The following is a 243793-nucleotide window of genomic DNA, read 5'->3' as shown; positions in this document are numbered from 1 at the left end:
GTGGGTCCCGGCTCCTCTCCCCCAGGCTCCAAACCCCTCTCCCCGGCTACGGTCCCCCTCCTCCTGGCCCCCTTCCCCAAACCCCATATCCCAACACCTCTCCCCCCTGCGCTCGCCCCTCTGCCCCAGGCCCCAGCCCCTCTCCCCTGGCCCCCTTCTCCCAGGCCCCATAACCCACCCCTCTCCCCAGCCCCTCTCCCCTGGCCCCCTCCTCCCAGGCCCCATAACCCAGCCCCTCTCCTCTGGCCCCCTCTCCCCAGCCCCCTCCTCCCAGGCCCCATAACCCAGCCCCTCTCCCCTGGCCCCCTTCCCCAGGCCCCATAACCCACCCCTCTCCCCAGCCCCTCTCCTCTGGCCCCCATCTCCCAGCCCCTCTCCCCCAAGCCCCATAACCCACCCCTCTCCCCAGCCCCTCTCCCCTGGCCCCCTTCCCCAGGCCCCATAACCCAGCCCCTCTCTCCTGGCCCCTCTCCCCAGCCCCCATCTCCCAGCCCCTCTCCCCCAGGTCCCTTAACCCAGCCCTCTCCCTCAGCCCCTCTCCCAGACCCCCTTCCCCATTTCCCAGCCCCTCTCCCCCTGCCTCGGCCCCTGCTTCCCCCCACCCCCACCCCGTTCTGCCCGCTTCCCGTGGTGCCCCGCGGCGCCGCTTTCCCGTGATGCCCCGCGCGGCGGGCGGGCGGGAAGGCAGGAGGCGGCGGCGGCGGCGGCAGCGGAAGATGGCGGCGGCGCTGGCGGAGCGGAGCTGCCTGGAGCTGAGCGGGGCGGCGCGGGGCCCGCCGCGGCGGGTGCGGGAGGTGGTGTTCAGCCCGCCGGGCACCGTCCCGGCCCCCGCCGGCCGTTACGGCGACAGCGCCGGCGGGTTTTGCTACCAGGAGAGCGCCCAGCTCGCCGCCGTCACCAGGAACCGCTTCATACGCTGGTGAGTGAGGCCGGGCCCGCCCTCCCCCCCCCCGGCTCCGGCGGCCTCGGCCTCTGCCCTCGCCCTGCGGCCTGGGCCTGGGCCTCTCCAGTGCCGCCAGCTGGGCCCCCGCGCCTCTCCCCATACCCTCCCTGCTCTGCCCGCAGGACCACGTCGGGGGACGAGGTGGAGCTGGTGGAGGAGTCGCTGGACATCAACCTGCTCAACAACGCCGTGCGGCTCCGCATCCAGGGCTGCCCGCTGCTGCCGGGCGGCGTGCACGTGTGCGAAGTGCAGAGCCACCTCGTCATCCTTCTCGCCACTGCCCAGACCGTGCACCGCCTGCTCCTGCCGCACCCTGCCCGCATGTACCGCAGCGTGAGTACCGGCACCTGCCTCTCCCGGAGGTCCTGTGCGTAGGCATGGCGTGCAGGTGCTTCCAGGGCCTCCTGCCATGCCAGGCACCCGGCTCCGTCCTGCAAGTATGCAGAGCCGGGAGCCCTCAGGACAGCACCTAAATGAGTAGCGAGATAGCAAAGACCTCAGGGTGTTTCCCATCGAGGTGGGGACGTCGTGGTATTTCCAGCACTGCTGCTGGGCATCCTGCAAACCTGGTGACGCCACACTGCGGTCGTCATGCCTGGGTCATAGGGGCTGACTGGGTATAGAAACATTTATGCTAGATTGCTAACGAATACAAAGCAGAGCTCTTCCTGTGCTTTTTGGAGTTGGGCACACAGATCCACGGCAGTCTGAATATTTCTTCTTAGTAAATTAGTTTGTTTCATAGCTGTGTGATCAAGATTTGTATCCTGTGCTGGAACCCTCTGGTGTTTCCAGAGGCGCAGAGCTGCAGTGTCAGTTTAGGGACGTCTCTTTAGTTTAGTGGTTTAATTTCTTACTCAAGTGACCTCCTAACTTTTCTAGCTGAACTGCTTTTTAGATGTTATAAAATGCTAAACTCACAAGTCCTCTAATTTTTGGCCAAATACAGCAAGTTTGTTCATCAGTGCAAGGTAGATCTCTATGTGGAACTGAAAACTGCTGGAAAAAGTATCTGTCAGTTTGGAGGAAAAATCAAGGAATCTCTCACTTCCTGTAGAGCTGAATTTAGTCAGACTGCGTGCATGGATGAGGCACTGGTCATTGGAATAAGATTTACAGTGTTTCCATATTTATAGTGTTAGAGTGGCTTGGTGTCACTCTGGCAAGCTCCTCATCCTGCTTGTCTCTAGCCTTTGGTTATGGTTGCTGCGCGTGTATTTGTTCTGGTGTTGTATTTGCTCTTTGCAGGTCTTAGGCTAGGCATCGTGACACAGGGGCCAAAATGGTATTTGGAGGTAGGAACTGAGCAGTTCAGAGAAAGACGGCTTGGGCGGGTGTGTAACTTGTCCTGTTTAAATAGTAAGGTATATAATCTCTTTTTGTTGCACGTGGAAGATGGATCTTATGCAAAAATTACGTTGCATGTATCCATCCTGGTGTGACCTCTGGGTATCTCTTGGAGAAATCATAATCTCTTGCATTTAGGGTTCAAAAGAGCATTTCCAAGCGGTGATGCTGTGCTTTTGCAGAGCTGCTTTCTTTCTGGGACCTGTTACCAATGTTTTGTTATGAATTCTCTCACAGCAGCCGATAGAAGTAGGACTGCAGGACTCCTTTGGGGATGTTAGCATATGTCAGGGAGGGAGAGAGCGTTCTGCTAGAAACTTACAGGTTTTTAAATCCTTTCACTCTCTGCTCTTAAAGAGAAATGGTCATGGGTTAAACGTAAGGGAAGCCAAAAGTGGTGGTGAGCAGAGAGGTCTTACCAGAAAGATCCTTTTTATAAAGTAGCAGAGTTGCAAGTGTCGTTCCACTGGTGTTTTTCTGTGGCTGTGTGTGTGTGTTGAGGATTGGTACTCCTTTCTCTGTTTCCCGTTTCCAGGAGCTGATAACAGAGAGCCAAATGCAGTCCGTGTTTACAGACATTGGCAAAGTCAACTTCAGAGATCCTTCAAATTACTACATGATTCCCAACGTGCCAGGCCTAGCATCTAATTCTGTTGCCTCAGCGGCTTGGCTTAGCAGTGAGGGAGAGGCTCTCTTTGCTCTACCCTCTGCTTCGGGAGGAATCTTTGTCCTTAAGCTGCCTCCTCACGATGCACCTGGTAAGGAGTGGGAACAGGCTGTGTCTTCATAAATCTATATCTTTATGGAGCGCGGTTTAGTGTTATCCTGCACGCTAACAAATAGCCTTGTCTAGACAGAAACACCCATTCCGTCCTGGATATGCTTTAGGATATGCTCTGTGTGTGTGTGTGTGTGTCACTGTGGTCTTTGCAGTTGTGCTGGTACATCTCAGCCTGTCCAGTAACGTCCCTCTTCTAGTTTTGGACTTCAGCTGATTTCAATTTTTGTCATGTTTATCTCATAATTTCGCTACACCCATGTGCCCTTCTACATCAGATCTGTGAAGTCCTTTGTTGGTGGAAGTATATTCTCTTGTTAGCAAGTACTCGGTATATTTGTTAATACTACTTTTTCTTTTGAAAGGAACAATTTCAATCGTGGAACTCAAACAGAGCTCAGTGATGCAGCGTTTCCTTACTGGTTGGATGCCAACTGCCATCAGGTTAGTGTTTGGTGACAAACAAATGGAACTTTTTTTTTTTTTTTATTCCCTCACATGGAGACCCTTAGTGTTTCTAGTTGAAATCAAAGATAAGTACGAAGGAGTCAGCATCTATAAATACTTTGTCAAAAAGGTTGAGTAACTTGGTCACAGGATCCAGCACAGTGCTGAAGTTGGGACTTCAGTGCTGGATTAGTTCATCTTAATGGAGTCCTGCTCGTTCTGTGTGTCTGTATCTATGAATATACTGCATCTACTAATTCGGCTCTGAGGATTTACCCAGTATATGGCTCGCAGCCAGGGCAGATTAAGGATTACAACAGTTGTACGTTGTTGTCCTTGTTCTAAAATGCCAGGCTCGTTCCTGATCAGCTGATGTTATGTGTGGATGACACCAGGCATGCTGTGAGGCAGTGGGGCTCAATTGTGGAGTGTAACTGTTAAGGTGTCTAAGAGGGCAAAACCAAATTCTAGGCCCTGGTGTATTGTTATCTAAAAATGGGAGCAAGTCCTCTGGCACCCTGACTTGGACCATCGGTGGTGCGTTGGTTGGGGCTGGTCACGTCGGTGCTTCCATCTGGATCCTGAACTCCAGGTTGTCGCGGGTGTTTCAAAAGTGTGTTCATCCAAGTTCTTGGTGCTATCAGTGTGGTGGGATTCTCTGCATCTCGAACGCTCAGCAACGTAGTCCACCTCAGAACGCTGCTGGGTTAATGCATTGCTAGTCCACCTGCACCTGCGCTCTTAGAATGGGCTGGGGCACTTAGTGATACTGAAGAAATGAGTGTTTTGTGTATCTCATGTATATTACTGTCTCAGCTGCACTTTTTTTGGGCTTCTTTCCTTGTGGCCTGAGACCACTACTTGTTTTTTACCATATTTTAAATGCAGTGTGATAGAAACAGTGTGTCTTGGATCTATGCAGCACCCTTGATTTTTTTTTTTTTTTTCCTTTAATCCTTTGAAATAATACTTGTATTTTCAGAGGTGACTGTGGCCCATCAGACCTGCCTATCAGCCTCTCTGTTCACTGCCTAGATCACGATGCCTTTCTCTTTGCTCTCTGCCAGGACCATAAACTTAGAATGTGGTCCTACAAGGTGAGTGAGGCCTGGGTTCAGGGAGTAACATCTTCCATTGCGGTTGTTCGCTGCTTGAGGCTTGAGAAACGAAGGCTGGATGGTTGGCATAGATTTGATCTGGCATTAAATTGTCTTCAGATCGACTTCTGCTTGCTGGGATTTGGACAATTTGTGGAGATTATCATAGCTTGCATTTGTAGTTGTACTTGGAAAGCAGATGAGTTTTCTATACGGCAAAGCCTTTTACATAAGGCAGAGCGTAGTATTAGCAGGTTATCTGCAAACTCGCAGGAATATTCAGGAAGGCAGGCAGAAACCCTTCAAGGGATGAGAAGGCATGCCAAATGGATTTTTGGTTGTTTTAGAGGTAACAAGAGCATCTTTGTAACGTGGTTCCTTGTCAACAAGAAGTTAATAAAAGCCTCAGCTAGCTGAATGCCACTTGCTTCGAATATCAGTGCCAAAGCTAATCAACCAAACACAACTGCTTTAATGGCTCATCTGCACTGGAATGTGTGCATGTGTTGAGGGAGGGAGGGGGGAGCTTTATTGTTGCACATGCCTGGACTTTGAAAGCCCATGCTCAGTGGGAGAGAGCATAGGTGAGTTGGGGAAAGCTAAGCAGAGCTAAAGAATGGTTCAGGTACCTGTATGGATGCCTTTGCTTGCATCCTTAGGGAAAGATCTGTGCAGACTTTGAACGTGCTGCTCCTCAGAAAGCAGCTCAGAGAAGCACCGAAGGTGATGTGCTAGTTCTTAAACCGGTCTCTTTTGGTATTGGGACAGACCAGTCTCTCTTGATATTGAGGATCAAATGGAGACGAAGGGAGCGGGAGGTGATGGAGAGGGAGAGACGGCCACATAATCCAGAATCCACGGGTTCTCTGAAAGCAGAGGTTGTAGCTTCAACACTGGGTGATTTCTTGACAGCCACTGTCTTTTCAGACCTCTCTGAACAGGCCACTGTCTTGGCCTGCCTTGTCCATGTTTCCATAGGAGTGGCTTCTGCATATATAACTTTTTCCTCGGGAAACAAGGAAGCTCATCTGTTTGTGCGCAGTCCTCGCCATGCTGGCCCCTGCTCCATGCAACGAGTGCTAATCTGACTAACGAGGGAGAAGGTGGCGGGGGGGGGGGTGGGTAAGAGAGGGGCAGAGTGGAAGGGAAGTGGGGAAGAATGAAGCAGATGAGCAGTTTCTCAATCCTGAGTTTTCCAATGCTGCTTGTCTGATACCTTTATTTTGGGCAGGATCAAATGTGCCTGATGGTTGCAGACCTTCTGGAGTTCATGCCGGTCAGTAGGGACCTACGGCTCGCAGCTGGGACTGGGCACCGTCTGCGACTGGCTTTCTCGCAGTCACTGGGGCTTTATCTCGGCGTGTATATGCATGCACCCAAGCGAGGACAGGTATGGAGCGATGGGGTTTCCTTGCTACAAATGTGTCCTTCTTGGCATGCACCGAAAATACGTTTTCCTAGTTGGGTTTGAGTTTGCGCGTGAGGCAACAAATAGTAAAGTTTCACGTCTGACCCTCTGGAGAAAACATTACTTTCTGAACAAACATTTGTGCTCTCAAAACACTGCAAGACACACGTGCCCTTGCTTTGGGAGTAGAATTCCCTGCAGGACTAAGCTGATCTGTGAGTGCTAGTTCACTTGTTCACCTTCTGTTCCGGTAGGATCCTGAAAGCATGTTTTTGCCGTGGGAAAGCGAGAGGTCTGAAAGTAGCCAAAAGCATGGAAACGCCAATAGCGTATTTATGTTGGGCTCCTGGGAGCGTACAAATGTAGCGCTATGCATTGCCAAACGTTGACTACTGTAGAACTCCAGCTTCGTGTGGTGAATAAATTTAGCAGAACAGAAATGACAGCACTCATCTGTTGGACAGCTTACCCTTTCAATTCTCCAGGGTATTCAAACTTCTGCTGTCCTTCTAGTGCTGTGTTCGCTCTCGTCAGAACATGCAGAGCTTGGTTTGCAGCAAGTGACCTGAGGATGCAGGGCTTTTTCCACCTTACTCCCCTTACTTGAGCGCATCATCTTGTCATTAGCAGTAACCAGGAGTGTTATAGTCGTTATTTTTCTGTTGCAGTCTTTCAAAAGAGGGCTAGAAATCCTTCAAATTCAGGATAGAAATTAAGGTGTCCTTCCTAAAAAGGCTGCTGTCAGTGCATGGCATAGAAGGTTGGCTTGCTTAGATCCGTGCTTGTGTGTGCCAAGACGAGTCAGTGCGTGGTGTGCTCTGCTTGGCCTTTTTGATCTCAACCAGGCAGCTTTGGCATCAGGTGCCTGGTGACTGTCACATCAAGGCAAAAGGCGTGAATTGAAAGACAAGTTCAGTTACGGTGCGCTGACTCTTGGCAGAGCTACTGGCATTTCTTTAGCAAATAACTTTAACGAGATATGTTTGTAGTTCTGTGTCTTCCAGTTGGTGAGCACCGAAAGTAACCGCTACAGCCTTGACCACATATCATCGCTCTTCTCCTCTCAGGTGAGTGCTCAGCCTGGCCTCTCTCAGAAAGTACCGAGGTAACAGAAGGAGGGTTGCTTACTGAAAGGTGTAGAGCTCTCCAAAGAGGCCTGGACTTAGGGATTTTGCTGTGAATAAAGAACTTTCTTTTCCAAGTGTGGTTAAGTGAATCAGGGGAACACTTCACTAGTATTAACTACACGTGTTTATCTGCTGTGCTTGAATTTGTGATAAGAAAGTAAATCTGTGCTGTCTCTTCTAGGAGACTCTTGTTGATTTTGCCTTAACCTCGGCTGAGATCTGGGCGCTGTGGCACAACGAAGAGAACCAAACCGTTGTGAAATATATCAATTTTGAGCAGTGAGTTTCTGTATTGGATTGCTGGAGTTGATAGCCTGGCAGGGCTAACTTCACAAGCAACTGCAGATAAAAAAAGCATTGATCTAGCAGCTCAACAGGCTTTTGCTGGCCTGCTACTGCTTTGCAGTCAAGATGCAGTGGTATCTAGTTCTTCCTATGGCGGTGTTTGTGTCAAATGCACAGCTGGGTTTCCCTGCAGTGCAGATTACTTGGATTTTGTTTGTCCTGCCTTATTATAAAGCTACAGCTCAACTGCAGGAATGTGAAAAATGTAAAAAGCCAGACAGGCTTGCTGTGAGTGGAATCCGCTGCAAGTGTCAGAGGGAGGGTGGTACTCTACTGATAGCTCCTTCAAAACTGACCAGTCTCTTCCAAGAAAGATCTTACTTTCACAGCACTGGTCTTTTGAAAACATCCGCCTTATTTTTATGAAACTGGGAAAGTAGACTTTTTTTTTTTTTTAAAACATAAGCCAGACCAGGGAATTAAATACTGGGTAGAAAGTGCTGTGAGTATTCTTGTTTAGGCAGAAGAATCTACCAGTCAGTCTGAGGAAGAGTTACTTGGCGAGCACTATGAAGGAGAGAACATTGATGTAAATTAAGGAATCTTTTGGATGAGCCTCTTCAAGAATCCAACCTGTTCTGTTAGCTCAGGGATGGGGATGCCACCACTAGGCTCTGCTGGCTAAATCTGTCGTTTGTCACTTGATCAGAGTTGCTCTGTTAACAAATCTGAGGGGCTGTGGTTGCTTTAAATTCTGTGATGATGGATGACAATGACAAATTTGGTTCAGGTGACTGCTTCCAGAGGCTCTGTGTTGCAGCATTGCAATGCAAAGCTGATGGTTTTGTTTCTGTTTGTTTTTTTCCTTCTTCAGAAATGTTGCGGGCCAGTGGAACCAGGTCTTTGTGCAGCCGCTACCTGAAGAGGAAGTGACGGTTCGACATGACCAGGACCCCAGGGTGAGCTGACTATAAAATAAGAAGAAGCAACGAAGCTTCTCTGTCCAGAATTTAAAGCAACCACAGCCCCTCAGATTTGTTAACAGAACATGAGGACAATTCAAGTGTACAATGTATACCCTCGTTCTGAGTCTTGACCTTTGTTACCCTGTTAAAATTCCTCCAAATTAAAGGGGACAAGACTTGGCCTCTAGTATCACAATGTTGAAGCACAGAGCGTGGTTATGAAGCCAGAAGTTGAGGGAAGAGGAGAATTTCAAGTCAGTTAAGAGCGAGCCTTGAGACAAAACATGCAAACAGAGTCTGGAGCTTGTGGAAAGCTCCATTCAGTTATGGGAACTGCAAAGCGGGTGAAAGGGGAGAAGCTAGAGAAGGTGGAGAGTTTTGAACTGAAGCTGGAAAGAAACACAGATCTGGGGGTGAATTTGAGAATGGAAGTAAGGACTAGAAGCAGAGCTTTTAAATGCTGACCTTCTGGCATGTGTCCGTCTTTAAATTACTGTCTTGTTCTTTTCACAGGAAACCTACCTGGAGTATCTCTTTATGCCTGGCCGGTTCACAAATGCAGCTATCCAGAAGGCTTTACAGGTTAGTATGAGTGTGTTTGGTGCTCTCTCTGTTCAGCGTCTCCTGAGGAAGCTTCTGTGGAAGCCTATAGCAGGGTACAAGAGAGAGCTGGTGTTAGTGTGCAGCACTTTCTTTGCTCCAGTACACAGGCCTCTGCTGTCTGTTGGCCTGGGGCTTCCTCCATTTCCATAGAAAGAGTGAAGCTGGCTGTACTTCCACGTGTCCTGCATTAGCAACCAGCCGTCTTTCTATTATATGTGTCCAACAAGGCGCTGGATGGTGCTGTCTTGTTTGTTTTACATCACTGAGTGCTGCTGAAACTTGGGGAGACAAGTCTCTTGGTTTAAAGTAAAAGTTTGCTGTACTGCTTTTTAGATCTTTTCTCAAGGAACTGACAGACACTTGGATCTGACATGGGACGAGTTAAAAAAAGAGGTTACCTTAGCTGTGGAAAGTGAGGTAAGACTTTTCCTGTTATCTTTTGTTCATGCATCCGCCATATGTATCATTTAGATGATTCGGCGGAGTTAAATGAGATGCACAAGTGACCCAAGGCCTTTTTTTGTTCTGGGCCTCTCTAAGGGAGTTACTTATTTATTTAAGGATATAAAGATCTCCCTCTTTCCTGCTTGGCTTTAACATTCCCTGTTTCCTTTCTGGAGTCCATTCTTCTTGCTGGATTTTTCACTCTTTTCTTCTCCCTGGATACGCTTTGCGTGGAGTCCTGCTGGTCGTACAGCCTGTGCTGCCTGTTCCAGCACCCTGTCCTGGGTGCTGACTAGCAGCACACAGACCTATTGCTCATAATTTTGGGTACCAGGAGATGTATCTGAGTCTGGGGCACCTGTAGGGGACCTAGGGAAACCTATTTGAAAATCAACTTGCTGTCCTTTTGGCTCTGAATTTCCCCCATTTTATTCTGCTTGTCCAGATTTTACTCTCATAGGCCTGATTCTCTAAGCCAGCAGTCCTACAGGCAGTTCATGCTTGGGGCTCTTCGCACTATGGCTAGGAAGTTCAAAAAAAGAAGGCAATTTTATATATTCTCTATAGCAGTCGTCTTGCATGATATTTTTAAAAGGATTTGCAACGCTGCTTTTTGTTTTGACGCTACTGATGCGTCGTTATATAGGCTTTTATAGAAGTGGTTCTTGTGGGCCTTGTTCGCTTGCTGTGTAATTCAGTGCCAGAGGGGGGGGAAAAAAAGTAATTTTGTCTGTAAGGGGGTGGGGAAAAGAACCGACTGGTGTTTATCAACCCTTAACCATGTAAAGGTATGACACCGGTCATGAGGGACAAAATTGTGGTCCAAGCACTACAGTTTTTCTCTTTGGTCGCTGCCTGTTCTCATCTGAAGTCCTGTTTTGGTCCTACCAGTTCCACAGCAGTGCGACAGAATACGAGTGCTCCCCGGAAGAGTTTTGGCAGCTGCAGGTGGAGTTCTGGTCCAAGTTTTATGCTTGCTGCCTTCAGTACCAAGAAGCGCTCTCCCGGCCTCTGGCGCTGCACTTGAATCCCTATACCAACATGGTGTGCCTTCTGAAGAAGGTGAGGCTGAGCAGAAGTGGCTCTGGGCTCTTAGGCCTGTGTGGCCAATTGAAGCAATGACCTCCAGGGAACTGTAGCATGTTCTTCTGACTGAGGCGTGGATTTGGGGAGCTCAAAGAATGGGTTTCTCCTTACCTTCCTAGGGATCCTTGTCTTTCCTCGTGCCCTGCTCCATGGTGGACCATCTCTATCTGCTCTCTAGTGAGCACCTGCTGACTGAGGATGATGCTGCCATCTTTGATGGTAAGTGAGGAGATGCAGAGGCTCTTTCATTGCTGGGTTCTGAAATACTGTGTGCCAGGGAAGCCCTAGGCAGGGGAACGCGGGAGTTTGCATAGTGGCTCCTTGAAGTGCTCCCGACTCTATGATTGTCTGCGTGGGTTCTAACTTTGTTTTCTTATTTTGGTGCTTGTGGTAATTTTTATTTTGCAAGACCTGCCATAATGTTCAGACCAGGAGTTAAAAATTATGTGACAAGGCTGAAAACGTGCTTTGGCTCATTTCACATAACTTAAAAAGGAAGAATCCTAGATTTCAGGACGCATGTTGCTCAGTGACAGGCATCTGCGTTGGTGTGGTTCTTTGCCCGTGTGGCGTTCTAGAGTACCTGTGCAGGCTCCAGAGATGTTAACTGATGGCTTCTTCATGTCTACCCTCTGTGGGATAGATCTGCCAGCACTGAGCTCAATAGTGTGCTGGCAAGTTCTTCAGTTCTGCTGGGGAGATTAGGATTTGGAAGCTCAGTTTTCTATCCCCTAAATCGTTGCTTGATTCTCTAAAAGCTGCCAGGTGGATTCAAGCCCAGGCCAGGAGGGGCAGTTCCATCAAAAACACGCAGTCCCGCTACAGCTGGTGATCCCTTATATGAGTTCTTCTTTACGTTACTTCAGTTGGATGCTTGCTCAGTTTTGCGATCCCCATCAGGATCCTTAAGAGCTACTCTGACTTGATGCGAGTGGTCCTGTTGTATAGAATTCCCCAGCCTCTCCATCTTGCTGATGGAGTAAACTATAAAAGGTTATGGATGAGAAGGAAACCTGTAATCCTATAGGTACTCTGGTACCCTGGATTCAACTGTGCTGCTTTGCAAACTCATTTGTTGATTTTAAGCAAAATGGTTTTGCATAAATATTTTCATGTAAGCTGTGAGGAAGGACTATGCAATTCCCTGCCTCCAGGAAGTAAATGCTATGGAATGCAAAACTTGATATTGTTGCCACACTGCCCTCTATGCTTTGCTAGCCATGCGATCACATGTTTTGCAAAGCAAAAGGCAACGGAAAATGTTACCTAAGTTCCACTTTCATGCTTGAGTGGATTTTTTTTTTCTATTTATTTATATATTTTTAAGAATCATCATCCATTTGGTTGAGCTATTTCTGCCTCAGAAATTCTCCAGGGTTTGGAAGGAAAGCTGGAGGCCTGGAGAGCAATGTTTCTTAGGAGGCTAGCAGTTTCTGCCCTGTCCATTTCACGCTTCAGAAGAAATGTTACTTAATCTCTAAAAAAATATATACAATGTATTGCAAACCAGTGATTTATCCTGTAATCCTCAAAAGTGAGTGTTCAGATTACTTCTAAGAATATGAAAATCCTCCTGAGGTGTCAGGCTGCAAACGGATAACTGCTACAATATGAGTATTTCCTGCTTGAGAGAGAAATTAGAACTAAGCTATGTGAGCCATTTGCTCTTGGTTTCCTTTGCTCTTACACTGTAGTAATTATTTCCTTTCTACCTGCAGCTGAAGAAAAATCTTTGAATTTACTTTAAGTGTTTTATTGTTGCATTAGTGGTTATTATTATTCCAAATAATAAAGCACAAATCTTTCCCTTGTCAGCTCTTAAATTTTAATTTGGCCTCGTAGTTAGCAGTGAAGGGTCAATCTGACAAGCAGGACTGAGACTAACCTGCTGCTAGTAGCTTTCTGAGATGAGCTGAACTGATTTGGTTTTGAACGGTCCTTCCACCTTCATTTTGCAATCTCTTGTGAATATACAGTTAGATTCTTTCATTACAGATTTGGAGATGTCTCGTGATGTTGTCTGTCTTGTCCAGTGCCTTCGACTGATTGGAGAATCAATTTCCATGGAAATGGCATTCATAATGGAAATGGCTTGCTCCCGCCTCCAGCCTCCAGAAAAGGCTGCAGAGCAGATCCTGGAGGACTTGATAGCTAATGACACGTAAGGAGATATTTTACATAAACTCCCCTATGAAGAGGTAGGGGAGCCTGAAGAGGGATTGTCTGCAGCAGTCTTTGGCGTCAACATGCAACTGGGGGTGCGTGGATTTTTCCTGTGCTGCAGGAGGCTTCTTCAGGCCCCCTCAGAGATGGGGGAACATGGATGTTGGTGTTGCTAGTGGAGTTTTCCTTCCAGAACCCTCTTGCTGTTCCCTGGGCCCTCCTGAGCAGAAATTTTAGCAACTCTCGGGCGAGATGTGAAGCAGGAGAGCTGAGTTCTTGAGTTCTGGTTTGGTGATCCTCTTTGCAGTGTGAAAGCAAGTGCCTGCGCACCCTAAGTAGAGGTCAGAGCCTTGGTCAAGCGCTGCGGTTAGCGTGCTAACCTCCTCCTGAAATCATTACCCTTTGGAATGCCAGCTATCTGACCGTTATTTCCTGGTAGCCTGGGGGAGTGGAATAAATAGACTGATCCCTGCAGGCACTGTAATAAAACTCAAAGCCAGAAGAGGATTCCCTTTAGGAATGTCCAAGCTGATCAGATACGCTCCCTTCCGGAGAGGATCACCGAGGGAGGAGAAAGAACCCTCTTGAATTCAAATGTCATGTTGTCAATTAATTCTTTGTCTTTGCAGAGAAAACGTGATGGAGGACATTCACAGCAAATTGCAGGAGATCAGAAACCCGATCCACGCCATAGGAGTCCTTATCCGAGAAATGGACTACGAGACGGACGCTGACACGGAAAGAGGTGAAAACTCTACGGCGCTGTGTTCAGTCTAGGAAGGCAGCAGCAGCTCAGCAAGGGTTCTTGTTGGTCTAGTTCCTACGCTTATCCCAGTAATTTTGCCTTTCAGCTCAGCCTCTAAATATGCGCATGAACCTCACCCAGCTGTATGGTAGCGGTACTGCTGTCAATGTGGTTTGCTGGGGGGTATGTAAGATTGCCACGATCCGTTTCCTGATCTGTCGGGACCTGCTGATCCTCCAACAGCTGTTACTGCGGCTTGGAGATCCTGTGAGTATAGCTCTTGAAGCTACCAAGCGTGCTCTCGGTGCTTTGATCTTTCTGGCGTTGGCTGAACGCCAAACCCAGATGCCGAGCTGTGTCTCCTCCAACAAAACCCTGGAGGCTGTTGGAACCAGCAAAAGGCTTTCGCAAGCCCTGTTCTTATGCAGTGACTTTGTCATCCGAAGTAAAGCAGCGCGCTGCTGACGCTTGCTAACTCCCTGTTTCCGTACTGAGTATCCAGGAAATAGTAATCCAGGAAAAGCGTTCTTTGCTCCCCTCCGTGAGAGGAGGACATCATTTGCAGCCTCTGATTCGAAACAGCGCTGCCTGAGCACATACAGTTCTTCCATCTACTCCCCATCGCTCCCACGCCACTGCGCGGCCTAGAACGCCCAACCTGACAACTGTGGCCTTGTTCTCTGACAGCACAGCGCACAGCACCTTTGTATCATGGCAGTGGCATTTATGCAAAGGCTGTGATTTCATGTTTTGTGTGAGGGCTGCTTCAGCCAGCGTAAGCAGCCGCTGTGGTGGCAGCTGTGTTTATGACTGTGGTAGATTGGTCTGGGTTGATCCTTGCGGCCGCGCAAGCGGTTGTGCTGGTGGTTTGAGTAGAACACAAGGGATGGGAACGGGTCTCCAGGCAAGGGCAGCATTGTTTAAACCAATATTATTTACTTGGAATCATTACTGCTTTCGTTTCTTGATTTAAAAGAAATTCCCTTCTTCCTGGATAAGGTCACCCTGGTAGCACTTAGAGCATGTTGCAAGGTGTCCTTCTGGAGCCAGGCTTTCTCGCAGACCAGTAAGGCATGTGACCTCTGCTGCTCACTTGGTTAGGAACTGTTGTTTTCCCCTCTTTGACACACCGATGTCCTTCACAAGCGTGGACTGCTTTCCCTTCCGCGTCACCTGGCCATGCTGCTTCTGGCTGGAGCATGAAGAAATGCAGTCCCTGGACAGCAGAGCCAGGCTGGGAGATGGTCTCTGTAGCAAAGCTGTTTTCTCCCTCTAAGCAGCATTGTCACAGCAGCGCAAAGCACCTCTTTGCTGGTGTCTCTGATATCAGAGGCCCAGCGAGTGTGGTGCTGGTGTTTGCATGTAGAGAAGCAATCCTTATGCACGTAGGTTTGCTGTTAAACTTTCCTCATGTGGTCTGAGCCACCCGAAGAGTTTGTTCGTCCCATAGTACTAAGGTGACACCGTAATTGTGTCTGGGTAATTCTGGTACGTGCAGGAGTACCGCTGGTGGTCCGAGTGGGTGTGGCTGGCTGCCGGGCTCTTGGCCACCTTCACGTTAGCAGGAGGAATGAGTTGAGCCTGATATAAAACTTGCTGATTGTCCTTGTCCTGCTGTTGCTTTCTGGCCTTGGCCTCTTGGTGTGCCAACCTCTGTGGTTTCCTTGCAGATGGTTATGGGAGGGGGACAGCTGTTCCAGTCTCAGCAGGACCTGCTGCACCGCACCTCTCCTCTGCTCCTGTCGTACTATCTGATCAGGTGGGCAAGCCAGTGCCTCGCGTCGGACGTCCCTGTTGACACGCTGTAAGTCTCTACCTTTCCGCTCCGTCTGTGATGGACGTGGGTTCCTGCTAAATCCTCCTGAAATGTCCTTACTGGTAGGAGAAAGTGGTGGTTGCTGAGGGAATCTCACAGTAGGAGTCGGGCTGTGCTGTTTGGGTTTTATTTTTTTGCCATTTTCTATGTTAGGGTTGACTCCTTACAGTTATGATGCCAGTTCTATGGTGTAAGGGTCCAGTGCTCCATGCACCGTTGCCTCTTTCGGTGGTAGGAGTGATGGGAGTTGAACAATGAGAATGCTTAAAGCAGGAGATGCCTTTTGTTGTCGTTTCACTGAAGACTTTTTCTTCTCTAGGGAATCTAATCTGCAGCATCTGTCTGTACTGGAGTTAGCAGACACTACTGCCATAACACCTCATAAACTAGGTAAGATGTATCCGCAGTTTATCAGCGCTCAGTTTTTGTTATTTATACTTCTTTAAGCTTGATAGCGGAATCTGTCAAAAAAGTCTAACTTGAGGGGTTTCCTGATTGTGGAGATTGACCACCTTCTCTCTAAATCAGGCCTTTCTTTCCAGAGGAAGTTGATTGCTTGATCTATGGCTGAGGGTGATGGTTTAGCCCCTTTGGTACAGCAATTCCCGTGCTGAGCCTGCTGGATTTTGCAGTCCTAGCAATGTTCTTTTAGTGAAGTGGTTGTGTGTAACTTTCCAGCTGCATGAAAAATTGTTCTGGAAAGAGCCTTGCCTTTTAGTGACGTTCAAGCGTGTATCCCCCTACCAGTGCTAGAGTTACAGTGGAGGTTACTCATCAGGATGCTGTTGTCCCCTGTGTCTTTGCCACCCAGGGAAAATGCTTAATGCAGTGGGCTAATGGATGGCATGTTTTAACTCCCCTTTGCATGGAGCCGTTTGTCATGCTGTCCACCAAAAAAAAAAAAAAAAAAAAAAAACCAAAAACCTGCCGCATTGGTCTCAGACCTTCTATACCAGAGACATGGGTCTTGTTCTCAGGCTGAGTCACCTGGCACAGGAGGGGAAGGCCTGGCTCAGCTGAATGGTATTAATTCTGGGCCCAGTAGTATCAGCCAAGTTCACCCATCGCTCGCGTACGTTACAGTGACTGTAGTGGGTCATACCAGGGTCTGTCCTGCTTGCTCACCTTTATCCAACTGTGAGCAGAAGCAGCAGCTCAGGGAAGGGAGAACATGTAAGAATACTTTCCAAGAACATGTCTGTGCTTCTGACAATTTGCAGCTCAGTTAAGACGTGAGTTACCAGCTGTGAGCAACACAAGTGGGAAATAGCAGCTGATAATTCATTCACAGTTTAAAAGTGTTGCGGCGAACAGAGATACATGCTTTCAGTCGCTGTTTTGGGGGGGGGAAAGATTCTATTGGAGGATGATCTAGGGCAACTTAAGCAGGAGAATGCATTCCTTGAAATGCTTACAGGAGGAGATGATGACCAAGGTATGAGGCAAACGCACAGGGGTGGCCCTGCTGAAAGTAGTTTGTATGACGCTTCAGAGTTGAGACATTTTAGAGAGAGCTGAAAAATATGTGGGAAGCTCAGTTACCAACAGAGGCAGCAGTGTCACGTGTGAAGGGCTGTGAGTTTGGGAGAAATTACCTCCACTTACTGACAGGCCTCAGAGATTTGTGCTCTTTGTGAGTTCAGCTCTTCAGAGTCTGAACTCCATGAAAGCCTCGGTTCAAGAGGCAGTTGCCTCAAAGTAAATGTCAGTGCATTGAAGGGAAATTGAAAATATCCTTTGTGTGTGCCAGTGTCGTGGGATATTTCTTGGCCCGTTCATGAGGAAAGTCCTGTTTGGCTGCTGTGCTTCACGAAAAAATATGTAAAACTCGGGGAAAGATGTAAAGGAGGTGGCAGCTTGGGGAGAGGCGTTGAAAACAATTACTGAGAGATTGGCCAGATGGGACTGGAATGAGAAGGGAGGCATTTGAACAAAGCCAGATAGCAAAGTCAGCACTCCCTCAGCCCTGCCCTGCAAAGCATTCAGTAGTGCTGGAAAGCTACAGGTGGATTGCTAATGGCACAATCCGAGAGAAAGCATAGCTCTTTTTCCGTGTGATAATTGAGTTGCAGTTAATAAACATTGCAGTGGGTCGCTCTTTGATCTCCTACTTCCGCCTCTGACTTAACCAGCAGGTGTCAAGAGGAATCCAAAACCAACAAATTGCAGTTTTGAACATGCTTTTTATTTTGTTGTGACTTAATCTGTGATGTTTGGGCTGATGAGCCCGGCATAGCAGTTTGGTATAGAAAGTGGGAAGTCTGCTATGGGCCCTGTTCTCAGTGTTTCTTTAACTTGTATTTTAGTATCCAGCCCTCAAACGATCGTGGAGCTGTTCTTCCAGGAAGTGGCCAGAAAGCACATCATATCTCGACTCTTCTCGCAACCGAACACCTCTTTGGCTGAAACGAGTTTGAATTGGCCCCATCTTATAACGGCGATAGTGGCCGACTTTCTGCCGCTCCTGTATCCTTGGCTGTAAAGCCACGGCAAGATGTTCTGTCTTGCTGGGCTGTAATTAGTGGAAGTTTTTGTGCAGCGCGGCAGTGCTGCAGCCCCTGTGTGGGGCTGCCACGTGAGTTCCGCGAGAGTGCGTGAAGGCTGTGCCTCGCATCCAGTTGTGAGGCTGAACGTGTGGGCAGGTTTGTGAGAGGAGGGTTGGGACTAGAAGAAGGGTTAGGGTGGTGGGGCGGTAAGTTGGCCATCTCCACCAGCACCTTGTGCAGTCTCAAAAGCGACGTTTTCCAAACCCAAATCTCCAAAACAAGTCTCCTGACCAAGTGCCTGTTGTTAGTGTTTTGCGGGGTTTGTGGGTATTTAATGTTTCACGGAATCTGTGCTGTTTAGGTGCGCAAGAACGGATTTGAATTTCTGACTTTAAGCCCCACACTTCTAGAAACTTGCCCTGGCAAGAAGTGATGCTGGGAGATTTGGAAGGGTAACAGGATTTGGGTAGCTGTGGATTAGATGTACTAATGGTTTTGCTCTAATATGGATAAATCTTATTACAGAATAACGAGTTGTGTAAAGAGCAGCTTAATCTTCTCTCCTTTCCCCCCACAAACTGAGAGAGGCACACAGTTTCAGGCTATTGCTTCGAGCTCTCCAGACTGGATTCTGCTCTGTTCCTTAACCTCTGCTCAGGTGGCCCAGCAATCCTGGCTTCCTCTTTCCAGAGTGTTTGATGGGGAGCTGTCAGTACACCCAGCTGCAGGTGAGTGCTTCGTTCTGTCTCTCTCTAACAATGCTTGTGCAATGAAACTCTGGAAAATGCCAAATGCCTTACTTTGTATTGCACAGCTGGAAAAGCACTACTGGGGCCAGGAGCAGCTTGGCATGCAAACGTGCCCTGGAGTCGGCAAGGACCCACGAAGGGATGGTGTCGCTCAAGAACAGTCTCTTAGCACTGTGTGCGCGCAATTTTCCTAGCAGTAGCTTTACTGCTTCCCTTGCACATAGAGAGATTGTTGCATCAGCTGCCGCTTTTGATTCTTGCCCAAGAGCAATCTCTTTGGGAGACCTGTCTTCACTTCACTTCACTTGGAGCGTGTCGTGGCTCTATTCCTTGATGGAAGGTGTTACTGGAGTGCCTCATTCCGGCTAAGGTTTCAAAACCAGTGCAGTTTTTGCCTTCGGGAGCTGAAAGAAGAGAGCAGCGAGCACAATAGTCTCTTGCCGTGCGCGGGTTTTCTTTTTTCAGTAGCAGGTCTGCACCTTGGCTGATGTAGAGGTGTAACACAATGCGATCTCCATTCACAGCTGCCTGACCTCCACTTAGAAAGGCCCTGTCTACACAAGGCTGCGTCTTTGCAGTCGTCAGAGTTCATTCTGCTTTCCCATAGTCGCTGCTCTCTAAGCTCAGATGTGAGCTAATCTTCCCAAGCTCTCTGCTCCCATTTTCCTTTCTGGAGATGATGGGCTGGAAGTTTGCCCTGCAGATGAAATCAGCTCTAAGGAACAGCTCTTTTGGAGAGCTATCAGAAATCTTTGCCTTATGTCATAGCCACTGCAATATCAGCACAGTAAACAAATGTAAGGTAGCAAACTTCTTTCCTCTTCCATATGCAGCCATCTCTTTCCTTTTAGTGTCCGCTGCAACTTCTGCTAACTGAAGGGCTTTTTGTTAAGCGTCTCATACCTGGAAAATGCAGCAACGAGTTTGTTGCAGGTTGATTTAAGATGGTCTACTTTATGGATTTCGTCTTTCCTATGTTTTCAACAATGTCCAGGCAGAAATGCTCAGGATTACTATATACCCTTTTTATGGAGAAGTTCAATCTCCTGGGACTTGTCTGATAGTATGAAACTGTGGGCAAGTAGTTTGTGAGCTTGCTGAAGTATCATAGCAAACCTGTAACCTAATCCCCTGTTAGCTGCTGGTATACCCCATAACCCTTTCTGTGGTACAGTTGCAAGCGTATTGGCTTCAAGATTGGGCCTTCAGGAGACTGTCTTCAGTATAGCAGCAGAAATACACTTTCAGGAGGGCTCATTTATTTTATATCTTAAACGTCCTTCCTAGTAAAATGTGGTGTAAGAAATGTCCATCAATCTTTCCATCACTGGCTACACATTCAATATCTTAGTAGCGGTATGAGCAAACTATTTATTTTCAAGTGTCTCCACAGACTGATATATTTCAAAACATTACTTCTTGCACCGTCTCTTCCTGAGCTCTTTAGAGGCTTGGTAGTTGTATTTGTTTGTGCTCTAATTCTGAATTGTATGATTTCTTGTCTGTAGTGCTATGTGACGCATTTCATTCCCCTACTGATGGCAGTCCTTGATGTGTTTGAGATCAGACAGGGTGTTATTAATGAGATGTTTTTTTCCTATGCGTTTTAGCGGGGCTTCTGTTCTCACAGCCCCTTACGCTTGGGGGCCGAATTACTTTCTTTTGTGTTCATGTTGTTGCTGAGAAGAATGTCAAATCTGCAAAGCTTCTGAGCCAGGAAATGCCGAGATGGTTTGGACAACGTCGTTTTGCCTCTTGGCATCTGTGCACAGTGCTACGGTCTCTCATGGCGCGAGCACGCTTTGAATTTCCTTGCAATGCTTTTGTCTCACTTGCCTCGAGGAGATGCGAGAGTCTTTTATCTCCGCGGGAGTGGGCTCTTCCTCCTCCCCTGCTACCTTCCATTATGCTTACTGATCCCAGTCGGTCACGTAAACTTGGATTAAGTGCATCGACCTCAGGGAGCTAACACCAGATTTGCCTGTGAATGCGAACACGATGACCCAAATAGCGGTGGAGATACAGGAAGCATCCTGTGAGTAACAGGCAGGCATAGAGAAGGTCTAGTGACCAACTCACTGTCCTGGGATGAGAGCCAAGCCTCCCTTGCTGCTTATTCTGTATGACAAGCTGTTGAGCAAGTCTGGGGTGGGATTTATCTCTTGTAGCTGGCTAATTTGAGCCATGAATCCCAGCTCAGAGGACACATTACCACGTGGATTTTGGTGGAGCTGTGGCTGGGGTAGGCAAGGCATGTGTGCTAGTGGCATTGCGTTTACACACGTGCGAAGGTTCAGGTCTGCCAGTGAAACCTTGGCTTTACTAATGGGCCCTGGCTCCTGCATGTCCCTTCCCTCTGAGTTGTGGGGTCCTGCTAGCGGGGCTGGCACATCGCTCTTCCTTTCCATACGAAGAGCAAACACTGCTCTCCCAGGGCAGCCTGTGGTGCTGTTTTTGTTCCCTCGTAGCCCTTCAGAAGAAGGTACTGTGGCAGCTAACATAGCTGTGTCAATAGCTAGTATAGCGCTGTGGAATCTGTTCTTTAAACAAAATTGCTGTCACTCACTCACTGATACTCATTCCGTCACTGATTTCACTTGCTCGTTCTTTTATACATGTGCACACCAAGACAAGTGTCCTGGTGGTCTGACCAGAATCGCTTCTGAGGCATGGAGGACAAAGGATGCCAGCTATTGCATCTTCATCGTGTCTTCCAGCTTCTTTTTAATTGGTGATGACGTTTTATAGCCTCTGTATTGTTTTGCCAAAGAAGGTGCAGGGCCAGGTTGAGTTGTATCATCCTGGTTTTGGCCGGCGTCTGTGCTGTGGCTTTATCCATGGTGTGTCCTTGGTGCCATCAGCACTCCCCCGATGCCTGTCAGTTGGTGCTGGAATCCATGCTCTGCCTTGGATGCCACAGCTGGTCTCGGGCTCCTGGCCTGCTGCACAAATACCACTCTTGATGCCTGCTCTGTCTGCTCTCCTGGTGCCTTTGCACATGCACGCTCTCGTTCATGCTCTGTGCACACCAATATAATATTTCCTTTATGGTTCCCTACAGCAGGTTTTACTGGAGCTAATCAAGGCAGGTTGTTTGCTAGGAGCATTAGGGGGTTCTCTGCCCCTGTCCATGCACCAAAGAGAGCAGGGAAGTTAGCCCTCAACCTGGATTTCTGTGAACGCTGCAGCTAAAGGTGCCACCGAAATAGTGCTTTGGGGTTAGAGATCTAAACCCTCTGTTCTTTCCTCTGGTACTGGGTGTCTGCAGGTCACGAGTATGTGCTGACCTGCATAAAAACTCTTGTTCCTTCCTGCAGGAGTACATTCGCCTGCTGCAGCCATGGTGCCATGTGAACATGGGCTCCTGCTGCTTCATGATGGGCAGGTGCTACCTTGTCATGGGTGAGGGACACAAGGTAAGACGCTGTTCTCCTTCCAGCGTTGCCTCCCCTCCAGGGTCTGGGGCTCAACCTTTCTCCTTGGGAGGGGGAAAGCACGCAGGTAGAGTCTTACACGAATCAACGCCCCATCAGCAGCTCGCGCTGTCAGCATTCGTGCTGCAGGGAGAGATGATTTCCCAGCGCACATGCACAGCGCTTGGACTTGCCTAACGACACGTGGGTAAGAGTGCTGGGGACAGTCCCCTGCCTACAGCGTGCTCACAGCCTGACATCCACCTTGTTGGGCTTCTGGACTGTTGAATGTAGCAGCTGAGAGTTAAAGCTTGAATGGGGTACAGGTGGGGAGGATATGGCCTGGGAACCAGGGCCTGTGCTAGCTGCATAACCTAGGGTGAATGAGAGGGTACGTATCTTTGTGCCAGTGGTGCTGGGGTGACGAGCATGCAGAACGGGGGTGAGGATGGGCCCAATCCTGAACAAATCATTTAGGAGCTACCAGAACCTGGGGAGTGCAGGAGGGACTGCAGAAATGACAGCAAGCCTTGTCTCTTCAGCTTCTCTTTTCTCCTTGGTTCTTTGCGACTTCTTTGTGAGTCAGAAACGTCCATCTGTTGAACTCTGCCTGCTTTGGGCAAGAACAGCTCTGGGGAGGGACAGTGGGATTTGCTCCTAAGGAAGTTGTTGTTAGCTTGGGGCCAGCAGATCCCACGTGTTGGGGCTAGAATGGACGGTGCTGTCCTCTCACCAGGACTTCAGACTGAGTCAGTCCCCCGAGGGGCGCACACGCGAGCTACTTTCTGGTGTTATTGTAGGCTTTGGACTGTTTCTGTCAAGCTGCATCAGAGGTGGGAAGAGAAGAGTTCTTGGACAGGCTGATCCAAGCTGAGGAAGGTGAGATGGTCTCCACTCCACGTCTGCAGTACTACAACAAGGTATGGCTGAGCCAATCCAACATACGTGGTCCTGACCAAGCAGGTCAGCCCTGAGTCATCCCACAAAGATATTTTTTGGAGAGAGACTTCCTGTTCAGTCCTCACCTTTCAGGGGAAATGACTTGAGATTTTAAAAAACGTGTTCTGTTGGGAAACTTCACTGCAGTCTGTGTAGTTTCTTTGGGGAATGGCAAAGATGTGACTAGAATGTACTAGGTAACTAGTAGTAACTAGTACGAGTACCTAATACTATGTACTTTCCACCCATTAGTTTCCTAATAGCAGAGGACTTTGATCTAGCAGAAAAAGGCAGGATGAGATCCTGCTGCTGGAAGTAGAAGCTAGACGTGTCCAGACCAGATGTAAGTTGTATGCTTAAGGGAAGATTATTAAGCTTTGAGGCAAATTACACTTAATGGCTTTAAATTGAGATAGGATCTTTCTTCTCACGTGATAGCATGGTTCAGACAGGCTGCAAGCTGGGACTTGGACTTACTGTAAAGGATTCCCTGATTTTAAAATGCAAGACTTGTCAGATGCCCTTGGAGATGGCACTTCTGTCTCTGATAGAGTTGTGTGCGTGCTTGGGGACAGAGTTGTTTACGTGTCTGTTACAGGGTTTTGTTGTAGCTATTAATGTTAAAGCAGTCAGAAAACTCTCCCTCCTGCAGAGGTGAAATCCTTGAGAAAAGCCATAGCCTGGGCCCGTTGTGCTGGTTCAGACGTTTATGATTTGCCAAAATCTTTCCTTTTTCAATCTAATCGCTTAGAAACGTTGGCAAAATCTTTTGACCGCTCTTACGGCTAGCGGGGGCTGGAGTAGTTCTTAAAAACAAACTAAACCCTCCCCAGCCTCACCAATTCCTCGGTACTGCTGCAGCCAACACTAGAATATTGTCATTTTCAGGTTCTGCGCTTATTGGACATGATCGGTTTACCAGAACTGGTCATCCAGCTGGCTACCCTGGCTATCATGGAAGCAGCAGATGACTGGAGGAGTCAGGTACACGTTATTTCTTTTGCGTCTTGATGTTTTCCCATGCAAGGTGGTAAGGTTTTTTTAATTATTGTTTAACTTGAAATATGCTGGTTCGTGCTCTTTGGTGCTCTCAGGCTACTTTGAGGACCTGCATCTTCAAACATCACTTGGATTTAGGACATAACAGTGAAGCATATGTGGCCTTAACGCAAAACCCAGATCCAAGCAGGTGGGTGACAGTTTTATGCCTTTTGATTTACCTGTGTTGGGGATCTACGTATGTGTCTACCTCTTTCGATTTTTGCTTTAACGTGAAAGGAAGATGATACTTTAGTGCAGGAGATGACTGCTGTGTTGAGCGGTTCAGTTTTAGTTTGTACAAAAGCGTGTTTTAAAAAGCATGCTTCGTTCTTGTAAGGACTGAACATCAGTAGCTGTGTTCCAGTGGGATCAGCACTATCAAAAAGGGGATACTGAAAAAAAAATGGAGCTAATTCAGAGAAAAGCCGAAAGAATGACTAAGGAGTTGAAGATGGCATTGTATTTTGAAAAGCTTTAGGAGTCCAATCAATTTAGTTGTTAAAGAAAGGACTTGGGATTGAATTTTGGCCTGAGTACTTTGTGGGCAGAACTGAACTGGACAGAGGAAGTTTCAGGCTAGTGGAGATGGGTGTGATGAGCAGGAATAGCTGGAAGCTGGAGTCCTGGCTGTTCAGATAAGGAGTAGGAATGGGTTGTAAAACTGAGGCTGAAGAAAATCTTACCAAATAGTGCTGAGGGAGGGAGATTTGTCTTCCTGGGTGACTTTTACAGAGAGGAGGCTCTGTCTCTGTTGTGCAGGATTTTTGTTTCCAACATGAAAGTAGTCTGAAAGGACCCCTGATCCTAAGCCAAACCCTAGTTGTTTCCTCGGGCCAGAAGAGCCTGCACAGCTCATCCGAGGAAGCATGTTCGTGCATTACAAGCTGGATGTCCTGGGGAGTGGTTTGTTCACGCTCCTCTTGCTCAGCTTCTCCAGAATGGTTGTCCTTTTCTCTCCCCAGGCAGCTGGACTGTCTGCGCCAGCTAGTGGTGGTTCTCTGTGAGCGCTCCCAGCTCCAGGACCTGGTGGAGTTCCCCTATATCAATCTCCATAATGAGGTAATCCTCCTGTGCTGGTGAGAGAGGCAGAACCGCTCTCTTAAAGGAGGCGGTCAACCTATTTGAGCCTCTCCGTGCCACAGGTTGTGGGGATCATCGAATCTCACGCTCGAGCAGTGGACCTGATGACCCACAATTACTACGAACTGCTGTACGCTTTCCACATCTACCGTCACAACTACCGCAAGGGTAAGGCTCGAGATGGGCGCGTTTTAGCATAACGGCCAGCCTATTTGGGACACCACTCGCCCTACCCCTGTGGGGTGGCCTGCCCTGAGTCTTGTGCTGCCAGCAGGGAAAGGTGGTGGGGCTGATGCGTTCCCCGTCTCTCCTTAGCTGGAACGGTGATGTTTGAATACGGCATGCGCCTAGGCAGGGAGGTGCGGACGCTCCGAGGGCTCCAGAAACAAGGAAACTGTTTCCTTGCTGCTATTAACTGCTTACGGCTGATCCGCCCGGAATACGCCTGGATAGTGCAGCCAGCTTCTGGAGCTGTGGTAGGAAAAAATGAGCCTCTGACCTGAGCTATTGACTGTGGGGACGTTTACTGCTGTGCACTTGGGAAAGTGCTTCCAAAAATCCTTTCCGATGCAACCAGCAGAGGTGTTGAGCTTTTCCAGTCCACTGCTCTCATCCTCTTGCTCATCTGTGCAGCTCTTTCTAGCCTTGCTTAGCAGAAACGTCAATCCTGTCTATCACCCTTCTGTCGTTGCCCCTGTGTGGAGCAGGTTGGAACCAGGACAGCTTTTGGGTGAGGGCTGGCGCGTGTGGGAACTCGCTGGTGGTGTGTTCATATCAGGCTTGCAAAGCCATGCTTTCATGCCTCCCTGGCTGTTCCTGGCTGAAACTTAGACGAGGCGCAGAAGAAGGAGAAGGACGTGAGGGGAATTCAGTTCCATGGGGAGCAAATGTGTAAAAAGCTTAAAAGTATTTCTGATCTCCCCCAAGTCCCATAAAAACAGATAAATATCACCTTTTGCTGAAGTCAAAGCAAATCTTTTTGGGAAGTCCAAATAGCCAAAATACCCGTGAAAAGGAGAGTTACTGGAAACATGGCTTATGTTTCACATCCCTCTGTGGAGAGGAGGGGAGTGTAGTCTGTTCAGCTAATGCTGTGCTGCGCTTCTGGTAGCCAGAGACGCACAAACGTAACCTGAACTGCCTAGTAGTTGCATTTCTGATCCAACTCAAGAATTAAGATGGAGCGCTCGTGTGTGTGGAGGGGGGTGCCCTGAGGTGGTTTGTCTTTTGGAAACCAGCTGGGTGCAAACCCTCTTTCTGTTTTTTCCTGAAAGTATGAACGGCCAGGAGCATCCCCAAAGAGAAGCCACGATGGGGAGTGTACCGCCATTCCAAGTAAGTGCCTTGTCCTGGTGCTTCCTGTGTGTCTTGTGTTCCCACAGCCTTCCCCATCAGCTTGGAGCTCTGCCGCTCCTGTGTGAGCTGGGAGGTGCCTCACAGCGGCTCTCATTTCTGGCAGATTAATTATTTTGGGGACTAAAAGCTACTTAACACTCCTAGTATTAGCGTTTGCCAGTTACAGAATACTGCTGCATAACAGATATGTTTATAGCTATTCTCTGAGGAGTTTCTGTGCACGCTTGCCTGCAGTTTGATATCTTGTCAGTGTTTTTATATTCAGTGGAAATACTTCGCAATTTTTAAAAATCAAGCCTTTGTGAGGCATTTTCTAGTTCTTTAAAATTTTTGTTGCTCGTGCTTTCGAAAACCCTGCTGACGTAGCTAGTCTCTGCTGGTAAGGTCTCTACTCTGCGCGTGTATCTAAACCCAGTATGGTGGGGTCAGGCTAGGCTTGTAAGTCTCAGCATTAATCTAGAAAAGTTTAAGGTCAGGTATTTTTACAGTGGTGCTTCTGATTAGCTCTTTTGTAGCATATGCCTGGCAGTCAGCACAGCAGCTGTTACCAAACCTAAGATAACTTGGGAGTCTATATCCCTAACAGAGGTGGGATGGGAGGCTGGTATCAAGGAGATGTGTACGCTCCAAGGTAGAAAGGAAGGACAGCAAAACCGGATCCTTCCTTCAGTACTCCGCTGTGGTGTGACTCTTCTTAGGATGACAGAGGGGTGTAGATATTCTGCGTGATCCCAAAGGCGCCGTTTTTAAAATGCTGAAAGCTGTTAATTTCCATCTGACACAGCGACACGCCAAATTGAGATCCTGGAGCTGGAGGATTTGGAAAGGGAGTGTGTGTTGGCCCAGATCCGGTTGACTCTGGTGCAGCATGACTTGTCAACAGCTGCTGTGGCAGGTAAGAGAGGGACACGGAGCAACCACCTCTAAGTTTCCTTGTGGTTTTTGTTAGTTACAGCGCTTTCAGTTGTCGTTCGAGCGAGTAGGCAAGTTATGTTTCACCTCAGAGGAAAAAACGGCAGCTGACAGTGGCAGTGCAGTTTGCCTCCCTAGCGACACACTGCCACCAATTTCAGCAGCTTTGGAGAGGCAGATCAAGAGAACCAATTGAAGTCTTCCACTTTTTTCTGGCTTCTGCCAAGCTCTTAGTAGGCGGTCTGCAGCATGGGCTATGTCCCTGCTCCATCTGCCTGAACGGTAGGAGAATTTGAAGGTGGACTCCATGTTGCTACTTGTGTCCCTCTCCCCGTTGGTATCTTATCCATAGGTGCATCCGTGTGTTACTGTGCGCTAATGAGGAGCACTGCTGCTTTGTGCAGTCCCTCTGGGAAATGCTCCTGGGCTCATGAGATGCTCCCGAGGCCAAGAAAGCCTCAAGCTGCGCGATGAGAAATGCTACTGTAGTGTATTTTATATGTGGCCGCGGTGTGGTGCTACTGTAATTCTGTCACTGAACTGCCTGGGGCCAGGCCCCAGTAAGCGTGGGGGGCTGTGACTGGGGAAGGTGCTTACCTGGTCCTCATTCCCTGCAGGCAGCTCTACACCCGAGGAAACGGTTGCTCTCCTGGTCCGGGCTGGCCTCTTTGACACCGCCATCAGTCTGTGCCAAACGTTCAAACTGCCCTTGACGCCCATCTTTGAGGGACTCACTTTCAAGTATGTAGTGGCAGCTTCTACCCCCTCCCTCAGGTGACACACAGCTGGAGGAGAGACGTGCGTAGTGTGACGTTTACAGGGCTCAGCTTGCAGCTCCCCAGGCTCAGAAGGCAGCGCTGCCCTGACCTGTCTGCTCGCCATGGCCGCTAAAGCTGCGCACGGCCTTAGCAGCTGCTGGTTTAGTGGTTTTGGGGTGGAACTTGCTTCTGACACCTGAAAAGGGAAAACAGAGGAACACTACCTTGCTGAGCAGATAGTAGAGGGGAGATTTCTCCCTTGTCTCGGGAGGGAGGGCTGACACTTAACAGTCACAGACAGCCCTGACCCAGGCGCAGCCATCATCTGGAAACGCTTCTGGTGAGCTGGTTCATGGCATGCTCCTGTTGATACCCAGTGAGCTGCTTACAGAAGATTTGTTCAAGCCGTTCAGCGGCTCTCAAACAGTGGTTGGCAGAGCGCTTGCTTCTCTGTCTGATCTCCTCTGTGCTAGCTGTCATGCCTCATCTCTGACCTCGCTATTCCTCTTTTCCTTTGCCCTTTCATGCTTATACAAGATGTGTTGTGCCTGCGGAGCCATTTGGGAGCTCCGCTGTGACCCGTTCCTGTGGCTGGATGTGTTGAGGGCCTCTTACCCAGGCTCAGGCCCTAAAGCTTGCTAACATCAGAGTAGTTACTAATTCCTCTTTGGCACTTAGAGCAGCTTAGAAACAACTCCGATAGCCTTTTTTTTCCTGCCAAGCCGGTTAATTCATAGCTGTTGCTTGGGAATAGTCCTGTGCGCGGTGGCTTTGTGATACTGGCAGCTGTGGCAAGGCAGGATGAAGGGGTCGTGCTCTGAAGGTGGCCGCGTTTGCATTGTGCCTGCTCTGTGTATTCAAGGTGCATCAAACTGCAACTGGGAGGGGAAGCAGCGCAAGCAGAGGCTTGGGACTGGCTAGCAGCAAACCAGCTCTCCGCGCTAGTTACCACCAAGGAGTCCAGGTAGGCCCTTGTCTGTGGGGGAGAAGAGCAGAGCCAATCTTCATGCTGCTGGCACGGGTTCTGAGGGGAAGCGATGTCTTGCAGCGCCACAGATGAAGCCTGGCGACTGCTGTCGTCCTACCTGGAACGTTACCCATCCCAGAACAGTCTGTACCATCGCTGCGTCATCAACAAGCTCATGGCACACGGGATACCTCTGCCCAACTGGCTCATCAACAGCTACAAGGTGAGAATGTGGAGAGCGTAGCTGCTCAGCACATCCCGTGTACTGACTGAGGCCAAAAAACCCCAGTCGTCCTGGCTGCTGGCCTTTGCTTTGGCAAGCACGTCCCCAGCCAGACACTTGCAGGCTACATATCACCTTTCCTGCCCCCCTGCTGCCCCCAGCTCTGGGAACTTGTGCCAGAAGCTTTGTGCCTGTTACTAGGGCTCAGAACAGTTCCTCCAGGCATCATAGTGGTTATTGAGAGAGCTCCCTGGCCAAAAAAGCCAGGCTGACACCAGCCCCCTTTCCTTGCAGAAAGTGGATGCCGCTGAGCTGCTGCGTCTCTATCTGAATTACGATCTGCTGGAGGAAGCTGTAGATCTGGTCCTGGAGTATGTGGATGCTGTGCTCGGCAAAGGTCACCAGTATTTTGGAATTGAGGTGAGCTCATCTCCAGCCGGGGACGTGTTGAACTGTCCCTGGAGCATCTCCACTGGGCTCCTTGGGCAGTAGTTCCCCTTTCTTCCCTGCTTACGTCCCCTGAAGGAACAGCTAAGCAGAAGCAGTGAGTTGCCTCATGCTCAGGGCATAGGGCATGACGGCGGGTGGCAGAGCAGCTCTTCCCTCAGCAGCCTGCGGGAAGCCTGCAGGTGCCTCTGTTCAATTCTAGCGTGCTTCCTTGGGGCAGTTCACTGCTTGGTGTTTGGGTGCTTCTTTATGAATGACTTGGATGACGGTGCTTACAGGAGAAAGTAGTGTGATCCCCTCTAGAGAAGAGAGGACCTTTTAGTGGCATTAGTAACGCATACGGCAAGCAGGTGTCAGAAGCAGTTGTTGTGAGCTCTTCCTCACCCTGGAAGTAGGGAGGAGTGTTTCTGCCATGAACACTGCACAGCATAAGGTTTCCTCTTCCCTCCAGTTCCCGCTGTCTGCTACTGCCCCAATGGTGTGGCTCCCCTATACCGCCATTGACCAGCTGCTCCAGGCCTTAAGAGAGAGCGCCACCAACCAACACAACATCGTGGTAGGTAGAGCTTCCTGCCCACGTGCAGAGCGCCCTGGCTTGCTGGGGAAAGCGAAGGGTGCTTACAAACAGCCTGTTGGGGGAGTGAGGGTTACCGGGGCACGAGTGCGAGCAGGAAGCCGTGAAAGAAATCACTGCAGTTCAGAGCTTGGCGAGGAGGAGCTGAAGGGATGGATGCCCAGAGCGTGTGCCAGCTGGTAGGGAATGGAGTTCCTAACTCCCTGGCCTTGCTGCGCAGCCCGGGGATAACTGCTGGTCCTCTTGTACGTGGCTGGGGCGCTCTGCGGGAGGCTTCTCCTAGAGCCACGTGGGGATGTTGTGCCAAGAGAGCTGATTTCAGGAGAAACCTGCCAAAGGGCAGCGCAGGTGATGCTTGTGTTCTGCACCAGATGCAGAGCAGGGCGCGTGCCTAGAGGGAGTCTGCAGGAAGGGAACTGGAACTGAACGCATGAAACCAGGGGGAGGTGACCCCGGGACGCTCCTTGATGCCTGACTCAGGCTAGAGGTTGGGGGGAAGGAGCTGATAGAACTGACAAATTAGGAACCAAAAGTGCTGAACAACTGTTGAGGACCACTGTTCCGTCTCATGACATCTGCGTCCTAGAGCGCTCCCATTGCTGGGGAGAGACCCTAAAAGACTGGTTGCTTTCACGGGAGACTCGGGAGCAGCCCTGCTAGCTGCTGGCTCCTCTTTTGTACGAGCAGAAGAAAGATGGGAACGGTGCTTGGGAAAAGGAGGTGGGAGCGAACCGTGTCGCTCGTCTCTGATGGCTGCTTTGCCTCTTGCCTAGCTCTACCAGAAGGTACATGACAAAATGGAAGACTACCAGCAGAAGGTCAGCGTGGCCACGCGAGACCGCTTGTACCGGCGCAACTAGCGGTAGTCCGGGTCCATGCAGCGTTGGCCACAATCCAGTGCCCGGAGAGACACGGGTCTGAGGCCCAGGACAGCTTGTGCTCAAGGTGACAGGTCTGTGTGGCGCTCTCTGCCAAGGCCTGCCCCTGCGAGCTGACAAAGTCCCACTCTGTGCTCGCTCAGCTGGTGGTGCTATTTTTAGTCATTTTTCCATAACGGTCCCGTTCCGGGGGACAGAGTAGATTTTCAATGTGTCGAATATGCATCCGCGTATCCCTTTGGGGTATCAGCAATTACTTTCAAAGAGCACTGGCGTAAGATGGTGTGTTCAGTCTGCCCTGCCTCTTTTTATTGAACTCCTTTGCCAGGGGGAGTCCTGTCTTTCTCATTCTGTATGATACATGGAAGGTTTTGGCATTTCTTTTATTTATTGTGGTGTTTTTGAATGACCTTTAATAAAAGAAAACGTTACTACAAGCCCAGGTCAAGACTGTTGAGCAACTGAAAACTGGTATTTTCTAAACTTTCGCTGCCTTGCAAGGAGGACGTTCTGGGAGCACAGTGGCAGCTTAAGCAGGGTTTGGATGGCATAGTGCAGGCTGTAGGGACTTCCTCTCCCTGGAGGAGATTGTACGTGCGGAAGCCTGGCTGTAGGACCACTGTTTTCTTGCCTGGAACCCTCTATAGAAGACACGGTAGGAACATCGTGGGTTCATCCCATTGACGAGTGGCCTGCAAGCTCCCTGGTGAGCGTTCAAACAACTGTTCCTACTTTGTTTTTGTTTTTTAATGCTGTAGCACAGAAGCTTTCAGGACTGTGGTGGTCTCATGTGCTGCTTTAATAGGGTTAGAGCAGTCCCTGATGTGAGGGATCCCTCGCTGTAAGCGCGCCAGTCACCTTTGAAATCTTTTCTTCTCCCTGCTCCACGAGGCCGCCAGCTTGCAGGCAGGGTGCGGAGAGGGGGAAGTCGCAGATCACGGCAGAGAAACGCAACGTGAGCTGCGCTGCCTGCCGCCTCAACTGCCTCTTCCCCGCTAGCCGCTGGGCGTCCTGAGCCGAGGGCTTGCCTCCTGCCTTGCGCCACCTCGGCGGCTGTCGTGGCACGAAGCGCTCGCGCTGGTAATCCACCCTGGACGCGCTTACGGCTTGAGTTGCAAATAACCAGGCCTGTCGTGCCCTGGGCCTTGCTCTCCCCCTGTGGCAGCAGGCTGCTGCCCCACGGTCCTCCCTGCCGGCCCGCGGAGCCGCTCTCGGCCCCATCGGGGGCCTTGAGCCAGATGTGGCTTCAGCTAGAGGGCTGCTGTGCAGGGAGGCGCCCTCCGCCTGAGCTATAGGGCCGGCGGGGCACGATGGGGCTCTAGGCTATATAGCTGCAGGCTCCGACTATAGCGCTGTGGCACCAGACCGGGCTATAGGGCCTCCAGAGCATAGAGCTATAGGGCCTCCAGAGCATAGAGCTATAGGGCCTCCAGAGCATAGAGCTATAGGGCCTCCAGAGCATAGAGCTATAGGGCCCGAGGGGCTGGACGCGGCGTGGCGCTCCCTGCGCAGGCGCAGACCCGCAGACCCGCCTTCACCCCCCTCCTCCCTCCGCGGGCGGGCGCAGGCGCACAGCCGCCGCCGCCGGGCGCAGGCGCACAGCCGCCGCCGCCGCGCGCCGCCCCCACCGCCGCCGCCGCGCGCAGGCGCACAGCCGCCGCCGCCGCGCGCCGCCCCCACCGCCGCCGCCGCGCGCAGGCGCACAGCCGCCGCCGCCGCGCGCCGCCCCCACCGCCGCCGCCGCGCGCAGGCGCACAGCCGCCGCCGCCGCGCGCCGCACCCGCTGCTGCCGCCGCCGCCGCCGCCGCCGCCGCCATGGGGAAGAAGTCTCGCGCCGCGCCGGGCCGCCGGCCCATCCTCCAGCTGTCGCCGCCGGGTCCGCGCCCCGGCGGCCGTGACGAGGCGGCGGCGGCGGCGGCGCCGCCGGCTGAGGGAGCCGAGTCGGGCTCCGAGCCGGGTACGGCCGCGGCGGGCCGCGCTGAGGGCAGCGGGGGGGGGGCGCTTTGTTGGCGGGGCGCGGCCTAGCGGCGGCGCCGCCGCCTCGTGGTAGCACCGAGCGCGGGGGGGGGTGGGGGAAGGGGGAGATGCCGGGGCTGGGGGGGGGGAGAGTCCGGCTTCCTCCCCTCCCCCCCATTCCGGCCCCCTCAGCAGCCCGTCGGCGCCGCCCGTGTAACGGCCGCCCTCTCTCCTCCCCCGCAGACGAGCCCGAGGTGGTGGCGGAGCCCCCCCGCAGCGCTCCCAACCCGCCGCCCGCCGGCCCCGCCGCCGTCAAGCCCACAGGTACGGCCCCGAGGCGGGCGGGGGGGGGGGCTCTCCCCCCCCCTTTGGGGAGGGCTGTCTCTATGGAAATGGAAGGGGGAGGAGGTTCCCCCCTCCAGGCTTTCTTGGGGGGGGGGGCTGTTTTCCCCTTCCCTTAGCGTATTTTTAAGAGGAGGGGGAGATTTTGTCTTCCCCCAAATTAGGGGGGTGGGGGGAGGATTTTTTTTTTTTCCTTCTTAAGTGCTTCTTGCAGGGAGGTGATTGCCCCCTGTAAATAGGTTTTTTTTTTTTTTCCCGGGAGGTGTGCTTGCCCCCCCCTTAAATGTCTTTTTGGGGGGAGGGAGGAGCATGTGATTTCTGCTCCTTAAGTGTTTTTGGGGGGAGGGGCGAGGTGCATTTACTACTCCTGAAGTGTGCTTTTGGGGGATGCAGAGATTGCCCCCTGTAAGTCCTCCTCCCTTTTGGAGGAGATGTGCCTGTCCCCTAAAGCGTTTTGTTGGGGGGGAAGGGGACATCGTCTCTTCTCCCACCGTTTTTTTTTTTCTTCTGGGACAGAGAGATGAGTGTTCCTGTTAGCGTTTCTTTTTACTGAAAGGGGGATGACTTTTTTTCCTCTTAGTGTTTTTTTTTTTATGGAGGAGGGAGGATAGCTCCCCCCCCAACTTTTTGGAGGTGTTACAGAGTGGGGTTTTTTTTTTTTTCCTCCTCCAGTGTGGGAGGGCTGTTTCCCACCCGTCCCAATGTTTTTTAGGGCGGAGGAGGAGGATGTTCCCCCACCCCAGCAGTTTGCTGGAGAGGGGAAAAACATGACCCCTCCCAGTAGTTTTTAAGAGGGGTGGGAGCTGTTTTTCTCTCTAGGATTTTTGCGTGAGGGGCTGCCTGTTTCACCCTAGGAAGGTTAGAGCTGCCAGCCCTGAGCGGAAGTCGGATGGGAGGGGGGGGTTGGTTCTGGGGCGGCTCTGGCTGGATGTGCGTAGCAGGAAGGATGTGCCTGCACCGCCTCCCAACCGCGCTGGGCCCTGCGCGGCCTGGCTTCGCTCTGTGATGGCGACGTGCCGCTCTGGCTGCGCAGTTCGCTCCTCCTTGTGTCACGAAGGGGTTGGCTCCCTCCTTGTTTGTTCCGCAGGATTAGCAGGGATAGAGAATCCAGCCAAGCGGCTGGTTGGATCCGTTTCTGTTCTGCAGCAGGATGAGCCCTGATCTCCGTGTACATCCAGGGGGAGCTCACAATAAATGGCTTGGAGGCAGAGTGTGCTGAGCAGAGGCACAGACGTGTACACAGAGCTCTTTGCTTTTGATTTTTTTTTTTTACGCTCTGTTCCCTTGCATGCTCTCCATGAGCTTTTTCTAGTTTGACACACACAGATTTCTTACCTCACCCGGAAAACCATGCTAGCCAGACACTGAACTGCTTTGACCTTCCCTTTCACAATATACCCCCGTCAGAGCTTATCGCTCTCCTCTTCCCCCTACCAGGAGGCTTGTGTTTACTTGGCGCGTATGCAGACAGCGATGATGAGGAGGGTGAAACTCCTGAGAAATCGGCACATTCCACAGACGCAAATGGAAATAATTCAGCAGACATTGACAGCACGCTGGCAAACTTTCTGGCGGTTAGTGAGGCTTGTTTTTGTGGCTCTGGGAAGTGCTGAGCGCAGTGGGGAGACAGGGTGGAGGAGAGTTTTTTCCATGTAAAGTAGCTGCATCACAGGGGAAGGAAGAGGGTTGTAGGTAAAAAGGGTGGTTTCACAGTCCTTGACGTTGTCCTCTGCCTGCTGGTAAGCACATTGGTTGTCCCATTACCCAGACAACCTGTTTTCTCCTCTGGGATTTCAATTCACGTTGTGACGTTCATGTTTTTAAAGGAGATCGATGCCATCACAGCTCCTCCGCAGCCTGCTGAGTCCACGGCCGCGGCCTCCGCTCCGCCTCCCACGCCTCCGCGCCCTGAGCCCAAGGAGCCTGGCTCAGGTCACTCCTCGGCCACTGCCAACGGCACAGGCTCTGCTCAGGCCCCAGAGTGGCAGTATGACACCCAGTGCTCGCTGGCGGGAGGTGAGCGCGTTTGTAGGTCCTCGGTGCTAGGGCTGTGGGTGTCCCCTGCTGCACCCAGCGGCTGACAGCCGTTCTTTGTTTCCCCACCAGTGGGCGTGGAAATGGGTGACTGGCAGGAAGTGTGGGACGAGAACACCGGCTGTTACTATTACTGGAACACTCAGAGCAACGAGGTGACCTGGGAGCTGCCGCAGTATCTCGCGACGCAGGTTCAGGGTCTGCAGCACTACCAGCACAGGTAAGAATCACTGAGGCCTGCCATCAGCGGCAAGGGGAGACAAAGAGGAGTGGTTCCTGTGCCAGCCCTTCACTCCCTCTCCTCTTCCTCAGCAGCACAGTGGCAGGTGCCAACGGGAGTTTCGTAGTGGCTACGGACCTGTACCCCCAGGAGAAGGGGGTCGCTACAGGCAGTGTGAGCCGTGGGGCCAGCCTTACCAAGCGAGAGGTGAAGAAGGTCAGTCACCAAACAATCTAAGCTCTGGGTACTTGCTACCACAAGGCCCGTAGGTGCTCTTTTTAGTTCCCTCAGTTGTGGGTGGGTCCCCACAACTGTGTGTGGCTCTCCCCACTGTGCGTGGGAGAGCACTTGCAGGCTGGAGAGGGGCCCCAGGTACCTCTGTGAGCCGGCGTCTCCTTTGCTTCTTGGGGAAGATCTTGCTTTGGGGTTGGCTGGCGGGGAGCAGCGCTGCTGCTGTCAGCCCACGCAGCGTTTGATTCCTGTGTGCACCCTGCAGGAAGTGAACGAAGGCGTGCAAGCCCTCTCCAACAGCGAGGAGGAGAAGAAAGGGGTGGCTGCATCCCTCCTGGCACCTCTCCTGCCTGATGTGGTGAAGGAGGAAGAAGAACGCTGGAGAAGAAAGGTGATCTGCAAAGAGGAAGTTGAGCCACCCCCAGAAGAGGAAGCCAAAGCAGAAGAAGTGGCGACTGCCCCTGAAGAGCCGGAGCCTTGCAGGGATCCTCTGGAAGACACGCTGCAGGAAGATCTGTGCAGTGTGGTGCAGTCAGGGGAGAGCGGTGAGGAAGAGGAAGAGCAAGACACCCTTGAGCTGGAGATGGTGCTAGAGAGAAAGAAGGTAACAGGGAGGCTTTTGTCATAGAAATAAGGCCGTGGCTGCAGTGGAAGAATAGTGTTAGCGAGTGACTCTTAGGGAAGATGAGGGAAGAGCGTGTCTTGTTAGAAATAAACCAGAAGGAAAATATATGTTTGCAATTCTCTCATGGCTCCTTCGAGGGAGACCCTGCTATTCCTGTACTAGTCCTCTACTGGCAGGGGCTCCTAGTTGAGCTGGGAGCTGATCAAACTCTTGCTCCGTCTTTGCTCTTATTACCACAGTGTCCCCGTTACAGCAGCTATTCACCTCTGTTCTTCTTTTGTGTATGTCTCCCCTACCTCTTGCAAGTCACCACGGCTGCTGTTCTGGGTTAGGTCAGGTCCCTGTAGTGTCGCTCACCATCTTGTCTCTTCACAGGCAGAACTGCGTGCCTTGGAGGAGGGAGATGGCAGTGTTTCGGGCTCCAGCCCGCTCTCCGATGGGAGTCAGTCAGCCTCACAGGATGCAACCCGCAGGCTGGCCTCCAAGCGAGGGAAATGGAAACTGTTTGTTGGAGCTGCCAGCCCAGAGTCTACTAGTCGGGGCTCCAGCAAAACAGGCCGAGAGAGCCCAGAAGTTGGAGAAGCAGGTAATGTGAACAGCTCCCTTTGGAGGGGCAAGCCAGCATTTTGGAAGTCTGCAGCTCTCTCCCACCACCGTATCTTTTCCCTGCTGTTGTCTGAAGATGCAGCTCACGTGGAACGTGTGAAGTCTCGCCCTGTGTGTAGAGAAGTCAGGATGTGGTAGATGAGGTATCTGTGTAGAGGAGGGCCAGGCCTGAAGGTGTGGCCTCCACTGCTGTCACAGCAGAGTGCAAGCGTGCAGTGACAGTCTGGCAGGCTCAGGACGGTGCTGGGGATAAGCTGATGCTCTGCCACATTCTCTCCTTTATCCAATGACTAAGGAAAATTAGGAGAGCGCCCATATTCAACGTTACCAGAAAAAGGCGTGCAGAAGTGTGATAACGGCTGCTTCACGCTCTATTGCCTTCCACTTTCCTCCTGAAGTTATAAAGCCTGACCATGATATACCAAGGACTGTTACCTTCCTCTTTTGAAGTCTGCTTCCGCTAAGTTGCCTGGTAACAGTCTCCAAATTTTGGACAGCTGATTTGTTCCTCGAGAGAGCCAGTCTACCTATTCTCTTGTGGGTGAATAAAAAGTATTAGGCAGGGACCTCACTGTGAGAAAGACCTGATTCATAAAAGGATTGTTTTTATCTCAGACATGCGTTGAATTTAACACTTCCTTGAGCAGCAGTCCCCCTTATGCCAGCACGTGCAGCATTACTTATGCCTATGGGCTTGCCCACGTGTCCGTTAGCTCTCTGGCCTTCTGCGCTGGTGTGAGAAATACAGCTGCTTTCTTTCAGAAAGCTTGCTCAAATGAATGTTAACAACAGCTCGGCTGATGTTGCCCAGCATCGCATAAAATCTGTTGTCTTGGGGAGGTCGCGTGATGTTGATGATACGCTTGAATACTGTTCATGCTTCACTGACTGTTGCGGCTGTTATTTGTACCAGGCCTGCAGTCTTCCCCAGTCAGCAGTGGTGGTGGCTGGACAGAGTAGCCCTGTCCTAGGCCGGTCCACCTGTAAGTGCGCAAGCCCAGCCACTCCAGAGTTGCTGTCCCCAAACGTGCTGGCCCGAGAGCCGTCCTCCGCTGTGCCCAAGGAATCAGCATGTGCCTGGCAAGCCTGTGACTCCCAGATGTGCCATTCCCTCCTTGGCACGGGGATGCAGGCCAGCTGCCTGCCTCATAGCGAAGAAAACTTGCTGAATGAGACATCTGCTTTTCCCAGAGAAAATACGAAAGTGCTGTAGGCCCCTACCGGTCCGTATCCTGCTGAAATGGGAGACGGCGCCAGTCCTAGGCAGGGGGTTGCTGTGGGAGAATCGCTCTTGTGTGAGTATGCTTCAGGCAGAGGCGTGAACTGGAATTCCACAGCAAAGTTGTTTTCAGGGTGGCTTTTCCAAGTGAGGATTTCACTGGAGAGTTTTCTAACGTCTTGTACTTTGCAAGCTTGTCAACAGTATGTGCTTGGAGCCAGCTCTTAAATAGTAACGCTATTTTCTCATTTATTGACACCTTGGGGAAAAAGGAAGTTGTTATTTTAAAATAACCTGTTTAAAGTTGGCTCTGCACCCTACTACTCTATGGTAATTGAGAGAATTTCTGCCCTTGAAGTCTAAGACGTACCAGGAATGTGGAGGGGGGGTTGTTTTTATCCCCCCCTCCCCCCCCCCCAAGGGTTTTTGGCAGGAGTCCCTAACAAAACTTCCCACTTCCCTCCCAGAGCTTTGTGGCTTGGAAAGGTAATTAGCTGCCGCTAACTCATGGTGTGACTGAAAAGAAAACCTTAATATCTGAACATCTTTTTGGGAGCTCTCTGGTCTCTTCAGTCTTCTGAGCTAACAATTATCTCAACTTACTAAATACTTTAATCTCTTTTCCTGGCAAATTGCTGAACTGCAGGAGTTCAATGATGGCCTGCCTGGCAGTTTGCTGGCTGTCTGCGTCTTTAAATTCCATGCTTCAGGCCATTCCTCTGTCCTGTCCTTGTGTTGTAGTATCTGTAATTCACCGTTTTCTGAAATGTCCTTTCGGGAGGAGCCTGATCATCTGCATTACGGGTGTGTGTGACGCTCTCTCCTTTTAAATTCAGCCTTTTGTCATCAGCTCCTGTAGGAAGGAAACTCCCTAGCACGGCTGTCTCGGGCCCAGTGTTAAAAGCAGCATGCGGAGAGTGGGCAGTGCCATGGCAGTGTGGGAAGAGGGCTCACCCGTTGTTTCTTCTCCTTCAGCAGCGAGCACAGAAGCTGCTGAAGAGAATTCAGACAAAGAGGCAGAGCCTGAAGAGCCCCAGGAGAAAGCAAAAGTGCAAGGGGCACCAAAAATAGAAGAGGAGGAGCAGGACTTAAAGGTATGGAGATGCAGAGGTGTGTGCCGGTGAGATTTGTTCCGGCATGCGTAGGAGATAATAGCTGGGTGCTTAGTTGTTCCCTGAAGCTGTGACCAGTGCGCTTTCACCACAGCTCCTGGGGCTCTCTGCGGCCCCCATGGTGCTTGCCATGCTGCCTGCAGTCAGCGCTAAGGGGTGTTCTCGCTGCCTCGGCCAGCTCTGCCCAGGGTGCATAAGCTACCTGGGGTGTTTGAGCAGTCGTTTTTTAGGCTGTAGGTTTTGACGCAGCTGGTGCAGGGGTAACTTTGCCTGCCTTTCAGACCGCTGGCAGAACAGCATTATCGTCTGGGCTGAGAAGGGTGGTGGGGGTAGCCCTGGACCTCCGAACCCAGCTTTACTGCAAGAACAGCTTGTCTGGCCACAGTTCCTTTAGAGCTGGCTTTGCCCTGTGAAGCAATGCCTGGGCTGGATTGAGCCAGGATCTCTTTAGTCCAGTATCCTGTCTCCAGCAGAAACCAGCAGCGAAGGTTTGAAGGGGGAAGGGGGAGGAACAGGGCAAAGAATGACCCCTAGGTCTTCTCATGAGAGAGAGAGAGAGAGAAAGAGCACAAATGCTTTTGTTTTGACTTTCTTCCTGATATTAATGATATTACAGTCCTTTCTCAGGTGCTATTTAGTCATCCAGTTTCCAGACTGAAGAATCTGAGTCTGTAGCTTCTCTGTGTCTGGAGGCTGTTGATATTTGCCATTCTTCCTATACCCCGGCATGGCTTCTTTTCGAGGCAAGAGCAGCCAGAAATAGGCTGTTGGATGCCAATTGTGAATGCTCTCAGGATTTTTGCAGCGTTGTTCTGATGTTTTCTCTTCTGCTCTCTTCGAAGGCCTGGTTTGCTTTTTTTTGATGGTGGCTGAATGATTCCCAGAGCCCTTCCTTGAGCTGTATAGTTCACTCGGAGCCTGCTGCTGTGTGTGTATGGTTATGCAGGGTACTAGGGGAAATCTTTCTATCTGTCCCTACCAGCCTGTACGCTGTCCCGCAGTCACATATTACCATGGCATCTTCTGCAGCATTGAATTTGACTTCTGAGTAATTTTACTTCATTAGTAAATGTTGTTGCTTCCCTTTGCCAGATGGTTTATGTATGGCAGCTCACGGTAGAAACCCAGGGGAAGTCATCTTCCGCTGTGATAACTGACCCTTAATCCCACCCTCATTGCCCATCACTTAATTATTTTTCGAGTGTGAGAGGACTTTTCTGTTTTCCTCATCATAGACTCAGCCTCTGTCTCCTAAAATATTACTAAATAAATTACTAAAATGCCACTTTAATATTAGAATTGTGAGACATGATTTCCCTGCCTATAACCTGCAAGCCTCCCCAAGTGCAGTATATAAACAAATCTGTCCTGTTTTTTCAATTAAAAAAAAAAATTGCCAGCTGCAGGAATCATGCTCACTGGCTTGCTGTGTCCCAGATTTCTTCTGGAAGCCTTTAAAAGCCTCTGATAGTAGAGGTGCTCTGTGGGATGGGCTGTATGCTGTAACATAGTGATTTCACATGCAAGATTCCCTTAGGGCTGTTGGATGAATGCCGTCTGCCCTGGTAATTTGTTTGCTGTACTGGTTTGGGCTGATATCTCTTCTGCTGGCTCATTTGTTTGTAGGAGATTTCTGTGGATCCTCTGCTGTGAAATAACACTCTGGTGCGGGATCTTTCCTAGCTTCTCTGCAGCAATGTGGATGCAGAGAACCCATTTTGCTGTCTCAGGCTTCTCTAGCACTGCTCATCTTAACTGGCTCATCCCTGTCCCTGGGGATGGATGCTACGTTGTTGGCCTTTGGGACCTTCTGGAGTCTCTTTTGAAGAACGAAGGAAAAAGAGATTTTTTTTCAGAGCCCTCCTTAAAGGGATCTTTATCCTACTTGCGGGCATCTCTCTGTTTCTGCTTTTAATTGTTTTCTGACTTGTATTTGCTTTTATGCAATTCCCCTCAATCTGTCATGTCGCAGTGCAATGCTTAACTTGGATTTTTCACTCCTACAGGGATGTTGGATTTCAGTAACCATAATCACTACAGGCCAGTCGGAATCTTAAAATAGATTCTGTCCTTTACTTGGGTGTAAATCCAGAGTCGTTGCTTCTCTTGTGCACTTTCCAGCTAGTTGCACTGGAAAGTGGTGATTTTAAGAAGTCTGAAAATACAGCCTGGCCCATTTCCTTTGGGAGATGGTTACAGTATTTTATTTTTAACGTTTTCTGCCCCTGGGACTGCTGTGCTATGACTTCATGGCTGGGATGCTAAAGTGGACCGAGCCTATAATCTCCTTTGGCTGGTTTGAAGCGGTAACTGCCAAGAAGCTGTGGGGGCTGTGACTGGGTGCAGGGAAAAGTGGGTGCAAAGAATGGGATTTGCTGGCACCTCTGCAGGCACCTCCAACTACTGGAGTCAGAAGGTCTTGTGTCCTGCCACCCTGCACAGACCCCGTCCCTGGGGATGCAGGAGGCAGTGGGGCTTAAAGGAGGGGGTGACTGGGGAAGTAGAAATTCAAGACTCTGCTTCCTAGTCCTGTTTCCTGTTGCCTGCGCAGGCTGAAGGGCTGTAGGCAGTCCTAACTCCCATTTGCCCGGAGTGACCCTGAGCCACAGGGCTGCGGTGGGTGCAGCAGCCTTGTATGTGATCCGAGAGCGGCTCTTTACTCTTCCTTTTCTCCTCGGCAGTTTCAAATCGGAGAGCTGGCAAATACTCTGACTAGTAAATTGGAGTTCCTGGGCATCAACAGACAATCTGTCTCCAACTTCCACATGTTGCTGTTGCAGACGGAGGTAACAAGGCCTTCTGTTTAGAAGGGGATCAAAACACTGTCCACCAGCCAAGCACCGAGCTTGGGGGGCTACACGAACCTTGTAGCTTCAGGCGGTAGAGTGCCATGTGCGTGCCTCCTGCAAGGCCCTTCCTCCACGATGAGGAGAGCATGACTTTGCCTGGAAGCGATGTCTTCCTTGGGGCCCCCTCGGTCCTGTGCTGTAAGGGCCCCTCCTTGACCACAAGTCTTGTCCCGCGAGCCTCTGGCAGCCTGCCTCAATGGCTTCCCGTGCTTCTTGCCCTCTAGACCCGCATTGCTGACTGGCGAGAAGGTGCTCTCAATGGAAACTACCTCAAACGCAAACTTCAAGACGCAGCCGAACAGCTAAAACAATACGAAATAAACGCCACCCCTAAAGGCTGGTCCTGCCACTGGGACAGGTACGCGCTCTCCTACCTTTCTCACCTTTCATCTTTGACATCTCAGACATGATTTGTGATCATCAACACCTGACGACGTGGCGCCATCCCTCTCGGAGACTGAGAGCAGCTTCCGTTAGCAGTGCTGGGCAGGCAGAGAAACTTCCGGCACTTACAGAGTTTGGGCCAGCCACCAAATTGGAGAATCCAAAGTGATTGCTCAAGTGTTTTGAGACGGATCTGATTCACTGATTGGACAGAGCTGGTTTTTACTCTCGCGAGTGTAAAGCGCTGTGGAGGGCGGGCCTGGGGGGTCGCGCATGCGAGAGCTCTGTGAACTTTGCAGGATCTCTGGATCACCTCTTCTGACCAACAGTACTGACAAAGGACAAACTTCAACTCATCGACGGAATGAAGAACAAGATTTCTCTCTCCTGCCAGCAGGTCAGACCCAAACATTTCTTTTTCTATTTGGCTTTCTTGATTAATTTTTCCTTATTTGAAATCTTTGCTCTTTTGTTTTTCAGCTCCCAGATCCGCTCCCTCTCTCTAGCATTCACTGTGTGTTTGACACCAAGAGTATCATAAATGCGACCTCCACGCACCACGGGGTAGGGGGGCAGCCACTCCTCTAAACTGGGCTGTTCCCCAATACCTGTTCTGGAGGGTGACTTTAAGCCAAGGCAGTGGCTAAAAGTCCCAATGCTAGCGAGACCTTGCTCTGCTGCACATTGGCCTGCTTTCTCAGCCCTCCTCTCTCGGAGCGGGGGGCTCAGGGCTATATTCACAGAGCCAGCAATGCAAATAGCTTTGAGCGAACCGGCTCGGGCCTCTCCTGCCTCTGTCCTCAAAGTTGTTTGTTGCGTTTGTGAATGGCAGCCCTGCTGCAGAAGGTCTTCCCTGCGAGAGCACACCGCTGTCGCGGGCAGGCCTGCCTCGACGTGTCCCTTAAGGGGGAGAGAATGTAAAGCCTCGTTTTCTTTCTTGTGATTTAGGGAGCATAGACGCTATTTCTATGTTAACGAGCACTCAGGAGAGTCGCAATGGGAGTTCCCCGACGGGGAGGACGAAGAGGAAGGACAGCAGACCACCGACAGAAAAGCCGACGGTCCTCCTAAACCACCTCCCAAAGAAAAAGGAGAGCACGCCGGGGACTCATCAGAGCACTCCGCAGGTACAGCACGGGGGTGCTACGACGGGTGGGAGAAAGAGCGGTCAGCAGATTGCTGCTGTGGTGTGGGTGTCCTGGCCCAGAAGCAGGTCCCTTTCTGTGCTGCGCTCGCCGCAGACACGCAGCCAGGTTGCTGCGGCGCTTCGTGGCCCCGCTGAGCTCGCTGGAGGTCAGAGCAGTACGCGGTGGTACTTGCCTCCCTTACCCAGGCATCTAGCAGTAGCTTTAGAGAAGCTGGGACAGACGCTGCTCCTGTGGCTGAACTGTCCCTCTCGGTTTTGGTCCCCTGGGGCTCCAGTGGTGCTCGGGAAGGTGGGGTGCAGCAGCTCCAATGGCGATCTGAGAGCCTGCGGCCTGATCTCTGCAACCCGCTTCCCAGGCAGGGCCCTGGAAGGGAGGCAGCGAGCGCCTGTGCTGGGGAGCTGCCCTGGGCGAAGGCGCAGCACCGGTGGCTGGGGAGCGGTGGGCAGCGCGGTCAGTAGCGTGGGTTTTCAAGCCTGTGTCAATATGTATTCTTCAGGCTCCCTTTGTAAAGAATCCTTCTCAGGCCAAGTTCCTGCTACGTCTCTCATGCCGCTCACTCCATTTTGGACTCTACTTCAGTCCTCTGTCCCGGTACTCCAACCTCCTTTGCCTTTGGAAATGCCTCCGCCGCCTCCGCCTCCACCAGATTCGCCCCCACCACCGCCACCGCCCCCACCGCCTCCTGGAGAAGACGGAGAGATCCAGGAAGTGGAGATGGAAGACGAGGGGGGTGAGGAGCCACCCGCCCCGGGAACGGAAGAAGATGCTCCCCTGAAGCCTCTCCTCCGCCCAGCTGTCAGCAGCGGCCAGGTGAGCAGCGGCGCTGGCAGCTGGAGAAAGGCTGGCCTTGGCCAGTGTCCCTCCGTGACCGGGAGCGTAGCTGTGTATCTCCCTGCCCCACGCGCTGGCCCTGCTGTGACAGTACCCCTTTCCCAACCCCACGTGGCACCCATGGGGGGGGGGGGGGGGCAAAGGTGAGACGGCGGCGGGGAGAGCGTGAGCCCAGGGAGAAAGGATGCCGAAAGGAACACACAGAGAACGGGATGGAGCTGCTGGGGTGGCAGAGCAGCAAAGCCCCCAGCCCGGAGGACCCTGCCTGGGCACCACCGCTGTTGCGGTCGCGTCCGGCCGGGCCTCGGGGCCGCACGACCCAGCTCTCACCGTCGGCGCTTCCCCTTCCAGGGTGCTGTTGAATCTAGCCCTGCCCCTCTGCTCTCCACCAAGTCTCAGAAGAGGAAAGCCACGGAGATGAGCCCGGGGTTGATGCAGCGAACAGCCACCATTGGCAGCTGCCCTGTCATCTACAGCCAGCCCCTCATGGCCGCCAGCAAGTATCAGCCTTCGGCTGTGCCCCTCGGCTCCCTGAGGCCGCGGCAGCGACTGCAAGGCGAGATCCAAGGCCGCGCCAACCTCCGCATCCCTCCAGGGCATGCAGGCCCTCAGCCCGCAGGACTGGGCCTACAGCCTGGCTACTTGGGAGTGACGGCACCCGCTGCGCCTTCTGTCATGAGCTATTCGGAGTGTGCCATGCCTGTTGGGCTTGCCGCTGCCACCGTGCAGCCGGCCCCTGCGCGAGGAGCCCTGCCTGCCGCCGCCACCACCGCGGAGCAGCCGCCTCCCCCACCTCCGCCGCAGCCGCCGCCACCTCCCGCCCCCAAAGCGCTGCCACCAGAGAAACCAAGGAAGGGGCGGAAGGACAAGGTAGGACCGTGCTCTGGTGCCTGGCCATGGCAGGGCAGGCTGGGGTGGGTGGGCCACTGCCGCTCCGGGGCTGGAAACGAGGACACGCGGGTCCCGTCGCTGCCTCCAGGGCCTTGCTTTGAGCAGCGTCCCTGGGACGGCTTTCCCTGATGGCGCTCCAGGAGCTCCGTGGAGCTGCGTCCCGCTGCCTTTGGCCGGCCTGCGTGCCTCAGGCCCGCAAGACAGCAGAGAAGGAAGGGCTCCAGGACTGAGCAAGCCCCATTGTTTGAAGTGACTCCTGTGCTCCCTGGCTGCGAGCAGAGCTGCTGGGTCGCCGGGGCGGTCTGTAGCTCTGCCCGCAGCGGTTGGCAACTGTGGCAGCAAAAGGAAGGGATGTCCTGGGGCAGCTCTGCCCTGTTCCCTTGCCGGCGTGCTCGTCCACCCTTCTGCTGGGAGTAGCTATAGCTCAGCACCCTCTAGAGTCTCCAAGTCTCCTCTTTTCACCCGCCCTAACTGTGGCCTGTTGAATTCCTGGCACAGGGCAAGAAGGGTAAAACGAAGATGCCATCTCTGGTGAAGAAGTGGCAGAGCATCCAGCGGGAGCTGGATGAGGAAGAGAACTCCAGCTCCAGCGAGGAGGACCGAGAGACGACTGCGCAGAGGCGCATTGAGGAGTGGAAGCAGCAGCAGCTGCTGAGGTACGGACACGTGCGAACTCGGGACGCTCTGCTGAAGCCGGCAGCCCTTCCTGCTGGCGCTCTGACGCTGCCCAGCTCGACAGCGGCGAAACGCTGCCTGCCCCAGCTGGAGATGGCTGAGGCACCTTAGCAGGAACTCCCCTCTTCCTTGAGGAGCCTCCACTCTGCGAGGGGCAGGTTCCCCTGCTGTGGTGCCTGGGGCACTGGCTCGTGGTGATCCTCAGGCCCCAGGGGACGTCTGAGATTGTGGCTTGTAGCAGGATGCCGGTAGGATCCTGTCCCTGAAGAGGGATTAGTCCTTCCGCGGTTACCTGCCTGCCACAAGGCTGCTTTGTGAGGGAGAAACTCCTCGATGGGCTTCTCTTGGGCCATTTCCTCGCTCCCGGTATGGAGGGAGAAGTGGGTGTCCGGCCACGGTGGAGAGCAGGGGGGCTGGGTGGCAGCAGGCAGTAGCGAATGTCACCTTGCACCTCCTGGGCGCTAACCCCCACCTTTGTCCCCGCAGTGGCATGGCAGAGAGGAACGCCAACTTCGAGGCACTGCCGGAAGACTGGCGAGCGCGGCTGAAGCGGAGGAAAACCACTTCAAGCACATGAGGCGCGCGGCACTATTTTTTACAGATGTACAGTTTAGAGCCCTTTACGACTTGACCGTTGTCCAATAAATTGTAGCAGTTTGGGACGTGCTTGTCTTGATTGAAAGGGTGAATAACGGGAGCCCTGGGGCTCCTTCCCCAGCCCTACTCTGGGACCGCCCCGGCCCATCCTGCTCCACCCCGCTGCTGCCGTTGCTGCGCTGGTTGCTCAGTGACCGCGTCCTGGGCCCTGGCGCCGCCGTCGGGAACGGGGAGAGGGTGAGGCCTGTCCTCTAGCAGCCATGCAGCCCTGCGAGCACCCCGCTGCCCAGGTCAGGGGGTCAGGGCAAGGACATTGGGCCGGATCAGCCTCGGGTTGGGGTGGTTTGGCAGCTGGGTGGAAGCGGGGTGGGGGGATCCGGGCTTGCTCCGGTCTCCAGTGGTGCCTGACTGGCCCTGCCCTGCCCAGGCCATCCTTGAGCCCTACGACAGCTTCATGTACAGACACCTGCGCTTCTACGGCTACTTCCGAGGTGAGCCCTGGGCACGGCGAGGCCCCGCGTGAGGGACATGGAGCTCGGGGCGCTCATCCCTGCGCCGGGGCCGTCTCTCCCCTTTGTCCCCTGAGCCCTGGGGCTGGATGGCCCCACAGTGCTCCCCGGACCCCTTTGGGCCACAGGGGCATCCCAGTGGCAGCAACGCTCTTCCCTAAGGCCAGAAGACAGGCCAGCAGAAGAGCCCCGCGTCCTCCCCGGAGTGCGGGCAGGGGCGCTCCGAGAGCCAGCCTGCTGAGGCACCCAGCCCGGGCAGGGCCAAGCCAGCCTGCAGCTCTCCGCGGGGCCTCAGGAAGGAGCCGATGCGTGAGTGAGCCCCCATCCCAGGCACGCAGCCCTCCGTAGTCCTGGGAGCAAGAGCTCCCTTCCGCCGTCCCTTTTACCTCCGCCGTGGGGCACATCCTTGGGGCGCGGGGCCTGGCGGCATGTCTCTCTCCCCTCCCCATCTCGTGCTGCATGATGCGGCCGGGGGAGGTCCCTGTTCCTGCTGCCCCTTCCAGGTGAGGGGCAGGGGGGCTGGGGGCAATCCGTGGGGCAAGGTGGCCCTCAAGCAGCCTGCGGTGGGCTCGCAAGGACCCAGCTGGAAGCGGTGGGAACCCTCACACGCGGTCCCCACTGGCCCGGGGCTAGCTCTGAAGCGGGAACCCCAGAGCGTCGCTATCGCAGGCCCCACGGGGAGCAGCCGGCAGCAGCCCCTCTTGCCTCGTGTTCCCCCGTCCCCGCTGGAGCCTCAGCCGTGCCGTGGGGCTGGGAGCCCGGGGCGTCCCGGAGGCCCCTTAAGCAGCTCCCGGTGCTCTTGCAGCCCCTGGGGTGCTGGAGCCGGCCCTCTGCAAGAGCAAGCAGCTCCTCTCGGGGCAGCCTCCGGGCTGCGGTTCCCCGCTGCCGCCGGAGCCGCGGGCTCTCTTCGCCCTGCCGTCGGCGCGAGGTCCCCTTCCTGCTCCCCGCTGGCCCGTCGAGTGCGAAGTTGTCAAGGACAGGATCGAGCACATCGGTGAGAGGCTCTGGGCTGGCGTCGGCTGGAGCCGTGCTGCTGGGGGTGGCCCCCAAGCCCTTCTCCGGTGCCAGACCCCTTGGGGCCACAGGGGCCTGGCCCTCGCGCTTGTCTCTGTCCCCTCTCAGAGTGGGTCCCCCCTCAACCGGAGCCCTTCTACCGGCCCACGGGCTGCGAGCCGGCCCCGGCCGGCGGCGAGGAGCACGGCACCATCGTCTACCACGTCAGCCCAGGTAGCGAGGCCAGCCTGCGCCGTGGGCCGCGAGCGGGGAGCACCCGCGGGCACCCGGTTCATCTCCCGAAAGCCTCCGGCACCACCCCTGGGGGCACTGGCACGCTGAACCCATCTTTCCCCCCCCCGCCTCAGCCATCGGCAGCTCCTGTTTCACCCGTGCTCGGGTCGGGGGTGCCCAGGGCCCCCTCTCCTCGCCGGCAGCCCCCCTGGCAGGCCCCCACGACACCACCCTCCTTTTCGAATCGCGCTTTGAGAGCGGCAACCTCCAGAAGGCTGTCAAGGTGTAAGGGCGCAAGGATGGCGGGGGACCCGGGCGAGGCGGCAACCAAGGGCACGTGGCACCGTCCCGTCGCTGCAGCGAGGAGGAGCTGCCCCCGCTGCCCGCGTCTGGGTTTGCTCAGGGGAGCTGGGACGTGACGTTTGGGTCAGCCCGGAGCAGGAGGGATGGGAGGGGAGGCACGCGGGAGCCTCGAGGGGCTGCGGGGCAAAGCGGTGCCAAAGCTCCCACGGTGGGTCTGCGAGCGGGGCCGTGCCGGGGGGAAGGTGCTGCCGGAGCGGGAGCGTCCCTGTTGCTGCATTGCAGGGGCCCCTACGAGTACGTGCTGACTCTGCGGCCGGACCTGTACACCAGCAAACACACCCAATGGTTTTACTTCCGCGTGCAAAACACCAGGAAAGACCCTGTCTACCGGTTCACCATCACCAACCTGGCCAAGCCCAAGAGCCTCTACAGCGAGGGCGTGAAGCCGCTGCTCTACTCGCAGCGGGACGCCCAGGGCCGCGGCATCGGCTGGCGCCGGGCCGGAGATGACATCCGCTACTACCGGGGTGGCGCTGGAGAGGGCCAGGCTGCCTATCGCCTCACCTGGACCGTGCGCTTCCCCCACGACAGCGATACCTGCTACTTCGCCCACTCCTACCCTTACACCTACTCGGACCTGCAGCGTTACCTGCAGGCAGTGGTGGGCGACCCCGTCCGCTCGCGCTACTGCAAGGTGCGGGCGCTGTGCCGCAGCCTGGCCGGCAACACCGTCTACCTGCTCACCATCACCGGCCCTGCGGGCGTCGCGGTCAAGAGGACGGTGGTGCTGAGCGCCCGCGCGCACCCCGGCGAGAGCGGCGGCTCGTGGGTGATGAGGGGCTTCCTCGACTTCATCTTGAGCGACGCGCCCGGCGCTCAGCTCCTCCGCCAGCTCTTCGTCTTCAAGGTGGTGCCCATGCTGAACCCCGATGGCGTGGTCGTGGGCAACACCCGCTGCTCCCTGGCGGGCAGGGACCTCAACAGGGCCTACCGGACGGCGCTCAAGGACTCCTTCCCCTGTGTCTGGCACACCCGAGCCATGGTGGAGAGGTGAGGCTGGGGCATGGGGCAGCTGTTGGGGGTCACCTGGCGGGCCCGTGGCCGGGTGAGCTGGCACCCGCGGCACCCGCGGGCTGCAGGTGCCAGCTCCGAGCGCTCGCGCCTGCGTGCCGGGCTGCTGGTGCGCAGGGTCCTGGCGGAGCGGGAGATCCTGCTGTACTGCGACTTCCACGGGCACAGCCGCAAGAACAACGTCTTCATGTACGGCTGCAACGGCAGCGGGGCCGGCGCCGCGCCACGGCTGCACGAACGCGTCTTCCCGCTGATGCTGAGCAAGAACGCCCCCGACAAGGTGGGTGACCCTGAGGACCTCCCTCCTCTGCTCCTGGGAGACGTGGTGCCACCTCTCCTGTCCTGCTCTCCGCCTGGGTGCATCCCTCCGGGAAGCCGTCTTCTGCTGCCCCTCAGATGAGCCCCACACCTGGTGGTGGTCCTGCAAAGTGGCCTCCTTGCTGAGTTTCGTCGTGACGCTGGATGGCGACGCGGGTGCCAGCTCGTGGCCGCCACGTTAGGCTTGCCGGCGCGGGGAGGGTTGCCCCAGAGAACTTGCCTCACCCCGCGGGGGGAGGCATTGGGGTGTCCCCTCGGGGCTCGGGAGAGGTACGCGTCCACCCACTCCTCGTTCTGCCGTGCTGACCGTGGGGTTGGCCCCAGTTTTCCTTCCGCAGCTGTAAGTTTAAGGTGCAGAAGAGCAAAGAGGGGACCGGGAGGATCGTCATGTGGCGGATGGGCATCTCCAACAGCTACACCATGGAGGCGGCCTTTGGGGGCTCCACGCTGGGTGAGAGGCTGTATCGGGGACCCCGGGGTGCTGCGGGTGCCGGAGCACCGAGGAGCCGGCCGCGTGTCTCAAGGGAGGAGCCGGGGGCTACGCACGATGGCATCGTGCTCAGGGATGGGATTTGGACCCCCAAGGCTCCTGGGGTTGGGAAAGGAGGAGGTGACCACTGTGGGCCACGGTGAGATGACCTTTGGGATGCAGAGGGGTGGCTGGCATGGGGAGCCAGACCGCGCGCGGCCTCCGGGGCCAGCGGGGAAGGCAGCACCAGGCGCGGGCCAGCCAGGGCTTGGATCGCGACGCCGTGGCTTGCGTTGGTCCCATCTTTCCTCCCACTAGGTGAGAGGCACTCGCACTTCAGCGTGGAGGACCTCAAATCGCTGGGCCACCACCTCTGCCACACCCTGCTGGACTTCTGCGACCCCGATCCTGCCAAGGTGGCTCTGCGCCCAGGGACGGGCGAGGGCAGCCCAGGCCCCCAGGTTGCCTCCGTGGCTCCTGGCAGAGGCGGTGCTGCTCGCGGCTGCTCGCCCGCTGGGCCAGGCCTCGTCACCTCTGTAGCCACAGCCCGGCTGCGCCCAAGCCACCGGCGCCAGCAGCACCAGTGACGCTGGCTCTCGCCCGCAGGTGCAGCAGTGCCTGCTGGAGCTGGAGGCGCTGCTGCAGCGGCGGCTTCAGCAAAAGCTCGGATGCGAGCCGGCCTCCGGCGGTAGCTGGAGCGACGTTTCCCTCTCGGACCTTGAATCTAGGTACGTCCCTCCGCCGTGCCCGGGCACGCAGCCCCGGGACACCCCCCGATCCCCCTGCAGTGACGGTGGGAAGGGACTGCCGGGGGGTCTCCAGTCCACCAGCGTCCCTTCGGAGCAGCCCTGGCTTCAGAGACCCGTCAGGCTGCAGGAGCTTCTTCAAGGCGGTCTTCTCCTCCCTCGCGCAGCACCGGCGGCTCCGACAGCTCCGAGTCCGACGACCCTGCCGCTCGCCTCCGCGGCCTGGCGGAGCAGGTGAGCGTCCGCGGCACGACGCCTCGCCGGCGTGCCCTGCAGAGCGCCTCTCGCCAAGCTGCTTTGGGGATGGCAGCGGGACACGAGCGGCCGGCCACCGGAGCGGGATGGGGACTCCCGTTGGAGACACGCTCGAGGTGTCGCTTTGCTGTCCGGACCAGCTTCAACAAAGGAAGAAGAAGCGGCTGCTGACAAGGAGAGAGAGGAACGGCCCGCGTCAGCGACACGCCGTCTCCCGGGACCGGCCGAGCATCTCGGTGAGCGGCGCGGAGGAGCCAGGAGATACCTGGAGCCGCCAGGAGCCCAGGCCATCCGGGGACAGCCGGCGCGCAGCGGTGCCACCGCCGCCGCCACCGGCGGGCTCCAGGCCAGAGAGCGAGAGGCAACCGCTCGCTGGGGCTTCGCGCGGGTCAAACCCTTCTTCCCTGACCCCCGTCCAGGTGAGGCCGGGATCGCCCAGACCACGGAGGCGGCCGGCTCCCCGGGCGGCCCCGAGGGCAGAGGGGATCGAGCAGGTACGCGGCAGCGGCGTCTCCGGCGCGACCTTTCCGATCCCGTTTTTCTGGCCCGGCCCCGGGGCTCGCCCTCAGTCGCCCACCCGTCGGCGGCAGGAAGGGCAAAACGGACGCTTGGCAGGAGGTCGGGCGCCGGCACGGGTTTAGCGATGGCCCTGAGCAACGGCGGCGGGGTTGGGTAGGGGGGGACGGGGCGAGCGCCGCCGCGCCAGGGGTCGGCAGCTGGCGAGGGAGGAGGGAGGGCGGCAGCTGCGGGAGCGCTGCCCGTTTCCTCGCAGGCTGCCGCCGCGGGAGGCGAAACCAAGCCGGCCCTATGGCGGCGGGAGCCAGGCGGCGGACGCGAGGCGGCGCCTTGCGGGAGGGCGTCGCGCCTCGGCAGCCCTCGGGCGCAGAGCAGCTGCCGGCCCGGCGCCGGGCGACGCGATGGCTGGGCTGAGGCGGCGGGCGCTGGCTGCCAGTGCGCGGCGCGGCGGGGAGCGGGGGGACCCGCTTCAGCTGCCGGCCGGGAGGAGCGCCGCGGGAACGGAAACCGCCAGGCGGCGGCGGCGGTGGCGGCGGCGGGCGCCGTCCCCGGCCTCCGGACGTAGCCGCTCGCCGTCGGCCTGTTGTCACGGTGGTGCTCGGTATTAAAAAAAAAAAAAAAAGCGGTGCGGCCCCGGGGCTCCCGCACGCGACATGACGCAGCCGCCGCCGCTCCAGGGTCAGCGGGTTCCCCGCGGCGGGGGGAAGGCCACGATGGTGGCGGCGCAGCATGGACGCCTCACGGCGTGGCCTGAAGAGCCCGTCGGAGCCGGCAGCCATGGCGGGGGCGACGTGCCCTCCAGGCCCTGCCCCTCGGGGCTGTCCTGCGCCAGGCGCCCCCGCTCGCGCCGCCGCCGGGTCTTGCTGCCGGGCCCCAGGCGCTCGCGCCGAAAACCGCCATAGACTCTCCCTCAGCCGAGCCTGGCTGTCCCCGCCTGCCACCCTGCCCGCCCGGGACAGCTCGGTCCCGTTGGTGCCCTCCCCTGCGGCCTGCGCCAGCCGCTCCCGCGCCAGCCGTGTCCCGCAGGCCGCGGGCCTCGGCTTCATCGCTGTGCTGGCGCCTCGGGCCTGATAGGCCTCGCCGCCATGGTGGTGTCTTGGGCCGGGTAGGCCCTGTTGCCATGGCGACGCCTCAGTGCCTCGTGCTGGGGAGGCCTCAGTGCCTAGTGCTGGGCTGGGTAGGCCCTGTTGCCATGGTGATGCCTCAGGCCTGGTAGGCCTCAGCGCCTCGGGTCGGGTAGGCCCTGTTGCCATGGTGATGCCTCAGGCCTGGTAGGCCTCAGCACCTCGGGTCGGGTAGGCCTCAGCGCCTCGGGCCAGGTAGGCCTTGTTGCCATGGTGATGCCTCAGGCCTGGTAGGCCTCAGCACCTCGGGTCGGGTAGGCCCTGTTGCCATGGTGATGCCTCAGCACCTTGTACCGGGTAGGCCTCAGCACCTCGTGCTGGGTAGGCCTCAGCACCTTGGGCCAGGTAGGCCCTGTTGCCATGGTGATGCCTCACGTGTTGTAGGCCTCAGCGTCTCAGGTCGGGGAGGCCTCAGCGCCTCGGGCCGGGTAGGCCCTGTTGCCATGGTGATGCCTCAGCACCTTGTACCGGGTAGGCCTCAGCGCCTCGTGCTGGGCCGGGTAGGCCCTGTTGCCATGGCGACAGCTCAGGCCTGGTAGGCGCCGTTGAGGCCTCGGGCCTCGCCACCACGGTGATGTCCCCGGGCAGAGCGGCCCCGTTAAGGGCCTCGTCGCCATGGCGACGTGCCCCCCCCCCGCCCCGAGCGGGCCGCATGGCGGCTGGCTCAGCGCCAAGCGGAAGCGGGCGGCGGGCGCGCCGGAAGTACCGGGGGCGGAAGCGGAAGCGGCAGCGGCCGTGTCCTTCTGGACCGTGACGCCGGGGCGGCACCATGGCGGACACGGCCTCGCAGGTGCTGCTGGGCTCGGGGCTGGCTGTGCTGTCGCAGCCCCTCATGTACGTGAAGGTGCTGGTGCAGGTAAGGAGGCGGCGGAGACCGGGAGCGCCGCTGGCGGCGGGCAGCAGCGGTTGGCGGCGCCCGGGGCTCCGCTGCTCCCGGTCTCGCTGCTCCCGGTCCTTTTTTTTTTTGCCTTCAGCCCTGCCCGGTCTCGGAGGTGCCCGTCGTTTTCCTCCCTGCCCTACCCGGTGGCACTGATCCTTCCCTTCCCGGTGCCTCCCCGGTCCCGACGACCCTGGGGTGTCCCTACCCCCCCCCACCCACCCCGGTGACCCGGACCCCCAGGCCCGTGCGTGGCAGGCAGGGTGACCGCAGAGCAAAGCCACCCCCGGGTGCCCCCGGTGCTGGCAGGACCAAGGTCCCCGGCGTGGCGGCAGCGGCGGCCCCGGGCTTGCTGCCTCTCGCCGTCCCCAGAGCGTCTGGGAGGCCCGAGCAGACGGTTGGGATCCAGGGAGCGAGGGGTCGCGGCGCAGCGGCGGGGGCTGCGGCAGGGCCGCTCGGCCTTGCGTGGTGGCCAAGCGCGGGGCTGTCTCCGTGTCTTAAAGGTGGGATACGAGCCTCTTCCGCCAACTCTGGGAAGGAATATTTTTGGACGACAGGTTTACCAGCTGCCGGGTCTCTTTGCTTATGGTGAGTCCGTCTCTGAGCCGCGCGTGTCGATCGTGTCGTGCAATCACATCACGCGCGTCAGGTCTCAGTGACCCGGTGTGAGGGCTTAGAGCTGAGGAGGGAGGGGTTCTTGGTCTGTGGAGTGGGTCTGTCTCGCGTGTAGGGCAGCAGTGGGGCAGAGCTCTTTGGTGTCCTGTATGGTGTGGGTCCCTGTTCTACCAGTGACACAAATGGATCTTCTGGAGCCTCTTCTGGTTGGAGCTGAGGGGTAGCTGCTTGCTTCGCAGGTCCATGGAGATGTTCCTCTCGATAGCATGGGATAAACTGGAGGGGAAACGGTGGGGAAGGGTATGTGGCTCGACAAGTCCTAATGTCCCTGTGAACTTTTTCCCCTTAGCCAAACACATTGTGAAGGTAGATGGAAGAGCAGGACTCTTCAAAGGCCTGACCCCCCGACTCTGCTCCGGAGCCATCGGCACCATTGTGCACAGCAAAGTGCTGCAGGTATCGTGTGCGGTTTGCGTGGGGCGCAGAGCGAGTGGCCCAACCTCACAGGGGGGCCCAACTTCGCGGGCAACAGCTTGTACCCTGCGCTGTTGGTGAGCACACAGCTCGGCCAGACGGCAGCTGCTGGCCCGCACCAGCACGCTGGGGCACTGGAAGGTGACCTGGGGCCCTGTGAAGCCGTAAGCGTTGGCCCCGTGTGGGGGCTGCGACACCCTGCCGCAGCCCCCGGGCCACACAGGGGGATCGTCTTTGCTTCCCAAGTGGGCTGGGAGCTGGGGCAGCATGACTGCCAAGGCCTTGAAGGCTCTTCCATCCCACCCCATCGTCAGCACGGATCCCCCGTGCCAGTGTGGTGCTGTGACAGCCTGTGCCGGAAGGGCCTTCCCTTGTCCCCCTCTAGCTGTGCTAACTGTACCCTTTTCTCCGTAGCGGTATCAGGAGGCTGAGCAGGCTGAGGTATGTCTGAGACTATTTCTCTTTGTGAATCCTCTCTCCCCTCCCTGGCAGCTGCTCCTTCCAGGCAAGGCTGTGCCCTGTGGGTGTCGGCAAGAGCGGAGGCAGCCCGGAATAGAGCTGGCTTTTAAGCGCTGCTCCCAGAGAAACGCGTAACAGAGAGCCGCGCTGCTGTGCCGCCCGCAGCGTGGGGGACTCTGGCGGAGTCAGGAGGTGGGGGAGTACGGACCCTGTACTTGGGAGGATGGATGGTTTCAGCAGGTGGGGTGCTGGGGGGGGGGGGGAGTGGCGCGTCTGGCAGGTTGTTCCCTGCCTGATGCCTTCTTGCACTCTCCAGCCAGGAGCCAGCAAGAAGGAGCCCGTGTCCTCGTTGGAGCAGGTTCTCAAGGAGGTGAGAGCGTAGCTGGGGCTGGAGATTGGGCCGGGGAGCTGTTCCTTCCCTGGTGGGGACTGATCCAGGTTCAAGGCTGCGAGCCTTCTTTCCTAGGGCTTGTGCCGGAGTCTCTGTCTGAGGGAGGGCTGGCAGATCTGCAGTCTGTCTCTGGCGTGTCCCCCCCCACCTGCCAGATGGCTCCTGCCCTGGCAGGCCGCCGCGTGACAGCGGGGCTGTGCAGAGCCGATGCCCGGCGTGCACCCAGGATTACCCTCGTTCCTTGCAGCCGGCGGGAGAAGGGTGTTGGGGTGAGCGTGCTGGGTTCACCCTGGTGAGAGCGGGGCTGGGAGCATGCGAATCAGCGACGCCCGTGGTGCACGGTGCGACGCTGGTGCTGCTTGGGAACGCCTCTGGGCTCTCTCCTGCTTCCTGCCACGCCAGCGCAGCCCTGCCGCCTGCCCTCGCCCGCCCTTGCTCTCTCCGTTTGACAGCCTTTTTCTCCTCCAGACCTCCCGAGAGATGGTTGCTCGCTCCGCCGCAACGCTCATCACCCACCCATTTCATGGTAGGTAAACCCCGCGCAACCGATGCAGAGCTTGAGGCCACCGCTCCTCCGCGCATCCTTGTCCGCCTTGGTGGCCTGGCCGATGGGTGGTGTAGCTGTATTGCTGTTGTATTGCCCTGGAGGGTCCCGGGAGTGCCTTTGCTCCCCGCTGACCCCACGCTGTTTGGCTCTGCCCCGCAGTGATCACCCTGAGATGTATGGTGCAGTTCATCGGCAGGGAGACCAAGTACAGGTACGGGGGCAGTGGGGCTGGGGCTTGGGGGCTTTGCTTTCCTGGGGGGCTGGGGAGGGAAGGATGCTGCCCAGCCCTGTGGTCCTGGGGAGGGAGCTGTGCTCGTTCGCCCAAACGGTGGGACTGAGGCAGTTTGCCCGGGCAACTCGCTTCTAGTGCAGAGCACTGTGTGACTGGGGCTCTCTTCTCTTTCTCCTCTGGCCCAGTGGGACACTAAGCGCCTTCGCCACGATTTACCGAGAAGAGGGCATCCTGGGATTCTTCGCGTGAGTGCCATCGACGGCGGGGCTGGCTCTTGTTGGGGCCTTGTATGGGGCAGCGCGGTCGCTTGCAAAAGATCCCTGGGCCTTGCTCGTTGCTCAGATGTTGCTTCTCGCTTCGGCAGCGGTGCCTGGTGCTGCACGTCTGTCGTCTTGCTGGGCTTGATAGACCTCTGCCCTGATTGCAGCCTCGGCCACTGTTGGAGCAAGCGGTCCCCACTCTGCCTTCCCACAGAGGACCTGGGTCCTGAGTGCAACCGGCAGTTGAGACCGCAGATCCGTCAGCCCTGGGTTGTGACTGGCAGTGACCAATATCTGATACGTGAGGACGTTAAAAGAGAGCAAGCGCCTAGCAATCATTGCCCAGGAAAATCTGCCTCTCGCCGTTGGTAGCTCAGAGGTGTCTTGAGTCAGAACTGCGTAATTCCCCTCAAGAAGTTTTCCTCTGTGCTCGGTTACTTTTCGAACCGCTGTAGGCCTTTGTCTTCTGTGCATTCCTGTCACAAGGAGTTCCCCCCGTTACCTGAGCGTTGGGTGAATAGCTGCTGCCTCCTGTTTCTAAACCTGCCTCCTGCCGCCATCAGGCGATGGCTTGAGTTCTTGTCTGCTGGCCCGCATCTCGATCTGGGGAGGACACCTGCACGAGCCGGCTCTTTCTGAACCCTCCGTGCGGCTGGATCCAGGCAGGGGTTCGGCACTAGGAAGGGAACTGCTCACGTTCCTGCTGCCTGTTCTCTTTCAGGGGCCTCATCCCCCGGCTTCTTGGAGACATCCTTTCGCTGTGGCTCTGCAACATGCTGGCCTACCTCATCAACACATACGCCCTGGAGAACGGGGTACGGGCTCTGCGCTCTCGCTCGGACGTCGCTCCGGAGCGTGGGCCCTGGGGTGGGCTGGGGGAGGCAGTGACCTGCCTGACTGGGCTGGGGGAGCTCTGCCTGCGTCGCTGGTGTTTAGCTGACGGCAGGCCCGAGGATGCAGGCCCAGGGGCTGCGATCAGTGAGGGCTGCGGCGCTGAGCAGGAGAGGGCTCAGAGCACAGCCCGGGGGTGGGTCTGGCCTAGGGGCAGCCCGGGTCCCCGCTTTGGGGTGGCAGTGTGGCTCTGCGGGGTTTGAAGGCACCTTTCTCTACTCACAGGTCTCAACCATGACTGAGATGAAGAGCTACTCACAGGCCGTGACTGGAGTGAGTACAGCCCCTCTGCGCGCGCGCGTGTGTGTGTGTGTGTGTGTGTGTGTGTGTGTGATGCTGTCTCTCTAGGGGTGGGTGGAGTGAGCCGAATCCTTTCCTTGGCACTGGGGAAACAGCGTATCCCTGGAGAGGAGAGGGTGATATGTGTAAGCCTGCCCGTCTTGCTGCTGCTGGGAGTGGGGAGTGGAGCTGGGTGCTGCCCCAGGCTGTGGAGGGACCAGCCTGCGGAGGAATTAATGCTCGTGGAGGAGCGTGAGCTGGCCCTACGCGCAGCAGGCTGCCTGCTTAGGGCATGTGCCGTGGCCTCACCTCACCTCTGCGCAGTCCGTCGCTGTTTGCTGTCCCGTGGAGCTTAACCAACGCGTCGGAGCAGACTGTCTGCGGGAGAGGGTTCCCTGCTGGGGGTGTGGGGGGGATCACTGGGGACCCTCTGGGGCTTGTTTTTCCCCACCTGGAGGAAAGCGGGTGCCAGCGAGTTGTTTTGCCCAGCAGGGCTGCGTGCTGCGGGAGGGATCCCTGCTCTGTGCCAGGGATGCGAGCAGATCGCAGCCGGGGTGGGGATGCCTGGCGCTGCTAACCAGCCCTGCTCTCCGTTGCAGTTCTTTGCTAGCATGCTGACGTACCCCTTCGTGCTGGTCTCCAACCTGATGGCCATTAATAATTGTGGGTGAGTGTGCTGCCACCACCTCCCTCGCCAGCGTGCGGACCCCGGGACCTTCCTGTTGTCGCGGCCGGGCCTGGCCTTGCTGCACAGCCCTCGTCTCTCTGCATCCCTGAGGGGTCTGGAGACACCGGTGTGGGTGACAGCCCTGTCCCACCCTGCAGGATCAGTTCCCGAAATCGCCATCCCGACACTCCCAGCCTTGTGGTGGCACAGAAGAGCTTCAAACTCACAGCCCTGCCGGCCGTGGGCCCGATCCCTTGTTTCATGATGCTGCCGGGGGGAAGGCGCTGAGGTGGAGCTGGGTAGGGCCCTCAGCCTGAGCGCAGCCCCAGGGAGGGGTTTGGAAAGGGCCGTCGCAGGGTTGAACCTAGCGCACAGCGTAAGATCTGCCGCACCCGGGAGCGTGGCCGCTCACCGGTGCGAGCTGGGGAGCGCGGGGTCTGTGCAGCTGGGCTGGGATTAGCTGTAGCGGCTGGTGGGGAGCTGGGGGTGGCAGAGGGCTGCGTCCTGTCCCACCAGCTGGCTTGGCCCTGGGCAGAAGTTAATTCCCTGCGGCTCTCTCTTCTCCTCCCCAGGCTAGCTGGGGGCCTCCTCCCCTACGCACCCACCTACTCGTCTTGGCTGGACTGCTGGAGCCAGCTGCGCAAGGAGGTAAGCAGCCAGAGGTGGGCAGTGCCGGCGCACCGCCTGGCTACTAGGAAGGGGTAGGTTGGAGCCCTGCGGTGCTCTGGGGCCTGTGTCCTGCCCGCCACAAGCCCCTGCAGCGCGAGGGGACCAGCAGCGCAGCCCATGGTCGGTGCTGAGCCCCTGCTCTGTTCAGGGCACTCGGAGGATGGAGCGGTCGGCCTGGAGGTGGTGGGTTGTCCCTTGCTAGGGAGCCATGATGGGGCGTTGGGGCCCTGCTGTGGACCTGGCTCACCTGGTGGTAATTCTCTCTGCTTCTAGGGCAACATGAGCCGAGGGAACAGCCTGTTTTTCCGCAAGGTGCCCACAGGGAAGCGATATGTGTGGGAGGAGAGGAGATTTCGCTGAAGCTGGAGCTGAGAGTGGAGTCCCAGAGCTGATGCTGGGCTCCAGACACGCAGAATCATGAGAGAGTGGTGATTTCTATACAGATTTTTTTTTTTTTAATCATTTAATCCTGAGAGACAAAGGTGGCTGTGAGAGTATCTGTCATGGGGCTGTGGGCTTCCTAGGGGGGAACCTGTCCTGGGTGGAGATGTCACCCCTCAGCTCTGAGTGTAGCAAAGCACGTGTCGCTATGGCCTTGAAAGCTCCTTATCTCTGCATCTGAGCCAAGGTGTCCACCGTGGCGAGAGCAGGACAAGCAGAGCAGACTGGGGCCCTGCCACTCTCCTGACACGTGCCTTCTGGGTGCAGGGTCTGGAACACCACACCAAGGTTACTGTATCAGAGGAGAAAATCCCGTCAGGCATGCCCCAGCAGAGCCCTGGGGCCATGGGATTAGCTTGTTAAGTGTAATCCTATATCGACAGTCCCGTGGCTCCTGCGCACGGGAAAACGAGATTATCCCTGCAGTCAGGAGTCAAAGACTTCAGCGACTTCAGGACGGTCGTGCAGCCCTGTGTCCCCTCACAGAGGGGGACACGCTGTCCCCCTTCTCGTGCTGTGGCCGATCTCCTGGGTTCCCTCCTACTCCGGGCCGAGATCCAACAGCGGGAGCAATGTCCATGCCGCAGCCGCGACAGGCCTCCCTGTGTTGGACTTTGCAGGGGGAGGCACCTACAGCCTGACGTGGAACGCTTGGGTGACTGCCTTTGCCCTGTGCTCGCTTCATTTGGCGAGGCAACGCAAGACCGTGGCTGCACGGTGAATCGTGCCTCTCCCCCCTGCACCCTGAGGCTTCCGGAGTAACGTGGGCTCCTCTAGCGTTCTTGTACAGAGGAGAGCTGGGCGGGTGACAAGGTGGACAGAAAACGGGCCGGGCACCTGGGCTCAAAGAGCTGGGGAAGTTCAGCTGGCGGCCGGTTACTAGGGCCGTCGCCGCCATCGGGCCTGGGACGACATCCTCAATAATGATTTGGACGATGGGATGGAGAAGCGGGCTTGGCGGGCGGGCAAGTGACCAAAAAACGGGCTGGGGGAAGCAGCTGGTACGCTGGAGGGCAGGCCTGGGTGGAGAGGGACCTCAAGGGGCAGAAGCAACAACCGAAGCCAAACACCAAGCCCTGGGCTGGGCTGGGGAGCAGCAAAGTGTAGCGGGGCGGGGGGAAGAAAACCTTTGTGGGGCCAAGCCAGGAAAGGGAATTTCCCTCCTGGGAGAGGGGAATAACACGTGGCCGAGCATTGGCCCTGGCCTTGGGGCTGGCCGTGCCCTCGACAGGAGCGGCTGGGGCTGCCGGGGTCCCTCCCCGCTTCCATCTTCCCCGAGGTTGTGATTTTATGTTATTTTTGTTCTCCCCAGCCGTGATCCTCCTGCGTCCTCTTCTAAGCGGGAGCAGGAGAGACCCCAAATGCCCCAGGAGGAGCCGACCCGGCCGCTCAGGGCCCTGCAGCGCGGGGCTGTCCCCCCAGGAGCGCTGCCCGCTCCCGCCTCAGATGGCTGATGGCGGTAAAAATAAGTCACAAAATGACGCCGGAGCGTTTCCTAGCTTGCCCCGAAGCTGCTCGTGGCTGCTGACTTGAGCCTTCCTTGTGCAGCCGGGTAGGTTTTATTGCTGGGTGGGTACCAACCTGCGGAGATTAGAGGAAAAGGCGGAGGAGCTGGAAAGAGCAGAGATGAAGGACACCACGGGCATGCGGCCAGCGTTCACCAGGGGGCCGGTAAGGCTGCAGCTTTTGCAGGAAATTCGCCTCGTTTAGCATGAGGAAAGGGCGATAAGGCCCAGCGTTACTGCTTGAGGCTGAGACGCAGGTGCACAGCGATGGGAGGCCCCCACCGCGTGCCGGCGGTTGAGAGGCCGGGCGCTGCGGCAGCTTGGAGCGTTGCAGGGTCGGGACGGGTCAGGTGCAAACCTGCGCCTGGCTCCGTCTCGCTGGGCTGGAAACCGCCTAGCGGGGTGGAGGAGGTGGTGAAAGGCGAAGCTCTGGTGGCTTCTGCAAGACCTCTGGACCCGTCTCGGTGGAAGAGGACAGGGCAGAGCTAGCCTTGAGCTGATGCGTCCCCGAGGCTTCGCATGGTCCCTGTTGAAGGGGTTGATGGTGGTGGTGAGGAGAGGAGGGGGTGGAGGGGGGAGGCGGGCTGCAGCCCACCCCGCCGGCGCTGGCGGGAGAGAGCGCTTGTCCTCTCCTTGTCCTCTCTCCGGCGGGGACCGTCAGAGCGGAACGAAAACCGCTCCAGTCTCGGCGCCTTGGTTTCGTGATTACCGTTTGTTAACGGCTCCGGAAACCTTTAGACCGCTTCCCGCCGTCGATCCCGGGAGCGATTCTTATCTCGGTTATTTCTAGAAATAACCGAATGCTTTTTAAAAAAAAAAAAAAAGGGGGGGGGCAGGACAAATCTCGCAGGAGATGGGGCAGCTTCCGCCCCGAAGGCCGGAGCGGCAGCCAGCGCGCGGGCCGCGCGCCGAGGGCTGTTGAATAGCTGCCAGCGCCGGGAGCGGGTCGGGGCAGAGTCGTCCCCCCTTCCGCCGGGGGCGGAAAGCGATAGTGTAAGGCCCCCCCCCGGCCCGGGCGGCCGCTCGAGCTCGGTTCGCTGTTTGGCGGCGGAAGAGCGCGCGGCTCGATTTTGGGGCCGGCTGCGCCGGGAGCAGAGGGCGAAATCTAAGAGGCGGCCGCAAAACCGGCGGGCGCAAAGCGGGGGGGGGGGGTGGAGGGTGCAAGAACGGCGGGAGAGCGGCACAGCTGGCGGGAGGGTCTCGCGCCTGGTGGGACGGGTGCACAGCTGGTGGTGTGGTCTCACAGCTGGTGGGATGGGTGCCCCACTGGCTGGAGGGCTGCACAGCTGGCGGGACAGGATGCACAGCTGGCGGGACCGGTGCACTGCTGGCAGGATGGGGGCACAGCGGGTGGCATGGGTGCACCACTGGTGGCATGGGTGCATAGCGGGTCGGATGGGCGCACTGCTGGCGGGACAGGGTGCACAATGGGTGGGATGGGTGCACTGCTGGCAGGATGGGTGCACAGCGGGTGGGATGGGTGCACCACTGGCGGGACAGGGTGCACACAGGGTGGGATGGGTGCTCTGCTGGCGGGACAAAGTGTACAGCGGGTGGGATGAGTGTGCAGCAGGTAGGAGGGGTGCCCCGCTGGCAGGACGGGGTGCACAGCGGTTGGGATGGGTGCACCGCTGGTGGGATGGGGGTACAGGGGGTGGGATGGGCGCACCGCTGGCGGGACAGGGTGCACAGTGGGTCGGATGGGCGCACCGCTGGCAGGATGGGCGCACAGGGGGTGGGACAGGGTGCCCTGCTGGCGGGAGGGGTGCACCGCTGGTGGGACAAGGTGCACAGGGGGTTGGATGGGTGCCCCGCTGGCAGGATGGGTGTACAGGGGGTCGGATGGGTGTACAGGGGGTGGGACAGGGTGCCCCGCTGGCGGGAGGGGTGCACAGTGGGTCGGATGGGTGCACTGCTGGTGGGATGGGTGCCCCGCTGGCAGGATGGGTGCACAGTGAGTAGGATGGGTGCCCCGCTGGTGGGACAGGGTGCCTTGCTGGCAGAATGGGTGCACAGTGGGCAGGATGGGTGCACTGCTGGCAGAATGGGTGCCCCGGGGGCGGGACGGGTGCCCAGGGGGTGGGACAGGGTGCCCCGCTGGCGGGACGGGTGCCCCGTGGGTCGGACGGGTGCCCCGGCGGGCGGGACGGGTGCCCCGGCGGGCGGGACGGGTGCCCCGGCGGGCGGGACGGGTGCCCCGCTGGCGGGACGGGTGCCCCGCTGGCGGGACGGGTGCCCCGCTGGCGGGACGGGTGCCCGGCGGGCAGAGGGCGGCCCCGCGGGTGGCCGCAGCGCGCAGACGCGGCGGGGAGGCCCTCGGGCGGGGGGGGGGGCTGGGGCCGCCCCGGAAGGGCAGCGGGGCAGCCCCGCGGGCCGCTGCGCCATGCTGGGCGGCGGCGGCGGCGGGTACCTGAGCGGCGGCAGCGAGCGGCGGTGCCGGGCGCGGCTGGCGGCGGCGGGGCGCGGCGGGGCGGCGGCGGCGGCGGTGCTGGTGCCGCTGTGCGCCGTGCGCGGCCGCCCGGCGCTGCTCTTCACGCTGCGCTCCAGCGCCCTGCGCGGCCCCCACAGCGGCGACGTCAGGTAGCGGCGGTTGGGGGGGGCGGTTGGGGGGGGGGGCGGTGTTTGGGGTGGGGGGGGCCCTCACGGGCGCGCTCGGCTCTTGGCAGCTTCCCCGGGGGCAAGCGGGACCCGGCGGACGGCGACGCGGTGGCCACGGCGCTGCGGGAGACGCGGGAGGAGCTGGGCCTGGGCCTGGGCGCCCAGCGCGTCTGGGGCCTGCTGCCGGCCGTGCCCGACCGGGTAGCGGCGGGGGGGGGACACGGGGGGGCGGGGGGACATGGGAGCTGGGGACATGGGGGACGGGGGGGCGGGGGGGCTGGGGACGAGGGGACAAGGGGACATGGGAGCTGGGGACAGGGGGACATGGGGGACGGGGGGACATGGGGGATGGGGGGATGGGGACGAGGGGGACACGGGGGCTGGGGACGAGGGGACAGAGGGACACGGTGGACACGGGGGCTGGGGACGAGGTGACGGGGACACAGGGAGCTGAGAACACGGTGATGGGGACGGGGAGGACACGGCTGGGGACAAGGTGACGGGGACGGGGGGACACGGGGGCTGGGGACGAGGTGATGGGGGACACGGGGGGGCTGGGGACGACGTGACGGGGGGACATGGGGGACGGGGGCTGGGGACGAGGGGATGGGTACGTGGGGATACAGGGGGCTGAGGACACGGCTGGGGACAAGGTGACAGGGGGACATGGGGGCTGGGGACGAGGTGACGAGGGGACACGGGGACAAGGTGATGGAGACAGCAGGGACACAGGGGGCTGAGGACATGGTGGTGGGGACAGGGAGGATATGGGGGCTGGGGACGAGGTGACGGGGGACCGCTGGGAACAGCGGGGACGGGGACCCCGGGGACACGGGGGCTGGGGACAATGGGACGGGGGGACGTGGGAGCTGGGGACGAGGTGATGAGGGATGTGGGGGCTGGGGATGAGGTGACGGGGACGGGGGGGACATGGGAGCTGGGGACGAGGTGACGAGGGGACATGGGAGCTGGGGACGAGGTGATGGGGACACGGGGGCTGGGGACGAGGCGACAGGGCCAGCGGGGACACAGGGGGCTGAGGACACGGTGATGGGGACAGGGAGGATACGGGGGCTGGGGACGGAGTGGACATGGAGGCTGGAGATGAGGTGACAGAGACCGCAAGGACGCAGGGGGCTGAGGACACGGTGATGGGGACGGGAAGACATAGGGGCTGGGGACGAGGCAATGGGGACGGGGGGACATGGGGGCTGGGGACGAGGTGATGGGGACGAGGTGATGGGAACAGCAGAAGCGCGAGGGTCTGGGGACAAGGTGACAGGGACAGCGGGGACGTGGGGGGCTGAGGACGAGGTGACAGGGACAGCGGGGACACGAGGGCTGGGGACGAGGTGCCCGGGACACAAGGGACACAGGGTCCGGGGACGAGGCAACCGGGACATGGGGCATCAGGGGTGTCTGGGTGACAAGGTGGGGGGGGTCTGGGGACATGGGGTAGCTGGGACACGGGGTGTCTGGGGCACTGGGGACAGGGTGACAAGGACACAGGATGTGGGGTACTTGGGGACAGGGTGTCTGGCAATGGAGCAGCAGGGACGTGGGGTAGCTGGGGACAGGGCAACAGGGACATGAGGGATTGGGGACAAAGCAACGGGGATGTGGGGGGTGTGTGGGGTCGGGGTGACAGGGACAGGGGGCACTGCGCGCGAACACACGATGGGGCGTCTGGGAACAGGGTGTTGGGTGACGAGGACATGGCCGATGGGTGTCGAGGGGTGGGGTGGGGGGGGGTGCAGGTGACAAGGACACAGGCGTCTGGGGCTGGTGTGGGGTGGGAGATGGAGGTGCCCGGGAGCAGGGTGCCGGGTGGCAGGGACGCGGGGCTGGGGACTTGGTGCTGGTACCAGACAGGTGCGGGAAGGCCCCCCCCCGGCAGGCGGGGGTGGGGTTTGACACCCCCGCCCCCGTCACTGCTGCTGGTCCGTTGTGCTCCCTTCCAGCAGGGAATGATGGTGGCTCCTGTCCTGGCGAACCTGGGGCCCTTGGAGGACGTGACTCTCACCCCCAACCCCCAGGAGGTGGGTGACTGCGCAGCGGCCCTGGTGCCACGCTGCCCCTCGCGCCTCTGCCCGCTCTGGGCTCCCCTTGGCCCAGACCTGCCTGCAGACGGGCCCTGCTGCCCTCCCAGTCCCTCCCAGTCCCTTCCTGCTGGCCACCCCAGTGCCGAACGCCGTTCCAGCCAGCTCCTCGCCCGTCTCCCTGGGACCCAGCAACTCGGGCAGTGGTAGGATGAGGGGGCCCCGCTTTCTTTCGCTCTCTCCTGCGAAAGCCCTTTCGCAGCCCCCCCACCCCGGTAGCCACATCCCCAGCCTTGACAGCCGGCCTGCGTGGGGAGGTCTGCCGCAAGGAGGAGGCCCCGGGCGAGGCAGCGCAACTGTCTCCCTCCGCCTCTCTGTGCCCAGGTGGAGGAGGTCTTCACCGTCCCCTTGGCTCACCTGCTGCAGGCGCAGAACCAAGGCTACACCCACTTCCGCTCCAAGGGCCGCTACAGCCACACGCTGCCCGTCTTCCTCAACGGGCCCCACAGGGTGTGGGGGCTCACGGCCGTCATCACCGAGCTGACGCTGGAGCTGCTGGCGCCCGACCTCTACCGCAGGAAGACACGGGTGACTGGTGACCGCTGAGCCCCCCCCACCCCTGCTGCCCCCCCTGTTTGTCTGTTGGCAGAGGGGGATTGGGCCTGAGTTGTCTTTGGGAGCGGGGACGTGGCAAGCTGCTGGGGTGCCTCCCCTTGGCGACGGTGGCACTCGCAGGCCTGGGGGTGTGGGACAGCGGTGGTCGATGCAGCGCCTGTAGCGACAGACCTTAGCGAGTGCCTTGTCTGTGCTGCTGTTTTATTCCTCCGGGCCCTTTGGGCGCCTGTAGGACACTTGCCGCGCACTCCTGATGGGCAGGAGGATGCTGGGGCAGCCCGGGAGCCGGCTCCGCTGTCCCCCATCCATGATGCTGCCAGCCCTTTCCCACGGGGTCACACCGTCCTGTGCCCTCAGTTGACGTCCCACCTTGTGATTTAGCCAAGTAAACGTTTCAACCACTTGTCTCCAAATCTTGAAGCCGCGGAGGAGCAGCGAGCTCAGCTCTCAGACCAAGGGCAGCTCTGCCGTCGTTAGTACGGGGGGAGAGCAACCCCGGTGTGACGCCCAGGGGGAGTTTGCGGGGAGCTGCTTCTGTCGGGGGCCTAGGGAAGACCATGCAGCTGTGCAAGATTTTTTTTTTTAATACCCCCTGCTGCTGCTGGTTGCTGCCCCACGACCCACGCCTTGAGTCATGAGCATCTCACCTCTTGTTCCTTTACCCTCTCCTTCACTTGTGAATCCTGATTTTTATGTGTTTTTCCCCCACTAGACCAGCGCAGGGCATCGCAAGGGACTTTTTGAGATGGGAACAAAGCCAAAACTGGAGGGGTGTGTGGGGGGGGTGGGGTTGATGGATGGAAGAAAAGACCGATCACTACAGTCTTGGGGAAGGGTTCCCCATCAGGATCTGGCTGTAAGGTCAGCGGGAGAAACGCTCAAATCAGCAAGGTCAGCAGGAGAGGCCCCAAGCAGTCATGGAGGCCCTGGCGGATGGCAGTGCTGAGCTTCCACCCTTGCTGCTTTCAGCAACCGTGGGAGCAGCGGACTTTTCAAAAGCCCCTAGGAAGGGAGAACAGCACCGAGCCACAGAGCCGTGACTTCTGGTCTAGGCACCCTGGTGGGAACTATGTGGGACCAGAATTAGCATGCACCAGCTAAATACCAGGAAGAGGCACTAGAGTTGGGTGTACAGGAAGGCTGTGACCAAGTTGTTGCTAAAACAACATGCGAAAACCACCTCCTGTTAAAAAATAAAAACCAAACCACCCACTCAGCTTTAAGCTGCTCTGGAAGAGCTTTAGCAACGTTTCACTTGTTTCTTCAAAAAGGGAGCTCCTCCATAAGCTATTAAGTAGTCAAGCAGCTGGGAACAAGAGACGCACAGCGAGCCAACAGCGTGGCCAACAACAGCTCTGGCTCCTTCACAGCAACCCTCTGCCAACGCCAGCATGAGGCAGACGGGCAGGAGCACCTGCGAGGTCTTAGGGCAGCCCAGGTCACCCAGGAACATGTACCCACCCTGTGAGCGGAGGGCTGCGCTGCTGCTCACCGGGGCCGGGCAGGGAAAGGTGGGAGTCGTTAGGCAGCGCTTGTGGGTGGCAGCTCATGAGCCACGATAAAGGCACCAGGGCCAAACTTTGTAGGAGTGACGGCTGCTGCAGCAGGGGCTACAGCCATGAGTTGAGTCCTGGGAGTTTCAGGATGAGCTTTAGGATAAAATCCTTCTGTCGGGTTGCCGGGGGGGGGGGGGGGCGCTGCGCAGCCTCTGGATTTCCACAGAGAGCCTAGGGGTTTCCAAACTGTAGCCAGGCAAAGCCACGGCCACCCTGATCCAGTGCTGGGGTGGCCCTACTCCAGGGGGCGGCTGGACTGAGAGCCCCCTGGCAGTCCCTTCGCACCAACGCTGCCATGATTTTCCAGCGGCAGCCTGTATTTGCTCTCCCAAAGCAGAAAGAAAAGAACCTGTGAGCACAGCAGTGTTTATTAAGGAACCCACCAGCGAAGGGGTAGAGTCCCACTACCCCACAAACCGCTGCAGGGAGCCACTCGCATGCGCCAAACGCCCACAAGCAGGAAAAGGCAGGGCCACAGGTGTCAGTGGTTCTGTCTGTCTGCAGGCAGGGGTGCTCCAGCGGGTACCCCAGCCTGGTCTCCTCCCAGTCTATGCCACTTTGTCCTTAGGCTGATGCCACTCGAGCTTTGGCCTCCTCGTAGCGTCGCATCCTCTCCTCCAGCTCTGGGCGGAAGTGACGGATGAGGCCCTGCGTAGAGCGAACGAGCGGATGGAGTCAGCCAGGCCGGGCAACACCACTGTCCCCCAACGCCCTGCTCCCGGGGCCAGTCCCGGCCCGAATCCTTTACCTGCACGGGCCAGGCAGCCCCGTCACCCAGCGCGCAGATGGTGTGGCCCTCGATCTGCTTGCTGATCTCCCACAGCGCGTCGATCTCCGCTACTTGGGCGTTGCCCTGCACGAACCGCGCCATGACTTTGTTCATCCAGTCCACGCCTGTGGAGAGATTAAAAAGCTGCGATGCCCCTGCAGCGCGGCCGCTGCCCCGCGGCCTTGCCACCCGGCTGGGCCCCGCGCTCACCTTCTCGGCACGGCGTGCACTGCCCGCAGCTCTCGTGCTTGTAAAACTCAATGAGGCGGGCGATAGCTTTGACAACGTCGGTCTGGGGGAGGAGGGAGCAGACGCTGAGGGCCCTTCCCGGCCCTGCTGGGGCACCCGAGGGACCAGGGAGGGAAACTGGCCCTTACCGACTTGTCCATGACAATGACAGCGGCTGTGCCGAGCCCGCTCTGCGCCTGCACCAGGGAATCGAAGTCCATCAGCACAGTCTCACACACCGACTTGGGGAGAAGCGGCGTGGAGGAGCCTCCCGGGATCACAGCCAGCAGGTTGTCCCAACCCCCGCGGACACCCCCTGGCAGAGAAGGGGACAGGCTGAGGCCAGCTGAGAGCCGGCCCGCGGCCCCTCCGCAGGCCAGCCCGTGGCGCCTTACCCGCGTGCTTCTCAATTAGCTCCTTCAGGGGCACCGACATCTCCTCCTCCACCGTGCAGGGGTTGTTCACGTGGCCGGAGATATTGAAGAGCTTCGTCCCAGAGTTGCGTTCGCGCCCGAAGCTAGCGAACCAGGTTCCCCCCCGCCGGCAGATGGTGGGCGACACTGCCACCGTCTCCACGTTGGCCACCGTGGTGGGACACCCAAACACACCTGGAAGCAGTAAAAGCTCACAAAGGCTGCGTCTCCTCAGAGCGCGTCAGCCGCTCCGTTCCTGCTACGGCAGAGCCTCAAGCAGCAGGACGGCTGCCCAAGGACAACCGTTTTTGGCCACGGTCAAGGTCGTTTCCTCCAGCCGCCGGCCCCCCAGCTCCTTTTCCCTCAACTGGCACCATTTGCCTGGGAAGGGGTTCGTGCTGCCGAGAGCTGCAGGAGGCCTCTGGGACGCCGTGGGAGCAAGGAGAAACGTCCCACGCTCGCCAGCTCTCGGGGCAGAGGTAGAGGAACGATGCTGGGAACATACCCACATCCGCAGGGAAGGGCGGCTTCAGGCGCGGCTTGCCCTGCTTGCCCTCGAGGGACTCGATCAGAGCCGTCTCCTCCCCGCAGATGTAGGCCCCAGCGCCCCGCACCACGAACACGTCGAACGCGTAGCCTGAGCCGCAGGCATCCTGCCCCAGCAGCCCGGCCTCGTAGGCCTCTCTGATCGCCACCTGCGCAAGAGACGCTCAGCGGGGCGCTCTCCCCACCCGCCCGCCCACCCGCCCGCCGCATCTCGCCGCTCACCTGCAGGTTGGAGGCTTCGTTATAAAACTCCCCGCGGATATAGATATAGGCGGCTCGCGCCCCCATGGCTCGCCCGGCCACGAGGCAGCCCTCCACCAGCTTGTGCGGGTCGTGCCGCATGATCTCGCGGTCCTTGCAAGTGCCCGGCTCCCCCTCGTCCGCGTTCACCACCAGGTACTTGGGCCTGCGAGGGAGACGCCGTCACGTGCCCCCGCTCCTTGCCAGCATCCCCGAGGCCTCGGCGCCGTCCCCGCCAGGACACAGCGGCCCAGCCTTACCTGCCGTCGGGGGGCTTGTTCATGAAGCTCCATTTGAGGCCGGTGGGGAAGCCGGCTCCGCCACGGCCCCGCAGCCCCGACACCTTGATCTCGTTGAGGATCCAGTCCACCCCTTTGAGCAGGATCTCCTTGGTCTTGTACCAGTCTCCGCGGCTCAGGGCGCCCCGCAGCCTGCGGACACAGCACAGCACAGCGGCCCGTCGCACCGCGCCGCCCCCAACCACCCCACACCGGGCCCCGGCCGCCCCCGCTGCCCAACCTCCAGTCGTGCCGCCCGTAGAGGTTGGTGAAGATCCGGTCCTCGTCCCGCAGCGACCCGAACTGCGTCTTCTTGGGCGCCGTCTGCGGGGAGACACGGCCTCAGCCTCGGCCACGGGCCCGATCAGCCTCGGCCCGGGCCCCATCAGCCTCGGCCCCGGGCCCGGTCCCGGATCGGGTCGGGCCCGGCCCCGGCCCTGCTCAGTCCCGGCCCCGCTCAGCCCCGCCCGGCCCCGGCCCCGGCCCCGCTCACCGAGAAGCCGGCGGCGGCGGCGGGCAGGCGACGCAGCGCCAGCAGCTGCCGGCCGGCCATGGCGGCGGCGCGCGCGCACTCCCCCCAACCCGTCACCTTCAGCCGCCCGTTGGCGTCGCCTGCCGGCGCCTGGCCGTGGTGACGTCACCTGCCGGCGCCTGGCCGTGGTGACGTCGCCGAGGGGCGGGGCCGGGGTGGGAGGCGGTGACGCAGGTGCCCGGTTCCCCCCCCCACCCCCCCCACCCCGACCAGGCCAACGTCCGTCCCCAAACCCGAGCCTGGGCCGGGCTGTGTCGGTCCCCCCAACCCTGCCAGCCTCCCCTCCGTCCCTGGCAAGGTGGTGGGGCACCTCATCCTGGAGGTCACCACCGAGCGCCTGGAGGACAACCGTCAGGAGGGGTCAGCATGGAGTCCCCAAAGGGGAATCAGGCTTGAGCAACCTGCTAGCCTTCTAGGATGGGACAACTGGCCGGGGAGATGAGGGGGGAGCAGCGGCTGTTGTCTGCCTGGGGTTCAGCGAGGCTTTGGACGCTGCCTCCCATGACATCCTCGTGGGCAAGCTGAGGAAGTGTGGGTTGGAGGAGTGGCTTGAGAACTGGCTGGATGGCCAAGCTCCAAGGGTTGTGGTCAGCGGCGCAGAGTCTAGTTGGAGGCCTGTAGAGAGCAGTGTCCCCCAGGGGTCAGTGCTGGCTCCAGTCTTGTTCAATGTCTTCATCGAGGAGCTGGCTGAAGGGACAGAGTGCACCCTCAGCAAGTTTGCTGATGATCCAAAGCTGGGGAGAGTGTCTGACCCACCAGAAGACTGTGCTGCCATGCAGAGGGACGTGGCCAGGCTGGAGAGTTGGGCGGAGAGGAACCTGCTGAAGTTCAACAAGGGCAAGTGCAGGGTGCTGCACCTCGGGAGGAATAAGCCCAGGCACCAGTAGAGGCTGGGGGTTGACCTGCTGGAAAGCAGGTGTGCAGAGAGGGAGCTGGGAGTGCTGGTGGACAAGTGAAGCATGAGGCAGCAATGTGGGCTTGTGGCCAAGAAGGCCAAGGGTATGCTGGGTTGCATGAGGAAGAGTGTTGGCAGCAGGTCGAGGGAGGTGATCCTGCCCGTCTCCTCAGCCCTGGGGAGGCCTCAGCTGGAGTACTGGGTGCAGTTGTGGGCTGCCCAGTGCAAGAGAGACATGGCACTAGTGGCGAGAGTGCAGGGGAGGGCTACAAAGAGGATGAGGGGACTGGAGCATGTGTCCTCTGCAGAAAGGCTGTGAGAGCTGGGCCTGTTGAGCCTGGAGAAGAGACGACTGAGAGGGGATGTGTCCCAATATCTGAAGGGGGGGTGTCGAGAGGACCCCCTGAGGCCAGTCTCTTCTCTGTGGTGCCCAGTGACAGGAGAAGAGGCAAGGGGCAGAAACTGAACCACAGGCAGTTGCATCTGAAGAAGAGGAAGAACCTTTTTTGCTGTGAGGGTGAGTGAGCACTGGCACAGGTTGCCCAGAGAGGTAGTGGAGTCTCCTTCCCTGGAGATCTTCAAAACCCGTCTGGATGTGATCCTGGGCAATATGGTCTAGAGGCCTCTGCTTGAGCAGGGGGGTTGGACTAGATGATCTCCAGAGGTCCAACCTCAGCTGTTCAGTGATTCTGTGATTCTGTGATGCTGTAACCCTCCTGGTCAGGGCTGGGCTGTCCCCCGGGCCGAGCCCGCATCTGCCCCCACAACCCTCCCGTCGGGGCAGCGCTGCCCCCCCGCCTCTCTCACCCCCCTCGGCCCGGCTGCGCTCCGGTTTCGGGGCCGCCTGGGATCGTGTCGCCCGGTGTCATTGTTGCAGCGAGCGGAGACGGGGACCGGGTCGTGTGTCCGACCTGGCAGATCCGGTTTCCCTCCCACCCCGGCTGCAATCTCACTCCAAGGGAATGGGGGAATCGGATTCGGGGCAGGCGGTCCGGGCTGGCAGCGGAGGGCTGGCGGAGGCGGCAGGAGGCGAGGAGGGGCGCGCGGCGAGACGCAGCATGTTCTTTTTCTTTCGGGGGCCGCGGCGGCCGAGCGGCGAAAGCCCCGCGTCCCGCGCTGTGCCGCCGGCCTCGTGGCTCGCCTCCCGCCGGCGCAAGGACGGGGGGCACGGCGCCGGCCCGAGGGGCGGCCGGGGCGGCCGCCAGGACCCGCGAGCTGGCGGGCGGACGCTGTGGCCTCGCGCGGCCCCCTGCGCCGCCAGCGCCCGGGACAACGGCGGGTCGCCCGAGGAGCATCCCGAGGACGCGGTGCCCCAGGTGCCCTCCGCCTCCGGGCAGGTAACCCGTGGCGGGGCGAGACGGCTCGGGTACGGGCCAGGGCCCGGCTGGGGATGCGAACGAGCGAGCGGACGGAGAGATTTGTGCCGCCGCCGTCGCTGGAGATTAGGGCTGGGGGCGGAGGGGGGAGATGGCGAAGGGAGCCAGGGTCGGGGTTTGGGGCCAGCAGCGCGGGAACGGGGCGGGGGGGGGAGGAAAGCCAGGCGGGAGGGGAACAGCTGGGTGGCTCCCCACATCTGGAGCGGCATGACCGAGCGGAGAATAATCCTGGGGATTATGCGTGTGTGTGTGTGAGCGCGCGCGGGTGCGTGTCTCTCCCCCCCCCCCCGCCGCCCCGCTCCCCCCGTCCCCCGCCTGCCCTGCATATCCAGAGATATTCAATAAAAACCTCAAATCCCCACGCAGCCACTGTTACTATAAAAAAACCAGTCCTGGCTTGTCCTGGCCAGAGCGCCAGCCCCAAGGACTGCGCCAGCCGGCAGCCCGGGGCCAGGCATGCCCTGCGGCGCGGGGCGAGCCGCCAGCCATGGGCAACTGCACCAAGACCCCTGAGAGGAGGCTCTCCAAGGTAAGGCCTGGCCCGGCGCGCGCGGAGGTCCCTTCCGCCTCCTCCCGCCTTCGCCGGGGCTCCCGCGCCAGCCCGGAGGAGCCGGTGGGCAGGATGGCCCAGGGAGTCGCAGCGGGGCAGGGTGGGGGCAATCGCCCGCCGTGCTGGGCAGGAGGCGCCCGTACCGCAGGCGTTGCTTGCTGCCTTTGCTCTCTGCAGGAGTCCGCGCCGGCTGAGGGTGCGTCCTGCCTTCCCAGGGCTGGCTCTAACCCCCGGGGGTCGCACCCTCACCCCTTCGCCGCCCTCCTTTCCGCTAACGGCCCGCTCTGCTTCCAGGACGGGAAGCAGCACGCCGGCTGCCCGGCTTCGGGTGCCCAAGACCCCGATGAGCTGGCAGAGGCGGCGCAGTCGCCTCCGCTGCAGAACTACTCGGTGCTGCACGGGCTGGTGGGCCCAGCCTGCATCTTCCTCCGCCAGAGCATCGCCGTCACCCAGCTGGTACGTACGGAGAGCCTGGGCCCTCCCGCATCGCCCTGCCTGTAGCTGAACCTGCCTTGAGCCTGCCGCCCCGAGGCGTGCCGCTACCGGGCGCCGGGTGCCGCGTTGGGGTGCTGCTGCGCGTGCCACCCCAGCCCGCGTGCCCCGTGCTTGCTGCGCCCCCGGCTGCCCTCCTGTCCCCCAGCCTCGCAGGTGCCGGCAGGGTTGCCTGCTGTGCCTCGCATCCCCCCTGGCCCTGGGGCAGCTTTGCAAGCAGCGCGGTGGGGGCCGCTCGGCCGGCTCCCTGGGCCGGGGAGCCACGGGGGCAAGGACCCGCGGACGGGGCCACGTCCCTTCACTCTTCCTGCTTCTTTCCTAGGACCGGGAGCTGCGGCCGGAAGAGATCGAAGGTAAAGCACGGGGCGGTGCCCCGTGGCTGACCGCGCCTGAGTCCTTGCAGGGGTGTGCTGCCTTGCAAGAGCAGAAGGTCTTTGCCCACTGGGGTTGCCGGAGCTGACCCAGGCCTGGAGCTGGGGTAGCCCCAGCTGGTGGAAGCGTGGGAAGCGGGGTCTCCTTCGCGGGCTGCTGCGGGCCGCGGGCTAGCTCCCAGCCCGCTGGCTTGGCGCGCGTTGCCCTCCTCCTCCCGTCCCTCGGCCATCCCCGGAGCGGCTGGCGGAGCGGTGGCGGAAGAAGGCCGCTCGAGGGGGGGCCCCGCAGCGCTGGGAGGAAGGGGCGTACCAAGGGGCAGAGCTGGGTGCCGTTCCCCCCCCCCCCACCCCCAACTCCGGCCGTGGGCGCGCGGTGGCCGGCGCTGTGACTGTGACTCTGCCCTGCGCCCAGAGCTGAAGCAGGCCTTCCGGGAGTTCGACAAGGACCGTGACGGGTACATCAGCTACAAGGACCTGGGCGAGTGCATGCGGACCATGGGCTACATGCCCACCGAGATGGAGCTCATCGAGCTGTCGCAGCAGATCAGTACGTGCCAGGGGCTCGCCTGGACCTTGTAGGGTGATGGCCCTGCCCAGACCCTCCTCTCTGCCCCCTCTACGGCGGGGGCGCAGAGGGGCCGTGGTGGGGTTGTTCTCTTCCTTCCCCTCTGCAGGAGCCCGGTCCTGGTGTGCTCTTCCCTCCTTGGCAGCCAGACCTGCCTCTTGCGCTCTCCCCTGGGGCTCGCACCCCACGGGGCAGGAGCCGGCCCTTGCGCTTCTGCTCCTGCTGACGCTTCCCTTGTCCTGCAGCGGGCGGCAAGGTGGATTTTGACGATTTTGTGGAGCTGATGGGCCCCAAGATGCTGGCGGAGACGGCGGACATGATCGGGATCAAGGAGTTGCGTGACGCCTTCCGCGAGGTGAGGGGAAGGGCTCTGCGTGGCTGGACGCGGGGAAGGTGGGCGCCGCCGCAGGGACCCTCATGGCCAGGGTGCTGGCAGGGATGTTTCGGGTGGTCCGCGCGGGCACAGAGAAGGACAGCCAGGTAGGCGGGACAGCTAGCGGTGTGCCAAAGGCAGCCGCAGCACGTGGGCGGCCCTCGGCCATCAGCGTGCTTCCCTCGCAGTTTGACACCAACGGGGACGGGCAGATCAGCATCGCAGAGCTGCGGGAGGCCATGCGCAAGCTCCTGGGGCAGCAACTCAACTACCGCGAGGTGGACGAGATCCTCAAGGACGTGGATCTCAACGGGGACGGCCTGGTGGACTTTGAAGGTACGGGATGAGCGGGGGGGGGGGGGGGGGGGGCTGGGGCCTAGCGGAGGCCCTGGCTCGGGCCAGGTGGTTTGAAGGGCCAGCAGGTGGGAGAGGAGCTTCTCTCGGCCCTGGAAAGGGAAGGGAAAGGTGGCCAGATGTTCTCCCTGAGGCCTCGCTCTCTGCCGGCAGAGTTTGTGCGGATGATGTCGCGCTGAGGGCAGCGCGTGCCAACACGGGACAGGAGCCCTGCTGTGCCTTAGCAAGAGGAGGGGGCTGCAGAGGAGACCCCTAGCTCAGCCTGCAGCGCGGGAGGAGCCCCAGAGCGCGGGCTGGGCTGGGGCAACGCAACGCCCGAGCCCTGTAGGCAAGGCCCTCACTTCGTCAGCACTGGACTTGCTCAGACTCATCCTTGGCGGCCTGCCTGCCCTGCTGCCAAGCTGGAAACGCGGTGCAGCGCGCCTGGGTCCGCACCAAAGCCCTTTCAACGCAGACTCGGCAGGGCTTTGGCTGCTTTCGCCCTGATCTCTGCGCCGGATGGTTTACGCTGCACGGCTCTGATGTCTCTCCGAGTTCCCCGCTTTGCAACCCCTCTTGTCCTGTTTGCTGCCCCCCAAACCTGGCAGCTCCCCACCCTTAACCTTACCCTAACCTTAACTCGGGCTTGCCGTTCCCTTAAACCCGGAGAAACGTCTCCATCCCCTGCCCTGCAGCTGTGGTCCAGCTCCGACCTCCCCGTCCTTCCCTCCCTGCGCTCCGACCCTGCTGGCTCGCCGCTCCGGCGCTCATTTCGGCCCCGGTATCCAACCGTTAACGCCGAACCCTCAACCACCCCCCCGGCCCCCGGCCGCCGCCGCGTCGTGACTTTGGGGCTGACTTCGCAGCGTCGCCCAGGGCCTGCCTCCTTCCGAGCTGTGCGCGCTAAGCCAAGCCCTACCGGGCGCTGCTCAGCCCCAGGGCCAGGCAGGTGCGCGCGGCTCTACCCGCCGTCCCACCTCGCCTGGGCCAGGCGCCCCTTTTGCTTCCCGGCCTTGAGCTTGGGGGCCAGTGCGGGCCCTGGGAGCTGCTCCCTCCTACCCCGCCGTCCCCCCCCAACAAAGGAAGCCAGGGAGCGCTCCTCGGCGGCGCTTGGGCCTCTTCGACGGCGTAAACCCCTCGAGGGGGAGAAACGGAGAATAAAATCCTGGTCGTTCTTCAGCCGGCAGTGGAGGTGGGGGGGCCGGGAGGGGGGCCGGTGGGAAAGACAGCGGGGGGGCTGAAAGGGCGAGGAAGAAGGGGAGGGGGGGGAGGCGGTCTCCAATCCCAAACTCGGTGGCGGCGACACCGCTGCGAGGCCGCCGGTGGGGAGGGAGGAGGCGGCGGGTCCCGTCAGGAGCGCTGCCTCCCCCCCCTCCCCCCGCGCCGAGCCGACGCCGCGGGTCTCCACGGTGACCGGGGTGAGGGGGGGGGAGGGAGGGAGGCGACGCGGTGACGTCAGCGGGGCGGCGCGCAGGCGCACAGGCGGTGGCGGCGTCATCAGGGCGAGCGGTCACGCCGGGTGCGGGGGGCAGCGGAGCGTCGAGCCGAGCCGAGCCGAGCCGGGTGGCGTTCCGAGGGCGGCCGAGCCGGCGCGGCTTCCCGCGGCCCCGGCGCCCACCCGCCCTTAGCGGACGGTTGCGGGGGGGGGGGGTGGTGGGGGCAGCCGACCCCGTGGCGCCGGGTCCCGGCGCGGGGCGGGGCGTGGCGAGGGCAAAGCGGCGGCCCAATCACCGCGGAGGTGGAGGGGGGGGAGGGCGGTGAGCGGCGGCGTCGCCCAATCGGCGTGAGGCTCCGCGCCGGCCGGCCAATCGGCGGCGGCGGCGGCGCGCGCGGGGGCCGCCCACCAACCCGCGGCGCCGGAGCCGCCGCCGCCGCCGGAACCGCCGCCGCCGCGCGGGCCGGGCAGCCGGGAGCGGCGCGCGCCGTCGGGGATGTCCTACAAGCCCATCGCGCCCGCCCCCGCCACCCCCGGAACCGCCGGCACCAGCACGAGCAGCAGCGCCAGCCCCGCCCCACCGGGGCCGGGGGCCCCGCCCGCCGGTGAGAGCCCCTCCCCCACACACCGGGAAAACCGTGGGGCAGCGGCTTCCTCCCCCCCTCCCCCCCCCCGGGGATGCTAGGCCGCAGCCGGGCCCGGTGAGGGGGCAGGTGGTCGGAGGGAGGGAGGCCGCGGCAGCCGGTTCGCCGGTAACCTGCCCTTTCTCTGCCCGCGCCGCCAGCCACGAGCGTCCCGTCGCCGTCCGGATCCGTGCCTGGAGCCGCTGCCCCCTTCCGGCCCCTCTTCAATGACTTCGGCCCGCCGTCCATGGGCTACGTGCAGGTGAGCTGGGACCGGGAGCGGGAGCGGGGCGAGAGGCCTTGCCCGCGCCACCCTCACCCCTCTCCTCCCCATCCCTCGCAGGCGATGAAGCCGCCCGGGTCGCAGGGCTCCCAGAGCACCTACACGGATCTGCTCTCCGTCATCGAGGAGATGGGCAAAGAGATCCGGCCCACCTACGCGGGCAGCAAGAGCGCCATGGAACGGCTGAAACGGGGTACGGGGCCGGCCGGACGCTCCGGTTTTGGGCGGGGGGGGGGTCCAGCTGGGGGGCCCGCTGTCGCAGAGGGAAAAGCCCCCCCCCCCCCCCCCGCCTTGCATGCACGAAGCCCGCTGAGCCGTCGCCAGCGGACCGGCGCTGCTCCGGGTGTCTGAGGGGCTGTCATCTTCCGAGTACGAGCGCGCCGTCGCGTTGTCGCCGCGCCAGGCGCGTTGGCGGTGCCGCCCTGCTGGCGCGTCTCCCTTGGCGTCGGAGGCTGGAGCGGCAGCTGGTTATTCTTGCGGTTCTCTCCCTTCCCTTCTCCCGAGTGGGGTGGCGGTGGGGGGGACAGAGGAGATGTTTTGGCCCGGGTTGAAAGCTCGGGTTTCTCCATGCGGGACGCCGTGCTCTGCTGCTAGTCTCCGCTGTGACAGCAGCGGGAGAACCTCCGTCCCGCACAGGCTTGGAGGGGAAGGGGTACAACTGAGCTCTGCTTACCCCACCGGCTCCTTCTCCCCTTGCTCTGAACATGTCGGGGGGTTGGGGGGGGGACACACACGCAGAGCTGGGACCTTCGGTTACGGACTCGGCTGACGCGCGGTGTCCCCTGTGCTTCTCCCCGTAGGCATCATCCACGCTCGGGCGCTGGTGAGAGAGTGCCTGGCGGAGACAGAGCGAAACGCACGCACGTAACAGCCGCTCTTTATGGACCTTTCTGTCCATCTCTGCATCCGAGACCTGGAGGTCGTCCATCCCCGTGAACCTTGCCACCAATCAGTGTCTTGAGAGCCTGGTTCTCCCTTCGCTCCGTACAGACCTTTTTAGCTGACGGCCGCCTGATCCTCGGCAGCTGCCCCGCTGCTAGGCGGCGCCGGGAGGCCGGCCTTTTGCTGCGTGCTGCGAGCACCTCCAGGGCTTTTCTTCTCTCTTTATAAATGCTTGTTTTTATAAATAAAGGAAATTGTTGGGATTCTGCTCTGCCTTTGGCCCTTGTGCTTCGTCCCCTCTGCTATGGGCAAGGTGGCAAGGCTAGCTGCTCCCCCAGTTCAGCCCGGAAGCTGTGGAGGAGCTGGCACGGCTTAATCTCGCGTTTGGGGTCAGGAGAGCCTCTTTTGCTGGAGCCCAGCCCTGCGCTTCACGATGAGATAAGCCACGTGCGTGGCATAGCCCTGCAGGCTACGCCGGTGGGCCAGGCGCTAGGGCAGCCTGCCAGGCCGAGTCTGGAGCTACGGGTTTTGCAAGGAGACCATCGTGCTGCCCCACTGCGTGTGTCCTGCCCCGCGCTTGGGGAGTGGGTGCTGTCTGCTCCAGGAGGGAGGGCTGAATAGCTCAACAGTGGTGGTGGGGTCAGCCACCCTGTACGCTGGGGGACGCGGAGGTGACATGGCGTCCTTTCTGTGTGCGGGGAGGGGATGATGGGGCTGCAGGAGGAGCACTGAGCTGAAAGGGATTTTTAGTAGAGCAGGGCTATTTTTGGAATGAGAACAAGGCCCGTTTGCAGGTTGAGGAGGCTGGGACATCTTAGAGCTCCCTTAGAGCTATGAGGTGTGGGTGACCAAGAAAGGGGCTTGACCGAGTCCAGTGTTCCCGCGTTAACCCCGCAATGAGGCAGAGGGGACCGGTGAGGAACATGTCTTTGGGGAAAAGCAAGGGCAGCAGCTGCTTTCGGACCGTGGCTGTGCTGGCAGAGGCCAAGGTGAGCCTGGTGGGGCAGGAAGAGGCAGAGGTAGGCAGGGTAGGAGAGGCGCAGGCAGGGAGGAGCGGTTGGAGCACGGCTTTAGGAAGGGGAAGTCGTGCCTGATGGCCTTCTACGATGAGATGATGGGCTTGGCGGCAGAGAGGAGAGCAGTGGACGCTGTTTATCTCAATGGTGGTGAGGCTTTCGGCGCCGTCCCGTAAGACACACTGAAGCACGGACTAAACAAACGGACGCTGAGGTGGATTGAGACCTGGCTGAGCTGCCGGGCTCAGAGGGTTGTGATCGGTGGCACAAAGTCCAGTGGGAGGCCAGCCACGAGCGGTGCATCCCTGGGGCTGATACTATTTAGCATCTTCATTAGTGACCTGGATGATGGGACAGAGCGCACCCTCCGTAAGTTCATGGATGACACAAACCTGGGAGAAGTGGCTGACTGACACCCCAGAGGGACCTCGACAGGCTGGAGAGATGGGCGGAGAGGAACCTCATGAAGTTCAGCAAAGGGAAACGCACAGTCCTGCTCCTGGGGAGGAATAAGCCCAGCCGCCAGGACAGGCTGGGGGCCGACCAGCTGGAGAGCAGCTCTGCGGAGAAGGACCTGTAGGTCGTGGTGGCACCAGGTTGACCATGGGCCAACAGCATCCAGGGCTGTGTTAGGAAGAGTGTGGCCAGCAGGGCGAGGGAGGTGGTCCTCCCCCTCTGCTCAGCCTTAGGTGGGCCACATCTGGGGTGCTGGGTCCGGGCTCCTCATGGACCTGCTGAGGGCGAGTCCAGCGAAGGCCACGTGGACGATTAAGGGACTGGAAGCATCTCTCATGTGAGGAGAGGCCAAGAGAGCCGCGGCTGTTTAACCCACCGCCCTGCTCTAGGTGCCCTGCCTCAGGCCCCGGCCGACCCCGGACGGGGCTGCCGGCGCAGCGCCTCTTCCCCGCTTTGATGTCACGGTTTTCCACCCGCCCTCCTCCTCCTCCCCCCCCCGCCTCCGACGTCACAGCCGTCTCCAGGGGAACGGGCTGTGATGTCACAGGCCGAGGGGGCCTGTGCGGAGCAGCGCAGGTTCGGCGGCAGCGCTGGGGCCGAGCCGAGCCGAGGGGGCGCGTTGCCATGGGAGCGGGGGGGGGCCGAGCCGAGGGGGCGCGTTGCCATGGGAGCGGGGCGGGGCCGGGGGGCCGAGCCGAGGGGGCGCGTTGCCATGGGAGCGGGGCGGGGCCGGGAGCGCGGCGGCGGCGGCGGCGGCGGCGGCGGCGGCGGCGGCGGCCGGGCCGTGGCCGGACCGGGCCGGGCCGGGGGCTGACGGCGGTGCCGGCCGCAGGCGCTGCCCCCCGCCGCCATGCTCATCAAGGAGTACCACATCCTGCTGCCCATGAGCCTGGAGGAGTACCAGGTGGCTCAGCTCTACATGATCCAGGTGGGCTCGGCCACCTCCGGGGGCGGCGGGGCGTGCAAGGGCCCGTGGGGCTGAGCGGGGAGGTGGGGGGTGCAGGGGCGCAGGGCGGTGGGGCTGAGCGGCGGGGCGTGCAAGGGCCCATGGGGCTGAGCGGGGAGGTGGGGGGTGCAGGGGCGCAGGGTGGTGGGGCTGAGCGGGGAGGCGGGGGGTGCAGGGGTGCAGGGCCGTGGGGCTGAGCGGGGGGGGTGCAGGGGTGCAGGGCGGTGGGGCTGAGCGGGGAGGTGGGGGGTGCAGGGGCGCAGGGCGGTGGGGCTGAGCGGGGAGGCGGGGGGTGCAGGGGCGCAGGGCGGTGGGGCTGAGCGGGGAGGTGGGGGGTGCAGGGGCGCAGGGCGGTGGGGCTGAGCGGGGAGGTGGGGGGTGCAGGGGCGCAGGGCGGTGGGGCTGAGCGTGGAGGCGGGGGGTGCAGGGGTGCAGGGCCGTGGGGCTGAGCGGGGGGGGTGCAGGGGTGCAGGGCGGTGGGTCTGAGCGGGGAGGCGGGGGGTGCAGGGGCGCAGGGCGGTGGGGCTGAGCGGCGGGGCGTGCAAGGGCCCGTGGGGCTGAGCGGGGAGGTGGGGGGTGCAGGGGCGCAGGGTGGTGGGGCTGATCGCGGAGGCGAGGGGGTGCAGGGGCGCAGGGTGGTGGGGCTGATCGCGGAGGCGGGGGGGGCGCGGGGCCGTGGGTCTGAGCATGGAGGTGGGGGGCGCAGGGCCATGGGGCTGAGCGTGGAGGTGGGGGGTGCAGGGTGGTGGGGCTGAGCGCGGAGGTGGGGGGGGGGTGCAGGGCCGTGGGGCACCAGTGAGCCTGCTATGCGTACAGGGGTGGGAGTGAGGTTTGGGGGGGGACGGTGAGGGACACAGACCAACAAGGCTGAGCGTGGGGCTGGAGCGGGTGTCGGGGGGTGCAGGGGCGGGGGGGGGCGGCTGCCTGGGCGAATAGGGATCTGGGGGGGCGTGGGTGGCTGCGGGCGCCTGTGAGGTGCTGGGCTTCGGGGGTGCGAGGCTCCCTGGGGCGGGCGCGGAGGTGCGGGGGCAGAAGGCTGGGTGAGGAACGGGGAGGGGGGGGGGTCTGTAAGGTGGGGGGGGGGCCGATCCGTGGCGGAGTGGGGGGGGGTGCAGCTCGGGCCGACCCCTTGCCCTGCAGAAGAAGAGCCGGGAGGAGTCGAGCGGAGAGGGCAGCGGCGTGGAGATCCTGGCCAACCGGCCCTACAGCGACGGCCCGGGGGGCAGCGGGCAGTACACCCACAAGATCTACCACGTGGGCTCCCACATCCCCAGCTGGTTTCGGGCCCTGCTGCCCAAGGCTGCCCTGCAGGTGGAGGAAGAGTCCTGGAACGCCTACCCTTACACCCGCACCAGGTGGGCTGCCGACGGGGGGCTGCGCGCCTCCCGACGCGGGGGACCACCCTGTCTCTGCTTCCCGGGGGGCCCACCGACCCGATGGGTGGCCTTCAGAGCGGGGCGAGCTGCTGGACTCGGTTACCCCGCGTCCGGCTCAGCCCCCTTCCCGCTCCTCCCGCAGGTACACCTGCCCCTTTGTGGAGAAGTTCTCCATCGAGATTGAGACCTACTACCGGCCGGACTCTGGCCAGCAGACGAACGTCTTCAACCTGAGCGCGGCCGAGAAGAGGCAGAGGATTTTAGGTAGGCGTCTCCGCTGCTGGCCTCCGGGCCGCCGTGGGGCAGGGATGCCGCTGCGAGCCTCGCTTGGGGTGCTGAGTAGGAACTAGTTCGCAGCGAGGCAGAGGTGCGTGCTGCCTTCCTGCGGTGCCCGGCGGCACTGGACGGGTGCCTCCGGGTGGCTCGTGGCTCAGCGTCTTTAACAAGCCGGGCTTTACTTACCCTGGGGTCTCTTGAGTTGTGGGGACTGCGGCAGCGGGAGGCACGTGTGCCCCGATCTCCCTGCTCAGGCCGCACGGATGAAATAGCTTCCGCGTTAGAAGTGTTAACGGAGGACGATTTTGTCCCCTGCCGCCTTCCCTGGGCTGTATCTGTATTTCCAGCTCTTCCCTTCCCAGGCCCTGACACCCCAGTGCTGGCAGCGGAGCTGGTGGCAGGCTGCTCCCTCCTCTTTCCTTATCCCATCCCCTCTCCCCTGTCGTTTGGCGCAGCTTCGCCTTCCTGTGTCCTCTCCAAGAAGAGCAGGTGCGTGTGGGAACCCACAGAGGGCTCTTGGAGGGGATTTAGGGACAGGCCAGGGCTTAGCTGAAGAGGGGGAGCTGGAAACGACTCCCTTCCTTCAAAGTGGCCGCAGAAAACGGGTGCGAGTCTCGGGAGGAGACAGATGAAATCACTTCCCTCCGAGCACCCCCGTCCCTTTCCTTCCGCCCTGCTCCTCGCTTCCCTGCTTTCCCCCCCCACCCCCCACCCCGTTCCCTGCATCACTCTCGTGCTTCCAGGAAGCACGAAAGCGGGGTTGCGGTGGGAGAGCCTGGATGCTCAGGTGGGATTCAGCTATCGCAGGGAGGTTTTGGCGCTTGTCACTGAAATCTCCCTTTCTGGGCGGTGGAGAGCTCGTCGTTTTAGGTGCTGGAGCGCAGCGTGCTGCGCCGCCTCTTAAAATGGAGGCCTTAAAATAGGCACGCGGAGGAAATGATTCATCTGACCTATTTCTTTCGTTGGCTCTTGTGCGATATGGGGATGTGCAGCTTGGACGCTGGTGTCTAAAATCAGGGGGGATGAATCTCACCCTCGTGGTCATTGGGCAGTGACTGAGTACGAGCCGACCACTGGCAGTGCACGGCCCCTGTGCTCGGTGCCCATCTACCCTGGTGGCAGGGCTGGATCCCCCGGTCTGACTTCTCCTCTGGCCGCTTTCCCCGTGGGCTTTCTGCAGGGCGTCTTGGAGAGGGCCGCTGCTACCTCCCACGGCTTCCCCTTGGAGAGGGGGGCTGCAGCGGGACCGTGTCCTGTTGCCCTCCCGTCTCGATGACGGCTGACCCAGGCTGGAATTTTCTTTGCTGGCTTGTGTTCTCGCCCCGGTGTCCCGTGACGCCTCGGATTTAAATCCCTGACGACCTGTATCGCGTTTCAAAGGGTGATTGAAGGCGGAGTAAACGCCAAGGTTTGGAGTCTAGGGTCCAAAGCGGTCTTCTTGCCCCTGTGAACTGTACAACCACTTCCTCACAAATCGTTTCTTGTCCCATAGCATGTAGCGGTAAGAATGAATAGACCTGCAAGTTGTCGTGTGAATAATACTGCAGTGGGATAAAGCGCAAGCCTGAATGTTTCTCAGTCCTGCAGGCCACCTCAGAAATCCCCTACCTTCGCTGCATAGCGATACCTTCTGCGCGCTGCTTCAACTCTTTGTGGCTTTTGCATTAATTTCCATCTGCGGTAGCATCGTTCCTGATCCTGAAGCATTCACAACCTGCTTGCAGTCTGGATGTTGACCTGCCTGCAGCGCTCTGGCCTGGCTAATTGGCCGGGCTGGTTGCTCTGGAGGTGCTGTGGCTCACCGCATCCCTCCGGACAAGGTGTTATCTGCTGTCTGCACGCAGCACTGCGGGTGAGGACCGGGGCTGTCTCTTACGGGAAGTTAGCGGCTATGAGTTCCTCCCGTTCTCGGGTGTTAGGCTGGCAAATGTGCAGGGTCCTGTTACGGTCCCCTGCTGTCAAATGTATCGTGGTGTGATCTGAGCTGCTCAGTAAGTTGATCGGATGCTTTTTGATTTCAGGCAGCCAGGGCTTGTGTTCGCCTTATTGTTGCGGCAGTGGGGTGCAGCCAGGTCGCGTGCACATCCCCTGCCTGGCGGTTCAATTTGTGCTGTGTGGCCTGGTGCGGGTTTCGACCCTGACTTCAAATAAGCGTTAAGCTGTGTCCTTGTAGCTGACCTCATCTGTGCCTTGGAATGAAATGCATTTTTAAGTGGTTTCAGGGTCTGAGGAGTCGGAACTGGTTGTTCCTGTCTGGGTTGCTTCTAGAATCATAACTTCTGCATCATTTCTCATCCAGCAGTGTGGAAAAATACTGTGGGAAAGGACTGCCTGGGCCATGGAAAGGGATACTCTTGTGGTCCAAGCTGCTATGCTCTAGGCAGTTGGTGCAGGAGCACCTGCAGGATATGCATCCTACCCTGCACGTATTGTGGTCCCGGCAGAATGCTGCAGCTGTGACAATGTGCCCACCTGCAGGTGACACCCTGGTGCTGAGCAGGAGAGCTCAAGGGCATCTGTAGTGTCCCAGGTGGAGGGCTGCTGATGAGATGGCCGTGGCCGTCTGCTGGGGGTCTGTGACGTTTCTGGGACCACAGATCCATTCTGTAGGAAACGCTGTGTGTTGCAGACTGAGGCAACTACCCTTATCTCCCTCCCAGTTCTTCCGCTTTGCCGTGCGTGAGAGGATGCCAGTGGCTTAGCTGAGCCAACGCTTCCCCCTTCCAGAGGTGCCCACCAAAAATAAGAGGCTTTGTGCAGGGTTTGGACCCAATGACTTCCCATGGCCGGTTCTGACCCCTTTTTTTTTTTCCTATGATTCTGTGAATACTACTAAAGCATGGTTAGTTTGGAAGGATCTGGTTGTTTGGGAGCATCTGCCTCTGATCCCCCAGGCTTTGCAAACCCACATAGACCCAGATAAAAAGCAGTGCCCGATGTCTCAGGTGCTGCCTCTAGCCCTGCTGCCAATGCATCTGACTGCTCTGAGCAGATGCTATTTATAGTGCATCAAGTACGAGTTTGGGTTTAGCTCGGCAAGGGTGGATTGCGTTTTGTTTTTTACAGTAGACCAGTGCAGCGGTGAACCAGATGCATCAGTCTGACTTCCCGCTAGGAGAAGGGTCTCGTTTGTGGATATCTGGAGAGGGATGCTCATGCAGGCCTCCCTTACAGAGGAATTGGGCACGACTGTTGTTTTTTACCACAGCAGAGTCCTTTTGCTAATATAGCGTTGGCTGCACGGATATGGATTTCCCCGTCTGTGTGCCCTTCTGAGGTGCCGGCCACGTTCAGGGTGACAACACTGAGTGCTCCAACAACGGTCTCTCGCAGCTGCGGGGCCGTTGCCGCTTGCTCCCCACACTTCCTGAGCTTATTTGGTTCCTCTTTGAGCAAGAGAGGCATAGCCTGTAGGCTGATTTTTGCCCTAAACTCTGTACTAGGGCTTCCAAACCTCCAAACACCCTTCCAGTTTGCACCCCGTCATCCTTTCAAGCTGTCTGAATGGCTGTTGGGTTTGGATCTTGTTTTGCTGGATACTGTCGCTGAGCAGAACAGGGCTGTGGCTGGGCCTGCTCTGTAACTCCAGTGCCTGATGCCACCAGCTGCTGCCTTGTGCTGTCCTTCTGACTTGGGTTGTCTCACCTGCGTGGGCCAGTCCCTGCTTGGCTGCTTCTCATCCTTTGCTTTGCTCCAGCGTTTACTTTTAAGAAGTATACCTGGTATTTTCCTTGCTTCCTTCCCAGCTCTCTGCAGCCCCTTGTCCGTGAGCCCTGTTTTAATTGCGCAAGCAGTTCTGGGGGGGGGGGGGGCACACGTTCCAGTTGCAGAATGACAACAAGGCCTGTTCCTCCTGGTTCGTGGCACAGTTTGCTTTTGCTTGAGGTGTGTTGCTAAGGCCCTGGTAGTAGGGCCTGCTTGGGGAGCTTGAGATGGGAAGTTGGTGGGTAGGGAACGTGCTGCGAGATGCTCGAGGGGATTTCTGTTGAGCCCTTCAGCGTCTACTGTGCATGAGCACAGAAAGCCCAGCTGACAGCGGCGAAGGCTGCTTTCACAGAGCCACGAGCAGGGGGCCTGTGACCCTCAGGTCCCAGGGGACAGCTGGCGGGTGTTCGCACCGCGCCGCCCCATCGCAGCTGTACCAACCCGCCCGATCCGGCCTAGTCCTCCTCACCCGGCCCACGCGTTCCCTGGAGTCACCTGAGCCTTTCTTCCAGCTGCCAAATCTCCTCGCTAATGCGTGTATGTGTGTCATCCTTGCTCTTAATACGCCTGGCAGCTTCTGTGCCTCCCCCAGCGGCTGCCTGTGCCTCTTGCAGCCGCAGTCTGCCTGCTCCCCACCTGCCGCGCGTCACGGGCAGCCACGGAAAGGGGGCTTGCCCCCTCATCTTTCCTCTTGCTGGATCAAGCCCTGGTGCAGAGAAGGCATCTGGACAGCTGGCTACAGCCAAAGGTGGCTCTGAGCTGGTGGTTTTGGGGACAGAAAGTATTTGTTGGCAGTGCTAGCTTTGAGAAGCTTCCCTGCAGTGCCGTTTGCCATCTCTTGGCTGGACTGACTGAGGCTGCGTGCTACGCTGCAGGCTGTGTTGGCGACCCGGCTTAGCTAAAATAACTCGTGGGATCTCCCCTCTTGTTTCCCCACTTCTCTGCCCCTTCCTTGCTCTGCCCAAGCCCTTGGGCTGTTCCAACCTGCTGTGGCCCGTGAGCGTGAAACGGCAGAGTGCAGGGTGCAGTGCTGTCAGCGTCGCTCTCTGCCTGCTCCTTCCCGTAGACACCATCGACATTGTGCGAGACCCCATCTCCCCTGGGGAGTACAAGCCCGAGGAGGACCCGAAGCTGTATCACTCCGTGAAGACGGGCCGGGGCCCACTGGGCGATGACTGGCTGGAGGTGGCAGCCGGTGGGCCCCTGATGTGCGCCTACAAGCTCTGCAAGGTGGAGTTTCGCTACTGGGGCATGCAGTCCAAAATTGAGCAATTCATCCACGACGTAGGTGAGTGTGGGGCCTCGGCACCTCCCCACCTGCTGCTTCCGACGCCCCTCGGCTGATGGGCGCTGCGGTCCTCCAGCAGCCGTGCTGGGATGCTGTGACCGTTACTCAGTCGGCACCGGTATTCGTCCGGTGTCTGCGCCGTCCTGGCGTTGCCCTGTGCCAGCAGAGCCGGCGCTGTGCTGATAGAGGGAGAGGAGGGCTGGTGCAAGGAGCCATAAAGCTGCTGGGCATGTTTTGGAGGATGCACACATGAGACTTATTTGGAAAGCAACTGGGAGGGCCAGGGTGGTTGGGGGCAGCCCCTGAAGCTATTAAGAGCTTTGCCTAGGTGGGGCAGCCCAAACCACCAAGCAGGGTCTGCCAGGGGCTTGGGCCGTGCCTCGCTCATCTTGCTCTCGCAGGCCTGCGCAAAGTGATGCTGCGAGCGCACCGCCAGGCCTGGTGCTGGCAGGATGAATGGACGGACCTGACCATGGAAGACATCCGACAGCTGGAGGAGGAGACGGCCCGTATGCTGGCGCAGAAGATGGCCAAGTGCAGCGAGGCTGAGGAGCCCCCTGCGGCTGGCCCCAGTGCCGAGGGCCACCCGGAGCTGGGTGGTGCCAACGGGCAGGACAATGCTGAGCCGCAGGGGGCATCCGATGCCTCCCCCGATGATACCTTTGCTAAGCAATGGTCCACGTCTTCCCGGTCATCCTACTCTTCCCAACACGGAGGTGAGAGACGTGGCTGGGAAGAGGGACTCTGTGTCTGGTGGGATGGGGGTCCCTTTCCTGGGGGAGAAGATGGGGACCCTGGAGCCCTTCACAGGAGGGGATGGTGTAGTAGGGGGACCCTATCTTTCCCGACCTGGATCTCCCACTAGATGAGTTTGGGCACAGGAGCCACCTTGGGGGCTCGGGGCAGCAGGACCTGTAGGTCCCATGAAGCAGGAGCGATATCTGGCTGCAGAGGGGGATCTGGCTCTGACCCCTTATCTGGGGCAGGGGGGGTGTCTCCTCAGAGCCTGTCCGAGTGGCGCATGCAGAACATCGCACGGGACTCCGAGAACAGCTCCGAGGAGGAGTTCTTCGATGCCCACGGTACAGCAGAGCGGCCCTGCCCGGTCCCTGTGGCCGAGCCTTGGGGAAACGCAGGGTTTCGGTGATTGAGACCCTGGCCTGAGGCTGGGCCCTGGTGGAGAGGGAGTTCCCACAGCAGGCCCATTGCAGGCTTGTCTGTGCTCTGGGTTGGCTGGATTCTACCTCTGCTGTCCCAGGAAGGGTTCCTAGGGTGGGTGTTAGCTGCCACAGTAGGAGCAGGGTGTGGGTGCAGGGGATACAGATTGAGCTTTGAGGGACCACCTGCCCACGGCGCCGTCCCTGCTGCCACAGAGGACCTGTCCGACAGTGACGAGGTCTTTGCAAAGGAGATGACGAAGTGGAGCTCTAACGACTTCCTGGACACGCTGGAGCGGCCAGTGGAGCTGGATGAAGTGCTGGGTGAGTCTGGGACAGCTGTGAGCCTTATGCACTGGGGGCTGTGGTGGGGAAGGCACCATTGTGGGTGTTTGACCCATCTACTGCCTGAGACCTGGCATGAGTGTCCCAGGACAGGAGCCAGATCCCTTTCTGGAAACCCCAGGTAGGCTCATCCAGGCCCTGATTTGCAGGGGATGGAGCCAGCGCGGCCAAGGCAGATAGTGAAGGACTAGCGGGGCCCGGCTTCCCGGAGGTATGTGCATCCCGCTCTCCCCTGCCCTCAGGCTGGGTAAATCCAGCCGTGCCCTCCCCAGCATGGGTGCCCGTGGGGTAGATGGCAGCGCTCTCCTTCCCGCAGGGTGGTTCAGTGGAGAGCGCGGCGCAGGCGTGTCGGATCCACGCGCTTTTCCTCATCCTCCACAGCGGGAACATCCTGGACCAAGGCGCAGGCGAGCCAGGCTCCAAGCAGGCTGACGTGCAGACGCTGGCTGCCACTTTTGATGCCGTCACCCGTGTCCACTTCCCGGAGGCTCTGGGGCACGTGGCGCTTCGCCTGGTGCCCTGCCCACCCATTTGTGCTGCTGCCTATGCCCTCGTCTCCAAGTACGGCTGGTGTCGTGCTGGGCTGGGGAGGGGGGTTGTGCTCTGCTAGCCTGGGGTGATATATCATGCTACGGGCAAAGGAGGATGCCATTTTCCCTGGCAAATGGCCCAGGGTTGCAGGAGCAATCAGGGAGGTGATGGTCCCGGAGAGGGGACTCTCTTCCACCTGCTGTGGCCTCTCGGGGCAGGGCAAGCGTCATGCAAGGGAAAGCACGATGGGACGGGGGTGTCAGGGCAGGGGCAGCCCTGCTTATTCTCCCCGATCTCTCAGGCTTAGCCCGTACAGCCACGATGGAGACAGCCTGTCCAGCAGCCAGGATCACATCCCGCTGGCAGCCCTCCCGCTCCTGGCCACGTCCTCGGGGAGCTACCAGCATGCCGTCAGCACCGTTATCACTCGGGCCAACCAGGCTTACAGCGCCTTCCTGCACTCTGGGGAGGGGGCCGGCTTCTGTGGCCAGGTGAGAGGTGCCGGGGTGGGCAGAGGTGCTGGCCAAACGGGGCACTTGAGCTAAAAGTTGCTAGAGGCTGGGGAGGATTTGGGGAAAACATTTCTCCTTCCCAGGCATCTGCTGCTGGTCATGGGGCTCCTGGAGCTTGGCTCCAACCTGGACAGTTTTTCCTGTGTCCCAAGGCAGAGGGGAGGCTTTCTCCTTCCAGGCCCTCGACATGGGTCTGGGCTGTCCCGCAGGTGGTTCTGGTCGGGGACTGCGTGGGAGGCATCCTGGGCTTCGATGCGCTGTGCCAAAGCCGAGCGGGCTCGGGGGGCAGTCGGAGCAGCAGCCGCAGGGGCAGCCTGGTGAGTGCCTGCGATACTTGGAGCCCTGTCCGGTCCCGTCCACCCCCTTCCCCACCGCCCCTAGCAGCCCCTGTGCTCTACCATCAGCATCCCGGCGTGTCTGGGAGCATGGGGATGGTGGGAAAGGGATTTGTGCTCTTGGGTACCTCTAAGGAGGTGCTCTTGGTGGTGGATGGGGGTGCAGGGCTAGCAGAACGAGATGCTCGTCCAGGGGAATCGTGCTATGTTCAGCCGCGGTGCCCCTCAGCGAGGATGGGCAGGGACTAGTGATGGTGGGGGAGTGTGTCCCTGGCAGCTCAGCTCAGCAGATGCCGAGCGCTCGCTGCTTTTCTTCTCCCAGAACATGGAGCCCATCTCCCCCGAGTTGTGTGGTGGGAGAGACCCACTGGCCGAAGGGGCAGACGGAGCAGGAGGATCGGCCCAGGTCAATCCGGAGCCGGGGGCACAGCTGACCTCCCGGGAGCCTGGGGACAGCCAGCACCACAGCTCCTTGTGCAGGTGAGAGCGCCCTGTGCACTGGGTGCCAGGAGGGCTGGGGTGCAGTCGGGAAGCACCAGATGCCCCACCGTGGGTGGGCAGGGTGCTTGCACGCAGCTGCCCGGTCCCTGCGGAAGCACCGACGCTCACTGGAGCGACTGCGACGGGTTTTATGCTTTACGTCTGGGGTGGCTGGGAAATTTGCTCTTTGCAGCCCCGTGGGAGATCGAGCCTGAGGAGGAGCGTTGCATGGGTATAGTCCTCTCCCGAGCGCTGGGGACATCTTGCTGGAGCTCTCCTGCTCCCAGGAGCTCCTCTCCGCTAATGGCCATGGCGGGCACAGCTTTGCCTGTCCCGCGGCACAGTGGCTCCTGGATCTGGTGGGACTGGGAAGACCCCGTGTATCCTGGCTGAGACTCGCTCTGCTCTGCTGTCCAGCTTACAGGCCAGCGAGCCCCCGCTGGAGGCAGAGGTGCTGCGGAGCGGTAGCTCAGCGCTGGATGGGGCTGAGGGCACCAGCGCCCGTCTTGACTTTAAGGTATCCGGCTTCTTCCTCTTTGGCTCTCCGCTGGGGCTGGTGCTAGCGCTGCGCAAGACCGTCATGCCTGCTATGGATGGTGAGGACCCCCGTGAGCTGTGAGGCCTCAACAGAGGCCCTGCGGTGCAGGTCCTGGACCTTCCCTGCTCCATTGTCCTCTAGTGCTGGGGCCCCAAGGCTCAGCTCAACCCCTTGTACCCGCTGAGATATGAGTCATGCTCCCCCTGTGCAAGCCTGAACCCCACCTGGGACCTCCCCAAACAACCCTGCTTGGGTTTGAACCCCTTGCAGGCTGAGTCCCATGCAGATCTCAATGTTCACGTGTGCCCGAGTATCCCCTTTGCTGCTCTGTGCCAACCTGAGCCTGGCCCAGTGGTCCAGGCTGTGGACGTGTCCCTTGCTCGGACCAAAGCGCCTCTCCTGGTATCCTGGGCTTGCTGCTCCCAGTGCCCAGCTGGATGCAGCCTCTCCAGGGCTGATGCAGGGACTTTCCCCCAGGCCTGGCCTTTCCCCTTGCTTTGCGAAGGCCTGAATGCACTGTGAGCTCCTTTTGCCTTCCCTGCTGTGGGCCTGTCCTTCCTGCCTGCACCCTGGGGCTCCCTGCCAGCCGAGGGCAGGTTTAGGCACCCTGCCATAGGGGTGCAAGCCCAAGCTGCTCTCCCTGTACCTTGCAACCCTCGCGTGTCACTGTCTGAGCCCTGTCCTCCGTCATTGTTGGGCTCCTTGCCACCTGCCGTGCAGGCTGGGCCACCTTGGGAGCCCCGACCCCCTCTCTTTGCCCCAGTGGCCCAGCTGCGTCCCGCCTGTGAGCAGATCTACAACCTCTTCCACGCGGCCGACCCCTGCGCCTCTCGCCTGGAGCCCCTCTTGGCCAAGGCCTTCCATGCTGTGCCACCTCTCAGCGTTCCCCGCTACCAGAAGTACCCGCTGGGAGATGGCACCTCCTCACTGCTGGGTGAGCGCTTGTGGCACTGCAGGAGCCTCACCGGGCGGGTGGAAAGGGAGAAAGGTGACTTGCAACCCCTGCAGCCCCCTTTGGTGCAGCACAGGAGGTCGTGGTGGGGTTTCTCCTCTCATTCGAGGGGCGTGCAGGGCCTCTCTGGCTTGCCGAGGCTGGCACCGATGATACTCCCTGGCTCCTGAGCACCAGCAGATGCCAGGAAAGCTGAGACACATCCAGTGGCTGCTCCAGCGTCTGTGTGAGCGTGCTGGCCCTGCAGCGGGCAGGGGAGGAGCAGAGCGGAAGGATCCCTGCAGCGGTGGCAGCAGCGTGGCTGGGCATCCCCACAGGAACTTGGGGCCATGGGGGAGACCCCGGGCAGGTCCCAGTGCCACAGCCTTACCCTGCGCTCTCTGTGGCTCTGCAGCAGACGCCCTGCAGACGCACTCTGCCCTCTTCTTGGCTGAGGTGGACGTGGCCGTCCCTAGCACCCCCACCAGCAGTTTCGGGGGCTTTTGGAGAGGCAGCGAGCCAGGCGAGCCCCCCACTCCAGCCAGCACCAGCGAAGTTGTCAAGAGTAAGTGCTAGCCTCTGCCCTGGGTTGCCCATGCTGTGCCAGGGAGAAGTGGGTGGTTGGGCGTTAGACCTGGGGCCAGGGCAAGGCAAGAGGTCCCGAGACGTGGTGCAGATCATGAAATGGGTTCAGCATGGATGGGTTCATCTATGGGTGGATTCATCTGAGCTCGCACCACTCTCCCTGCAGTTCTGGAGCGCTGGTGGGGCCCAAAGCGCATCGACTACTCGCTGTACTGCCCCGATGCACTGACCGCCTTCCCCACCATCACCCTGCCTCACCTCTTCCATGCCAGCTACTGGGAGTCTTCTGACGTGGTGGCCTTCATCTTGCGGCAGGTGCAGCGGGCACACGGGTGGGCACGGTGGTGTGGGTCGGGCCAGGGAGGCTAAGCTAAGGCCATGCTGCTCCACAGGTGATCGAGAAGGAGGGGCCACAGCCAACGGAGAGCGAGGAGAGCTCTATCTACAGCCCCGCTATCCCCCGGGAGAAGTGGCAACGCAAGCGCACCCAAGTGAAGATTCGGGTACGTGCCCTCCCAGGCTGTGCCTAGTCGCTGCTTTCTGCGCTGTGTCCGTCTGGGATTTTACCCTTTCCTCGGGCAGGCATCGGGCTCGAGGTGTCCCTGGATGCCTGGCCTTACCTGCCAGGCTCTGGGCATGGCCAGATCCTCAGATGGCTGGCTCTACAGGGTGTTGTGCCAACGCAGCCAGGATGGCTGCCTCCGGAGGGCTTGCTCGTATCTGCCAGGATGATGCTTGCCCCCGGGGTTGAGACTGGAGCCGCTTGGGTCCTGTGGCTTGGCAGGGCATGTGTGCCAGCCTGGGGCTCCCAGGGGTGCCCTGGGACGTGGGTGCCTCCTGTGCACCAGGCAGGCATACCACCCCGATGCAGTGTACCTGGCACAGCTGTTGGGCACATTGAGTTTATACGTGGACTGAAAGGTGAAGGGTGAAGGGAACGGGTTTGAGAAGGGTTATGGGAAGGTGATGGGGGAGAGAGGATGAAGCATATTGTCCCCTTCAAGGGGTGGCCTTGCCTGTGCCTATGCGTTCCTGCCCTGCCCAAGCAATCTTGTCCCTCCTGGGGCAGATGCTTGGGCAGAAAGGTGTCTGGTGATAACCTGTTGTGGCTGCTGAGCCTTGTATGTTCTTGCAGAACGTGACAGCCAACCACAGGGCCAGTGACACCATTGTGTGCGAGGGCAAACCGCAGGTCCTCAGTGGGCGCTTCATGTATGGACCCTTGGACGTGGTGACACTGACTGGGGAGAAGGTATCGCTGGGGCTCATGAGCCCCACTGGGACCTACCTGGGGTCTAGGTGGACAGGGCAGGGACCAGTATGTCTATGAGTGGGCATATGGCTGGTGTCCGCTGTGTCCTGGGGGGCAGGGGAAGGGTTATAAGGAGCAAGGAAGGCCCCTCAGGATCCTTTGGGATGGTGGGAAAGAGCCATCGTGTCCTGTAGATGTGTGGTTGGGGGTGGAGAAAGGTGGGGACATAGCAGCCATCAGGACCTGACAGGGTGGACAGACTGCCTGGGGCCAGTCCTTGATCAGCCCCTTTTTCCTGACCCAGGTGGATATCTACATCATGACACAGCCGCTATCGGGGAAATGGCTGCACTATGGCACTGAGGTGACTAGTGGCAGTGGGCGTCTGACCTTCACCATCCCTCCAGACAAGGCCCTGGCCATCGGCATATACCCTGTGCGCATGGTGGTAAGGTGAGAGGTGGCCAGGGCTGACGCTCGGTTTGGTGCAGGTAGGGGCATCTCGGCTTAGATCTTGCTCTGTGAGCGCGCTCAGCCTGAAGGACCTCAACTTTGTAGCACCCTGTTACCATAGATATCCCTTGGGTGGTGGCTCCTTTCCGCCCTCCCTTTGTCTTGGCTGCGTGCATTGGCCAGGCCATGTCCACCTTTGCTCCAGCCTGTATGTTGGGGGCTCCTGGGCAATGCGGGAGGAAGCCTGGTGGGACGGCAGGCGTGCTGGGCGCTGGAGGGTGGGAGGGTCCCTGCAGCTCTGCAGGTGCTGAGGTGGCAGACTCTGCTGCTCTCCTATGCCAGGGGTGATCACAGCTACGCGGAGGCGTATCTGACGGTGGTGGCACGGGGCACCGAGTCGGTTGTGTTCAGCATCGACGGCTCCTTCACAGCCAGCGTCTCTATCATGGGCAGTGACCCTAAAGTGCGGGCTGGTGCTGTTGATGTTGTAAGGTAGGTGCCCTTCTCACAGGGTGGCAAACGCCCTCTCCTATCATGATGATCCATTTGTGAGATCAGGGTAGCAGGGACATTGAAACAAGCCTCCCATCCCCTGGGAGAGCTGGGGGCATCTTTCGCTACCCATAAAGGCCTTGCCTGGATCCTCATGGCATTCCTTTGCGGGCAACTTCTTGCAGAAAAACATTTCCGCCTTTCCCTGGAGCCTGGCAGTATCTGGCCCTGCTGCTGGGGCACCAGCTGCTCCTCAGCTGGGCTTCATGTGGGCTCCCAAGGCTGCGCTGGAGAAGGGCTGTCGCAGCAGAGATCTGTGAGGAGGGAGCTGCTTTGGCTGCACCCATCGTAATGCCAGGACCGCTCAGCATGTGCCATCAGCAGGCCCAGGAGGTGGTTTTCCTGGAGGCCTGGTGAAGATGCTCTGATCTGTTCCTGGAGGCACTCCACTAACAGTAGTTTTAACTGCAGAAGCCTGTTGTGGTACGACACAGTGCTGCTGCACATCCAGAGTTGCTGAAGTCCTCAGAAGAGGAATAAGCATGGCCTTTGGGCAAGCATGGGGCAGGATTTAATTCATGGGGGAAGCCAGGCGTGCCGCTCCCTTGGGTGGTTCTCCCTATTTGGGAGCCAGAGCCCATGGATGATCTCTGGGAGAAGCTCAGAGGCTTCCCCTCTGGCAGAAGTGTCCCTGAGAGGGCTCGGGAGGACCTGTTAAGCAGGTTCTGCCTTCTCAACTTCTTTGTCACAACACAACCGGCTTCTTTTTGTCCTTCCGGCTGCTCTGTCATTGACGATTTCCCCTTTCCCCTAGCGAATTAGTGGTTTAGTTGCTGTGTTGCTGCATGTTTCCGGTAAAGCCTGCAGCAGGTGTACTCGACAGTGGTGTCCCCCTCTAGTTCTTCTGTCCTGGTGGCCGCAGCCATCTCTGCCTGTCTCCACTGCTCCGGTGGCCCTTTCCTTGTTGTCCCTGATAGAAAATGTTGTGCTTAGCTCCCGGCCCTGCCTTGGTGCCTCCTCTGGCCAGGCCACGTCCATGTTTGCTGCCTTCAGCCTTCTGCCCCGCTGCGGTGTGCGATGCACACCCCATCCGGCCGCCCGGCTGGTGGCCCTGCCCTTCGCACCAGGCACTGAATTCCCTGTGGCCCCCGCCACCCCGAGCCTTCCTCGCGCCGTGCAGCGACACATCCTCCCTTTCCCAGGCACTGGCAGGACTCCGGCTACATGATCATTTACGTGACGGGACGTCCCGACATGCAGAAGCACCGCGTGGTGGCCTGGCTCTCCCAGCACAACTTCCCCCACGGCGCCGTCTCCTTCTGCGACGGTCTCACCCACGACCCCCTGCGCCAGAAAGCGGCTTTCCTGCAGAGCCTGCGCACTGAGGTGGGCCCCGGCCCCAGCTGCTCGGGGCTGGGGATGCCAGCAGGATGGGACTGGAGGGCTTGACGAGGCGGCTTGGGGCCTGCGGTGGGGCTGGGGGGAGCCCGGGCTGTGTCGTGGCTCCCTGCCCCTCTCCATCCCTGGGATCAGAGCGTGGCAGAGCAGCACTGCAGCATGGAGGAGCTGCGTGTGGCGGTGCTCGGAGCTGGGCCTGGCTCCGATGGTGCCGCCGTCACGATCCCGGGGCTGGGACCAGGCTGAGGACCAGGCTCAGGCCTTGGAGGAGGGTTGCGAGGATTGCAACTGCCGATGAGGGAGTCTCGGTCCCTGTGGCTTGTGCTGGGCTGTAGCCCAGGGTGGCCAGGAGCGGGGCATGCGTGGCTTCGCTCTGCCGCGGGAATCCTTGGGAGTGGGAGTTGGGGCATGGCCGGTCCCTGCCCTGACGAGGCTCCTCCTGTCCGTGGTCAGGCAGAGATCACCATCGTCGCTGGCTATGGCTCCACCAAGGACATATCTGTCTACAGTTCCCTGGGGCTCTCACCGGCGCACATCTACATCGTGGGCCGGGCCGTGAAGAAGTTTCACAACCAGTGCCAGGTACGAGGTGGTTAGGCTGGGGCTGTAGGTGGGCCTACATCCCCAGGGCCAGGCACCGATCTGGACGGCAGGGTTGTCCCCCCTGGGGCTCGAGACCGTTGCAGTGGGTCGCGGGGGCCTGGTGTGGCTCAGGCTGTCCGTGTCCTGCAGTTCCTGTCCGAAGGCTACGTAGCACACCTGGCCCAGCTGGAGGCGGCATCCCTGGCCCACTCCCCCAAAGGACCGCCGCGGCCCACGCTGGGCAAAGGCACCTACGGCTGCCCGGCGCCCGTCGACTTCCTGCGTAAGCAGAGCCAGCTGCTGCGGTCGCGGGGACAGAGCCAAGCCGAGCGCGACGGGGGTCCGGTGCCAGCCCCCGCCGGCCTGCCCCGGGTCAAGCCCCGCAGCGTCAGCCTCAAGTTGGAGGGTGAGGAGTGAGCGCGGGGCAGCCTTCGTCCCCCCCACCGCCGCCAGGCGCCCGCGGCCAAAAGCCTTGACTTTCCAGCAAGGAGCGCCCGGTGCCCGAGCCGGCGCCGCATCCCGCGGCAGGCCCGGAGCCGATATGAAGGAGATGAGAGTACTGGGTCCGGAGATCACGAGGCCCTGGCCACCCCGGGGACTGGAGCAACCCCCTCGGTGCTGAGCCACGCTGGGCAGCGCTGTGCCCCCGCGCCCCATGCCTGCCCCCGGCCTCCCCGTCCTGCCCCCCGGCTCCTCCTGCCCCTGTTTCCTGGGGCTTGCGGGAACTGCAGCTGGGGGTTTTGCCTGCCGGCCTTTCTCCCCAGCGTGGTTTGGGGAGCTGGTGCGCCGCCCCCCGAGCCCTGTCCCTGCGGGGCTATCGCGCCCTGGTTCGACTCTCCCAGGGCTTCTTCCCGCCTAGCGCCTGCCCTCCTGTGCCGACACCTCCACCTCGAGGGGTACGTGGTGATGGGAGGGTTGCGGTGGCACCGTCCCTGTCCCCCGCCACCACTTATTTATTTCCTTTCGGGGGTGGAGAGTCGTCAGGCAGGGGCAGGGTTGGGATTAAACCACGGTTCCTCTGTTCTGTTCATTTTGTTGCGGCGTGAAATAAAGCAATGTAAAGAAGAGCAGCAGGGGCACGTGTGGATCCTCTTGTGGGCCTCGCGTGCCAGTGCTCTGCCCCAGAAGTAGTGCTGGCACAGCTCTCCCGGTGCAGCACCCTGTGGGTGACAGCCTGAGGCCCAGGGCAGCTGGGGACCCAGGCAGGCCCTGGAAGGACTTTGGTACCTTTGGGCTCAGCCTGACTCCTGGGTGCCACGTAGGTTGAAGCCAGGGCGAGAGGTACTGTGTCTGGACCTGGGATAACCTAGCACCCAGTGCTGGGAGATATTAGGAGTAACGTGTTGGCCTGCCAGTATTTCTTCAAGCAATGAGGATCAGCGAATTCTTTTTCAGTAAGTCTAATGGAGTGGGTTACATCAAACGCCCAGTGGTTTGTGCCTGCATGGAGCAGGACCACCCCTGGTTTGGGAGGAGGCAGGCGTGGTGGGGTCAGGGCTCCCCTGCAAGCTCAGTCCTGACGCCGGGGACCCTCACAGCAGACAGAAGCAGGGTGGGAAGAGGAAACGCTGTCTTTAGCAAGCAGAGCAAGACCCGGGCAGCTTGTTTCTCTTGCCACCACCTCTGTGACAGCACCTCCTTTGCCCGCCTTGTCCCTAGCGTGGAGGCAGGGCTGGTAGCTCGTGCTCTTACAGGATCTGGGCCTGTGGCTGGGGACACCTCAACCCTGCAGTCTCACCCTGGCAAAGCTGGGAGGGGGCTGTGCAGCCCACATCCTCCGCAGCCACCCTTGGGTTTTGCTGCAGAAGGTGCCCAGGCAGGTTGAGCTCCTTGTGGGTACCAGCCCTGGCGCTGAGCTGTGGCCTCTGCCCTGGCTTGGTTCCTTCCCTGCGGACAGTGCAAGTCCCTAAGCGGCGTTCCTGGACTGAAGCAGCCACAGACACTCGGCACGGCCCGGACCCGGCTCTGTGAGTCCTGTGCAGAGCTGAGCAGCGGGGCTCCTGACTCAGCAGCTCACCTGCCCGGCCAGGGCAGCTCGGGGGGGCGAGGCGGGATGAGCCTGGCAGCGCTGCCGCCCCCCACGGCAGCCACCTCCTCGTGTCTGCAGCACTAAGTCCCTGGCACGAGGCTAAATCCTGGCTCAAAGACTGAAATCCCATCTCGGGGCAGGGCATGGCAGCAAGGGGCATGGCCATTTGGGGAGCTGCGGCCACACCAGCCCGGCGCTGAGCTGCTGCAGTCTAGGACAGACAGCGCGTGGCAAAGCGCGTTGCATCAGCTAAGCATTAACAACCCGCAGTAGAAGCATCTATCCCTGACTTTGAAGACGTTCAGCCCTAGAATGGGACAAAACTAGTTTTAGAGATAAGCTTATTGTTAAAGTAACACAGCTTGTGAATGTATTAGATCTGCTTATATGCTATGATCCTCTTGTCAGGCTTGCTCTGGCTGAACTTCTCTTGGTCTGCCTGCAGCTTCGGTGTAGCTGTAACAGCAGCGTTTCTAATTGACCAGGGTCTCTGGCTAATCTGTTTTACATTTGGTTTATCTTTGGATAGCATGACCATAGTTTTACACAGACAGCAGTAACAAGCAGTTATTCTACGTAGAATAAGATATTTAGGATTATAACATGATGATGCGGCAGAGAGAAATACAGGCCTGGTATGAGAGCAGAGGCCTTGAGAAGTGGAGACACACGATGCGGCAGAGAGGAGTACAGGCATAAAGCGAAGAGAAATGGGGCGCAGACTTGGCACTGGAGACTTCGTGGCTATAAACAACTCGGCCAGACCGGCACGGGGACTCATACAGCCCAACACAAAGTATAAAAACCAAGCAATGAACAAAGAAACTCTGAAGAGAGCCAGGGGCTTGAGCAGGCTTCAACACCTACAGTCCTTCCTGGTGCGTGGGGATGCCTGGCGTTGTGATGACGGGCATGTGCTAGAGACTGGTAACGAGATTCACATTTATACTGCGATTCAGCCGTCTACTTGCAATTGCTAGAGCCTGCTGAGTGTAATTTGAACTTGTACGGTGATTTAAGTGCATGGCTGTATCACTGCTAAGGCGAAACCCTGTGTAACTTCAAATAAGTAAACTTTGTATTAAACATTAATAAACATTAATAAACATTCCACATGTGGAATATCTAAAAGAACCTGGTCAGAGAGTATCGGACTCTCACATGCAGCCACGGGCACTACTGGGAGAAGATGCCCTTGAAGCGGACCTTGTCCTCCTTGTCCTTCTCGCGCAGGCGGGCTTCCAGGCTCCGCAGCTCCTTGGCCACGACGGGGCGCAGCGAGGGGTCGAGTGCCAGCACCTTGGCAAAGTCAGCCTGCGCCTCCGCCACGTTCCACACCGCCGCGTGCGCCTTGCCCCGCTTGAAGTAGGCCTTGACGTTGTCTGCGGGGAGAGGGCTGCTGGGCGGCGAGGGCGCTCCTCGGCCCGCCCCGGTTCCCAGGCGACCTCGCCGCTACCCGCTTGTCCTGCCGCCACCCGCCGCAGCCGGCTGGGCCAGCCCGCGGCTCCTTACCCTCGTACTTGTTGAGAATGGAGGAGCAATGATCCAGCACCTCGTAGTAATCCTGGCACTGCAGCTTGCACTGGCAATAGTTTAACAGCAGCGGCGTGATCTTCTGGTCGAGCTCAATCCAGTCTGGAGAGCCAGGCTGCTCCTGCCCAGAAGGACAAAAACGAGGCGAGAGAGAGCGCGGCCAGGCTCCCTGGGAGCGACGCGGGGAGGCAGCGTAACCCAGAGAGCGGGGGGGGCTGCAGACTCTCACCTTCATCTGCAGGTTCTTGAGACAGGCGATGGCATCGTAGTACTTGGCGGCTGCCTCGTGCACTTTGCCCTGCCGGTACAGCTCGTTGCCCTCCTTGTGGATCAGGGGCACGGCCTGCAGCTTCTCCTCGTCTGTCATGGCCCAGGGGTCCTGCTGGTACGAGCCGGGCTCCTCCACCTGCCAGTACCCCGTCACCCAGGAGAAGTTGTCCCCACCCGCTGCTCCCGTGGCAGCAGGACAGTCCCGGTTGCCCAGAGCCTCCACCCCCGGGAACGGACACATGTTCGCACGGGGGACCCCTCTGGGGGGGTCCCGGGCGGCCTCACGGTGCCTCTTGGGAGCCCTGCGGCTCACCTTGAGCACTTCGATGTCGAAGATGAGGGGCTGCGGGTTCTTCTGCAGCTCGTCGAGGTCGGCGTAGCCGAGCGAGTGGTGCTCGTGCAGCTGGGCGATGCCGCAGCAGTGCCGCTGCCCCTCCAGCGGGTCCTTCCCGGCTGCGATGTTGCGCAGGCTCTTGGACACCATGGGGTACAGCACGACGTGCTGCCGGGCGCAGGCCACGGGCCGCTGGGTGGGCCGCCCACGGCAACCCCACTGCCCTCCCCCACAATGCCCATCACGTCCACCCCCACTGCCCACCCATGGGTGGCTGGGGTCCGGACAGGCCTGGATGAGCCCCGCCCCCGCAGCGAGGCCCCGCCCCCTGCCTCGTCCCCGCCCCCTCCCCCGCAGCCCGGCCCCGGCTCCGCCCCCTCCCCCGCAGCCCGGCCCCCGGCCCCGCCCCCTCCCCCGCAGCCCGGCCCCAGGCCCGGCCCCGGCCCCGCCCCCTCACCCACAGCCCGGCCCCCGGCCCCGCCCCCTCCCCCGCAGCCCGGCCCCAGGCCCCGGCCCGGACCGGCCCCCTCCCCTGCAGCCCGGCCCCCGGCCCGGCCCCGCCCCTTCCCCCGCAGCCCGGTCACCGGCCCCGCCCCCTCCCTCGCAGCCCGGTCACCGGCCCCGCCCCCTCCCTCGCAGCCCGGTCACCGGCCCGGCCCCGGCCCCGCCCCCTCCCCTGCAGCCCGGCCCTCGGCCCGGCCCCGGCCCCTCCCCCGCAGCCCGGCCCCGCCCCTTCCCCCGCGGCCGCCCCCCCCGCCCGGCAGCGCGCACCTTGGTGTCGCAGCGGAAGCGGGCGCGCTCCCCCGGCCGCATGGTGCGCAGCGCCGCCTCCCACACCGGCAGCTTGAACTTCTTGCCGGCGATGAGCTCCATGGGTTTCCCCCGCGCCCGGCTGTCGTCCAGAGCCCGCTCCTCGGCCCCGCACCGCAGCGTCCGGTAGTGGAAGGTGGCCTGCGGGGCGGCCGCGGTTGGGGTGGGGTGTGGAGGGGGGGGCGCGTCACCATAGCGACGGCGCACCAACCCTCCCCCCCCGCACCCCAACCCCGGGCCGGCGCATGCGCGCCTCGCCTAGTTCCCCCCCCTCCCAACCAACCCCAACGGCCGAGCCGCGCCGCCGACCTTGGTGCCGTCTCGGAAGTCGGGCAGCGGGCCGGTGCCCTCGCGGATCACCTCCTTGTGGACGCCGTCGGCCCGCAGCTGCTCGACCTGCTGCGCCATGATCGGGGCCCCTGCGCTGCGCTGCCCTGCCCGCCGCTTCGGGCGGCGCCGCCGACGCTCGGCTCTTTCCGGAGCGACGCGGCGGCCCCTGGCGGCGGCGGCCCCCCCGCAGGGGGGGGGGGAGGTGTCATGGCGGCGGGCGCGGCGCCCTCAGCGGCGAGTGCGCGTCACCGCGGCGGTTGGGCGGTTACCGGCTCCGCCCCAGCCACCGCCGGGAGGTGGTTGGCCCCGTAGAGAGGCGCTGGCTCCTGACCGCGAGAGAACAGGATGGGGAAAGCTCTGGCCTCCCCAAGGCCGAGCTGAGGGACAAAGGGCTGCAGCCTGCGGGGCGATGGCCTCGCTGGCCTGTGATGACTTAGAGGCCTCTCTGACCTCCTCTAAGTTCTGGCAGCAGCACCCAGGCAAGGGCAGGGCAGTGGCCAGCACCTGACGCCACCCCAGCACTTTCCCTCCATCCCACATGGCAGAGCCCTCTGCCAGGGCAGGGGCGAGGGTGGCAAGTGCCTGCCCACAGTCGCTTCACAGCTGCTGGGCATCCTTCTCTCTCCCAGGGGAAGCTCACCTCCCACGCGGGCACACCTTTCCCAGATGCAGCACAACCAACAGCCGCTGAGCCCAAGCGGGGGCACTTTCCCACTGCGTACAGACACCAGGGACCAGGCGCAGAGCAGCAATTGACTGAGGGCTCTCGCAGAAGAGCACTGGCCCTGGAGCCGAGCCTCCAAGCACTTGTGGGCTTTTAATCGCAAAGCGAGACAGTCCCAGGGGAAGTGTACAGAAACTCAGGTAGTGCTGAGGGGCTGCGTGGGAGGGAGGCTGGAGGCAGTTCCCCACTGTGTCCGCAGTCCTCGTCAGGCCCCAGCGGGCTGTACATGGGACGGGTGATCCCCACCATGGCCAAGCCATAGCTTCATGTAGGCAGAGCCCCACTGTGTCGTACTTGTCCTCAGAGACTCCTGTGGTGTGGCCCTGCTGTCCTCAGAGAGGTGACACAGGGCCAGCAATGCCAACGTCGTCGTAGCCCGTGTCACTGGGTGTTGAGGCCAGGGCGTCTGTGGTGGTTGCAGGTGGCTCTGGGGGGCTGAGGGAGGGCTGTCTCCCCGCTGTGGACAGCGAGGCCAGTGCCTGGCAGGTGCTGCTTCGTGCCCCGGATGCCAGGCCCCGGCCAGGGCTTCCTCCATGCCCCCGTGCTGCCCATCTCCCCGACAAAGTGCAGGGGAGCCAGCTCTGCTGGCGGGACAGTACGGCCTTTGTTACGGCAGCGCTGCCTGTGCCAGCTGTGATACCTCTTACCTCCCAGTGCCGCAGCCTTGCACACACCTCCGTCACTTGACCCTGGAGCAGCGGCCTCTCCCGGCTCCAGCACGGTGGAGGCATCATCGTACCCATCCGGGGGTTCGTGCCTGGTCAGGCCAGGGATGTCTGCAGAGCTGCATGCACAGGAGCAGCCCCAGTGCCCTGGTGGGCAGCTGGCTGGTGGTGGCCATCCCGCTCGCCTCCTGCCCCACAGAGCAGTCCCCACCACCTGCTTGTTTCCCCAGCCACTACAAGCCCTTCATGGTGGGGAGGGCAATATATAGGCAGAGGCACAGGCCCCGCTGCCGGAGGAGCCAATCAACGCAGCAGGCACCTTTTGAGGCGTTATCAGGAGGGTTATCTCCCATCTGACGGAGCCCCAGCCTCCAATAACCTTCCCCATCCCCGTACATGCCCATATATGCGGATCGGCACCACTTCTGGCATCACGCTCGCCTCGCCCAGCCTGCTGTCCCTGAGCAGGGCTCCCCACCTAGGTGCCTGTGCAGGGCGTGCGGGCCCTTCCATGGCTGTGCCCGCATGGGGCTGGGTCTGTACTGAGGAGGCCGGCAAGAGCCCTGTGTCGACAGGGACCCTGCTCTGCTGGGGGACAGCATGTGCTGCAGGCTCCTTTGTGCTGTAGGTCTGTCCTCTGGCACCAGTGAGGGGGAAATCCTGAGGGACCTTGGCTCTGTGGCCCTCCACACAGGACAGGCCCTGGGGCTGCCTCTAGGCTAGAAACCGCCTGTGCTGCTTGCAGGTGTGTGGCCTGCAACCCACGAGCCCCCGCAGGAGCCGTGCTCGCCCCACGCAGCACGGAGCCAGGAAGGAGGTGGCTCCCACCCCACTGCACACCAGCCCCCGCCTGGAAGTGGCTGTGGCAGCCCACTTACCGATGTGGGGCAGCGTGAGGTGGAGCCGCTGCGCTCCTGCCCCAGCACACGTGTCTGTGGGATCCTGTCATCAGGCAGCATCTTGCCAGTTGCTTCTGCTCAGCCAGCTGCATTTCTGACAGAGATAATGTTCTGCTTTTGCGTATGGGTACCTCTTTGGGGTGAGGCTGCCAGGGAGAGGTGGAGCAAATTGAGAGCAAGCCGGGAGCTCTGGGGACAAAGGTGAGGGTCACGGGAGAGTGGTGGCAGTGCCCTTGACCGTGCGGGTGAAGGGGACTGCTGCAGCAGGTCTGGGGATAGCCTCTCCAGAGGGTGGTGTGGCTAAGGTGGACTGAGCTCCAGTGGAAAAGGGCCTGTAGAGGAGGAGGAAGTGAGGATGAGCTTTGCCAACACGGCCGCTCCTGGGCCGCTGCACTTTGGGAAAGGGCTGAGGCAGGAGAGGAGGGTTCAGTAGTGCATGAGGATGGAGAGAGGCCGAAGGAGCTCCCTCACCACGTGTGCTCTGCACTGCTGTTTGTACTGTAAGCCAACAAGAAGCAAAGCCAGTTGCAAATGAAGCCAGATGTGGTAGGAGCTGCTCATCACTGGAACCACTCTTCCAGCACTGCAATGCCACACGACGTCAGTTTCCCAGCTTGGCTTTGCTTGGGAGAACTCGCCAAACGTGAAGAAGGGCTGGTGTGGAGGCAGCTTGAGGCAACCTGGGAGGAAGAAAGGGAGGTTGTGCAAGGAGGCAGGGGTGGGTCTTGGAAGGCCAAGGCCCGCTGGGAGTTTAATGTGGTGACGGATGTGAAGGACAACACGGAGGGCTTCTTAAAATAGCTGGGTGACAAAAGGAGGAGTAGGGAAACGGTGGGCCTGCTGGTGAACGGGGCAAGGGTGGTGGTGCCAGAGGAGACAGAAAAGGCAGAGATGCTGAGTGCGGCCTTTGGTGCAGTCTTTACTGGCAAGAGTGGTCTTTACCTCGGGACTCCCGGGCACTGGAGAGCAGGGAGAAAGCCTGGTGAAAGGCAGACTTGGCCTTGCTGGAGGAGGATGGGCTTAGCGATCACGGAAGGTGCCTGAGGCCTGGAAGAAAGCAAATGTCAGACTGGAGTGAGTCTTCCCACCGGGCAAGAAGCGGGGTGCAGGGAACTGCAGGTCATGCAACCTCACCTCGAGGCCTGGAAAGGTGATGGAGCAGCTCATCCTGGACACCATTTCCAAGCATTTGGCAGCTAAGGAAGTGATCCAGAGCAGTGAGCATGGAGTGAATGGGGGAGAAATCCTGCTTAAGCAACCGGAGAGCGTTCTGTGATGAGACGCCAGGCTGGGTAGATGAGGAGAGAGCAGTGGATGCTGTGTCCCTTGACTAGCGAAAGGCCTTGGACCCTGTCTCGCCTCACATCCTCATAGGGAAGCTGAGGAAGTGTGGGTGAGAGGAGCAGAGAGGATGGTGTCTTGAAAGCTGGCTGTATGGCAGAGCTCAGAGGGTTGTGCAGAGCGGGACAGAGTTGAGGTGGATCGGCGTGTATCCCCTCGTGGTGTGCCCCAGGGGTGAAGAGTGGGTGCAGTATAGTTCAAGTTATTGCTCAGTGACTTGGAGGAAGGGAGAGAGGGCGCTGGCAGCAAGTTTGCTGATGAGCCAAAGGTGGGAGGAGTGGCAGAGGTGCCATTCTGAGGGAGCTGGCCAGGGTGGAGTGATGGGCAGAGGGGAGCATCTTGAAGTTGAGTGAAGGGAAGTGCAGAGGCCTGCAGCCCGGGAGGGACAACCCCCAGCACCAGTACAGGCTGGGGGCTGAGGTAGTGGGAAGCAGGTGTGCAGAGAAGGAGCAGGGAGGACCTCCCCTCATACAGCCAGGCTTGGTGGAGAACAAGCAGACCTTGAGCCAGCACTGTGGCCCGATGGCCAAGAAGGCCAACGGTGTGCGGGGCTGCATTAGGCAGAGTGTTGACCGGAGGTCGAGGGAGGTGATCCTTGCCCTCAGCTCTTGCCTGGGGAGGCCCCGTGTGGGCTGCTGTGTGCAGTTCTGGGCTGCCCAATACAAGAGAGACGTGGAGCTGCTGGAGCGAGTCCAAGGAAGGGCTAGCAAGATGCTGAAGGGACGGGAGCATCTGTCATAGAATCACAGAATCACAGAGGAAAGGAGGAAAGGCTGAGAGAGGTGGGGCTGTACAGTGTGGAGAAGAGAAGAGTGAGGGGGGATCTTATAGGTGGGTATGAATATCGGAAGGGAAGGTGTGAAGAGGATGGGGCCAGACTCTTGTCAGAGGGGCCCACTGAGAGGAGGCGAGGCAATGGGCACAAACTGAAAGGGAGGAAGTTCTGTCTGGAGAGGGGGAGAAACTTGTTTCCTGTGGGAGTGCGGGAGCCCTGGAGCAGTTTTCCCAGAAAGGTTGTGTGAGTGTGTGTCCCTGCTTGGAGATATTGCAGTGGTGTGTGGAGAGGGTCGTGGGCAATGGGCTGGAGGTGGCGCTGCTTGAGCAGGGGGAGTTGGACTCAATGATCACCAGAGGTCATTGCCAACCTCATCTGCTCTGGGATTCTGTGATGCAGTGGCCAGCACCTGACGCCACCCCAGCACTTTCCCTCCATCCCACATGCCAGAGCCCACTGCCAGGGCAGGGGCGAGGCTGGCAAGCGCCTGCCCACAGTCGCTTCACAGCTGCTGGGCATCCTTCTCTCTCCCAGGGGAAGCTCACCTCCCACGCGGGCACACTTTTCCCAGATGCAGCACAACCAACAGCCGCTGAGCCCAAGCGGGGGCACTTTCCCACTGTGTACAGACACCAGGGACCAGGCGCAGAGCAGCAATTGACTGAGGGCTCTCGCAGAAGAGCACTGGCCCTGGAGCCGAGCCTCCAAGCACTTGTGGGCTTTTAATCGCAAAGCGAGACAGTCCCAGGGGAAGTGTACAGAAACTCAGGTAGTGCTGAAGGGCTGCGTGGGAGGGAGGCTGGAGGCAGTTCCCCACTGTGCCCGCAGTCCTCATCAGGTCCCAATGAGCTGTACATTGAGCGGGTGATCCCCACCATAGCCAGGCTGTGGCTCCGCAGGGACAGAGCCCTACTGTGTCGCACGTGTCCTCAGGGACTGCTGTGGGGCAGCCTTGCTGTCCTCAGAGAGACGTCCTGGAACTACCAATGCCAACGTCGTCGTAGCCCGTGTCACTGTGTGTTGAGGCCAGGGCGTCTGTGGCGGTTGCGGGCGGCTCTAGGGGGCTGAGGGAGGGCTGTCTCCCCGCTGTGGACAGCAAGGCCAGTGCCTGGCAGGTGCTGCTTCGTGCCCCGGATGCCAGGCCCCGGCCAGGGCTTCCTCCATGCCCCCGTGCTGCCCATCTCCCCGGCAAAGTGCAGGGGAGCTGGCTCTGCCAAAGGGACAGTACGGCCTCTGTCACGGCAGCGCTGCCCATGCCATCTCCGATACCTCTTACCTCCCAGTGCCGCAGCCTTGCACACACCTCCATCACTTGACCCCGGAGCAGCGGCCTCTCCTGGCTCCAGCACGGTGGAGGCATCATCGTACCCATCCGGGGGTTCGTGCCTGGTCAGGCCAGGGACGTCTGCATCAGACAGCAGAGAGTGAAAGCGAGGCCAAGCCCGGGCTCCAGTGACGCCAGCCCCCATCGGCCACGGTGCCGGGGATGCCCACGTTGGGGCCTGCTCTGTGAGGCCGCCAGCTCTCGGCTGGAGCCAGCAGCCCTGACACTCGGCCCCCAACTCCAAGAGGCGGCCCAGCAAAGGACCAAGGGGAGGTGCTGCCCTGCCCACCGCATGAGGTGTGTGCCGGTACCAGCTGCGGTGTGAGGGCTGCCCCTGTGGGTGCGTGGCAGCCTGGTCCTGCACCCCGGCCCTGTACCTGCGGCAGTCCTGGGGTTGCTGTCCTCCATGCTGTGCTGGGTGTAATAGGGCAGCTTGGTCCCTGAGCCCTGTGATGGTGAGGCTGGAGAAGGGGTGTTAGGGCAGGGTGTGTGGCCCCATGGCCTGGCCAGCAGCGGGGACAGGATGTCCTCTTGGCAGAGCGAGGACTGCCGCTGGCCAGGAGAGGCCCCCTTGCTGCAGCTCCCTCCCTGTGGCCAGCACGTGGGCAGGCTCCCTGCCGGGCTGCTGAGCTGGTTGTATGGGGGCCTCAACGCGCCACTGGCTGTCAGGCCCAGGGTGCACACACCTGAGCCACTGGGGACCTGCTGGTACTCGGGTGTCAGGGTGTAGTCGAGCTCCTCATAGACGGCCTCTGCCTCTGAGAGTGTATCTGCAGCTCTGCGGGGGCCTGGAAATGAAGGGCAGTGATAACCCGAGGCCGTGGGTGCAGCACGTGGGATGCTGGAGGTCACCAGCTCTCCCCGCGATAACCCTGTGGCCCAGCCCCATAGGGGTTTTGCCCTGTCGTCGGAGTGGCTGTGGTGCCCCTGCGTGGTGCCCATGTTGTGCCGGGTCCTGCCCTAGCTCTGCACTGGCCTTCTGGCCTGCTCTGCTGTGCCTGTCCCCACCGTGTGCAGCTGGGTTGGGCAGTGCCAGGAGACATAAGCAGCCCCCAGGCCTCTCTGGCTCTGCCGGGACCCCTCGTCCTGGTAGCTTCAGCCGCAGAGACCCCCGGTGGGACTCACCTGTGCGCCGAGCCATGGAGCGCCATGCCTGCACGGCGAGGGCCCCCAGGGCCAGGCACAGAAGGGTCCCCAGGACGATGCAGAGGACGGTGGTCAGCGGCATGGCCCCAGCAGGTGTTGTGGGGTTCCTGGGGGCACCTGTGAGGACATGGAAAGGCGGTGGAGGTGGAGGGAGGCCGTGGAGCCTCTGGCATGCTGCATTGTCCAGAGGAGGAGTGGATGCCTGGGGGGATGCAGGGGAGTGGCTGCCGGGACAGGGAGGCCAAGGAGGGCACCCTTTGGCCTGGGGTCAAGCCCTGTGTTGGGCGGAGGGGTGGCAGCAGGCCAGCAGCAGGCCTGTCCTTGCCAGAGGTGCTGGCCTTGCCCTGGGCTGCAGCGGCCAGAGCGGGAGGGTGCGTGGGGCCACGGTGCTGGCCTGGGCGGGCAGAGCTACCTGTGCAGGCTGCGCCGGCGGGGCAGGCGGTGGTGGGGGCTGGCGTGGGAGTCGCGCTGTTGGCTGGAGGCTGCCCGTGGCACGTGATGTGGGTGTCCCCGGGGGAGCGGCAGTGGTGCGGGTGCCAGGGGGCGGAGGGGCAGCGCCAGAGGGAGTCGGCCCCCTCGCCGCACTGCACCCAGGCCAGCCAGGCGGGGCCCCCGGCCTGGGGGGTTGCGGGGACGGCCGCCAGGCTGCCCCCGGCCCCGCAGCCCAGCTGCCGGCACACCACGGCGGCTGTGGCGCGGCTGGTGCCGTTGGCGCACACGCTGCCCCACGTCCCGTTGTAGAAGACCTGCAGGCGCCCGGCGCAGCCGCTGCCGCCCACCAGCCGCAGGGCTGTGAGCTCTGCAAGGGGCAAGCACGGAGGTGGCAGCTCAGCTGGCGTCGGGCACACAGCCCCGCCAGCCCGAGCGCTTCCCCCAGGCAGCGAGAGGAGCCCACGTCGGCGGGGCCGAGGCGCCGCGTTGCCCGCCGGCAGTGCCCAGGGTGTTGGGAGGTGGGCAAGGAGGCGAGTGGGGAGGGCTGGCCCCACGGCCGCTGCCAGAGTGCCGCTGGCGCCGGCCCCGGTGGAGGGCGGTGCTGACCTGAGCAGACGGCTGCTGCGCCGGCGCCCTGCTTGCACCCGCGCTGCCCCGGGGCCGGGGCCGGGGCCGGGCAGTGCCAGAGCGTGGCCTCGGCCCCGGAGCAGCCACCAGCGCCCAGCCACAGCGGCCCCGAGCCGCGGCCGTAGCGGGCCGAGGCGGGCGCTGCCAGGGCCTGGCCGCAGCCCAAGTGGCGGCAGACGACGGCGGCGTCGGACAGGTGCCACGAGTCCTGGCAGACGCTGCTCCAGGCGCCCCGGACGTAGAGCTCCACTCTGCCGGCGCAGCGGCCGGGGCCGCTCGCCAGCCGTAGGCGCCGGCTGCCTGCAGCGGGAGACAGCCCGGCTTGGGGCAGCCCCTTTGGTGCGGGCGGTGCCCCAGGGCCCCGGGGCCCTTCCCGGCACACTCACCCGAGCAGACAACGGCCGCTTGGTGGGCGCGGCCCGCCGGCGCAGCCGTGGCGGCCGTGGCGTTGCAGTGGGCCAGGCGAGCCTCCGTGCCTGCGCACCGGAGCCCGCTCAGCCCCACGCGGCTCGACGCTGGTCCCAGCAGCGGGGCGGCGTAGGCCTGCTCCGCCGCGCCGCACCGCAGCTGCCGGCACACCACGGTGGCGCCGCTCGCGTCCCACCGCTCGGCCAGCACCGGGCCCCAGGCGTCGCCCAGGGCCATCTCCAGGCGCCCGTCGCAGCGGCTCTCCCCGTCCACCAGCCGCAGGGGTTCAGCGCCACCTGGTCCCTCCGAGAGGGCACATGTCCTGAGGGGGCTGCGGGGAGCGCTGGGGGCTGGGCCTGCCCGCAGGGCCCCGCCCGCCCCCGGCCCCGCCAGCCCAGAGGCGGCGTCGATGGCCGGCGAGCCCTCCGAGGGCTGCCAGCGGGGCCGGGGCGGTGGGGCAGAGCAGAGAGCGCCCGCCACATCCCTCCCTGGCGTGGCTGCAGCAGCACCGGGGCAGATGGCAGCACCGGGGGGGCCGCGGAGCCCCCGGCACGGAGGGGGACAGCCCGGCGCCACTGCCCTCCTCTAGGCGGGCTCCCTCCTGCTCTGCACCTGCCTCAGCCCTCCCCTTGGCCTGAAATGGCCGTGCTGCCCGAGACGCGCCCTGCGCCCCACAGCTCCTGGTGGCAGTGGCAACCCAGGGAGTGGGACCCCGCAGTGTTGGGGTGCCCGGTGCCCTGCCCGCCAGGAGGCCCTCGTGGCCGCTGCTGCCCGCCCCACACGCACCTGAGCACTGGACGGCGGCAGTGTGGCCTGGCGAGCAGGCGGGGATGCCCAGCGCCGTGGCAGGGCACTCTGCCAGGTGGGACTCGCTGCCGCTGCAGTGAAAGGTGTCGCGCCACACGGGGCCGGTGCCTGCCCCAAAAGACCCTCCGCGGGGCACAGAGGTGGCAAAGCCACAGCCAAGGTGGTGGCAGAGCACGTGGGCGTCGGGCTCGTCCCAGCCGGCGTCGCAGAGGGCACCCCAGGTGCCCCGCGCCTCCACCTCCACTCGCCCTGCGCACGCCGTGCTGCCGTTGGCCAGCCTGAAGCCTGTGTAGGCTGCGATGGAGAAAGGGCGCTGGAGGCGACGGGCCCCGGTGCCGAGCGCTGTCCCCATAGGACGGTGGGGTCATGCAGGCACGGCAGCCCTCTGCCTGCCCCGACCCCTCTGCCTGCCGGCACCCTGGGGGCTGCCACAAGGCAGCCCGCAGCCTCTCCGCCCATCCCTGCCCAGGACCACCCTGTGCCCACTTCCCATCTCCCTGCACCCCCCATCTGCAGCCTCTGCCCCTCACCGCGTGCTCTTACGGGAGCAGACGACGCCGGCGTCGCTGGTGTGGTTGCAGCGCTGGCCGTGGGGCAGTCGTCGGGCGCAGGTGGACAGGAGGGATTCGTTGCCTGCACACTCGAAGCCCCTGTCCCAGATGGGCCCGGCTCCTGCCCCAAAGCGCGCCGCCCCGGTGACGGCCAGAGCTGCTCCGCACCCCAGCTCCTTGCAGATGATGTGGGCGGTGTTGAGGTCCACATGGCCCTCGCAGAGGGTGGCCCAGGCACGGCCCTGCCTCACCTCCACGCGGCCCGAGCAGGCGCCGTCCCCGCCGACCAGCCGCACAAATCCTGTTGGGGCAGAGAGCCTGGGGTCTCTTGGGGATCCCTCGAGATCCACTGGGAGGGTTGTGACGGGGCTGCCCAAGAGCCTTACTGCTGCCACCACTGGACCCAGGTGCAAGGCTGTACGGAGCCGCCACAGAGGTCTTATCTTGACAGACCACACCAACATCCCAGCCATGGGTGACATTGTACGGCCCCCATCCCGGGATTGTGCAGTCCCAGAGGGCAGACTCGTCACCACGACAGTCAGGCCATACAAGATGAATTGGTCCAGACCCTTCCCCAAAGCGGGTCACGCCAGGGGCACTTTGGGCTGAGCCACAGCCCAGCTGCTGACACACCACCTCAGCGTCCTCCATGTCCCAGGCGCTGTCTGCCACTGCTCCCCACTGGCCCCGCAGCTTCACCTCCAGCCTGCCCTCGTTCACCAGCCTCAGCTCCACGGCATCTGCATCAGAGATGTGGGCAGGCAGGCCATGAGGGTGCTGCGCCCCGGCCCCACTCCCTCCCCCCATCTCTGCCTGGGGAGGCCCCAGAGGGGAGGCCCTTGGCAGAACCATGCCCTCTCCCGGCCCGGCACAGCCAAGGGGCTGTATCCCAGCACAGTCACCCAATCCCACACCTGAGCACGTCACCCCAATGTCTGTGTCATGGTTGCAGTAGTGCTGGCCCCAGCCAAAGTGTGGGCAGTTGTGGAGTGCTGGCTCAGTGCCACTGCAGAAGAAGGGTTGCAGCCAAATCCGGCCGGTCCCGGCCCCAAACGGCGTGTACGGGGAGGTCCTTGCCACAGTGCCACATCCCAGCTGCCTGCAGACCACGGAGGCCCCGCGGACAACCCAGGTGAAGTCGTAGCTGCACACAGTGCCCCACTGGCCCTCGTGCTTCACCTCCACGCGGCCCTCGCAGCGGCTGCCTCCGTCCACCAGCCGCAGCTCCCCGGTGCCTGTGGGTGCCCATGCGGGAGCAGAAAGGAGGGCACTGAGCTCCATTGTTGCACCCCGTGGGCCCATCACAACCTGCCCTGTCCACCTGTCCCAGGTGGCTGTGTCCCACGGCTGTCCCTTGCTCTCCCGTCTCCACTCCCTGCTCCGAGCCCACCCCTTGGCACGAGGGATAGCCGTGTGGGTGGAAAAGCCCTGGGCACTGCAGGACACCCACTTTGAAGAAAGGCAGGGCCATACCCAGCCCTTCAACACCTGGCACCCAATGCAAGGGGGACAGGGCAGGGAATGTATCCCGCCACATGGGCCCAGCATTTGGCTCCATCGGCAGAAGACCTGTCCCAAGCACAGCCCAGGCTCTGTGAGCCCTCAAAGGCTGCCCTAGTGAGATGACTCCACCAGTCTCACGAGCAAGCCTGTCTGAACAGGCCACGCGCAACCCTGTGGTGACCCAACTGAGCCCATGGTCACCACCCGAGCCCCAGGGCTGCCTCCCACTCTGGGCATGAGGGCAGGCGACCCCAGCCCCAGAGAACGCGCAGGCACTCACCCCTGCACAGCTGCATGCACAGGAGCAGCCCCAGTGCCCTGGTGGGCAGCTGGCTGGTGGTGGCCATCCCGCTCACCTCCTCTCCTGCAGTGCAGCCCCCAGCTCCTGCTTGCCTCCCAGGCCACCACAAGCCCCCTGCAGGGGGAGGGCAATATATAGGCAGAGGTACAGGCCCCGCTGCCAGGGGAGCCAATCAACGCAGCAGGCACCTTTTGAGGCGTTATCAGGAGGGTTATCTCCCATCTGACGGAGCCCCAGCCTCCAATAACCTTCCCCATCCCCGTACATGCCCATATATGCGGATTGGCACTGCTTCTGGCATCATGCGCGCCTTGCCCAGCCTGCTGTCCCTGAGCAGGGCTCCCCACCTAGGTGCCTGTGCAGGGCGTGCGGGCCCTTCCATGGCTGTGCCCGCATGGGGCTGGGTCTGGCCCTGCTGTACTGAGGAGGCCGGCAAGAGCCCTGTGTCGACAGGGACCCTGCTCTGCTGGGGGACAGCATGTGCTGCAGGCTCCTTTGTGCTGTAGGTCTGTCCTCTGGCACCAGTGAGGGGGAAATCCTGAGGGACCTTGGCTCTGTGGCCCTCCACACAGGACAGGCCCTGGGGCTGCCTCTAGGCTAGAAACCGCCTGTGCTGCTTGCAGGTGTGTGGCCTGCAACCCACGAGCCCCCGCAGGAGCCGTGCTCGCCCCACGCAGCACGGAGCCAGGAAGGAGGTGGCTCCCAGCCCACTGCACACCAGCCCCCGCCTGGAAGTGGCTGTGGCAGCCCACTTACCGATGTGGGGCAGCATGAGGTGGAGCCGCTGCGCTCCTGCCCCAGCACACGTGTCTGTGGGATCCTGTCATCAGGCAGCATCTTGCCAGTTGCTTCTGCTCAGCCAGCTGCATTTCTGACAGAGATAATGTTCTGCTTTTGCGTATGGGTACCTCTTTGGGGTGAGGCTGCCAGGGAGAGGTGGAGCAAATTGAGAGCAAGCCGGGAGCTCTGGGGACAAAGGTGAGGGTCACGGGAGAGTGGTGGCAGTGCCCTTGACCGTGCGGGTGAAGGGGACTGCTGCAGCAGGTCTGGGGATAGCCTCTCCAGAGGGTGGTGTGGCTAAGGCGGACTGAGCTCCAGTGGAAAAGGGCCTGTAGAGGAGGAGGAAGTGAGGATGAGCTTTGCCAACACGGCCGCTCCTGGGCCGCTGCACTTTGGGAAAGGGCTGAGGCAGGAGAGGAGGGTTCAGTAGTGCATGAGGATGGAGAGAGGCCGAAGGAGCTCCCTCACCACGTGTGCTCTGTACTGCTGTTTGTACTGTAAGCCAACAAGAAGCAAAGCCAGTTGCAAATGAAGCCAGATGTGGTAGGAGCTGCTCATCACTGGAACCACTCTTCCAGCACTGCAATGCCACACGACGTCAGTTTCCCAGCTTGGCTTTGCTTGGGAGAACTCGCCAAACGTGAAGAAGGGCTGGTGTGGAGGCAGCTTGAGGCAACCTGGGAGGAAGAAAGGGAGGTTGTGCAAGGAGGCAGGGGTGGGTCTTGGAAGGCCAAGGCCCACTGGGACTTTAATGTGGCGACGGATGTGAAGGACAACACGGAGGGCTTCTTAAAATAGCTGGGTGACAAAAGGAGGAGTAGGGAAACGGTGGGCCTGCTGGTGAACGGGGCAAGGGTGGTGGTGCCAAAGGAGACAGAAAAGGCAGAGAGGCTGAGTGCGGCCTTTGGTGCAGTCTTTACTGGCAAGAGTGGTCTTTACCTCGGGACTCCCGGGTGCTGGAGAGCAGGGAGAAAGCCTGGCGAAAGGCAGACTTGGCCTTGCTGGAGGAGGATGGGCTTAGCGATCACGGAAGGTGCCTGAGGCCTGGAAGAAAGCAAATGTCGGACTGGAGTGAGTCTTCCCACTGGGCAAGAAGCGGGGTGCAGGGAACTGCAGGTCGGGCAACCTCACCTCGAGGCCTGGAAAGGTGATGGAGCAGCTCATCCTGGACACCATTTCCAAGCATTTGGCAGCTAAGGAAGTGATCCAGAGCAGTGAGCATGGAGTGAATGGGGGAGAAATCCTGCTTAAGCAACCGGAGAGCGTTCTGTGATGAGACGCCAGGCTGGGTAGATGAGGAGAGAGCAGTGGATGCTGTGTCCCTTGACTAGCGAAAGGCTTTGGACCCTGTCTCGCCTCACATCCTCATAGGGAAGCTGAGGAAGTGTGGGTGAGAGGAGCAGAGAGGGTGGTGTCTTGAAAGCTGGCTGTATGGCAGAGCTCAGAGGGTTGTGCAGAGCGGGACAGAGTTGAGGTGGATCAGCGTGTATCCCCTCGCGGTGTGCCCCAGGGGTGAAGAGTGGGTGCAGTACAGTTCAAGTTATTGCTCAGTGACTTGGAGGAAGGGAGAGAGGGCGCTGGCAGCAAGTTTGCTGATGAGCCAAAGGTGGGAGGAGTGGCTGCTAGGCCAGAGGGCAGAGGTGCCATTCTGCGGGAGCTGGCCAGGGTGGAACGATGGGCAGAGGGGAGCATCTTGAAGTTGAGTGAAGGGAAGTGCAGAGGCCTGCAGCCCAGGAGGAATAACGCCCGGCACCAGTGGAGGCTGGGGGCTGAGGTGGTGGGAAGCAGGTGTGCAGAGAAGGAGCAGGGAGGCCTGGTGGAGAACAAGCAGACCTTGAGCCAGCACTGTGGCCCGATGGCCAAGAAGGCCAACAGTGTGCGGGGCTGCATTAGGCAGTGTTGGCCGGAGGTCGAGGGAGGTGATCCTTGCCCTCAGCTCTTGCCTGGGGAGGCCCCGTGTGGGCTGCTGTGTGCAGTTCTGGGCTGCCCAATACAAGAGAGACGTGGAGCTGCTGGAGCAAGTCCAAGGAAGGGCTAGCAAGATGCTGAAGGGACAGGAGCATCTGTCATAGGAGGAAAGGCTGAGAGAGGTGGGGCTGTACAGTGTGGAGAAGAGAAGAGTGAGGGGGGATCTTATAGGTGGGTATGAATATCGGAAGGGAAGGTGTGAAGAGGATGGGGCCAGACTCTTGTCAGAGGGGCCCACTGAGAGGAGGCGAGGCAATGGGCACAAACTGAAAGGGAGGAAGTTCTGTCTGGAGAGGGGGAGAAACTTGTTTCCTGTGGGGGTGCGGGAGCCCTGGAGCAGTTTTCCCAGAAAGGTTGTGTGAGTGTGTGTCCCTGCTTGGAGATATTGCAGCAGTGTGTGGAGAGGGTCGTGGGCAATGGGCTGGAGGTGGCGCTGCTTGAGCAGGGGGAGTTGGACTCAATGATCACCAGAGGTCATTGCCAACCTCATCTGCTCTGGGATTCTGTGATGCAGTGGCCAGCACCTGACGCCACCCCAGCACTTTCCCTCCATCCCACATGCCAGAGCCCTCTGCCAGGGCAGGGGCGAGGGTGGCAAGTGCCTGCCCACAGTCGCTTCACAGCTGCTGGGCATCCTTCTCTCTCCCAGGGGAAGCTCACCTCCCACGCGGGCACACTTTTCCCAGATGCAGCACAACCAACAGCCGCTGTGCCCAAGCGGGGGCACTTTCCCACTGCGTACAGACACCAGGGACCAGGCGCAGAGCAGCAATTGACTGAGGGCTCTCGCAGAAGAGCACTGGCCCTGGAGCCGAGCCTCCAAGCACTTGTGGGCTTTTAATCGCAAAGCGAGACAGTCCCAGGGGAAGTGTACAGAAACTCAGGTAGTGCTGAAGGGCTGCGTGGGAGGGAGGCTGGAGGCAGTTCCCCACTGTGTCCGCAGTCCTCGGCAGGCCCCAGCGGGCTGTACATTGAGTGGATGATCCCCACCATGGCCAGGCTGTGGCTCCACAGGGACAGAGCCCTACTGTGTCGCACGTGTCCTCAGGGACTGCTGTGGGGCAGCCTTGCTGTCCTCAGAGAGACGTCCTGGGACTACCAATGCCAACGTCGTCGTAGCCCATGTCACTGTGTGTTGAGGCCAGGGCGTCTGTGGCGGTTGCGGGCGGCTCTAGGGGGCTGAGGGAGGGCTGTCTCCCCGCTGTGGACAGCAAGGCCAGTGCCTGGCAGGTGCTGCTTCGTGCCCCGGATGCCAGGCCCCGGCCAGGGCTTCCTCCATGCCCCCGTGCTGCCCATCTCCCCGGCAAAGTGCAGGGGAGCTGGCTCTGCCAAAGGGACAGTACGGCCTCTGTCACGGCAGCGCTGCCCATGCCATCTCCGATACCTCTTACCTCCCAGTGCCGCAGCCTTGCACACACCTCCGTCACTTGACCCCGGAGCAGCGGCCTCTCCTGGCTCCAGCACGGTGGAGGCATCATCGTACCCATCCGGGGGTTCGTGCCTGGTCAGGCCAGGGACGTCTGCATCAGACAGCAGAGAGTGAAAGCGAGGCCAAGCCCGGGCTCCAGTGATGCCAGCCCCCATCGGCCATGGTGCCGGGGATGCCCACGTTGGGGCCTGCTCTGTGAGGCCGCCAGCTCTCAGCTGGAGCCAGCAGCCCTGACACTCGGCCCCCAACTCCAAGAGGCGGCCCAGCAAAGGACCAAGGGGAGGTGCTGCCCTGCCCACCGCATGAGGTGTGTGCCGGTACCAGCTGCGGTGTGAGGGCTGCCCCTGTGGGTGCGTGGCAGCCTGGTCCTGCACCCCGGCCCTGTACCTGCGGCAGTCCCGGGGTTGCTGTCCTCCATGCTGTGCTGGGTGTAATAGGGCAGCTTGGTCCCTGAGCCCTGCGATGGTGAGGCTGGAGAAGGGGTGTTAGGGCAGGGTGTGTGGCCCCATGGCCTGGCCAGCAGTGGGGACAGGATGTCCTCTTGGCAGAGCGAGGACTGCCGCTGGCCAGGAGAGGCCCCCTTGCTGCAGCTCCCTCCCTGTGGCCAGCACGTGGGCAGGCTCCCTGCCGGGCTGCTGAGCTGGTTGCGTGGGGGCCTCGACGCGCCACTGGCTGTCAGGCCCAGGGTGCACACACCTGAGCCACTGGGGACCTGCTGGTACTCGGGTGTCAGGGTGTAGTCGAGCTCCTCATAGACGGCCTCTGCCTCTGAGAGTGTATCTGCAGCTCTGCGGGGGCCTGGAAATGAAGGGCAGTGATAACCCGAGGCCGTGGGTGCAGCGCGTGGGATGCTGGAGGTCACCAGCTCTCCCCGCGATAACCCTGTGGCCCAGCCCCATATGGGTTTTGCCCTATCGTCGGAGTGGCTGCGGTGCCCCTGCGTGGTGCCCATGTTGTGCCGGGTCCTGCCCTAGCTCTGCACTGGCCTTCTGGCCTGCTCTGCTGTGCCTGTCCCAGCCTGTGCAGCTGGGCCGGGCAGTGCCAGGAGACATAAGCAGCCCCCAGGCCTCTCTGGCTCTGCCGGGACCCCTCGTCCTGGTAGCTTCAGCCGCAGAGACCCCCGGTGGGACTCACCTGTGCGCTGAGCCATGGAGCGCCATGCCTGCACAGCAAGGGCCCCCAGGGCCAGGCACAGAAGGGTCCCCAGGACAATGCAGAGGACGGTGGTCAGTGGCATGGCCCCAGCAGGTGTTGGGGGGTTCCTGGGGGCACCTGTGAGGACATGGAAAGGCGGTGGAGGTGGAGGGAGGCCGTGGAGCCTCTGGCATGCTGCATTGTCCAGAGGAGGAGTGGATGCCTGGGGGGGATGCAGGGGAGTGGCTGCCGGGACAGGGAGGCCAAGGAGGGCACCCTTTGGCCTGGGGTCAAGCCCTGTGTTGGGCGGAGGGGTGGCAGCAGGCCAGCAGCAGGCCTGTCCTTGCCAGAGGTGCTGGCCTTGCCCTGGGCTGCAGCGGCCAGAGCGGGAGGGTGCGTGGGGCCACGGTGCTGGCCTGGGCGGGCAGAGCTACCTGTGCAGGCTGTGCCGGCGGGGCAGGCGGTGGTGGGGGCTGGCGTGGGAGTCGCGCTGTTGGCTGGAGGCTGCCCGTGGCACGTGATGTGGGTGTCCCCGGGGGAGCGGCAGTGGTGCGGGTGCCAGGGGGCGGAGGGGCAGCGCCAGAGGGAGTCGGCCCCCTCGCCGCACTGCACCCAGGCCAGCCAGGCGGGGCCCCCGGCCTGGGGGGTTGCGGGGACGGCCGCCAGGCTGCCCCCGGCCCCGCAGCCCAGCTGCCGGCACACCACGGCGGCTGTGGCGCGGCTGGTGCCGTTGGCGCACACGCTGCCCCACGTCCCGTTGTAGAAGACCTGCAGGCGCCCGGCGCAGCCGCTGCCGCCCACCAGCCGCAGGGCTGTGAGCTCTGCAAGGGGCAAGCACGGAGGTGGCAGCTCAGCTGGCGTCGGGCACACAGCCCCGCCAGCCCGAGCGCTTCCCCCAGGCAGCGAGAGGAGCCCACGTCGGCGGGGCCGAGGCGCCGCGTTGCCCGCCGGCAGTGCCCAGGGTGTTGGGAGGTGGGCAGGGAGGCGAGTGGGGAGGGCTGGCCCCACGGCCGCTGCCAGAGTGCCGCTGGCGCCGGCCCCGGTGGAGGGCGGTGCTGACCTGAGCAGACGGCTGCTGCGCCAGCGCCCTGCTTGCACCCGCGCTGCCCTGGGGCCGGAGCCGGGGCCGGGGCCGGGGCCGGGGCCGGGCAGTGCCAGAGCGTGGCCTCGGCCCCGGAGCAGCCACCAGCGCCCAGCCACAGCGGCCCCGAGCCGCGGCCGTAGCGGGCCGAGGCGGGCGCTGCCAGGGCCTGGCCGCAGCCCAAGTGGCGGCAGACGACGGCGGCGTCGGACAGGTGCCACGAGTCCTGGCAGACGCTGCTCCAGGCGCCCCGGACGTAGAGCTCCACTCTGCCGGCGCAGCGGCCGGGGCCGCTCGCCAGCCGTAGGCGCCGGCTGCCTGCAGCGGGAGACAGCCCGGCTTGGGGCAGCCCCTTTGGTGCGGGCGGTGCCCCAGGGCCCCGGGGCCCTTCCCGGCACACTCACCCGAGCAGACAACGGCCGCTTGGTGGGCGCGGCCCGCCGGCGCAGCCGTGGCGGCCGTGGCGTTGCAGTGGGCCAGGCGAGCCTCCGTGCCTGCGCACCGGAGCCCGCTCAGCCCCACGCGGCTCGACGCTGGTCCCAGCAGCGGGGCGGCGTAGGCCTGCTCCGCCGCGCCGCACCGCAGCTGCCGGCACACCACGGTGGCGCCGCTCGCGTCCCACCGCTCGGCCAGCACCGGGCCCCAGGCGTCGCCCAGGGCCATCTCCAGGCGCCCGTCGCAGCGGCTCTCCCCGTCCACCAGCCGCAGGGGTTCAGCGCCACCTGGTCCCTCCGAGAGGGCACATGTCCTGAGGGGGCTGCGGGGAGCGCTGGGGGCTGGGCCTGCCCGCAGGGCCCCGCCCGCCCCCGGCCCCGCCAGCCCAGAGGCGGCGTCGATGGCCGGCGAGCCCTCCGAGGGCTGCCAGCGGGGCCGGGGCGGTGGGGCAGAGCAGAGAGCGCCCGCCACATCCCTCCCTGGCGTGGCTGCAGCAGCACCGGGGCAGATGGCAGCACCGGGGGGGCCGCGGAGCCCCCGGCACGGAGGGGGACAGCCCGGCGCCACTGCCCTCCTCTAGGCGGGCTCCCTCCTGCTCTGCACCTGCCTCAGCCCTCCCCTTGGCCTGAAATGGCCGTGCTGCCCGAGACGCGCCCTGCGCCCCACAGCTCCTGGTGGCAGTGGCAACCCGGGGAGTGGGACCCCGCAGTGTTGGGGTGCCCGGTGCCCTGCCCGCCAGGAGGCCCTCGTGGCCGCTGCTGCCCGCCCCACACGCACCTGAGCACTGGACGGCGGCAGTGTGGCCTGGCGAGCAGGCGGGGATGCCCAGCGCCGTGGCAGGGCACTCTGCCAGGTGGGACTCGCTGCCGCTGCAGTGAAAGGTGTCGCGCCACACGGGGCCGGTGCCTGCCCCAAAAGACCCTCCGCGGGGCACAGAGGTGGCAAAGCCACAGCCAAGGTGGTGGCAGAGCACGTGGGCGTCGGGCTCGTCCCAGCCGGCGTCGCAGAGGGCACCCCAGGTGCCCTGCGCCTCCACCTCCACTCGCCCTGCGCACGCCGTGCTGCCGTTGGCCAGCCTGAAGCCTGTGTAGGCTGCGATGGAGAAAGGGCGCTGGAGGCGACGGGCCCCGGTGCCGAGCGCTGTCCCCATAGGACGGTGGGGGCATGCAGGCACGGCAGCCCTCTGCCTGCCCCGACCCCTCTGCCTGCCGGCACCCTGGGGGCTGCCACAAGGCAGCCCGCAGCCTCTCCGCCCATCCCTGCCCAGGACCACCCTGTGCCCACTTCCCATCTCCCTGCACCCCCCATCTGCAGCCTCTGCCCCTCACCGCGTGCTCTTACGGGAGCAGACGACGCCGGCGTCGCTGGTGTGGTTGCAGCGCTGGCCGTGGGGCAGTCGTCGGGCGCAGGTGGACAGGAGGGATTCGTTGCCTGCACACTCGAAGCCCCCGTCCCAGATGGGCCCGGCTCCTGCCCCAAAGCGCGCCGCCCCGGTGACGGCCAGAGCTGCTCCGCACCCCTGCTCCTTGCAGATGACGTGGGCGGTGTTGAGGTCCACATGGCCCTCGCAGAGGGTGGCCCAGGCACGGCCCTGCCTCACCTCCACACGGCCCGAGCAGGCGCCGTCCCCGCCGACCAGCCGCACAAATCCTGTTGGGGCAGAGAGCCTGGGGTCTCTTGGGGGGTCCCTCTAGATCCACTGGGAGGGTTGTGACGGGGCTGCCCAAGAGCCTTACTGCTGCCACCACTGGACCCAGGTGCAAGGCTGTACGGAGCCGCCACAGAGGTCTTACCTTGACAGACCACACCAACATCCCAGCCATGGGTGACATTGTACGGCCCCCATCCCGGGATTGTGCAGTCCCAGAGGGCAGACTCGTCACCACGACAGTCAGGCCGTACAAGATGAATTGGTCCAGACCCTTCCCCAAAGCGGGTCACGCCGGGGGCACTTTGGGCTGAGCCACAGCCCAGCTGCTGACACACCACCTCAGCGTCCTCCATGTCCCAGGCACCGTCTGCCACTGTTCCCCACTGGCCCCGCAGCTTCACCTCCAGCCTGCCCTCGCAGGGACCACCTCCGTTCACCAGCCTCAGCTCCACGGCATCTGCATCAGAGATGTGGGCAGGCAGGCCATGAGGGTGCTGTGCCCCGGTCCCACTCCCTCCCCCCATCTCTGCCTGGGGAGGCCCCAGAGGGGAGGCCCTTGACAGAACCATGCCCTCTCCCAGCCCGGCACAGCCAAGGGGCTGTATCCCAGCACAGTCACCCAATCCCACACCTGAGCACGTCACCCCAATGTCCGTGTCATGGTTGCAGTAGTGCTGGCCCCAGCCATAGTGTGGGCAGTTGTGGAGTGCTGGCTCAGTGCCACTGCAGAAGAAGGGTTGCAGCCAAATCCGGCCACTCCCGGCCCCAAACGGCGTGTACGGGGAGGTCCTTGCCACAGTGCCACATCCCAGCTGCCTGCAGACCACAGAGGCCCCGCGGACATCCCAGGTGAAGTCGTAGCTGCACACAGCGCCCCACTGGCCCTCGTGCTTCACCTCCACGCGGCCCTCGCAGCGGCTGCCTCCGTCCACCAGCCGCAGCTCCCCGGTGCCTGTGGGTGCCCATGCGGGAGCAGAAAGGAGGGCACTGAGCTCCATTGTTGCACCCCGTGGGCCCATCACAACCTGCCCTGTCCACCTGTCCCAGGTGGCTGTGTCCCACGGCTGTCCCTTGCTCTCCCGTCTCCACTCCCTGCTCCGAGCCCACCCCTTGGCACGAGGGATAGCCGTGTGGGTGGAAAAGCCCTGGGCACTGCAGGACACCCACTTTGAAGAAAGGCAGGGCCATACCCAGCCCTTCAACACCTGGCACCCAATGCAAGGGGGACAGGGCAGGGAATGTATCCCGCCACGTTTGCCCAGCATTCAGCTGCATCAGTAGAAGACCCATCCCCAGCACAGCCCAGGCTCTGTGAGCCCTCAAAGGCTGCCCTAGTGAGATGACTCCACCAGTCTCACGAGCAAGCCCACCTGAGCCAGGCACGCACATCCCTGTGGTGACCCAACTCAGCCCATGGTAGCCACCTGAGCCCCAGGGCTACCTCCCACTCTGGGCATGAGGGCAGGCGACCCCAGCCCCAGAGAACGCGCAGGCACTCACCCCTGCACAGCTGCATGCACAGCAGCAGCCCCAGTGCCCTGGTGGGCAGCTGGCTGGTGGTGGCCATCCCGCTCGCCTCCTGCCCCGCAGAGCAGCCCCCAGCTCCTGCTTGCCTCCCGGGCCACCACGAGCCCCCTGCAGCGGGGAGGGCAATATATAGGCAGAGGCACAGGCCCCGCTGCCAGGGGAGCCAATCAACGCAGCAGGCACCTTTTGAGGCGTTATCAGGAGGGTTATCTCCCATCTGACGGAGCCCCAGCCTCCAATAACCTTCCCCATCCCCATACATGCCCATATATGCGGATCGGCACCACTTCTGGCATCACGCACGCCTCACCAGTGGGTGGGCGCTTGCCCAGCCATCCTTGTGGGGATCCGGATGGGCTGAGCAGGGCTCCTCACCTTGGTGCCTGCAGCGGGTGCAGGGTGTGCGGGCCCTTCCACGGCTGTGCTTGCATGAGGCTGGGTCTGGCCCTGCTGTTCTGGGGATTCTGACAAGAGCCCTGCATCGACAGGGACCCTGCTCTGCTGGGGGACAGCATGTGCTGCAGGCTCCTTTGTGCTGTGGGTCTGTCCTCTGGCACCGGTGAGGGGGAAATCCTGAGGGACCTTCGCTCTGTGGCCCTCCACACAGGACACGCCCTGGGGCTGCCTCTAGGCTAGAAACCGCCTGTGCTGCTTGCAGGTGTGTGGCCTGCAACCCACGAGCCCCCGCAGGAGCCGTGCTCGCCCCACGCAGCACGGAGCCAGGAAGGAGGTGGCTCCCAGCCCACTGCACACCAGCCCCCGCCTGGAAGTGGCTGTGGCAGCCCACTTACCGATGTGGGGCAGCGTGAGGTGGAGCCGCTGCGCTCCTGCCCCAGCACACGTGTCTGTGGGATCCTGTCATCAGGCAGCATCTTGCCAGTTGCTTCTGCTCAGCCAGCTGCATTTCTGACAGAGATAATGTTCTGCTTTTGCGTATGGGTACCTCTTTGGGGTGAGGCTGCGAGGGAGATGTCGAGCAAATTGAGAGCAAGCTGGGAGCTCTGGGGACAAAGGTGAGGGTCATGGGAGAGTGGTGGCAGTGCCCTTGACCGTGCGGGTGAAGGGGACTGCTGCAGCAGGTCTGGGGATAGCCTCTCCAGAGGGTGGTGTGGCTAAGGTGGACTGAGCTCCAGTGGAAAAGGGCCTGTAGAGGAGGAGGAAGTGAGGATGAGCTTTGCCAACACGGCCGCTCCTGGGCCGCTGCACTTTGGGAAAGGGCTGAGGCAGGAGAGGAGGGTTCAGTAGTGCATGAGGATGGAGCCAGCCAACAGAGGCAGTGAACAGACGCAGCAGTTTGCGCAGCAGTGTCTGGGCTCTGCCTTGGCCTTTTGTGGGCCTTGTTGGAAGTTGTGGAGGCTTTCTGGGGACCCCCGAGGAACTAGACAGTGCTTGCTGCTAGCAGGAAGGGAGTGCTAGGCAAGGACTCCTGCAGGGGGCCTTGACTGAACTTCTCCTGGGAAGTTCTAGCTAGGTGGGGCTGCTGCTAACAAGCTCTCTGGGCTGGCCTGGTCAGAGGGAGTTGGGGCTTTTGTTTCAGGTGGCTCCTGACTGGGTGGGTCAAGCACCCTTGTGAGTCACTGCTAGGCAGAGGCCTATATAAGAGCCAGGCCTAGGGCACAGCTCCCAGAGCACAGCCCCCAGAGGCAGTGAGCAGATGCAGCAGTTTGTGCAGCAGTTTGTGCAGAAGGGTGCCAGAAGGCAAAGGCACCTCTCTAGTTTGCACAGTGGTGTGTCCTTCCCCAGGCACGGTCATGACACGCTGCAGAGCACGTTCCCCAGTGGCTGCTGGAGGTGCTGCATCGGCTGTGTCTGAGGCTTCAACCCCGACAGACCCTCAGACAGCAGATGCAGCTCTGCAGGTGTCAGGCTGCAGGGAGTGCCTGGGGCCTCTCCGTGAGGCCTGGGCTGACAGTCAGCTCTCCTGCATGAGGTGTGCTGTGGTTGACCAGTTGCATTGCCAGATAAAGGAGTTACGGGAGGAAGTTAGTAGGCTGCGTAGCATCGGAGAGGATGAGCAGGAGATTGACAGGGTATTCTCGGAGACTGTGCAGCTCCAGGAGTTCCCCCCCCCCACCCCCCACCCCCAGTGCAGCGGAGTTGTCGGAGGGCTCTGTACCGTGTGTAAAGGTGCATCATATCGCTGTTGAAGAGGGCTGGAAGCTGGTGACCTCTCATAAAAGCAGAAAGGCTCTTGCTCCTCCTCAAGACGTACCCTTGAAGAACAAGTTGAGCGCCCTCCAAGCTGAGGAGGAGCTGGGCATGGCTCCAAGGGAGGCAACTGGCCTGGCAGAGCCTGTGCCGTGCAGGAACCCCCGGAAGAAGCGGCGAGTGATTGTTGTGGGTGACTGCCTGCTGCAGGGGACAGAGGCACCTATCTGCCGACCTGACCTCTTGTCCAGAGAGGTTTGCTGCCTGCCAGGGGCTCGAAGAAGACACGTCATGGAAAGGCTGCCAAGGCTTGTCCGTGCATCGGACTACTACCCTCTGCTGCTCTGCCATGTGGGCGCTAACGACACAAAAGGCAAATTGGAAACCATCAAATGGGACTTCAGAGCTCTGGGAATGGTGGTGAAAGATCTCGGAGCCCAGGTCGTTTTCTCCTCAATCTTGCCTGTGAGAGGAAAGGATGGGAGGAGGAGTAGACGAGTTTTCCAAGTTAACAACTGGCTGCGCCGCTGGTGTTGGCAACAGGGCTTTGGTTTCTATGACCATGGGACCCTGTTTGAAGATCAACAGCTGATGGGGAGCGACGGGATCCACCTTACCAAGCGGGGCACGCGCGTCTTTGCCAACAAATTGGCCAGCCTGGTAAGGAGGGCTTTAAACTAGGCGAGATGGGGGAAGGGGAGTGGTATAGTGGCAGGGGAGTCAGTAAAACACCGCTCGAGTCAGGATGCCTCCAGCGGGTGCATACAGCCAGGGGAGACAGCATGGAACATGGCTATGGAGGATCTTCTTGCACCTCTCCTGGGAAGCCTGCGTGCTTGACTGGCTCTCTGAAACGCCTGTATACCAATGCATGCAGTATGGGGAATAAACAGGAAGAGTTAGAGATCTGTGTGCGGTTGCAGGACCATGATCTCATTGCGGTTACAGAGACATGGTGGGATAGTTCACGTGACTGGAATGCTGTCATGGGCGGCTCTGTGCTTTTTAGGCAAGACAGGCCAGGAAGGCGAGGTGGTGGAGTTGCCCTTTATGTGAGGGAGCAACTAGAATGTATGGCGCTCTGCCTGGGGTGGGGGGTGGATGAAGAGCAAGTTGCGAGCCTATGGGTAAGGCTTAAAGGGCAGGCTAGCATGGGTGACACTGCTGTGGGGGTTTACTACAGGCCACCTGATCAGGAGGAAGTTGTCGCTGAGGCCTTCTACAGACAGCTGGCAGTAGCCTCACGATCACAGGCCCTAGTTCTCATGGGAGACTTCAAGCACCCTGACATCTGCTGGGAAGACAGCACAGCTAGGCACAAAGAGTCCAGGAGGTTCCTGCAGAGCATTGAGGAGAACTTCTTGACCCAGGTGGTGGAGATGCCAACAAGGAGAGGTGCAATGCTAGACCTTGTACTAACAAACCAAGAAGGTCTAGTTGGAGATGTGCAGGTTGGGGGCAGCCTTGGCTGCAGTGACCATGAGATGGTGGAGTTCAGGATCCTGTGAGGAGGGAGCAGGGCAATGAGTAGGATTGCGATGCTGGACTTGAGGAGAGCTAACTTTGGCCTCTTGAGGGACCTACTTAGGGGACTGTCATGGGGTAGGGCCCTAGAAGGACGAGGGGTCCAAGAAAGCTGGTTAATATTCAAGCATCACCTCCTCCAGACTCAAGATCGGTGCATCCCTCTGAGGAAGAAGTCGAGCAAAGCGGGCAGGAGACCAGCGTGGATGAGCAAGGACCTCCTGGCCAAACTCCAACAGAAGAAGGAAGTCTACAGAATGTGGCAAAGGGGACAGGCCACTTGGGAGGACTATAGGGACGTTGTCAGAATGTGCAGGGATGCGAGAAGGAAGGCTAAGGCCCAGTTGGAATTAAATCTGGCAAGAGATGTCAAGGACAACAAGAAGGGCTTCTTCAAATACATCCATAGCAAAAGGAAGCCTAGGGAAAATGTGGGCCTGCCGCTGAATGGGGCGGGTGCCCTGGTGTCGAAGGCTAGAGAGAAGGCAGAGTTATTGAATGCTGCCTTTGCTTCAGTCTTTACTGCTAAGGCCAGTCCTCAGGAATTGCGGAGCCTGGGGACAAGAGGGGAAGTCTGGAGAAAAGAAGACCTTCCCTTGGTGGAGGAGGATGGGCTTAGAGCTCGTTTGTGCAAACTTGACATCCGCAAATCCATGGGCCCCAAAGGGATGCACCCACGAGTGCTGCGGGAGCTGGCGGATGTAATTGCTAGGCCACTCTCCATCATCTTGGCAAGGTCCTGGAGATCAGGAGAGGTGCCTGAGGACTGGAAGAAAGCCAGTGTCACGCCAGTCTTCCCAAAGGGCCAGGCCTGTCAGCCTCCCCTCCATCCCTGGAAAGGTGAAGGGACAGGTCATCCTGGAGGTCCTCACCAAGCATGTGGAGGACAAGAAGGTGATCAGGAGTAGTGAGCATGGATTCCGCAAAGGGAAATCATGCTTGAGCAATGTGCTAGGCTTGTCTGCTGGGATGAGTGTCTGGGGAGATGAGGGCAGAGCAGTGGCTGTTGTCTGCCTGGAGTTCAGCAAGGCTTTGGACGCTGCCTCCCATGACATCCTCGTGGGCAAGCTGAGGAAGTGTGGGTTGGAGGAGTGGCCAGTGAGGTGGCTTGAGAACTGGCTGGATGGCAGAGCTCGGAGGACTGTGGTCAGTGGCGCAGAGTCTAGTTGGAGGCCTGTAGAGAGCAGTGTCCCCCAGGGGTCAGTGCTGGCTCCAGTCTTGTTCAATGTCTTCATCGAGGAGCTGGCTGAAGGGACAGAGTGCACCCTCAGCAAGTTTGCTGAAGATAGGAAAGTGGGAGGAGTGTCTGACCCACCAGAAGACTGTGCTGCCATGCAGAGGGACGTGGCCAGGCTGGAGAGTTGGGCGGAGAGGAACCTGCTGAAGTTCGACCCAGGCAAGTGCAGGGTGCTGCACCTCGGGAGGAATAAGCCCAGGCACCAGTAGAGGCTGGGGGTTGACCTGCTGGAAAGCAGGTGTGCAGAGAGGGAGCTGGGAGTGCTGGTGGACAACAAGTGAAGCATGAGGCAGCAATGTGGGCTTGTGGCCAAGGGGGCCAAGGGTATGCTGGGGTTGCATGAGGAAGAGTGTTGGCAGCAGGTGGAGGGAGGTGATCCTGCCCGTCTCCTCAGCCCTGAGGAGGCCTCAGCTGGAGTACTGTGTGCACTTCTGGGCTGCCCAGTGCAAGAGAGACATGGCACTAGTGGCGAGAGTGCAGGGGAGGGCTACAAAGAGGATGAGGGGACTGGAGCATGTGTCCTCTGCAGAAAGGCTGTGAGAGCTGGGCCTGTTGAGCCTGGAGAAGAGAAGACTGAGAGGGGATCTCATCAACGTGTGCAAGTATCTGAAGGGGGAGTGTGAAGAGGATGAGGCCAGTCTCTTCTCTGTGGTGCCCAGTGACAGGAGAAGAGGCAAGGGGCAGAAACTGAACCACAGGCAGTTGCATCTGAAGAAGAGGAAGAACCTTTTTTGCTGTGAGGGTGAGTGAGCACTGGCACAGGTTGCCCAGAGAGGTAGTGGAGTCTCCTTCCCTGGAGATCTTCAAAACCCGTCTGGATGTGATCCTGGGCAATATGGTCTAGAGGACCCTGCTTGAGCAGGGAGGTTGGAAGGGACCTCTGGAGATCATCTAGTCCAACCTCAACAATTCTGTGATTTTGTGATTCTGTGAGAGAGGCCTAAGGAGCTCCCTCACCACGTGTGCTCTGCACTGCTGTTTGTACTGTAAGCCAACAAGAAGCAAAGCCAGTTGCAAATAAAGCCAGATGTGGTAGGAGCTGCTCATCACTGGAACCACTCTTCCAGCACTGCAATGCCACACGACGTCAGTTTCCCAGCTTGGCTTTGCTTGGGAGAACTCGCCAAACGTGAAGAAGGGCTGGTGTGGAGGCAGCTTGAGGCAACCTGGGAGGAAGAAAGGGAGGTTGTGCAAGGAGGCAGGGGTGGGTCTTGGAAGGCCAAGGCCCACTGGGAGTTTAATGTGGCGACGGATGTGAAGGACAACACGGAGGGCTTCTTAAAATAGCTGGGTGACAAAAGGAGGAGTAGGGAAACGGTGGGCCTGCTGGTGAACGGGGCAAGGGTGGTGGTGCCAGAGGAGACAGAAAAGGCAGAGATGCTGAGTGCGGCCTTTGGTGCAGTCTTTACTGGCAAGAGTGGTCTTTACCTCGGGACTCCCGGGTGCTGGAGAGCAGGGAGAAAGCCTGGCGAAAGGCAGACTTGGCCTTGCTGGAGGAGGATGGGCTTAGCGATCACGGAAGGTGCCTGAGGCCTGGAAGAAAGCAAATGTCGGACTGGAGTGAGTCTTCCCACCGGGCAAGAAGCGGGGTGCAGGGAACTGCAGGTCGGGCAACCTCACCTCGAGGCCTGGAAAGGTGATGGAGCAGCTCATCCTGGACACCATTTCCAAGCATTTGGCAGCTAAGGAAGTGATCCAGAGCAGTGAGCATGGAGTGAATGGGGGAGAAATCCTGCTTAAGCAACCGGAGAGCGTTCTGTGATGAGACGCCAGGCTGGGTAGATGAGGAGAGAGCAGTGGATGCTGTGTCCCTTGACTAGCGAAAGGCTTTGGACCCTGTCTCGCCTCACATCCTCATAGGGAAGCTGAGGAAGTGTGGGTGAGAGGAGCAGAGAGGGTGGTGTCTTGAAAGCTGGCTGTATGGCAGAGCTCAGAGGGTTGTGCAGAGCGGGACAGAGTTGAGGTGGATCAGCGTGTATCCCCTCGTGGTGTGCCGCAGGGGTGAAGAGTGGGTGCAGTACAGTTCAAGTTATTGCTCAGTGACTTGGAGGAAGGGAGAGAGGGCGCTGGCAGCAAGTTTGCTGATGAGCCAAAGGTGGGAGGAGTGGCTGCTAGGCCAGAGGGCAGAGGTGCCATTCTGCGGGAGCTGGCCAGGCTGGAGCGATGGGCAGAGGGGAGCGTCTTGAAGTTGAGTGAAGGGAAGTGCAGAGGCCTGCAGCCCGGGAGGGACAACCCCCAGCACCGGTACAGGCTGGGGGCTGAGGTAGTGGGAAGCAGGTGTGCATAGAAGGAGCAGGGAGGCCTGGTGGAGAACAAGCTGACCCCAATGGCCAAGAAGGCCAACGGTGTGCAGGGCTGCATTAGAGTGTTGGCCGGAGGTCGAGGGAGGTGATCCTTGCCCTCAACTCATGCCTGGGGAGGCCCCACGTGCTCCTTAGCGGGTGCAGCATGGGGGTGCTGTGTGCAGTTCTGGTCTGGGGCTGTTCAGCACGGAGAGCGGAAGACTGAGGGGGGATCTTATAGGTGGTTATGAATCCCATCAAGAGGATGGGGCCAGGCTCTTGTCAGAGGTGTCCACTGAGAGGACACGAGGCAATGGGCACAAACTGAAACAGAGGAAGTTTCATCTGGAGAGGAGGAAAAACTTGTTTGGTGTGAGGGTGCCAGAGCACTGACGAAGCAGGTTGCCCCGCGAGGTTGTGGAGTGTCCCTGCTTGGAGTTATTGCAGCGGTGTGTGGAGAGGGTCGTGGGCAATGGGCTGGAGGTGACCGTGCTTGAGCAGGGGAGTTGGACTCGATGATCTCCAGAGGTCCCTGCCAACCTCAACCATTCTGTGATGCTGTGAAGACAAGGCCCAGTGCAGGGCAAAGTGAGTTGTGGCATGCTGTTGGCCCTGTAGAGATGCACTTACTCCTCAGCACAAGAGAAAAGGCTCTGGAAAGCCCTGGCCTCTCCAAGGCCTTCCAGGCCGTGCAGAGAGACAAAGGGCTTCTTTACCCTGAGTGGCATAGGCCTGGGGTGGGCAATGCCACTGCTGAGCTGCCAGATGCTGCTCCCTGCAAGTCCAGGGGGAGGTACAGAGCGGGGAGGGCAGAGGGAGACAGCGCCCGGGGCGCTTCAGCCCAGCCTGGACCTGCGTCCTACCTCCCACTCTACAGGGCCCCTTTCTCCACACTGACTGCAGCGGGGACATGGGACAATGACACTCCTGGTGTGTGTCTGGTGAATGAGCCATGACCCCAACCCCGCACCCTCGTTTCTCTCCAACACAGTGCCTGGAAGGGCAGCCAGTGCAGCATCTGCGGTAATCGTGGGGGTGGCTTTGGGAGCCAAGGGGACCTTTGCTCATGCCTGGCTGTGCTGGCCAAGCTGTTCAGCCCAGCCATGACTTACAGGCCTCTCTGACCTCCTCTAAGTTCTGGCAGCAGCACCCAGGCAAGGGCAGGGCACTGGCCAGCACCTGGTGCCACCCCAGCACTTTCCCTCCATCCCACATGCCAGAGCCCTCTGCCAGGGCAGGGGCGAGGGTGGCAAGTGCCTGCCCACAGTCGCTTCACAGCTGCTGGGCATCCTTCTCTCTCCCAGGGGAAGCTCACCTCCCACGCGGGCACACTTTTCCCAGATGCAGCACAACCAACAGCCGCTGAGCCCAAGCGGGGGCACTTTCCCACTGCGTACAGACACCAGGGACCAGGCGCAGAGCAGCAATTGACTGAGGGCTCTCGCAGAAGAGCACTGGCCCTGGAGCCGAGCCTCCAAGCACTTGTGGGCTTTTAATCGCAAAGCGAGACAGTCCCAGGGGAAGTGTACAGAAACTCAGGTAGTGCTGAAGGGCTGCGTGGGAGGGAGGCTGGAGGCAGTTCCCCACTGTGTCCGCAGTCCTCATCAGGCCCCAGTGGGCTATACATTGAGCGGGTGATCCCCACCATGGCCAGGCTGTGGCTCCGCAGGGGCAGAGCCCTACTGTGTCGCACGTGTCCTCAGGGACTGCTTTGGGGCAGCCTTGCTGTCCTCAGAGAGACGTCCTGGGACTACCAATGCCAACGTCGTCGTAGCCCGTGTCACTGGGTGTTGAGGCCAGGGCGTCTGTGGCGGTTGCGGGCGGCTCTAGGGGGCTGAGGGAGGGCTGTCTCCCCGCTGTGGACAGCAAGGCCAGTGCCTGGCAGGTGCTGCTTCGTGCCCCGGATGCCAGGCCCCGGCCAGGGCTTCCTCCATGCCCCCGTGCTGCCCATCTCCCCGACAAAGTGCAGGGGAACCAGCTCTGCTGGCGGGACAGTACGGCCTCTGTCACGGCAGCGCTGCCCATGCCATCTCCGATACCTCTTACCTCCCAGTGCCGCAGCCTCGCACACACCTCCGTCACTTGACCCCGGAGCAGCGGCCTCTCCTGGCTCCAGCACGGTGGAGGCATCATCGTACCCATCCGGGGGTTCGTGCCTGGTCAGGCCAGGGACGTCTGCATCAGACAGCAGAGAGTGAAAGCGAGGCCAAGCCCGGGCTCCAGTGACGCCAGCCCCCACCGGCCACGGTGCCGGGGATGCCCACGTTGGGGCCTGCTCTGTGAGGCCGCCAGCTCTCAGCTGGAGCCAGCAGCCCTGACACTCGGCCCCCAACTCCAAGAGGCGGCCCAGCAAAGGACCAAGGGGAGGTGCTGCCCTGCCCACCGCATGAGGTGTGTGCCGGTACCAGCTGCGGTGTGAGGGCTGCCCCTGTGGGTGCGTGGCAGCCTGGTCCTGCACCCCGGCCCTGTACCTGCGGCAGTCCCGGGGTTGCTGTCCTCCATGCTGTGCTGGGTGTAATAGGGCAGCTTGGTCCCTGAGCCCTGCGATGGTGAGGCTGGAGGATGGGGTGTTAGGGCAGGGTGTGTGGCCCCATGGCCTGGCCAGCAGCGGGGACAGGATGTCCTCTTGGCAGAGCGAGGACTGCCGCTGGCCAGGAGAGGCCCCCTTGCTGCAGCTCCCTCCCTGTGGCCAGCCCGTGGGCAGGCTCCCTGCCGGGCTGCTGAGCTGGTTGCGTGGGGGCCTCAACGCGCCACTGGCTGTCAGGCCCAGGGTGCACACACCTGAGCCACTGGGGACCTGCTGGTACTCGGGTGTCAGGGTGTAGTCGAGCTCCTCATAGACGGCCTCTGCCTCTGAGAGTGTATCTGCAGCTCTGCGGGGGCCTGGAAATGAAGGGCAGTGATAACCCGAGGCCGTGGGTGCAGCACGTGGGATGCTGGAGGTCACCAGCTCTCCCCGCGATAACCCTGTGGCCCAGCCCCATAGGGGTTTTGCCCTGTCGTCGGAGTGGCTGCGGTGCCCCTGCGTGGTGCCCATGTTGTGCCGGGTCCTGCCCTAGCTCTGCACTGGCCTTCTGGCCTGCTCTGCTGTGCCTGTCCCAGCCTGTGCAGCTGGGCCGGGCAGTGCCAGGAGACATAAGCAGCCCCCAGGCCTCTCTGGCTCTGCCGGGACCCCTCGTCCTGGTAGCTTCAGCCGCAGAGACCTCCGGTGGGACTCACCTGTGCGCCGAGCCATGGAACGCCATGCCTGCACGGCGAGGGCCCCCAGGGCCAGGCACAGAAGGGTCCCCAGGACGATGCAGAGGACGGTGGTCAGCGGCATGGCCCCAGCAGGTGTTGTGGGGTTCCTGGGGGCACCTGTGAGGACATGGAAAGGCGGTGGAGGTGGAGGGAGGCCGTGGAGCCTCTGGCATGCTGCATTGTCCAAAGGAGGAGTGGATGCCTGGGGGGATGCAGGGGAGTGGCTGCCGGGACAGGGAGGCCAAGGAGGGCACCCTTTGGCCTGGGGTCAAGCCCTGTGTTGGGCGGAGGGGTGGCAGCAGGCCAGCAGCAGGCCTGTCCTTGCCAGAGGTGCTGGCCTTGCCCTGGGCTGCAGCGGCCAGAGCGGGAGGGTGCGTGGGGCCACGGTGCTGGCCTGGGTGGGCAGAGCTACCTGTGCAGGCTGCGCCGGCGGGGCAGGCGGTGGTGGGGGCTGGCGTGGGAGTCGCGCTGTTGGCTGGAGGCTGCCCGTGGCACGTGATGTGGGTGTCCCCGGGGGAGCGGCAGTGGTGCGGGTGCCAGGGGGCGGAGGGGCAGCGCCAGAGGGAGTCGGCCCCCTCGCCGCACTGCACCCAGGCCAGCCAGGCGGGGCCCCCGGCCTGGGGGGTTGCGGGGACGGCCGCCAGGCTGCCCCCGGCCCCGCAGCCCAGCTGCCGGCACACCACGGCGGCTGTGGCGCGGCTGGTGCCGTTGGCGCACACGCTGCCCCACGTCCCGTTGTAGAAGACCTGCAGGCGCCCGGTGCAGCCGCTGCCGCCCACCAGCCGCAGGGCTGTGAGCTCTGCAAGGGGCAAGCACGGAGGTGGCAGCTCAGCTGGCGTCGGGCACACAGCCCCGCCAGCCCGAGCGCTTCCCCCAGGCAGCGAGAGGAGCCCACGTCGGCGGGGCCGAGGCGCCGCGTTGCCTGCCGGCAGTGCCCAGGGTGTTGGGAGGTGGGCAGGGAGGCGAGTGGGGAGGGCTGGCCCCACGGCCGCTGCCAGAGTGCCGCTGGCGCCGGCCCCGGTGGAGGGCGGTGCTGACCTGAGCAGACGGCTGCTGCGCCGGCGCCCTGCTTGCACCCGCGCTGCCCTGGGGCCGGGGCCGGGGCCGGGCAGTGCCAGAGCGTGGCCTCGGCCCCGGAGCAGCCACCAGCGCCCAGCCACAGCGGCCCCGAGCCGCGGCCGTAGCGGGCCGAGGCGGGCGCTGCCAGGGCCTGGCCGCAGCCCAAGTGGCGGCAGACGACGGCGGCGTCGGACAGGTGCCACGAGTCCTGGCAGACGCTGCTCCAGGCGCCCCGGACGTAGAGCTCCACTCTGCCGGCGCAGCGGCCGGGGCCGCTCGCCAGCCGTAGGCGCCGGCTGCCTGCAGCGGGAGACAGCCCGGCTTGGGGCAGCCCCTTTGGTGCGGGCGGTGCCCCAGGGCCCCGGGGCCCTTCCCGGCACACTCACCCGAGCAGACAACGGCCGCTTGGTGGGCGCGGCCCGCCGGCGCAGCCGTGGCGGCCGTGGCGTTGCAGTGGGCCAGGCGAGCCTCCGTGCCTGCGCACCGGAGCCCGCTCAGCCCCACGCGGCTCGACGCTGGTCCCAGCAGCGGGGCGGCGTAGGCCTGCTCCGCCGCGCCGCACCGCAGCTGCCGGCACACCACGGTGGCGCCGCTCGCGTCCCACCGCTCGGCCAGCACCGGGCCCCAGGCGTCGCCCAGGGCCATCTCCAGGCGCCCGTCGCAGCGGCTCTCCCCGTCCACCAGCCGCAGGGGTTCAGCGCCACCTGGTCCCTCCGAGAGGGCACATGTCCTGAGGGGGCTGCGGGGAGCGCTGGGGGCTGGGCCTGCCCGCAGGGCCCCGCCCGCCCCCGGCCCCGCCAGCCCAGAGGCGGCGTCGATGGCCGGCGAGCCCTCCGAGGGCTGCCAGCGGGGCCGGGGCGGTGGGGCAGAGCAGAGAGCGCCCGCCACATCCCTCCCTGGCGTGGCTGCAGCAGCACCGGGGCAGATGGCAGCACCGGGGGGGCCGCGGAGCCCCCGGCACGGAGGGGGACAGCCCGGCGCCACTGCCCTCCTCTAGGCGGGCTCCCTCCTGCTCTGCACCTGCCTCAGCCCTCCCCTTGGCCTGAAATGGCCGTGCTGCCCGAGACGCGCCCTGCGCCCCACAGCTCCTGGTGGCAGTGGCAACCCGGGGAGTGGGACCCCGCAGTGTTGGGGTGCCCGGTGCCCTGCCCGCCAGGAGGCCCTCGTGGCCGCTGCTGCCCGCCCCACACGCACCTGAGCACTGGACGGCGGCAGTGTGGCCTGGCGAGCAGGCGGGGATGCCCAGCGCCGTGGCAGGGCACTCTGCCAGGTGGGACTCGCTGCCGCTGCAGTGAAAGGTGTCGCGCCACACGGGGCCGGTGCCTGCCCCAAAAGACCCTCCGCGGGGCACAGAGGTGGCAAAGCCACAGCCGAGGTGGTGGCAGAGCACGTGGGCGTCGGGCTCGTCCCAGCCGGCGTCGCAGAGGGCACCCCAGGTGCCCCGCGCCTCCACCTCCACTCGCCCTGCGCACGCCGTGCTGCCGTTGGCCAGCCTGAAGCCCGTGTAGGCTGCGATGGAGAAAGGGCGCTGGAGGCGACGGGCCCCGGTGCCAAGCGCTGTCCCCATAGGACGGTGGGGGCATGCAGGCACGGCAGCCCTCTGCCTGCCCCGACCCCTCTGCCTGCCGGCACCCTGGGAGCTGCCACAAGGCAGCCCGCAGCCTCTCCGCCCATCCCTGCCCAGGACCACCCTGTGCCCACTTCCCATCTCCCCGCAGCCCCCATCTGCAGCCTCTGCCCCTCACTGCGTGCTCTTACGGGAGCAGACGACGCCGGCGTCGCTGGTGTGGTTGCAGCGCTGGCCGTGGGGCAGTCGTCGGGCGCAGGTGGACAGGAGGGATTCGTTGCCTGCACACTCGAAGCCCCCGTCCCAGATGGGCCCGGCTCCTGCCCCAAAGCGCGCCGCCCCGGTGACGGCCAGAGCTGCTCCGCACCCCAGCTCCTTGCAGATGACGTGGGCGGTGTTGAGGTCCACATGGCCCTCGCAGAGGGTGGCCCAGGCACGGCCCTGCCTCACCTCCACGCGGCCCGAGCAGGCGCCGTCCCCGCCGACCAGCCGCACAAATCCTGTCGGGGCAGAGAGCCTGGGGTCTCTTGGGGGTCCCTCGGGATCCACTGGGGTCTTGTGGAGGGGCTGCCCCGAGAGTCTTGGGGCTTCCACATCTGGCCCCAAGTGCAAGGCTGCACGGAGCTGCCCCATGCCTCTTACCTTGACAGACCACACCAACATCCCAACCATGGCGGCCATTGTACGGCCCCCATCCCGGGATTGTGCAGTCCCAGAGGGCAGACTCATTCCCACGACAGTCAGGCCGTACAAGATGAATTGGTCCAGACCCTTCCCCAAAGTGGGTCCAGTCATGGGCACTTTGGGCTGAGCCACAGCCCAGCTGCTGACACACCACCTCAGCGTCCTCCATGTCCCAGGCACCGTCTGCCACTGTTCCCCACTGGCCCCGCAGCTTCACCTCCAGCCTGCCCTCGCAGGGACCACCTCCGTTCACCAGCCTCAGCTCCACGGCATCTGCATCAGAGATGTGGGCAGGCAGGCCATGAGGGTGCTGCGCCCCGGCCCCACTCCCTCCCCCCATCTCTGCCTGGGGAGGCCCCAGAGGGGAGGCCCTTGACAGAACCATGCCCTCTCCCGGCCCTGCACAGCCCAGGGGCTGTGCCCCACCATGGTCACCCAATCCCACACCTGAGCACGTCACTCCGACGTCCGTGCCATGGTCACAGTAGTGCTGGCCCCAGCCAAAGTGGATGCAGTTGTGGAGTGCTGGCTCAGTGCCACTGCAGAAGGGTTGCAGCCAAATCCGGCCGGTCCCGGCCCCAAACGGCGTGTACGGGGAGGTCCTTGCCACAGTGCCACATCCCAGCTGCCTGCAGACCACAGAGGCCCCGTGGACATCCCAGGTGAAGTCGTAGCTGCACACTGGCCCTCCGTCCCCACTGGCCCTCGTGCTTCACCTCCACGCGGCCCTCGCAGCGGCTGCCTCCGTCCACCAGCCGCAGCTCCCCGGTGCCTGTGGGTGCCCATGCGGGAGCAGAAAGGAGGGCACTGAGCTCCATTGTTGCACCCCGTGGGCCCATCACAACCTGCCCTGTCCACCTGTCCCAGGTGGCTGTGTCCCACGGCTGTCCCTTGCTCTCCCAGTCTCCACTGTCTGCTCCGAGCCCACCCCTTGGCACGAGGGATAGCCGTGTGGGTGGAAAAGCCCTGGGCGCTGCAGGACACCCACTTTGAAGAAAGGCAGGGCCATACCCAGCCCTTCACTGCCTGACGCCCAATGCAAGGGGGACAGGGCAGGGAATGTATCCCGCCATGTTTGCCCAGCATTCAGCTGCATCAGTAGAAGACCCATCCCCAGCACAGCCCAGGCTCTGTGAGCCCTCAAAGGCTGCCCTAGTGAGATGACTCCACCAGTCTCACGAGCAAGCCCGCTTGAGCCAGGCATGCACATCCCTGCGGTGACCCAACTCAGCCCATGGTAGCCACCTGAGCCCCAGGGCTGCCTCCCACTCTGGGCATGAGGGCAGGCGACCCCAGCCCCAGAGAACATGCAGGCACTCACCCCTGCACAGCTGCATGCACAGGAGCAGCCCCAGTGCCCTGGTGGGCAGCTGGCTGGTGGTGGCCATCCCATTCGCCTCCTCTCCTGCAGTGCAGCCCCCCAGCTCCTGCTTGCCTCCCGGGCCACCACGAGCCCCCTGCAGCGGGGAGGGCAATATATAGGCAGAGGCACAGGCCCCGCTGCCAGGGGAGCCAATCAACGCAGCAGGCACCTTTTGAGGCGTTATCAGGAGGGTTATCTCCCATCTGACGGAGCCCCAGCCTCCAATAACCTTCCCCATCCCCGTACATGCCCATATATGCGGTTCGGCACCACTTCTGGCATCATGCGCGCCTTGCCCGGCCTGCTGTCCCTGAGCAGGGCTCCCCACCTAGGTGCCATGCAGGGCGTGCGGGCCCTTCCATGGCTGTGCCCACATGGGGCTGGGTCTGGCCCTGCTGTGCTGGGGGGGCCGGCAAGAGCCCTGCGTCGTCAGGGACCCTGCTCTGCTGGGGGACAGCATGTGCTGCAGGCTCCTTTGTGCTGTAGGTCTGTCCTCTGGCACTGGTGAGGGGGAAATCCTGAGGGACCTTGACCCCGTGGCCTTCCACACAGGACAGGCCCTGGGGCTGCCTCTAGGCTAGAAACCGCCTGTGCTGCTTGCAGGTGTGTGGCCTGCAACCCACGAGCCCCCGCAGGAGCCGTGCTCGCCCCACGCAGCACGGAGCCAGGAAGGAGGTGGCTCCCAGCCCACTGCACACCAGCCCCCGCCTGGAAGTGGCTGTGGCAGCCCACTTACCGATGTGGGGCAGAGTGAGGTGGAGCCGCTGCGCTCCTGCCCCAGCACACGTGTCTGTGGGATCCTGTCATCAGGCAGCATCTTGCCAGTTGCTTCTGCTCAGCCAGCTGCATTTCTGACAGAGATAATGTTCTGCTTTTGCGTATGGGTACCTCTTTGGGGTGAGGCTGCCAGGGAGAGGTGGAGCAAATTGAGAGCAAGCTGGGAGCTCTGGGGACAAAGGTGAGGGTCACGGGAGAGTGGTGGCAGTGCCCTTGACCGTGCGGGTGAAGGGGGTCTGGGGATAGCCTCTCCAGAGGGTGGTGTGGCTAAGGTGGACTGAGCTCCAGCAGAAAAGGGCCTGTAGAGGAGGAGGAAGTGAGGATGAGCTTTGCCAACACGGCCGCTCCTGGGCCGCTGCACTTTGGGAAAGGGCTGAGGCAGGAGAGGAGGGTTCAGTAGTGCATGAGGATGGAGAGAGGCCGAAGGAGCTCCCTCACCACGTGTGCTCTGTACTGCTGTTTGTACTGTAAGCCAACAAGAAGCAAAGCCAGTTGCAAATGAAGCCAGATGTGGTAGGAGCTGCTCATCACTGGAACCACTCTTCCAGCACTGCAATGCCACACGACGTCAGTTTCCCAGCTTGGCTTTGCTTGGGAGAACTCGCCAAACGTGAAGAAGGGCTGGTGTGGAGGCAGCTTGAGGCAACCTGGGAGGAAGAAAGGGAGGTTGTGCAAGGAGGCAGGGGTGGGTCTTGGAAGGCCAAGGCCCACTGGGACTTTAATGTGGCGACGGATGTGAAGGACAACACGGAGGGCTTCTTAAAATAGCTGGGTGACAAAAGGAGGAGTAGGGAAACGGTGGGCCTGCTGGTGAACGGGGCAAGGGTGGTGGTGCCAAAGGAGACAGAAAAGGCAGAGAGGCTGAGTGCGGCCTTTGGTGCAGTCTTTACTGGCAAGAGTGGTCTTTACCTCGGGACTCCCGGGTGCTGGAGAGCAGGGAGAAAGCCTGGCGAAAGGCAGACTTGGCCTTGCTGGAGGAGGATGGGCTTAGCGATCACGGAAGGTGCCTGAGGCCTGGAAGAAAGCAAATGTCGGACTGGAGTGAGTCTTCCCACCGGGCAAGAAGCGGGGTGCAGGGAACTGCAGGTCGGGCAACCTCACCTCGAGGCCTGGAAAGGTGATGGAGCAGCTCATCCTGGACACCATTTCCAAGCATTTGGCAGCTAAGGAAGTGATCCAGAGCAGTGAGCATGGAGTGAATGGGGGAGAAATCCTGCTTAAGCAACCGGAGAGCGTTCTGTGATGAGACGCCAGGCTGGGTAGATGAGGAGAGAGCAGTGGATGCTGTGTCCCTTGACTAGCGAAAGGCTTTGGACCCTGTCTCGCCTCACATCCTCATAGGGAAGCTGAGGAAGTGTGGGTGAGAGGAGCAGAGAGGGTGGTGTCTTGAAAGCTGGCTGTATGGCAGAGCTCAGAGGGTTGTGCAGAGCGGGACAGAGTTGAGGTGGATCGGCGTGTATCCCCTCGTGGTGTGCCCCAGGGGTGAAGAGTGGGTGCAGTATAGTTCAAGTTATTGCTCAGTGACTTGGAGGAAGGGAGAGAGGGCGCTGGCAGCAAGTTTGCTGATGAGCCAAAGGTGGGAGGAGTGGCAGAGGTGCCATTCTGCGGGAGCTGGCCAGGCTGGAGCGATGGGCAGAGGGGAGCGTCTTGAAGTTGAGTGAAGGGAAGTGCAGAGGCCTGCAGCCCAGGAGGGACAACCCCCAGCACCGGTACAGGCTGGGGGCTGAGGTGGTGGGAAGCAGGTGTGCAGAGAAGGAGCAGGGAGGACCTCCCCTCATACAGCCAGGCTTGGTGGAGAACAAGCAGACCTTGAGCCAGCACTGTGGCCCGATGGCCAAGAAGGCCAACGGTGTGCGGGGCTGCATTAGGCAGAGTGTTGGCCGGAGGTCGAGGGAGGTGATCCTTGCCCTCAGCTCTTGCCTGGGGAGGCCCCGTGTGGGCTGCTGTGTGCAGTTCTGGGCTGCCCAATACAAGAGAGACGTGGAGCTGCTGGAGCGAGTCCAAGGAAGGGCTAGCAAGATGCTGAAGGGACGGGAGCATCTGTCATAGGAGGAAAGGCTGAGAGAGGTGGGGCTGTACAGTGTGGAGAAGAGAAGAGTGAGGGGGGATCTTATAGGTGGGTATGAATATCGGAAGGGAAGGTGTGAAGAGGATGGGGCCAGACTCTTGTCAGAGGGGCCCACTGAGAGGAGGCGAGGCAATGGGCACAAACTGAAAGGGAGGAAGTTCTGTCTGGAGAGGGGGAGAAACTTGTTTCCTGTGGGGGTGCGGGAGCCCTGGAGCAGTTTTCCCAGAAAGGTTGTGTGAGTGTGTGTCCCTGCTTGGAGATATTGCAGCAGTGTGTGGAGAGGGTCGTGGGCAATGGGCTGGAGGTGGCGCTGCTTGAGCAGGGGGAGTTGGACTCAATGATCACCAGAGGTCATTGCCAACCTCATCTGCTCTGGGATTCTGTGATGCAGTGGCCAGCACCTGATGCCACCCCAGCACTTTCCCTCCATCCCACATGCCAGAGCCCTCTGCCAGGGCAGGGGCGAGGGTGGCAAGCGCCTGCCCACAGTCGCTTCACAGCTGCTGGGCATCCTTCTCTCTCCCAGGGGAAGCTCACCTCCCACGCAGGCACACTTTTCCCAGCTGCAGCACAACCAACAGCCGCTGAGCCCAAGCGGGGGCACTTTCCTACTGCGTACAGACACCAGGGACCAGGCGCAGAGCAGCAATTGACTGAGGGCTCTCGCAGAAGAGCACTGGCCCTGGAGCCGAGCCTCCAAGCACTTGTGGGCTTTTAATCGCAAAGCGAGACAGTCCCAGGGGAAGTGTACAGAAACTCAGGTAGTGCTGAGGGGCTGCGTGGGAGGGAGGCTGGAGGCGGTTCCCCACTGTGCCCGCAGTCCTCATCAGGCCCCAGTGGGCTATACATTGAGTGGGTGATCCCCACCATGGCCAGGCTGTGGCTTTGCAGGGGCAGAGCCCTACTGTGTCGCACGTGTCCTCAGGGACTGCTTTGGGGCAGCCTTGCTGTCCTCAGAGAGACGTCCTGGGACTACCAATGCCAACGTCGTCGTAGCCCATGTCACTGTGTGTTGAGGCCAGGGCGTCTGTGGCGGTTGCGGGCGGCTCTAGGGGGCTGAGGGAGGGCTGTCTCCCCGCTGTGGACAGCAAGGCCAGTGCCTGGCAGGTGCTGCTTCGTGCCCCGGATGCCAGGCCCCGGCCAGGGCTTCCTCCATGCCCCCGTGCTGCCCATCTCCCCGGCAAAGTGCAGGGGAGCTGGCTCTGCCAAAGGGACAGTACGGCCTCTGTCACGGCAGCGCTGCCCATGCCATCTCCGATACCTCTTACCTCCCAGCACTGGAGCCTCGCACACACCTCCGTCACTTGACCCCGGAGCAGCGGCCTCTCCTGGCTCCAGCACGGTGGAGGCATCATCATACCCATCCGGGGGTTCGTGCCTGGTCAGGCCAGGGACGTCTGCATCAGACAGCAGAGAGTGAAAGCGAGGCCAAGCCCGGGCTCCAGTGACGCCAGCCCCCACCGGCCACGGTGCCGGGGATGCCCACGTTGGGGCCTGCTCTGTGAGGCCGCCAGCTCTCGGCTGGAGCCAGCAGCCCTGACACTTGGCCCCCAACTCCAAGAGGCGGCCCAGCAAAGGACCAAGGGGAGGTGCTGCCCTGCCCACCGCATGAGGTGTGTGCCGGTACCAGCTGCGGTGTGAGGGCTGCCCCTGTGGGTGCGTGGCAGCCTGGTCCTGCACCCCGGCCCTGTACCTGCGGCAGTCCCGGGCTTGCTGTCCTCCATGCTGTGCTGGGTGTAATAGGGCAGCTTGGTCCCTGAGCCCTGCGATGGTGAGGCTGGAGGATGGGGTGTTAGGGCAGGGTGTGTGGCCCCATGGCCTGGCCAGCAGCGGGGACAGGATGTCCTCTTGGCAGAGCGAGGACTGCCGCTGGCCAGGAGAGGCCCCCTTGCTGCAGCTCCCTCCCTGTGGCCAGCCCGTGGGCAGGCTCCCTGCCGGGCTGCTGAGCTGGTTGCGTGGGGGCCTCAACGCGCCACTGGCTGTCAGGCCCAGGGTGCACACACCTGAGCCACTGGGGACCTGCTGGTACTCGGGTGTCAGGGTGTAGTCGAGCTCCTCATAGACGGCCTCTGCCTCTGAGAGTGTATCTGCAGCTCTGCGGGGGCCTGGAAATGAAGGGCAGTGATAACCCGAGGCCGTGGGTGCAGCACGTGGGATGCTGGAGGTCACCAGCTCTCCCCGCGATAACCCTGTGGCCCAGCCCCATAGGGGTTTTGCCCTGTTGTCGGAGTGGCTGTGGTGCCCCTGCGTGGTGCCCATGTTGTGCCGGGTCCTGCCCTAGCTCTGCACTGACCTTCTGGCCTGCTCTGCTGTGCCTGTCCCAGCCTGTGCAGCTGGGCCGGGCAGTGCCAGGAGACATAAGCAGCCCCCAGGCCTCTCTGGCTCTGCCGGGACCCCTCGTCCTGGTAGCTTCAGCCGCAGAGACCCCCGGTGGGACTCACCTGTGCGCCGAGCCATGGAGCGCCATGCCTGCACAGCGAGGGCCCCCAGGGCCAGGCACAGAAGGGTCCCCAGGACGATGCAGAGGACAGTGGTCAGCGGCATGGCCCCAGCAGGTGTTGGGGGGTTCCTGGGGGCACCTGTGAGGACATGGAAAGGCGGTGGAGGTGGAGGGAGGCCGTGGAGCCTCTGGCATGCTGCATTGTCCAGAGGAGGAGTGGATGCCTGGGGGGATGCAGGGGAGTGGCTGCCGGGACAGGGAGGCCAAGGAGGGCACCCTTTGGCCTGGGGTCAAGCCCTGTGTTGGGCGGAGGGGTGGCAGCAGGCCAGCAGCAGGCCTGTCCTTGCCAGAGGTGCTGGCCTTGCCCTGGGCTGCAGCGGCCAGAGCGGGAGGGTGCGTGGGGCCACGGTGCTGGCCTGGGCGGGCAGAGCTACCTGTGCAGGCTGCGCCGGCGGGGCAGGCGGTGGTGGGGGCTGGCGTGGGAGTCGCGCTGTTGGCTGGAGGCTGCCCGTGGCACGTGATGTGGGTGTCCCCGGGGGAGCGGCAGTGGTGCGGGTGCCAGGGGGCGGAGGGGCAGCGCCAGAGGGAGTCGGCCCCCTCGCCGCACTGCACCCAGGCCAGCCAGGCGGGGCCCCCGGCCTGGGGGGTTGCGGGGACGGCCGCCAGGCTGCCCCCGGCCCCGCAGCCCAGCTGCCGGCACACCACGGCGGCTGTGGCGCGGCTGGTGCCGTTGGCGCACACGCTGCCCCACGTCCCGTTGTAGAAGACCTGCAGGCGCCCGGCGCAGCCGCTGCCGCCCACCAGCCGCAGGGCTGTGAGCTCTGCAAGGGGCAAGCACGGAGGTGGCAGCTCAGCTGGCGTCGGGCACACAGCCCCGCCAGCCCGAGCGCTTCCCCCAGGCAGCGAGAGGAGCCCACGTCGGCGGGGCCGAGGCGCCGCGTTGCCCGCCGGCAGTGCCCAGGGTGTTGGGAGGTGGGCAGGGAGGCGAGTGGGGAGGGCTGGCCCCACGGCCGCTGCCAGAGTGCCGCTGGCGCCGGCCCCGGTGGAGGGTGGTGCTGACCTGAGCAGACGGCTGCTGCGCCAGCGCCCTGCTTGCACCCGCGCTGCCCCGGGGCCGGGGCCGGGGCCGGGCAGTGCCAGAGCGTGGCCTCGGCCCCGGAGCAGCCACCAGCGCCCAGCCACAGCGGCCCCGAGCCGCGGCCGTAGCGGGCCGAGGCGGGCGCTGCCAGGGCCTGGCCGCAGCCCAAGTGGCGGCAGACGACGGCGGCGTCGGACAGGTGCCACGAGTCCTGGCAGACGCTGCTCCAGGCGCCCCGGACGTAGAGCTCCACTCTGCCGGCGCAGCGGCCGGGGCCGCTCGCCAGCCGTAGGCGCCGGCTGCCTGCAGCGGGAGACAGCCCGGCTTGGGGCAGCCCCTTTGGTGCGGGCGGTGCCCCAGGGCCCCGGGGCCCTTCCCGGCACACTCACCCGAGCAGACAACGGCCGCTTGGTGGGCGCGGCCCGCCGGCGCAGCCGTGGCGGCCGTGGCGTTGCAGTGGGCCAGGCGAGCCTCCGTGCCTGCGCACCGGAGCCCGCTCAGCCCCACGCGGCTCGACGCTGGTCCCAGCAGCGGGGCGGCGTAGGCCTGCTCCGCCGCGCCGCACCGCAGCTGCCGGCACACCACGGTGGCGCCGCTCGCGTCCCACCGCTCGGCCAGCACCGGGCCCCAGGCGTCGCCCAGGGCCATCTCCAGGCGCCCGTCGCAGCGGCTCTCCCCGTCCACCAGCCGCAGGGGTTCAGCGCCACCTGGTCCCTCCGAGAGGGCACATGTCCTGAGGGGGCTGCGGGGAGCGCTGGGGGCTGGGCCTGCCCGCAGGGCCCCGCCCGCCCCCGGCCCCGCCAGCCCAGAGGCGGCGTCGATGGCCGGCGAGCCCTCCGAGGGCTGCCAGCGGGGCCGGGGCGGTGGGGCAGAGCAGAGAGCGCCCGCCACATCCCTCCCTGGCGTGGCTGCAGCAGCACCGGGGCAGATGGCAGCACCGGGGGGGCCGCGGAGCCCCCGGCACGGAGGGGGACAGCCCGGCGCCACTGCCCTCCTCTAGGCGGGCTCCCTCCTGCTCTGCACCTGCCTCAGCCCTCCCCTTGGCCTGAAATGGCCGTGCTGCCCGAGACGCGCCCTGCGCCCCACAGCTCCTGGTGGCAGTGGCAACCCGGGGCGTGGGACCCCGCAGTGTTGGGGTGCCCGGTGCCCTGCCCGCCAGGAGGCCCTCGTGGCCGCTGCTGCCCGCCCCACACGCACCTGAGCACTGGACGGCGGCAGTGTGGCCTGGCGAGCAGGCGGGGATGCCCAGCGCCGTGGCAGGGCACTCTGCCAGGTGGGACTCGCTGCCGCTGCAGTGAAAGGTGTCGCGCCACACGGGGCCGGTGCCTGCCCCAAAAGACCCTCCGCGGGGCACAGAGGTGGCAAAGCCACAGCCGAGGTGGTGGCAGAGCACGTGGGCGTCGGGCTCGTCCCAGCCGGCGTCGCAGAGGGCACCCCAGGTGCCCCGCGCCTCCACCTCCACTCGCCCTGCGCACGCCGTGCTGCCGTTGGCCAGCCTGAAGCCTGTGTAGGCTGCGATGGAGAAAGGGCGCTGGAGGCGACGGGCCCCGGTGCCGAGCGCTGTCCCCATAGGACGGTGGGGGCATGCAGGCACGGCAGCCCTCTGCCTGCCCCGACCCCTCTGCCTGCCGGCACCCTGGGGGCTGCCACAAGGCAGCCCGCAGCCTCTCCGCCCATCCCTGCCCAGGACCACCCTGTGCCCACTTCCCATCTCCCCGCGCCCCCCATCTGCAGCCTCTGCCCCTCACCGCGTGCTCTTACGGGAGCAGACGACGCCGGCGTCGCTGGTGTGGTTGCAGCGCTGGCCGTGGGGCAGTCGTCGGGCGCAGGTGGACAGGAGGGATTCGTTGCCTGCACACTCGAAGCCCCCATCCCAGATGGGCCCGGCTCCTGCCCCAAAGCGCGCCGCCCCGGTGACGGCCAGAGCTGCTCCGCACCCCTGCTCCTTGCAGATGACGTGGGCGGTGTTGAGGTCCACACGGCCCTCGCAGAGGGTGGCCCAGGCACGGCCCTGCCTCACCTCCACGCGGCCCGAGCAGGCGCCGTCCCCGCCGACCAGCCGCACAAATCCTGTTGGGGCAGAGAGCCTGGGGTCTCTTGGGGGTCCCTCGAGATCCACTGGGAGGGTTGTGACGGGGCTGCCCAAGAGCCTTACTGCTGCCACCACTGGACCCAGGTGCAAGGCTGTACGGAGCCTCCGCAGAGGTCTTACCTTGACAGACCACACCAACATCCCAGCCATGGGTGACATTGTACGGCCCCCATCCCGGGATTGTGCAGTCCCAAAGGGCAGACTCGTCACCACGACAATCAGGCCGTACAAGATGAATTGGTCCAGACCCTTCCCCAAAGCGGGTCACGCCAGGGGCACTTTGGGCTGAGCCACAGCCCAGCTGCTGACACACCACCTCAGCGTCTGCCATGTCCCATTCATCATCCGCCACTGTTCCCCACTGGCCCCGCAGCTTCACCTCCAGCCTGCCCTCGCAGGGACCACCTCCGTTCACCAGCCTCAGCTCCACGGCATCTGCATCAGAGATGTGGTCAGGCAGGCCATGAGGGTGCTGCGCCCCGGTCCCACTCCCTCCCCCCATCTCTGCCTGGGGAGGCCCCAGAGGGGAGGCCCTTGGCAGAACCATGCCCTCTCCTGGCCCTGCACAGCCAAGGGGCTGTGCCCCACCATGGTCACCCAATCCCACACCTGAGCACGTCACTCCGACGTCCCTGTCATGGTCACAGTAATGCTGGCCCCAGCCATAGTGGAAGCAGTTGTGGAGTGCTGGCTCGGTACCACTGCAGAAGAAGGGTTGTAGCCAAATCCGTCCAGTTCCGGCCCCAAACGGCGTGTACGGGGAGGTCCTTGCCACAGTGCCACATCCCAGCTGCCTGCAGACCACGGAGGCTTCGCGGACATCCCAATGGAAGTCGTAGCTGCACACAACGCCCCACTGGCCCTCGTGCTTCACCTCCACGCGGCCCTCGCAGCGGCTGCCTCCGTCCACCAGCCGCAGCTCCTCGGTGCCTGTGGGTGCCCATGCGGGACCAGAAAGGAGGGCACTGAGCTCCATTGTTGCACCCCGTGGGCCCATCACAACCTGCCCTGTCCACCTGTCCCAGGTGAGTGCATCCCATGGCTGTCCCTTGCTCTCCCAGTCTCCACTGCCTGCTCCGAGCCCACCCCTTGGCACGAGGGATAGCTGTGTGGGTGGAAAAGCCCTGGGCGCTGCAGGACACCCACTTTGAAGAAAGGCAGGGCCGTACCCAGCCCTTCAACACCTGGCACCCAATGCAAGGGGGACAGGGCAGGGAATGTATCCCGCCACGTTTGCCCAGCATTCAGCTGCATCAGTAGAAGACCCATCCCCAGCACAGCCCAGGCTCTGTGAGCCCTCAAAGGCTGCCCTAGTGAGATGACTCCACCAGTCTCACGAGCAAGCCCGCTTGAGCCAGGCACGCACATCCCTGTGGTGACCCAACTCAGCCCATGGTAGCCACCTGAGCCCCAGGGCTGCCTCCCACTCTGGGCATGAGGGCAGGTGACCCTAGCCCCAGAGAACGCGCAGGCACTCACCCCTGCACAGCTGCATGCACAGCAGCAGCCCCAGTGCCCTGGTGGGCAGCTGGCTGGTGGTGGCCATCCCGTTCGCCACCTGTCCTGCAGTGCAGCCCCCCAGCTCCTGCTTGCCTCCTGGGCCACCACGAGCCCCCTGCAGCGGGGAGGGCAATATATAGGCAGAGGCACAGGCCCCGCTGCCAGGGGAGCCAATCAACACAGCAGGCACCTTTTGAGGCGTTATCAGGAGGGTTATCTCCCATCTGACGGAGCCCCAGCCTCCAATAACCTTCCCCATCCCCGTACATGCCCATATATGCGGATCGGCACCACTTCTGGCATCACGCACGCCTCACCAGTGGGTGGGCGCTTGCCCAGCCATCCTTGTGGGGATCTGGATGGGCTGAGCAGGGCTCCTCACCTTGGTGCCTGCAGCGGGTGCAGGGTGTGCGGGCCCTTCCATGGCTGTGCCCGCATGAGGCTGGGTCTGGCCCTGCTGTTCTGGGGATTCTGACAAGAGCCCTGCATCGACAGGGACCCTGCTCTGCTGGGGGACAGCATGTGCTGCAGGCTCTTTTGTGCTGTGGGTCTGTCCTCTGGCACCGGTGAGGGGGAAATCCTGAGGGACCTTGGCTCTGTGGCCCTCCACACAGGACAGGCCCTGGGGCTGCCTCTAGGCTAGAAACCGCCTGTGCTGCTTGCGGCCTGCAACCCACGAGCCCCCGCAGCAGCCGTGCTCGCCCCACGCAGCACGGAGCCAGGAAGGAGGTGGCTCCCAGCCCACTGCACACCAGCCCCCGCCTGGAAGTGGCTGTGGCAGCCCACTTACCGATGTGGGGCAGCGTGAGGTGGAGCCGCTGCGCTCCTGCCCCAGCACACGTGTCTGTGGGATCCTGTCATCAGGCAGCATCTTGCCAGTTGCTTCTGCTCAGCCAGCTGCATTTCTGACAGAGATAATGTTCTGCTTTTGCGTATGGGTACCTCTTTGGGGTGAGGCTGCCAGGGAGAGGTGGAGCAAATTGAGAGCAAGCGGGGAGCTCTGGGGACAAAGGTGAGGGTCATGGGAGAGTGGTGGCAGTGCCCTTGACCGTGCGGGTGAAGGGGACTGCTGCAGAAGGACTGAGGATAGCCTCTCCAGAGGGTGGTGTGGCTAAGGTGGACTGAGCTCCAGCGGAAAAGGGCCTGTAGAGGAGGAGGAAGTGAGGATGAGCTTTGCCAACACGGCCGCTCCTGGGCCGCTGCACTTTGGGAAAGGGCTGAGGCAGGAGAGGAGGGTTCAGTAGTGCATGAGGATGGAGCCAGCCAACAGAGGCAGCGAACAGACGCAGCAGTTTGCGCAACAGTGTCTGGGCTCTGCCTGGGCCTTTTGTGGGCCTTGTTGGAAGTTGTGGAGGCTTTCTGGGGACCCCCGAGGAACTAGACGGTGCTTGCTGCTAGCAGGAAGGGAGAGCTGGGCAAGGACTCCTGCAGGGGGCCTTGACTGAACTTCTCCTGGGAAGTTCTAGCTAGGTGGGGCTGCTGCTAACGAGCTCCCTGAGCTGCCCTGGTCAGAGGGAGTTGGGGCTTTTGTTTCAGGTGGCTCCTGACTGGGTGGGTCAAGCACCCTTGTGAGTCACTGCTAGGCAGAGGCCTATATAAGAGCCAGGCCTAGGGCACAGCTCCCAGAGCACAGCCCCCAGAGGCAGTGAGCAGATGCAGCAGTTTGTGCAGCAGTTTGTGCAGAAGGGTGCCAGAAGGCAAAGGCACCTCTCTAGTTTGCACAGTGGTGTGTCCTTCCCCAGGCACGGTCATGACACGCTGCAGAGCACGTTCCCCAGTGGCTGCTGGAGGTGCTGCATCGGCTGTGTCTGAGGCTTCAACCCCGACAGACCCTCAGACAGCAGATGCAGCTCTGCAGGTGTCAGGCTGCAGGGAGTGCCTGGGGCCTCTCCGTGAGGCCTGGGCTGACAGTCAGCTCTCCTGCATGAGGTGTGCTGTGGTTGACCAGTTGCATTGCCAGATAAAGGAGTTACGGGAGGAAGTTAGTAGGCTGCGTAGCATCGGAGAGGATGAGCAGGAGATTGACAGGGTATTCTCGGAGACTGTGCAGCTCCAGGAGTTCCCCCCCCCCCACCCCCAGTGCAGCGGAGTTGTCGGAGGGCTCTGTACCGTGTGTAAAGGTGCATCATATCGCTGTTGAAGAGGGCTGGAAGCTGGTGACCTCTCGTAAAAGCAGAAAGGCTCTTGCTCCTCCTCAAGACGTACCCTTGAAGAACAAGTTGAGCGCCCTCCAAGCTGAGGAGGAGCTGGGCATGGCTCCAAGGGAGGCAACTGGCCTGGCAGAGCCTGTGCCGTGCAGGAACCCCCGGAAGAAGCGGCGAGTGATTGTTGTGGGTGACTGCCTGCTGCAGGGGACAGAGGCACCTATCTGCCGACCTGACCTCTTGTCCAGAGAGGTTTGCTGCCTGCCAGGGGCTCGAAGAAGACACGTCATGGAAAGGCTGCCAAGGCTTGTCCGTGCATCGGACTACTACCCTCTGCTGCTCTGCCATGTGGGCGCTAACGACACAAAAGGCAAATTGGAAACCATCAAATGGGACTTCAGAGCTCTGGGAATGGTGGTGAAAGATCTCGGAGCCCAGGTCGTTTTCTCCTCAATCTTGCCTGTGAGAGGAAAGGATGGGAGGAGGAGTAGACGAGTTTTCCAAGTTAACAACTGGCTGCGCCGCTGGTGTTGGCAACAGGGCTTTGGTTTCTATGACCATGGGACCCTGTTTGAAGATCAACAGCTGATGGGGAGCGACGGGATCCACCTTACCAAGCGGGGCACGCGCATCTTTGCCAACAAATTGGCCAGCCTGGTAAGGAGGGCTTTAAACTAGGCGAGATGGGGGAAGGGGAGTGGTATAGTGGCAGGGGAGTCAGTAAAACACCGCTCGAGTCAGGATGCCTCCAGCGGGTGCATACAGCCAGGGGAGACAGCATGGAACATGGCTATGGAGGATCTTCTTGCACCTCTCCTGGGAAGCCTGCGTGCTTGACTGGCTCTCTGAAACGCCTGTATACCAATGCATGCAGTATGGGGAATAAACAGGAAGAGTTAGAGATCTGTGTGCGGTTGCAGGACCATGATCTCATTGCGGTTACAGAGACATGGTGGGATAGTTCACGTGACTGGAATGCTGTCATGGGCGGCTCTGTGCTTTTTAGGCAAGACAGGCCAGGAAGACGAGGTGGTGGAGTTGCCCTTTATGTGAGGGAGCAACTAGAATGTATGGCGCTCTGCCTGGAGTGGGGGGTGGTTGAAGAGCAAGTTGCGAGCCTATGGGTAAGGCTTAAAGGGCAGGCTAGCATGGGTGACACTGCTGTGGGGGTTTACTACAGGCCACCTGATCAGGAGGAAGTTGTCGCTGAGGCCTTCTACAGACAGCTGGCAGTAGCCTCACGATCACAGGCCCTAGTTCTCATGGGAGACTTCAAGCACCCTGACATCTGCTGGGAAGACAGCACAGCTAGGCACAAAGAGTCCAGGAGGTTCCTGCAGAGCATTGAGGAGAACTTCTTGACCCAGGTGGTGGAGATGCCAACAAGGAGAGGTGCAATGCTAGACCTTGTACTAACAAACCAAGAAGGTCTAGTTGGAGATGTGCAGGTTGGGGGCAGCCTTGGCTGCAGTGACCATGAGACGGTGGAGTTCAGGATCCTGTGAGGAGGGAGCAGGGCAATGAGTAGGATTGCGACGCTGGACTTGAGGAGAGCTAACTTTGGCCTCTTGAGGGACCTACTTAGGGGACTGTCATGGGGTAGGGCCCTAGAAGGACGAGAGGTCCAAGAAAGCTGGTTAATATTCAAGCATCACCTCCTCCAGGCTCAAGATCGGTGCATCCCTCTGAGGAAGAAGTCGAGCAAAGCGGGCAGGAGACCAGCGTGGATGAGCAAGGACCTCCTGGCCAAACTCCAACAGAAGAAGGAAGTCTACAGAATGTGGCAAAGGGGACAGGCCACTTGGGAGGACTATAGGGATGTTGTCAGAGTGTGCAGGGATGCGAGAAGGAAGGCTAAGGCCCAGTTGGAATTAAATCTGGCAAGAGATGTCAAGGACAACAAGAAGGGCTTCTTCAAATACATCCATAGCAAAAGGAAGCCTAGGGAAAATGTGGGCCTGCCGCTGAATGGGGCGGGTGCCCTGGTGTCGAAGGCTAGAGGGAAGGCAGAGTTATTGAATGCTGCCTTTGCTTCAGTCTTTACTGCTAAGGCCAGTCCTCAGGAATTGCGGAGCCTGGGGACAAGAGGGGAAGTCTGGAGAAAAGAAGACCTTCCCTTGGTGGAGGAGGATGGGCTTAGAGCTCGTTTGTGCAAACTTGACATCCGCAAATCCATGGGCCCCGAAGGGATGCACCCACGAGTGCTGCGGGAGCTGGCGGATGTAATTGCTAGGCCACTCTCCATCATCTTGGCAAGGTCCTGGAGATCAGGAGAGGTGCCTGAGGACTGGAAGAAAGCCAGTGTCACGCCAGTCTTCCCAAAGGGCCAGAGGGAGGAGCCAGGAAATGCCAGGCCTGTCAGCCTCCCCTCCATCCCTGGAAAGGTGAAGGGACAGGTCATCCTGGAGGTCCTCACCAAGCATGTGGAGGACAAGAAGGTGATCAGGAGTAGTGAGCATGGATTCCGCAAAGGGAAATCATGCTTGAGCAATGTGCTAGGCTTGTCTGCTGGGATGAGTGTCTGGGGAGATGAGGGCAGAGCAGTGGCTGTTGTCTGCCTGGAGTTCAGCAAGGCTTTGGACGCTGCCTCCCATGACATCCTCGTGGGCAAGCTGAGGAAGTGTGGGTTGGAGGAGTGGCCAGTGAGATGGCTTGAGAACTGGCTGGATGGCAGAGCTCGGAGGACTGTGGTCAGTGGTGCAGAGTCTAGTTGGAGGCCTGTAGAGAGCAGTGTCCCCCAGGGGTCAGTGCTGGCTCCAGTCTTGTTCAATGTCTTCATCGAGGAGCTGGCTGAAGGGACAGAGTTTCACCCTCAGCAAGTTTGCTGATGATCCAAAGCTGGGGAGAGTGTCTGACCCACCAGAAGACTGTGCTGCCATGCAGAGGGACGTGGCCAGGCTGGAGAGTTGGGCGGAGAGGAACCTGCTGAAGTTCGACCCAGGCAAGTGCAGGGTGCTGCACCTCGGGAGGAATAAGCCCAGGCACCAGTAGAGGCTGGGGGTTGACCTGCTGGAAAGCAGGTGTGCAGAGAGGGAGCTGGGAGTGCTGGTGGACAACAAGTGAAGCATGAGGCAGCAATGTGGGCTTGTGGCCAAGAAGGCCAAGGGTATGCTGGGGTTGCATGAGGAAGAGTGTTGGCAGCAGGTGGAGGGAGGTGATCCTGCCCGTCTCCTCAGCCCTGAGGAGGCCTCAGCTGGAGTACTGTGTGCACTTCTGGGCTGCCCAGTGCAAGAGAGACATGGCACTAGTGGCGAGAGTGCAGGGGAGGGCTACAAAGAGGATGAGGGGACTGGAGCATGTGTCCTCTGCAGAAAGGCTGTGAGAGCTGGGCCTGTTGAGCCTGGAGAAGAGAAGACTGAGAGGGGATCTCATCAACGTGTGCAAGTATCTGAAGGGGGAGTGTGAAGAGGATGAGGCCAGTCTCTTCTCTGTGGTGCCCAGTGACAGGAGAAGAGGCAAGGGGCAGAAACTGAACCACAGGCAGTTGCATCTGAAGAAGAGGAAGAACCTTTTTTGCTGTGAGGGTGAGTGAGCACTGGCACAGGTTGCCCAGAGAGGTAGTGGAGTCTCCTTCCCTGGAGATCTTCAAAACCCGTCTGGATGTGATGCTGGGCAATATGGTCTAGAGGCCTCTGCTTGAGCAGAGAGGTTGGAAGGGACCTCTGGAGATCATCTAGTCCAACCTCAACAATTCTGTGATTTTGTGATTCTGTGAGAGAGGCCTAAAGAGCTCCCTCACCTCGTGTGCTCTGCACTGCTGTTTGTACTGTAAGCCAACAAGAAGCAAAGCCAGTTGCAAATGAAGCCAGATGTGGTAGGAGCTGCTCATCACTGGAACCACTCTTCCAGCACTGCAATGCCACACGACGTCAGTTTCCCAGCTTGGCTTTGCTTGGGAGAACTCGCCAAACGTGAAGAAGGGCTGGTGTGGAGGCAGCTTGAGGCAACCTGGGAGGAAGAAAGGGAGGTTGTGCAAGGAGGCAGGGGTGGGTCTTGGAAGGCCAAGGCCCGCTGGGAGTTTAATGTGGCGACGGATGTGAAGGACAACACGGAGGGCTTCTTAAAATAGCTGGGTGACAAAAGGAGGAGTAGGGAAACGGTGGACCTGCTGGTGAACGGGGCAAGGGTGGTGGTGCCAAAGGAGACAGAAAAGGCAGAGAGGCTGAGTGCGGCCTTTGGTGCAGTCTTTACTGGCAAGAGTGGTCTTTACCTGGGGACTCCCAGGCGCTGGAGAGCAGGGAGAAAGCCTGGCGAAAGGCAGACTTGGCTGCTGGAGGAGGATGGGCTTAGCGATCACGGAAGGTGCCTGAGGCCTGGAAGAAAGCAAATGTCAGACTGGAGTGAGTCTTCCCACCGGGCAAGAAGCGGGGTGCAGGGAACTGCAGGTCGGGCAACCTCACCTCGAGGCCTGGAAAGGTGATGGAGCAGCTCATCCTGGACACCATTTCCAAGCATTTGGCAGCTAAGGAAGTGATCCAGAGCAGTGAGCATGGAGTGAATGGGGGAGAAATCCTGCTTAAGCAACCGGAGAGTGTTCTGTGATGAGACGCCAGGCTGGGTAGATGAGGAGAGAGCAGTGGATGCTGTGTCCTTTGACTAGCGAAAGGCTTTGGACCCTGTCTCGCCTCACATCCTCATAGGGAAGCTGAGGAAGTGTGGGTGAGAGGAGCAGAGAGGGTGGTGTCTTGAAAGCTGGCTGTATGGCAGAGCTCAGAGGGTTGTGCAGAGCGGGACAGAGTTGAGGTGGATCGGCGTGTATCCCCTCGTGGTGTGCCCCAGGGGTGAAGAGTGGGTGCAGTATTGTTCAAGTTATTGCTCAGTGACTTGGAGGAAGGGAGAGAGGGCGCTGGCAGCAAGTTTGTTGATGAGCCAAAGGTGGGAGGAGTGGCTGCTAGGTCAGAGGGCAGAGGTGCCATTCTGAGGGAGCTGGCCAGAGTGGAGCGATGGGCAGAGGGGAGCGTCTTGAAGTTGAGTGAAGGGAAGTGCAGAGGCCTGCAGCCCGGGAGGGACAACCCCCAGCACCAGTGGAGGCTGGGGGCTGAGGTAGTGGGAAGCAGGTGTGCAGAGAAGGAGCAGGGAGGACCTCCCCTCATACAGCCAGGCTTGGTGGAGAACAAGCAGACCTTGAGCCAGCACTGTGGCCCGATGGCCAAGAAGGCCAATGGTGTGCGGGGCTGCATTAGGCAGAGTGTTGACCGGAGGTCGAGGGAGGTGATCCTTGCCCTCAGCTCTTGCCTGGGGAGGCCCCGTGTGGGCTGCTGTGTACAGTTCTGGGCTGCCCAATACAAGAGAGACGTGGAGCTGCTGGAGCGAGTCCAAGGAAGGGCTAGCAAGATGCTGAAGGGACGGGAGCATCTGTCATAGGAGGAAAGGCTGAGAGAGGTGGGGCTGTACAGTGTGGAGAAGAGAAGAGTGAGGGGGGATCTTATAGGTGGGTATGAATATCGGAAGGGAAGGTGTGAAGAGGATGGGGCCAGACTCTTGTCAGAGGGGCCCACTGAGAGGAGGCGAGGCAATGGGCACAAACTGAAAGGGAGGAAGTTCTGTCTGGAGAGGGGGAGAAACTTGTTTCCTGTGGGGGTGCGGGAGCCCTGGAGCAGTTTTCCCAGAAAGGTTGTGTGAGTGTGTGTCCCTGCTTGGAGATATTGCAGCAGTGTGTGGAGAGGGTCGTGGGCAATGGGCTGGAGGTGGCGCTGCTTGAGCAGGGGGAGTTGGACTCGATGATCACCAGAGGTCATTGCCAACCTCATCTGTTCTGGGATTCTGTGATGCAGTGGCCAGCACCTGGCGCCACCCCAGCACTTTCCCTCCATCCCACATGCCAGAGCCCTCTGCCAGGGCAGGGGCGAGGGTGGCAAGCGCCTGCCCACAGTCGCTTCACAGCTGCTGGGCATCCTTCTCTCTCCCAGGGGAAGCTCACCTCCCACACGGGCACACTTTTCCCAGATGCAGCACAACCAACAGCCGCTGTGCCCAAGCGGGGGCACCTTCCCACTGCGTACAGACACCAGGGACCAGGCGCAGAGCAGCAATTGACTGAGGGCTCTCGCAGAAGAGCACTGGCCCTGGAGCCGAGCCTCCAAGCACTTGTGGGCTTTTAATCGCAAAGCGAGACAGTCCCAGGGGAAGTGTACAGAAACTCAGGTAGTGCTGAAGGGCTGCGTGGGAGGGAGGCTGGAGGCAGTTCCCCACCGTGCCCGCAGTCCTCGGCAGGCCCCAGCGGGCTGTACATTGAGCGGGTGATCCCCACCATGGCCAGGCTGTGTCTCCGCAGGGGCAGAGCCCTACTGTGTCGCACGTGTCCTCAGGGACTGCTGTGGGGCAGCCTTGCTGTCCTCAGAGAGACGTCCTGGGACTACCAATGCCAACGTCGTCGTAGCCCGTGTCACTGGGTGTTGAGGCCAGGGCGTCTGTGGCGGTTGCGGGCGGCTCTAGGGGGCTGAGGGAGGGCTGGCTCCCCACTGTGGACAGCAAGGCCAGTGCCTGGCAGGTGCTGCTTCGTGCCCCGGATGCCAGGCCCCGGCCAGGGCTTCCTCCATGCCCCTGTGCTGCCCATCTCCCCGGCAAAGTGCAGGGGAACCAGCTCTGCTGGCGGGACAGTACGGCCTCTGTCACGGCAGCGCTCCCCATGACATCTCCGATACCTCTTACCTCCCAGTGCCGCAGCCTCGCACACACCTCCGTCACTTGACCCCGGAGCAGCGGCCTCTCCTGGCTCCAGCACGGTGGAGGCATCATCGTACCCATCCGGGGGTTCGTGCCTGGTCAGGCCAGGGACATCTGCATCAGACAGCAGAGAGTGAAAGCGAGGCCAAGCCCGGGCTCCAGTGATGCCAGCCCCCATCGGCCAAGGTGCTGGGGATGCCCACGTTGGGGCCTGCTCTGTGAGGCCGCCAGCTCTCGGCTGGAGCCAGCAGCCCTGACACTCGGCCCCCAACTCCAAGAGGCGGCCCAGCAAAGGACCAAGGGGAGGTGCTGCCCTGCCCACCGCATGAGGTGTGTGCCGGTACCAGCTGCGGTGTGAGGGCTGCCCCTGTGGGTGCGTGGCAGCCTGGTCCTGCACCCCAGCCCTGTACCTGCGGCAGTCCCGGGGTTGCTGTCCTCCATGCTGTGCTGGGTGTAATAGGGCAGCTTGGTCCCTGAGCCCTGCGATGGTGAGGCTGGAGGATGGGGTGTTAGGGCAGGGTGTGTGGCCCCATGGCCTGGCCAGCAGCGGGGACAGGATGTCCTCTTGGCAGAGCGAGGACTGCCGCTGGCCAGGAGAGGCCCCCTTGCTGCAGCTCCCTCCCTGTGGCCAGCCCGTGGGCAGGCTCCCTGCCGGGCTGCTGAGCTGGTTGCGTGGGGGCCTCAACGCGCCACTGGCTGTCAGGCCCAGGGTGCACACACCTGAGCCACTGGGGACCTGCTGGTACTCGGGTGTCAGGGTGTAGTCGAGCTCCTCATAGACGGCCTCTGCCTCTGAGAGTGTATCTGCAGCTCTGCGGGGGCCTGGAAATGAAGGGCAGTGATAACCCGAGGCCGTGGGTGCAGCACGTGGGATGCTGGAGGTCACCAGCTCTCCCCGCGATAACCCTGTGGCCCAGCCCCATAGGGGTTTTGCCCTGTCGTCGGAGTGGCTGTGGTGCCCCTGCGTGGTGCCCATGTTGTGCCGGGTCCTGCCCTAGCTCTGCACTGGCCTTCTGGCCTGCGTTGCTGTGCCTGTCCCAGCCTGTGCAGCTGGGCCGGGCAGTGCCAGGAGACATAAGCAGCCCCCAGGCCTCTCTGGCTCTGCCGGGACCCCTCGTCCTGGTAGCTTCAGCCGCAGAGACCCCCGGTGGGACTCACCTGTGCGCCGAGCCATGGAGCGCCATGCCTGCACGGCGAGGGCCCCCAGGGCCAGGCACAGAAGGGTCCCCAGGACGATGCAGAGGACGGTGGTCAGTGGCATGGCCCCAGCAGGTGTTGGGGGGTTCCTGGGGGCACCTGTGAGGACATGGAAAGGCGGTGGAGGTGGAGGGAGGCCGTGGAGCCTCTGGCATGCTGCATTGTCCAGAGGAGGAGTGGATGCCTGGGGGGATGCAGGGGAGTGGCTGCTGGGACAGGGAGGCCAAGGAGGGCACCCTTTGGCCTGGGGTCAAGCCCTGTGTTGGGCGGAGGGGTGGCAGCAGGCCAGCAGCAGGCCTGTCCTTGCCAGAGGTGCTGGCCTTGCCCTGGGCTGCAGCGGCCAGAGCGGGAGGGTGCGTGGGGCCACGGTGCTGGCCTGGGCGGGCAGAGCTACCTGTGCAGGCTGCGCCGGCGGGGCAGGCGGTGGTGGGGGCTGGCGTGGGAGTCGCGCTGTTGGCTGGAGGCTGCCCGTGGCACGTGATGTGGGTGTCCCCGGGGGAGCGGCAGTGGTGCGGGTGCCAGGGGGCGGAGGGGCAGCGCCAGAGGGAGTCGGCCCCCTCGCCGCACTGCACCCAGGCCAGCCAGGCGGGGCCCCCGGCCTGGGGGGTTGCGGGGACGGCCGCCAGGCTGCCCCCGGCCCCGCAGCCCAGCTGCCGGCACACCACGGCGGCTGTGGCGCGGCTGGTGCCGTTGGCGCACACGCTGCCCCACGTCCCGTTGTAGAAGACCTGCAGGCGCCCGGCGCAGCCGCTGCCGCCCACCAGCCGCAGGGCTGTGAGCTCTGCAAGGGGCAAGCACGGAGGTGGCAGCTCAGCTGGCGTCGGGCACACAGCCCCGCCAGCCCGAGCGCTTCCCCCAGGCAGCGAGAGGGGCCCACGTCGGCGGGGCCGAGGCGCCGCGTTGCCCGCCGGCAGTGCCCAGGGTGTTGGGAGGTGGGCAGGGAGGCGAGTGGGGAGGGCTGGCCCCACGGCCGCTGCCAGAGTGCCGCTGGCGCCGGCCCCGGTGGAGGGCGGTGCTGACCTGAGCAGACGGCTGCTGCGCCGGCGCCCTGCTTGCACCCGCGCTGCCCCGGGGCCGGGGCCGGGGCCGGGGCCGGGGCCGGGGCCGGGCAGTGCCAGAGCGTGGCCTCGGCCCCGGAGCAGCCACCAGCGCCCAGCCACAGCGGCCCCGAGCCGCGGCCGTAGCGGGCCGAGGCGGGCGCTGCCAGGGCCTGGCCGCAGCCCAAGTGGCGGCAGACGACGGCGGCGTCGGACAGGTGCCACGAGTCCTGGCAGACGCTGCTCCAGGCGCCCCGGACGTAGAGCTCCACTCTGCCGGCGCAGCGGCCGGGGCCGCTCACCAGCCGTAGGCGCCGGCTGCCTGCAGCGGGAGACAGCCCGGCTTGGGGCAGCCCCTTTGGTGCGGGCGGTGCCCCAGGGCCCCGGGGCCCTTCCCGGCACACTCACCCGAGCAGACACGGCCGCTTGGTGGGCGCGGCCCGCCGGTGCAGCCGTGGCGGCCGTGGCGTTGCAGTGGGCCAGGCGAGCCTCCGTGCCTGCGCACCGGAGCCCGCTCAGCCCCACGCGGCTCGACGCTGGTCCCAGCAGCGGGGCGGCGTAGGCCTGCTCCACCGCGCCGCACCGCAGCTGCCGGCACACCACGGTGGCGCCGCTCGCGTCCCACCGCTCGGCCAGCACCGGGCCCCAGGCGTCGCCCAGGGCCATCTCCAGGCGCCCGTCGCAGCGGCTCTCCCCGTCCACCAGCCGCAGGGGTTCAGCGCCACCTGGTCCCTCCGAGAGGGCACATGTCCTGAGGGGGCTGCGGGGAGCGCTGGGGGCTGGGCCTGCCCGCAGGGCCCCGCCCGCCCCCGGCCCCGCCAGCCCAGAGGCGGCGTCGATGGCCGGCGAGCCCTCCGAGGGCTGCCAGCGGGGCCGGGGCGGTGGGGCAGAGCAGAGAGCGCCCGCCACATCCCTCCCTGGCGTGGCTGCAGCAGCACCGGGGCAGATGGCAGCACCGGGGGGGCCGCGGAGCCCCCGGCACGGAGGGGGACAGCCCGGCGCCACTGCCCTCCTCTAGGCGGGCTCCCTCCTGCTCTGCACCTGCCTCAGCCCTCCCCTTGGCCTGAAATGGCCGTGCTGCCCGAGACGCGCCCTGCGCCCCACAGCTCCTGGTGGCAGTGGCAACCCAGGGAGTGGGACCCCGCAGTGTTGGGGTGCCCGGTGCCCTGCCCGCCAGGAGGCCCTCGTGGCCGCTGCTGCCCGCCCCACACGCACCTGAGCACTGGACGGCGGCAGTGTGGCCTGGCGAGCAGGCGGGGATGCCCAGCGCCGTGGCAGGGCACTCTGCCAGGTGGGACTCGCTGCCGCTGCAGTGAAAGGTGTCGCGCCACACGGGGCCGGTGCCTGCCCCAAAAGACCCTCCGCGGGGCACAGAGGTGGCAAAGCCACAGCCAAGGTGGTGGCAGAGCACGTGGGCGTCGGGCTCGTCCCAGCCGGCGTCGCAGAGGGCACCCCAGGTGCCCTGCGCCTCCACCTCCACTCGCCCTGCGCACGCCGTGCTGCCGTTGGCCAGCCTGAAGCCTGTGTAGGCTGCGATGGAGAAAGGGCGCTGGAGGCGACGGGCCCCGGTGCCGAGCGCTGTCCCCATAGGACGGTGGGGGCATGCAGGCACGGCAGCCCTCTGCCTGCCCCGACCCCTCTGCCTGCCGGCACCCTGGGGGCTGCCACAAGGCAGCCCGCAGCCTCTCCGCCCATCCCTGCCCAGGACCACCCTGTGCCCACTTCCCATCTCCCCGCGCCCCCCATCTGCAGCCTCTGCCCCTCACCGCGTGCTCTTACGGGAGCAGATGACGCCGGCGTCGCTGGTGTGGTTGCAGCGCTGGCCGTGGGGCAGTCGTCGGGCGCAGGTGGACAGGAGGGATTCGTTGCCTGCACACTCAAAGCCCCCGTCCCAGATGGGCCCGGCTCCTGCCCCAAAGCGCGCCGCCCCGGTGACGGCCAGAGCTGCTCCGCACCCCTGCTCCTTGCAGATGATGTGGGCGGTGTTGAGGTCCACATGGCCCTCGCAGAGGGTGGCCCAGGCACGGCCCTGCCTCACCTCCACGCGGCCCGAGCAGGCGCCGTCCCCGCCGACCAGCCGCACAAATCCTGTCGGGGCAGAGAGCCTGGGGTCTCTTGGGGGGTCCCTCTAGATCCACTGGGAGGGTTGTGACGGGGCTGCCCAAGAGCCTTACTGCTGCCACCACTGGACCCAGGTGCAAGGCTGTACGGAGCCGCCACAGAGGTCTTACCTTGACAGACCACACCAACATCCCAGCCATGGGTGACATTGTACGGCCCCCATCCCGGGATTGTGCAGTCCCAGAGGGCAGACTCGTCACCACGACAGTCAGGCCGTACAAGATGAATTGGTCCAGACCCTTCCCCAAAGCGGGTCACGCCGGGGGCACTTTGGGCTGAGCCACAGCCCAGCTGCTGACACACCACCTCAGCGTCCTCCATGTCCCAGGCACCGTCTGCCACTGTTCCCCACTGGCCCCGCAGCTTCACCTCCAGCCTGCCCTCGCAGGGACCACCTCCGTTCACCAGCCTCAGCTCCATGGCATCTGCATCAGAGATGTGGGCAGGCAGGCCATGAGGGTGCTGTGCCCCGGTCCCACTCCCTCCCCCCATCTCTGCCTGGGGAGGCCCCAGAGGGGAGGCCCTTGGCAGAACCATGCCCTCTCCCAACCCGGCACAGCCAAGGGGCTGTATCCCAGCACAGTCACCCAATCCCACACCTGAGCACGTCACCCCAATGTCCGTGTCATGGTTGCAGTAGTGCTGGCCCCAGCCATAGTGTGGGCAGTTGTGGAGTGCTGGCTCAGTGCCACTGCAGAAGAAGGGTTGCAGCCAAATCCGGCCGGTCCCGGCCCCAAACGGCGTGTACGGGGAGGTCCTTGCCACAGTGCCACATCCCAGCTGCCTGCAGACCACGGAGGCCCCGTGGACATCCCAGGTGAAGTCGTAGCTGCACACAGCGCCACACTGGCCCTCGTGCTTCACCTCCACGCGGCCCTCGCAGCGGCTGCCTCCGTCCACCAGCCGCAGCTCCTCGGTGCCTGTGGGTGCCCATGCGGGACCAGAAAGGAGGGCACTGAGCTCCATTGTTGCACCCCGTGGGCCCATCACAACCTGCCCTGTCCACCTGTCCCAGGTGAGTGCATCCCACGGCTGTCCCTTGCTCTCCCAGTCTCCACTCCCTGCTCCAAGCCCGACCCTTGGCACGAGGGATAGCCGTGTGGGTGGAAAAGCCCTGGGCACTGCAGGACACCCACTTTGAAGAAAGGCAGGGCTGTATCTAGCCCTTCAACACCTGACGCCCAATGCAAGGGGGACAGGGCAGGGAATGTATCCCGCCACGTTTGCCCAGCATTCAGCTGCATCAGTAGAAGACCCATCCCCAGCACAGCCCAGGCTCTGTGAGCCCTCAAAGGCTGCCCTAGTGAGATGACTCCACCAGTCTCACGAGCAAGCCCACCTGAGCCAGGCACGCACATCCCTGTGGTGACCCAACTCAGCCCATGGTAGCCACCTGAGCCCCAGGGCTACCTCCCACTCTGGGCATGAGGGCAGGCGACCCCAGCCGCAGAGAACACGCAGGCACTCACCCCTGCACAGCTGCATGCACAGGAGCAGCCCCAGTGCCCTGGTGGGCAGCTGGCTGGTGGTGGCCATCCCGCTCGCCTCCTGCCCCGCAGAGCAGCCCCCAGCTCCTGCTTGCCTCCCGGGCCACCACGAGCCCCCTGCAGCGGGGAGGGCAATATATAGGCAGAGGCACAGGCCCCGCTGCCAGGGGAGCCAATCAACGCAGCAGGCACCTTTTGAGGCGTTATCAGGAGGGTTATCTCCCATCTGACGGAGCCCCAGCCTCCAATAACCTTCCCCATCCCCATACATGCCCATATATGCGGTTCGGCACCACTTCTGGCATCACGCACGCCTCACCAGTGGGTGGGCGCTTGCCCAGCCATCCTTGTGGGGATCCGGATGGGCTGAGCAGGGCTCCTCACCTTGGTGCCTGCAGCGGGTGCAGGGTGTGCGGGCCCTTCCACGGCTGTGCCCGCATGGGGCTGGGTCTGGCCCTGCTGTTCTGGGGATTCTGACAAGAGCCCTGCATCGACAGGGACCCTGCTCTGCTGGGGGACAGCATGTGCTGCAGGCTCCTTTGTGCTGTGGGTCCCCCCTCTGGCACCGGTGAGGGGGAAATCCTGAGGGACCTTGGCTCTGTGGCCCTCCACACAGGACACGCCCTGGGGCTGCCTCTAGGCTAGAAACTGCCTGTGCTGCTTGCAGGTGTGTGGCCTGCAACCCACGAGCCCCCGCAGGAGCCGTGCTCGCCCCACGCAGCACGGAGCCAGGAAGGAGGTGGCTCCCACCCCACTGCACACCAGCCCCCGCCTGGAAGTGGCTGTGGCAGCCCACTTACCGATGTGGGGCAGCGTGAGGTGGAGCCGCTGCGCTCCTGCCCCAGCACACGTGTCTGTGGGATCCTGTCATCAGGCAGCATCTTGCCAGTTGCTTCTGCTCAGCCAGCTGCATTTCTGACAGAGATAATGTTCTGCTTTTGCGTATGGGTACCTCTTTGGGGTGAGGCTGCGAGGGAGATGTCGAGCAAATTGAGAGCAAGCTGGGAGCTCTGGGGACAAAGGTGAGGGTCATGGGAGAGTGGTGGCAGTGCCCTTGACCGTGCGGGTGAAGGGGACTGCTGCAGCAGGTCTGGGGATAGCCTCTCCAGAGGGTGGTGTGGCTAAGGCAGACTGAGCTCCAGCGGAAAAGGGCCTGTAGAGGAGGAGGAAGTGAGGATGAGCTTTGCCAACACGGCCGCTCCTGGGCCGCTGCACTTTGGGAAAGGGCTGAGGCAGGAGAGGAGGGTTCAGTAGTGCATGAGGATGGAGCCAGCCAACAGAGGCAGCGAACAGACGCAGCAGTTTGCGCAGCAGTGTCTGGGCTCTGCCTTGGCCTTTTGTGGGCCTTGTTGGAAGTTGTGGAGGCTTTCTGGGGACCCCCGAGGAACTAGACAGTGCTTGCTGCTAGCAGGAAGGGAGTGCTAGGCAAGGACTCCTGCAGGGGGCCTTGACTGAACTTCTCCTGGGAAGTTCTAGCTAGGTGGGGCTGCTGCTAACAAGCTCTCTGGGCTGGCCTGGTCAGAGGGAGTTGGGGCTTTTGTTTCAGGTGGCTCCTGACTGGGTGGGTCAAGCACCCTTGTGAGTCACTGCTAGGCAGAGGCCTATATAAGAGCCAGGCCTAGGGCACAGCTCCCAGAGCACAGCCCCCAGAGGCAGTGAGCAGATGCAGCAGTTTGTGCAGCAGTTTGTGCAGAAGGGTGCCAGAAGGCAAAGGCACCTCTCTAGTTTGCACAGTGGTGTGTCCTTCCCCAGGCACGGTCATGACACGCTGCAGAGCATGTTCCCCAGTGGCTGCTGGAGGTGCTGCAACGGCTGTGTCTGAGGCTTCAACCCCGACAGACCCTCAGACAGCAGATGCAGCTCTGCAGGTGTCAGGCTGCAGGGAGTGCCTGGGGCCTCTCCGTGAGGCCTGGGCTGACAGTCAGCTCTCCTGCATGAGGTGTGCTGTGGTTGACCAGTTGCATTGCCAGATAAAGGAGTTACGGGAGGAAGTTAGTAGGCTGCGTAGCATCGGAGAGGATGAGCAGGAGATTGACAGGGTATTCTCGGAGACTGTGCAGCTCCAGGAGTTCCCCCCCCCCCCACCCCCAGTGCAGCGGAGTTGTCGGAGGGCTCTGTACCGTGTGTAAAGGTGCATCATATCGCTGTTGAAGAGGGCTGGAAGCTGGTGACCTCTCGTAAAAGCAGAAAGGCTCTTGCTCCTCCTCAAGACGTACCCTTGAAGAACAAGTTGAGCGCCCTCCAAGCTGAGGAGGAGCTGGGCATGGCTCCAAGGGAGGCAACTGGCCTGGCAGAGCCTGTGCCGTGCAGGAACCCCCGGAAGAAGCGGCGAGTGATTGTTGTGGGTGACTGCCTGCTGCAGGGGACAGAGGCACCTATCTGCCGACCTGACCTCTTGTCCAGAGAGGTTTGCTGCCTGCCAGGGGCTCGAAGAAGACACGTCATGGAAAGGCTGCCAAGGCTTGTCCGTGCATCGGACTACTACCCTCTGCTGCTCTGCCATGTGGGCGCTAACGACACAAAAGGCAAATTGGAAACCATCAAATGGGACTTCAGAGCTCTGGGAATGGTGGTGAAAGATCTCGGAGCCCAGGTCGTTTTCTCCTCAATCTTGCCTGTGAGAGGAAAGGATGGGAGGAGGAGTAGACGAGTTTTCCAAGTTAACAACTGGCTGCGCCGCTGGTGTTGGCAACAGGGCTTTGGTTTCTATGACCATGGGACCCTGTTTGAAGATCAACAGCTGATGGGGAGCGACGGGATCCACCTTACCAAGCGGGGCACGCGCGTCTTTGCCAACAAATTGGCCAGCCTGGTAAGGAGGGCTTTAAACTAGGCGAGATGGGGGAAGGGGAGTGGTATAGTGGCAGGGGAGTCAGTAAAACACCGCTCGAGTCAGGATGCCTCCAGCGGGTGCATACAGCCAGGGGAGACAGCATGGAACATGGCTATGGAGGATCTTCTTGCACCTCTCCTGGGAAGCCTGCGTGCTTGACTGGCTCTCTGAAACGCCTGTATACCAATGCATGCAGTATGGGGAATAAACAGGAAGAGTTAGAGATCTGTGTGCGGTTGCAGGACCATGATCTCATTGCAGTTACAGAGACATGGTGGGATAGTTCACGTGACTGGAATGCTGTCATGGGCGGCTCTGTGCTTTTTAGGCAAGACAGGCCAGGAAGGCGAGGTGGTGGAGTTGCCCTTTATGTGAGGGAGCAACTAGAATGTATGGCGCTCTGCCTGGGGTGGGGGGTGGATGAAGAGCAAGTTGCGAGCCTATGGGTAAGGCTTAAAGGGCAGGCTAGCATGGGTGACACTGCTGTGGGGGTTTACTACAGGCCACCTGATCAGGAGGAAGTTGTCGATGAGGCCTTCTACAGACAGCTGGCAGTAGCCTCACGATCACAGGCCCTAGTTCTCATGGGAGACTTCAAGCACCCTGACATCTGCTGGGAAGACAGCACAGCTAGGCACAAAGAGTCCAGGAGGTTCCTGCAGAGCATTGAGGAGAACTTCTTGACCCAGGTGGTGGAGATGCCAACAAGGAGAGGTGCAATGCTAGACCTTGTACTAACAAACCAAGAAGGTCTAGTTGGAGATGTGCAGGTTGGGGGCAGCCTTGGCTGCAGTGACCATGAGATGGTGGAGTTCAGGATCCTGTGAGGAGGGAGCAGGGCAATGAGTAGGATTGCGACGCTGGACTTGAGGAGAGCTAACTTTGGCCTCTTGAGGGACCTACTTAGGGGACTGTCATGGGGTAGGGCCCTAGAAGGACGAGGGGTCCAAGAAAGCTGGTTAATATTCAAGCATCACCTCCTCCAGACTCAAGATCGGTGCATCCCTCTGAGGAAGAAGTCGAGCAAAGCAGGCAGGAGACCAGCGTGGATGAGCAAGGACCTCCTGGCCAAACTCCAACAGAAGAAGGAAGTCTACAGAATGTGGCAAAGGGGACAGGCCACTTGGGAGGACTATAGGGACGTTGTCAGAGTGTGCAGGGATGCGAGAAGGAAGGCTAAGGCCCAGTTGGAATTAAATCTGGCAAGAGATGTCAAGGACAACAAGAAGGCCTTCTTCAAATACATCCATAGCAAAAGGAAGCCTAGGGAAAATGTGGGCCTGCCGCTGAATGGGGCGGGTGCCCTGGTGTCGAAGGCTAGAGAGAAGGCAGAGTTATTGAATGCTGCCTTTGCTTCAGTCTTTACTGCTAAGGCCAGTCCTCAGGAATTGCGGAGCCTGGGGACAAGAGGGGAAGTCTGGAGAAAAGAAGACCTTCCCTTGGTGGAGGAGGATGGGCTTAGAGCTCGTTTGTGCAAACTTGACATCCGCAAATCCATGGGCCCCAAAGGGATGCACCCACGAGTGCTGCGGGAGCTGGCGGATGTAATTGCTAGGCCACTCTCCATCATCTTGGCAAGGTCCTGGAGATCAGGAGAGGTGCCTGAGGACTGGAAGAAAGCCAGTGTCACGCCAGTCTTCCCAAAGGGCCAGGCCTGTCAGCCTCCCCTCCATCCCTGGAAAGGTGAAGGGACAGGTCATCCTGGAGGTCCTCACCAAGCATGTGGAGGACAAGAAGGTGATCAGGAGTAGTGAGCATGGATTCCGCAAAGGGAAATCATGCTTGAGCAATGTGCTAGGCTTGTCTGCTGGGATGAGTGTCTGGGGAGATGAGGGCAGAGCAGTGGCTGTTGTCTGCCTGGAGTTCAGCAAGGCTTTGGACGCTGCCTCCCATGACATCCTCGTGGGCAAGCTGAGGAAGTGTGGGTTGGAGGAGTGGCCAGTGAGGTGGCTTGAGAACTGGCTGGATGGCAGAGCTCGGAGGACTGTGGTCAGTGGCGCAGAGTCTAGTTGGAGGCCTGTAGAGAGCAGTGTCCCCCAGGGGTCAGTGCTGGCTCCAGTCTTGTTCAATGTCTTCATCGAGGAGCTGGCTGAAGGGACAGAGTGCACCCTCAGCAAGTTTGCTGATGATCCAAAGCTGGGGAGAGTGTCTGACCCACCAGAAGACTGTGCTGCCATGCAGAGGGACGTGGCCAGGCTGGAGAGTTGGGCGGAGAGGAACCTGCTGAAGTTCGACCCAGGCAAGTGCAGGGTGCTGCACCTCGGGAGGAATAAGCCCAGGCACCAGTAGAGGCTGGGGGTTGACCTGCTGGAAAGCAGGTGTGCAGAGAGGGAGCTGGGAGTGCTGGTGGACAACAAGTGAAGCATGAGGCAGCAATGTGGGCTTGTGGCCAAGAAGGCCAAGGGTATGCTGGGGTTGCATGAGGAAGAGTGTTGGCAGCAGGTGGAGGGAGGTGATCCTGCCCGTCTCCTCAGCCCTGAGGAGGCCTCAGCTGGAGTACTGTGTGCACTTCTGGGCTGCCCAGTGCAAGAGAGACATGGCACTAGTGGCGAGAGTGCAGGGGAGGGCTACAAAGAGGATGAGGGGACTGGAGCATGTGTCCTCTGCAGAAAGGCTGTGAGAGCTGGGCCTGTTGAGCCTGGAGAAGAGAAGACTGAGAGGGGATCTCATCAACGTGTGCAAGTATCTGAAGGGGGAGTGTGAAGAGGATGAGGCCAGTCTCTTCTCTGTGGTGCCCAGTGACAGGAGAAGAGGCAAGGGGCAGAAACTGAACCACAGGCAGTTGCATCTGAAGAAGAGGAAGAACCTTTTTTGCTGTGAGGGTGAGTGAGCACTGGCACAGGTTGCCCAGAGAGGTAGTGGAGTCTCCTTCCCTGGAGATCTTCAAAACCCGTCTGGATGTGATCCTGGGCAATATGGTCTAGAGGACCCTGCTTGAGCAGGGAGGTTGGAAGGGACCTCTGGAGATCATCTAGTCCAACCTCAACGATTCTGTGATTTTGTGATTCTGTGAGAGAGGCCTAAGGAGCTCCCTCACCACGTGTGCTCTGCACTGCTGTTTGTACTGTAAGCCAACAAGAAGCAAAGCCAGTTGCAAATGAAGCCAGATGTGGTAGGAGCTGCTCATCACTGGAACCACTCTTCCAGCACTGCAATGCCACACGACGTCAGTTTCCCAGCTTGGCTTTGCTTGGGAGAACTCGCCAAACGTGAAGAAGGGCTGGTGTGGAGGCAGCTTGAGGCAACCTGGGAGGAAGAAAGGGAGGTTGTGCAAGGAGGCAGGGGTGGGTCTTGGAAGGCCAAGGCCCGCTGGGAGTTTAATGTGGCGACGGATGTGAAGGACAACACGGAGGGCTTCTTAAAATAGCTGGGTGACAAAAGGAGGAGTAGGGAAACGGTGGGCCTGCTGGTGAACGGGGCAAGGGTGGTGGTGCCAGAGGAGACAGAAAAGGCAGAGATGCTGAGTGCGGCCTTTGGTGCAGTCTTTACTGGCAAGAGTGGTCTTTACCTCGGGACTCCCGGGTGCTGGAGAGCAGGGAGAAAGCCTGGTGAAAGGCAGACTTGGCCTTGCTGGAGGAGGATGGGCTTAGCGATCACGGAAGGTGCCTGAGGCCTGGAAGAAAGCAAATGTCGGACTGGAGTGAGTCTTCCCACCGGGCAAGAAGCGGGGTGCAGGGAACTGCAGGTCGGGCAACCTCACCTCGAGGCCTGGAAAGGTGATGGAGCAGCTCATCCTGGACACCATTTCCAAGCATTTGGCAGCTAAGAAAGTGATCCAGAGCAGTGAGCATGGAGTGAATGGGGGAGAAATCCTGCTTAAGCAACCGGAGAGCGTTCTGTGATGAGACGCCAGGCTGGGTAGATGAGGAGAGAGCAGTGGATGCTGTGTCCCTTGACTAGCGAAAGGCCTTGGACCCTGTCTCGCCTCACATCCTCATAGGGAAGCTGAGGAAGTGTGGGTGAGAGGAGCAGAGAGGGTGGTGTCTTGAAAGCTGGCTGTATGGCAGAGCTCAGAGGGTTGTGCAGAGCGGGACAGAGTTGAGGTGGATCAGCGTGTATCCCCTCGTGGTGTGCTCCAGGGGTGAAGAGTGGGTGCAGTATTGTTCAAGTTATTGCTCAGTGACTTGGAGGAAGGGAGAGAGGGCGCTGGCAGCAAGTTTGCTGATGAGCCAAAGGTGGGAGGAGTGGCTGCTAGGCCAGAGGGCAGAGGTCCATTCTGAGGGAGCTGGCCAGGCTGGAGCGATGGGCAGAGGGGAGCGTCTTGAAGTTGAGTGAAGGGAAGTGCAGAGGCCTGCAGCCCGGGAGGGACAACCCCCAGCACCGGTAGAGGCTGGGGGCTGAGGTGGTGGGAAGCAGGTGTGCAGAGAAGGAGCAGGGAGGCCTGGTGGAGAACAAGCTGACCCCAATGGCCAAGAAGGCCAACGGTGTGCAGGGCTGCATTAGAGTGTTGGCAGGAGGTCGAGGGAGGTGATCCTTGCCCTCAACTCATGCCTGGGGAGGCCCCACGTGCTCCTTAGCGGGTGCAGCATGGGGGTGCTGTGTGCAGTTCTGGTCTGGGGCTATTCAGCACGGAGAGCGGAAGACTGAGGGGGGATCTTATAGGTGGTTATGAATCTCATCAAGAGGATGGGGCCAGGCTCTTGTCAGAGGTGTCCACTGAGAGGACACGAGGCAATGGGCACAAACTGAAACAGAGGAAGTTTCATCTGGAGAGGAGGAAAAACTTGTTTGGTGTGAGGGTGCCAGAGCACTGACGAAGCAGGTTACCCCGCGAGGTTGTGGAGTGTCCCTGCTTGGAGTTATTGCAGCGGTGTGTGGAGAGGGTCGTGGGCAATGGGCTGGAGGTGACCGTGCTTGAGCAGGGGAGTTGGACTCGATGATCTCCAGAGGTCCCTGCCAACCTCAACCATTCTGTGATGCTGTGAAGACAAGGCCCAGTGCAGGGCAAAGTGAGTTGTGGCATGCTGTTGGCCCTGTAGAGATGCACTTACTCCTCAGCACAAGAGAAAAGGCTCTGGAAAGCCCTGGCCTCTCCAAGGCCTTCCAGGCCGTGCGGAGAGACAAAGGGCTTCTTTACCCTGAGTGGCATAGGCCTGGGGTGGGCAATGCCACTGCTGAGCTGCCAGATGCTGCTCCCTGCAAGTCCAGGGGGAGGTACAGAGTGGGGAGGGCAGAGGGAGACAGCGCCCGGGGCGCTTCAGCCCAGCCTGGACCTGCGTCCTACCTCCCACTCTACAGGGCCCCTTTCTCCACACTGACTGCAGCGGGGACATGGGACAATGACACTCCTGGTGTGTGTCTGGTGAATGAGCCATGACCCCAACCCCACACCCTCGTTTCTCTCCAACACAGTGCCTGGAAGGGCAGCCAGTGCAGCATCTGCGGTAATCGTGGGGGTGGCTTTGGGAGCCAAGGGGACCTTTGCTCATGCCTGGCTGTGCTGGCCAAGCTGTTCAGCCCAGCCATGACTTACAGGCCTCTCTGACCTCCTCTAAGTTCTGGCAGCAGCACCCAGGCAAGGGCAGGGCACTGGCCAGCACCTGGCGCCACCCCAGCACTTTCCCTCCATCCCACATGCCAGAGCCCTCTGCCAGGGCAGGTGCGAGGGTGGCAAGCGCCTGCCCACAGTCGCTTCACAGCTGCTGGGCATCCTTCTGTCTCCCAGGGGAAGCTCACCTCCCACGTGGGCACACTTTTCCCAGATGCAGCACAACCAACAGCCGCTGAGCCCACGCGGGGGCACTTTCCCACTGCGTACAGACACCAGGGACCAGGCGCAGAGCAGCAATTGACTGAGGGCTCTCGCAGAAGAGCACTGGCCCTGGAGCCGAGCCTCCAAGCACTTGTGGGCTTTTAATCGCAAAGCGAGACAGTCCCAGGGGAAGTGTACAGAAACTCAGGTAGTGCTGAAGGGCTGCGTGGGAGGGAGGCTGGAGGCAGTTCCCCACTGTGCCCGCAGTCCTCATCAGGCCCCAGTGGGCTATACATTGAGTGGGTGATCCCCACCATGGCCAGGCTGTGGCTCCGCAGGGGCAGAGCCCTACTGTGTCGCACGTGTCCTCAGGGACTGCTTTGGGGCAGCCTTGCTGTCCTCAGAGAGACGTCCTGGGACTACCAATGCCAACGTCATCGTAGCCCGTGTCACTGGGTGTTGAGGCCAGGGCGTCTGTGGCGGTTGCGGGCGGCTCTAGGGGGCTGAGGGAGGGCTGTCTCCCCGCTGTGGACAGCAAGGCCAGTGCCTGGCAGGTGCTGCTTCGTGCCCCGGATGCCAGGCCCCGGCCAGGGCTTCCTCCATGCCCCCGTGCTGCCCATCTCCCCGGCAAAGTGCAGGGGAACCAGCTCTGCTGGCGGGACAGTACGGCCTCTGTCACGGCAGCGCTGCCTGTGCCAGCTGTGATACCTCTTACCTCCCAGCACTGCAGCCTCGCACACACCTCCGTCACTTGACCCCGGAGCAGCGGCCTCTCCTGGCTCCAGCACGGTGGAGGCATCATCGTACCCATCCGGGGGTTCGTGCCTGGTCAGGCCAGGGACGTCTGCATCAGACAGCAGAGAGTGAAAGCGAGGCCAAGCCCGGGCTCCAGTGACGCCAGCCCCCACCGGCCACGGTGCCGGGGATGCCCACGTTGGGGCCTGCTCTGTGAGGCCGCCAGCTCTCAGCTGGAGCCAGCAGCCCTGACACTCGGCCCCCAACTCCAAGAGGCGGCCCAGCAAAGGACCAAGGGGAGGTGCTGCCCTGCCCACCGCATGAGGTGTGTGCCGGTACCAGCTGCGGTGTGAGGGCTGCCCCTGTGGGTGCGTGGCAGCCTGGTCCTGCACCCCAGCCCTGTACCTGCGGCAGTCCCGGGGTTGCTGTCCTCCATGCTGTGCTGGGTGTAATAGGGCAGCTTGGTCCCTGAGCCCTGCGATGGTGAGGCTGGAGGATGGGGTGTTAGGGCAGGGTGTGTGGCCCCATGGCCTGGCCAGCAGCGGGGACAGGATGTCCTCTTGGCAGAGCGAGGACTGCCGCTGGCCAGGAGAGGCCCCCTTGCTGCAGCTCCCTCCCTGTGGCCAGCACGTGGGCAGGCTCCCTGCCGGGCTGCTGAGCTGGTTGCGTGGGGGCCTCAACGCGCCACTGGCTGTTAGGCCCAGGGTGCACACACCTGAGCCACTGGGGACCTGCTGGTACTCGGGTGTCAGGGTGTAGTCGAGCTCCTCATAGACGGCCTCTGCCTCTGAGAGTGTATCTGCAGCTCTGCGGGGGCCTGGAAATGAAGGGCAGTGATAACCCGAGGCCGTGGGTGCAGCGCGTGGGATGCTGGAGGTCACCAGCTCTCCCCGCGATAACCCTGTGGCCCAGCCCCATAGGGGTTTTGCCCTGTCGTCGGAGTGGCTGCGGTGCCCCTGCGTGGTGCCCATGTTGTGCCGGGTCCTGCCCTAGCTCTGCACTGGCCTTCTGGCCTGCGCTGCTGTGCCTGTCCCCAGCCTGTGCAGCTGGGCCGGGCAGTGCCAGGAGACATAAGCAGCCCCCAGGCCTCTCTGGCTCTGCCGGGACCCCTCGTCCTGGTAGCTTCAGCCGCAGAGACCCCCGGTGGGACTCACCTGTGCGCTGAGACATGGAGCGCCATGCCTGCACGGCGAGGGCCCCCAGGGCCAGGCACAGAAAGGTCCCCAGGACGATGCAGAGGACGGTGGTCAGCGGCATGGCCCCAGCAGGTGTTGGGGGGTTCCTGGGGGCACCTGTGAGGACATGGAAAGGCGGTGGAGGTGGAGGGAGGCCGTGGAGCCTCTGGCATGCTGCATTGTCCAGAGGAGGAGTGGATGCCTGGGGGGATGCAGGGGAGTGGCTGCCGGGACAGGGAGGCCAAGGAGGGCACCCTTTGGCCTGGGGTCAAGCCCTGTGTTGGGCGGAGGGGTGGCAGCAGGCCAGCAGCAGGCCTGTCCTTGCCAGAGGTGCTGGCCTTGCCCTGGGCTGCAGCAGCCAGAGCGGGAGGGTGCGTGGGGCCACGGTGCTGGCCTGGGCGGGCAGAGCTACCTGTGCAGGCTGCGCCGGCGGGGCAGGCGGTGGTGGGGGCTGGCGTGGGAGTCGCGCTGTTGGCTGGAGGCTGCCCGTGGCACGTGATGTGGGTGTCCCCGGGGGAGCGGCAGTGGTGCAGGTGCCAGGGGGCGGAGGGGCAGCGCCAGAGGGAGTCGGCCCCCTCGCCGCACTGCACCCAGGCCAGCCAGGCGGGGCCCCCGGCCTGGGGGGTTGCGGGGACGGCCGCCAGGCTGCCCCCGGCCCCGCAGCCCAGCTGCCGGCACACCACGGCGGCTGTGGCGCGGCTGGTGCCGTTGGCGCACACGCTGCCCCACGTCCCGTTGTAGAAGACCTGCAGGCGCCCGGCGCAGCCGCTGCCGCCCACCAGCCGCAGGGCTGTGAGCTCTGCAAGGGGCAAGCACGGAGGTGGCAGCTCAGCTGGCGTCGGGCACACAGCCCCGCCAGCCCGAGCGCTTCCCCCAGGCAGCGAGAGGAGCCCACGTCGGCGGGGCCGAGGCGCCGCGTTGCCCGCCGGCAGTGCCCAGGGTGTTGGGAGGTGGGCAGGGAGGCGAGTGGGGAGGGCTGGCCCCACGGCCGCTGCCAGAGTGCCGCTGGCGCCGGCCCCGGTGGAGGGCGGTGCTGACCTGAGCAGACGGCTGCTGCGCCGGCGCCCTGCTTGCACCCGCGCTGCCCCGGGGCCGGGGCCGGGGCCGGGGCCGGGGCCGGGCAGTGCCAGAGCGTGGCCTCGGCCCCGGAGCAGCCACCAGCGCCCAGCCACAGCGGCCCCGAGCCGCGGCCGTAGCGGGCCGAGGCGGGCGCTGCCAGGGCCTGGCCGCAGCCCAAGTGGCGGCAGACGACGGCGGCGTCGGACAGGTGCCACGAGTCCTGGCAGACGCTGCTCCAGGCGCCCCGGACGTAGAGCTCCACTCTGCCGGCGCAGCGGCCGGGGCCGCTCACCAGCCGTAGGCGCCGGCTGCCTGCAGCGGGAGACAGCCCGGCTTGGGGCAGCCCCTTTGGTGCGGGCGGTGCCCCAGGGCCCCGGGGCCCTTCCCGGCACACTCACCCGAGCAGACAACGGCCGCTTGGTGGGCGCGGCCCGCCGGCGCAGCCGTGGCGGCCGTGGCGTTGCAGTGGGCCAGGCGAGCCTCCGTGCCTGCGCACCGGAGCCCGCTCAGCCCCACGCGGCTCGACGCTGGTCCCAGCAGCGGGGCGGCGTAGGCCTGCTCCGCCGCGCCGCACCGCAGCTGCCGGCACACCACGGTGGCGCCGCTCGCGTCCCACCGCTCGGCCAGCACCGGGCCCCAGGCGTCGCCCAGGGCCATCTCCAGGCGCCCGTCGCAGCGGCTCTCCCCGTCCACCAGCCGCAGGGGTTCAGCGCCACCTGGTCCCTCCGAGAGGGCACATGTCCTGAGGGGGCTGCGGGGAGCGCTGGGGGCTGGGCCTGCCCGCAGGGCCCCGCCCGCCCCCGGCCCCGCCAGCCCAGAGGCGGCGTCGATGGCCGGCGAGCCCTCCGAGGGCTGCCAGCGGGGCCGGGGCGGTGGGGCAGAGCAGAGAGCGCCCGCCACATCCCTCCCTGGCGTGGCTGCAGCAGCACCGGGGCAGATGGCAGCACCGGGGGGGCCGCGGAGCCCCCGGCACGGAGGGGGACAGCCCGGCGCCACTGCCCTCCTCTAGGCGGGCTCCCTCCTGCTCTGCACCTGCCTCAGCCCTCCCCTTGGCCTGAAATGGCCGTGCTGCCCGAGACGCGCCCTGCGCCCCACAGCTCCTGGTGGCAGTGGCAACCCGGGGAGTGGGACCCCGCAGTGTTGGGGTGCCCGGTGCCCTGCCCGCCAGGAGGCCCTCGTGGCCGCTGCTGCCCGCCCCACACGCACCTGAGCACTGGACGGCGGCAGTGTGGCCTGGCGAGCAGGCGGGGATGCCCAGCGCCGTGGCAGGGCACTCTGCCAGGTGGGACTCGCTGCCGCTGCAGTGAAAGGTGTCGCGCCACACGGGGCCGGTGCCTGCCCCAAAAGACCCTCCGCGGGGCACAGAGGTGGCAAAGCCACAGCCGAGGTGGTGGCAGAGCACGTGGGCGTCGGGCTCGTCCCAGCCGGCGTCGCAGAGGGCACCCCAGGTGCCCCGCGCCTCCACCTCCACTCGCCCTGCGCACGCCGTGCTGCCGTTGGCCAGCCTGAAGCCTGTGTAGGCTGCGATGGAGAAAGGGCGCTGGAGGCGACGGGCCCCGGTGCCGAGCGCTGTCCCCATAGGACGGTGGGGGCATGCAGGCACGGCAGCCCTCTGCCTGCCCCGACCCCTCTGCCTGCCGACACCCTGGGGGCTGCCACAAGGCAGCCCGCAGCCTCTCCGCCCATCCCTGCCCAGGACCACCCTGTGCCCACTTCCCATCTCCCCGCAGCCCCCATCTGCAGCCTCTGCCCCTCACCGCGTGCTCTTACGGGAGCAGACGACGCCGGCGTCGCTGGTGTGGTTGCAGCGCTGGCCGTGGGGCAGTCGTCGGGCGCAGGTGGACAGGAGGGATTCGTTGCCTGCACACTCGAAGCCCCCGTCCCAGATGGGCCCGGCTCCTGCCCCAAAGCGCGCCGCCCCGGTGACGGCCAGAGCTGCTCCGCACCCCAGCTCCTTGCAGATGACGTGGGCGGCGTTGAGGTCCACACGGCCCTCGCAGAGGGTGGCCCAGGCACGGCCCTGCCTCACCTCCACGCGGCCCGAGCAGGCGCCATCCCCGCCGACCAGCCGCACAAATCCTGTTGGGGCAGAGAGCCTGGGGTCTCTTGGGGATCCCTGGGATCCACTGGGAGGGTTGTGACGGGGCTGCCCAAGAGCCTTACTGCTGCCACCACTGGACCCAGGTGCAAGGCTGTACGGAGCCGCCACAGAGGTCTTACCTTGACAGACCACACCAACATCCCAGCCATGGGTGACATTGTACGGCCCCCATCCCGGGATTGTGCAGTCCCAGAGGGCAGACTCGTCACCACGACAGTCAGGCCGTACAAGATGAATTGGTCCAGACCCTTCCCCAAAGCGGGTCCAGTCATGGGCACTTTGGGCTGAGCCACAGCCCAGCTGCTGACACACCACCTCAGCGTCCTCCATGTCCCAGGCACCGTCTGCCACTGTTCCCCACTGGCCCCGCAGCTTCACCTCCAGCCTGCCCTCGCAGGGACCACCTCCGTTCACCAGCCTCAGCTCCACGGCATCTGCATCAGAGATGTGGGCAGGCAGGCCATGAGGGTGCTGTGCCCCGGTCCCACTCCCTCCCCCCATCTCTGCCTGGGGAGGCCCCAGAGGGGAGGCCCTTGGCAGAACCATGCCCTCTCCCAACCCGGCACAGCCAAGGGGCTGTATCCCAGCACAGTCACCCAATCCCACACCTGAGCACGTCACCCCAATGTCCGTGTCATGGTTGCAGTAGTGCTGGCCCCAGCCATAGTGGAAGCAGTTGTGGAGTGCTGGCTCAGTGCCACTGCAGAAGAAGGGTTGCAGCCAAATCCGGCCACTCCCGGCCCCAAACGGCGTGTACGGGGAGGTCCTTGCCACAGTGCCACATCCCAGCTGCCTGCAGACCACGGAGGCCCCGCGGACATCCCAGGTGAAGTCGTAGCTGCACACAGCGCCCCACTGGCCCTCGTGCTTCACCTCCACGCGGCCCTCGCAGCGGCTGCCTCCGTCCACCAGCCGCAGCTCCTCGGTGCCTGTGGGTGCCCATGTGGGACCAGAAAGGAGGGCACTGAGCTCCATTGTTGCACCCCGTGGGCCCATCACAACCTGCCCTGTCCACCTGTCCCAGGTGAGTGCATCCCATGGCTGTCCCTTGCTCTCCCAGTCTCCACTCCCTGCTCCAAGCCCGACCCTTGGCACGAGGGATAGCCGTGTGGGTGGAAAAGCCCTGGGCACTGCAGGACACCCACTTTGAAGAAAGGCAGGGCCATACCCAGCCCTTCAACACCTGACGCCCAATGCAAGGGGGACAGGGCAGGGAATGTATCCCGCCACGTTTGCCCAGCATTCAGCTGCATCAGTAGAAGACCCATCCCCAGCACAGCCCAGGCTCTGTGAGCCCTCAAAGGCTGCCCTAGTGAGATGACTCCACCAGTCTCACGAGCAAGCCCGCTTGAGCCAGGCACGCACATCCCTGTGGTGACCCAACTCAGCCCATGGTAGCCACCTGAGCCCCAGGGCTACCTCCCACTCTGGGCATGAGGGCAGGTGACCCCAGCCCCAGAGAACACGCAGGCACTCACCCCTGCACAGCTGCATGCACAGGAGCAGCCCCAGTGCCCTGGTGGGCAGCTGGCTGGTGGTGGCCATCCCGCTCGCCTCCTGCCCCGCAGAGCAGCCCCCAGCTCCTGCTTGCCTCCCGGGCCACCACGAGCCCCCTGCAGTGGGGAGGGCAATATATAGGCAGAGGTACAGGCCCCGCTGCCAGGGGAGCCAATCAACGCAGCAGGCACCTTTTGAGGCGTTATCAGGAGGGTTATCTCCCATCTGACGGAGCCCCAGCCTCCAATAACCTTCCCCATCCCCATACATGCCCATATATGCGGTTCGGCACCACTTCTGGCATCACGCACGCCTCACCAGTGGGTGGGCGCTTGCCCAGCCATCCTTGTGGGGATCCGGATGGGCTGAGCAGGGCTCCTCACCTTGGTGCCTGCAGCGGGTGCAGGGTGTGCGGGCCCTTCCACGGCTGTGCTTGCATGGGGCTGGGTCTGGCCCTGCTGTTCTGGGGATTCTGACAAGAGCCCTGCATCGACAGGGACCCTGCTCTGCTGGGGGACAGCATGTGCTGCAGGCTCCTTTGTGCTGTGGGTCCCCCCTCTGGCACCGGTGAGGGGGAAATCCTGAGGGACCTTGGCTCTGTGGCCCTCCACACAGGACAGGCCCTGGGGCTGCCTCTAGGCTAGAAACCGCCTGTGCTGCTTGCAGGTGTGTGGCCTGCAACCCACGAGCCCCCGCAGGAGCCGTGCTCGCCCCACGCAGCACGGAGCCAGGAAGGAGGTGGCTCCCACCCCACTGCACACCAGCCCCCGCCTGGAAGTGGCTGTGGCAGCCCACTTACCGATGTGGGGCAGCGTGAGGTGCAGCCACTGCGCTCCTGCCCCAGCACACGTGTCTGTGGGATCCTGTCATCAGGCAGCATCTTGCCAGTTGCTTCTGCTCAGCCAGCTGCATTTCTGACAGAGATAATGTTCTGCTTTTGCGTATGGGTACCTCTTTGGGGTGAGGCTGCGAGGGAGATGTCGAGCAAATTGAGAGCAAGCTGGGAGCTCTGGGGACAAAGGTGAGGGTCATGGGAGAGTGGTGGCAGTGCCCTTGACCGTGCGGGTGAAGGGGACTGCTGCAGCAGGTCTGGGGATAGCCTCTCCAGAGGGTGGTGTGGCTAAGGTGGACTGAGCTCCAGTGGAAAAGGGCCTGTAGAGGAGGAGGAAGTGAGGATGAGCTTTGCCAACACGGCCGCTCCTGGGCCGCTGCACTTTGGGAAAGGGCTGAGGCAGGAGAGGAGGGTTCAGTAGTGCATGAGGATGGAGCCAGCCAACAGAGGCAGCGAACAGACGCAGCAGTTTGCGCAGCAGTGTCTGGGCTCTGCCTTGGCCTTTTGTGGGCCTTGTTGGAAGTTGTGGAGGCTTTCTGGGGACCCCCGAGGAACTAGACAGTGCTTGCTGCTAGCAGGAAGGGAGTGCTAGGCAAGGACTCCTGCAGGGGGCCTTGACTGAACTTCTCCTGGGAAGTTCTAGCTAGGTGGGGCTGCTGCTAACAAGCTCTCTGGGCTGGCCTGGTCAGAGGGAGTTGGGGCTTTTGTTTCAGGTGGCTCCTGACTGGGTGGGTCAAGCACCCTTGTGAGTCACTGCTAGGCAGAGGCCTATATAAGAGCCAGGCCTAGGGCACAGCTCCCAGAGCACAGCCCCCAGAGGCAGTGAGCAGATGCAGCAGTTTGTGCAGCAGTTTGTGCAGAAGGGTGCCAGAAGGCAAAGGCACCTCTCTAGTTTGCACAGTGGTGTGTCCTTCCCCAGGCACGGTCATGACACGCTGCAGAGCATGTTCCCCAGTGGCTGCTGGAGGTGCTGCAACGGCTGTGTCTGAGGCTTCAACCCCGACAGACCCTCAGACAGCAGATGCAGCTCTGCAGGTGTCAGGCTGCAGGGAGTGCCTGGGGCCTCTCCGTGAGGCCTGGGCTGACAGTCAGCTCTCCTGCATGAGGTGTGCTGTGGTTGACCAGTTGCATTGCCAGATAAAGGAGTTACGGGAGGAAGTTAGTAGGCTGCGTAGCATCGGAGAGGATGAGCAGGAGATTGACAGGGTATTCTCGGAGACTGTGCAGCTCCAGGAGTTCCCCCCCCCCCCCACCCCCAGTGCAGCGGAGTTGTCGGAGGGCTCTGTACCGTGTGTAAAGGTGCATCATATCGCTGTTGAAGAGGGCTGGAAGCTGGTGACCTCTCGTAAAAGCAGAAAGGCTCTTGCTCCTCCTCAAGACGTACCCTTGAAGAACAAGTTGAGCGCCCTCCAAGCTGAGGAGGAGCTGGGCATGGCTCCAAGGGAGGCAACTGGCCTGGCAGAGCCTGTGCCGTGCAGGAACCCCCGGAAGAAGCGGCGAGTGATTGTTGTGGGTGACTGCCTGCTGCAGGGGACAGAGGCACCTATCTGCCGACCTGACCTCTTGTCCAGAGAGGTTTGCTGCCTGCCAGGGGCTCGAAGAAGACACGTCATGGAAAGGCTGCCAAGGCTTGTCCGTGCATCGGACTACTACCCTCTGCTGCTCTGCCATGTGGGCGCTAACGACACAAAAGGCAAATTGGAAACCATCAAATGGGACTTCAGAGCTCTGGGAATGGTGGTGAAAGATCTCGGAGCCCAGGTCGTTTTCTCCTCAATCTTGCCTGTGAGAGGAAAGGATGGGAGGAGGAGTAGACGAGTTTTCCAAGTTAACAACTGGCTGCGCCGCTGGTGTTGGCAACAGGGCTTTGGTTTCTATGACCATGGGACCCTGTTTGAAGATCAACAGCTGATGGGGAGCGACGGGATCCACCTTACCAAGCGGGGCACGCGCGTCTTTGCCAACAAATTGGCCAGCCTGGTAAGGAGGGCTTTAAACTAGGCGAGATGGGGGAAGGGGAGTGGTATAGTGGCAGGGGAGTCAGTAAAACACCGCTCGAGTCAGGATGCCTCCAGCGGGTGCATACAGCCAGGGGAGACAGCATGGAACATGGCTATGGAGGATCTTCTTGCACCTCTCCTGGGAAGCCTGCGTGCTTGACTGGCTCTCTGAAACGCCTGTATACCAATGCATGCAGTATGGGGAATAAACAGGAAGAGTTAGAGATCTGTGTGCGGTTGCAGGACCATGATCTCATTGCAGTTACAGAGACATGGTGGGATAGTTCACGTGACTGGAATGCTGTCATGGGCGGCTCTGTGCTTTTTAGGCAAGACAGGCCAGGAAGGCGAGGTGGTGGAGTTGCCCTTTATGTGAGGGAGCAACTAGAATGTATGGCGCTCTGCCTGGGGTGGGGGGTGGATGAAGAGCAAGTTGCGAGCCTATGGGTAAGGCTTAAAGGGCAGGCTAGCATGGGTGACACTGCTGTGGGGGTTTACTACAGGCCACCTGATCAGGAGGAAGTTGTCGATGAGGCCTTCTACAGACAGCTGGCAGTAGCCTCACGATCACAGGCCCTAGTTCTCATGGGAGACTTCAAGCACCCTGACATCTGCTGGGAAGACAGCACAGCTAGGCACAAAGAGTCCAGGAGGTTCCTGCAGAGCATTGAGGAGAACTTCTTGACCCAGGTGGTGGAGATGCCAACAAGGAGAGGTGCAATGCTAGACCTTGTACTAACAAACCAAGAAGGTCTAGTTGGAGATGTGCAGGTTGGGGGCAGCCTTGGCTGCAGTGACCATGAGATGGTGGAGTTCAGGATCCTGTGAGGAGGGAGCAGGGCAATGAGTAGGATTGCGATGCTGGACTTGAGGAGAGCTAACTTTGGCCTCTTGAGGGACCTACTTAGGGGACTGTCATGGGGTAGGGCCCTAGAAGGACGAGGGGTCCAAGAAAGCTGGTTAATATTCAAGCATCACCTCCTCCAGACTCAAGATCGGTGCATCCCTCTGAGGAAGAAGTCGAGCAAAGCAGGCAGGAGACCAGCGTGGATGAGCAAGGACCTCCTGGCCAAACTCCAACAGAAGAAGGAAGTCTACAGAATGTGGCAAAGGGGACAGGCCACTTGGGAGGACTATAGGGACGTTGTCAGAGTGTGCAGGGATGCGAGAAGGAAGGCTAAGGCCCAGTTGGAATTAAATCTGGCAAGAGATGTCAAGGACAACAAGAAGGGCTTCTTCAAATACATCCATAGCAAAAGGAAGCCTAGGGAAAATGTGGGCCTGCCGCTGAATGGGGCGGGTGCCCTGGTGTCGAAGGCTAGAGAGAAGGCAGAGTTATTGAATGCTGCCTTTGCTTCAGTCTTTACTGCTAAGGCCAGTCCTCAGGAATTGCGGAGCCTGGGGACAAGAGGGGAAGTCTGGAGAAAAGAAGACCTTCCCTTGGTGGAGGAGGATGGGCTTAGAGCTCGTTTGTGCAAACTTGACATCCGCAAATCCATGGGCCCCGAAGGGATGCACCCACGAGTGCTGCGGGAGCTGGCGGATGTAATTGCTAGGCCACTCTCCATCATCTTGGCAAGGTCCTGGAGATCAGGAGAGGTGCCTGAGGACTGGAAGAAAGCCAGTGTCACGCCAGTCTTCCCAAAGGGCCAGGCCTGTCAGCCTCCCCTCCATCCCTGGAAAGGTGAAGGGACAGGTCATCCTGGAGGTCCTCACCAAGCATGTGGAGGACAAGAAGGTGATCAGGAGTAGTGAGCATGGATTCCGCAAAGGGAAATCATGCTTGAGCAATGTGCTAGGCTTGTCTGCTGGGATGAGTGTCTGGGGAGATGAGGGCAGAGCAGTGGCTGTTGTCTGCCTGGAGTTCAGCAAGGCTTTGGACGCTGCCTCCCATGACATCCTCGTGGGCAAGCTGAGGAAGTGTGGGTTGGAGGAGTGGCCAGTGAGGTGGCTTGAGAACTGGCTGGATGGCAGAGCTCGGAGGACTGTGGTCAGTGGCGCAGAGTCTAGTTGGAGGCCTGTAGAGAGCAGTGTCCCCCAGGGGTCAGTGCTGGCTCCAGTCTTGTTCAATGTCTTCATCGAGGAGCTGGCTGAAGGGACAGAGTGCACCCTCAGCAAGTTTGCTGATGATCCAAAGCTGGGGAGAGTGTCTGACCCACCAGAAGACTGTGCTGCCATGCAGAGGGACGTGGCCAGGCTGGAGAGTTGGGCGGAGAGGAACCTGCTGAAGTTCGACCCAGGCAAGTGCAGGGTGCTGCACCTCGGGAGGAATAAGCCCAGGCACCAGTAGAGGCTGGGGGTTGACCTGCTGGAAAGCAGGTGTGCAGAGAGGGAGCTGGGAGTGCTGGTGGACAACAAGTGAAGCATGAGGCAGCAATGTGGGCTTGTGGCCAAGAAGGCCAAGGGTATGCTGGGGTTGCATGAGGAAGAGTGTTGGCAGCAGGTGGAGGGAGGTGATCCTGCCCGTCTCCTCAGCCCTGAGGAGCCTCAGCTGGAGTACTGTGTGCACTTCTGGGCTGCCCAGTGCAAGAGAGACATGGCACTAGTGGCGAGAGTGCAGGGGAGGGCTACAAAGAGGATGAGGGGACTGGAGCATGTGTCCTCTGCAGAAAGGCTGTGAGAGCTGGGCCTGTTGAGCCTGGAGAAGAGAAGACTGAGAGGGGATCTCATCAACGTGTGCAAGTATCTGAAGGGGGAGTGTGAAGAGGATGAGGCCAGTCTCTTCTCTGTGGTGCCCAGTGACAGGAGAAGAGGCAAGGGGCAGAAACTGAACCACAGGCAGTTGCATCTGAAGAAGAGGAAGAACCTTTTTTGCTGTGAGGGTGAGTGAGCACTGGCACAGGTTGCCCAGAGAGGTAGTGGAGTCTCCTTCCCTGGAGATCTTCAAAACCCGTCTGGATGTGATCCTGGGCAATATGGTCTAGAGGACCCTGCTTGAGCAGGGAGGTTGGAAGGGACCTCTGGAGATCATCTAGTCCAACCTCAACGATTCTGTGATTTTGTGATTCTGTGAGAGAGGCCTAAGGAGCTCCCTCACCACGTGTGCTCTGCACTGCTGTTTGTACTGTAAGCCAACAAGAAGCAAAGCCAGTTGCAAATGAAGCCAGATGTGGTAGGAGCTGCTCATCACTGGAACCACTCTTCCAGCACTGCAATGCCACACGACGTCAGTTTCCCAGCTTGGCTTTGCTTGGGAGAACTCGCCAAACGTGAAGAAGGGCTGGTGTGGAGGCAGCTTGAGGCAACCTGGGAGGAAGAAAGGGAGGTTGTGCAAGGAGGCAGGGGTGGGTCTTGGAAGGCCAAGGCCCGCTGGGAGTTGAATGTGGCGACGGATGTGAAGGACAACACGGAGGGCTTCTTAAAATAGCTGGGTGACAAAAGGAGGAGTAGGGAAACGGTGGGCCTGCTGGTGAACGGGGCAAGGGTGGTGGTGCCAGAGGAGACAGAAAAGGCAGAGATGCTGAGTGCGGCCTTTGGTGCAGTCTTTACTGGCAAGAGTGGTCTTTACCTGGGGACTCCCGGGTGCTGGAGAGCAGGGAGAAAGCCTGGTGAAAGGCAGACTTGGCTGCTGGAGGAGGATGGGCTTAGCGATCACGGAAGGTGCCTGAGGCCTGGAAGAAAGCAAATGTCGGACTGGAGTGAGTCTTCCCACCGGGCAAGAAGCGGGGTGCAGGGAACTGCAGGTCGGGCAACCTCACCTCGAGGCCTGGAAAGGTGATGGAGCAGCTCATCCTGGACACCATTTCCAAGCATTTGGCAGCTAAGGAAGTGATCCAGAGCAGTGAGCATGGAGTGAATGGGGGAGAAATCCTGCTTAAGCAACCGGAGAGCGTTCTGTGATGAGACGCCAGGCTGGGTAGATGAGGAGAGAGCAGTGGATGCTGTGTCCCTTGACTAGCGAAAGGCTTTGGACCCTGTCTCGCCTCACATCCTCATAGGGAAGCTGAGGAAGTGTGGGTGAGAGGAGCAGAGAGGGTGGTGTCTTGAAAGCTGGCTGTATGGCAGAGCTCAGAGGGTTGTGCAGAGCGGGACAGAGTTGAGGTGGATCAGCGTGTATCCCCTCGTGGTGTGCTCCAGGGGTGAAGAGTGGGTGCAGTACAGTTCAAGTTATTGCTCAGTGACTTGGAGGAAGGGAGAGAGGGCGCTGGCAGCAAGTTTGCTGATGAGCCAAAGGTGGGAGGAGTGGCTGCTAGGCCAGAGGGCAGAGGTGCCATTCTGCGGGAGCTGGCCAGGCTGGAGCGATGGGCAGAGGGGAGCGTCTTGAAGTTGAGTGAAGGGAAGTGCAGAGGCCTGCAGCCCGGGAGGGACAACCCCCAGCACCGGTAGAGGCTGGGGGCTGAGGTAGTGGGAAGCAGGTGTGCATAGAAGGAGCAGGGAGGCCTGGTGGAGAACAAGCTGACCCCAATGGCCAAGAAGGCCAACGGTGTGCAGGGCTGCATTAGAGTGTTGGCCGGAGGTCGAGGGAGGTGATCCTTGCCCTCAACTCATGCCTGGGGAGGCCCCACGTGCTCCTTAGCGGGTGCAGCATGGGGGTGCTGTGTGCAGTTCTGGGCTGGGGCTGTTCAGCACGGAGAGCGGAAGACTGAGGGGGGATCTTATAGGTGGTTATGAATCCCATCAAGAGGATGGGGCCAGGCTCTTGTCAGAGGTGTCCACTGAGAGGACACGAGGCAATGGGCACAAACTGAAACAGAGGAAGTTTCATCTGGAGAGGAGGAAAAACTTGTTTGGTGTGAGGGTGCCAGAGCACTGACGAAGCAGGTTGCCCCGCGAGGTTGTGGAGTGTCCCTGCTTGGAGTTATTGCAGCGGTGTGTGGAGAGGGTCGTGGGCAATGGGCTGGAGGTGACCGTGCTTGAGCAGGGGAGTTGGACTCGATGATCTCCAGAGGTCCCTGCCAACCTCAACCATTCTGTGATGCTGTGAAGACAAGGCCCAGTGCAGGGCAAAGTGAGTTGTGGCATGCTGTTGGCCCTGTAGAGATGCACTTACTCCTCAGCACAAGAGAAAAGGCTCTGGAAAGCCCTGGCCTCTCCAAGGCCTTCCAGGCCGTGCAGAGAGACAAAGGGCTTCTTTACCCTGAGTGGCATAGGCCTGGGGTGGGCAATGCCACTGCTGAGCTGCCAGATGCTGCTCCCTGCAAGTCCAGGGGGAGGTACAGAGCGGGGAGGGCAGAGGGAGACAGCGCTCGGGGCGCTTCAGCCCAGCCTGGACCTGCGTCCTACCTCCCACTCTACAGGGCCCCTTTCTCCACACTGACTGCAGCGGGGACATGGGACAATGACACTCCTGGTGTGTGTCTGGTGAATGAGCCATGACCCCAACCCCGCACCCTCGTTTCTCTCCAACACAGTGCCTGGAATGGCAGCCAGTTCAGCATCTGCGGTAATCGTGGGGGTGGCTTTGGGAGCCAAGGGGACCTTTGCTCATGCCTGGCTGTGCTGGCCAAGCTGTTCAGCCCAGCCATGACTTACAGGCCTCTCTGACCTCCTCTAAGTTCTGGCAGCAGCACCCAGGCAAGGGCAGGGCACTGGCCAGCACCTGGTGCCACCCCAGCACTTTCCCTCCATCCCACATGCCAGAGCCCTCTGCCAGGGCAGGGGCGAGGGTGGCAAGTGCCTGCCCACAGTCGCTTCACAGCTGCTGGGCATCCTTCTGTCTCCCAGGGGAAGCTCACCTCCCACGCGGGCACACTTTTCCCAGATGCAGCACAACCAACAGCCGCTGAGCCCAAGCGGGGGCACTTTCCCACTGTGTACAGACACCAGGGACCAGGCGCAGAGCAGCAATTGACTGAGGGCTCTCGCAGAAGAGCACTGGCCCTGGAGCCGAGCCTCCAAGCACTTGTGGGCTTTTAATCGCAAAGCGAGACAGTCCCAGGGGAAGTGTACAGAAACTCAGGTAGTGCTGAAGGGCTGCGTGGGAGGGAGGCTGGAGGCAGTTCCCCACTGTGCCCGCAGTCCTCATCAGGCCCCAGTGGGCTATACATTGAGCGGGTGATCCCCACCATGGCCAGGCTGTGGCTCCGCAGGGGCAGAGCCCTACTGTGTCGCACGTGTCCTCAGGGACTGCTTTGGGGCAGCCTTGCTGTCCTCAGAGAGACGTCCTGGGACTACCAATGCCAACGTCGTCGTAGCCCGTGTCACTGGGTGTTGAGGCCAGGGCGTCTGTGGCGGTTGCGGGCGGCTCTAGGGGGCTGAGGGAGGGCTGTCTCCCCGCTGTGGACAGCAAGGCCAGTGCCTGGCAGGTGCTGCTTCGTGCCCCGGATGCCAGGCCCCGGCCAGGGCTTCCTCCATGCCCCCGTGCTGCCCATCTCCCCGGCAAAGTGCAGGGGAGCCAGCTCTGCTGGCGGGACAGTACGGCCTTTGTTACGGCAGCGCTGCCTGTGCCAGCTGTGATACCTCTTACCTCCCAGTGCCGCAGCCTTGCACACACCTCCGTCACTTGACCCTGGAGCAGCGGCCTCTCCCGGCTCCAGCACGGTGGAGGCATCATCGTACCCATCCGGGGGTTCGTGCCTGGTCAGGCCAGGGATGTCTGCAGAGCTGCATGCACAGGAGCAGCCCCAGTGCCCTGGTGGGCAGCTGGCTGGTGGTGGCCATCCCGCTCGCCTCCTGCCCCACAGAGCAGTCCCCACCACCTGCTTGTTTCCCCAGCCACTACAAGCCCTCATGGTGGGGAGGGCAATATATAGGCAGAGGCACAGGCCCCGCTGCCGGAGGAGCCAATCAACGCAGCAGGCACCTTTTGAGGCGTTATCAGGAGGGTTATCTCCCATCTGACGGAGCCCCAGCCTCCAATAACCTTCCCCATCCCCGTACATGCCCATATATGCGGATCGGCACCACTTCTGGCATCACGCTCGCCTCGCCCAGCCTGCTGTCCCTGAGCAGGGCTCCCCACCTAGGTGCCTGTGCAGGGCGTGCGGGCCCTTCCATGGCTGTGCCCGCATGGGGCTGGGTCTGGCCCTGCTGTGCTGGGGAGGCCGGCAAGAGCCCTGTGTCGACAGGGATCCTGCTCTGCTGGGGGCAGCGTGTGTTGCAGCCTCCTCGCTGCTGCGGGGCCCCCCTCTGGCACCCGTGAGGGGGAAATCCTGAGGGACCTTGGCTCTGTGGCCCTCCACACAGGACAGGCCCTGGGGCTGCCTCTAGGCTAGAAACTGCCTGTGCTGCTTGCAGGTGTGTGGCCTGCAACCCACGAGCCCCCGCAGGAGCCGTGCTCGCCCCACGCAGCACGGAGCCAGGAAGGAGGTGGCTCCCACCCCACTGCACACCAGCCCCCGCCTGGAAGTGGCTGTGGCAGCCCACTTACCGATGTGGGGCAGCGTGAGGTGGAGCCGCTGCGCTCCTGCCCCAGCACACGTGTCTGTGGGATCCTGTCATCAGGCAGCATCTTGCCAGTTGCTTCTGCTCAGCCAGCTGCATTTCTGACAGAGATAATGTTCTGCTTTTGCGTATGGGTACCTCTTTGGGGTGAGGCTGCCAGGGAGAGGTGGAGCAAATTGAGAGCAAGCCGGGAGCTCTGGGGACAAAGGTGAGGGTCACGGGAGAGTGGTGGCAGTGCCCTTGACCGTGCGGGTGAAGGGGACTGCTGCAGCAGGTCTGGGGATAGCCTCTCCAGAGGGTGGTGTGGCTAAGGTGGACTGAGCTCCAGTGGAAAAGGGCCTGTAGAGGAGGAGGAAGTGAGGATGAGCTTTGCCAACACGGCCGCTCCTGGGCCGCTGCACTTTGGGAAAGGGCTGAGGCAGGAGAGGAGGGTTCAGTAGTGCATGAGGATGGAGAGAGGCCGAAGGAGCTCCCTCACCACGTGTGCTCTGCACTGCTGTTTGTACTGTAAGCCAACAAGAAGCAAAGCCAGTTGCAAATGAAGCCAGATGTGGTAGGAGCTGCTCATCACTGGAACCACTCTTCCAGCACTGCAATGCCACACGACGTCAGTTTCCCAGCTTGGCTTTGCTTGGGAGAACTCGCCAAACGTGAAGAAGGGCTGGTGTGGAGGCAGCTTGAGGCAACCTGGGAGGAAGAAAGGGAGGTTGTGCAAGGAGGCAGGGGTGGGTCTTGGAAGGCCAAGGCCCACTGGGAGTTTAATGTGGTGACGGATGTGAAGGACAACACGGAGGGCTTCTTAAAATAGCTGGGTGACAAAAGGAGGAGTAGGGAAACGGTGGGCCTGCTGGTGAACGGGGCAAGGGTGGTGGTGCCAGAGGAGACAGAAAAGGCAGAGATGCTGAGTGCGGCCTTTGGTGCAGTCTTTACTGGCAAGAGTGGTCTTTACCTGGGGACTCCCAGGCACTGGAGAGCAGGGAGAAAGCCTGGTGAAAGGCAGACTTGGCCTTGCTGGAGGAGGATGGGCTTAGCGATCACGGAAGGTGCCTGAGGCCTGGAAGTAAGCAAATGTCAGACTGGAGTGAGTCTTCCCACCGGGCAAGAAGCGGGGTGCAGGGAACTGCAGGTCATGCAACCTCACCTCGAGGCCTGGAAAGGTGATGGAGCAGCTCATCCTGGACACCATTTCCAAGCATTTGGCAGCTAAGAAAGTGATCCAGAGCAGTGAGCATGGAGTGAATGGGGGAGAAATCCTGCTTAAGCAACCGGAGAGCGTTCTGTGATGAGACGCCAGGCTGGGTAGATGAGGAGAGAGCAGTGGATGCTGTGTCCCTTGACTAGCGAAAGGCCTTGGACCCTGTCTCGCCTCACATCCTCATAGGGAAGCTGAGGAAGTGTGGGTGAGAGGAGCAGAGAGGATGGTGTCTTGAAAGCTGGCTGTATGGCAGAGCTCAGAGGGTTGTGCAGAGCGGGACAGAGTTGAGGTGGATCGGCGTGTATCCCCTCGTGGTGTGCCGCAGGGGTGAAGAGTGGGTGCAGTATAGTTCAAGTTATTGCTCAGTGACTTGGAGGAAGGGAGAGAGGGCGCTGGCAGCAAGTTTGCTGATGAGCCAAAGGTGGGAGGAGTGGCAGAGGTGCCATTCTGCGGGAGCTGGCCAGGGTGGAGCGATGGGCAGAGGGGAGCATCTTGAAGTTGAGTGAAGGGAAGTGCAGAGGCCTGCAGCCCGGGAGGGACAACCCCCAGCACCAGTACAGGCTGGGGGCTGAGGTAGTGGGAAGCAGGTGTGCAGAGAAGGAGCAGGGAGGACCTCCCCTCATACAGCCAGGCTTGGTGGAGAACAAGCAGACCTTGAGCCAGCACTGTGGCCCGATGGCCAAGAAGGCCAACGGTGTGCGGGGCTGCATTAGGCAGAGTGTTGGCCGGAGGTCGAGGGAGGTGATCCTTGCCCTCAGCTCTTGCCTGGGGAGGCCCCGTGTGGGCTGCTGTGTGCAGTTCTGGGCTGCCCAATACAAGAGAGACGTGGAGCTGCTGGAGCGAGTCCAAGGAAGGGCTAGCAAGATGCTGAAGGGACGGGAGCATCTGTCATAGGAGGAAAGGCTGAGAGAGGTGGGGCTGTACAGTGTGGAGAAGAGAAGAGTGAGGGGGGATCTTATAGGTGGGTATGAATATCGGAAGGGAAGGTGTGAAGAGGATGGGGCCAGACTCTTGTCAGAGGGGCCCACTGAGAGGAGGCGAGGCAATGGGCACAAACTGAAAGGGAGGAAGTTCTGTCTGGAGAGGGGGAGAAACTTGTTTCCTGTGGGGGTGCGGGAGCCCTGGAGCAGTTTTCCCGGAAAGGTTGTGTGAGTGTGTGTCCCTGCTTGGAGATATTGCAGCGGTGTGTGGAGAGGGTCGTGGGCAATGGGCTGGAGGTGGCGCTGCTTGAGCAGGGGGAGTTGGACTCGATGATCACCAGAGGTCATTGCCAACCTCATCTGTTCTGGGATTCTGTGATGCAGTGGCCAGCACCTGGCGCCACCCCAGCACTTTCCCTCCATCCCACATGGCAGAGCCCTCTGCCAGGGCAGGGGCGAGGGTGGCAAGCGCCTGCCCACAGTCGCTTCACAGCTGCTGGGCATCCTTCTCTCTCCCAGGGGAAGCTCACCTCCCACGCGGGCACACTTTTCCCAGATGCAGCACAACCAACAGCCGCTGAGCCCAAGCGGGGGCACTTTCCCACTGTGTACAGACACCAGGGACCAGGCGCAGAGCAGCAATTGACTGAGGGCTCTCGCAGAAGAGCACTGGCCCTGGAGCCGAGCCTCCAAGCACTTGTGGGCTTTTAATCGCAAAGCGAGACAGTCCCAGGGGAAGTGTACAGAAACTCAGGTAGTGCTGAAGGGCTGCGTGGGAGGGAGGCTGGAGGCAGTTCCCCACTGTGCCCGCAGTCCTCATCAGGTCCCAATGAGCTGTACATTGAGCGGGTGATCCCCACCATAGCCAGGCTGTGGCTCCGCAGGGGCAGAGCCCTACTGTGTCGCACGTGTCCTCAGGGACTGCTGTGGGGCAGCCTTGCTGTCCTCAGAGAGACGTCCTGGAACTACCAATGCCAACGTCGTCGTAGCCCGTGTCACTGTGTGTTGAGGCCAGGGCGTCTGTGGCGGTTGCGGGCGGCTCTAGGGGGCTGAGGGAGGGCTGTCTCCCCGCTGTGGACAGCAAGGCCAGTGCCTGGCAGGTGCTGCTTCGTGCCCCGGATGCCAGGCCCCAGCCAGGGCTTCCTCCATGCCCCCGTGCTGCCCATCTCCCCGACAAAGTGCAGGGGAGCTGGCTCTGCCAAAGGGACAGTACGGCCTCTGTCACGGCAGCGCTGCCCATGCCATCTCCGATACCTCTTACCTCCCAGTGCCGCAGCCTTGCACACACCTCCGTCACTTGACCCCGGAGCAGCGGCCTCTCCTGGCTCCAGCACGGTGGAGGCATCATCGTACCCATCCGGGGGTTCGTGCCTGGTCAGGCCAGGGATGTCTGCATCAGACAGCAGAGAGTGAAAGCGAGGCCAAGCCCGGGCTCCAGTGACGCCAGCCCCCACCGGCCACGGTGCCGGGGATGCCCACGTTGGGGCCTGCTCTGTGAGGCCGCCAGCTCTCGGCTGGAGCCAGCAGCCCTGACACTCGGCCCCCAACTCCAAGAGGCGGCCCAGCAAAGGACCAAGGGGAGGTGCTGCCCTGCCCACCGCATGAGGTGTGTGCCGGTACCAGCTGCGGTGTGAGGGCTGCCCCTGTGGGTGCGTGGCAGCCTGGTCCTGCACCCCGGCCCTGTACCTGCGGCAGTCCCGGGGTTGCTGTCCTCCATGCTGTGCTGGGTGTAATAGGGCAGCTTGGTCCCTGAGCCCTGCGATGGTGAGGCTGGAGGATGGGGTGTTAGGGCAGGGTGTGTGGCCCCATGGCCTGGCCAGCAGCGGGGACAGGATGTCCTCTTGGCAGAGTGAGGACTGCTGCTGGCCAGGAGAGGCCCCCTTGCTGCAGCTCCCTCCCTGTGGCCAGCACGTGGGCAGGCTCCCTGCCGGGCTGCTGAGCTGGTTGTATGGGGGCCTCAACGCGCCACTGGCTGTCAGGCCCTGGGTGCACACACCTGAGCCACTGGGGACCTGCTGGTACTCGGGTGTCAGGGTGTAGTCGAGCTCCTCATAGACGGCCTCTGCCTCTGAGAGTGTATCTGCAGCTCTGTGGGGGCCTGGAAATGAAGGGCAGTGATAACCCGAGGCCGTGGGTGCAGCACGTGGGATGCTGGAGGTCACCAGCTCTCCCCGCGATAACCCTGTGGCCCAGCCCCATAGGGGTTTTGCCCTATCGTCGGAGTGGCTGCGGTGCCCCTGCGTGGTGCCCATGTTGTGCCGGGTCCTGCCCTAGCTCTGCACTGGCCTTCTGGCCTGCTCTGCTGTGCCTGTCCCCACCGTGTGCAGCTGGGTTGGGCAGTGCCAGGAGACATAAGCAGCCCCCAGGCCTCTCTGGCTCTGCCGGGACCCCTCGTCCTGGTAGCTTCAGCCGCAGAGACCCCCGGTGGGACTCACCTGTGCGCCGAGCCATGGAGCGCCATGCCTGCACGGCGAGGGCCCCCAGGGCCAGGCACAGAAGGGTCCCCAGGACGATGCAGAGGACGGTGGTCAGCGGCATGGCCCCAGCAGGTGTTGGGGGGTTCCTGGGGGCACCTGTGAGGACATGGAAAGGCGGTGGAGGTGGAGGGAGGCCGTGGAGCCTCTGGCATGCTGCATTGTCCAGAGGAGGAGTGGATGCCTGGGGGGATGCAGGGGAGTGGCTGCCGGGACAGGGAGGCCAAGGAGGGCACCCTTTGGCCTGGGGTCAAGCCCTGTGTTGGGCGGAGGGGTGGCAGCAGGCCAGCAGCAGGCCTGTCCTTGCCAGAGGTGCTGGCCTTGCCCTGGGCTGCAGCGGCCAGAGCGGGAGGGTGCGTGGGGCCACGGTGCTGGCCTGGGCGGGCAGAGCTACCTGTGCAGGCTGCGCCGGCGGGGCAGGCGGTGGTGGGGGCTGGCGTGGGAGTCGCGCTGTTGGCTGGAGGCTGCCCGTGGCACGTGATGTGGGTGTCCCCGGGGGAGCGGCAGTGGTGCGGGTGCCAGGGGGCGGAGGGGCAGCGCCAGAGGGAGTCGGCCCCCTCGCCGCACTGCACCCAGGCCAGCCAGGCGGGGCCCCCGGCCTGGGGGGTTGCGGGGACGGCCGCCAGGCTGCCCCCGGCCCCGCAGCCCAGCTGCCGGCACACCACGGCGGCTGTGGCGCGGCTGGTGCCGTTGGCGCACACGCTGCCCCACGTCCCGTTGTAGAAGACCTGCAGGCGCCCGGCGCAGCCGCTGCCGCCCACCAGCCGCAGGGCTGTGAGCTCTGCAAGGGGCAAGCACGGAGGTGGCAGCTCAGCTGGCGTCGGGCACACAGCCCCGCCAGCCCGAGCGCTTCCCCCAGGCAGCGAGAGGAGCCCACGTCGGCGGGGCCGAGGCGCCGCGTTGCCCGCCGGCAGTGCCCAGGGTGTTGGGAGGTGGGCAGGGAGGCGAGTGGGGAGGGCTGGCCCCACGGCCGCTGCCAGAGTGCCGCTGGCGCCGGCCCCGGTGGAGGGCGGTGCTGACCTGAGCAGACGGCTGCTGCGCCGGCGCCCTGCTTGCACCCGCGCTGCCCCGGGGCCGGGGCCGGGGCCGGGGCCGGGGCCGGGCAGTGCCAGAGCGTGGCCTCGGCCCCGGAGCAGCCACCAGCGCCCAGCCACAGCGGCCCCGAGCCGCGGCCGTAGCGGGCCGAGGCGGGCGCTGCCAGGGCCTGGCCGCAGCCCAAGTGGCGGCAGACGACGGCGGCGTCGGACAGGTGCCACGAGTCCTGGCAGACGCTGCTCCAGGCGCCCCGGACGTAGAGCTCCACTCTGCCGGCGCAGCGGCCGGGGCCGCTCGCCAGCCGTAGGCGCCGGCTGCCTGCAGCGGGAGACAGCCCGGCTTGGGGCAGCCCCTTTGGTGCGGGCGGTGCCCCAGGGCCCCGGGGCCCTTCCCGGCACACTCACCCGAGCAGACAACGGCCGCTTGGTGGGCGCGGCCCGCCGGCGCAGCCGTGGCGGCCGTGGCGTTGCAGTGGGCCAGGCGAGCCTCCGTGCCTGCGCACCGGAGCCCGCTCAGCCCCACGCGGCTCGACGCTGGTCCCAGCAGCGGGGCGGCGTAGGCCTGCTCCACCGCGCCGCACCGCAGCTGCCGGCACACCACGGTGGCGCCGCTCGCGTCCCACCGCTCGGCCAGCACCGGGCCCCAGGCGTCGCCCAGGGCCATCTCCAGGTGCCCGTCGCAGCGGCTCTCCCCGTCCACCAGCCGCAGGGGTTCAGCGCCACCTGGTCCCTCCGAGAGGGCACATGCCCTGAGGGGGCTGCGGGGAGCGCTGGGGGCTGGGCCTGCCCGCAGGGCCCCGCCCGCCCCCGGCCCCGCCAGCCCAGAGGCGGCGTCGATGGCCGGCGAGCCCTCCGAGGGCTGCCAGCGGGGCCGGGGCGGTGGGGCAGAGCAGAGAGCGCCCGCCACATCCCTCCCTGGCGTGGCTGCAGCAGCACCGGGGCAGATGGCAGCACCGGGGGGGCCGCGGAGCCCCCGGCACGGAGGGGGACAGCCCGGCGCCACTGCCCTCCTCTAGGCGGGCTCCCTCCTGCTCTGCACCTGCCTCAGCCCTCCCCTTGGCCTGAAATGGCCGTGCTGCCCGAGACGCGCCCTGCGCCCCACAGCTCCTGGTGGCAGTGGCAACCCGGGGAGTGGGACCCCGCAGTGTTGGGGTGCCCGGTGCCCTGCCCGCCAGGAGACCCTCGTGGCCGCTGCTGCCCGCCCCACACGCACCTGAGCACTGGACGGCGGCAGTGTGGCCTGGCGAGCAGGCGGGGATGCCCAGCGCCGTGGCAGGGCACTCTGCCAGGTGGGACTCGCTGCCGCTGCAGTGAAAGGTGTCGTGCCACACGGGGCCGGTGCCTGCCCCAAAAGACCCTCCGCGGGGCACAGAGGTGGCAAAGCCACAGCCAAGGTGGTGGCAGAGCACGTGGGCGTCGGGCTCGTCCCAGCCGGCGTCGCAGAGGGCACCCCAGGTGCCCTGCGCCTCCACCTCCACTCGCCCTGCGCACGCCGTGCTGCCGTTGGCCAGCCTGAAGCCTGTGTAGGCTGCGATGGAGAAAGGGCGCTGGAGGCGACGGGCCCCGGTGCCGAGCGCTGTCCCCATAGGACGGTGGGGGCATGCAGGCACGGCAGCCCTCTGCCTGCCCCGACCCCTCTGCCTGCCGGCACCCTGGGGGCTGCCACAAGGCAGCCCGCAGCCTCTCCGCCCATCCCTGCCCAGGACCACCCTGTGCCCACTTCCCATCTCCCTGCACCCCCCATCTGCAGCCTCTGCCCCTCACCGCGTGCTCTTACGGGAGCAGACGACGCCGGCGTCGCTGGTGTGGTTGCAGCGCTGGCCGTGGGGCAGTCGTCGGGCGCAGGTGGACAGGAGGGATTCGTTGCCTGCACACTCGAAGCCCCCGTCCCAGATGGGCCCGGCTCCTGCCCCAAAGCGCGCCGCCCCGGTGACGGCCAGAGCTGCTCCGCACCCCTGCTCCTTGCAGATGATGTGGGCGGTGTTGAGGTCCACATGGCCCTCGCAGAGGGTGGCCCAGGCACGGCCCTGCCTCACCTCCACGCGGCCCGAGCAGGCGCCGTCCCCGCCGTCCAGCTGCACAAATCCTGTTGGGGCAGAGAGCCTGGGGTCTCTTGGGGATCCCTCGAGATCCACTGGGAGGGTTGTGACGGGGCTGCCCAAGAGCCTTACTGCTGCCACCACTGGACCCAGGTGCAAGGCTGTACGGAGCCGCCACAGAGGTCTTATCTTGACAGACCACACCAACATCCCAGCCATGGGTGACATTGTACGGCCCCCATCCCGGGATTGTGCAGTCCCAGAGGGCAGACTCGTCACCACGACAGTCAGGCCATACAAGATGAATTGGTCCAGACCCTTCCCCAAAGCGGGTCACGCCAGGGGCACTTTGGGCTGAGCCACAGCCCAGCTGCTGACACACCACCTCAGCGTCCTCCATGTCCCAGGCGCTGTCTGCCACTGCTCCCCACTGGCCCCGCAGCTTCACCTCCAGCCTGCCCTCGTTCACCAGCCTCAGCTCCACGGCATCTGCATCAGAGATGTGGGCAGGCAGGCCATGAGGGTGCTGCGCCCCGGCCCCACTCCCTCCCCCCATCTCTGCCTGGGGAGGCCCCAGAGGGGAGGCCCTTGGCAGAACCATGCCCTCTCCCAACCCGGCACAGCCAAGGGGCTGTATCCCAGCACAGTCACCCAATCCCACACCTGAGCACGTCACCCCAATGTCCGTGTCATGGTTGCAGTAGTGCTGGCCCCAGCCAAAGTGTGGGCAGTTGTGGAGTGCTGACTCGGTACCACTGCAGAAGAAAGGTTGCAGCCAAATCCGGCCAGTCCCGGCCCCAAACGGCGTGTACGGGGAGGTCCTTGCCACAGTGCCACATCCCAGCTGCCTGCAGACCACGGAGGCCCCGCGGACAACCCAGGTGAAGTCGTAGCTGCACACAGTGCCCCACTGGCCCTCGTGCTTCACCTCCACGCGGCCCTCGCAGCGGCTGCCTCCGTCCACCAGCCGCAGCTCCTCGGTGCCTGTGGGTGCCCATGCGGGACCAGAAAGGAGGGCACTGAGCTCCATTGTTGCACCCCGTGGGCCCATCACAACCTGCCCTGTCCACCTGTCCCAGGTGGCTGTGTCCCACGGCTGTCCCTTGCTCTCCCAGTCTCCACTCCCTGCTCCGAGCCCACCCCTTGGCACGAGGGATAGCCGTGTGGGTGGAAAAGCCCTGGGCACTGCAGGACACCCACTTTGAAGAAAGGCAGGGCCATACCCAGCCCTTCAACACCTGGCACCCAATGCAAGGGGGACAGGGCAGGGAATGTATCCCGCCACATGGGCCCAGCATTTGGCTCCATCGGCAGAAGACCTGTCCCAAGCACAGCCCAGGCTCTGTGAGCCCTCAAAGGCTGCCCTAGTGAGATGACTCCACCAGTCTCACGAGCAAGCCTGTCTGAACAGGCCACGCGCAACCCTGTGGTGACCCAACTGAGCCCATGGTCACCACCCGAGCCCCAGGGCTGCCTCCCACTCTGGGCATGAGGGCAGGCGACCCCAGCCCCAGAGAACGCGCAGGCACTCACCCCTGCACAGCTGCATGCACAGCAGCAGCCCCAGTGCCCTGGTGGGCAGCTGGCTGGTGGTGGCCATCCCGCTCACCTCCTCTCCTGCAGTGCAGCCCCCAGCTCCTGCTTGCCTCCCAGGCCACCACAAGCCCCCTGCAGGGGGAGGGCAATATATAGGCAGAGGTACAGGCCCCGCTGCCAGGGGAGCCAATCAACGCAGCAGGCACCTTTTGAGGCGTTATCAGGAGGGTTATCTCCCATCTGACGGAGCCCCAGCCTCCAACAACCTTCCCCATCCCCGTACATGCCCATATATGCGGATTGGCACTGCTTCTGGCATCATGCGCGCCTTGCCCAGCCTGCTGTCCCTGAGCAGGGCTCCCCACCTAGGTGCCTGTGCAGGGCGTGCGGGCCCTTCCATGGCTGTGCCCGCATGGGGCTGGGTCTGGCCCTGCTGTACTGAGGAGGCTGGCAAGAGCCCTGTGTCGACAGGGACCCTGCTCTGCTGGGGGACAGCATGTGCTGCAGGCTCCTTTGTGCTGTAGGTCTGTCCTCTGGCACCAGTGAGGGGGAAATCCTGAGGGACCTTGGCTCTGTGGCCCTCCACACAGGACAGGCCCTGGGGCTGCCTCTAGGCTAGAAACTGCCTGTGCTGCTTGCAGGTGTGTGGCCTGCAACCCACGAGCCCCCGCAGGAGCCGTGCTCGCCCCACGCAGCACGGAGCCAGGAAGGAGGTGGCTCCCACCCCACTGCACACCAGCCCCCGCCTGGAAGTGGCTGTGGCAGCCCACTTACCGATGTGGGGCAGCGTGAGGTGCAGCCACTGCGCTCCTGCCCCAGCACACGTGTCTGTGGGATCCTGTCATCAGGCAGCATCTTGCCAGTTGCTTCTGCTCAGCCAGCTGCATTTCTGACAGAGATAATGTTCTGCTTTTGCGTATGGGTACCTCTTTGGGGTGAGGCTGCCAGGGAGAGGTGGAGCAAATTGAGAGCAAGCCGGGAGCTCTGGGGACAAAGGTGAGGGTCACGGGAGAGTGGTGGCAGTGCCCTTGACCGTGCGGGTGAAGGGGACTGCTGCAGCAGGTCTGGGGATAGCCTCTCCAGAGGGTGGTGTGGCTAAGGCGGACTGAGCTCCAGCGGAAAAGGGCCTGTAGAGGAGGAGGAAGTGAGGATGAGCTTTGCCAACACGGCCGCTCCTGGGCCGCTGCACTTTGGGAAAGGGCTGAGGCAGGAGAGGAGGGTTCAGTAGTGCATGAGGATGGAGAGAGGCCGAAGGAGCTCCCTCACCACGTGTGCTCTGTACTGCTGTTTGTACTGTAAGCCAACAAGAAGCAAAGCCAGTTGCAAATGAAGCCAGATGTGGTAGGAGCTGCTCATCACTGGAACCACTCTTCCAGCACTGCAATGCCACACGACGTCAGTTTCCCAGCTTGGCTTTGCTTGGGAGAACTCGCCAAACGTGAAGAAGGGCTGGTGTGGAGGCAGCTTGAGGCAACCTGGGAGGAAGAAAGGGAGGTTGTGCAAGGAGGCAGGGGTGGGTCTTGGAAGGCCAAGGCCCACTGGGAGTTGAATGTGGCGACGGATGTGAAGGACAACACGGAGGGCTTCTTAAAATAGCTGGGTGACAAAAGGAGGAGTAGGGAAACGGTGGGCCTGCTGGTGAACGGGGCAAGGGTGGTGGTGCCAAAGGAGACAGAAAAGGCAGAGATGCTGAGTGCGGCCTTTGGTGCAGTCTTTACTGGCAAGAGTGGTCTTTACCTGGGGACTCCCGGGTGCTGGAGAGCAGGGAGAAAGCCTGGCGAAAGGCAGACTTGGCCTTGCTGGAGGAGGATGGGCTTAGCAATCACGGAAGGTGCCTGAGGCCTGGAAGAAAGCAAATGTCGGACTGGAGTGAGTCTTCCCACCGGGCAAGAAGCGGGGTGCAGGGAACTGCAGGTCGGGCAACCTCACCTCGAGGCCTGGAAAGGTGATGGAGCAGCTCATCCTGGACACCATTTCCAAGCATTTGGCAGCTAAGGAAGTGATCCAGAGCAGTGAGCATGGAGTGAATGGGGGAGAAATCCTGCTTAAGCAACCGGAGAGCGTTCTGTGATGAGACGCCAGGCTGGGTAGATGAGGAGAGAGCAGTGGATGCTGTGTCCCTTGACTAGCGAAAGGCTTTGGACCCTGTCTCGCCTCACATCCTCATAGGGAAGCTGAGGAAGTGTGGGTGAGAGGAGCAGAGAGGGTGGTGTCTTGAAAGCTGGCTGTATGGCAGAGCTCAGAGGGTTGTGCAGAGCGGGACAGAGTTGAGGTGGATCGGCGTGTATCCCCTCGTGGTGTGCCGCAGGGGTGAAGAGTGGGTGCAGTACAGTTCAAGTTATTGCTCAGTGACTTGGAGGAAGGGAGAGAGGGCGCTGGCAGCAAGTTTGCTGATGAGCCAAAGGTGGGAGGAGTGGCTGCTAGGCCAGAGGGCAGAGGTGCCATTCTGCGGGAGCTGGCCAGGGTGGAGCGATGGGCAGAGGGGAGCATCTTGAAGTTGAGTGAAGGGAAGTGCAGAGGCCTGCAGCCCAGGAGGAATAACGCCCAGCACCGGTACAGGCTGGGGGCTGAGGTAGTGGGAAGCAGGTGTGCAGAGAAGGAGCAGGGAGGCCTGGTGGAGAACAAGCAGACCGTGAGCCAGCACTGTGGCCCGATGGCCAAGAAGGCCAACAGTGTGCGGGGCTGCATTAGGCAGTGTTGGCCGGAGGTCGAGGGAGGTGATCCTTGCCCTCAGCTCTTGCCTGGGGAGGCCCCGTGTGGGCTGCTGTGTGCAGTTCTGGGCTGCCCAATACAAGAGAGACGTGGAGCTGCTGGAGCGAGTCCAAGGAAGGGCTAGCAAGATGCTGAAGGGACAGGAGCATCTGTCATAGGAGGAAAGGCTGAGAGAGGTGGGGCTGTACAGTGTGGAGAAGAGAAGAGTGAGGGGGGATCTTATAGGTGGGTATGAATATCGGAAGGGAAGGTGTGAAGAGGATGGGGCCAGACTCTTGTCAGAGGGGCCCACTGAGAGGAGGCGAGGCAATGGGCACAAACTGAAAGGGAGGAAGTTCTGTCTGGAGAGGGGGAGAAACTTGTTTCCTGTGGGGGTGCGGGAGCCCTGGAGCAGTTTTCCCGGAAAGGTTGTGTGAGTGTGTGTCCCTGCTTGGAGATATTGCAGCAGTGTGTGGAGAGGGTCGTGGGCAATGGGCTGGAGGTGGCGCTACTTGAGCAGGGGGAGTTGGACTCGATGATCACCAGAGGTCATTGCCAACCTCATCTGTTCTGGGATTCTGTGATGCAGTGGCCAGCACCTGACGCCACCCCAGCACTTTCCCTCCATCCCACATGCCAGAGCCCTCTGCCAGGGCAGGGGCGAGGCGGGCAAGTGCCTGCCCACAGTCGCTTCACAGCTGCTGGGCATCCTTCTCTCTCCCAGGGGAAGCTCACCTCCCACGCGGGCACACTTTTCCCAGATGCAGCACAACCAACAGCCGCTGAGCCCAAGCGGGGGCACTTTCCCACTGCGTACAGACACCAGGGACCAGGCGCAGAGCAGCAATTGACTGAGGGCTCTCGCAGAAGAGCACTGGCCCTGGAGCCGAGCCTCCAAGCACTTGTGGGCTTTTAATCGCAAAGCGAGACAGTCCCAGGGGAAGTGTACAGAAACTCAGGTAGTGCTGAAGGGCTGCATGGGAGGGAGGCTGGAGGCAGTTCCCCACTGTGTCCGCAGTCCTCGGCAGGCCCCAGCGGGCTGTACATTGAGTGGATGATCCCCACCATGGCCAGGCTGTGGCTCCGCAGGGACAGAGCCCTACTGTGTCGCACGTGTCCTCAGGGACTGCTGTGGGGCAGCCTTGCTGTCCTCAGAGAGACGTCCTGGGACTACCAATGCCAACGTCGTCGTAGCCCGTGTCACTGTGTGTTGAGGCCAGGGCGTCTGTGGCGGTTGCGGGCGGCTCTAGGGGGCTGAGGGAGGGCTGTCTCCCCGCTGTGGACAGCAAGGCCAGTGCCTGGCAGGTGCTGCTTCGTGCCCCGGATGCCAGGCCCCGGCCAGGGCTTCCTCCATGCCCCCGTGCTGCCCATCTCCCCGGCAAAGTGCAGGGGAGCTGGCTCTGCCAAAGGGACAGTACGGCCTCTGTCATGGCAGCGCTGCCCATGCCATCTCCGATACCTCTTACCTCCCAGTGCCGCAGCCTTGCACACACCTCCGTCACTTGACCCCGGAGCAGCGGCCTCTCCTGGCTCCAGCACGGTGGAGGCATCATCGTACCCATCCGGGGGTTCGTGCCTGGTCAGGCCAGGGACGTCTGCATCAGACAGCAGAGAGTGAAAGCGAGGCCAAGCCCGGGCTCCAGTGATGCCAGCCCCCATCGGCCACGGTGCCGGGGATGCCCACGTTGGGGCCTGCTCTGTGAGGCCGCCAGCTCTCGGCTGGAGCCAGCAGCCCTGACACTTGGCCCCCAACTCCAAGAGGCGGCCCAGCAAAGGACCAAGGGGAGGTGCTGCCCTGCCCACCGCATGAGGTGTGTGCCGGTACCAGCTGCGGTGTGAGGGCTGCCCCTGTGGGTGCGTGGCAGCCTGGTCCTGCACCCCGGCCCTGTACCTGCGGCAGTCCCGGGGTTGCTGTCCTCCATGCTGTGCTGGGTGTAATAGGGCAGCTTGGTCCCTGAGCCCTGCGATGGTGAGGCTGGAGGATGGGGTGTTAGGGCAGGGTGTGTGGCCCCATGGCCTGGCCAGCAGTGGGGACAGGATGTCCTCTTGGCAGAGCGAGGACTGCTGCTGGCCAGGAGAGGCCCCCTTGCTGCAGCTCCCTCCCTGTGGCCAGCACGTGGGCAGGCTCCCTGCCGGGCTGCTGAGCTGGTTGCGTGGGGGCCTCAACGCGCCACTGGCTGTCAGGCCCAGGGTGCACACACCTGAGCCACTGGGGACCTGCTGGTACTCGGGTGTCAGGGTGTAGTTGAGCTCCTCATAGACGGCCTCTGCCTCTGAGAGTGTATCTGCAGCTCTGCGGGGGCCTGGAAATGAAGGGCAGTGATAACCCGAGGCCGTGGGTGCAGCACGTGGGATGCTGGAGGTCACCAGCTCTCCCCGCGATAACCCTGTGGCCCAGCCCCATAGGGGTTTTGCCCTATCGTCGGAGTGGCTGCGGTGCCCCTGCGTGGTGCCCATGTTGTGCCGGGTCCTGCCCTAGCTCTGCACTGGCCTTCTGGCCTGCTCTGCTGTGCCTGTCCCCACCGTGTGCAGCTGGGCCGGGCAGTGCCAGGAGACATAAGCAGCCCCCAGGCCTCTCTGGCTCTGCCGGGACCCCTCGTCCTGGTAGCTTCAGCCGCAGAGACCCCCGGTGGGACTCACCTGTGCGCCGAGCCATGGAGCGCCATGCCTGCACAGCAAGGGCCCCCAGGGCCAGGCACAGAAGGGTCCCCAGGACGATGCAGAGGACGGTGGTCAGTGGCATGGCCCCAGCAGGTGTTGGGGGGTTCCTGGGGGCACCTGTGAGGACATGGAAAGGCGGTGGAGGTGGAGGGAGGCCGTGGAGCCTCTGGCATGCTGCATTGTCCAGAGGAGGAGTGGATGCCTGGGGGGATGCAGGGGAGTGGCTGCCGGGACAGGGAGGCCAAGGAGGGCACCCTTTGGCCTGGGGTCAAGCCCTGTGTTGGGCGGAGGGGTGGCAGCAGGCCAGCAGCAGGCCTGTCCTTGCCAGAGGTGCTGGCCTTGCCCTGGACTGCAGCGGCCAGAGTGGGAGGGTGCGTGGGGCCACGGTGCTGGCCTGGGCGGGCAGAGCTACCTGTGCAGGCTGCGCCGGCGGGGCAGGCGGTGGTGGGGGCTGGCGTGGGAGTCGCGCTGTTGGCTGGAGGCTGCCCGTGGCACGTGATGTGGGTGTCCCCGGGGGAGCGGCAGTGGTGCAGGTGCCAGGGGGCGGAGGGGCAGCGCCAGAGGGAGTCGGCCCCCTCGCCGCACTGCACCCAGGCCAGCCAGGCGGGGCCCCCGGCCTGGGGGGTTGCGGGGACGGCCGCCAGGCTGCCCCCGGCCCCGCAGCCCAGCTGCCGGCACACCACGGCGGCTGTGGCGCGGCTGGTGCCGTTGGCGCACACGCTGCCCCACGTCCCGTTGTAGAAGACCTGCAGGCGCCCGGCGCAGCCGCTGCCGCCCACCAGCCGCAGGGCTGTGAGCTCTGCAAGGGGCAAGCACGGAGGTGGCAGCTCAGCTGGCGTCGGGCACACAGCCCCGCCAGCCCGAGCGCTTCCCCCAGGCAGCGAGAGGAGCCCACGTCGGCGGGGCCGAGGCGCCGCGTTGCCCGCCGGCAGTGCCCAGGGTGTTGGGAGGTGGGCAGGGAGGCGAGTGGGGAGGGCTGGCCCCACGGCCGCTGCCAGAGTGCCGCTGGCGCCGGCCCCGGTGGAGGGCGGTGCTGACCTGAGCAGACGGCTGCTGCGCCGGCGCCCTGCTTGCACCCGCGCTGCCCCGGGGCCGGGGCCGGGGCCGGGGCCGGGGCCGGGCAGTGCCAGAGCGTGGCCTCGGCCCCGGAGCAGCCACCAGCGCCCAGCCACAGCGGCCCCGAGCCGCGGCCGTAGCGGGCCGAGGCGGGCGCTGCCAGGGCCTGGCCGCAGCCCAAGTGGCGGCAGACGACGGCGGCGTCGGACAGGTGCCACGAGTCCTGGCAGACGCTGCTCCAGGCGCCCCGGACGTAGAGCTCCACTCTGCCGGCGCAGCGGCCGGGGCCGCTCACCAGCCGTAGGCGCCGGCTGCCTGCAGCGGGAGACAGCCCGGCTTGGGGCAGCCCCTTTGGTGCGGGCGGTGCCCCAGGGCCCCGGGGCCCTTCCCGGCACACTCACCCGAGCAGACAACGGCCGCTTGGTGGGCGCGGCCCGCCGGCGCAGCCGTGGCGGCCGTGGCGTTGCAGTGGGCCAGGCGAGCCTCCGTGCCTGCGCACCGGAGCCCGCTCAGCCCCACGCGGCTCGACGCTGGTCCCAGCAGCGGGGCGGCGTAGGCCTGCTCCGCCGCGCCGCACCGCAGCTGCCGGCACACCACGGTGGCGCCGCTCGCGTCCCACCGCTCGGCCAGCACCGGGCCCCAGGCGTCGCCCAGGGCCATCTCCAGGCGCCCGTCGCAGCGGCTCTCCCCGTCCACCAGCCGCAGGGGTTCAGCGCCACCTGGTCCCTCCGAGAGGGCACATGTCCTGAGGGGGCTGCGGGGAGCGCTGGGGGCTGGGCCTGCCCGCAGGGCCCCGCCCGCCCCCGGCCCCGCCAGCCCAGAGGCGGCGTCGATGGCCGGCGAGCCCTCCGAGGGCTGCCAGCGGGGCCGGGGCGGTGGGGCAGAGCAGAGAGCGCCCGCCACATCCCTCCCTGGCGTGGCTGCAGCAGCACCGGGGCAGATGGCAGCACCGGGGGGGCCGCGGAGCCCCCGGCACGGAGGGGGACAGCCCGGCGCCACTGCCCTCCTCTAGGCGGGCTCCCTCCTGCTCTGCACCTGCCTCAGCCCTCCCCTTGGCCTGAAATGGCCGTGCTGCCCGAGACGCGCCCTGCGCCCCACAGCTCCTGGTGGCAGTGGCAACCCGGGGAGTGGGACCCCGCAGTGTTGGGGTGCCCAGTGCCCTGCCCGCCAGGAGGCCCTCGTGGCCGCTGCTGCCCGCCCCACACGCACCTGAGCACTGGACGGCGGCAGTGTGGCCTGGCGAGCAGGCGGGGATGCCCAGCGCCGTGGCAGGGCACTCTGCCAGGTGGGACTCGCTGCCGCTGCAGTGAAAGGTGTCGCGCCACACGGGGCCGGTGCCTGCCCCAAAAGACCCTCCGCGGGGCACAGAGGTGGCAAAGCCACAGCCGAGGTGGTGGCAGAGCACGTGGGCGTCGGGCTCGTCCCAGCCGGCGTCGCAGAGGGCACCCCAGGTGCCCCGCGCCTCCACCTCCACTCGCCCTGCGCACGCCGTGCTGCCGTTGGCCAGCCTGAAGCCCGTGTAGGCTGCGATGGAGAAAGGGCGCTGGAGGCAATGGGCCCCGGTGCCGAGCGCTGTCCCCATAGGACGGTGGGGTCATGCAGGCACGGCAGCCCTCTGCCTGCCCCGACCCCTCTGCCTGCCGGCACCCTGGGGGCTGCCACAAGGCAGCCCGCAGCCTCTCCGCCCATCCCTGCCCAGGACCACCCTGTGCCCACTTCCCATCTCCCCGCAGCCCCCATCTGCAGCCTCTGCCCCTCACCGCGTGCTCTTACGGGAGCAGACGACGCCGGCGTCGCTGGTGTGGTTGCAGCGCTGGCCGTGGGGCAGTCGTCGGGCGCAGGTGGACAGGAGGGATTCGTTGCCTGCACACTCGAAGCCCCCGTCCCAGATGGGCCCGGCTCCTGCCCCAAAGCGCGCCGCCCCGGTGACGGCCAGAGCTGCTCCGCACCCCAGCTCCTTGCAGATGACGTGGGCGGCGTTGAGGTCCACATGGCCCTCGCAGAGGGTGGCCCAGGCACGGCCCTGCCTCACCTCCACGCGGCCCGAGCAGGCGCCGTCCCCGCCGACCAGCCGCACAAATCCTGTTGGGGCAGAGAGCCTGGGGTCTCTTGGGGATCCCTCGAGATCCACTGGGAGGGTTGTGACGGGGCTGCCCAAGAGCCTTACTGCTGCCACCACTGGACCCAGGTGCAAGGCTGTACGGAGCTGCCACAGAGGTCTTACCTTGACAGACCACACCAACATCCCAGCCATGGGTGACATTGTACGGCCCCCATCCCGGGATTGTGCAGTCCCAGAGGGCAGACTCGTCACCACGACAGTCAGGCCGTACAAGATGAATTGGTCCAGACCCTTCCCCAAAGCGGGTCCAGTCATGGGCACTTTGGGCTGAGCCACAGCCCAGCTGCTGACACACCACCTCAGCGTCCTCCATGTCCCAGGCACCGTCTGCCACTGTTCCCCACTGGCCCCGCAGCTTCACCTCCAGCCTGCCCTCGCAGGGACCACCTCCGTTCACCAGCCTCAGCTCCACGGCATCTGCATCAGAGATGTGGGCAGGCAGGCCATGAGGGTGCTGTGCCCCGGTCCCACTCCCTCCCCCCATCTCTGCCTGGGGAGGCCCCAGAGGGGAGGCCCTTGGCAGAACCATGCCCTCTCCCAACCCGGCACAGCCAAGGGGCTGTATCCCAGCACAGTCACCCAATCCCACACCTGAGCACGTCACTCCGATGTCCGTGTCATGGTTGCAGTAGTGCTGGCCCCAGCCATAGTGTGGGCAGTTGTGGAGTGCTGGCTCAGTGCCACTGCAGAAGAAGGGTTGCAGCCAAATCCGGCCACTCCCGGCCCCAAACGGCGTGTACGGGGAGGTCCTTGCCACAGTGCCACATCCCAGCTGCCTGCAGACCACGGAGGCCCCGCGGACATCCCAGGTGAAGTCGTAGCTGCACACAGCGCCCCACTGGCCCTCGTGCTTCACCTCCACGCGGCCCTCGCAGCGGCTGCCTCCGTCCACCAGCCGCAGCTCCTCGGTGCCTGTGGGTGCCCATGCGGGACCAGAAAGGAGGGCACTGAGCTCCATTGTTGCACCCCGTGGGCCCATCACAACCTGCCCTGTCCACCTGTCCCAGGTGGCTGCATCCCATGGCTGTCCCTTGCTCTCCCAGTCTCCACTGTCTGCTCCAAGCCCGACCCTTGGCACGAGGGATAGCCGTGTGGGTGGAAAAGCCCTGGGCACTGCAGGACACCCACTTTGAAGAAAGGCAGGGCCATACCCAGCCCTTCAACACCTGGCACCCAATGCAAGGGGGACAGGGCAGGGAATGTATCCCGCCACATGGGCCCAGCATTCAGCTGCATCAGTAGAAGACCCATCCCCAGCACAGCCCAGGCTCTGGGAGCCCTCAAAGGCTGCCCTAGTGAGATGACTCCACCAGTCTCACGAGCAAGCCCGCTTGAGCCAGGCACGCACATCCCTGTGGTGACCCAACTCAGCCCATGGTAGCCACCTGAGCCCCAGGGCTACCTCCCACTCTGGGCATGAGGGCAGGCGACCCCAGCCCCAGAGAACACGCAGGCACTCACCCCTGCACAGCTGCATGCACAGGAGCAGCCCCAGTGCCCTGGTGGGCAGCTGGCTGGTGGTGGCCATCCCGCTCGCCTCCTGCCCCGCAGAGCAGCCCCCAGCTCCTGCTTGCCTCCCGGGCCACCACGAGCCCCCTGCAGCGGGGAGGGCAATATATAGGCAGAGGCACAGGCCCCGCTGCCAGGGGAGCCAATCAACGCAGCAGGCACCTTTTGAGGCGTTATCAGGAGGGTTATCTCCCATCTGACGGAGCCCCAGCCTCCAATAACCTTCCCCATCCCCATACATGCCCATATATGCGGTTCGGCACCACTTCTGGCATCATGCACGCCTCACCAGTGGGTGGGCGCTTGCCCAGCCATCCTTGTGGGGATCCGGATGGGCTGAGCAGGGCTCCTCACCTTGGTGCCTGCAGCGGGTGCAGGGTGTGCGGGCCCTTCCACGGCTGTGCCCGCATGGGGCTGGGTCTGGCCCTGCTGTTCTGGGGATTCTGACAAGAGCCCTGCATCGACAGGGACCCTGCTCTGCTGGGGGACAGCATGTGCTGCAGGCTCCTTTGTGCTGTGGGTCCCCCCTCTGGCACCGGTGAGGGGGAAATCCTGAGGGACCTTGGCTCTGTGGCCCTCCACACAGGACACGCCCTGGGGCTGCCTCTAGGCTAGAAACCGCCTGTGCTGCTTGCAGGTGTGTGGCCTGCAACCCACGAGCCCCCGCAGGAGCCGTGCTCGCCCCACGCAGCACGGAGCCAGGAAGGAGGTGGCTCCCACCCCACTGCACACCAGCCCCCGCCTGGAAGTGGCTGTGGCAGCCCACTTACCGATGTGGGGCAGCGTGAGGTGGAGCCGCTGCGCTCCTGCCCCAGCACACGTGTCTGTGGGATCCTGTCATCAGGCAGCATCTTGCCAGTTGCTTCTGCTCAGCCAGCTGCATTTCTGACAGAGATAATGTTCTGCTTTTGCGTATGGGTACCTCTTTGGGGTGAGGCTGCGAGGGAGATGTCGAGCAAATTGAGAGCAAGCTGGGAGCTCTGGGGACAAAGGTGAGGGTCATGGGAGAGTGGTGGCAGTGCCCTTGACCGTGCGGGTGAAGGGGACTGCTGCAGCAGGTCTGGGGATAGCCTCTCCAGAGGGTGGTGTGGCTAAGGTGGACTGAGCTCCAGTGGAAAAGGGCCTGTAGAGGAGGAGGAAGTGAGGATGAGCTTTGCCAACACGGCCGCTCCTGGGCCGCTGCACTTTGGGAAAGGGCTGAGGCAGGAGAGGAGGGTTCAGTAGTGCATGAGGATGGAGCCAGCCAACAGAGGCAGCGAACAGACGCAGCAGTTTGCGCAGCAGTGTCTGGGCTCTGCCTTGGCCTTTTGTGGGCCTTGTTGGAAGTTGTGGAGGCTTTCTGGGGACCCCCGAGGAACTAGACAGTGCTTGCTGCTAGCAGGAAGGGAGTGCTAGGCAAGGACTCCTGCAGGGGGCCTTGACTGAACTTCTCCTGGGAAGTTCTAGCTAGGTGGGGCTGCTGCTAACAAGCTCTCTGGGCTGGCCTGGTCAGAGGGAGTTGGGGCTTTTGTTTCAGGTGGCTCCTGACTGGGTGGGTCAAGCACCCTTGTGAGTCACTGCTAGGCAGAGGCCTATATAAGAGCCAGGCCTAGGGCACAGCTCCCAGAGCACAGCCCCCAGAGGCAGTGAGCAGATGCAGCAGTTTGTGCAGCAGTTTGTGCAGAAGGGTGCCAGAAGGCAAAGGCACCTCTCTAGTTTGCACAGTGGTGTGTCCTTCCCCAGGCACGGTCATGACACGCTGCAGAGCATGTTCCCCAGTGGCTGCTGGAGGTGCTGCAACGGCTGTGTCTGAGGCTTCAACCCCGACAGACCCTCAGACAGCAGATGCAGCTCTGCAGGTGTCAGGCTGCAGGGAGTGCCTGGGGCCTCTCCGTGAGGCCTGGGCTGACAGTCAGCTCTCCTGCATGAGGTGTGCTGTGGTTGACCAGTTGCATTGCCAGATAAAGGAGTTACGGGAGGAAGTTAGTAGGCTGCGTAGCATCGGAGAGGATGAGCAGGAGATTGACAGGGTATTCTCGGAGACTGTGCAGCTCCAGGAGTTCCCCCCCCCCACCCCCCACCCCCAGTGCAGCGGAGTTGTCGGAGGGCTCTGTACCGTGTGTAAAGGTGCATCATATCGCTGTTGAAGAGGGCTGGAAGCTGGTGACCTCTCGTAAAAGCAGAAAGGCTCTTGCTCCTCCTCAAGACGTACCCTTGAAGAACAAGTTGAGCACCCTCCAAGCTGAGGAGGAGCTGGGCATGGCTCCAAGGGAGGCAACTGGCCTGGCAGAGCCTGTGCCGTGCAGGAACCCCCGGAAGAAGCGGCGAGTGATTGTTGTGGGTGACTGCCTGCTGCAGGGGACAGAGGCACCTATCTGCCGACCTGACCTCTTGTCCAGAGAGGTTTGCTGCCTGCCAGGGGCTCGAAGAAGACACGTCATGGAAAGGCTGCCAAGGCTTGTCCGTGCATCGGACTACTACCCTCTGCTGCTCTGCCATGTGGGCGCTAACGACACAAAAGGCAAATTGGAAACCATCAAATGGGACTTCAGAGCTCTGGGAATGGTGGTGAAAGATCTCGGAGCCCAGGTCGTTTTCTCCTCAATCTTGCCTGTGAGAGGAAAGGATGGGAGGAGGAGTAGACGAGTTTTCCAAGTTAACAACTGGCTGCGCCGCTGGTGTTGGCAACAGGGCTTTGGTTTCTATGACCATGGGACCCTGTTTGAAGATCAACAGCTGATGGGGAGCGACGGGATCCACCTTACCAAGCGGGGCACGCGCGTCTTTGCCAACAAATTGGCCAGCCTGGTAAGGAGGGCTTTAAACTAGGCGAGATGGGGGAAGGGGAGTGGTATAGTGGCAGGGGAGTCAGTAAAACACCGCTCGAGTCAGGATGCCTCCAGCGGGTGCATACAGCCAGGGGAGACAGCATGGAACATGGCTATGGAGGATCTTCTTGCACCTCTCCTGGGAAGCCTGCGTGCTTGACTGGCTCTCTGAAACGCCTGTATACCAATGCATGCAGTATGGGGAATAAACAGGAAGAGTTAGAGATCTGTGTGCGGTTGCAGGACCATGATCTCATTGCAGTTACAGAGACATGGTGGGATAGTTCACGTGACTGGAATGCTGTCATGGGCGGCTCTGTGCTTTTTAGGCAAGACAGGCCAGGAAGGCGAGGTGGTGGAGTTGCCCTTTATGTGAGGGAGCAACTAGAATGTATGGCGCTCTGCCTGGGGTGGGGGGTGGATGAAGAGCAAGTTGCGAGCCTATGGGTAAGGCTTAAAGGGCAGGCTAGCATGGGTGACACTGCTGTGGGGGTTTACTACAGGCCACCTGATCAGGAGGAAGTTGTCGATGAGGCCTTCTACAGACAGCTGGCAGTAGCCTCACGATCACAGGCCCTAGTTCTCATGGGAGACTTCAAGCACCCTGACATCTGCTGGGAAGACAGCACAGCTAGGCACAAAGAGTCCAGGAGGTTCCTGCAGAGCATTGAGGAGAACTTCTTGACCCAGGTGGTGGAGATGCCAACAAGGAGAGGTGCAATGCTAGACCTTGTACTAACAAACCAAGAAGGTCTAGTTGGAGATGTGCAGGTTGGGGGCAGCCTTGGCTGCAGTGACCATGAGATGGTGGAGTTCAGGATCCTGTGAGGAGGGAGCAGGGCAATGAGTAGGATTGCGATGCTGGACTTGAGGAGAGCTAACTTTGGCCTCTTGAGGGACCTACTTAGGGGACTGTCATGGGGTAGGGCCCTAGAAGGACGAGGGGTCCAAGAAAGCTGGTTAATATTCAAGCATCACCTCCTCCAGGCTCAAGATCGGTGCATCCCTCTGAGGAAGAAGTCGAGCAAAGCGGGCAGGAGACCAGCGTGGATGAGCAAGGACCTCCTGGCCAAACTCCAACAGAAGAAGGAAGTCTACAGAATGTGGCAAAGGGGACAGGCCACTTGGGAGGACTATAGGGACGTTGTCAGAGTGTGCAGGGATGCGAGAAGGAAGGCTAAGGCCCAGTTGGAATTAAATCTGGCAAGAGATGTCAAGGACAACAAGAAGGCCTTCTTCAAATACATCCATAGCAAAAGGAAGCCTAGGGAAAATGTGGGCCTGCCGCTGAATGGGGCGGGTGCCCTGGTGTCGAAGGCTAGAGAGAAGGCAGAGTTATTGAATGCTGCCTTTGCTTCAGTCTTTACTGCTAAGGCCAGTCCTCAGGAATTGCGGAGCCTGGGGACAAGAGGGGAAGTCTGGAGAAAAGAAGACCTTCCCTTGGTGGAGGAGGATGGGCTTAGAGCTCGTTTGTGCAAACTTGACATCCGCAAATCCATGGGCCCCGAAGGGATGCACCCACGAGTGCTGCGGGAGCTGGCGGATGTAATTGCTAGGCCACTCTCCATCATCTTGGCAAGGTCCTGGAGATCAGGAGAGGTGCCTGAGGACTGGAAGAAAGCCAGTGTCACGCCAGTCTTCCCAAAGGGCCAGGCCTGTCAGCCTCCCCTCCATCCCTGGAAAGGTGAAGGGACAGGTCATCCTGGAGGTCCTCACCAAGCATGTGGAGGACAAGAAGGTGATCAGGAGTAGTGAGCATGGATTCCGCAAAGGGAAATCATGCTTGAGCAATGTGCTAGGCTTGTCTGCTGGGATGAGTGTCTGGGGAGATGAGGGCAGAGCAGTGGCTGTTGTCTGCCTGGAGTTCAGCAAGGCTTTGGACGCTGCCTCCCATGACATCCTCGTGGGCAAGCTGAGGAAGTGTGGGTTGGAGGAGTGGCCAGTGAGGTGGCTTGAGAACTGGCTGGATGGCAGAGCTCGGAGGACTGTGGTCAGTGGCGCAGAGTCTAGTTGGAGGCCTGTAGAGAGCAGTGTCCCCCAGGGGTCAGTGCTGGCTCCAGTCTTGTTCAATGTCTTCATCGAGGAGCTGGCTGAAGGGACAGAGTGCACCCTCAGCAAGTTTGCTGATGATCCAAAGCTGGGGAGAGTGTCTGACCCACCAGAAGACTGTGCTGCCATGCAGAGGGACGTGGCCAGGCTGGAGAGTTGGGCGGAGAGGAACCTGCTGAAGTTCGACCCAGGCAAGTGCAGGGTGCTGCACCTCGGGAGGAATAAGCCCAGGCACCAGTAGAGGCTGGGGGTTGACCTGCTGGAAAGCAGGTGTGCAGAGAGGGAGCTGGGAGTGCTGGTGGACAACAAGTGAAGCATGAGGCAGCAATGTGGGCTTGTGGCCAAGAAGGCCAAGGGTATGCTGGGGTTGCATGAGGAAGAGTGTTGGCAGCAGGTGGAGGGAGGTGATCCTGCCCGTCTCCTCAGCCCTGAGGAGGCCTCAGCTGGAGTACTGTGTGCACTTCTGGGCTGCCCAGTGCAAGAGAGACATGGCACTAGTGGCGAGAGTGCAGGGGAGGGCTACAAAGAGGATGAGGGGACTGGAGCATGTGTCCTCTGCAGAAAGGCTGTGAGAGCTGGGCCTGTTGAGCCTGGAGAAGAGAAGACTGAGAGGGGATCTCATCAACGTGTGCAAGTATCTGAAGGGGGAGTGTGAAGAGGATGAGGCCAGTCTCTTCTCTGTGGTGCCCAGTGACAGGAGAAGAGGCAAGGGGCAGAAACTGAACCACAGGCAGTTGCATCTGAAGAAGAGGAAGAACCTTTTTTGCTGTGAGGGTGAGTGAGCACTGGCACAGGTTGCCCAGAGAGGTAGTGGAGTCTCCTTCCCTGGAGATCTTCAAAACCCGTCTGGATGTGATCCTGGGCAATATGGTCTAGAGGACCCTGCTTGAGCAGGGAGGTTGGAAGGGACCTCTGGAGATCATCTAGTCCAACCTCAACGATTCTGTGATTTTGTGATTCTGTGAGAGAGGCCTAAGGAGCTCCCTCACCACGTGTGCTCTGCACTGCTGTTTGTACTGTAAGCCAACAAGAAGCAAAGCCAGTTGCAAATGAAGCCAGATGTGGTAGGAGCTGCTCATCACTGGAACCACTCTTCCAGCACTGCAATGCCACACGACGTCAGTTTCCCAGCTTGGCTTTGCTTGGGAGAACTCGCCAAACGTGAAGAAGGGCTGGTGTGGAGGCAGCTTGAGGCAACCTGGGAGGAAGAAAGGGAGGTTGTGCAAGGAGGCAGGGGTGGGTCTTGGAAGGCCAAGGCCCGCTGGGAGTTGAATGTGGCGACGGATGTGAAGGACAACACGGAGGGCTTCTTAAAATAGCTGGGTGACAAAAGGAGGAGTAGGGAAACGGTGGGCCTGCTGGTGAACGGGGCAAGGGTGGTGGTGCCAGAGGAGACAGAAAAGGCAGAGATGCTGAGTGCGGCCTTTGGTGCAGTCTTTACTGGCAAGAGTGGTCTTTACCTCGGGACTCCCGGGTGCTGGAGAGCAGGGAGAAAGCCTGGCGAAAGGCAGACTTGGCCTTGCTGGAGGAGGATGGGCTTAGCGATCACGGAAGGTGCCTGAGGCCTGGAAGAAAGCAAATGTCGGACTGGAGTGAGTCTTCCCACCGGGCAAGAAGCGGGGTGCAGGGAACTGCAGGTCGGGCAACCTCACCTCGAGGCCTGGAAAGGTGATGGAGCAGCTCATCCTGGACACCATTTCCAAGCATTTGGCAGCTAAGGAAGTGATCCAGAGCAGTGAGCATGGAGTGAATGGGGGAGAAATCCTGCTTAAGCAACCGGAGAGCGTTCTGTGATGAGACGCCAGGCTGGGTAGATGAGGAGAGAGCAGTGGATGCTGTGTCCCTTGACTAGCGAAAGGCTTTGGACCCTGTCTCGCCTCACATCCTCATAGGGAAGCTGAGGAAGTGTGGGTGAGAGGAGCAGAGAGGGTGGTGTCTTGAAAGCTGGCTGTATGGCAGAGCTCAGAGGGTTGTGCAGAGCGGGACAGAGTTGAGGTGGATCGGCGTGTATCCCCTCGTGGTGTGCTCCAGGGGTGAAGAGTGGGTGCAGTACAGTTCAAGTTATTGCTCAGTGACTTGGAGGAAGGGAGAGAGGGCGCTGGCAGCAAGTTTGCTGATGAGCCAAAGGTGGGAGGAGTGGCTGCTAGGCCAGAGGGCAGAGGTGCCATTCTGCGGGAGCTGGCCAGGGTGGAGCGATGGGCAGAGGGGAGCGTCTTGAAGTTGAGTGAAGGGAAGTGCAGAGGCCTGCAGCCCGGGAGGGACAACCCCCAGCACCGGTATAGGCTGGGGGCTGAGGTAGTGGGAAGCAGGTGTGCATAGAAGGAGCAGGGAGGCCTGGTGGAGAACAAGCTGACCCCAATGGCCAAGAAGGCCAACGGTGTGCAGGGCTGCATTAGAGTGTTGGCCGGAGGTCGAGGGAGGTGATCCTTGCCCTCAACTCATGCCTGGGGAGGCCCCACGTGCTCCTTAGCGGGTGCAGCATGGGGGTGCTGTGTGCAGTTCTGGGCTGGGGCTGTTCAGCACGGAGAGCGGAAGACTGAGGGGGGATCTTATAGGTGGTTATGAATCCCATCAAGAGGATGGGGCCAGGCTCTTGTCAGAGGTGTCCACTGAGAGGACACGAGGCAATGGGCACAAACTGAAACAGAGGAAGTTTCATCTGGAGAGGAGGAAAAACTTGTTTGGTGTGAGGGTGCCAGAGCACTGACGAAGCAGGTTGCCCCGCGAGGTTGTGGAGTGTCCCTGCTTGGAGTTATTGCAGCGGTGTGTGGAGAGGGTCGTGGGCAATGGGCTGGAGGTGACCGTGCTTGAGCAGGGGAGTTGGACTCGATGATCTCCAGAGGTCCCTGCCAACCTCAACCATTCTGTGATGCTGTGAAGACAAGGCCCAGTGCAGGGCAAAGTGAGTTGTGGCATGCTGTTGGCCCTGTAGAGATGCACTTACTCCTCAGCACAAGAGAAAAGGCTCTGGAAAGCCCTGGCCTCTCCAAGGCCTTCCAGGCCGTGCAGAGAGACAAAGGGCTTCTTTACCCTGAGTGGCATAGGCCTGGGGTGGGCAATGCCACTGCTGAGCTGCCAGATGCTGCTCCCTGCAAGTCCAGGGGGAGGTACAGAGCGGGGAGGGCAGAGGGAGACAGCGCCCGGGGCGCTTCAGCCCAGCCTGGACCTGCGTCCTACCTCCCACTCTACAGGGCCCCTTTCTCCACACTGACTGCAGCGGGGACATGGGACAATGACACTCCTGGTGTGTGTCTGGTGAATGAGCCATGACCCCAACCCCGCACCCTCGTTTCTCTCCAACACAGTGCCTGGAATGGCAGCCAGTTCAGCATCTGCGGTAATCGTGGGGGTGGCTTTGGGAGCCAAGGGGACCTTTGCTCATGCCTGGCTGTGCTGGCCAAGCTGTTCAGCCCAGCCATGACTTACAGGCCTCTCTGACCTCCTCTAAGTTCTGGCAGCAGCACCCAGGCAAGGGCAGGGCACTGGCCAGCACCTGGTGCCACCCCAGCACTTTCCCTCCATCCCACATGGCAGAGCCCTCTGCCAGGGCAGGGGCGAGGGTGGCAAGTGCCTGCCCACAGTCGCTTCACAGCTGCTGGGCATCCTTCTCTCTCCCAGGGGAAGCTCACCTCCCACGCGGGCACACTTTTCCCAGATGCAGCACAACCAACAGCCGCTGTGCCCAAGCGGGGGCACTTTCCCACTGCGTACAGACACCAGGGACCAGGCGCAGAGCAGCAATTGACTGAGGGCTCTCGCAGAAGAGCACTGGCCCTGGAGCCGAGCCTCCAAGCACTTGTGGGCTTTTAATCGCAAAGCGAGACAGTCCCAGGGGAAGTGTACAGAAACTCAGGTAGTGCTGAAGGGCTGCGTGGGAGGGAGGCTGGAGGCAGTTCCCCACTGTGCCCGCAGTCCTCATCAGGCCCCAGTGGGCTATACATTGAGCGGGTGATCCCCACCATGGCCAGGCTGTGGCTCCGCAGGGGCAGAGCCCTACTGTGTCGCACGTGTCCTCAGGGACTGCTGTGGGGCAGCCTTGCTGTCCTCAGAGAGACGTCCTGAGACTACCAATGCCAACGTCGTCGTAGCCCGTGTCACTGTGTGTTGAGGCCAGGGCGTCTGTGGCGGTTGCGGGCGGCTCTAGGGGGCTGAGGGAGGGCTGTCTCCCCGCTGTGGACAGCAAGGCCAGTGCCTGGCAGGTGCTGCTTCATGCCCCAGATGCCAGGCCCCGGCCAGGGCTTCCTCCATGCCCCCGTGCTGCCCATCTCCCCGGCAAAGTGCAGGGGAGCTGGCTCTGCCAAAGGGACAGTATGGCCTTTGTCACGGCAGAGCTGCCTGTGCCAGCTGCGACACCTCTTACCTCCCAGTGCCGCAGCCTCGCACACACCTCCGTCACTTGACCCCGGAGCAGCGGCCTCTCCTGGCTCCAGCACGGTGGAGGCATCATCGTACCCATCCGGGGGTTCGTGCCTGGTCAGGCCAGGGACGTCTGCATCAGACAGCAGAGAGTGAAAGCGAGGCCAAGCCCGGGCTCCAGTGACGCCAGCCCCCACCGGCCACGGTGCCGGGGATGCCCACGTTGGGGCCTGCTCTGTGAGGCCGCCAGCTCTCGGCTGGAGCCACCATCCCTGACACTCGGTCCCCAACTCCAAGAGGCGGCCCAGCAAAGGACCAAGGGGAGGTGCTGCCCTGCCCACTGCATGAGGTGTGTGCCGGTACCAGCTGCGGTGTGAGGGCTGCCCCTGTGGGTGCGTGGCAGCCTGGTCCTGCACCCCGGCCCTGTACCTGCGGCAGTCCCGGGGTTGCTGTCCTCCATGCTGTGCTGGGTGTAATAGGGCAGCTTGGTCCCTGAGCCCTGCGATGGTGAGGCTGGAGAAGGGGTGTTATGGCAGGGTGTGTGGCCCCATGGCCTGGCCAGCAGCGGGGACAGGATGTCCTCTTGGCAGAGCGAGGACTGCCGCTGGCCAGGAGGCCCCCTTGCTGCAGCTCCCTCCCTGTGGCCAGCACGTGGGCAGGCTCCCTGCCGGGCTGCTGAGCTGGTTGCGTGGGGGCCTCAACGCGCCACTGGCTGTCAGGCCCAGGGTGCACACACCTGAGCCACTGGGGACCTGCTGGTACTCGGGTGTCAGGGTGTAGTCGAGCTCCTCATAGACGGCCTCTGCCTCTGAGAGTGTATCTGCAGCTCTGCGGGGGCCTGGAAATGAAGGGCAGTGATAACCCGAGGCCGTGGGTGCAGCGCGTGGGATGCTGGAGGTCACCAGCTCTCCCCATGATAACCCTGTGGCCCAGCCCCATAGGGGTTTTGCCCTGTCATCGGAGTGGCTGTGGTGCCCCTGCGTGGTGCCCATGTTGTGCCGGGTCCTGCCCTAGCTCTGCACTGGCCTTCTGGCCTGCTCTGCTGTGCCTGTCCCAGCCTGTGCAGCTGGGCCGGGCAGTGCCAGGAGACATAAGCAGCCCCCAGGCCTCTCTGGCTCTGCCGGGACCCCTCGTCCTGGTAGCTTCAGCCGCAGAGACCCCCGGTGGGACTCACCTGTGCGCCGAGCCATGGAGCGCCATGCCTGCACAGCAAGGGCCCCCAGGGCCAGGCACAGAAGGGTCCCCAGGACGATGCAGAGGACGGTGGTCAGCGGCATGGCCCCAGCAGGTGTTGGGGGGTTCCTGGGGGCACCTGTGAGGACATGGAAAGGCGGTGGAGGTGGAGGGAGGCCGTGGAGCCTCTGGCATGCTGCATTGTCCAGAGGAGGAGTGGATGCCTGGGGGGGATGCAGGGGAGTGGCTGCCGGGACAGGGAGGCCAAGGAGGGCACCCTTTGGCCTGGGGTCAAGCCCTGTGTTGGGCGGAGGGGTGGCAGCAGGCCAGCAGCAGGTCTGTCCTTGCCAGAGGTGCTGGCCTTGCCCTGGACTGCAGCGGCCAGAGCGGGAGGGTGCGTGGGGCCACGGTGCTGGCCTGGGCGGGCAGAGCTACCTGTGCAGGCTGCGCCGGCGGGGCAGGCGGTGGTGGGGGCTGGCGTGGGAGTCGCGCTGTTGGCTGGAGGCTGCCCGTGGCACGTGATGTGGGTGTCCCCGGGGGAGCGGCAGTGGTGCAGGTGCCAGGGGGCGGAGGGGCAGCGCCAGAGGGAGTCGGCCCCCTCGCCGCACTGCACCCAGGCCAGCCAGGCGGGGCCCCCGGCCTGGGGGGTTGCGGGGACGGCCGCCAGGCTGCCCCCGGCCCCGCAGCCCAGCTGCCGGCACACCACGGCGGCTGTGGCGCGGCTGGTGCCGTTGGCGCACACGCTGCCCCACGTCCCGTTGTAGAAGACCTGCAGGCGCCCGGCGCAGCCGCTGCCGCCCACCAGCCGCAGGGCTGTGAGCTCTGCAAGGGGCAAGCACGGAGGTGGCAGCTCAGCTGGCATCGGGCACACAGCCCCGCCAGCCCGAGCGCTTCCCCCAGGCAGCGAGAGGAGCCCACATCGGCGGGGCCGAGGCGCCGCGTTGCCCGCCGGCAGTGCCCAGGGTGTTGGGAGGTGGGCAGGGAGGCGAGTGGGGAGGGCTGGCCCCACGGCCGCTGCCAGAGTGCCGCTGGCGCCGGCCCCGGTGGAGGGCGGTGCTGACCTGAGCAGACGGCTGCTGCGCCGGCGCCCTGCTTGCACCCGCGCTGCCCCGGGGCCGGGGCCGGGGCCGGGGCCGGGGCCGGGCAGTGCCAGAGCGTGGCCTCGGCCCCGGAGCAGCCACCAGCGCCCAGCCACAGCGGCCCCGAGCCGCGGCCGTAGCGGGCCGAGGCGGGCGCTGCCAGGGCCTGGCCGCAGCCCAAGTGGCGGCAGACGACGGCGGCGTCGGACAGGTGCCACGAGTCCTGGCAGACGCTGCTCCAGGCGCCCCGGACGTAGAGCTCCACTCTGCCGGCGCAGCGGCCGGGGCCGCTCACCAGCCGTAGGCGCCGGCTGCCTGCAGCGGGAGACAGCCCGGCTTGGGGCAGCCCCTTTGGTGCGGGCGGTGCCCCAGGGCCCCGGGGCCCTTCCCGGCACACTCACCCGAGCAGACACGGCCGCTTGGTGGGCGTGGCCCGCCGGTGCAGCCGTGGCGGCCGTGGCGTTGCAGTGGGCCAGGCGAGCCTCCGTGCCTGCGCACCGGAGCCCGCTCAGCCCCACGCGGCTCGACGCTGGTCCCAGCAGCGGGGCGGCGTAGGCCTGCTCCGCCGCGCCGCACCGCAGCTGCCGGCACACCACGGTGGCGCCGCTCGCGTCCCACCGCTCGGCCAGCACCGGGCCCCAGGCGTCGCCCAGGGCCATCTCCAGGCGCCCGTCGCAGCGGCTCTCCCCGTCCACCAGCCGCAGGGGTTCAGCGCCACCTGGTCCCTCCGAGAGGGCACATGTCCTGAGGGGGCTGCGGGGAGCGCTGGGGGCTGGGCCTGCCCGCAGGGCCCCGCCCGCCCCCGGCCCCGCCAGCCCAGAGGCGGCGTCGATGGCCGGCGAGCCCTCCGAGGGCTGCCAGCGGGGCCGGGGCGGTGGGGCAGAGCAGAGAGCGCCCGCCACATCCCTCCCTGGCGTGGCTGCAGCAGCACCGGGGCAGATGGCAGCACCGGGGGGGCCGCGGAGCCCCCGGCACGGAGGGGGACAGCCCGGCGCCACTGCCCTCCTCTAGGCGGGCTCCCTCCTGCTCTGCACCTGCCTCAGCCCTCCCCTTGGCCTGAAATGGCCGTGCTGCCCGAGACGCGCCCTGCGCCCCACAGCTCCTGGTGGCAGTGGCAACCCAGGGAGTGGGACCCCGCAGTGTTGGGGTGCCCGGTGCCCTGCCCGCCAGGAGGCCCTCGTGGCCGCTGCTGCCCGCCCCACACGCACCTGAGCACTGGACGGTGGCAGTGTGGCCTGGCGAGCAGGCGGGGATGCCCAGCGCCGTGGCAGGGCACTCTGCCAGGTGGGACTCGCTGCCGCTGCAGTGAAAGGTGTCGCGCCACACGGGGCCGGTGCCTGCCCCAAAAGACCCTCCGCGGGGCACAGAGGTGGCAAAGCCACAGCCGAGGTGGTGGCAGAGCACGTGGGCGTCGGGCTCGTCCCAGCCGGCGTCGCAGAGGGCACCCCAGGTGCCCCGCGCCTCCACCTCCACTCGCCCTGCGCACGCCGTGCTGCCGTTGGCCAGCCTGAAGCCCGTGTAGGCTGCGATGGAGAAAGGGCGCTGGAGGCGACGGGCCCCGGTGCCGAGCGCTGTCCCCATAGGACGGTGGGGTCATGCAGGCACGGCAGCCCTCTGCCTGCCCCGACCCCTCTGCCTGCCGGCACCCTGGGGGCTGCCACAAGGCAGCCCGCAGCCTCTCCGCCCATCCCTGCCCAGGACCACCCTGTGCCCACTTCCCATCTCCCCGCAGCCCCCATCTGCAGCCTCTGCCCCTCACTGCGTGCTCTTACGGGAGCAGACGACGCCGGCGTCGCTGGTGTGGTTGCAGCGCTGGCCGTGGGGCAGTCGTCGGGCGCAGGTGGACAGGAGGGATTCGTTGCCTGCACACTCGAAGCCCCCGTCCCAGATGGGCCCGGCTCCTGCCCCAAAGCGCGCCGCCCCGGTGACGGCCAGAGCTGCTCCGCACCCCTGCTCCTTGCAGATGACGTGGGCGGTGTTGAGGTCCACACGGCCCTCGCAGAGGGTGGCCCAGGCACGGCCCTGCCTCACCTCCACGCGGCCCGAGCAGGCGCCGTCCCCGCCGACCAGCCGCACAAATCCTGTTGGGGCAGAGAGCCTGGGGTCTCTTGGGGGTCCCTCTAGATCCACTGGGAGGCTTTTGACGGGGCTGCCCAAGAGCCTTACTGCTGCCACCACTGGACCCAGGTGCAAGGCTGTACGGAGCCGCCACAGAGGTCTTACCTTGACAGACCACACCAACATCCCAGCCATGGCGGCCATTGTACGGCCCCCATCCCGGGATTGTGCAGTCCCAAAGGGCAGACTCGTCACCACGACAATCAGGCCGTACAAGATGAATTGGTCCAGACCCTTCCCCAAAGCGGGTCACGCCAGGGGCACTTTGGGCTGAGCCACAGCCCAGCTGCTGACACACCACCTCAGCGTCCTCCATGTCCCATTCATCATCCGCCACTGTTCCCCACTGGCCCCGCAGCTTCACCTCCAGCCTGCCCTCGCAGGGACCACCTCCAGCCTCAGCTCCACGGCATCTGCATCAGAGATGTGGGCAGGCAGGCCATGAGGGTGCTGCGCCCCGGTCCCACTCCCTCACCCCATCTCTGCCTGGGGAGGCCCCAGAGGGGAGGCCCTTGGCAGAACCATGCCCTCTCCTGGCCCGGCACAGCCAAGGGGCTGTGCCCCAACATGGTCACCCAATCCCACACCTGAGCACGTCACTCCGACGTCCCTGTCATGGTCACAGTAATGCTGGCCCCAGCCATAGTGTCGGCAGTTGTGGAGTGCTGTCTCGGTACCACTGCAGAAGATGGGTTGTAGCCAAATCCGTCCGGTCCCGGCCCCAAACGGCGTGTACGGGGAGGTCCTTGCCACAGTGCCACATCCCAGCTGCCTGCAGACCACGGAGGCTTCGCGGACAACCCAGGTGAAGTCATAGCTGCACACAGCGCCCCACTGGCCCTCGTGCTTCACCTCCACGCGGCCCTCGCAGCGGCTGCCTCCGTCCACCAGCCGCAGCTCCCCGGTGCCTGTGGGTGCCCATGCGGGACCAGAAAGGAGGGCACTGAGCTCCATTGTTGCACCCCGTGGGCCCATCACAACCTGCCCTGTCCACCTGTCCCAGGTGAGTGCATCCCATGGCTGTCCCTTGCTCTCCCAGTCTCCACTGTCTGCTCCAAGCCCGACCCTTGGCACGAGGGATAGCCGTGTGGGTGGAAAAGCCCTGGGCACTGCAGGACACCCACTTTGAAGAAAGGCAGGGCCATACCCAGCCCTTCAACACCTGGCACCCAATGCAAGGGGGACAGGGCAGGGAATGTATCCCGCCACATGGGCCCAGCATTCAGCTGCATCAGTAGAAGACCCATCCCCAGCACAGCCCAGGCTCTGGGAGCCCTCAAAGGCTGCCCTAGTGAGATGACTCCACCAGTCTCACGAGCAAGCCCGCTTGAGCCAGGCACGCACATCCCTGTGGTGACCCAACTCAGCCCATGGTAGCCACCTGAGCCCCAGGGCTACCTCCCACTCTGGGCATGAGGGCAGGCGACCCCAGCCCCAGAGAACACGCAGGCACTCACCCCTGCACAGCTGCATGCACAGGAGCAGCCCCAGTGCCCTGGTGGGCAGCTGGCTGGTGGTGGCCATCCCGCTCGCCTCCTGCCCCGCAGAGCAGCCCCCAGCTCCTGCTTGCCTCCCGGGCCACCACGAGCCCCCTGCAGCGGGGAGGGCAATATATAGGCAGAGGCACAGGCCCCGCTGCCAGGGGAGCCAATCAACGCAGCAGGCACCTTTTGAGGCGTTATCAGGAGGGTTATCTCCCATCTGACGGAGCCCCAGCCTCCAATAACCTTCCCCATCCCCATACATGCCCATATATGCGGTTCGGCACCACTTCTGGCATCACGCACGCCTCACCAGTGGGTGGGCGCTTGCCCAGCCATCCTTGTGGGGATCCGGATGGGCTGAGCAGGGCTCCTCACCTTGGTGCCTGCAGCGGGTGCAGGGTGTGCGGGCCCTTCCACGGCTGTGCCCGCATGGGGCTGGGTCTGGCCCTGCTGTTCTGGGGATTCTGACAAGAGCCCTGCATCGACAGGGACCCTGCTCTGCTGGGGGACAGCATGTGCTGCAGGCTCCTTTGTGCTGTGGGTCCCCCCTCTGGCACCGGTGAGGGGGAAATCCTGAGGGACCTTGGCTCTGTGGCCCTCCACACAGGACACGCCCTGGGGCTGCCTCTAGGCTAGAAACCGCCTGTGCTGCTTGCAGGTGTGTGGCCTGCAACCCACGAGCCCCCGCAGGAGCCGTGCTCGCCCCACGCAGCACGGAGCCAGGAAGGAGGTGGCTCCCACCCCACTGCACACCAGCCCCCGCCTGGAAGTGGCTGTGGCAGCCCACTTACCGATGTGGGGCAGCGTGAGGTGGAGCCGCTGCGCTCCTGCCCCAGCACACGTGTCTGTGGGATCCTGTCATCAGGCAGCATCTTGCCAGTTGCTTCTGCTCAGCCAGCTGCATTTCTGACAGAGATAATGTTCTGCTTTTGCGTATGGGTACCTCTTTGGGGTGAGGCTGCCAGGGAGAGGTGGAGCAAATCGAGAGCAAGCCGGGAGCTCTGGGGACAAAGGTGAGGGTCATGGGAGAGTGGTGGCAGTGCCCTTGACCGTGCGGGTGAAGGGGGTCTGGGGATAGCCTCTCCAGAGGGTGGTGTGGCTAAGGTGGACTGAGCTCCAGCAGAAAAGGGCCTGTAGAGGAGGAGGAAGTGAGGATGAGCTTTGCCAACACGGCCGCTCCTGGGCCGCTGCACTTTGGGAAAGGGCTGAGGCAGGAGAGGAGGGTTCAGTAGTGCATGAAGATGGAGAGAGGCCGAAGGAGCTCCCTCACCACGTGTGCTCTGTACTGCTGTTTGTACTGTAAGCCAACAAGAAGCAAAGCCAGTTGCAAATGAAGCCAGATGTGGTAGGAGCTGCTCATCACTGGAACCACTCTTCCAGCACTGCAATGCCACACGACGTCAGTTTCCCAGCTTGGCTTTGCTTGGGAGAACTCGCCAAACGTGAAGAAGGGCTGGTGTGGAGGCAGCTTGAGGCAACCTGGGAGGAAGAAAGGGAGGTTGTGCAAGGAGGCAGGGGTGGGTCTTGGAAGGCCAAGGCCCGCTGGGAGTTGAATGTGGCGACGGATGTGAAGGACAACACGGAGGGCTTCTTAAAATAGCTGGGTGACAAAAGGAGGAGTAGGGAAACGGTGGGCCTGCTGGTGAACGGGGCAAGGGTGGTGGTGCCAGAGGAGACAGAAAAGGCAGAGATGCTGAGTGCGGCCTTTGGTGCAGTCTTTACTGGCAAGAGTGGTCTTTACCTGGGGACTCCCGGGCACTGGAGAGCAGGGAGAAAGCCTGGCGAAAGGCAGACTTGGCTGCTGGAGGAGGATGGGCTTAGCGATCACGGAAGGTGCCTGAGGCCTGGAAGAAAGCAAATGTCGGACTGGAGTGAGTCTTCCCACCGGGCAAGAAGCGGGGTGCAGGGAACTGCAGGTCGGGCAACCTCACCTCGAGGCCTGGAAAGGTGATGGAGCAGCTCATCCTGGACACCATTTCCAAGCATTTGGCAGCTAAGGAAGTGATCCAGAGCAGTGAGCATGGAGTGAATGGGGGAGAAATCCTGCTTAAGCAACCGGAGAGCGTTCTGTGATGAGACGCCAGGCTGGGTAGATGAGGTGAGAGCAGTGGATGCTGTGTCCCTTGACTAGCGAAAGGCTTTGGACCCTGTCTCGCCTCACATCCTCATAGGGAAGCTGAGGAAGTGTGGGTGAGAGGAGCAGAGAGGGTGGTGTCTTGAAAGCTGGCTGTATGGCAGAGCTCAGAGGGTTGTGCAGAGCGGGACAGAGTTGAGGTGGATCGGCGTGTATCCCCTCGTGGTGTGCCCCAGGGGTGAAGAGTGGGTGCAGTATTGTTCAAGTTATTGCTCAGTGACTTGGAGGAAGGGAGAGAGGGCGCTGGCAGCAAGTTTGTTGATGAGCCAAAGGTGGGAGGAGTGGCTGCTAGGTCAGAGGGCAGAGGTGCCATTCTGCGGGAGCTGGCCAGGGTGGAGCGATGGGCAGAGGGGAGCGTCTTGAAGTTGAGTGAAGGGAAGTGCAGAGGCCTGCAGCTGGGAGAAATAAGCCCCGGCACCGGTAGAGGCTGGGGGCTGAGGTGGTGGGAAGCAGGTGTGCAGAGAAGGAGCAGGGAGGCCTGGTGGAGAACAAGCAGACCGTGAGCCAGCACTGTGGCCCGATGGCCAAGAAGGCCAACGGTGTGCAGGGCTGCATTAGGCAGTGTTGGCAGGAGGTCGAGGGAGGTGATCCTTGCCCTCAGCTCTTGCCTGGGGAGGCCCCGTGTGGGCTGCTGTGTGCAGTTCTGGGCTGCCCAATACAAGAGAGACGTGGAGCTGCTGGAGCGAGTCCAAGGAAGGGCTAGCAAGATGCTGAAGGGACAGGAGCATCTGTCATAGGAGGAAAGGCTGAGAGAGGTGGGGCTGTACAGTGTGGAGAAGAGAAGAGTGAGGGGGGATCTTATAGGTGGGTATGAATATCGGAAGGGAAGGTGTGAAGAGGATGGGGCCAGACTCTTGTCAGAGGGGCCCACTGAGAGGAGGCGAGGCAATGGGCACAAACTGAAAGGGAGGAAGTTCTGTCTGGAGAGGGGGAGAAACTTGTTTCCTGTGGGGGTGCGGGAGCCCTGGAGCAGTTTTCCCGGAAAGGTTGTGTGAGTGTGTGTCCCTGCTTGGAGATATTGCAGCGGTGTGTGGAGAGGGTCGTGGGCAATGGGCTGGAGGTGGCGCTGCTTGAGCAGGGGGAGTTGGACTCGATGATCACCAGAGGTCATTGCCAACCTCATCTGTTCTGGGATTCTGTGATGCAGTGGCCAGCACCTGACGCCACCCCAGCACTTTCCCTCCATCCCACATGGCAGAGCCCTCTGCCAGGGCAGGGGCGAGGGTGGCAAGCGCCTGCCCACAGTCGCTTCACAGCTGCTGGGCATCCTTCTCTCTCCCAGGGGAAGCTCACCTCCCACGCGGGCACACTTTTCCCAGATGCAGCACAACCAACAGCCGCTGTGCCCAAGCGGGGGCACTTTCCCACTGCGTACAGACACCAGGGACCAGGCGCAGAGCAGCAATTGACTGAGGGCTCTCGCAGAAGAGCACTGGCCCTGGAGCCGAGCCTCCAAGCACTTGTGGGCTTTTAATCGCAAAGCGAGACAGTCCCAGGGGAAGTGTACAGAAACTCAGGTAGTGCTGAAGGGCTGCGTGGGAGGGAGGCTGGAGGCAGTTCCCCACTGTGCCCGCAGTCCTCATCAGGCCCCAGTGGGCTATACATTGAGCGGGTGATCCCCACCATGGCCAGGCTGTGGCTCCGCAGGGGCAGAGCCCTACTGTGTCGCACGTGTCCTCAGGGACTGCTGTGGGGCAGCCTTGCTGTCCTCAGAGAGACGTCCTGAGACTACCAATGCCAACGTCGTCGTAGCCCGTGTCACTGTGTGTTGAGGCCAGGGCGTCTGTGGCGGTTGCGGGCGGCTCTAGGGGGCTGAGGGAGGGCTGGCTCCCCGCTGTGGACAGCAAGGCCAGTGCCTGGCAGGTGCTGCTTCGTGCCCCGGATGCCAGGCCCCGGCCAGGGCTTCCTCCGTACCCATGTGCTGCCCATCTCCCCGACAAAGTGCAGGGGAACCAGCTCTGCTGGCGGGACAGTACGGCCTCTGTCACGGCAGCGCTCCCCATGCCATCTCCGATACCTCTTACCTCCCAGTGCCGCAGCCTCGCACACACCTCCGTCACTTGACCCCGGAGCAGCGGCCTCTCCTGGCTCCAGCACGGTGGAGGCATCATCGTACCCATCCGGGGGTTCGTGCCTGGTCAGGCCAGGGACGTCTGCATCAGACAGCAGAGAGTGAAAGCGAGGCCAAGCCCGGGCTCCAGTGACGCCAGCCCCCACCGGCCACGGTGCCGGGGATGCCCACGTTGGGGCCTGCTCTGTGAGGCCGCCAGCTCTCGGCTGGAGCCACCATCCCTGACACTCGGTCCCCAACTCCAAGAGGCGGCCCAGCAAAGGACCAAGGGGAGGTGCTGCCCTGCCCACTGCATGAGGTGTGTGCCGGTACCAGCTGCGGTGTGAGGGCTGCCCCTGTGGGTGCGTGGCAGCCTGGTCCTGCACCCCGGCCCTGTACCTGCTGCTGTCCCGGGGTTGCTGTCCTCCATGCTGTGCTGGGTGTAATAGGGCAGCTTGGTCCCTGAGCCCTGCGATGGTGAGGCTGGAGAAGGGGTGTTATGGCAGGGTGTGTGGCCCCATGGCCTGGCCAGCAGCGGGGACAGGATGTCCTCTTGGCAGAGCGAGGACTGCCGCTGGCCAGGAGGCCCCCTTGCTGCAGCTCCCTCCCTGTGGCCAGCACGTGGGCAGGCTCCCTGCCGGGCTGCTGAGCTGGTTGCGTGGGGGCCTCAACGCGCCACTGGCTGTCAGGCCCAGGGTGCACACACCTGAGCCACTGGGGACCTGCTGGTACTCGGGTGTCAGGGTGTAGTCGAGCTCCTCATAGACGGCCTCTGCCTCTGAGAGTGTATCTGCAGCTCTGCGGGGGCCTGGAAATGAAGGGCAGTGATAACCCGAGGCCGTGGGTGCAGCACGTGGGATGCTGGAGGTCACCAGCTCTCCCCATGATAACCCTGTGGCCCAGCCCCATAGGGGTTTTGCCCTGTTGTCGGAGTGGCTGTGGTGCCCCTGCGTGGTGCCCATGTTGTGCCGGGTCCTGCCCTAGCTCTGCACTGGCCTTCTGGCCTGCTCTGCTGTGCCTGTCCCAGCCTGTGCAGCTGGGCCGGGCAGTGCCAGGAGACATAAGCAGCCCCCAGGCCTCTCTGGCTCTGCCGGGACCCCTCGTCCTGGTAGCTTCAGCCGCAGAGACCCCCGGTGGGACTCACCTGTGCGCCGAGCCATGGAGCGCCATGCCTGCACAGCAAGGGCCCCCAGGGCCAGGCACAGAAGGGTCCCCAGGACGATGCAGAGGACGGTGGTCAGCGGCATGGCCCCAGCAGGTGTTGGGGGGTTCCTGGGGGCACCTGTGAGGACATGGAAAGGCGGTGGAGGTGGAGGGAGGCCGTGGAGCCTCTGGCATGCTGCATTGTCCAGAGGAGGAGTGGATGCCTGGGGGGGATGCAGGGGAGTGGCTGCCGGGACAGGGAGGCCAAGGAGGGCACCCTTTGGCCTGGGGTCAAGCCCTGTGTTGGGCGGAGGGGTGGCAGCAGGCCAGCAGCAGGTCTGTCCTTGCCAGAGGTGCTGGCCTTGCCCTGGACTGCAGCGGCCAGAGCGGGAGGGTGCGTGGGGCCACGGTGCTGGCCTGGGCGGGCAGAGCTACCTGTGCAGGCTGCGCCGGCGGGGCAGGCGGTGGTGGGGGCTGGTGTGGGAGTCGCGCTGTTGGCTGGAGGCTGCCCGTGGCACGTGATGTGGGTGTCCCCGGGGGAGCGGCAGTGGTGCAGGTGCCAGGGGGCGGAGGGGCAGCGCCAGAGGGAGTCGGCCCCCTCGCCGCACTGCACCCAGGCCAGCCAGGCGGGGCCCCCGGCCTGGGGGGTTGCGGGGACGGCCGCCAGGCTGCCCCCGGCCCCGCAGCCCAGCTGCCGGCACACCACGGCGGCTGTGGCGCGGCTGGTGCCGTTGGCGCACACGCTGCCCCACGTCCCGTTGTAGAAGACCTGCAGGCGCCCGGCGCAGCCGCTGCCGCCCACCAGCCGCAGGGCTGTGAGCTCTGCAAGGGGCAAGCACGGAGGTGGCAGCTCAGCTGGCGTCGGGCACACAGCCCCGCCAGCCCGAGCGCTTCCCCCAGGCAGCGAGAGGAGCCCACGTCGGCGGGGCCGAGGCGCCGCGTTGCCCGCCGGCAGTGCCCAGGGTGTTGGGAGGTGGGCAGGGAGGCGAGTGGGGAGGGCTGGCCCCACGGCCGCTGCCAGAGTGCCGCTGGCGCCGGCCCCGGTGGAGGGCGGTGCTGACCTGAGCAGACGGCTGCTGCGCCGGCGCCCTGCTTGCACCCGCGCTGCCCCGGGGCCGGGGCCGGGGCCGGGGCCGGGGCCGGGGCCGGGCAGTGCCAGAGCGTGGCCTCGGCCCCGGAGCAGCCACCAGCGCCCAGCCACAGCGGCCCCGAGCCGCGGCCGTAGCGGGCCGAGGCGGGCGCTGCCAGGGCCTGGCCGCAGCCCAAGTGGCGGCAGACGACGGCGGCGTCGGACAGGTGCCACGAGTCCTGGCAGACGCTGCTCCAGGCGCCCCGGACGTAGAGCTCCACTCTGCCGGCGCAGCGGCCGGGGCCGCTCACCAGCCGTAGGCGCCGGCTGCCTGCAGCGGGAGACAGCCCGGCTTGGGGCAGCCCCTTTGGTGCGGGCGGTGCCCCAGGGCCCCGGGGCCCTTCCCGGCACACTCACCCGAGCAGACAACGGCCGCTTGGTGGGCGCGGCCCGCCGGTGCAGCCGTGGCGGCCGTGGCGTTGCAGTGGGCCAGGCGAGCCTCCGTGCCTGCGCACCGGAGCCCGCTCAGCCCCACGCGGCTCGACGCTGGTCCCAGCAGCGGGGCGGCGTAGGCCTGCTCCGCCGCGCCGCACCGCAGCTGCCGGCACACCACGGTGGCGCCGCTCGCGTCCCACCGCTCGGCCAGCACCGGGCCCCAGGCGTCGCCCAGGGCCATCTCCAGGCGCCCGTCGCAGCGGCTCTCCCCGTCCACCAGCCGCAGGGGTTCAGCGCCACCTGGTCCCTCCGAGAGGGCACATGTCCTGAGGGGGCTGCGGGGAGCGCTGGGGGCTGGGCCTGCCCGCAGGGCCCCGCCCGCCCCCGGCCCCGCCAGCCCAGAGGCGGCGTCGATGGCCGGCGAGCCCTCCGAGGGCTGCCAGCGGGGCCGGGGCGGTGGGGCAGAGCAGAGAGCGCCCGCCACATCCCTCCCTGGCGTGGCTGCAGCAGCACCGGGGCAGATGGCAGCACCGGGGGGGCCGCGGAGCCCCCGGCACGGAGGGGGACAGCCCGGCGCCACTGCCCTCCTCTAGGCGGGCTCCCTCCTGCTCTGCACCTGCCTCAGCCCTCCCCTTGGCCTGAAATGGCCGTGCTGCCCGAGACGCGCCCTGCGCCCCACAGCTCCTGGTGGCAGTGGCAACCCGGGGAGTGGGACCCCGCAGTGTTGGGGTGCCCGGTGCCCTGCCCGCCAGGAGGCCCTCGTGGCCGCTGCTGCCCGCCCCACACGCACCTGAGCACTGGACGGCGGCAGTGTGGCCTGGCGAGCAGGCGGGGATGCCCAGCGCCGTGGCAGGGCACTCTGCCAGGTGGGACTCGCTGCCGCTGCAGTGAAAGGTGTCGCGCCACACGGGGCCGGTGCCTGCCCCAAAAGACCCTCCGCGGGGCACAGAGGTGGCAAAGCCACAGCCGAGGTGGTGGCAGAGCACGTGGGCGTCGGGCTCGTCCCAGCCGGCGTCGCAGAGGGCACCCCAGGTGCCCCGCGCCTCCACCTCCACTCGCCCTGCGCACGCCGTGCTGCCGTTGGCCAGCCTGAAGCCCGTGTAGGCTGCGATGGAGAAAGGGCGCTGGAGGCGACGGGCCCCGGTGCCGAGCGCTGTCCCCATAGGACGGTGGGGGCATGCAGGCACGGCAGCCCTCTGCCTGCCCCGACCCCTCTGCCTGCCGGCACCCTGGGGGCTGCCACAAGGCAGCCCGCAGCCTCTCCGCCCATCCCTGCCCAGGACCACCCTGTGCCCACTTCCCATCTCCCCGCAGCCCCCATCTGCAGCCTCTGCCCCTCACCGCGTGCTCTTACGGGAGCAGACGACGCCGGCGTCGCTGGTGTGGTTGCAGCGCTGGCCGTGGGGCAGTCGTCGGGCGCAGGTGGACAGGAGGGATTCGTTGCCTGCACACTCGAAGCCCCCGTCCCAGATGGGCCCGGCTCCTGCCCCAAAGCGCGCCGCCCCGGTGACGGCCAGAGCTGCTCCGCACCCCTGCTCCTTGCAGATGACGTGGGCGGTGTTGAGGTCCACATGGCCCTCGCAGAGGGTGGCCCAGGCACGGCCCTGCCTCACCTCCACGCGGCCCGAGCAGGCACCGTCCCCGCCGACCAGCCGCACAAATCCTGTCGGGGCAGAGAGCCTGGGGTCTCTTGGGGGTCCCTCGAGATCCACTGGGGGCTTGTGGAGGGGCTGCCCCGAGAGTCTTGTTGCTGCCAACACCGGCCCCAGGTGCAAGGCTGCATGGGGCCGTCCCACAGCTCTTACCTTGACAGACCACACCAACATCCCAGTCATGGGGGCCATTGTACGGCCCCCATCCCGGGATTGTGCAGTCCCAGAGGACAGACTCATTCCCACGACAGTCAGGCAGTGCAAGATGAATTTGTCCAGACCCTTCCCCAAAGCGGGTCACGCCAGGGGCACTTTGGGCTGAGCCACAGCCCAGCTGCTGACACACCACCTCAGCGTCCGCCATGTCCCAGTCATCATCCGCCACTGTTCCCCACTGGCCCCGCAGCTTCACCTCCAGCCTGCCCTCGCAGGGACCACCTCCGTTCACCAGCCTCAGCTCCACGGCATCTGCATCAGAGATGTGGGCAGGCAGGCCATGAGGGTGCTGCGCCCTGGTCCCACTCCCATCCCTGTCTTTGCCTGGGGAGGCCCCAGAGGGGAGGCCCTTGACAGAATGATGCCCTCTCCCGCCCCGCACAGCCAAGGGGCTGTGCCCCAGCACAGTCACCCGATCCCACACCTGAGCACGTCACCCCAATGTCTGTGTCATGGTTGCAGTAGTGCTGGCCCCAGCCAAAGTGTGGGCAGTTGTGGAGTGCTGTCTCGGTACCACGGCAGAAGAAGGGTTGCAGCCAAATCCGTCCGGTCCCGGCCCCAAACGGCGTGTACGGGGAGGCCCGTGCTACAGTGCCGCATCCCAGCTGCCTGCAGACCACGGAGGCTCCGCGGACATCCCAGTCAAAGTCGTAGCTGCACACAGCGCCCCACTGGCCCTCGTGCTTCACCTCCACACGGCCCTCACAGCGGCTGCCTCCGTCCACCAGCCGCAGCTCCCCAGTGCCTGTGGGTACCCGAGGGAGACTGTGAAGCAGGGCACTGAGTGCCAGCTGGGCACTACAGGAGCCTGCTGGCATGTGCCGTGTGGGGGTGGCCCAGGTTGCTGTGTCCCACAGCTGTCCCCTGCCCTCCTGATCTCTTCTCCCCACTCTGGACCTAACCCTTGGCCCCAGGTGTGGCAATGAGCAGAGCCATGGGGGCCAGCCCAGCCCCATAGCGGTCTCGCCAGCACCATTGCAGCCCTTGCCAGCTCCAGGGCTGCCTCCCACTCTGGGCATGAGGGCAGGCCACCCCAGCCCCAGAGAACGCGCAGGCACTCACCCCTGCACAGCTGCATGCACAGGAGCAGCCCCAGTGCCCTGGTGGGCAGCTGGCTGGTGGTGGCCATCCCGCTCACCTCCTCTCCTGCAGTGCAGCCCCCAGCTCCTGCTTGCCTCCCAGGCCACCACGAGCCCCCTGCAGCGGGGAGGGCAATATATAGGCAGAGGTACAGGCCCCGCTGCCAGGGGAGCCAATCAACGCAGCAGGCACCTTTTGAGGCGTTATCAGGAGGGTTATCTCCCATCTGACGGAGCCCCAGCCTCCAATAACCTTCCCCATCCCCGTACATGCCCATATATGCGGTTCGGCACCACTTCTGGCATCATGTGCGCCTTGCCCGGCCTGCTGTCCCTGAGCAGGGCTCCCCACCTAGGTGCCTGTGCAGGGCGTGCGGGCCCTTCCACGGCTGTGCCCGCATGGGGCTGGGTCTGGCCCTGCTGTGCTCGGGAGGCCGGCAAGAGCCCTGCCTCGACAGGGACCCTGCTCTGCTGGGGGACAGCATGTGCTGCAGGCTCCTTTGTGCTGTAGGTCTGTCCTCTGGCACCGGTGAGGGGGAAATCCTGAGGGACCTTGGCTCTGTGGCCCTCCACACAGGACACGCCCTGGGGCTGCCTCTAGGCTAGAAACCGCCTGTGCTGCTTGCAGGTGTGTGGCCTGCAACCCACGAGCCCCCGCAGGAGCCGTGCTCGCCCCACGCAGCACGGAGCCAGGAAGGAGGTGGCTCCCACCCCACTGCACACCAGCCCCCGCCTGGAAGTGGCTGTGGCAGCCCACTTACCGATGTGGGGCAGCGTGAGGTGGAGCCGCTGCGCTCCTGCCCCAGCACACGTGTCTGTGGGATCCTGTCATCAGGCAGCATCTTGCCAGTTGCTTCTGCTCAGCCAGCTGCATTTCTGACAGAGATAATGTTCTGCTTTTGCATATGGGTACCTCTTTGCGGTGAGAGAGGGAGAGGTGGAGCAAATTGAGAGCAAGCCGGGAGCTCTGGGGACAAAGGTGAGGGTCATGGGAGAGTGGTGGCAGTGCCCTTGACCGTGCGGGTGAAGGGGACTGCTGCAGCAGTCTGGGGTTAGCCTCTCCAGAGGGTGGTGTGGCTAAGGTGGACTGAGCTCCAGCGGAAAAGGGCCTGTAGAGGAGGAGGAAGTGAGGATGAGCTTTGCCAACACGGCCGCTCCTGGGCCGCTGCACTTTGGGAAAGGGCTGAGGCAGGAGAGGAGGGTTCAGTAGTGCATGAGGATGGAGAGAGGCCGAAGGAGCTCCCTCACCACGTGTGCTCTGCACTGCTGTTTGTACTGTAAGCCAACAAGAAGCAAAGCCAGTTGCAAATGAAGCCAGATGTGGTAGGAGCTGCTCATCACTGGAACCACTCTTCCAGCACTGCAATGCCACACGACGTCAGTTTCCCAGCTTGGCTTTGCTTGGGAGAACTCGCCAAACGTGAAGAAGGGCTGGTGTGGAGGCAGCTTGAGGCAACCTGGGAGGAAGAAAGGGAGGTTGTGCAAGGAGGCAGGGGTGGGTCTTGGAAGGCCAAGGCCCGCTGGGAGTTGAATGTGGCGACGGATGTGAAGGACAACACGGAGGGCTTCTTAAAATAGCTGGGTGACAAAAGGAGGAGTAGGGAAACGGTGGACCTGCTGGTGAACGGGGCAAGGGTGGTGGTGCCAAAGGAGACAGAAAAGGCAGAGAGGCTGAGTGCCGCCTTTGGTGCAGTCTTTACTGGCAAGAGTGGTCTTTACCTGGGGACTCCCAGGCGCTGGAGAGCAGGGAGAAAGCCTGGCGAAAGGCAGACTTGGCTGCTGGAGGAGGATGGGCTTAGCGATCACGGAAGGTGCCTGAGGCCTGGAAGAAAGCAAATGTCAGACTGGAGTGAGTCTTCCCACCGGGCAAGAAGCGGGGTGCAGGGAACTGCAGGTCGGGCAACCTCACCTCGAGGCCTGGAAAGGTGATGGAGCAGCTCATCCTGGACACCATTTCCAAGCATTTGGCAGCTAAGAAAGTGATCCAGAGCAGTGAGCATGGAGTGAATGGGGGAGAAATCCTGCTTAAGCAACCGGAGAGCGTTCTGTGATGAGACGCCAGGCTGGGTAGATGAGGAGAGAGCAGTGGATGCTGTGTCCCTTGACTAGCGAAAGGCCTTGGACCCTGTCTCGCCTCACATCCTCATAGGGAAGCTGAGGAAGTGTGGGTGAGAGGAGCAGAGAGGGTGGTGTCTTGAAAGCTGGCTGTATGGCAGAGCTCAGAGGGTTGTGCAGAGCGGGACAGAGTTGAGGTGGATCGGCATGTATCCCCTCGTGGTGTGCCCCAGGGGTGAAGAGTGGGTGCAGTATTGTTCAAGTTATTGCTCAGTGACTTGGAGGAAGGGAGAGAGGGCGCTGGCAGCAAGTTTGTTGATGAGCCAAAGGTGGGAGGAGTGACAGAGGTGCCATTCTGCGGGAGCTGGCCAGGGTGGAGCGATGGGCAGAGGGGAGCGTCTTGAAGTTGAGTGAAGGGAAGTGCAGAGGCCTGCAGCCCGGGAGAGCCAGTGGAGCCAGTGGAGGCTGGGGGCTGAGGTGGTGGGAAGCAGGTGTGCAGAGAAGGAGCAGGGAGGCCTGGTGGAGAACGAGCTGACCATGAGCCAGCACTGTGGCCCGATGGCCAAGAAGGCCAACAGTGTGCGGGGCTGCATTAGGCAGAGTGTTGGCAGGAGGTCGAGGGAGGTGATCCTTGCCCTCAGCTCTTGCCTGGGGAGGCCCTGTGTGGGCTGCTGTGTGCAGTTCTGGGCTGCCCAATACAAGAGAGACGTGGAGCTGCTGGAGCGAGTCCAAGGAAGGGCTAGCAAGATGCTGAAGGGACGGGAGCATCTGTCATAGGAGGAAAGGCTGAGAGAGGTGGGGCTGTACAGTGTGGAGAAGAGAAGAGTGAGGGGGGATCTTATAGGTGGGTATGAATATCGGAAGGGAAGGTGTGAAGAGGATGGGGCCAGACTCTTGTCAGAGGGGCCCACTGAGAGGAGGCGAGGCAATGGGCACAAACTGAAAGGGAGGAAGTTCTGTCTGGAGAGGGGGAGAAACTTGTTTCCTGTGGGGGTGCGGGAGCCCTGGAGCAGTTTTCCCGGAAAGGTTGTGTGAGTGTGTGTCCCTGCTTGGAGATATTGCAGCAGTGTGTGGAGAGGGTCGTGGGCAATGGGCTGGAGGTGGCGCTGCTTGAGCAGGGGGAGTTGGACTCGATGATCACCAGAGGTCATTGCCAACCTCATCTGTTCTGGGATTCTGTGATGCAGTGGCCAGCACCTGGCGCCACCCCAGCACTTTCCCTCCATCCCACATGCCAGAGCCCTCTGCCAGGGCAGGGGCGAGGGTGGCAAGCGCCTGCCCACAGTCGCTTCACAGCTGCTGGGCATCCTTCTCTCTCCCAGGGGAAGCTCACCTCCCACGCGGGCACACTTTTCCCAGATGCAGCACAACCAACAGCCGCTGTGCCCAAGCGGGGGCACTTCCCCACTGCGTACAGACACCAGGGACCAGGCGCAGAGCAGCAATTGACTGAGGGCTCTCGCAGAAGAGCACTGGCCCTGGAGCCGAGCCTCCAAGCACTTGTGGGCTTTTAATCGCAAAGCGAGACAGTCCCAGGGGAAGTGTACAGAAACTCAGGTAGTGCTGAAGGGCTGCGTGGGAGGGCAGCTGGAGGCGGCTCCCCACTGTGCCCGCAGTCCTCATCAGGCCCCAGTGGGCTATACATTGAGCGGGTGATCCCCACCATGGCCAGGCTGTGACTCCGCAGGGGCAGAGCCCTACTGTGTCGCACGTGTCCTCAGGGACTGCTGTGGGGCAGCCTTGCTGTCCTCAGAGAGACGTCCTGGGACTACCAATGCCAACGTCGTCGTAGCCCGTGTCACTGTGTGTTGAGGCCAGGGCGTCTGTGGCGGTTGCGGGCGGCTCTAGGGGGCTGAGGGAGGGCTGTCTCCCCGCTGTGGACAGCAAGGCCAGTGCCTGGCAGGTGCTGCTTCATGCCCCAGATGCCAGGCCCCGGCCAGGGCTTCCTCCATGCCCCCGTGCTGCCCATCTCCCCGGCAAAGTGCAGGGGAGCTGGCTCTGCCAAAGGGACAGTATGGCCTTTGTCACGGCAGAGCTGCCTGTGCCAGCTGCGACACCTCTTACCTCCCAGTGCCGCAGCCTCGCACACACCTCCGTCACTTGACCCCGGAGCAGCGGCCTCTCCTGGCTCCAGCACGGTGGCTGCATCATCGTACCCATCCGGGGGTTCGTGCCTGGTCAGGCCAGGGACGTCTGCATCAGACAGCAGAGAGTGAAAGCGAGGCCAAGCCCGGGCTCCAGTGACACCAGCCCCCACCGGCCACGGTGCCGGGGATGCCCACGTTGGGGCCTGCTCTGTGAGGCCGCCAGCTCTCGGCTGGAGCCAGCAGCCCTGACACTCGGCCCCCAACTCCAAGAGGCGGCCCAGCAAAGGACCAAGGGGAGGTGCTGCCCTGCCCACCGCATGAGGTGTGTGCCGGTACCAGCTGCGGTGTGAGGGCTGCCCCTGTGGGTGCGTGGCAGCCTGGTCCTGCACCCCGGCCCTGTACCTGCGGCAGTCCCGGGGTTGCTGTCCTCCATGCTGTGCTGGGTGTAATAGGGCAGCTTGGTCCCTGAGCCCTGCGATGGTGAGGCTGGAGGATGGGGTGTTAGGGCAGGGTGTGTGGCCCCATGGCCTGGCCAGCAGTGGGGACAGGATGTCCTCTTGGCAGAGCGAGGACTGCCGCTGGCCAGGAGAGGCCCCCCTTGCTGCAGCTCCCTCCCTGTGGCCAGCACGTGGGCAGGCTCCCTGCCGGGCTGCTGAGCTGGTTGCGTGGGGGCCTCAACGCGCCACTGGCTGTCAGGCCCAGGGTGCACACACCTGAGCCACTGGGGACCTGCTGGTACTCGGGTGTCAGGGTGTAGTCGAGCTCCTCATAGACGGCCTCTGCCTCTGAGAGTGTATCTGCAGCTCTGCGGGGGCCTGGAAATGAAGGGCAGTGATAACCCGAGGCCGTGGGTGCAGCGCGTGGGATGCTGGAGGTCACCAGCTCTCCCCGCGATAACCCTGTGGCCCAGCCCCATAGGGGTTTTGCCCTATCGTCGGAGTGGCTGTGGTGCCCCTGCGTGGTGCCCATGTTGTGCCGGGTCCTGCCCTAGCTCTGCACTGGCCTTCTGGCCTGCGTTGCTGTGCCTGTTCCAGCCTGTGCAGCTGGGCTGCCCCATGGTTGGGCAGTGCCAGGAGACATAAGCAGCCCCCAGGCCTCTCTGGCTCTGCTGGGGCCCCTCATCTGTGGCCCTTCACGTGGAGGCTGGCTGGCGCTGCCTCTGGGCTAGAAAGCGCTTGGCAACACTGAAGCGAGCCTGGCCCCGGGCTCCCCAGGGCATTGGCAGGAGGGCCTTGGTCTCTTGCAGTGGCCTGTGGGTAGATGAAGGCGCTGCCTTTGCTGCCTGTAGGTGTGCAGCCTGGAGCCCACGGCTCCCCGCGGCAGCTGTGCTCGCCCCATACGGCTCTGAACCGAGAGGAAGGTGGCTACCACCCCCCTGCACACCAGCCCCCAGAAGCATCTGTGGCAGCCCTGTTACCGGTGTGTGGCAGCATGTGGAGCCACCTCTGTGCTCCTGCCCCAGCACACGTGTCTGCTGGGGCTGCTAAACAGCCAGCATCTTGCCAGCTGCTTCTGCTCAGCCAGCTGCATTTCTCACAGAGATAATGTTATGACTTTGTTGACCCTGCCAAGGATGACCTGGAGGAAATCGGGAGAAATCCAGGAGCTCTGGGGACAAAGTTGAGGGGCATGGGAGAGTGGTGGCAGTGTCCTTGACCTTGCAGGTGAAGGGGACTGCTGAAGAAGGACTGGGGATAGCCCCTGGGTTAACACTGCTCTGCGTGGGCGGTGTCACTGGAAGGGTTATGGCTTTGTGATCATCCCATCTAAGGTCCCCAGCATCTGCCTGCTGGAGGGCAGGGCAGCCAGCAGGGAATGAAGGCCAGCTTCTTGTGAGCACAGGAACGGTTTGTCCCGAGACTCAGGAGACAAGGTGACATCTCAAGAGGGCAGCCTGGCTAAGGTGGACTGAGCTCCAGTGGAAAAGGGCCTGTAGAGGAGGAGGAAGTGAGGATGAGCTTTGCCAACACGGCTGCTCCTGTGCCGCTGCACTTTGGGAAAGGGCTGAGGCAGGAGAGGAGGGTTCAGTAGTGCATGAGGATGGAGCCAGCCAACAGAGGCAGTGAACAGACGCAGCAGTTTGCGCAGCAGTGTCTGGGCTCTGCCTTGGCCTTTTGTGGGCCTTGTTGGAAGTTGTGGAGGCTTTCTGGGGACCCCCGAGGAACTAGACAGTGCTTGCTGCTAGCAGGAAGGGAGTGCTAGGCAAGGACTCCTGCAGGGGGCCTTGACTGAACTTCTCCTGGGAAGTTCTAGCTAGGTGGGGCTGCTGCTAACAAGCTCTCTGGGCTGGCCTGGTCAGAGGGAGTTGGGGCTTTTGTTTCAGGTGGCTCCTGACTGGGTGGGTCAAGCACCCTTGTGAGTCACTGCTAGGCAGAGGCCTATATAAGAGCCAGGCCTAGGGCACAGCTCCCAGAGCACAGCCCCCAGAGGCAGTGAGCAGATGCAGCAGTTTGTGCAGCAGTTTGTGCAGAAGGGTGCCAGAAGGCAAAGGCACCTCTCTAGTTTGCACAGTGGTGTGTCCTTCCCCAGGCACGGTCATGACACGCTGCAGAGCATGTTCCCCAGTGGCTGCTGGAGGTGCTGCAACGGCTGTGTCTGAGGCTTCAACCCCGACAGACCCTCAGACAGCAGATGCAGCTCTGCAGGTGTCAGGCTGCAGGGAGTGCCTGGGGCCTCTCCGTGAGGCCTGGGCTGACAGTCAGCTCTCCTGCATGAGGTGTGCTGTGGTTGACCAGTTGCATTGCCAGATAAAGGAGTTACGGGAGGAAGTTAGTAGGCTGCGTAGCATCGGAGAGGATGAGCAGGAGATTGACAGGGTATTCTCGGAGACTGTGCAGCTCCAGGAGTTCCCCCCCCCACCCCCCACCCCCAGTGCAGCGGAGTTGTCGGAGGGCTCTGTACCGTGTGTAAAGGTGCATCATATCGCTGTTGAAGAGGGCTGGAAGCTGGTGACCTCTCGTAAAAGCAGAAAGGCTCTTGCTCCTCCTCAAGACGTACCCTTGAAGAACAAGTTGAGCGCCCTCCAAGCTGAGGAGGAGCTGGGCATGGCTCCAAGGGAGGCAACTGGCCTGGCAGAGCCTGTGCCGTGCAGGAACCCCCGGAAGAAGCGGCGAGTGATTGTTGTGGGTGACTGCCTGCTGCAGGGGACAGAGGCACCTATCTGCCGACCTGACCTCTTGTCCAGAGAGGTTTGCTGCCTGCCAGGGGCTCGAAGAAGACACGTCATGGAAAGGCTGCCAAGGCTTGTCCGTGCATCGGACTACTACCCTCTGCTGCTCTGCCATGTGGGCGCTAACGACACAAAAGGCAAATTGGAAACCATCAAATGGGACTTCAGAGCTCTGGGAATGGTGGTGAAAGATCTCGGAGCCCAGGTCGTTTTCTCCTCAATCTTGCCTGTGAGAGGAAAGGATGGGAGGAGGAGTAGACGAGTTTTCCAAGTTAACAACTGGCTGCGCCGCTGGTGTTGGCAACAGGGCTTTGGTTTCTATGACCATGGGACCCTGTTTGAAGATCAACAGCTGATGGGGAGCGACGGGATCCACCTTACCAAGCGGGGCACGCGCGTCTTTGCCAACAAATTGGCCAGCCTGGTAAGGAGGGCTTTAAACTAGGCGAGATGGGGGAAGGGGAGTGGTATAGTGGCAGGGGAGTCAGTAAAACACCGCTCGAGTCAGGATGCCTCCAGCGGGTGCATACAGCCAGGGGAGACAGCATGGAACATGGCTATGGAGGATCTTCTTGCACCTCTCCTGGGAAGCCTGCGTGCTTGACTGGCTCTCTGAAACGCCTGTATACCAATGCATGCAGTATGGGGAATAAACAGGAAGAGTTAGAGATCTGTGTGCGGTTGCAGGACCATGATCTCATTGCAGTTACAGAGACATGGTGGGATAGTTCACGTGACTGGAATGCTGTCATGGGCGGCTCTGTGCTTTTTAGGCAAGACAGGCCAGGAAGGCGAGGTGGTGGAGTTGCCCTTTATGTGAGGGAGCAACTAGAATGTATGGCGCTCTGCCTGGGGTGGGGGGTGGATGAAGAGCAAGTTGCGAGCCTATGGGTAAGGCTTAAAGGGCAGGCTAGCATGGGTGACACTGTTGTGGGGGTTTACTACAGGCCACCTGATCAGGAGGAAGTTGTCGATGAGGCCTTCTACAGACAGCTGGCAGTAGCCTCACGATCACAGGCCCTAGTTCTCATGGGAGACTTCAAGCACCCTGACATCTGCTGGGAAGACAGCACAGCTAGGCACAAAGAGTCCAGGAGGTTCCTGCAGAGCATTGAGGAGAACTTCTTGACCCAGGTGGTGGAGATGCCAACAAGGAGAGGTGCAATGCTAGACCTTGTACTAACAAACCAAGAAGGTCTAGTTGGAGATGTGCAGGTTGGGGGCAGCCTTGGCTGCAGTGACCATGAGATGGTGGAGTTCAGGATCCTGTGAGGAGGGAGCAGGGCAATGAGTAGGATTGCGATGCTGGACTTGAGGAGAGCTAACTTTGGCCTCTTGAGGGACCTACTTAGGGGACTGTCATGGGGTAGGGCCCTAGAAGGACGAGGGGTCCAAGAAAGCTGGTTAATATTCAAGCATCACCTCCTCCAGACTCAAGATCGGTGCATCCCTCTGAGGAAGAAGTCGAGCAAAGCGGGCAAGAGACCAGCGTGGATGAGCAAGGACCTCCTGGCCAAACTCCAACAGAAGAAGGAAGTCTACAGAATGTGGCAAAGGGGACAGGCCACTTGGGAGGACTATAGGGACGTTGTCAGAGTGTGCAGGGATGCGAGAAGGAAGGCTAAGGCCCAGTTGGAATTAAATCTGGCAAGAGATATCAAGGACAACAAGAAGGCCTTCTTCAAATACATCCATAGCAAAAGGAAGCCTAGGGAAAATGTGGGCCTGCCGCTGAATGGGGCGGGTGCCCTGGTGTCGAAGGCTAGAGAGAAGGCAGAGTTATTGAATGCTGCCTTTGCTTCAGTCTTTACTGCTAAGGCCAGTCCTCAGGAATTGCGGAGCCTGGGGACAAGAGGGGAAGTCTGGAGAAAAGAAGACCTTCCCTTGGTGGAGGAGGATGGGCTTAGAGCTCGTTTGTGCAAACTTGACATCCGCAAATCCATGGGCCCCAAAGGGATGCACCCACGAGTGCTGCGGGAGCTGGCGGATGTAATTGCTAGGCCACTCTCCATCATCTTGGCAAGGTCCTGGAGATCAGGAGAGGTGCCTGAGGACTGGAAGAAAGCCAGTGTCACGCCAGTCTTCCCAAAGGGCCAGGCCTGTCAGCCTCCCCTCCATCCCTGGAAAGGTGAAGGGACAGGTCATCCTGGAGGTCCTCACCAAGCATGTGGAGGACAAGAAGGTGATCAGGAGTAGTGAGCATGGATTCCGCAAAGGGAAATCATGCTTGAGCAATGTGCTAGGCTTGTCTGCTGGGATGAGTGTCTGGGGAGATGAGGGCAGAGCAGTGGCTGTTGTCTGCCTGGAGTTCAGCAAGGCTTTGGACGCTGCCTCCCAT

The 243793-nt window shown here is 62.1% G+C and overlaps 19 protein-coding genes and 1 pseudogene across 31 annotated transcripts; 8 read left to right on the top strand and 12 right to left on the bottom strand.

The window, feature by feature from the left end:
* The first annotated feature begins 683 nt into the window (after positions 1-683).
* On the top strand, positions 684-31514 carry NUP160 (nucleoporin 160). Of its 2 annotated transcripts, none has more exons than XM_068944360.1 (35): positions 684-919; positions 1066-1276; positions 2826-3048; positions 3434-3512; positions 4498-4612; positions 5844-6002; positions 7010-7087; positions 7329-7426; positions 8307-8391; positions 8911-8979; positions 9334-9417; positions 10336-10506; positions 10650-10749; positions 12526-12691; positions 13323-13438; positions 13545-13705; positions 15109-15242; positions 15574-15644; positions 17561-17720; positions 18399-18468; positions 21807-21905; positions 22703-22822; positions 23730-23825; positions 23936-24030; positions 24845-24941; positions 25025-25130; positions 25278-25438; positions 26237-26297; positions 27103-27213; positions 27848-27971; positions 28851-28952; positions 29037-29178; positions 29473-29598; positions 30077-30181; positions 30973-31514. In XM_068944360.1, the coding sequence occupies exons 1-35, from the start codon at positions 717-719 to the stop codon at positions 31057-31059; spliced, it is 4185 nt and encodes a 1394-aa protein (XP_068800461.1). In that variant the 5' UTR covers positions 684-716; the 3' UTR covers positions 31060-31514. The 2 variants fall into 2 exon arrangements, with proteins under 2 accessions (XP_068800461.1, XP_068800462.1); XM_068944361.1 differs by having other exon boundaries at positions 686-919; positions 15109-15197.
* A 1363-nt stretch (positions 31515-32877) lies between these two features.
* On the top strand, positions 32878-46862 carry FNBP4 (formin binding protein 4). 8 transcript variants are annotated; one of them, XM_068944366.1, is made up of 17 exons: positions 32878-33034; positions 33277-33357; positions 34813-34949; positions 35202-35391; positions 35482-35629; positions 35725-35845; positions 36126-36464; positions 36861-37071; positions 39289-39404; positions 42104-42208; positions 42496-42629; positions 42955-43052; positions 43604-43782; positions 44383-44613; positions 44986-45504; positions 46024-46181; positions 46687-46862. In XM_068944366.1, the coding sequence occupies exons 1-17, from the start codon at positions 32893-32895 to the stop codon at positions 46775-46777; spliced, it is 3000 nt and encodes a 999-aa protein (XP_068800467.1). In that variant the 5' UTR covers positions 32878-32892; the 3' UTR covers positions 46778-46862. The 8 variants fall into 8 exon arrangements, with proteins under 8 accessions (XP_068800467.1, XP_068800465.1, XP_068800466.1 ...); XM_068944364.1 differs by having other exon boundaries at positions 39286-39404; XM_068944365.1 differs by having other exon boundaries at positions 35722-35845.
* Positions 46863-47057: 195 nt separating this feature from the next.
* On the top strand, positions 47058-53282 carry AGBL2 (AGBL carboxypeptidase 2). The gene is made up of 15 exons (XM_068944091.1): positions 47058-47087; positions 47225-47288; positions 47469-47615; positions 48112-48300; positions 48429-48533; positions 48668-48818; positions 49119-49886; positions 50025-50187; positions 50550-50676; positions 51013-51110; positions 51301-51422; positions 51608-51674; positions 51836-51931; positions 52115-52189; positions 53238-53282. The coding sequence occupies exons 1-15, from the start codon at positions 47058-47060 to the stop codon at positions 53280-53282; spliced, it is 2247 nt and encodes a 748-aa protein (XP_068800192.1).
* Positions 53283-54021: 739 nt separating this feature from the next.
* MTCH2 (mitochondrial carrier 2) lies at positions 54022-60177 on the top strand. Its single transcript, XM_068944359.1, has 13 exons — positions 54022-54191; positions 54716-54800; positions 55177-55283; positions 55716-55742; positions 56077-56130; positions 56620-56677; positions 56858-56909; positions 57116-57175; positions 57912-58005; positions 58307-58354; positions 58960-59027; positions 59600-59675; positions 59970-60177. The coding sequence occupies exons 1-13, from the start codon at positions 54105-54107 to the stop codon at positions 60054-60056; spliced, it is 903 nt and encodes a 300-aa protein (XP_068800460.1). The 5' UTR covers positions 54022-54104; the 3' UTR covers positions 60057-60177.
* A 3848-nt stretch (positions 60178-64025) lies between these two features.
* Positions 64026-68137, top strand: NUDT8 (nudix hydrolase 8). Its single transcript, XM_068944090.1, has 5 exons — positions 64026-64222; positions 64309-64441; positions 66202-66279; positions 66664-66867; positions 67864-68137. The coding sequence occupies exons 1-5, from the start codon at positions 64026-64028 to the stop codon at positions 67993-67995; spliced, it is 744 nt and encodes a 247-aa protein (XP_068800191.1). The 3' UTR covers positions 67996-68137.
* Positions 68138-68800: 663 nt separating this feature from the next.
* Positions 68801-71597, bottom strand: NDUFV1 (NADH:ubiquinone oxidoreductase core subunit V1). The gene is made up of 10 exons (XM_068944358.1): positions 71418-71597; positions 71166-71248; positions 70907-71077; positions 70629-70812; positions 70366-70555; positions 69843-70055; positions 69597-69763; positions 69430-69511; positions 69199-69344; positions 68801-69098 (listed from the first exon to the last, which is right to left on the bottom strand). The coding sequence occupies exons 1-10, from the start codon at positions 71475-71477 to the stop codon at positions 69015-69017; spliced, it is 1380 nt and encodes a 459-aa protein (XP_068800459.1). The 5' UTR covers positions 71478-71597; the 3' UTR covers positions 68801-69014.
* Positions 71598-71666: 69 nt separating this feature from the next.
* CABP2 (calcium binding protein 2) lies at positions 71667-77590 on the top strand. Of its 4 annotated transcripts, XM_068944355.1 has the most exons (10): positions 72234-72293; positions 72786-72868; positions 73229-73688; positions 74094-74256; positions 74572-74733; positions 75092-75122; positions 75553-75687; positions 75951-76060; positions 76267-76414; positions 76586-77590. In XM_068944355.1, exons 4-10 carry the CDS (start codon positions 74215-74217, stop codon positions 76609-76611), a joined length of 654 nt encoding a protein of 217 aa, XP_068800456.1. In that variant the 5' UTR covers positions 72234-72293; positions 72786-72868; positions 73229-73688; positions 74094-74214; the 3' UTR covers positions 76612-77590. The 4 variants fall into 4 exon arrangements, with proteins under 4 accessions (XP_068800458.1, XP_068800455.1, XP_068800457.1 ...); XM_068944357.1 differs by lacking the exon at positions 73229-73688 and having other exon boundaries at positions 71667-72293; XM_068944354.1 differs by having other exon boundaries at positions 71667-72868.
* Positions 77591-78283: 693 nt separating this feature from the next.
* Positions 78284-79902, top strand: CDK2AP2 (cyclin dependent kinase 2 associated protein 2). The gene is made up of 4 exons (XM_068944352.1): positions 78284-78451; positions 78631-78731; positions 78813-78945; positions 79553-79902. The coding sequence occupies exons 1-4, from the start codon at positions 78343-78345 to the stop codon at positions 79618-79620; spliced, it is 411 nt and encodes a 136-aa protein (XP_068800453.1). The 5' UTR covers positions 78284-78342; the 3' UTR covers positions 79621-79902.
* Positions 79903-81638: 1736 nt separating this feature from the next.
* Positions 81639-99355, top strand: PITPNM1 (phosphatidylinositol transfer protein membrane associated 1). The gene is made up of 24 exons (XM_068944349.1): positions 81639-81682; positions 81939-82034; positions 83193-83407; positions 83571-83692; positions 88476-88697; positions 89099-89413; positions 89684-89779; positions 90071-90178; positions 90349-90410; positions 90516-90760; positions 91032-91221; positions 91452-91559; positions 91900-92057; positions 92475-92653; positions 93359-93529; positions 93942-94091; positions 94278-94426; positions 94504-94614; positions 95247-95363; positions 95668-95816; positions 96159-96308; positions 97511-97694; positions 98160-98288; positions 98439-99355. Exons 2-24 carry the CDS (start codon positions 81957-81959, stop codon positions 98703-98705), a joined length of 3675 nt encoding a protein of 1224 aa, XP_068800450.1. The 5' UTR covers positions 81639-81682; positions 81939-81956; the 3' UTR covers positions 98706-99355.
* A 1460-nt stretch (positions 99356-100815) lies between these two features.
* AIP (aryl hydrocarbon receptor interacting protein) lies at positions 100816-103875 on the bottom strand. 2 transcript variants are annotated; one of them, XM_068944350.1, is made up of 6 exons: positions 103574-103875; positions 103226-103405; positions 102434-102622; positions 102080-102256; positions 101830-101971; positions 100816-101699 (listed from the first exon to the last, which is right to left on the bottom strand). In XM_068944350.1, the coding sequence occupies exons 1-6, from the start codon at positions 103670-103672 to the stop codon at positions 101494-101496; spliced, it is 993 nt and encodes a 330-aa protein (XP_068800451.1). In that variant the 5' UTR covers positions 103673-103875; the 3' UTR covers positions 100816-101493. The 2 variants fall into 2 exon arrangements, with proteins under 2 accessions (XP_068800451.1, XP_068800452.1); XM_068944351.1 differs by having other exon boundaries at positions 101374-101699; positions 101838-101971; positions 103574-103782.
* Positions 103876-108722: 4847 nt separating this feature from the next.
* Positions 108723-115193, bottom strand: LOC138067374 (scavenger receptor cysteine-rich type 1 protein M130-like). Its single transcript, XM_068944348.1, has 13 exons — positions 115080-115193; positions 114211-114531; positions 113739-114036; positions 113286-113596; positions 112722-113036; positions 111914-112231; positions 111507-111827; positions 110881-111267; positions 110448-110585; positions 110009-110110; positions 109700-109783; positions 109275-109403; positions 108723-109084 (listed from the first exon to the last, which is right to left on the bottom strand). Exons 1-13 carry the CDS (start codon positions 115144-115146, stop codon positions 108960-108962), a joined length of 2916 nt encoding a protein of 971 aa, XP_068800449.1. The 5' UTR covers positions 115147-115193; the 3' UTR covers positions 108723-108959.
* A 5508-nt stretch (positions 115194-120701) lies between these two features.
* On the bottom strand, positions 120702-125191 carry LOC138067341 (scavenger receptor cysteine-rich domain-containing protein SCART1-like). The gene is made up of 9 exons (XM_068944089.1): positions 125079-125191; positions 124210-124530; positions 123721-124035; positions 123269-123577; positions 122705-123019; positions 121897-122214; positions 121598-121810; positions 121019-121232; positions 120702-120708 (listed from the first exon to the last, which is right to left on the bottom strand). Exons 1-9 carry the CDS (start codon positions 125143-125145, stop codon positions 120702-120704), a joined length of 2079 nt encoding a protein of 692 aa, XP_068800190.1. The 5' UTR covers positions 125146-125191.
* An 8578-nt stretch (positions 125192-133769) lies between these two features.
* On the bottom strand, positions 133770-150257 carry LOC138067371 (scavenger receptor cysteine-rich type 1 protein M130-like). Its single transcript, XM_068944337.1, has 13 exons — positions 150144-150257; positions 149274-149594; positions 148785-149099; positions 148334-148642; positions 147770-148084; positions 146962-147279; positions 146555-146875; positions 145929-146315; positions 145496-145633; positions 145058-145159; positions 144748-144831; positions 144323-144451; positions 133770-134152 (listed from the first exon to the last, which is right to left on the bottom strand). The coding sequence occupies exons 1-13, from the start codon at positions 150208-150210 to the stop codon at positions 134028-134030; spliced, it is 2931 nt and encodes a 976-aa protein (XP_068800438.1). The 5' UTR covers positions 150211-150257; the 3' UTR covers positions 133770-134027.
* Positions 134477-140283, bottom strand: LOC138067569 (antigen WC1.1-like; annotated as a pseudogene).
* Positions 150258-158386: 8129 nt separating the features above from the next.
* On the bottom strand, positions 158387-164904 carry LOC138067340 (scavenger receptor cysteine-rich type 1 protein M130-like). Its single transcript, XM_068944088.1, has 13 exons — positions 164799-164904; positions 163929-164249; positions 163440-163754; positions 162988-163296; positions 162424-162738; positions 161706-161933; positions 161192-161530; positions 160566-160952; positions 160133-160270; positions 159695-159796; positions 159385-159468; positions 158960-159088; positions 158387-158769 (listed from the first exon to the last, which is right to left on the bottom strand). Exons 1-13 carry the CDS (start codon positions 164863-164865, stop codon positions 158645-158647), a joined length of 2859 nt encoding a protein of 952 aa, XP_068800189.1. The 5' UTR covers positions 164866-164904; the 3' UTR covers positions 158387-158644.
* Positions 164905-171235: 6331 nt separating this feature from the next.
* LOC138067339 (scavenger receptor cysteine-rich type 1 protein M130-like) lies at positions 171236-180002 on the bottom strand. The gene is made up of 14 exons (XM_068944087.1): positions 179890-180002; positions 179020-179340; positions 178531-178845; positions 178081-178389; positions 177517-177831; positions 176709-177026; positions 176290-176622; positions 175664-176050; positions 175231-175368; positions 174792-174893; positions 174482-174565; positions 174057-174185; positions 173765-173866; positions 171236-171411 (listed from the first exon to the last, which is right to left on the bottom strand). Exons 1-14 carry the CDS (start codon positions 179954-179956, stop codon positions 171236-171238), a joined length of 3096 nt encoding a protein of 1031 aa, XP_068800188.1. The 5' UTR covers positions 179957-180002.
* A 12870-nt stretch (positions 180003-192872) lies between these two features.
* Positions 192873-199372, bottom strand: LOC138067373 (scavenger receptor cysteine-rich type 1 protein M130-like). Its single transcript, XM_068944347.1, has 13 exons — positions 199259-199372; positions 198389-198709; positions 197904-198214; positions 197464-197761; positions 196900-197214; positions 196092-196409; positions 195673-196005; positions 195047-195433; positions 194614-194751; positions 194175-194276; positions 193865-193948; positions 193440-193568; positions 192873-193249 (listed from the first exon to the last, which is right to left on the bottom strand). The coding sequence occupies exons 1-13, from the start codon at positions 199323-199325 to the stop codon at positions 193125-193127; spliced, it is 2928 nt and encodes a 975-aa protein (XP_068800448.1). The 5' UTR covers positions 199326-199372; the 3' UTR covers positions 192873-193124.
* Positions 199373-202787: 3415 nt separating this feature from the next.
* Positions 202788-209365, bottom strand: LOC138067338 (scavenger receptor cysteine-rich type 1 protein M130-like). Its single transcript, XM_068944086.1, has 13 exons — positions 209253-209365; positions 208383-208703; positions 207894-208208; positions 207443-207751; positions 206879-207193; positions 206071-206388; positions 205652-205984; positions 205026-205412; positions 204593-204730; positions 204154-204255; positions 203844-203927; positions 203419-203547; positions 202788-203228 (listed from the first exon to the last, which is right to left on the bottom strand). Exons 1-13 carry the CDS (start codon positions 209317-209319, stop codon positions 203104-203106), a joined length of 2943 nt encoding a protein of 980 aa, XP_068800187.1. The 5' UTR covers positions 209320-209365; the 3' UTR covers positions 202788-203103.
* Positions 209366-217447: 8082 nt separating this feature from the next.
* Positions 217448-224451, bottom strand: LOC138067337 (scavenger receptor cysteine-rich type 1 protein M130-like). The gene is given in 14 exon segments (XM_068944085.1): positions 217448-218326; positions 218517-218645; positions 218942-219025; positions 219249-219350; positions 219687-219824; positions 220121-220507; positions 220747-221079; positions 221255-221482; positions 221973-222287; positions 222537-222845; positions 222988-223278; positions 223281-223295; positions 223470-223790; positions 224340-224451. Coding segments are annotated over 14 exon segments (2844 nt in total). The 5' UTR covers positions 224407-224451; the 3' UTR covers positions 217448-218201.
* A 3353-nt stretch (positions 224452-227804) lies between these two features.
* On the bottom strand, positions 227805-234241 carry LOC138067336 (antigen WC1.1-like). The gene is made up of 13 exons (XM_068944084.1): positions 234128-234241; positions 233490-233810; positions 233003-233317; positions 232552-232860; positions 231988-232302; positions 231180-231497; positions 230881-231093; positions 230129-230515; positions 229695-229832; positions 229257-229358; positions 228950-229033; positions 228525-228653; positions 227805-228334 (listed from the first exon to the last, which is right to left on the bottom strand). Exons 1-13 carry the CDS (start codon positions 234192-234194, stop codon positions 228210-228212), a joined length of 2823 nt encoding a protein of 940 aa, XP_068800185.1. The 5' UTR covers positions 234195-234241; the 3' UTR covers positions 227805-228209.
* Positions 234242-243793: the final 9552 nt, after the last annotated feature.

Source organism: Struthio camelus, chromosome 5 (genome assembly GCF_040807025.1).
Source record: "Struthio camelus isolate bStrCam1 chromosome 5, bStrCam1.hap1, whole genome shotgun sequence".
NCBI lineage: Eukaryota > Metazoa > Chordata > Aves > Struthioniformes > Struthionidae > Struthio > Struthio camelus.
This window is presented reverse-complemented; position numbering and strand designations above follow the sequence as displayed.

Excerpts from the sequence above, each read along its gene's own strand:
- AGBL2 (XM_068944091.1), top strand. The coding sequence starts at position 47,058 with ATGCAGCCCTGCGAGCACCCCGCTGCCCAG. Across the intron at positions 48,301-48,428 it reads GGACAGGATCGAGCACATCG|AGTGGGTCCCCCCTCAACCG; the intron begins GTGAGAGGCTCT and ends GTCCCCTCTCAG. Across the intron at positions 51,675-51,835 it reads TCCGCGGCCTGGCGGAGCAG|CTTCAACAAAGGAAGAAGAA; the intron begins GTGAGCGTCCGC and ends TGTCCGGACCAG.
- LOC138067339 (XM_068944087.1), bottom strand. The coding sequence starts at position 179,956 with ATGGCCACCACCAGCCAGCTGCCCACCAGGGCACTGGGGCTGCTCCTG. Across the intron at positions 176,623-176,708 it reads AGCGGCCGTTGTCTGCTCGG|GCAGCCGGCGCCTACGGCTG; the intron begins GTGAGTGTGCCG and ends CTCCCGCTGCAG. Across the intron at positions 175,369-175,663 it reads CGCCGGCGCAGCCTGCACAG|GTGCCCCCAGGAACCCCCCA; the intron begins GTAGCTCTGCCC and ends ATGTCCTCACAG.
- AIP (XM_068944350.1), bottom strand. The coding sequence starts at position 103,672 with ATGGCGCAGCAGGTCGAGCAGCTGCGGGCCGACGGCGTCCACAAGGAG. Across the intron at positions 102,623-103,225 it reads GCTTCCGCTGCGACACCAAG|CACGTCGTGCTGTACCCCAT; the intron begins GTGCGCGCTGCC and ends TGCGCCCGGCAG. Across the intron at positions 101,700-101,829 it reads CATTCTCAACAAGTACGAGG|ACAACGTCAAGGCCTACTTC; the intron begins GTAAGGAGCCGC and ends CTCTCCCCGCAG.
- LOC138067374 (XM_068944348.1), bottom strand. The coding sequence starts at position 115,146 with ATGGCCACCACCAGCCAGCTGCCCACCAGGGCACTGGGGCTGCTCCTG. Across the intron at positions 114,532-115,079 it reads GTGCATGCAGCTGTGCAGGG|GCACCGGGGAGCTGCGGCTG; the intron begins GTGAGTGCCTGC and ends GGGCACCCACAG. Across the intron at positions 109,085-109,274 it reads CAAGGCTGCGGCACTGGGAG|CGGGGAGACAGCCCTCCCTC; the intron begins GTAAGAGGTATC and ends TGCTGTCCACAG.
- LOC138067340 (XM_068944088.1), bottom strand. The coding sequence starts at position 164,865 with ATGGCCACCACCAGCCAGCTGCCCACCAGGGCACTGGGGCTGCTCCTG. Across the intron at positions 161,531-161,705 it reads GAGCGGGCTCCGGTGCGCAG|GCAGCCGGCGCCTACGGCTG; the intron begins GCACGGAGGCTC and ends CTCCCGCTGCAG. Across the intron at positions 159,469-159,694 it reads GCAGGTCCCCAGTGGCTCAG|CCTCACCATCGCAGGGCTCA; the intron begins GTGTGTGCACCC and ends CCCATCCTCCAG.
- LOC138067341 (XM_068944089.1), bottom strand. The coding sequence starts at position 125,145 with ATGGCCACCACCAGCCAGCTGCCCACCAGGGCACTGGGGCTGCTGCTG. Across the intron at positions 124,531-125,078 it reads GTGCATGCAGCTGTGCAGGG|GCACCGGGGAGCTGCGGCTG; the intron begins GTGAGTGCCTGC and ends GGGCACCCACAG. Across the intron at positions 123,020-123,268 it reads CGCCGGCGTCGTCTGCTCCC|CCTACACAGGCTTCAGGCTG; the intron begins GTAAGAGCACGC and ends TCTCCATCGCAG.
- LOC138067371 (XM_068944337.1), bottom strand. The coding sequence starts at position 150,210 with ATGGCCACCACCAGCCAGCTGCCCACCAGGGCACTGGGGCTGCTGCTG. Across the intron at positions 146,316-146,554 it reads CGCAGCAGCCGTCTGCTCAG|AGCTCACAGCCCTGCGGCTG; the intron begins GTCAGCACCACC and ends TGCCCCTTGCAG. Across the intron at positions 144,832-145,057 it reads GCAGGTCCCCAGTGGCTCAG|CCTCACCATCGCAGGGCTCA; the intron begins GTGTGTGCACCC and ends CCCATCCTCCAG.
- CABP2 (XM_068944354.1), top strand. The coding sequence starts at position 72,427 with ATGTGGGCTTGTGGCCAAGAAGGCCAAGGGTATGCTGGGTTGCATGAG. Across the intron at positions 74,734-75,091 it reads GCATCGCCGTCACCCAGCTG|GACCGGGAGCTGCGGCCGGA; the intron begins GTACGTACGGAG and ends CTTCTTTCCTAG. Across the intron at positions 76,415-76,585 it reads CGGCCTGGTGGACTTTGAAG|AGTTTGTGCGGATGATGTCG; the intron begins GTACGGGATGAG and ends CTCTGCCGGCAG.
- LOC138067338 (XM_068944086.1), bottom strand. The coding sequence starts at position 209,319 with ATGGCCACCACCAGCCAGCTGCCCACCAGGGCACTGGGGCTGCTCCTG. Across the intron at positions 206,389-206,878 it reads TGCCGCCGTCCAGTGCTCAG|GTGGCGCTGAACCCCTGCGG; the intron begins GTGCGTGTGGGG and ends CGGAGGGACCAG. Across the intron at positions 205,985-206,070 it reads AGCGGCCGTTGTCTGCTCGG|GCAGCCGGCGCCTACGGCTG; the intron begins GTGAGTGTGCCG and ends CTCCCGCTGCAG.
- FNBP4 (XM_068944363.1), top strand. The coding sequence starts at position 32,893 with ATGGGGAAGAAGTCTCGCGCCGCGCCGGGCCGCCGGCCCATCCTCCAG. Across the intron at positions 35,392-35,481 it reads CCAGTGCTCGCTGGCGGGAG|TGGGCGTGGAAATGGGTGAC; the intron begins GTGAGCGCGTTT and ends TTTCCCCACCAG. Across the intron at positions 42,630-42,954 it reads TGGTCCTGCCACTGGGACAG|GATCTCTGGATCACCTCTTC; the intron begins GTACGCGCTCTC and ends TGAACTTTGCAG.
- LOC138067373 (XM_068944347.1), bottom strand. The coding sequence starts at position 199,325 with ATGGCCACCACCAGCCAGCTGCCCACCAGGGCACTGGGGCTGCTGCTG. Across the intron at positions 196,410-196,899 it reads TGCCGCCGTCCAGTGCTCAG|GTGGCGCTGAACCCCTGCGG; the intron begins GTGCGTGTGGGG and ends CGGAGGGACCAG. Across the intron at positions 196,006-196,091 it reads AGCGGCCGTTGTCTGCTCGG|GCAGCCGGCGCCTACGGCTG; the intron begins GTGAGTGTGCCG and ends CTCCCGCTGCAG.
- PITPNM1 (XM_068944349.1), top strand. The coding sequence starts at position 81,957 with ATGCTCATCAAGGAGTACCACATCCTGCTGCCCATGAGCCTGGAGGAG. Across the intron at positions 88,698-89,098 it reads GCAATTCATCCACGACGTAG|GCCTGCGCAAAGTGATGCTG; the intron begins GTGAGTGTGGGG and ends TTGCTCTCGCAG. Across the intron at positions 91,222-91,451 it reads GGGCCGGCTTCTGTGGCCAG|GTGGTTCTGGTCGGGGACTG; the intron begins GTGAGAGGTGCC and ends GCTGTCCCGCAG.
- MTCH2 (XM_068944359.1), top strand. The coding sequence starts at position 54,105 with ATGGCGGACACGGCCTCGCAGGTGCTGCTGGGCTCGGGGCTGGCTGTG. Across the intron at positions 54,192-54,715 it reads ACGTGAAGGTGCTGGTGCAG|GTGGGATACGAGCCTCTTCC; the intron begins GTAAGGAGGCGG and ends CGTGTCTTAAAG. Across the intron at positions 55,284-55,715 it reads TGCACAGCAAAGTGCTGCAG|CGGTATCAGGAGGCTGAGCA; the intron begins GTATCGTGTGCG and ends TTTTCTCCGTAG.
- NUDT8 (XM_068944090.1), top strand. The coding sequence starts at position 64,026 with ATGCTGGGCGGCGGCGGCGGCGGGTACCTGAGCGGCGGCAGCGAGCGG. Across the intron at positions 64,442-66,201 it reads TGCCGGCCGTGCCCGACCGG|CAGGGAATGATGGTGGCTCC; the intron begins GTAGCGGCGGGG and ends GCTCCCTTCCAG. Across the intron at positions 66,280-66,663 it reads TCACCCCCAACCCCCAGGAG|GTGGAGGAGGTCTTCACCGT; the intron begins GTGGGTGACTGC and ends CTCTGTGCCCAG.
- CDK2AP2 (XM_068944352.1), top strand. The coding sequence starts at position 78,343 with ATGTCCTACAAGCCCATCGCGCCCGCCCCCGCCACCCCCGGAACCGCC. Across the intron at positions 78,732-78,812 it reads CGTCCATGGGCTACGTGCAG|GCGATGAAGCCGCCCGGGTC; the intron begins GTGAGCTGGGAC and ends CATCCCTCGCAG. Across the intron at positions 78,946-79,552 it reads CATGGAACGGCTGAAACGGG|GCATCATCCACGCTCGGGCG; the intron begins GTACGGGGCCGG and ends TTCTCCCCGTAG.
- NDUFV1 (XM_068944358.1), bottom strand. The coding sequence starts at position 71,477 with ATGGCCGGCCGGCAGCTGCTGGCGCTGCGTCGCCTGCCCGCCGCCGCC. Across the intron at positions 70,813-70,906 it reads AACAAGCCCCCCGACGGCAG|GCCCAAGTACCTGGTGGTGA; the intron begins GTAAGGCTGGGC and ends TCTCCCTCGCAG. Across the intron at positions 69,764-69,842 it reads GCTAATTGAGAAGCACGCGG|GGGGTGTCCGCGGGGGTTGG; the intron begins GTAAGGCGCCAC and ends CTTCTCTGCCAG.
- LOC138067336 (XM_068944084.1), bottom strand. The coding sequence starts at position 234,194 with ATGGCCACCACCAGCCAGCTGCCCACCAGGGCACTGGGGCTGCTCCTG. Across the intron at positions 233,811-234,127 it reads GTGCATGCAGCTGTGCAGGG|GCACTGGGGAGCTGCGGCTG; the intron begins GTGAGTGCCTGC and ends GGGTACCCACAG. Across the intron at positions 233,318-233,489 it reads CATTGGGGTGACGTGCTCAG|ATGCCGTGGAGCTGAGGCTG; the intron begins GTGTGGGATCGG and ends TCTCTGATGCAG.
- NUP160 (XM_068944360.1), top strand. The coding sequence starts at position 717 with ATGGCGGCGGCGCTGGCGGAGCGGAGCTGCCTGGAGCTGAGCGGGGCG. Across the intron at positions 9,418-10,335 it reads CCTTAGCTGTGGAAAGTGAG|TTCCACAGCAGTGCGACAGA; the intron begins GTAAGACTTTTC and ends TGGTCCTACCAG. Across the intron at positions 25,439-26,236 it reads AGCCAGCTTCTGGAGCTGTG|TATGAACGGCCAGGAGCATC; the intron begins GTAGGAAAAAAT and ends TTTTCCTGAAAG.